The following is a 285,794-nucleotide window of genomic DNA, read 5'->3' on the forward strand; positions in this document are numbered from 1 at the left end:
AGCTCTCTCCAGCCCAAGATGCCACAGAGACTCCAGGGTCCCCTGGATGTGCACAGAGGTCCCTGGTTTGTCCCAGTGGGATCTCTGCTGAAGAGCCATCTTAAGGAGGCTGATGAGAGAGTGAAAACAGGGGTGTGAGGAATGGCTTCTGAACATGCTCACACACAGAGTACCCTCTCTCACATCAACACTTAGGATCAGCTGTTTCTTTCTTGGCCCATTCTCTGATTTCCTATCTTCAGATTTCCTCTTCTCTCTGCTTTGTGATGTGTGCCCTCAAATCAACCTGATTGTAGCACCCCTTGTCTGCTCACATGTCTACAAACTGGATCCACCCTGGAGTCAAATACTAATATCCATCTCCACCTTGGTCAGGGTTTCTGGGTTGTCAATATTAGACAATCACTCAGGTTGTCCCAGTGAAGATCTTCTCTTCTAGCAACAGAAACAAAACAAAACAAAACAAAAACAGAAAACTGTCCTGCAACAGCACAGCTAGGCTTTGTGGAAAGTGGATCTGTTTTTTTTAACAGCTCTCTGCTCCTAAGTTGCTTCAGTCGTGTCCGACTCTGTGTGAAATAAACGGCTCTCTAGTGGCTCAGAAATTATTTTAGTACTTGTCACTTTGGTGGTCTGTCTGTTTCTGGTGGTCTCTTATAGGATTACAATGACAACCTGGGGAAGGTGGTACACTCTAGCGTGAGGTAAGGAAACTAGACTGAAGGGAGCCATAGAATAGCACTGAAGAACAGAAATGTGGAAATCAGGCTGACTTGTCACAAGGGCTTGAACTAAGATTCTGCCAGACCTACATGTACACACTGCTGTATTTAAAATGGATAACCAATAAAGACCTATTGTATGGAACATGGAACTCTGTTCAATGTTATGTGCCAGCCTGGATGGGAGGGGTGTTTGGGGGAGAACGGTGGTGGTGTTTCTTTAGTCGCTAAGTCATTTCCAACTCTTGCAACCCCATGGACTGGGGCCTGCCAGGCTCCTCTGCCTATGCAATATGCAAGGATACTGGAGTGGGTTGCCATTTCCTTCTCCAGGGAATCTTCCCGACCCAGGAATCAAACCTGAGTCTCCTGCTTTGCAGGCAAATTCATTACCGACTGAGTTATGAGGGAAACCCTATGTATATATATGGCTAAGTTCATTTGCTTTTTACCTGAAACTATCACTACATTGTTAATTGTCTATACCCCAATACAAAATGTTTTTGGTGATAAAAAAATTAAAAAAAGCAAAACAAAAAAACAAACAAAAGATTCTGCCAGACCTAAAGTAAGATTTCAGACAACATCTCTTCACAAAGAGATCCTAAAAACAGTCAAAACAAAAACAATATTACAAAGAATATCTTTATCATAAGCTTGCTTGGATGATGATGACCAGGAAGAAGAGGATGTAGAGTGCTTAATTTAGTGCTTGGCATATAATTGCTCATGATTGTAGCCACTGTTATTTATGATTTTTATTTTTACTTAACGGCAACCTCAAAAATATACTTATCTCAGCTGTTCAAACTTGCTTTTCTGTTTTCCTATTCCAAGCTCTGACACTCTTAGGGGAGGTGAATATTCTCAGTATCAGGATCTCTCCAGCCCAGTCCTTAACACAGCCACTCTCTGAAGCATTGACGATGCAAGTGAAACCATCTACCTCAGACTGGGACTTGAACTCATGTGCTGGGACTCAAACCCAGCCAAAACCCACGGTACCTGGTTTCAGGGCCTAATGAAGTTCAGATTCTTGATGTCTAATCCCAAAAAGAATTCAGTGAGAGACAAAGTGATAGGTAAGAAATGGATTTATGCAGATTCAGAGAGAAGCATACTCCACAGACAGAATGTGGGCCATCACAGAGGGCAAGTGAGGCTGTGAAATGTGGCATGATTAATTTTTATAGGCTGGGTAATTTCATATGCTAATGAGTAGGAGGATTATTTCAACTATTTTGGGGAAGGGGTGGAGATTTCCTGGATTCTGGCCACTGGTCCACTCCTTGATCTTTTGACAGTGCTTTGGAACTGTCCTGGCACCTCTGGGTGTGTTATTTAACTTGCTGATTGAAGATCAAGGTCTACTCTTGCCTGCCATCTTGGTCACATTTGATTCTAATTGTTTTATATTGTGTCTTTGGGCTATGTCATTCTTTCAAAAGTTGTGCTCTGCCCCTTTCCCTCCTGTTACACAAGGACTCAAGGAGGCAAGGAGGCCATGGGCAAAGATAGGTCAAGAAGCTTGCTCCCTAGGATCATCGAAAAAGCAAGAGAGTTCCAGGAAAACATCTATTTCTGCTTTATTGACTATGCCAAAGCCTTTGACTGTATGGATCATAATAAACTATGGAAAATTCTTCAAGAGATGGGAATACCAGGTCACCTGACCTGCCTCTTGAGAAACCTATAAGCAGGTCAGGAAGCAACAGTTAGAACTGGACATGGAACAACAGACTGGTTCCAAATAAGAAAAGGAGTACATCAAGGCTGTATATTGTCACCCTGCTTATTTAACTTATATGCAGAGTACATCATGAGAAACGCTGGGCTGAAAGAAGCACAAGCTGGAATCAAGATTGCCGGAAGAAATATCAATAACCTCAGATATGCAGATGACACCACCCTTATGGCAGAAAGTGAAGAGGAACTAAAAAGCCTCTTGATGAAGGTGAAAGAGGAGAGTAAAAATGTTGCCTTAAAGTTCAACATTCAGAAAACTAATATCATGGCATCTGGTCCCATCACTTCATGGGAAATAGATGGGGAAACAGTGGAAGCAGTGTCAGACTTTATTTTTTTGGGCTCCAAAATCACTGCAGATGGTGATTGCATCCATGAAGTTAAAAGACGCCTACTCCTTGGAAGGAAAGTTATGACCAACCTAGATAGCATATTAAAAAGCAGAGACATACTTTGTCCACAATGGAGCGTCTAGTCAAGGCTATGGTCTTCCAGTAGTCATGCATGGATGTGAGAGTTGGACTGTGAAGAAAGCTGAGCAATGAAAAATTGATGCTTTTGAAGTGTGGTGTTGGAGAAGACTCTTGAGAGTCCCTTGGACTGCAAGGAGATCAGACAGTCAATCCGGAAGGAAATCAATCCTGAATGCTCATTGGATGGACTGATCCTGAAGCTGAAACTCCAATACTTTGACCACCTGATGCAAAGAACTGACTCATTGGGAAAGATCCTGATGCTGGGAAGGATTGAAGGCAAGAGAAGAAGGGGACAACAGAGGACGAGATGGTTGGATGGCATCACTGACTCAATGGACATGAGTTTGAGCAAGCTCTGGGAATTGTTGATGGACAGGGAAGCCTGGCATGCTATAGTCCATGGGGTCCCAGAGTCAGACACGACTGAGTAACTGAACTGAACTGAAGTGAACTGAACTGGGCTTCCCTGGTAACTCAGATGGTAAAGAATCTGCCTGAAATGCAGGAGAACAAGGTTTGATCCCTAGGTGGGAAAGATCCCCTGGAGAAGGAAATGGCAAGCCACTCCAGTATTCTTGCCTGGAGAATTCCATGAGCAGAGGAGCCTGACGGGCTACAATTCATGGGGTCGCAAAGGGCCGGAGACTACTGAGCAACTAACACTTTCACTTTTTCCATCGGGAACTAAGATCCTACATGCTACAGAGCAACTAAGGCCACATGCCACAACCACCAAGCTGGCACTCTAGAGCCCATGAGCCGCCCAGTGCCCTAGAGTCTGTACTATGCCATCAAGAGAAGCTAATGCAATGAGAAGTCTGTGCACAGCAACTAGAATAGTTTGCTTGCCGTAACTAGAGAAAGTTCACAGGTAGCAATGAAGATCCAGCGCAGCCAAAAATAAACTTTTAAAAATACATATATATTAAAAAAGAAAAAAGAAGGTTTTTTTTTTTTTTAAAGGAAGATATATCCCGTCTCACCATGATGTAACGGGTAAAAGCAAAACTCTTGGTATGAATCTAGCCTCTCTTGGCACTCTAGGACTGTTAGGTAGCCAGTTAGATGAGTAGGTCCCACCCCATCCTGGACAGTTTGTCTTTCTCTCTCCCACCTGGACACTGTTGCTTGGAACATGCCTAGAGATCCTCCCTCTTGTGATCAAGGACCACGACAAGATTTCCAGCCACATCAGGACTAAGCAAGATAAAACCACCAGCACAAGTTGGTGCAAATGGACCAAGACTTGAAAGATGATTCAAGGTAATCTGAGATTCATTATGTCATATCTGTAGTAAATTAGCATTGTGGTTTTTGCCTCCCGCCCAACTCCCTTGGGTTTTGCTTGAGTGCTTATGGGTGAGGACTTGCACATGAGGAGGAAATTATATAACCTAAAGCTGTCAAAAAATTTGTCAATGCAGAACACAAGGAGGAACCACCACTCTAAAAAACTCAACCCTACCCTATTGCAAGCCTGTTTCTGGTTTCCAAACAACCTGCTCTCATCCTTTCTGCAGAGTGTGCTTTCCCTCTGCTTAATAAAACTCTTGCTACTTAAAACTGCTGTACGCCTCTAGACTGAATTCTTTTCCTTTGAGAAGGGCAGAAACTGAGGAAATCCCCATTTTTCCAGGGACAGGACTACATTCAGATCAGCCCTCATAATCCTGTATCTCTGAGCCTTTGGCAGCTTTCCTGCTAGCATCTTCCCACCCTCGATGATCAATAGAAAGAAGAATTAGGATCCTCTCTTCCCATGCACTGCCTACACTGCACTAGGCAAGAACTTTTAAGTGACTACCATTGGTCCCAGTTAATGCATCCACTTCCTGTATACTTCCTGAAGCTAGAATAGCGGTGAACATTTCAAAGTTAATGTCAAAATATCAGACACATATTGCTAATTTTTCTCCGGGAATAATTACATCGATTCATATTGTCATCAACAGTATATAAGCCTCTTTTTTCAAGAATGCCTTCAAAACTGGTTTTGTTTTTTGTTTGTTTAAATCTCTGTTAATTTGACAAGTGACACATTGTGCGTCCTTCATTGATTTTATCTACACACATAGGATTGTTGACCTGATGACTACAGCTCTTTCAGCCAACCCTAAATGTCTTCACTTCAAAGTGATTGTAAGGTCTTGATTCCCTAAAGTTAGGTCTTTCTCTTTCAATTCTGTGAGGAAGGGGGAAGAGGACACATATTTCAGAAATTTAACAATAGGTTGTAGAAGGGTTTGACCCAGTTCTGAGTATCCTCATCTTCCAGCCTCTACAAACTACTTTCCATTATAATTTCACAGTTGTTTCTATTTTCTCTTATGGTGTTGTGAATTCCTAATCTTCCCAAGATAGATTGGAAAATGGGGTCCTCCTGATAGCTACTAATCTCAGTACACTTAGGCACACTGTAGTTTCAAGATGATCTTTATTTTCTCCCCCATGAAATGTTACATTCTAACTCTCTGAATTTCGGAGGAATACAGAAAAGTTGGCACCTCATTCCTGGTGTCTCCAAAACTTCACAGACCTTGCTCAGAGATTGCAATCTGGTTGGAAAGAAGAACTAGAGGATTTGAATTAAAATTGAATTTGCATAGTATGAAAGAATTCTCAATGAGTTTATAGCGAGCATACATCAAAGCTTATTTTACTCTTTAAAAAAACTTTTTATTTTTAGTTGCACTGGGTTTTTGTTGCTGCATGCGGGCTTTCTCTAGTTATGGTGCTTGGGCTTCTCATTGCACTGGTTTGTCTTGTTGTGGCTCTCAGGTTTTAGATCATGCAGGCTTCGATAGTTAAGGTGCATGGGCTTAGTTGCCCCATGATATGTGGAATTTTCCTGGACCAGGGATTGAAACCATATCCCCTGCATTGACAGATATATTTTTAACGACTGGGCCACCAGGGAAGTATGATTTTTTAAAAAATTCTTCAATAAGAAGCATATTATTCTGTTTTGTTCTTTTACCTTAGACTGTATGTCTATTTGGGGATGGCAGTGGTGCTCTGACTGAGATTATGAGGGCACTATCCAAGGCATTGCTAGTAGGATCTGCTGATCCTACTTAATCATATGTTCATTCATTTACTCAATAGGTATTTATTTAGTGTCTACATATGCTGGTTACTTTAACAGCTACTGGGCACACAAAGTGAAATACGAGTGTGTGGTTATAGGTTAAATTATTTCTAGAAGCAGAATTCAAAGATTCAGGCATACATGGTTAACTGCTAAGGCAGTGTTTAAAAGGTTCTAGCTACAACAGGAGAATTGCTGGAGAGAAAGGATTCTGCACGATCGAAAAGAAAGTGAAAATTGGAGCAGAGAAGCAAGAATGGTCTTTCATCTTCATTCACCTCCCCATCCCACTCTCCATATAAACACTAGCAAACACTTGGCCTTTTTGACTAGTGTTTGAACACTATGGGAAAAGAAATCTCGAGTATGATAGAGCTATTTTGATGAGAGACTAAGGAACAAGCAATGCTGTCTGGGGGCTCATGGACTGAAGGGTAACATAGGGTGATAAAGGCATAATCTCTACATTCTCCAGAGAAAAACCACACAATTTTGGGACCTCCACCCCAACAGTTTTGGCATTATTGGAAGAAAGCACATCTTTATATAGAAGCCTATTGTCATGGAGACACAGGAAGCCATGACATTGATCCAGCTCCCACAAGTGTCTTCATGGGTAAAAGATACTATCAAAAAGACTAAAGTTGGAAGAAAAAGACATCACCTGGTACATGTGACTTACTGGTCTGGGAACATCTTGACGCCTCCTTTGGAGAATCCTAGATGTGACAGTTATTGATAGAGACAGAGTGAACGGATGAAGCAGGTGATTGAATAGTTAAACCAATGAGATTATAAGTAGAGAAAATATAGGAGACCCCTGTAAGTTAATGATTACTCAAGATGCTTAATCATAAAACCAAACAGTCTTGCTTAGCAACAAAACCACGCGACAGAAGCATGAGACCTGCCCCCAAACAATAAAACAATGGTGGCATGAGAGCTCAGTAAGTTACTGATCCATAGGACATGCTCTCTGCATACATAGAAAGCAATAGTTTGTGGACCTAGCTTGACCATGTAGGGACAAGAAAACTCCCCTGCTCAACCTAGAGGAGGAACTGATGATGGAAGCACGACGTCTAGTCAAGAAAGACGAAGAAGTTCTTCTCCTTCACTTTCACTTTTCCTTTGATTATAAAACTGCAGCCTAGTAAATTTTCAGGGCATGGCATTTCTTGCTTACCATTTGTAAGCCTCACAAGTGTCCTGTTCTAACAAATCACTTCCTATCTATCATTTTGCTCTCACTGAATTACTCTATGTGCTGAGATATAAAGGAGCTCTTCAGAGCCCCCAAAATGACACCAAATGGTTTCCCTATGACATGGGAGAGATTTTTAAGAGCACCTGGAGGGTACATAGTAGGGTAGACACGACCCATTGTCCCTCAATATCTGTAATGCCTTTCTTCCCCTGGGTGTTGTAAAAGGAACCTCAAATTTTACCTGAGCACATAGCCACCCAAAATAAAAGAGATATTTCCTGTTTTATTTGCAAGTAAAATTGTGTGTGTGTGTGTGTGTGTGTGTGTGTGTGTGTGTGTTAGTCGCTCAGTCGTGTCCATGTACTGTAGCCCGTCAGGCTGCTCCGTCCATGGGATTCCAGGCAAGAATCCTGGAGTGGGTAGCCATTTCCTTCTTCAGGGGATCTACCTGACTCAGGGATCAAACCCAGGTTTCTCACATTGCAGGCAGATTTTTTACCATCCGTGTCACCAGGGAAACCTGCATGTAAAACTGGCCATGTGAATGATTTCTAGACAATGAGACATCTATAGAAAATAAAAGAAATGAGTGAAACTTTGGGGACACATCCTTGAAGGTGTGAAATGGAATATCTCCTGCCATCAGCAATTTCTGGCCTCCAAGTGTGAATTTCTGAGCCCAGAGGGTCCCTTCAGAAGAAAAATGCTGGCCAGTGGCAGCCATCAGCCATTCCCTGTAATTAAAAAAATAAAAAAAGGATGCTGGCTCCAGATAGCTGAGACGCATATGAAAGGAATGACTTCAACAATCCCAGTCTCTTGCATCTTCCCATACATAGATGAGAGTTAAATTCCTTAACTTGAGTTATCTGGTTTTCCTTAATTAACAATAATCTTTGATGTTAGACTATCTGCCCCCTTTTGTTCAAGCTTCTATATACCCTGACTCCTTCCCCTGCCTCCTCGGAGCAGTTTCTCAGGGTTACCTGTGATGCTGCTTCCTGGGTTTGAAGTCCTAAAGATTCCCCCTGAGTAAAACCACTCTCTACTTGTAGGTTCTGACTACTTTTTTAGTTGATAAAATGAAGAAGAAAGCCCCTATTTTCCCTTTTCTTTTTTCTAATAGCTGGAATATGGAAATGATGGCTGAAGCCAGAGAAGCCATCCTGAACCCTGACATACGCTGGATTTGGCAGAGCAAAAAATAGAAAGAACCTGCATAACTAATACTAGGGAGCACCATAAGAGCGGAATTGCCTATCCTTGGACTTTAGAAGAGCTTCTCTGGTGGCTCAGATGGTAAAGAACCTGCCGGCAATGCAGGAGACCTGGGTTCTATCTCCCAGAAAAGGGCATGGCAACCCACTCCAGTGTTCTTGTCTGGAGAATCCCAAGGACAGAGGAGCTTGGTGGTCTACAATCCATGGGGTTGCAAAGGAAGAGAAATATGAGAAATAAACACCTATCCTGTTTTAGCCACTGATGTATGAAGTTTCTTTCACTGTCTAACCAATTCTACTTAGTAAATTCAGAAATTAAGAAGGTGTTGCCGGTCAAAATCTTGGCTTTCTCTGCTCATTAAAGCTGAGTAAAAAAATACAGACGCAGTCTGGAAGAAATAGAAAGGTGGCTTTAGTCTTTAGCTGTCGGGGCAGGGGAACACAGTAGGCTCATGGCTCAAGAACTATGCCCCATCCGCCACTTCCATAAGGAATCTAGGGGCTTATATAAGATGAGGGCTTGTAGTTAGGGTTGGTGATTAGGAACAAAGGTGTCAGGATCTTGTTTTCTTCCTCTTCGATATTTCAAGTACAGTCATATGTTGGTGTCAGGTAGCCTCTGGCAGTCTGGTTGCCTGGTTTGGGTCCATTGTCTTTTGTGTATTGTATTGAGACTTTCTTTCTGTAATGTAAAAGGAGAAAAACTACAAGCGGTGGTCTGCAACGAGAGTGCTGTAAAGGTGAGCACCAGATGCAAGATGTAATTAGCATAGAATCAAAGTATAATAGGTGTGAAACATAGCTCATGCAGAGTTAAGAGGCAGAAAAGTGAATTCAGCAACAGATTAGGAACAGTTAAATTAGTAACAGTTAATTTAACAGTTAAATTAGTAACAGATTAGGAAGAGTTAAAGTAAAAACTGGGGTTCCAGGTGGCTCAGTGGTAAAGAATCTGCCTGCCAATGCAGGAGACACAGGAGAAGCAGGTTCAATCCCTGGGTCAGGAAGATCCCCTGAAAAAGGAAATGGCAATCTACTCTTGTATTCTTGCCTGGGAAATCCCATGGACAGAGGAGCCTAACAGGCTGTACTGTCCATGGGGTCACAAGCAGTCAGACACGACTGAGTACACACACATGATAATGGCTATGAACATCACCCAATATATGGCAAATTATAGATTACTAAAATGAAAACTAGGACCTGCTCACTGTTCTATCTTCTTTGTTCTCAGGAAAGGGAAAGAAAAACTCATTTTTCTTTTTCTCTTTCCACAGCACAGAGTGGGGATAAAAATCACGTGAGACAGAGGTGGTTACTAGTAAGTGATCCCATCCATAACCTCAAATTGATGAGGCCTAAGGAGACAGAGGTAGACCGAGACTAGGCCTCATGTGAGTTTTAAGAATCGCATGTAAATATATAATTATAACAGAGGTACAGAGTAGACACTATGGTAGAGAAATAGAGAATCTCATCTTCTGACTACTTTTTACTCCCCAATCTTCACTTCAAAGGCTATGGCATGGAAAAACAACAAAAGAAAATTCAAATGTGAGGATCAGTAGATACAGTTCTTACCTTGGGAATTACAGTTTTGGGTGCATTACTGACCTGTTTATAAGCTTGGAGGACCACAGAAATTATTTGCGTTTCATTAGCCTCACATGACTCTTCGTAATTTTAAGACTATTACAGGCTGAAGTTAGGCTCTTTGGCAAACTTTCAGCTCTCTTAAGCCGCAACCATGACCCAGACTGAGATTCCCAGTGCACTGCATCCTTTATATCCATCTCATAATTTATAACCACAGGTTACAAGGAAGCTTTGTGGGATACTCAAAATGCAGTCAAGTATTGACTGAATCTCTACAGTCCATAGGGTCACAAGGAGTAGGACAAGATTGAGCAACTGAGCATTCAAGCACATGAAATGAGTAAAAAAAATTTCAAGTTAAATTCAAAAGCCTATGGAATAACTATGAGTTTTCATTTTTTAATACATTAACCAATTTAATGAAGATAATGGCAACCTCCTTCAAAAGGTCCCACGCAAGCATCACCACACTCAGTGTCCCTGACCCTGCAGCAGGCCACCAACGATCCACGCCTCTGCCAGAGACTCCCGGACACACACAGGCAAGTCTGGGTCAGTCTCGTGTGGGGTCTCTGTAAGGTATATTTCGGGCCGAGGCAGAAAAGGAAAGACGACCTCAACAGAAGTAGGTTCTTTATTCAGGCAAGGAGGGGCGACAGTCAGCCTAACGACCAGGCTGAGCGCCAAGAGGGATCAGGGAGGCTTCATACTTATAGGGAGGTTTGTGGAAACAAGGGAAATGTTAATCAGGTGGAATATTTTGAGTATTCTTTAGTTGAGATGACATTTGTAGTTGGGCAGGGGGTGATAAGTCTTCTGGGCAGGTGTAGGGGGTGGAAGGTTTCCGGACAGGGGGTGATAAGTCCCAGATAGATGCAACCGGCCTGGAGCATCAGGGCAGGACCTAAAGTTCTGTTTTGTTTTCTCTGAAGTTAGATGATTCAGCAAGGGCCTTTGAGACTGTTGTTTTCTTTTCTAGGCCCAAAAGACTCCTTCAGTCACTGCTCCTTTCTCCTGGCACACCCAAGATTTTGTTTGTGCCCTCCAAAAGTCTGTTTCCCCAGTCCTGTGTAAGTTCTGTAATCAAACCCCACTGCCCTCCAAAGTCAAATTCCCTGGGGGTTCTCAGACGCTTTGCCAGATCCACAGGTTGGGAAATCTGTTGTGGGTCCTGGAACTATGTTAACAGTTCGAAAATTTATTTGGTATAATTGTTCTGCAGTTTTGCGGGTTGTCTGCTTGGTGGCTCTAAGGCGGGGTTAACGGTGACCTCCTGCAAGAGGGCTTATGTCACGCTCAGGACGGCTGCAGCCAGGCCACTGCTGACTTGTTCCTCTGCAAGAGACACTCAAACACTCCAAGGCAGGTCTGGCTCAGTCTCTGTGGAGCCTCCTAGTGCACACAAGGTTTTGTTTGATCCCCCTGAGCATCTCTAGTGGGTATGGGTTTTGATTCTAAACGCGATTTTGCCCCTCCTGGCATCTTGCTGAGGTTTCTCCTTTGCCCTTGGATGTGGGGTATCTTTTTTTGGTGGAATCCAACATTCTCCTGTTGATGGTTGTTCAGCAGCAAGTTTTAATTTTGGAGTTCTCACAGGAGAAGATGAGTACACATCCTTCTACTCCACCATTTCGAAGGAATTCTTTATCTGCTTCTGACAAGTGTGATCATCTATTTCAATGTGTGTTATGATTTCTGTTCCTAGAATAAAGCAGGTAGATGTCCACACACTTGAGATATACACCTGCAATGCAGGGGACACAGGTTCAATCCCTATAGGTTGGGAACATCCCCTTTCTCTTGAGCTCTAAATCAGTCCTCCAGTGCCTCTATTCTGATGGTTCTTTTGAACTTTTTGTATAAGTCTTTCTCTGACTCTTCCAAGGGATTATCTATGTGGAAACTTCTAAAAGAGATGGGACTACCAGACCACCTGACCTGCCTCCTGAGAAATCTGTATGCAGGTCAAGAAGCAACAGTTAGAACTGGACATGGAACAACAGACTGGTTTCCAAATTGGGAAATCAGTATGTCAAGGCTGTATATTGTCACCCTGCTTATTTAACTTATATGCAAAGTACCTCATGAGAAATGCCAGCCTGGATGAAGCACAAGCTGGAATCAAGATTGCCAGAAGAAATATCAATAACCTCAGATGTGCAGATGACACCTCTCTTGTGGCAGAAAGCAAAGAAGAACTCAAGAGCCTCTTGATGAAAGTAAAAGAGGAGAGTGAAAAAGTTGGCTTAAAACTCAACATTTAGAAAACTAAGATCATGGCATTCGGCCCCATCACTTCATGGCAAATAGGTGGGGAAACAATGGAAACAGTGAGAGACTTTATTTTTGGGGGCTCCAAAAATCACTGCAGATGGTGACTGCAGTCTTGAAATTAAAAAAATTCTTGCTGCTTGGAAGAAAAGCTATGATCAACCTAGACAGAATATTAAAAAGCAGAGACATTACTTTGCCAGCAAAGGTCTGTCTGGTCAAAGCTATGGTTTTTCCAGTAGTCATGTATGGATGTGAGAGTTGAACTATAAAGAAAGCTGAGTGCTACTGATGCTTTTGAACTGTGGTGTTGGAGAAGACTCTTGAGAGTCCGTTAGACTGCAAGAAGTTCCAACCAGTTCATCCTAAAGGAAATCAGTGCTGAATACTCATTGGAAGGACTGATGCTGAAGCTGAAACTCCAATACTTTGGCCACCTCATGCGAAGAGTTGACTCATTGGAAAAGACCCTGATGCTGGGAAAGATTGAACGCAGAAAGAGAAGGGAATGAGAAAGGATGAGATGGTTGGATGGCATCACCAACTCATTAGACATGAGTTTGAGCAAGCTCCAGGAGTTGTTGATGGACAGGGAAGCCTGGCATGCTGTAGTCCATGGGTCACAGAGTCGGACACGACTGAGCAACTGAACTGACTGACCAAACCAATTAAATTCTCATTGTTAAAACCAAAATAAACTTAATAAGTGATCTGGAAAAACTGCTTTGAGGGCAGCGAAACACATCAACCTTTCCAGCTTCTGTTCCTCAATAACCTGATACCATCAGCATGACTTAGGGCGCTGCCCCAAGCTTTCTGTTTTTACTGAGGACCAGGAAAGTAGAATAATGACTCCAGTTCTTACTGGGAGATCTTGTGAAACCCCTGGGGCACAACTGGCACATGATCAAAGGACAGAGTTGACAGGTTAAAAAAAAACAGTACAGAACATTCTGTGTGTATTCCATGCACACATTGACCTTATTTTCACTCATTATTCAAAACACTTAGAGGTAAACTTGAGGTAGGAGATAGATGGGCCCCAGGCTAGGCAGTTACAACTGACCTCCTGTTTGCATTTTGGGGGGCAAGAAAAAGACTGGCTTCAGAACAGACACTTACAACTAGTCTCCTATTCACATTTCCTGAAACAGAGATAGGGTGGGCTCTGGTTAGATATGTACAATTAGTCTCCTGTTTGCTCTCTGAAATGCAGGTAACGACTGAAACAGGGTAAAAAGCCAGGCTCTGTCTCTGAAAGTATGGACACCTTAAGGTAACAGTTGTGGCAGGAACAGGGAGGGACTAAACCTCGTCTGAGTAAAGGATCAGAAGTTCACATATTTCTTACCCTCCAGGCAAGGGAGACATTTCGCACATGCAGAAAGACTCCTTGGGGGTCAAAAGGGGACACCACCACATACTGTGTGATGCCAGTACATGACCCCATAGGCCTCTGGGCTGGAACCCATCTTGAACAAAAGTTCTGTTGGATGTCAGGAGGGTCCTAGGGTAGATCAGGTGTGGAAAAAGAAACTAGATAATTGGCAGGGGGTGGGGTGGTGCGTCCACACCCTTTCTCTCCGGATGTTCATCTCTGCCTTGCTTCTATCTTAACTAAACCAACTGTGTCTCTGTATGCTCTCCCACTTGCTGTTGTGCTATCTCTAACAATAAACTCTGTACCTGCATTTACAGTTTTTGCTTCCATAAGAAAAGTCTTTTTCACTGGGGGCAAAAATCTAGTGAAAAATAGCTTCTGCCTCTAACCCGAGCTAGTCTGCTGGCAAGGATTACTGGTTTTTATCCAGGCTACTCAGGTTCAACTCCTGAGCAGGAAATTAAGATCTCGCTTCACACCACTGCTTACTGCTATTCTCCTTAAGTAGGAATGGGTCCCGATAAAAATCATGACGCAGCATATCTAGGCTTCAGTATACTTACTTCAATATACTTCCAGCCTGTAAATACAAAATAAGGTTACAGTGACACTGAAAACAAATCTTAAAGATTTCAGATGCTCGTGTCCCCCAAATAGGAATATTGTTGCTGTTTGTCACTCAGTCGTGTCTGACTCTTTGTGACCCCATGGACTGCAGCACGCCGGGCTTCCCTGTCCTTCACCATCTCCCAGAGCTTCCTCAAACTTATGTCCATTCATTGAGTTGGTGATGCCATCCAACCATCCCATCCATTGTTGTCCCCTTCTCCTCCTGCCTTAAATCTTTCCCAGCATCAGGGTCTTTTCCAGTGAGTCAGTTCTTCGAATCAGGTGGCCAAAGTACTGGAGCTTCACCAGCAGCATCAGCCCTTCCAATGAATATTCAGGACTGATTTCCTTTAGGATTGAATATTTGATCTCCTTGCAGTCCAAGAGACTCTCAAGAGTCTTCTCCAACACCACAGTTCAAAAGCATCAGTTCTTCAGTGCTGAGCCTTCTTTATGGTCCAGCTCTCACATCCATATGTGACTACTGGAAAAACAGAGATTTAGTATTCCTTTGGAAGCTATGGGGGAAGCTATGTGGCTTCCCTCATAATTCAGTCAGTAAAGAATATACCTGCAATGCAGGAGACCTGGGTTCGATTCCTGGGTCAGGAAGATCCCTTAGAGGAGGGGAGGCATGGCAACTCCATGTATTCTTGCCTGGAGAATCCCATGGACAGAGGAGCCTGGTGGGCCACAGTCCATAGTGTCGCAGAGTCGGACACAACTAAAGCACTGAGCACAAACACAATATTTGTTTAATGGGTAACTTCTGAAGCCCCTGATGGTGCTGACTTCATATATTCTCAGTTCTTTCAGCTCTTTCTCTCTGCGCTCTCTGGAGGGGTCACGTGTGCTGACTGTTGTGTCTGGGGATGTCACAGGCCCATCTTCACACTTGTGATGCTGCTTCCAACATTACCCCAGCTTCAGGGGTAATGTTTCCTCTCTACCTACAGGTCTGTCTTTCCCTTAACTGTCCAGAGCAGAACTATGACTAGATAGAAATATATTTAAAATTAAATTTTAAGAAAATAGAAATGTTTAAAAACATAAACAATAATAAAATATTCAGATACTAATATCCTTGTGTAAACTCTCTTTTTGCTTTTGGGAATATTTTCAGAGGGTAGAGTCCTATAAGTAAACTTCGTGGGTTACATGAGTATTTGATTTGTTGTTGTCACTAAGATGTACATCTATGTTTTGTGCACTTTTCTTTGTGTTATACTTCGACTTTAATATGTTCAATTTTGTTATGTGTAGGTATTGGCTGTTCTGGAAAGTTATTTATGATGTAACCCGTGATTATGCACCTGGTACAATCTTATCATTCTGCCCTCCTTAAACCTCTTTAAAGGATTATTGGTTTTAGGGTATATAAGCACTGATGTAAAAGAATAAAGTAGTCTTGATTCTACAAAAAAAAAAAAAAAGTTCAATTTTTTTTTCTTCTGGATCAAAACGAAATTGTGTTTAAAACTTAATGTGAAGCTTCCCTGGTGCCTCAGTGGTAAAGAATCTGCCTGCCAATGCTGGAGACCAGGGTTCAATCCCTGATCCAGGAAGAACCCACAAGCTGTGGAGCCCCTGGGCCACAACTGTTGAGCCTGCACTCTGAGGCCCAGGAGCTGCAGCTACTTAGCCCACGTGATACAGTTACTGAAGCCTGTGCACCCTAGAGCCACAACAAGAGAAGACACCACCATGAGCAGCCTGCACACCACAGCTGGAGAGTAGCCCCCACTCACCGCAACTAGAGAAAGTCCATGCAGCAATGAAGACCCAGCGCAGCCCAAAACAAACAAATATATATATATACCAAAAAAAAAAAAAAAATGCTCATCATTGGCTGTGACTGCAATCACTGACTACGACATCCTTTGCTTACTTATGTGATCACAATATTTTATTTCTCATCCTTCAAGTTTATGCTGCAAATAAATTTTCCCTGGATAATTCTGGATATTTGGGTATTTTATTTACCAATTTTTTGTGATATATTTTCTCTTCCAGAGGTCTTAAAATTTATACACTGAATTATGACTGATAGTTTATATCTCATTTGACAGTTTAAATACATTTTCTTGCATTTCCTGCTTTGCTTTTGAATTGGGATTTTTAACCATCTTACATTTAAAACATTTAATTCATACAAGATTATTTTTAGGGTATGATGTAAGGTAGAAATCCAACTCTACTGACTTTCGAAAGATTGTCCAATGTGTCTTCACTAGTTTGAAATTCCTCTATTTCAGCTTCTGGCAAAGTAGAATAAGTGATTTTGATAGGGACAGAGTAAAGGGGTAAAATACATGATTAGATAGTTAATCCCACTAGGAGATTATAAGTAGAGAAAAAAGTATGAGAGATCCCTGTAAGTTAATGATTACTCAAGAAAGCAGGTTTGCTTAACCATAAAACCAAGCAGATTTGCTTAGCAACAAAACCATGCAACAGAAGCATGAGACATGCCCCCAAACAATAAAACAATGGTGGAATAAGACCTACATTCTGCCCAGTGATGTCAACAAGTTAATGACCCCTAGGACAAACTCTCTGTACACAAAAATAATGGTTTATGGAAAGGTGACATTTGAAAGTGAAAGACCTTCATTATACTGAGACCTGAAATCATCTTTCCATAGTGCCATGACCATATAGGGTCCAAACCTCTACCACTCAACATGTAGGATGAGATGATGATGGAAGACTTGAAAAGTGAGGAAGAAGGTGGCCTACTCCTCCTCCTCACTTAACCTTTGATTTTAAAACTGTAGCCTTTAAGTTCTCAGGGCACAGCACCCTCTTCCCCACCTACTTGTAAGCCTCCCAAGCATCCTATCCTAATAACTCACCTCTTCTCTATCATTTTGCTTCTCACTGAATTCTTTCTGAGTTGAGACATAAAGAACTGGAGATCCTCAGAGCTCTCCGAGACACATTTCTGAGGTTTCAGCTTCACACCAGTCTTTTACTAAAATAACTGGAAGAGCTTCAGGGGAAAAAAAAAAAAAAGATTTTAAATCTCTTTGAGGGCATCACAGACTGTAAAGTTAGTGATGAATTGTTGACCCAAATTTTAGCAAAGTGCCTGTGCTGAGCCTGAGACTTGGGGTAACTTTACCCCTCTCAAGGTAACGCCAACTTCAAAAGTGGCATACGAGAAGGCAAGAAGAGCTTCACTCAGAATCGCAGGAATGAGGGAAAAAAGTTAAAATTTGGGACCTCAGGATAAGGAGACACCTGTCAATAGCTAAGGTGGTTAGCTAAAATGTTGAGATATCCTAGGAGTGAGAATGAACCGAGAGTAGACCTGTCCTCACAGAAACTAAATCCAAGCCTTGAAGCACTTAGAACCCTGATGAATAAGTTTACCTAGGATTGCTAATGGTCTAAGCCCTTCTCCTTGCAAGAAGCAAAAAGAAAACCTCATAGAGGAAAATAATATCTTCCAGATCTCAAAGTTATCTTCACAGCTTTCATATACTACATTCAACACACCACACACAAAAAAAAACTGTATTCAAGAAGAAAAGTCATGATCATGAAAACCAACAAAAGACAGAAAATAGATGATATCTATATAATCCAGTAAGCAGAGTCATTAGACAAGAATTTTAAAATTATAAATAAGTCCAAACACACAAAAATATGCCCATACACAAATGCAGTGATAGGCCCACTCCTTTTATGCGTGTCCTGAACAATCTGCTCTCCCTGAATGTGGCAGGACTTGTGAATATGATGGGATGATATTGTGGTTTACAAAGTAATTGACTTTCCATATCGGGCCTGATTTGATTAGGTGTACTGGGATCTTCTTTTTTTTTTTGAGACTTGGATCTTCTGAAAGAGATTTGAAACTTGGGAGAGATTTGATAGAAGGGAATTACCATTGCTGGCTTTACAATGGAAGGGGAACATGACAGGGAAGAGCAAGTGGCCTCTGGTCTCTAAGAATGACTCCTGGGCAACCACCAGCTAAAAGGGACCTAAGTCCTACAACCAAAAGGAAACAAATTCAGCTGACCACCTGGATGACTTTGGAACTAAATTCTTCCCCCAAGTCTCCAAATAAGAATGCAACCAACCGACTTCTGAAATGAGACACTGGTCAGAGAATTCAATTGAGCCAAATTCAGACCTGCAGAACTACGAACTCATGAGTAGGTGTTGTTTTAAGCCATCACATTTGTGGTAATTCATTAGACGGCAATAAAAAATGAATACAAGGAGGTTGAGAATTTTGGCAGGCAACAAAAACCAACATCAAAAATAAATGGAATACCCGAATTGAAAACTGCCGATGGTGCGGGGAAAAAACCCTCAGTTCATAGCTTTAAAACCAGATAGACACAGTGGACCTTACAATGTAGGAGGGTTCCAATTCCTTCACATCCTCAACAGCACTTGCCATTTTCATAGTTCTTTTGGTGATGGATAAACAAATTGTGGAATGTGAGTAGCCATTCCCTTCTCCAAGGGCACACAATAGAATATTAACAGTTATAAAAAAGAAAGAATTACTGGTACACACTGCAATGCGGAAAAACTTGGAAAACATTATGCTAAGTGAAAGTAGCCAGACATGAACTGTCAATACTTTATAATTCCGTTTGTGTGAAATATCCGGAATAGATAAATTCAGAGACAGAAAACAGATTGGTGTTTAACAGGAGATGAGGAGAGTAAAGAATCAGGAATAACTACTTAATGGTTCAAGTTTTCTCTTGTGATGTGAAATATTTGGGATCCATAAAGGGATAGTGGTTGCATAACAATGTGAATGTACTAAATATCACTGAATTGTATGTTTCTAAATGCTAACAGTGTGTTATGTGAACTTTATTTCAATTAAAAGAATCAGTTGCGCTGGTAATTGCCAGAAAGGACCTTTAGAAAATAAAAAATAACATTACTGAGACAGTTAGTAAATTGTGAATAAAGTCTTTAGCTTAGACAATATTATTATAACATATTAATTTCCTGATTTTGATAATCATAGATGTTTAAGTGAAAGTCTTTGTCCTAGGAAATTCATAGAACCATTTAGTAACAATAGAGAGACATTATGTCTGAAACCTTCTTTCAAACCATTCCCCTCAAAATGATAGACAAAACTGTAAAAACAAAAAGTGATAAAATGTTAACATAAATAAAATGTTAACAAGGGCTTCCCTCATAGCTCAGTCAGTAAAGAATCTGCCTGCAATGCAGGAGACTCTGGTTTGATTCCCAGATCTGGAAGAGCCCTTGGAGAAGGGAATGGCTACTCACTTCAGTATTCTTGCCTGGAGAATCCCATGGGTAGAGGAGTCCGGCAGGCTACAGACCATGGGGTCCCAAGAGATGGACAAGACTTCATGGCTAAACCAACAACAAAATGTTAACTCGGGAAAGGAAGAGCTTTTGTTTTTGCTTTTGCTAATTTTACGTGTTTTTTCTAAGTCTTATAAGAACTAGCAATTTTCAGAAGTGACAGAGGGGTAATGTGAATTGTCATCAACACTTGAATCTCACTAGTAATATGGGAAATGTGAACTATTATGACAATGAGATGATTGCATCTGTATCATAATTTGGAATTCTTAGTATAGACGAACACCATGTAGGCAAAGGGAGATGCACAGAAAAGTTCATTAAGGCATTATTTATATAATAAATACTTGGAAATTAAATGCCCGTTTATAAAGGAAAAATAAACATCCCAGTATACTTGTAGAATATAGCAGTAAAAATTAATGAACAAGATCTACTTATCTTAGTGTTGATAATCTCAGTAACAATGTTGATTGTTAATTGCAAATAGCAAAATGATATGCATAACAAGATAATTTACATATATCTTGAAAACACAAAATATTATACTGCATGCATATATATTGTTTACAGTACATGCATAGCTAATAGAAGCATAAAAATGTCTATGGGAAGAATAGTCACCAGCATCCCTTTCCTAGTTACTTCTGGAAAATGGGAAAAAGAGAATGGAGGAGTAGTGTTAGATGTATTTGCATCCCTTTAAATCTCTTTTAAAAAATAATTTTGTTACCGAAAGAGGTGGGGGTTTCAGAGCTTGCCACTCAAAAGCCAATAAACAGTCCAGCTTGGTGGAAAGGAAAGTTTACTTTATTTCAGATGCCAGCAACTGGTGGCAAGTGGCAGGAGGGGGGAGGGGGTGGCAGGCATCTGTCCAAAGCCCTACTCTCTTCCTATAAACAGGGAGTGAGAGCTTTTGTAGACAGAGTTGGGGTGGGGGGCTACATGCAGAAATAGCACAATCATCTTCAAATCTGTCCTCAGTGGTCTGACCGGTACCATCTTGGTTTTTTTAGGTACAGTTAATCTTCAGTTCCAGCACCCATTTGCTCCCATTACTTTGCAGCCAGTTCTCAGAACTGTGACAGCTCATGTCCTGGGTACAGTCTGCTCATCATGTAGTTAACTTCTCCATCTGGTGTTTTAGTATCTCTAAGACAGCTCACAGGATATGGCTAAGAATATTATCTATAGCCCTTGAGAAAGAACCAAAGGTCCTTGACTTTGCTTAATGACTCCGTTATTATTTAGTCTCCTTTGACTGTTTTCCTTTGTTTTTGCATCTCTCACTTCTCTGATTAAACTTATTTTTTGACTAAATTATGCACAGACTAAAGGCAGGCAGAGGACATGGTGGGGTGGCAAGGACCTGCTCCATTTCAGTTTTAATAATCTGAACCAAATAAAGCTTAGCATTAACATTTTAAAATGTTGATGGAGATGTGCAATTATTTTTTATTCTTTTCTATGTGTTTGACGTTATTGTTAAAAAGAAATCAAAGAGATTACAGATTTCTTAAATGTGGAGATGGGAAATGGAGGAGAGAGGAGTGTTTAATTTTTTAAATGATATTAGAAAATAAGAAACATTCTAATGAGTCTGTTCATGAGATTAGGAATAATAATTTATAGTACAAACAGGAAAAAACTAGTGAGTCACCAACAATTTGTACCTATATGTTAACTTCTTTCTGTACCAAATACTAATAGTTATATATCGTAACATCTAATGTTGAAATTTAACCACTGTACAGAGACACATAATTTTGATTTTTATCATTCAAATAATGCAGATTAATTGGTAAAGACTAAGAAAAGAGTACTATTCAAAAATTAATCATGTTCATCCACAGAAAATTATGATTCATTTATTGGTTCATATATTTCCAGATTTTATTTCATAAATAAGTGCTGGAGCGCTCAAATTTATTACAAAAGACTGAGCCAGGTAAAGCCAAGCAAGCACCTACCTCACAGATCCTGATCACAAGACTAGTGCATTGGCGCCATCTGGTGGCAAATCTCACACATGTTGTAGATGCTGGGGTTTTTTTTGGGGGGAGGGGGGTTATTTTTGAGAAATAAATACACACAGGAGGAAAAATTAGGCTCTACCATTTCCTTATTAATATGTACACATACACATATCCTTTTAGCAATATTGAATTATCTTTATTTTAGGAAGAAATGTACTTGCCCAAGGCTACACTATTAGTTCTATTTGTTTGCAAAGTTCTTTTTTTTTTTCACATACTGAATCTATATCTCTTTATAGACTGCACCTACAAAACATGAAGCAAAAGAAAAAATTAAAGCAAAAGCAAGAGGGATAAAGTCTTAATAATTAATAATTAGAGACTAAGATCTCAAATTAGTGTATTTTGAGTTATTTGAGAACTGTTTTGTTGTTTGTTTGTTTTGTAGAACAAAACCAGAAAGCTTTGAAAAAGTAACAACAGAAAAAGACAAAACACTTGGAAAATAAATATGCTGATGTCAGGAGGAACAAAAGAATCAGTAATAGGGTCAAAAGGTAAGTCAAAGAAATTTCCAAGAAATTCATTCCAAAATAAGAGAAAAAAGAATAGATAAGAAAGTCCAAAAGATCCAATATCTGACACTTTGTTATTGTTCAGTCACTAAGCTGTGTCCTATGCTTTGTGACCCCATGGACTGCAGCACATCAGGCTTCCCTGTCCTTCACCGTCTCCCAGAGTCTGCTCAACTCATGTCCATTGGGCCAATGATGCCATCCAACCATCTCATCCTCTGTTGCCCTCTTCTCCTCCTGCCCCCAATCTTTCCCAGCATCAGGGTCTTTTCTAATGAGTTGGCTCTTGGCATCAGGTAGCCAAAGTATCGGAGCTCCAGCTACATCATCAGCTCTTGCAGTCAATATTCAGGATTGATTTCCTTTAGGATTGACTGGTTTGATCTACTTGCAGTCCAAAGGACTCTCAAGAGTCTTCTCCAATACCAGTTTGAAAGTATCAGTTCTTCAGCGCTTAGCCTTCTTCATGATCCAACTCCTGTAGAGTTTCAAAAAAAAAAAAAAAAAGATGAGAAAGAAAATTGAAAATTTAATGAAATTAGTTTCCCACATCTGAAGATATGCAAATTAAACCCTACCACCAGATCAAGAATTTCTTTGTAGCTCAGTTGGTAAAGAATCGGCCTGCAACAAAAGGAGACCTAGGTTCCATTCCTAGGTCAGGAAGACCCCCTGGAGAAGGAAATGGCAACCCTCTCCAGTATTCCTGCCTAGAGAGCCGGATACAACTTAGCGACTAAACCACCACCACCACCAGTTCAGTTCAGTTCAGTCACTCAGTCGTGTCTGACTCTTTGCAACGCCATGAACCGCAGAACGCCAGGCCTCCCTGTCCATCACCAACTCCCTGAGTCCACCCAAACCCATGTCCATCGAGTCGGTGATGCCATCCAACCATCTCATCCTCTGTCATCCCCTTCTTCTCCTGCCCTCAGTCTTTCCCAGCATCAGGGTCTTTTCAAATGAGTCAGCTCTCTGCATCAGGTGGCCAAAGCTATGATAAACCTAGACAGCGTATTAAAAAGCAGAGACATCACTTTGCCAACAAAGGTCCATATAGCGAAAGCTATGCTTTTTTCAGTAGCCATGAGAGTTGGACCATAGAAAAGGCTGAGCCCTGAAGAACTGTGGTGCTGGAGAAGACTCTTGAGAGTCCCTTGGACAGCAAGGAGATCAAACCAGTCAATCCTAAAGGAAATCAACCTTGAATATTCATTGGAAGGATGGATACTGAAGCTGAAGCTCCAATACTCTGGCCGCCTGATGCCAAGAGCCGACTCATCAGAAAAGACCCTGATGCTGGGAAAGATTGAAGATAGCAGGAGAAGGGAGCAACAGAGAATGAGATGGTTGGATGGCATCATTGAGTCAATGAACATGAGTTTAAGCAAGCTCCTAGAGATAGTGAAGGACAGGGAAGCCTGGCATGCTGCAGTCCATGGAGTTGCTAAGAGTCAGACACAACTGCGCAACTGAACAACGACAAGACCGAAGAACAGTGATATGGCATCCAGACAAGAGGGGTGCAAGATTCCGGGTGAAGTACAGACCTACTGGGTCAGTGGTTCTAAGAAAGAAATCTCTAAAGGAAGGAAGTACTTCATAGAAAACTAAATTTGATTGAGAGGATGGATCAACCTGAGGTCTACAGCTTACAGAAACTGTGTAACAAATAAAAAAGACAAAAATAAACTCTTACAAAATGCTTTTAAAAGGATGCTGTTTCTGAATCTTCAGAAACGTTATTTGCATGGTCAGTTCAGTTCAGTTCAGGCTATTTGCGTAGTCAAAATAATGTAAATACTTTGCATTGACTTTTAGTGTTAGAGTACATGAACCTAAGCTTTAATTTTGATTACAGAATGAAATCTTAATAATGAATAATCATGACAGAGTAAGACTAAAGGACAAATCACTGAATTTGGGAAACAGCAGAAAAAGAGAATGAAGGGAAAGATAAAGATGTTAAGATCCTCATCTTGCAAAATTGGCACTTAAAATATACATCACATAGCTGAACCAGATACTAAGAGAGTTAGTGTATTATTAGGTTAGAAAGGTAAGCAACAGAGAAACTAAAATATAGCTATATTAGGAGGAAGAGGAGAAGGGAGTGAGGTGTATTTGGGCTAAACCTTAATCTGCTTAACCACTTGATGAATTAATAAGTAGAGAAAGAAGACTTTTCTAGAGATAGTGAGGCAAGATCTGGAAATGGTGCCTCTTGGCTTCACTTGGACTTGGACTGGAGAGTTGGAAAGTCGTGGAGAGAGAGACTGTAGCTTTTAATTGTGGGCATGTACTATTTTGATAAACACAAATTGTGACCTGAGTGACAGAGTTTCTATTTGGCATGATAAAAAAAGGTTTAGAAATAGATGGTAGTGGTGATTGTACAACATTGTGAATGTAATTGACACCACTGATTGTATACTTTAAAAATGATTAAAATGGCATGTCTTATGTTTACATCTATTTTACTACAATGATAAGTGTGTTCTGAGGTAACATTCATCTTTTGCTGAGCCCACTTCCTACAATACCTCTGCTTAGACAGTTGATTTGCTCCTAGAATTTCAGAAGATGGATTTAAGTGACCAGAACAGCAAAGATGAAAGAACTGTAGAACCAGGGCATTACATAAGTCATTAGGAGGATACTTTATTATCTCTGGATGTGATGCTGCCTGTTCAAATTTTATTCTCATTAAACAGGGCTTGCCAAGGGAGAAAGTTCCCATCTTACAATTGACTTCTTTTTTTTTTTAATTCTTGTCTTGAGACTTTAGATCTTTTTCCATTTTAGGATTAACACTAAAAGAGTTGCTTCAAAAGTAGTTGAGATGACCAAGCTAGGCAAAACAGTTTACAAGAGAGGAGCCAGTGAATGAGAAGATGACTGACTATGGAAATAGTTTGTTGAGGCTGGTACAGATAAGCTCAAGGGTGGCAAACACTGATGATGGCCTTGTCCACTGGAGGGCAGGTGGCAAGACTGAAGGCAGGTGAATGATGGGCTGTCCGTCGCACTTGCACAGCCTGAGCTTGCTGGTGTGATTTTCCTCCAGGAGAAATTTCTGAACTGTGTTTCCTCTGTGTATCTTCCTTGATGAAGCCAGATTCAGCACCCTGAAGGCGTGATTGATGATACTATGCAGCCATTATGAATAATCCATTTAAATTTAAAGGGTTTTATATTTATGTTTACAGAGTAACAGGATCTGTATGCAAAAAGAAAGTTTATGAGCATTGGTATCAGGAAGTGGAGAGAATCTCTGGGAAGAGGAAACGCTGAGTCGTTAAGAATTGGTTTAGGTGTGGCCTATTTTAAAAAAGGTATACAAAGTTCAATGATAATGAGATGCCTTATTTTGCCTATTAACTATCAGAGATTAAAATAAAATAATACCAAATTATGCAAAGGATATAGAGAGGTGGGTCCGTTCTGTACCCTGATAATGGAAGTATAAGTTCAACTTATACTTCCAAAGTGGGGCAGAGTTAGAGTACAGAGCCAGGCAAGGACATGATACAGAGATGTTACCTTGTTTGACCGTAAGCAGAGTTGTTTCTAAGGTGTGTGACCCTGGCCAATTTTTTTTTGAAGAGTGATGACTAATGTGGCCCCTATCTATATAAACGATTTGACTTCTAAATATATTATAAAAGTCATAGGCCCAAGTGAAGTACAGTGACTTATCACTGATGATTTAGAATTATGGGTAGAGGACTACTGCTTAGTCCTACTAAGAAACTACTACTAACTGCTTGCTTATTTGCTGATTGTCCAGTCAGTGCACGTACAGACTTTTGTTACTGTCTGGGCACCATCTCTTCCTGTTAGATCTAGGAGATATTTGTTCATGTTATTTATTGTCAGAGGCATTATTCCTGGATAATTTCATTATATCCCACCACATGAAAAAGGTAGCACAATGCCACAACTCTTCAAAAGCTGTCTGATTGGAATCGTGCAGATCTTCCTCTTTCTGCAGTTTCCGCAATGCCACTTATTTCACACTGGCTGTATCATGACTCATGGCACCGCTTCATTCACTGTGGTGCCTGTGAATACCAGCTCCAGGGATTCTATCAAAGGTTACTTTGTTACTCTACTGTGTTGATAATGACCACAAATGTAGGCAGTGTCTTACTTAGTCCAGCTTATATTGTTATGACAAAATACCACAGACTGGCTATCTCTTGAATGATAGAAATTTGTTTCTCACGGTTCTGGAGGCTGGAAGTCCAAGATCAGGGTGCCAACATGGTCAGGGCAGAGCTCGGGGGGATCTGTTTTGCAGAAGCATTAATCCCATTTATAAGGCTCCACGTCCTAATTCCCTCCCAAAAGTCCCACCTGCTCACACCATCACATGGGGCATCAGGATTCCAACATGTGATTCTGGAGGGGATACATATTCAGACCATAGCACCAAGCTTAGACAGGAAAATGAGAATAAATTTCTGGCCATGTGAAATTTCCAATCTGGAGTTTTATAGTGTAAACATAAAACAACACATCTTCTAACCATATCGTCTCCTGAACTGCTTTTTCTTTTTTTTTTTTTTTTTTTGAGGACTGACTTAAGAATTTCTAAAGTTTTCTTTTTTTTTAAATCAGGGCATAATTGACTTACAATAGTATATTAGTTTCAGGTGTATAATTCTCTTGAACTCTTTAGGCCATGATGACCACATTCCTAGAATGCCACCTCTTTCATAACTGACCACACTATATTCCTGCCTTCCACACATTGCCACCATCCAGGAGCAAAGGCAAGGCAGAGTGAAAGAGCAATCCCATTCACACAAGGAATGACCCTACTTCATCTTGCACAGGTTAAGAGAACATGTCATCACCTGTTAACCAGAGGCAAGAGAGGGCATTGATCTGAAGTGCCCCACTGGCACTGCAACGATCTCAAAAGTCTTTACAGGGGATAGGAGCAGCCTGCCATGCCTCATATGGTGTGGAGCTTGCAAAGGGGTGGGGTCCACCCTGGGTGGAGCAGTGGGGAGCTCACAGTGCAGGGACACGAGTATGTTGCCCCTCATCCTCAGCTGCTATAGATAGAAGAAGCAGAGCAGTATGAACGTGGGTCCTGGGGAAGCCTCATATCTATGCACTCAAGCCCAAGGGTGAATAGTGACCATTGGTAACCCAGAGTCCTAAATTCATTCTGTGTCCAGGATATATCTGAGTCACAAAAAAGTCAATTTGTCAGCACCATTTTGGTGACCCACTGCTGTGTGATCCCACAAAAGAAATACCACACCAGCCAAAAGAAACTGTCTACTTACCAGGCACCCTCCTGGAAACAGGGCCTGGCTTCAGAGGCCATAGGTGAGCTTCTATGGGGCAGCTGGTTGGCCACACACATGGGATAAGGGAGCAGTGTCCCAAAGGGGAGAAATGGGACTCGGGCCCACAGAAGTCCCAGCCCAAGCTCAGGGCACCTGATTCAGATGGCACTGCTGGCCCCAGTCAGTCACAGACACCAGAGGGGAACTTCCTAAGTAAAAGGCAGTTCAAAGTACAGGGGACCCTGCAGGGGCTAGGCTCCAGATCAGGGTCCTGTTCACTCAGCTCTGAGGACTGCACTGGCCCCAAGTATGCAAATTAAATGGCCACCAAGGGATGGAATTTGAGGAGTTCAAGACGCCACATATTCACATACTAGCCAATGTGATCAGAACTGAAACTGGAGCTAATGGATTGCATATTGTACCACAGCACTGCTTCCAGAAGAAGGTTGTCAAAATGCTCATGCTTTCCACGAGCGGTGAGCCCAGCAACATCACCACCAAAAGCAGCTGCCAGTCATGGAGCTCTACTAAAGGCCATTTAAGCTCATAGCATTCTCATAACAACCATGAAGTAGGTACTATCATGATCTCATTTTACAAATAAGGAACCTGAAGTTCTCAGAAGCAAGAGCTGAGCTGACTCTTTTCTCCCTTACTATATGAATTAGTTAATAATCTAAGTAGATTGCTTTATAAATTTACATAGATATGAATCTTTAGGGTGGTCCCCATGATGTGTATTAGATGAACAAAGTCAGGTGAAGGGCTTAGAAAAGTCTGTAACAACTTTTCTCAACTAGAAACACTAGTTCTAGAAGCTGCTGAAGACTGTGTGTGCTCAGTCGTGTCCGACTATTTGCGATCCCATGGACTATAGCCTGCCAGGATCCTCTGCCCGTGGAATTTTCCAGGCAAGAATATTGGATTGGGTTGCCATTTCAGAAGGGAGGAATTTCATGATGAAAAAAATTTAGAAATGCTGAATATGATCTCTGCCTATTAGAGAGTCATAAGCCATGTTAATATTAAAGGTTATGCCAACTGCATAAAAGAAACCTACTTAATCCTGTTTAACCCAGCACCTCCCAAATCATCTCTACAAGCAAGAATCCTCCATTCAAGTTACAGATCAGCCATTTATGAGTTGGGTGACCTTCATCTAGGTAAACTTGGACTCTCTGAGACTGTTGCTTATTACCTGCCAAGTGGAACTAATAAAATACCACCTCCTTACAAGAACTACATAAAACCAAGCATGGACAGCACCTGGTATACAGTGTCCATCATACAATGGTAGTTTCTTTCCTGCTTGTCTTAAAAGAATTCACATAGAGTCCTCAGGAACATGAATTAAGCCACTCACGTCTTTTTATTTGCGTGTGCAACATTTGATAGAAGTCAGAAAACTTGCTTGTCTTACATGATTCTATGTTTCATACAATTTCTATAACTTCTGAGGAGGTACTGGATAATCAGTAAGCAGGTAACCATTTGATCAATAAATGTATTGAAAATATAGAAGAAATTCATAACAGAGTTGTCTTCAAAAAAATGCTTATGGTCTCACTAAATACTCAGATTAATTAAGGGCTAACTAAAGAGTATATATAGGCCCCAATCCCTTACCTGAAACTTATAGGGCCAATGCATTTTGAAACAGAATTTTTAGGATTTTAAAAAGCAACATTGTGTGGGGGTATAAGATATATTACTTATGCATCCCCAGAAGAGTTTATCTGAGGCAGTATTCATAATCAGACATTTTGATATTTCCTCAGTGAAATGTGTAATAGTCATTGTTGTTGTTTAGTGGGTAAGTTGTGTCCGAATTTTAGCGACCCCGAGAACTGCAGCCCACCAGGCTCTTCTGTCCATGGGATTTCCCAGACAAGAATACTGGAGTGGATTGCCAGTTCCTTCACCAGGGGATTTTCCTGGTCCAGAGATAGAACCTGCCTCTCCTGTGTTGGCAGGTGGATTCTTTACCACTGAGCCGCCAGGGAAGCCATTATAGAGAATAAATAAAGATAATAATTATACAAACATAGTCAGTTCATTCAGACTTACATCTCACTGAGTTTGGGAACCACTTTGAAAGAAAACCATTCAGTTTTCAGAGCTTTGGGGATTTAGGAACATTGGGAAAAGGTTTGAGAGCCTATTATATGGGCTAAGTAAGCATATACCCTGGAAGTGCAAAGTGGGAGATACGTTGAAGCCAGAAGACTTTGTGAAAGTTCTGTGGATCAGGCATCATTTGAGCTATGTGTGGGAAAGTCGCTCAGTTGAGTCTGACTCTTTGTGACCCCATGGACTATACAGTCCATGGAATTCTCCAGGCCAGAATACTGGAATGGGTAGCCTTTCCCTTCTCCAGGAAATCTTCCTAACTTAGGGATTGAACCCAGGTCTCCCACATTGCAGGCAAATTCTTTACCAGCTGAGCCACAAGGGAATTAATTTTCTACTTCTGGTGAGTGAAGTTCCCACATCTTATCAACCCCTTACACCTACCAAGGTATGTTTTCCTGCTTAAGCCACTAGGAACCTGCAGAAGGCTTTGTAAATTGCTTTCCTGAAATAGGAAACTGAACTGAACTTCCTGAAATAGTTTCTATAGTCAGATAAAAGCCTAACCACTGAGATTTGTCTGAAGTGAAGACCAAAAAGAGGGTGATAGAGGTACTCATTGGAGTGTGGGCACGCTTAAGAAGAGAAGCTAGTGGGAACCTATGAGAGGATGTAGTCTCATCTGTGAATGAAAACATATTGGCTTCCGTTTCTTGCCAATTCCAGTCTCCTAATAGTTCACCCCACACAATGGATCTTTTGTCTTATGGTCAAGACGTCAAACTTGGAATCTTTCCCATTCCATTCCCAATCTTCAGTGTTTTTGGTTTACCTACTGAATGGCTGATTTTCTCTGTGCTCACTTTGGCAGCACATATACTAAAATTGGAATGATTTTCTCTGATAGCCGCTCTTTCTTCCTCTCTCACATCTCACTTCTCTTTTTTCTCTCTTGTCTTAAATCATCTTTTGTCTATTTCTCCTGAAAGAGATCCTCCATCAGGAAGGGTAGAAATCTGCCTTGTCCAGGGCCTTGCCTCTTGCCACTTCTCAACCCACCTCTGAAAAGTCAGGGCAGCCCACAACTGTAGTCACACTTCCTGCCTAACAACACTGCTCCTGAGAGGTCACTGCCGGGAGAGGTGAGTCAAAAGTATAAGGGAAAATATTGAAATAGGGGAATCTGAGCAGAGACTAGAGGCAAAGCATTTAAGTGGTTGCTTGCCTGTAAGAACAGGAAGGATAAGGGAAATTAGGGACTAAATGATGAAAGAACAGGAAAAGAAAAGCCAGGCAGAGTAAGACAAACTTTTCCTTCCTCCAGTCTCCCATTTATGCATGTCCCTGACTCTTGAGTGTGTTACTGCCTAGAAGGCTAAAGCATAAAAAAAACCCTAGGGAAAGAAAATCTCAAAATCAAGTCACGTAGTGAATCCTTATTGCCATTTTCGAAGATCTGTTCTGTACCCCCGCCTGTCTAAACTATTTCTTGATAGATCTGAATTCAGAGGAAATAGGCTGGGGCAACCACTTACACCCTCTATTTATTCAACTCCATAGCATTTCTCCTCTGAGTAGATCCAGTCCCTTTTCTGCTGAAAATATTCTTTCATTAACTTTCTTGTTTTTCAGAACAAAAAAAGGAAAGAGGTACTGAGTGAGCATAAAATTCTCTCCAATCCCATTCATTCTACTTCTGTTGAGCATCTAATGTGAGCATTATTCTACTTATTGGACATAGTTTTAAAAAACAGTTCTCTATTCTCATCACTCTCCTGACCCACCCTCCCTCTAAACCCCTATGCCAAACTCTTTATAAGGCCAGCATCTTCTTACCTGGCATGGTATAAGAGATCAGTGTTGGCTGAATGAATTTCTAAAAGGATTCATAGAAAGAATAGGGAGAGCCCCCAAAGAAGAGGAAAATGAGACTAGGAGAAAGTGGCTGGGGGTGAGGAAGAAACAAAGGGAGGGGAGAGAAGATGCAAAATGACCGGTAGTAAAAGATGGGAGGGGGAAGGGTTGAGAAGTGTCAGGAAAATGAATGCTGTCTTTGCCCCAGAACATGTTTGATCTTGGTCTGCACCACCATAACACTGCACCAAGGTGGTACACCTACAATCAGGGGTCAGGAAAAGAAACTTGGTCCATATGGTTTTTCAAATACAGTCACAGGTAGAGTCATTTTAATTTGCATCTACAGCAGAGAAGTGCTTCTTGGGAAGCCCAGGAGGTTTATGTGAGTGCCCTAGAAGCTCATGGTGGCTAGCTGGGAAGGACATGGGTAAGGATGCATTAAACTCTTGTACTCCACATCTAAAGGCCTCCAGACCAGGGAACAGACTAATGACCAAGATCATAAAAGAGACTGTCTTATCTTTTTCCAGGACAAGGGATAAACTCCAAAAGACAGAATCTACAGAGATCAGACATCATCACCCTCTTGTGCCACTTCTAATCCCAGGAACAAAATACAAGTTGGTTGAACCCTAGGGAAAGAAGATTTATATTTTTGTATTTATCAGAATAGTCCAGCTTCTCTTGCCAAACCCTTCTTTGCAGATTCTCTTGCCAAACCCTTCTTTGCAGAATACTTAAGGATGAGAACAGTAAGGAAAAGAAGTGAAAGGAAGACAAAAGTGAGAAGGTGAAGAAAAGTTACTTCATGATTCAGATGTTATCTGGACTTTCATGTCACTACAGGACATAAGAATGTACTTTTCAAGAATAAAAGTTACATAATTACAGTGAGGAATCACTTGGCCTGATTTGGATAACTTGCAGAATGTCAAATCAAAAGGACGGGGGCTTTTGTGGCATTTGCCTCCCTTGAGATCACAGGCAACAGCAGGACTCTTACAGACAGCTTTGACTGCATCTAGTTCCTCGTGGATAAATATGTATTGGGGTATGCATGCGTGGTCTTTTGACTTCAACTTCGGTGCCATCAGGGCATTGCATTCCCTGTCCATCATGTCAGACCTAAGATAGTCTTTGTTGTTCTCTAAAAGAACCTCAGCTCTGAGCATCCTGTCTCCGCCAACTTCATCCTCACTGGTGATGGTGTCTTCTGGTTGCACCACTTCTTTGTTGCTAACCAGCAGGGTTTCCATGCTCCGGCTGTCCAGTCCTTCCTTAGTGGCCTCAACTTTGTCCTGTGAGTCACTGGACAGAAACTCATCCAGTAGCTGATCACTTTCCTCCAGGACGGCTGCTGCCATCTGGAGTCCCACGCCCAGGCCCACCCCTAGGCCCAGCAGCAGCAACAACATCATGAAAAAGATCTGCACCAGAGTCAGCTTCATTTTGCCTGGTGGGAAGAAGGGAAACAGAGGACAGACTTTGAGATGAAACTTGGCTCCAGTAGAGATCCTAAACTCCCCCAAACCTTGAGAGCATAGTCTTTGGGGTCTTCTCCCCCCTCTTCTCCACATTACCCACCCCTCACCCAAGGCGGAGATCCTTTCTCACTCTTTTCCCATTCTCCTGCCCTCTCATTCATTCCCTGTTGCTGTGGAATAATGTGTGGATCCTGCAGTACTGCAAGATGACCAGGGAAGCTGTTCTATAATTGGGTCACATATGGGGAGTCAGGGGGGAAGGTTGACATCAATTGACTTTTAAACAGAAATTAGTTCCAAGTCACCAAAAAGAATAGGTAAAAAGACAAATACAGGGTCACTTTTTCCTTGAGAGAAATTCTTTTAGAAACTTATTCTCAGTAAAGGACTAGAATTACCATAGGAGACCAACTCCCTAATTTTTTTTCCCAAATTAATTTTTGCTCATTCAAGTATTTATTATTCTCCCAGCTACCCACCTTCCCCCCCAAAAGATCAAAAGGAATAGAAAAAGTACTATAGTTCATTTTCATTCCTAAACTGAGGCTGATATGGAAAGGAGATTGGGGAGGGGAGACTGGAGGGAGGAAGCCAAATTTCCCCTTGCTAAAACTGCATCTTGTCAAGTCAAATCCTTTCTACTACTATAGATCTCTTAGCACTTGGGTATTTCCTGCTGATTAGTTTTTATACTCTTTAAGGAGGATAGGGACTAAGAATGAAACCAAAGTAAACCAAACAAATGAGCATCAGAGTTCCCCTACTAATAAAGATCCTAAAGAGGCTGAGAGAAGGAGTATGTGCCTTTGTCCTGCTATGCCAGCCTCATGCCCCTATCAAAGAGAGACCTTCCCTACCAGAAAAAAATATTGCTATAAAGAACATTTTTGAGACAATTGATAATACAAGAATATTGTCAATGGAGTAGATAGGAGTGCTGTGTCAGTGTTTGATATGTGGAATTTGAAATTTATACTACAGTTGTCAAAGAAGATATCTTTGTTCTTAGAAAATGAATCCTAAAATATTGCACAGGGGCATGATACAAGCAACTTACTCTCCAAGATTCCAAATAAAGATCATATGGGGACTTCCCTGGCGGTCCAGTGGTTAAGACTCCATGGTCTCACTGGATAGGGCCTGAGTTCAACCTTTGGTAGGGGGAACTAAGATCCCATAAGCCAGGTAGTGTGGCCAAAAAAAAATGTGGATCATATGTATGTATGTGCATGTGTGTTTACAGAAAAAGAAAGAAGAAAAGTTTAATGAGGGAAAGAAAAATTTTAAATATTGTGACTAGAAAAGGGTATTTAGAAGCTCCTTGTATTATTGTTGCAACTTTTCTGTAAAGTTACAAATATTTAAAAAAAAATTTTTTTTTAACCATGCTGCACAGCTTATGGAATCTTACTTCCCCAACCAGGGATCAAACCCAAGCCTTCCATAGTGAAAACATGAAGTCCTATTAACTGGACCACCAGGAAGTTCCCTTAAATTTTTTTAATTTTTAAAAAAGAGAATTTCTCATGTTTTCCCCTGGAATGTCCAATAACACTGTGACTTACCTACATACCTAGGTAGCATCAGAGATGCTTGTCTCTTCTTGGTTTCCAATTTTGTCCCTCCCAGGTTTTCCTTTTCTCTGAAAAGTACCCTGGATGCTGGTCTGGAGAAAAGTGGTTATCCTCTAGCGGCTTCTGTGCTCTTAAACCCAGACTTACTTCCTACACCCATTTCCACTCCCACTCCCCCTGCCTAGCACTGAATAAACACACAGTCAATTGTCCTTTCTGCTCCCATGAACACTTTGAAGTCAGGCTACTTGGAAGGCAGCTATGCTCACCACTATACCACCAACGCCAGGCTACTTGGATATTGAAACAGATCCAGACATCCAAGACAGGAAATGTCTCCAGTCTGGGAAACTGCAAATGGTTTTATCTACCCAATCAATTGTTCCACTTCTGAATTATACCCACTATCCTGTGGTTTATAGCAGCCTGACCTTGCCCTAAAATTTCAGTCATTTCCTTGTATTTTCTACATGTATTTCCTTTCAACTTACCTTGTCATTTCTGAAATCTCAAAATCTTTGGATTGTATTTGGTTCCTCCCTCCAACGTGGTTATTTTGCTTTTTGCATTTTAGAACTGTATCATGACTTCATGAGAAGATTTGGCTATTTGAGTCAATGATGATTGTTTACATATCTTTATCTATGAAGCCTATCCCAGCCTTCCATTCTCCACTTCCTGTTTCCAACCCTCAGCCAATAAATTCATGTCAGGTTTTGAAAACCTGATGATTTAGTCCTAGATAAGAGAGTATCCATCACAGCTGTCAGTCCCTGTAGTCTTGGTGAGTAAAGTCAGGAGGTTACAGTCTTGATTCTGTTTATTTCTTTAGCTGAAAGTGACATCATGAGATAATATTTTTAAAGCATCCTGGAGCTCATTAAAGCGGTATGAAAATCCTCTTTAGACATAAACAGAGAACTTTAGAAGGATGATTTGCTGTGTCTTTCAGGCAGGAGTTCTCAAATGGTGGTCTAGGAACAGCTTCTGTGATCTGCAAAGTCTATCAGGCTGAATTCTACACTGCCGATGTTGATTCACAATAACAGTAATAACAGCGTGCATGCTTAGTCACTCAGTCATGTCTGACTGTTTTCAACCCTTTGTACTGCAACCTACCAGGCTCCTCTGTCCGTGGGATTTTCCAGGCAGGAATACTGGAGTGGGTTGCCATTTCCTTCTCTAAGGGATCTTCCTGACCCGGGATCTAACCCAGTTCTCCTGTCAGGTTGCAGGCTGACTCTTTACCCATTTAGCCATGGGGGGAGCCTAATAATAACAGCAACAGACTATTATGGAGCACTTACTTCATGCTGGGCACTTACTGCATTTCACCCTCACAATTTGCTCATGCTATCTGTCGTTGGTGTCTGTTCTGCCCTTTCATTCTGACATGAAGGTGAAGTAAAGGTGCTTCTGCTGAGCCCAATAGCTGTCTGGAGTCAGCAGAGATAAAACATCCAACTATATACACCATTTGTTTCTTTATAAGTGTTAAGGCATGTCAGACTCTTTGCGACCTTATGGACTGTAGCCTGCCAGGCTCCTGTATCCATAGGATTCTCCAGGCAAGAATACTGGAGTGGGTTGCCATGCTCTGCCCCAGGGGATCTTCTCCCTCCAGGGATCGAACCCACGTCTCCTGTGTTAGCAGGCGGATTCTTTACCACTGAGCTATTGGGAAAGCCCCCTGCTTCTTTATAATTGGTTACTATTAGGGATTTGAGGGAGAAGGAAATGGCATCCTACTCCAGTATTCTTGCCTAGAGAATTCCGTGGACAGAGGAGCCTGGTGGGCTGCTGTCCATGGGGTCACACGGAGTCGGACACGACTGAAGCGACTTAGCAGCAGCAGCAGCAGCAGCAGCATTAGGGATTTGAAATTAACCCTTGATTCAACATGAAAAAAAGATCTATGTCTGTGGTCTAAGTATGACCGTTAGGCTGGACAGGTTTTTAAACTTTATTTAATTAATTTATTTATTTTGGGGGCTTGCTGGGTCTTCCTTGCTGTGCTGGGTTTTCTCTAGTTGCGATGAGCAAGGGCTACTCTCTAGTTGCAGTGCATTAGCTTCTCATTGTAGTTAGTTTCTCTTCTTGCAGAGCAGAGGGCTCTAGGCCTGTGGGACTCAGTAGTTGCAGCTCATGGGCTCAGTAATTGCAGCTCCTGGTCTCTAGAGCAGAGGCTCAATAGTTGTGGAACACAGGCTTAGCTCCACAGAATGTGGGATCTTCCCAGACCAGGAATCAAACCTGTGTCTCCCATATTGGCAGGCAGATTCTTTATCACTGAGCTACAAGGGAAGCCCTGGACAGGTTTTTATTCTTGTTTTTTCCTTTTCTAGGCTACAGTTTTCACATCTTCTGTAGCTCTTCATAGGGATAATATGAATATTATACAAGGCACTGCATGTAAAAGGGTAAAAGTATTAACCTTTGTGATTATCGTTACTAACTATGGTGGAGGTAATGAAGATAATGGTGACCTCCTTCAAAAGGTCGCATGCACACACTGCTGTACCCTGCCCCCGATGCTGCAGCAGGCCACCATCAATCCCCGCCTCCACTGGAGACTCCTGGACACTCACAGGCAAGTCTGGGTCACTCTCTTATGGGGTCACTGCTCCTTTCTCCTGGGTCCTGGTGCACACAAGGTTCTGTTTGTGCCCTCTGAGACTCTGATCACAGTCACAGAAAACTAACCAAACTGATCACATGGACCACAGCCTTGTCTAACTCAGTGAAGCTATGAGCCATGTCGTGTAGGACCACCCAAGAGGGACGGGTCATGGTGGAGAGGTCTGACAAAACGTGATCCACTGGAGAAGGGAATGGCAAACCACTTCAGTACTCTTGCCTTGAGAACCCCATGAATAGTAAGAAAAGGCAAAAAGATAGAACACCGAAAAATGAACTCCCCAGGTCGTTAGGTGCCCAATATGCTATGGGAGGTCAGTGGAGAAATAACTCCAGAGAGAATGAAGAGATGGAGCCAAAGCAAAAACAACACACATTTGTGGATGTGACTGGTGATGGAAGTAAAGTCCAATGCTGTAAAGAGCAATATTGCATAGGAACCTGGAATGTTAGGTCCGTGAATCAAGGCAAATCAGAAGTGGTCAAACAGGAGATGGCAAGAATGATCATCGACATTTTAGGAACCAGTGAACTAAAATGGACTGGAATGGGTGAGTTTAACTCATATGACCATTATATCTACTACTCTGGGCAAGAATCCCTTAGGAGAAATGGAGTAGCCCTCATAGTCAATGAAAGAGTTCAAAATGCAGTACTTGGATGCAATCTCAAAAACAACAGAATGATCTCTGTTTGCTTCCAAGGCAAATCATTCAATATCACAGTAATCCCAGTCTATGCCCTGACCAGTAATGCTGAAGAAACTGAAGTTGAATGGTTCTATGAAGACCTACTAGACATAAGCGCAAGACTAGATATATAAAGCCATGAGGCTGGAGAAGACTGAGTGTCAAGAGAAGGTCGGTGTTCTACTTTGTTCCTTTTTTTTTCTTTTTGAGACAGGAAAAATAACAGCTTGCTTATTGATAATAAAGACCAAGCAGAGAGGAAAAACTGATAACGCAGGAGAGAAAGGAAAAAATTATTAGAGCAATGATTCAGAGTGCTCAGACTCTGAAGGCGCATTGCCTGAGTTGATGAGTGTACATGTGTTATTTTATCTGTGAATTGCACTACAGGATAGTAAATGCGGCATACCACATGTTTTGCTATAAAAGATTGAATCTGGTGATATGGTTGAGAACCACTGGTTTAAAAGAATTAGTGGACACGACTGAGCGACTGAACTGAACTGAACATTATTATATTTTAGAGAATATTATTGTATTTAACCTGATTCTTTTCTTCTTATGTGTAAATAATGATTTTAAGCTTTTCTCAAAAAAAAAAAAAAAAAGAATTAGTGGTGGACAGGGTTCTTTCTACACTGTGGACAAGGGAATTTCCCCCTCATTTTTGCAAGTGTTACTTGCAAATTAAGCAAATTGTGAGGTTGCAAGTGTTACTCTTTAGTGACAGTTGACTGCATATAAGAATGCAGGTTAGCCTTGGGCTGGAAGATTTCCAGTTGTGAGGAGTTTCTTAGGATGGGAGACAGAAACAAAAGAAGGAAAAGAATGCTAAACAATGTCTTACTAATAAGGAATCTAACTCTGCTTATGTGCCAAATAAGTATTAGGTTTTTTTCCCCAGAGTTTTTGTCACTCACATACCCTCCAGATACACAGAAGTCTTGGTTTGAGGGGGGTCATTTTTTTCAGAACTGGAAACATTATTTGAGATGACCTGATATCTAAACATGGACCTTCATTAAATCCCAGAGTGCTCAAATGTGTGCAGAATTTAACATCTGTTTACCCTGACCCAGAGAACACAATGAGGTCTAGTCTACTAAGGGTATTTGGCAAATATACTGAATACTTCCTCATTATGTTATGTAGTGTAGTTCTTACAGAAATGATTCTAAAGGTTATGCTCTGCTCAAGGGTGGCCAGCTGAGGGGACAAGTAGAGAGTGAAACCTAGTACATGGTCTGCTTGGCAAACTGTACAAACTGGAAGAGACTTAACATCCCTGAGAGGAAGTGACTTTTTCTTCCAATTCATGTAAATGTGGTGATTAGGGTCTTTTCTGCCTGAGCCGCCAGCGAAGCCCTTAGGTTTTCTAGAGAACTAAATAGATGGCTTTGCATTTTACCTCAGAAATGACCTCATATGACCCTTACAACTTCTTCACAAAGTAAGAAGCAGTAGAATTTCTTTCTTTTTTTCTTTCTTCCTTCCTTCCTCTCTCTCTCTCTCTTTCTTTCATCAAGGACTTCCCTGATGGTCCAGTGGTTGAGATCACTTGCTTCCACTAGGGGGCACGGAGTTGGATTTCTGGCTAGAGAACTAGGATCCCTCATGCTGCCCTGTGAGGTGCAGCAATAATTAGAAAAATAAAAACTAAGGCCACATTGGTAGTGGGTGGCAAGGGGGAAGAACAGGAATGGGACCCAGATCTAACGACTCCCACAGGTTGTTCTTTCTCGTACACTATCCTCCTTGCCCCTGATCATTTGTTCTAGCTGAAGTCATTTCCTCATGGGTCTAGAGAACAATTAGTTACCACTGATGCCCAAAACTATTTTGCAAATGTAAGATGGATATTTTCAGCTATTGTTGAGTTCACATTGCATTATGCTGCAATGTAAGAGTTCACATTTGTGAAATGTGATACACAGACTGGCTCACAATCTGCAGAACCCAGCCCTTCTAACCTCTGCCAGATCGTTCACTCTTATAGTTCTTTTATCCCCCTATAATCACCGCAATGCTCCTAATTCAGGCTTTTACCTCTTCAGGTCCTGACTAGGCCTTGGACCATTTGGTATATGACCCTATGGGGATATTATTGCACTATGTGACCCTATGGGGATATTATTGCACTATGTCTTGCTCTTTCTAAATGAGTGACTTTGGCAGCTTCAGGACATTGGAGGAGTTTTGTTAATAATAAATGATCCATGAAGGAGCCCACAACCTGATACCACAGGAACTTTCAGAACCAGCAAAGTCTAAATAACGAGCTCCCCCAAATCACATCCGACCTTTGACTCCTCTGTCCAAGTTCTCTGTCTTCTCACAGCTTACACCTTTGCTACACGTTTAGGAAAGATGCCAGCTCACTGACATTCTGGATTGTATTCTCTATAAAAATTATGTTCATCTGTTTTTGTCAATCAATGTAACACTCACTGACTTCTTTGAAACAGGTTTAAAATTATCTTTTGAGACATTTTGCATAGCATTTTTTGGGAAATGATTTATTAACTGGTTTTGCATGCCAGAGAAGCAAATGAGTTTCCCTGTAAGTTACACTACAGTAAGTCGCCTACATATGATCCTTCATGCTGTGAGCTTTCAAAGGATGTCAACATGTGTTTGTATGTGCAGTCATGTAATTTAGTTCACTTGTCTGGTGTACACTGCCTTGTGTGTACATCCTCTAGAAGTGGCTGTGCTTTTGTGTGTTTACTGTACAGAGTACAGTAGTACAGAATCTTTCAAGCCCAGGATGTCTGAAAGCAAATGTAAAAGCAGAGGCAATGTCGTTGGTACTGCTCAGAAGCACCAAGCAATGGTGGAACTTGCTGTCCAACACAAGGAGCTAACTAATGAAGACCTGATGGAACTGGAGGCCCAGGGAAAGGATGAAGAGAGACAAAAGGAAGAAGTGACTGAAGAACCGAAGAGTTTTACAACACAGGAAATGGCAAGGAGATTTTCTCTATTTGAGGAGGCACTATTGGTTTTCAGGGCACAGGACCAGAACACAGAACAATACATGAAGGTTGCAGCAGGCACAATGCAGCATAATGCAATCCACGGCTACCATGTCGTCTGTGATGAGAAATAAAGGGCAACTACCAGACATCACTGGATTGTTTTTTCAAGAGGGTGGATAGAATTGAAGGTTTCTTTCATGACTCAAAGGTAAAGAATCAGCCTGCAATGCAGGAAACACAGGCAGAGTACAATTGGCCTTCTGTATCCCTGGTTTCTGCACCTATGGATATGTGAAGTGAAGTGAAAGTCACTCAGTCGTGTTCAACTCGTTGCTACCCCATGGGCTGTTTTTTATATACTAGTTTTTACACAAGTAATATATATAAAACAAACACACAAAAATTGAAAAAAGCATTTTAATCTTACATTTTAATCCTTGAGTCAGGAAGATTCCCTGGAGGAAGGCATGACAACCCACTCCAGGATTCTTGGTGGGAAAATCCCATGAACAGAGGATATTGGCAGGCTACAGTCCATAGAGTTGCAAAGAGTCGGACATGACTGATGTGCCTGACCATGAGCACGACGAGATAGAAGTGAATCCAGCAAGGAAGCAGAACCTGTGCCATCAGCGTCAGGCATGAGTGAAACTGCAGCTTGCCCTCATTCTCCTCTGCTGATGATCCTTCAGCTCTACCATCTCACCCCTTCTCTCTCTCCTCCAGTCAGTAACTCTTCTTGCTTATTCATTGGAGCCAGCACCTGTATGCCAGCTCTTGTACTGTACTACTGTACTTTTAAACATACTGTACTGTAAGATTAAAATGCTTTTTTCAATTTTTGTGTGTTTGTTTTATATATATTACTTGTGTAAAAACTAGTATATAAAAAACAGCCCATGGGGTAGCAACGAGTTGAACACGACTGAGTGACTTTCACTTCACTTCACATATCCATAGGTGCAGAAACCAGGGATACAGAAGGCCAATTGTACTGCGCCATTCTATGCCTACAAGGGACTTGAGCATCTCTGGATTTTTATATTTGTGGGGGTCCTGGAACAATCCCCTGTGGATACCAAGAGATAACTCTACAGGTTTTGAATTATCACCACTTAGAAATCTTTCATACCAAACCAGTGAACTGAGTCAGGATTTCTAGAATTTTTTTTGGTCAAAAAGCAGATAGCTTCTGAGACCACTGACTCTAGAGCCAACAAAACAAGAATTAGCTGTATAAGACCAAATGAACTAATAAGGAACATTTGTGGTTATTTGTTAGGAATATTGTTCTAATGTTCTACATTAATATTAATGTTTTAATGTTCTATTCTGAATATATTAATATTGTTCTGCCGGTAGTCCGAGTCCCCGGTCGGGAAAGAAGACTCCTCGAAACAATGCAACTCGCAATAGGGGAATTTATTACTGACTTGAGCCAGGGCCTCCCGCCCTCACCAGGTGTGTGAGGACGAAAGGCCCGGAGTCCCAGTTCTCTCGGGTATTTATTAGGTCAAAACAAGCAGCAGGTAGTTGGCGCAATCGGATTGGTTACACAGTGGGTAGTTGGCATAAGCGGATTGGTTACACAGTTGCAAGGTAATTTTTGTTGGCCCTACGTGGGGCTTTCAGCTTTCCCCTGATAGGTTCCCTTTTTTTATGGCTAGGCTTATGTTGATTGGCTAGCTCCAGGTAGCCTCATAATTATGTTACCCCGGGAAACCAGGCCTACTCCTAATCTAGGCTGCCTGCCATGGCGTTAGCCATGACAGCCTCACAATATAAATAAGGCTTTTTTCTTTCTTTTTAAACTCTCAGTAAGCCAAAGCAAACTATTAGACTCTGCTTTTTCTAACTGAAATAAACATCTAAAGATGATATTTGATTCTCGCTGACCCACACACTTGAGCCATAAATTTACCAAATCTCCTTACTTTTCTTGGCAATATAACTATTTGCATAGATTCAGTAAGAATATGCCCTCTTTTTTACCGAAGTATAAGAAAAAATCAGTTATGCAACCAAGACCTTGTCCAGATATCACTTTTGACAGTGATGTTCATTTAATCTGAGTCTTCTCAGGGAAGCTTGTCTAGGACCTGGCTTATCAGGTCCCAGGTTTGCAGGAGGTAGGAAGACCACTTACTGGCCACGAACTTTAAGAAATCATAAGGACCTTGAGAAGAAAGGGATTTACCCAAATTTGTATGTACTATGGGTAAAATCTGGTGGAAAGAGTTTCCTGGGATCAGACTTGGCTTTTCTAAATTCAAGATAGCAAATAATAGAGCCTTTTAAAGTTCAATCTGAAATTCTTTAAGGAAAATTTCAGAAAGAAAATACTTTTGTGGCCTTATCAATAAATACAGCTCTAGATTTATAAAGAAGACTTAAGGAACCTATATAATAAGTTAACACTCTTGCTGCACCTGCACAAATAATCAGGCCAAACCAACAGTCTTGCCCTTTTGCTTTTTGTATTTTCCAGTGAACTGAGAGTTTCTTAGTCTATCTGTCTTCTGTTCTCAGTGCCTAGCCCAGTGTCTGACATAAAGAAGGTAATTAACATTATTTATTAGAAAAATCAATATCAGGGAACTTCCCTAAGTGGTCCAGTGGTTAAGACTCTACACTTCCACTGCAGGAGGCATGCATTGGATCCCTGGTCAGGAAACTAAGTTTTTACATACCACTTGGTGTGGTCAAAAAAAAAAAAAAAAAAAGATCAGGTTATGAAATTGTATGTGCACCTGATTTCAACTGTGAAGCAGTCAGGAGCACTAGGGAGGCCAGGTGAGGAGCTGTCCACACTTGGTTCCCAAATTCCACCTTTAACTTGGGGAGAAGGTGAGTCCTAAAAATAAACTCACAGTTAGCATTAAAAATACTTTAGGAATAAATGAGCACATATTAAAAAAATAAAATGAAAGGAGAAATGAAACAAGACAGGCAAAACTCTGATTATCGTTGAAGTTGTATGTGGTGGGCACTTGAAAACTAATAATACTTTTTATTATTATTATTTTTATTTTTTATTTTTATTATAAATTTATTTATTTTTAAATAAATAAAATTCAAATAAATTTATTTATTTAAATAAAAGTATAAATAAATTTATTTATTTTTATTTTTATTATATTATTATAAAGTTTTTTTTTTTTTTTTTTTTTTACCTTGAAGGGAAAGGAAAGGATAACAAGGAAATCTGAGGGCTTCGTGTGGGAGGAAGTAAGCTCAGGCAATTTTTCTGTTCTGTTTAGGGTTTTTTTCATGTAATAGTTCGAACTAATCCAAGTCACCTCTGCTTTGCCCTGCTGACAGCTGGGGGTGGGGGGTGAGGGAAGATAAGCAAAATGTCAGAGGTTTCAGGGAAACATGAGCTCTGGAAGGAAGTGCTCAAGTGGCCTTGAGTCAGCCCTGAGTGCTGGCAAAATTCACTCCACATGGGCCTTTGGCTAAGCCATGTCAGATCTGAGGTGGCCAGTGGCCAGATATTGCTCTGAGCAGAATAGGAATGGAATGCTCTAAGGTCTAAGAACAAGGCAGGGGAGGGGGGTAGATGTATGTGGGCTGAATCAGTGCCAGAGGCCAGGAGAGAGACGGAGAAAGGTAGGGAGCACTGCGCCCTCTAATTGTCATTCCCTACCTCAGCAGAGGGAATCTGGATGCAGTGGAGCCCTAGGAGAAAGAAAGCAGGAAGAAGAATGGAAGTTGTTCATTTGCATTAGACTACAAACATTCCTGGCGTTTAAAGTCAGTATCAACTTAGCTAACACAACATTGTAAATCAATTATACACCAATAAAAATGAATTTGAAAAATTTAAAAAATAAAAAAATAAAGTCAATATCAACTTAATGTGATTTCCTTTAACAAGGTATATTGCCACTGAGAGATGAAATAATAACCAGCATTTATGAAGTGCTGATTAAGTGCCAGGGAATTTTCTCAAGCACTTTATTAACAGTCTTTCATCTAATACTGTGAGGTACGTGATACTATATCCCCATTTTATAAATGTGAAAACAAAGCATTAGGAACTTTCAGTGAAATACTCAAGATCATAGAGATAGGAAATGACAAGGACAGCATTTGAACTTAGATCTGTCTGACTAAAAATTGATGTTCTTGGAAATTCTAGGGTAGACAAAAGAAGCGTGGAGATAGACCCTTAGGTCAGGGGGGCATTCTTGTCAATTCCTGTGGTGTGTTGTGGTACTAGACAATAAGAGTGAGAAAGAAAAAACACTAGAAAAAAAATGTGTGGTATGTTTGTCTCTTGGAGGGAAGGTGACCATTTGTGAAATGGTTGGAAGATAATTGCAACACAATCCTTTTACAATGGCCACAGAACACTGAAATGGCAAACTTCACAGAGAAAGGACCAATCTTCAAACAAATGTCACTGTGTGGTATTTCAGCTTGAGGCAGCCATCAGACAAATTTGAGTGGAACCACATTTACGTCAAATAGCAAAAAAGCCTCTGAAGTCAAAAGAAGATATACCAGTTAAACTGGTGGCTTCTTAGGACTTCTCTGGCCATCCAGTGGTTAAGACTTTGCACTTCCTCTGCGGGCATCGCAGTTTCAATCCCTGGGTGGGGTACTAAGGTACTGCATGCCATGTTGTTGTTTGGTCACTAAGCCATGTCTGACTCTTTGTGCCCTCAAGGACTGCAGCACGCCAGGCTTCCCTGTCCTTCACTAGCTCCCAGATGGTTTGCTCAGATTCGTGCCCATTGAGTCAGTGATGTTATCTAACCATCTTATCCTCTGCCACCCCCTACTCCTTGTGCCTTCAATCTTTCCCAGTATCAGGGTCTTTTCTAGTGAGTCAACTCTTCACATCAGATGGCCAAAGTATTGGAGCTTCAGCATCAGTCCTTCCAATGAGTATTCAGGATTGAGTTCCTTTAGGATTGACTGGTTTGATCTCCTTACAGTCCAGGAGATGCCATGCGGTACAACCAAAACAACATCAACAACAACCACCACAAACTGGTGGTTTCTAATCTTTTAGTCACCAAAGACCATGTTATTACTCCCAGACCTTCTGCATTCTGATAAGCTACACTTGTTAAGCTACAGTGATTTCTCTTGCTTAGACTGAGGTGAGATAACAAAAGCATCCAGCAGAGCCAGACGGCCACACAGGCAGGGCTTCAGGTGGTGGAGGCAGCGAAGTGACCCAAGTCAGTTGGGTTCATCCTCAACTCACAGGTCCACGTTTGATTCTGTCTGTGCCTTTGGAAGTTTTCAGTCTCACAGGACTGATTCACACCGACCAATCCCAAAATAGAAAAATAAAGAAGAGCTACATTGAGAAGTTTGTGTAGTGAAAAATGAGTCTGCCTCAATATTTTCTCACTGACTTCAGTGGGAAAGCAAACCATGAACAGATGTTTGCTTGGTGAGCATGGGTGGGGAGTAGTGTTGCGGTTCGTTCAGGTCAGGACGAGGGTGAGGAAATATTTCTGACACAGAATTAATGACAGAGCCAGCATCCCACCCTTGACCACTGGTGGCTTACAAGGAAGCAGTTCCAAAAATTTAGAACTTCCCTTTCTAATCTCTAAACTTCTCAATCTCCCCCTTAAAATATATTAGTATGCTTGTTGGTTGGTGTTCTTTTATACTCCACCTATTTCAAGGCAGTATTAAAGGTGCTTGCAAAACTATCTACAATAAATGCAACACAAATCAAATTTGGGTAAGAGAAAAAAGGCAAGATACACTTTGACTCATTATATTTTTAGTTGTGAGGATGTGAAAATCACTGTACTCCCCTAAGCCTGCATTTTGGTCCCCAAACTGGAATCTGTGGAGTGGGCCACCCTTACTCCACTGATTGGAAATTTCAGTAGTTTACTTTTACAAATGGTGGGGTCAAAGGAAGAAAAACATACAGACTACAAATTGCAAGCTGTGTTTTACGCAGTGAACCCACTGAGGACTATAGCCCAGGAGACAGCCTCTCAGATAGCTCTGAGGAATTGTTCCCAAGAAGTAAGGGAGGAGCTGGGGTATATAGGGATTTTTGCTGAAAAACAAACAAACAAACAAAAAACTGTAGCAGCACATCCAAAGATCACTGCTAATTATAAAAGCAGACATCTTGGATTAATGATTTTAGTTCTCTTCATGTATGGGAAGATAAAGCATCTAGGGCTCACTGAAATTGCTCCTTAGATATGCATCTTAACTATCTAGGGCTGGTAACCTGTACTTTTCCATCTTGAATTCCTCTCAGGGGTATAGTCCTGAGTTGCACTGACTTGGCAGTGTCAGGGTGGTTGCACTGACTTGGCGGTGGCAACACTTGTTTGCAACACTGGAATGGCAGGCAATGTTCTTTGTCCACAGTGGCTACTCTTTTTACCAACTACAGATCTAACCTGATTTAATTTTCAGATGGAACCAAAAATTTCAAGTTTTAAGGAAAGTTTGCTGTTATACTTACGAATCACCACAATTTAATTTTCTCATTTATATCAATAAAAATGAAAACCTTGCCAAAAAGTTTTTGATAAGAATGAGATAACCAGGGTTGCTGTAATGGATTGATATCATTCAAATAGACTTAGTTTTAGTTAGCGCATGTCTTATTTAGAGTAAACTTGTGATCTTCATTAAGATTTCTGAAATGTCAAAGTTAGCTCACAGATCTCCATGTTTACCTTCTTATACTCAGGAATGGTTTTAAAAGGACAGTCAGCAACTATATTCAAAAACAAACAAACAAGTCTAAGTCAACAAAATAATCACAGATGCCCTTCAATTTGCAAATCAGATATTTCCTTGCACAAATTGTCCCGGGGGGAGCAACTCAGCTAAAATTTCAGGGTAAAGGAGCTTGCCTTCTCTTCATGAAACTGTGTCTGGTGCTCAGATCAAGTAAAGATGCTCATCAGGGCAACTATCAGTTCGAATAACACAGAAATTCAAATAACATGAAGCTCCTCGTATACACTCTAAGGTCAGTAGATGGGTAAGCCAGTCCTGTGGGCATCATGCTCCTAAATAACAGGTTGGAGATCAAGGACAGAACCACTCACTGAGGAGAAATTCTACCTTTTCTCTACTTGAGATCAAGGACCAAGTTCACTTGGGGATGCAGAACGTAGCACAGAATTGGTGCATGGTAAAGCCTGGTGGAGCAGAGAGGAAGGAAGGGAGAGAGGCCAAAGCAAAGCTCTCTAGCCCACAGCCTGGAAGAGAGCTGTGTAGATGAGCTCAGGGGAGAGAAAGCATCCTGGACTCCTTGCAGAGATGCCCTTTTGACAGGCTTCCAGGTTCCCATGCTCTTTGGGGTTCTCCTTCTTATCTCCCCTAGTACACAGCTGCTTTGGTTCAGCTGACCAGGTAAGTGATTGCAGTTCTGTCTTCAAAGATGGACCAAGAATGTCATCTACCATATCAGTAAACAAAGAATGTTGGCATCATCAAGCCATCAGTCACTACAGCTGTCCCAGGTGGTGAGCCCTGAGGGAACACAAAACATAGAAAAACAGGCTGCCATCAGCCACTAGAGGCATTCCCAATGGTGTACCTGAGGGGATTCAGGATGGGAAAGAATAGGATACTGGCCTGAGACTGCTGAAATGCATATCAAAGGAATGATTTCAATGAGCCCAGACTCTTGTATCTTCCCATACACAGAAAAATGCTAAAATCATTAAGTTGAGGTAGTCGCTCAGTCATGTCTGACTCTTTGTGACCGCATGGACTGTAGCCTACCAGGGTCCTCTGTCCATGGAATTCTCCAGAAAAAAGTACTGGAGTGGGTAGCCATTCCCTTCTCCAGGGGAGGTTACTGACCCAGGGATTGAAACCAGGGCTCCTGCATTGCAGGCAGATTCTTTACCATCTGAATCACCAGGGAAACCTCAGCTTCCTTTAATTAACAGTAATCTTTGGATGCTCTGACACCTGGTTTATGATGCAAAAACTTTTATATATACTGGCTCCTCCCTTACCTTTTGGGAAGAGCTCCACGGTGCTTATCTGAGAGGCTATCTTCAGGGTTTAAGTCCTCAGAAAGTCCACTGAATAAAACATAATTCTCATTATGCATTTGCGTATGTTTTTTTTTCAGTCAACAGAGAAATAAGAAAAGGGAAAGCAAATTTAGAATCTGTAGCAAAACATATTGATAACTAAGATATATGCAGACCTTACTGAATTAATCTTGATCTTGCGCTTAGCCGTTGAGTCATGTCTGACTCTTTGCGACCCCATGGACTGGAGCCCACCATTCTCCTCTGTCTACGGAATTCTCCAGGCAAGAGTGGTACAGAGGCTTGCTGCGCCCTCCTCCAGGGGATCTTTCCAACCCAGGGATTGAACCCAGGTCTCCCGCATTGCAGGCAGCTTCTCTACCTTCTGAGCCACCAGGGAAGCCAATGTTGATTTTAGGTGAGATAACGGTAATGTTATTATGTAGGAGAATGTCATTTTTAGAGATGCATGCCAATGTATTAAAAAATGAACGGCCATGATGTTTGAAACTATTTACTTTCAAATGGCTCAGGAAAAAAGGAAGCGTATATGAGGCTAATTGTTAAAAATTGGTGAATTAGTTGTAATAAATGGACTATTGCCTGCTACATCAGTAAACAAAGGATGTCACAGTCATCATTGATTATAATTACAGCCAGTGGTGAGCTAATGAGCCCTGAGGATACTCAGGATGTGAAAACACAGCCTAGTGGCCCCTGACAGCTGAGATGCACATTTAAGGAATGATTTCAGTCCTCAGACTCTAGTATTTTCCCATATGTAGAAAAGCAGTAAATTCCTTAACTTGGTATATCTGTTTTTTTTTAATTAATAATAATCTTTTGATGTTTAGACTACCTGCCCTTGTTGCGAAATTGTTGTATATCTCAGCTCCCCCATTGGCCTCCTCAGAGCAGTTCTATCAAGGTTACTTGAGACGCTGCTTCCCAGGCTTGAAGTCCTAAAAGTTCCCACTAAAAAAACATAACTCTCCATTTTTAGGTTGTGAATATTTTTTTAGTCGACAGGTGGAAGTTGTGCAAGTGTTCAATGCTCTAGTCTTCTACTGTTCTTCAGGTTTTAAGATTTTCAAAGTAAACAGTTCGAGAGAAAATGGACTTTAAAATTCTCCAAAATAAACAACTAAGATTTACTGTATAGCATGGGGAACTATATTCAATGGTTTTTAATAATCTATAATGGAAAAGTTTTTTAAGAAAGGATATGTATACATACATATGTATAACTAAACCTCTTTGCTGCAACCTGAAACTAACACAATGTTGTAAATCAAGTATATTTTCAAAACTTTTCCAAAAAATTTTTTTAAATCCATAATAAGTACACCAAACTGGTAACAGTGCTTATCTTGGCTGAGGCAATATAGAGGTTCTTTTTTGTTCTTTATATAATCTAGTTGTTCAACATTAACATATATTGTTTTTGTAAGCATATACGATTTTTATTTCAATTTTTAAATACGTTTATGCAAGTATTTTTTAAAGGCCACTGCAAGGACTCTTCCTTCAAGTGCCAAACAGCACCCTGGCCCATAGCCCCAGCAAAACAAGCCCCCTACATAGCACATTTCTCCACAAGCGCTTTCATGCATCTCACTAGCCCTATATCTCCCTTCCCCACAAACACTGTCCTCATAAACTACCGCCCACACAAGACACACTCCTTCTAAACTACTCTCCCAGAACAAATGGCTTCTTTTACCCCTGACTGCACCTTTGCTCAAGGCTGCTGCCCATAAACCACTCCTTCGCCAAAGTTTCTGTGTAACCCTTCCACCATCTATCCTTTCTAACTTACTGCTTCAGTCCCCCAGTGAATTTCTCCAGGTGCGCTGCTAAAGAGTTCTCAGTTGCTGAGTTTCCTGTCTGCTGAAGTGGTGAATTGCTTCCACTTTGGTCTGAGATCAATCACAGCTCCCAACTCTTCCTTTTCTAGCCTCCCAGCTCCTCATCTCTTACCTTGCAGCTGATCAAGAAGAAACAGACATGCATAAAATTATTTATATATATATTGATTGCAATTATTGCAATATAATTATGTATTTTTATATATATATATATATATATATAGTTATTGCAACATGAGTGTACAGGGTAACATTTAACCTTCCTTCCATATAACTTAAGTGTTGGGGAAGTGTACTTTTGTTATTCAGGCTTTTGAAACAAGTCCTAATGTTTCAAACTATGTTGGAAAATTGTACCAGAGTTATTCAAACAAGTCCTATTGTTTCAAGCTACTCGATTTGAATAAAATTTTAGAGATTTTACGATCAAAGAAATTCCTTTATGACTTTGCCAAATACTCATCTAGCCCCTACTTCCACATTTCAAGAATTTAATCACAAAAGAGAATATAATTTCCTTTTTGTGGAGTTCTTCACAAATTGAGTGGAGTCTGTTTTCCGGTTTAATTTTTTTTTTTTTTTTGCCTCACCATGCACATGTGGAATCTTAGTTCCAATCCACACCCTTTACAATGGGAGTGTGAAATCTTAACCACTGAACCGCCAGAGAAATTCCTTTCAGTCTAATCTTAACTTTCCAAAGTTGCGCAAAATAAATTTAACTCTTCTTTTATATCAACAATCTTTTGGAATGATAGAAGACAGTTCTTCACTACTCCATTTCATCTCCAATTTGCCACAAAGTAGAATTCCACTGAACCTTTTCTATTAGCCTAAACATGTGATGGCGTTTCCACACATTACCCTCCCGTATCACTCTCTGTAGATTCAAAAATACGGAGACAAAATTTGTGACTATTAGTCCTGGTTTAGTCATTCTTTTGCTGTGTGTGATGGTGGGGAAATTCAAGTGACCTATCGCTAAGCCTCTTTTTTCATCTGAAGAATGAAAATGAGAATAATATTAATGATAATTGCTCAAGTCTCCATAAATGCCAAAACTAAAAAGAAAAAAGAATGTAAAATCTTTTGTCGATTGTAAAAGCACTCCATACCTGTTACATGCTGTGGTTATTCACATTAAAGATTCAGTCACAGTGAGTGACTCTTCCCCACCCCCCCACCTCATTACAGATTAAATTCTTCTCTCAGTTCAGTTCAGTTGCTCAGTGTCCAAATCTTTGCGACCCCAGGCACTGCAGCATGCCAGCTTCCCTGTGCTTCAGCAACTCTCACAGTTTGCTCAAACTCATGTCCATCGAGTCGGTGATGTCATCCAGCCATCTCATCCTCTGTCGTCCCCTTCTCCTCGCGCCTTCAATCTTTCCCAGCGTCAGGGTCTTTTCTAATGAGTCAGCTCCTCACGTGAGGTGGCCAAAGTACTGGAGCTTCAGCTTCAGCAGCAGTCCTTCCAATGAGTATTCAGGACTGATTTCCTTTAGGATTGACTGGTTTGTTCTCCTTGCAGTCCAAGGGACTCTCAAGAGTCTTCCCCAACACCACAGTTCAAAAACATCAATTCTTCGGTACACAGGTTTCTTTAAGATCCAACCCTCATATCCATGCATGACTACTGGAAAAACTGTAGCTTTGACTAGACAGACCTTTGTTGACAAAATGATGTCTTAGCCTTTTAATATGTTGTCTAGGTAGGTTTGTCATAGCTTTTCTTCCAAGGAGCAAGTGTTTTTTAATTTCATGGCTGTAGTCACCATCTGCAGTGATTTTGGAGCCCAAGAAAGTAAGGCCTGTCACTGTTTCCATTGTTTCCTTGTCTATTTGCCATGAAGTGATGGGACCGGATGCCATGATCTTTGTTTTTTGAGTGTTGAGTTTTAAGCCAGCTTTTTCACTCTCCTCTTTCACTTTCATCAAGAGGCTATTTGATTCCTCTTCACTTTCTGCCATAAGGGTGGTGTCATCTGCATATCTGAGGTTATTGATATTTCTCCTGGGAATTTTTATTCCTTCTCTACTTGGCTTTTTTGGCTTTTTTGATAAACTTTGGCCACATGCTTTCACATTCAGCCTCAATGGATTCTTAGGAAAGATTGTGGCCGTGATTGCTCCCATGGAATCAGTTTATTTATGACAACAATGGTCTAGTCTCATCCTTTTTAAGATGCTTCCACAAAATAACTGAACTTCCCTTAGTACTGGCCATTCCACTACATTCAGCGAACTTTATAATTGCTCCCTTACCAACAGATCCCAAAGCCCAGTCACATTATCTGAGAATGTCCCCAAATCTGGAGGGTTTGGGTCTCCAAGCTGAATTTTTGCAATGAGATTCTGGGAAGGAAGGGTTTTGTTGTTGTTGGTTAGTCACTAAGTTATTATCTGACTCTTTTTGTGACCTCATGGACTGCAGCATGCCAGCTCCTTCTGTCCATGGGATTTCCCAGGCAAGAATACTGGAGTGGATGGTCATTTCCTTCTCCAGGGGATCTTCCTGACCCAGGGATCAAACACACGTCTTCTACATTGGTAGGTGGATTCTTTATCACTGAGCCACCAAGGAAGTCCAAGGAAGGGTTCAGTTCCCTAATATTTTTGAAGAGTATGTAACATTACCCTGCAGGGACCACCTTGCCAAGCTGTTTCTCTTCTGCCCTCTTGTGGATAGCTATCAAGTCAAAGTCAAAGCTATCAGTGTGGACTTATTTCATTCATTATCAAGAGTCCTTGTACTATAACCAAGTCGTAGCATACTGCATCAGCGATCTAGTAAAAGTCCCATTTAACTCCCGGTCAACAGTAGAAACCCTCTAGTCTCCTCCTTCATATTGTCTCTAGTTCAAGGTGTCTACCATTGGTACAAATTAAAAAAAAATTAATCCTCTTTCCTTGACCTCACATGTTTCTTTAGCCACTTCTCTCCCATGTAGCAAAATTTCTCAAATGAGTTGTTTGTACATGCTGTCTGTACTTCCTCATCTCTTATTCTTTCTGGTGTATAGTTCAATTAGGGTATTGAAGTTGAATCTAGCCTCTGTACCCTGACACTGAAGGAAATCTCAGAGACAGAATTTTGGGTGAAATACAAAAGAATAGTTTTATTGTTTTGCTGGGTTTCTCTGGTGTCTCAGCGGTAAAGAATCCACCTGCATAGAGGAGACCAAAGTATGATCCCGGGTTGGGAAGGTCTCCTGGAAAAGGAAATGGCAACCCACTCCGGTATTCTTGCCTGGGAAATTCCATGGACAGAGGAGACTGGTGGGCTACAGTCCCTGGGGTCAGAAAAGAGCTGGACATGACTTAGTGACTAAATAACAACAACAAATAGTTTTATACCTAGCTTTTTGAGATACTGCCAAACTATTTATCCAAAGTGGCTACACCATTTTATCCAAAGTACTGCCCCCAGCAGCAATGTATGAGGGTTTTTGTCTATCTGCATCCTGCCAATACTTGTTAATGTCTCTTATCTACTATAGACATAATAGTGAGCATGAAATGGTATCTCACTGTAGCTTTAACTTGTCTTTCCTTCCTCTATTACTTTCCATCCCCTTAGTTTGATTATTTTTCCTTAGCACTTACCAATACCTGAGATTTTTTTTTTTAACATTTGCATTTATTTGTAGTCTAACTCCTCAATTAAATATAAACTCTTAGAAGGCAAGAACACCATCTTGTTCTCTGTTTCCCTAATCCCTGGAATATTTGTTGAGGAAATGAATGGATAAACACACCCTCCTCACGTGTTTATTTTTCTCTCTGCATGACAGCTACAAAGGTACACTCAGCGAGTACCTTGCCGAGACATTGAAAAGCTTCTAGCTTCCCCAAGGTTTCGTGGACAGACAACAGTTTATAAGTTGATAATTTGGGGATTAGCACACAAACGTGTGTATATATGCATATGTACATATGCACAAACACTCACATATACCTCAGCATTTCTATATGTCTTAATACATCTGATTATCAAAGGGACACAGTTCAAAATAAATGTGGAAAAAATGGACAAACATCAATGCAATACAGCGTTGTCAAGTAAATATTGTGGTTATCTGAGTGGCCAGCATGTTGAAAAACATCAATACAGGGTAATGACTGATAATAAGACCTGACGCAAGCATCACTTGAATAAATCAAACACACTACTTATCCGAAGGGTACAGAATAAATTCAGCTCAATTAGAGAGATGACAAAATCTTTCAGTTCAGACCGAAGTACAAACATCATAGAAAACAAACTTATTGGGATTGACATTGGGGTTGGTGATTCAGTGGTAAAGAATCCACCTGCCAAACAGGAGACATGGGTTTGATTCCTGGGTTGGGAAGATTCCCTGGAGAAGGAAATGGAAACCCTCTCCAGTATTCTTGCCTTGCCTAGGAAATCCCGGGGACAGAGGAACCTAGCGGGCTACCATCCATGGGATGGCAGAAGAGTCGGATATGCCTTAGTGACTAAACAACAACAACAAAAACACTGCTATATATAAAATAGATAACTAACTAATAAAGATCTACTGTATCGCACAGGGAACTCTGCTCAGTACTCTATAATAACCTATGTGGGAAAAGGACCTAAAACAGAGTGGATATATGTATATGTATATCTGATTCATTTTGCTGTACCGCTGAAACAACACAACACTGTAAATAGATTGTGCTCTAATAAAAAGTTTTTTTTTTTTTTTTAAAAAAGGAAGTACAAACATCTTAATTCCAATACCTTCACCAGAGGGTATATTATTACTGAAAATGCTAAGTAAGCAGGAGTCATATTAGGGCCTATGGAACTCTATGCACTCATAAGCAAGTAAGGATATGCCCCAAGCCCTTCAGGTAGAAGCACCTCATGTGTCTGGTTTATACAATGTACAATCCTATTGCAGGGTTCAGTTTGGTTCTCTAAGGTACCTCTCTCAGACTCCTCAGGCTAGTACATTCTGGTCTGAGAACATTCCTGAACCCAGTATTGTATAACAATACCAGGGGTCAGTTTTCTAGATCTTTGGGAGTCCTGCTAACAAGCCTTTAGATCAACCATGGAGCTATGCTAAAGTAATGAACTGGTAGGTAAGAAATATTTTAGATGCTGGACATCCATAAAGAATGGCAGAATGGCAGAAGATATTCAGATTTACCCTTCACATATTTCCATGTTTGTTTTTTAAACACTGGTGATTCCTATCCATTTGGGAAGGATAGAGGCAATTTGGGTGAGCATGCATTCAAGGAAACCCAATGAGTTTCTTCTGTCTCCCCAGATTCAAAATCTTGCAGGTCTATCAGTGGATGTCCAGAGTGAGAACCTTCCCACCTCCAAAACAAGCATATCAAAAACAACCACTGCACCAAACATCAAGTTTATTCCTTGATGGCTGTTAAATTATTTCCATACTTTGTTTGATAGAGTGGGTGGGATACTAACAATGGTAGAAGCTCTACATTATTATTTAGAGGGAGCAGTGGAGATTAAAACTGTGAATTGAAATTAACCCGAGACAGTTTTTGAAGGGTTAAAAAGAACACTGGATAGACCTAGAACATGTCAGGCTACACATAAAGTTGTACTAAATTCCAACTAATCTCTTATTGTGAAATTATAACTAAAGTTCGAGTAGAAATAGCTCAAAATAAAAAAGGAAAAGGAAAGGCTAAGACTAAAATCAAACAGCTGGCTGACATTCATTTTAAAAAACGAATAAAAGAGAGGAGGGCAAGAGAACAAGAGAAAAAAGAGATTTGCAAGGGAGCTAAAGTAAACCTCCTGAATGAACATACTTAGGATGGAAGTGAAAATGAAGACCAGTGGGAGTGGAAAAGAAGGGCTCTCTGACCCCAAAACAGGAGAACAAAGACAGATTAATCCCAAACAATATCACATCTATTTTAGGCCCAAGACACAACTCTGAAAGATTGAAGACAGGAAGTTTTCCATTTTTATTAAAATCTAAATTTACAATAACTGAAAAGCAAGGCAGATAGCCAGTGTTTATTCAAAAGGTGTCCCTTGGAAACAAAATGTGATTATGTAAAGCAGAGACCTATTTACAAGGAAAAGAGCAATGCAAATCTAAACCAGATCAAATTTAGATGCAAGGCACAGCAAGGAAGGAACAGTTTCATTCTCTTTCACTTCCTTGTTTTAAAGGGACAGCAGGTGGCATTATCTCTTCATATGTACTCCTAATACTATTCAACAAGCAGGCTGGCAAATAGCTAAAAACAAAATCCAAGCATATTCTTCCTTAGGTTCTAAAAAATTTGAGATCACAGACGTGTGTTCTTGACAGCTTGACCTAATTCATGGAGTAAGCACACTAGTTTACAAAAGGGCAAAAATCTCCAAGCTATATTAAGATAAAATAAAATAGTATTGATGCAGACCAATACAAATAACATGCTAGCTTCAGTGTATTATAATAATAGGAGAAAAAAATTGTATTTGTATTTCTTTGTATTTTTTATAAATGCTGGAAGAATATACAAAAGCTGATAAAAGTGACTCCTAGTGGGATAGGGAAGGAAGGGCAGATGGAGGACAGAAATGAGATGAATATTTTCACTGTATATATATATATATTTTTTTTTTTGCTTAGCTTTTTAGCTATGTGATTATATAACATATTCAAATTTTATTCTAAAAGAAAGAGAAAACTAATCTGAATTAAGTGTATATTTTCATTTCTAAATTTCTTACATTCTTGCCTTTATGTTTCATTTTATCACAACATTTTCTTTCAAACACTACAAAAGACCTCAACCAGATTAAAAATTAAATACTTCACACCACCCAGCTAATTTGAGGTGAAATTAATTCTACCATCAAAAAAGCCTCCCTAGTTCTACTTAGGCTTTAGTCCTTGAAAATATTTACTATAGTGTGATTTTCAGCTAGCAGTCAGTTAAAAAGCCTTCAATAGCTGGCCATTTGCCTAGAAAATAAGATTGTTACTGCTCAGGCTGAAATCAGAGCCCTAAACAATTTAACCTATTCCCACCTTATCTCCAACTGCTCCTTCTCATGATTTCTTCAATTTTACCATTCCAATTTGTTAAATGATTAGAAATGCCTGAATTTGACTGTGTATATCGCCTTCAGTTATATCTTCCTCATCTATCTCTTCTGTAAAGCCTACCTCAAGTCCTACCAATCCTTTCCCCACTCCACATCCTGAGTAGCACATATGATCATTGGCACTTAGCATATGCTACTTTTCACATTATTATATTGCTCTTTCAAAAACAATTTTTCTAAACAATCATTACTAAGTCCAAGTTCACTCTGCTCGCTGCACAACAGGCCAATAAATCTGAGAAAAAAGGTTTTGAGGCAAGGAATCCGGCTCTTTTTGGCGAGCTGACTGACCGAGAAAATAACAGACTAATGTCTTAACCACTAATGCCGAAGAAGATGAAGTTGAACAATTCTATGAAGACCTACAACACCTCCAAAAACTAACACCAAAAAAGATGTCCTTTTCATCACAGGGTACTGGAATGCAAAAGTAGGAAGTGAAGAGATACTTGGAGTAATGGGCAAATTTGGCCTTGGAGTACAAAATGAAGCAGGGCAAAGGAGTTTTGCCAAGATAATGCATTGGCCATAGCAAATACCATCTTTCAACAACACAAGAAATGATTCTACACATGATATAACCAGATGGTCAATACTGAAATCATATTGTTTATATTCTTTGCAGCTAAAAATGGAGAAGCTCTATACAGTCAGCAAAAATAAAACCTGGAGCTGACTGTGACTCAGATCATCAGCTCCTTATTGCAAAATTCAGGCTCAAATTGAAGAAAGTAAGGAAAACCACTAGACCATTCAGGTATGACCTAAATCAAATCCCTTACAGTTAATATAATGGAAGTGACAAAGAGATTCAAGGGACTAGATCTGATACAAAAAGTGCCTGAAGAACTATGGATGGATGTTCATAACATTGTACAGGAGGTGGTGACCAAATTCATTCTCAAGAAAAAGAAATGCAAGAAGGCCAAGTAGTTGTCTGAGGAGATCTTACAAATAGCTGAGAAATGAAGAGAAGCAAAAAGACAAAGCAAAAAGGGAAAGATAAACCCAACTGAATGCAGAGTCTCAGAGAATAGCAAGGAGAGACAAGAATGCCTTCCTAAGTGAACAGCGTAAAGAAATAAGGGAAAACAATAGAATGGGAAAGACTAGAGATACCAGGGGAACATTTCACGCAAAGATGGGCACAATAAAGGACAAAAACGGCAAGGACATAACAGAAGCAGAAGATATTAAGAAGAGGTGACAAGAATACACAGAAGAACTGTACAAAAAAGCTCTTAATGACTCAGATAACCACAATGGTGTGGTCACTCACCTAGAACCAGACATCCTAGAGTGTGAAGTCAAGTGGGCCTGAGGAAGCATTGCTACAAACAAAGCTAGTGGAGGTGATGGAATTCCAGCTTAGCTACTTCAAATCCTAAAAGATGATGCTGTTAAATTGCTGCACTCAATATGCCAGCAAATTTGGTAAACTCAGCAGTGGCCACAGAACCGGAAAAAGTCAGTTTTCATTCCAATTCCAAAGAAGGGCAATGCCAAAGAATGTTCAAGTTGCTGTATAATTAAACTCAATCACTATCAAGATTAAGCTCAAAAGCCTTCAAGTTAGACTTCAAAAATACATGAACAGAGAACTTTCAGATGTACAAGCTGGATTTAGAAAAGGAGAGGAACCAGATATCAAATTGCCAACATCCACTGGATCACGGAAAAAGCAAGAGGATTCCAAAAAAACTTCTGCTTCATTGACTATGCTAAAGCCTTTGACTATGTGGATCACAACACACTGTGAAATATTCTTGAAGAGATGTAAATACCAGACCACCTTACCTGCCTCCTGAGAAACCTGTATGCAGAACAAGAAGCAACTGTTAGAACTGCACATAGAACAATGGACTGGTTTCAAATTGGGGAAGGAGTACATCAAGTCTGTATATTGTCACCCTGCTATTTAATTTATATGCAGAGTACAATGTGAAGTGCTGGGCTGGATGACTCACAAGCTGGAATCAAGGTTGTAGGGAGAAATATCAACAACCTCAGATGATATCACTTTAATGGCAGAAAGTGAAGAGGAACTAAAGAGCTTCTTGACAAGGGTGAAAAAGGAGAGTGAAAAAGCTGGCTTAAAATTCAATATTCAAAAAAAAAAAGATCATGGCATCCAGTCCCATCATTTTGTTAACAAAAATAATATAGTCACAACCTGAAAGTAGAGAGTTATTTTATTTGGTGGGAATGTTTAGAACTCCAAGCCTGGGAGACAACATCTCAATAGCTCTGAGAAAACTGCTCCAAGGAGACAAGGGAAAAGTAGAGCTACATACAAGTTTGCAACAAATGGAGCAGACCGTCTGAACATCAAAGATCAGGTATCAAGTTAAGAAATTTAGCATTTTATGTATGGGAAGATACAAGCCTCTGGGTTCACTGAATTCATTCCTTTCATATTCTCTTCAGTTATCTTGGGCCAATCCTGTTTCTTGCATTCCACCAGCTCCTCAACAATCACTGTGGGGGTGTGGCAGCATCCTCTGGATCTAAGTTTTGGAAGCCTTGATTCATATTTGGAGGCCAGAAGTTGCTGAAGGCTGTAACATTTCTTGTTGATTAATATGGCAGGAGATATTTTCATTTCAACAACTTCATAGCAAATAGATGGGGAAAAAGTGGAAACAGTGTCAGATTTCATTTTCTTGGGCTCCAAAATCACTGCAGATGGTGACTGCAGGCATGAAATTAAAAGACTCTTGCTTCTTGGAAGAAAAGCTATGACAAACCTAGACAATGTATAAAGAAGCAGGGACATCACTTTGCTGGCAAAGGTCTGTATAGTCAAAGACCACTGGTTTTTACAGTAATCATGTATGGATATGAGTGAAAGTGAAAGTCATTCAGTCATGTCTGTCTCTTTGAGACCCCATGGGTATACAGTCCATGGAATTCTCCATGCCAGAACACTGGAGTAGAGTGTTCCCTTCTCCAAGGGATCTTCCTAACCCAGGGATCAAACCCAGGTCTCCTGCATCACAGGCAGATTCTTTACCAGTTGAGCCATTGAGGAAGCCCAAGAATACTGGGTTGGGTAGCCTATCCCTTCTCCAGTAGATCTTCCTGACCCAGGAATCAAACTGGGGTCTCCTGCATTTCAGGCAGAGTCTTTACCAGCTGAGTTACAGTTGGACCATAAAGAAGGTTGAATGTCAAAGAGTTGATGCTTTCAAACTGGTGCTGGAGAAGACTCTTGAGAGTCCCTTGGACAGCAAAGAGATCAAACCAGTTAATCCTAAAGGAAATCAACCATGAATATTCATTGGAAGGACTGATGCCAAAGCTGAAGCTCCAATACTTGGTCACCTGATGTGAAAAACCAGCTCACTGGAAAAGACCCTGATGCTGGGAAAGACTGAGGGCAAGAGGAGAAGGGTTGACAGAGGATGAGATGGTTGGATGGCATCAATGGACATGAGTTTTAATAAACTCAGGGAGATAGTGAAGGACAGGTAAGCCTGGTGTGCAGCAGTTCATGGGGTCACAAAGAGTCAGACTTAAGGACTGACACTGCTTCCAGTTTCCCTATCTATTTCCCATGAAGTGATGGAACCAGACACCATGATCTTGGTTTTCTGAGTGTTGATCATTTTGCCTTTTCATACTGTTCATGGGGTTTTCAAGGCAAGCATACTGAAGTGGTTTGCCATTCCCTTAACCAGTGGACTGCATTCTGTCAGACCTCTTCACCATGACCCGTTCGTCTTGGGAGGCCCCATATGGCATGGCTTAGTTTCTTGAAGTAGACAAGGCTGTGGTCCCTGTGATCAGATCGGCTAGTTTTCTGTGATTATGGTTCCAGTGTGTCTGCCCTCTGATGCCCTCTCACAACACCTACCGTCTTACTTGGGTTTTTCTTAACTTGGATACCTTTGCACTTAGATCTGTCTTAGATCTAAGTACACTTCCACTGCAGGAGGCATAGATTCTACCCCTGGTTAGGGAACTAAGATCCTGCAGGCTGCACAGTGGCCACACACACACACACACACACACACACATACACACACCACAGTCTAGATGCCCTTTAAAAACTCTGGAAATGCCCTTAAATATTCCAAGTCTCTCTGGGACATATTTTTCAGAAGGTACTCTTCTAGTTCCTGACTCACCGCACTGCAGATCTGGGGTATGAAAGCCAGAGCCAAAAATGCAGCCCTCCTCTAACCTCCAAATGCCCATCTGCTATGTCTCCATGTCTTCTGTTCTAGTCACACCTGTTGTGAAAATGACCCATGAACATGCCTAGTGCTTTTCATTGCTCTGTACTTTGGTTCACCCTCATGTGAAATCCTTTTCATCCTTTTCAACCTTGAAGACTAAGCTCAAAGTTAAACCAATCCTCACAATCCAGTGTATAAAATTATTTTGTTCTTTAGGCTCCTGTAACATGTGACTTGTACCTATTTTATACCACCTTATGTGGACAGGTAATAGCTTTGCAAATGTGTATTTCTACTGGCAGGAAGTGAAGAGGAACTAAAGAACCTCTTGATCAGGGTAAAAGAGGAGAATGAAGAAGCTGGCTTCAAACTCAACATTAAAAAAACTAAGATCATGGCATCCAGTCCCCACACTTCATGGCAAATAGAAGGGGAAAAGGTGGAAGCAGTGACAGATTTTACTTTCTTGGGCTCCAAACTCACTGCAGACAGTGATTGCAGTCATGAAATTAAAAGACACTTGTTCGCTGGAAGGAAAGCTATGAAAAACCTAGACACTGTATTAAAAGCAGAGACATCACTTTGCCAACAAAAGTTCATCTAGTCAAAGCTATGGTTTTAACAGCAGTCCCGTAAGGATGTGAGAGTTGGATCATAAGGAAGACTGAGCACCAAAGAATTGATGCTTTCGAATTGTGTTGCTGAAGAAGACTCTTGAGAGTCCCTTGGACAGCAAGATCAAACCAGTCAATCCCAAAGGAAATTGATCCTGAATATTCATTGGAAGGACTGATACTGAAGCTGCAGCTCCAATATTTTGGCCACCTGATGTGAAAAGCTGATTCAGTAGAAAAGACCCTGATGCTGGGAAAGATGGAAAGAAAAAGAAGGGGGCGGCAGAGAATGAGTTGGTTGGATGGCATCACTGACTCAACGGACATGAGTTTGAGCAAACTCCAGGAGACAGTGAAGGACAGGGAAGCCTGGTGTGCTGCAGTCCATGGGGTTGCAGAGTCAGACACCACTTGGAGACTGAACAACAAAATTTCTGTAGGGCACGGTAAGGTCCTTGAGAGGAAAAGACCTTTTTTATATTCTGAACTTAACATTCTCTTAGCTAACAGTGTTAAACAATATTCAATAACTTGATAAAAAGAAGAATGGATGAAAGGAAGAGTAGTTATAGTGCCCCGCGAGGATGCTTTTTGTGTTGGGTTCAGCTAAGTAGGTCAGTTATCAAACAAAGGATTATTTATAAGAGTTCTGGAAAGCTTTTCTGCCAGAATTTCTCTTCCACATTATACTACTACTAACTGAAATGTTGCCACTATTGGAGGCTCACCCAGCTCTGCCCTCCATCAAATGGCCTGAGAGGGTGGGAGTAGTATGTTTTTCAAAAATGCCAGCCAGCTGAATGCAAGCTGATAAGCACAAAGAGTTCACTGAGTCTTGCCTGGGCTCATGTCACAGGGAGGTTCTGATCAAGCAGAGTGAAAAGAAAGGCTAATGCCCAGGAAGAAAGCAATAGGAGGAAAGGGGGTGCTCCAAGAGAAGAGGCCAGGGTATGAGTCAGCCTCGCAAGGGCTGGCAGCACTCTCACCAGCAGTGGCGTGGCAGGCAGCAAAGGGTATTTGCCATTGCACTGTGAGAATGGAGTGAAGGAGTGTATGGCTGCCGTGAATTATGGCAGATGTTTGGGTGAGGGAACCGAAGGAAATCAATAGGAAATACAACTAGGGCTTAACAAGGAAGTGGCAACTATGGAACACAAACTGAGATCAGTAAACTAGTTCAGATATTCACGAGCAGACAGAAACTATCAGAAAGCAAAGGGACAGAGGAAGACTGATCTGAGGGAAGTAGCCATCAGGTGCCACAAGCTAGCCTTTCCTTATCTTCTAGCACTTTCTCTCACTTTCACCTCTTTGCCTTTGCTTCATCCTACCCTGAATTCACATAACACCTCATCGCTGTTCTTCGCTGTCTGAGAAGCACAGAGTCAAACAAAATGTGGTCTCATGATTGGTTTCATGTCACTCTCGGCCCATATCCCAACCTTATCCCAAAATACATAAAAATGAAGAAATCATTTCATCTTTCTCTTTATTCTCAAAATATAATAATATAAAAATCCAAAAGGAATAGGCTGTTCCCTGTATGGTCTCCAGTGCTCTGAGGAGGCAGAACTGAGCCCCGAGGAATGTGAGAGGATCATCTTGAGCCAGTAATGGTTACTGTGCTGAGTTTGAGGGTCCCAAACCAAATCCTTGGATGTGTGCTAGGGCTTGGGCTCGAGTTCTTGAAGAGGGATAGGAAGGAAATCATTTTAAGATGATAAACTGGCCAGAAGAGGGTTCAGCACCAGTAAGGTCTGGTGGGAGAAGCAGGGAAGCCGACCCTCCTTTCTGCCACCACCTAAGGCAGAGGCACGTGACTCCAGCAAGGGCTGAAGTAGGCAGCAGCTCCTCAGACCCCATAACGGAGAGGCCAACCCACTCCGGGGCTGGTTAATTGGTGTGCTCGGACAGTGGAATGCTAGCCATAAGAATGAAGACAAACTGTTCCAATTTCTTCGCAGCTTGCTTCCCGGCCTCTAGTACTTCCTCGTGATTGGCCTTCGTCTGGCTTTCATAATCCAAGATGACCTTGTTTGTGATGAGTGAGAAGCCAAAGACTCGAAGTCCACAGTGTCTTGCGACTATAACTTCTGGTACTGTGCTCATGCCTGATGTAGACAAAGAGGGAAACCAACAGTCAGAATCCCCAAATGGCCCCTAGCCTCACCTCTATTCATCACCTCATTGACAGTTCGACACTAAGAAAACATCCAAAGAAGCAGCTAAATTAGTGTCAAACTTAGGTTGTTCCATATTACCTAAAAGAGTTGGGCTTCAGGGAGCTTTACACATTTCTTATAAATATCACCATTACAATACTTTATTTCTATCTCTGCTTGTGATCATTTTAAAGTCAGTTCTAATGTCGCAATTCTATATTCCAGCCAGAGGTATAGAAGGTGCCTATGATATTTGTTAAAATAATCAAAAACAGTTATCACATAATGGACAGTTATCACATTAGCATTACACTGGTTAAAGTCCTTGGTGCTGGGTGGTGGGTTGAGGCTACAGTGCAAACCTCCCAATCACCTTTAAAGTCAGTTAATTCAATCTTCCCTTAAAGCAGACCCCTCCTTCAGTGTATCATCTAAATCTACATTCTTTTACTCTTTTCCAACCTATTTTACCAGGATCCTCTTTTCAAGCCTCCAAGTCAAGGGAGTTCCCTGGCAATCCAGTGGTTAAGACTCTGCACTTCCAATGCAGGGGCTGCAGATTCAGTCCCTGATTGGGGAACTAAGATCCCACATGCCATGCAGAGCAGCCAAAACAAAACAAAACAAAACAAAAAAGTTCCCCCAAATTACGAAGCCACCAGCCAAGTTCCCCTCCTCACCAACAGCATCCGCCCCTAGCTTGTGCAACAGGTGACACTCAGCCACAGTCTCATAGTTGGGGCCCGCCACCATCACGTAGGTGCCTTCCTGTAACTCTCTCTGCTCCCCCATTTGTTTCCAGGTACTGTGAGCTTTCTGCCTCATATCCCGGTCGTAGGCATCAGACATGGCAGGGAAACGAACTCCAAACCTAGAGCACAGGTTGGATTATCTCAGATTAATGGAATACAGCGAGCTCTCCCAAGCTGACCCATCTTAACAAAAAGAAGCAGGATAGATACCTTTCATCATTGGGGCCTCTGAGAGGGTTCTCACCGCTGAGACCAGGGAAGTTGATGTGATCACGGATCAGCATGATATCGCCAACCTCAAAGTTGGGGTTGAGCCCTCCAGCTGCATTGGTGACCACCAGGGTCTCCACACCCATTAGCCGGAAAACCCTCACTGGGAATGTCACCTTAGAAGGGAAAGATAAAAGATCAGAGAGTTTTCTTCAAAATTTTACCAATACACCCATGCAGATAAACATGACATACATCATGAAAGAAGAGAAAGGAGGGGACCAAGAATCTACCTTGCCTAAGCAGCTAGGTAGTAAAATAGAATAGAGAGCTCCATCTCCCTTCTTCCAGACCCAATCAGGCTTGTGCCCCTGCTTTACCTTCCAGAGCGGGTAGCCTTCATACATGTGGAACCTGCCCTGCATCACCACACAGGCTCTGCCATTCAAGATCCCAAACACCAGTCGACCAACATGACCTGGCACTGTATACAGAAAAGAGAAGGAAATGCATGGAATGATGCTTTCATGCAACACATATCCACTGAGCACCTACACTGGCCCAACTCACTGTGTTCAACATATGATGGTATAACTAACCAATAAAAAACATCATCCTCCCCACTCTCAGAAAGTTTAGGTCTGGTGGGGGTGTGTTCAGTTGCCTCAGTCATGTCCAGTTCTTTGTGACCCCATGAACTGTATAGCCCGCCAGGCTCCTCTGTCCATGGGACTCTCTAGGCAAGAATAATACTGGAGTAGGTTGCCATTCCCTTCTCCAGGGGATCTTCCCAACTTAGGGACTGAACCAGGGTCTCCTGTACTGCAGGCAGATTCTTTACTACTGAACCACCGGGGAAGCCACCGGTGGGGGAGACAGAAATTAATAGTAAATTTAGATACAAGTACACTCTGAGATTAGAGCCATGGGGGTAAAGATGTTCAATGTGAATGAATACACACCAGTTACCTTTTAAAGAAACTTTAAAAGAATGAGAAAGTCATATTGCAAGAGAATAAAAGAAATAAGTGGGTAATAGAATAGTGGGTAAAAATAGAGTAAGTGGGTAATAATGAATGCAGTGAGTGTTGTAATCATAGACCTCTTTTCCAAAACTTTCAAAACTCTCAAAATGCATATTCTTATGACCATAACTAAGCTATATGCTTCCTCACTCCTGAAAGGAAGCTCATGGTATAGTCTAGCTTTCTAAAAAGGCTATGAACAAGGAAAGGGGCCTACATTGGACCCTATACAAGTCTTTTTTGTGACTCCCAAAATAGTCCTATGAGAATACATGCCCTGTATGTGACAGGTAGGGGCGTGGGACTGCAAATATAACTCCTCACACAGACATAGTAACAATTATTACTATTTCTCTCATCTAACATTTCTCCTTTAAGGAACATGGCCAACCTATCCCTTAGGGCATGAACGGTCTGGGAGAAGAACCAAGACAAAGAGGGAGAGTTCAGGGGGTACTCAGAGATTGAGGAGCATATAAAAAAGTTACCTGTAATACAGCAGAGGTGATATAGTTAGGAAAGCCCAAATAGAGTATAAAAAATAAGTTGAAAAAAAAAAAGCTGACAAAGTTTAAAAAGTTTAATCCACTTTTCACTGAGTGCCGTGCCCTTGTCATTGGGGGTAGAGTGGCAGATGGAGCCAAAGTCATTTCCATCTCCCTTAGAAAACTTTGCACTCCCTTCTCTCTATTATTTCCTTCTCCAACCCCACTGCCACTCCCCGCTCTGGTCTCCTAGTCTTGTTCCAAAGGGAATGAAAAATATCTGTTAAGTCTTAACTCTCCAGGGAAAAGAGGAAGGAAAGTACAATCTGAAAAATTAATAATAAACCAACAGAAGTTGGTCCTGAGAAATTAATAAATAAACCAAATAAACTACCCTTGTCCTCGGCCAAGTAAACTTGGCCGTTTCTCACCTGACCCTCTTCTAAGCCTCAGCCTTGGCATGAGGAGCCTCCTCAATCAGGGATGGAACCCAGTCCCTGCAGTGAAGTGTGGAGTGTTAGCCACTGGACCTCCAGGGAAGTCTGGCCTTGGAGCTTCTGGCTGCTACTGAGATGCTAGATAGACTCTCCTCAAATCCCTCAGAGCTCCACTATGCAGAGGGGGCCCTTCTCCGCCCCCGACAAAGGTCAGTGTGAACCAAGTCTTGTGTATTCATATATTACCTGGGTATCTGTCTGCAAGAACATGGCAGTCGGTGTGTTCATTTGTTGGCATGTACCAGTGCGTGCCTTATGCTAGGCTTATTCTACAGCCTTATTCTAGGCTGTAGCTAGAGCTGGGGAGATTGAGATCAGCAGGAACACACAGGACAGGGTGAGCGTGGGGGTGTGGGCCTGACTTTGTCCCGGGAGGTTACAGGCACATCTTTTTCCACTTAGGATACAGACTGAAAGAAATGAGCGAGGTGTATGAGGATGTGGTGACCACGGTGTGTGGGGGGAAAGATGTCTAAGGGAAGTGTTGTAAAGCTTTAAGGAGCTGAGTCATTAAGGCATAGGAAATACGTCATCATACAGTAACAGTGACACACACACACACCCTGTCTGTTAAAATGTTTCTACTGGAGGAATTTCTTTCTAAAGTCATTCTGATTCTTGATGGGTTTTTTTCCCTCTCTCACAACAGTTGTTGCTAGTCAAATGCTATAGAGGAAACCCAGCACCATGGGTAGAAGTCCTCCCATCACAATTTCATCAGTACCCCTCAGTCCCGTCCCTCCTTCCCTTTGCCAGTACCTGTACTTTCGGGAAAGTTTGGTATTTCACTGTAGTCAAAGGTCTGGGCTTGAGTTAATCTTTTAATCAGACCTCCTAACCCAGAACCACAGATCACTGCCACTTGAGGTCGGTGTTCGGTGCGAGACAAGAGCCATTTTGCAGTGTCTTGATAATCTTCATATGTAAATCTAGGGGGAAAAAATGGAAAACCAAGGTGAGATTCACTCCCAACCCAAGGGTATCATAAAATAATAACCTTCACTGTAGAAAGGCTAGCAGGGGTACCAAGGTGACAGGTGATACAGAAGTTGGCCAAGGAGCTAGACCAAGCTACTGCACAAAGAAGCAAATCCAGGCCACAATTCTGGTTGTCAAGAGCTGGGGGACAGCTGACTGTATAAGTTTCTCAGCAGCAGCTTGTGAACACTACAGACTCTGGAGCCCACCTCTACAGATGGATCATTCTGGGGAGAGGCCCCAAAATCTACTTTTTACAAAAGTGACTCAGGTAATTTCCATCCAAAAACCAGGTTTCATAATTCTGGCCTAGAGGGAAGCAGAACTCTATCTGGATTATAGTCCCAATTTTGTCTTTTTAAGCAAGTAACTTGTGCTTCAAATTCTTTCCTCTAGGGTAAAGCAAGGAAATGTGATTGGCCTCACCTATTGTATTAGGCTCTGTTTGAAAATGAATTAAAAACTTGCCTACAAGCTCCAAAGACCTTTGAGTCCATAAAATCATGGTACAGGTTCACAGAACTTGAACCCCTCCCTCCCTTTTTAAACAACTCTTCCCCCTGCCTGTATTTTTCCTCCCTGCCTTCTCCCATCTTTCCTTTTCTTCATCAAGATCCAAGGTCCTTTGCCCTTCAGAGACCTAAAGACATAACCAGACATCCCCAAGAATCAACTGGGAATTTTTCTCACAATTCTAGTCCAGTTCTCTCATACCTATCTGGAAAAAACAAGGAGAAGAGAGGTGGGGAGACTGAGGTGTGACAGAGCTGAACACAACTAACTAACCAAACCTCCAGAGGAAACCTTTTTTTTTTTTTTTCCCCTCAAAAGTACTGCCTTGGAAACCAGAAGACAGACACTGGGCTACCCTCAGGCAAGTACCTGGACAAAGGACAGGGTGGGGGCAATAGAAATGGGGTCAAAGGATGATGGAGATGAGAGAAGCAGTGAGATGGTAAAAATTAAATATCATCCCCAAAGGTGCAAAGTAAAGTAAATAACCGTGAAGCCCTGGCCCATCAAGCACGTCGGAGCCACAGCTTACTGGACTTCCTCCTTAGCCTCAGTATCCCAAGAATGCCCGGAATCCCTGGGCACCCTAAAGACACTGTGATCCCTAATGCTGGGTAGGGATTTCAAGGACCAAAGCAGAAATAAAGGTTTTTAAAAGCAAGGGCGCGAGGGAGTGGGGGGTGGGGGGGTGGGGAGGTAAGGGTGGGGGAGGGGTGGCAGGGAATGGGAAGGATCTGTTGCTGTTTCATGAGTAAGAATTTCCTTTTCTTGGAGAGGCCATCCGCAACTTAATTGGACCTCCAACTTGGAGGAAGAGGTGTTCCCGAGGGACGAGGAGTACACTCTATCCTCTGAAGGACGAACTCTAGATACCGGCACCAAAAGTACCTCGCGGCTTTCCCTACACTCTCGAATCGGAATCTGTGACGAGCACATGGGTTGAGAAGACCTCTTCCCCATGTGTGGGTGGAGGAGCACGCTCTCTCTATACTCACATCTCAGTAAGTGCGTGAGCCAGCGCACGCACACACACACCGGCTCTTTTGGGGAGCAGTCCACGGTTTACTAACCTGTTCCCTTCCTGCTCTGGTGGCGCCACCCTGCTCGATTCCCGCGCGCGCCCCTGCCAGGGCCGGCCTCACCACCGCTCGGCTGCCTTGCCCCTGATACCGGGCTCCCAGCCAGGCCTCTGCATCTCTGGGGCACTCGTTCCCTCTCTTGGCCCTCCCGAGACCCAGGGTGCTGTGTTTTCAGGGCTCGAAGATAGCCATTTCCTCTCCCCAGGGGCTTCCTGGGTTCCCTGGGCCTGGTCCCCGCCTTACCCATTCTCCATGGTCCCGCAGACGCCCTCTCGATGAGTTTGCCCTTCTCCGTTCGTATCTGCTCCGTGGAGCTGAGCTGGCTTCGGTCACCGAGTGTTACCCACACAGTTAGCGCACTGTTTGCACCGCGCTGGCTCATTATATCCCCAGCGCCGGAGTCCCCAGCCAATGGCAAGCGAGTACGCAGCCGGCTTCGTCTCCATGGTGACCCGCCCAACTCAATAGCCCGGAGCAAGGCTGTAAATCTAATCTGAGTTCTTTCCAGCCGCAGTATCTTCCTCTAGCAGTACTTTACCTTAGGCGGAGGGGGGAGGGGAGGCGGGGCGGAGGGAGGTGGGAGCATCCCGTGTTGTGCCTCTGCACCCAGCCAGTACTTACAGCAAGTCGGGAGTCTACAGCACGGAAGTCTGTGCGGGAAGAGGGCTGGAAGTCCGGGAGCAGAGCCTCTAATCATCTGTCTGCAACCCCATTCCTGACGGTGTCTACAGCAAATCATGAGAGATTTGAAAAGAGGAAAATTTAAACCTTAGATCCTGCAAACTCAGAATAAAATTAAGTAGCCTCTGTCTGAATTCCTTCCTGAACAAAGGAAAAAGAGTCGATTCTACTTCCCTGGTGACTCAGATGGTAAAGAATCGGCCTGCAGTGCGAGAGACCTGGGTGCACTCCCTGGGTGGGAAGATCCCTGGAGAAGGGGGCAGCTACCCAGCCAGTATTCTGGCCTGGAGAATTCCGTGGACTCCTCAGTCCGTACACTGGAGAAGGGAATGGCAAACCACTTCAGTACTCTTGGCTTGAGAACCCCGTGAACATGTGACACTGAAAGACGAACTCCCCAGCTAGGGAGGTGCCCAATATACAGGGGACCTACCCTATATATAGTCTTTGTGACCCCATGGACTGTAGCCTACCAGGTTCCTCCGTCTATGGGACTCTCCAGGCAAGAATGCTGGAGTGGGTTGCCATTTCCTTCTCCAGGGGATCTTCCCGACCCAGGGATCAAACCCGGGTCTCCCGCATTGCAGACAGGTGCTTTAACCTCTGAGCCACCAGGAAAGCCCATATATAGTCCATGAGGTCACAAAGAGTAGAACAAGACAGCAAATTTCACTAGCATTAGACTGATGTGGAGGTTATAGGATTTGGAAAAAACATATAGCCCTACCATAGAGACTATAGGCTGCCTCAGGCCAAATTACAAGGAGGGAGCACAGCCCCACCCATCAGCAGAAAATTGGATTCAAAATTTATTGAACAAGGCCCTGCCCTTCAGAGCAAGACTCAGTTTTCCCCACAGCCAGTCCCTCCCATCAGGAAGCTTGCATAAGCCTTTTATTCTCATTCATCAGAGGGCAGACAGGATGAAAACCACAGTCACAGAAAACTAACCAAAATGATCACATGGATCACAGCCTTCTGTAACTCATTGAAACTATAAGCCAGGCAGTGTAGGACCACCCAAGACAGATGAGTCATGTCTGAAAAAATGTGGTCCATTGGAGAAGGCAATGGCAAACCACTTCAGCATTCTTGCCTTGAGAACTCCATGAATAGTATGAAAAGACAAAAAGATAAGACACTGAAAGATGAAGCCCCCCAGATTGGTAGATGTACAATACGCTGCTAGAGAAATAGAGAGGAGAAATACCTCCAGATAGAATGAAGAGGCTGAGCCAAAGCAGAAATGATGCCCAGTTGTGGATGTGTCTGGTGGTGAAAATAAAATTCAATGCTGTCAAGAACAATACTGCATAGGAACCTGGAATGTTAGGTCCATGAATCAAGGTAAATTGGAAGTGGTCAAAAAGGAGATGGCAAGAGTGAACATTAATCTTTTAGGAATCAGTGAACTAAAATGAATGAGAATGGATGAATTTAACTCGGAAGACCAATATATTCACTACTGTGGGCAAGACTCTCTTAGAAGAAATGAAGCAGTCCTCATAGTCAAAAAAAGAGTTTGAAAAAAAAAGAGTCTGAAATGCAATATTTGGGTGCAATCTCAAACATGACCAGAATGGTCTCAGTTCGTTTCCAAGGCAAACCATTCAATATCACAGTAATCCAAGTCTATGCCCCAAACACTAATGTTGAAGAAGCTGATGTTGACTAGTTCTATGAAGACCTATAAGACCTTTTAGAACTAACACCAAAAAAAGATGTTCTTTTCATCATAGGGGATTAGAAAGCAAAAGTAGGAAGTCAAAAGATACCTGGAGTAATGGGCAAGTTTGGCCTTGGAGTACAAAATGAAGCAGGGCAAAGGCTAACAGAGTTTTGACAAGAGAACGCCCTGGCCATAGCAAACACTGTCTTCCAACAACACAAGGAAATGACTCTACACGTGGACATCATCAGATGGCCAATATCAAAATCTGATTTTATTTGCAGCTGAAGTTGGAGAAGCTCTAAACAGCGAGCAAAAATAAGACCTGGAGCTGTCTGTGGCTCAGATCATCAGCTCCCTGTTGGAAAATCCAGGCTTAAATCGAAGACAGTAGGGAAAACCATTAGGCCATTCAGGTCTCACCTAAATCAAATCCCTTACGATTATACAGGGGAAATGACAAACAGATTCAAGGGATTAGATCTGATAGAAAGAGTATCTGAAGAACTATGGACAGAGGGTAACATTGTACAGGAGGCAGTGATCAAAACCATACCCAAAAAAGAAATACAACAAGGCAAAATGGTTGTCTGAGGAGGCCTTACAAATAGTTGAGAAGAGAAGTGAAAGGCAAAGGAGAAAAGGAAAGATATACTTATCTGAATGCAGAGTTCCAAAGAATAGCAAGGAGAGATAAGAAAGCCTTCTTAAGTGAGTGATGCAAAGAAACAGAGGAAAACAATAGAATAGGAAAGACTAGAGATACCAGGGGAACATTTCATGCAAAGATGGTCACAATAAACGACAGAAACGGTATGGACCTAAAAGAAGCAGAAGATAAGAAGAGATGGTAAGAATACACAGAAAAACTATACAAAAAAGATCTTAATGACCCAGATAACCATGATGTCAAGTCCGAAGTCAAGTGGGCCTCAGGAAGCATCACTATTAACAAAGTTAGTAGAGGTGATGGAATTCTAGCTTAGCTATTTCAAATCCTATAAGGTGATGCTGTGAAAGTGCTGCACTCAATATGCCAGCAAATTTGGAAAACTCAGCAGTGGCCACAGAACTGAAAAAGGTCAGTTTTCATTTTAATCCTAAAGAAGGGCAATGCCAAAGAATGTTTAAACTACCCCACAATTGCACTCATTTCACATGTTAGCAAGGTAATTCTCAAAATCCTTCAAGCCAGACTTCAACAATACGTGAACTGAGAACTTCCAGATGTACAAACTGGATTTAGTAAAGGCAAAGGAACCAGAGATCAAATTGCCAACATCCATTGGCTTGTAGAAAAAGCAAGAGAATTCCAGAAAAACATCTACTTCTGCTTCATTGACTACGCTAAAGCCTTTGACTGTGTGGATCATAGCAAATTGAGGAATATTCTTGAAGAGATGGCAATGCCAGACCACCTTACCAGAAACCTGTTTGTGGATGAAGAAGCAACAGTTAGAACCAGACATGAAACAACAGACTGGTTCAAATTTGGGAAAGGTGTATGTCAAGGCTGTATATTTCCACCCTGCTTATTTAACTTCTATGCAGAGTACATCATATGAAATACTGGGCTGGATGAAATGCAAGCTGGAATCAAGATTGCCTGAAGAAATATCAATAACTTCAGATATGCAGATGTCCCATCACTTTCCCATCATTAGATGGGAAAACAATGGAAACAGTGACAGACTATTTTCTTGGGCTCCAAAATCCCTGCAGCCAGTGAGTGCAACCATGAAATTAAAAGATGCTTGCTCTTTGGAAGAAAAACTATGACAAACCTAGACAGCCTGTTAAAAAGCAGAGACATCACTTTGCTGACAAAAGGTCTGTCTAGTCAAAGTTAGTTAAAGCTCCATATAGTCAAAGGCTACTGGTTTTTCCAGTAGTCATGTATGGGTGTAAGAGTTGGACCATAAAGAAGGCTGAGCTCCAAGAATTGATGCTTTTGAATTGTGGTGTTGGAGAAGACTCTTGAGAGTCCCTTGGACAGCAAGGAGATCGAACTAATCAATCCTAAAGGAAATCACCCCTGAATATTTTGGAAGGACTGACGCTGAAGCTAAAGCTCCAATGCTCAGCCACCTGATGGGAAGAGCCGACTCATTGGAAAAAAACCCTGACTCTGGGTAAGATTGAGGGTGGAAAGAGAAGGGGGCAACAGAGAATGAGATAGTTGGATTGTGTCTTCAGCTTAATGGACATGAGTTTGAGGAAACTCAGGGAGATAGTGAAGAACAGGGAAGCCTGGCATGCTGCAGTCCATGGTGTCGCAAAGAGTTGGACACACCTGAGCAACTGAACAACAACAATCAGGGGTCTAAATCTAGGTCCAGAGGAGGAGAAAAGTTTCTAGTGGTAAGAATTCCCAGATCCTCACAGGAGCATGCAGCAAATCCCCTTCTCCAGGTGTTTTCAACCAAATTCCTTATGGGTATTAAGCTTTGGGATTCAGTAATGAGAAATATTCCGATAATTGTGTATGGATGTGAGAGTTGGACCATAAAGAAAGCTGAGTGCCAAAGAGTTGATGCTTTTGAACTGTGTCGTTGGAGAAGATGCTTGACAGTCCCTTGGACTGCAAGGAGATCAAACCAGTCAATCTTAAAGGAAAGCAGTTCTGAATACTCATTGGAAGGACTGATGCTGAAGCTGAAACTCCAGTATTTTGGCCACCTGATGCGAAGAACTGATTCATTGGAAAAGACCCTGATACTGGGAAAGATTAAAGACAGGAGAAGGGGATGACTGAGGATGAGATGGTTGGATGGCATCACCGACTCAATGAACATGAGTTTAAGTAAACTCCAGGAGTTGTTGATGGACAGGGAAGCCTGGCATGCTGCAGTCCATGGGGTCACAAAGAGTTGGACATGACTGAGCAACTGAACTGAACTGAACTGAATGAGAAATAGGAATTTCCCCCATGTTCCCCAAATTATGTCATTTATAAAATATTTCCATACATTATTTACTCATTATTATGGATATATTTTTTAAAAGTTGTTGAATACAAAATAAATAATAGTATTTACAAAGAATTGTAGTCTGTAACAGATAGTCAATGCTGTAAACTGTCAGTGAACATTATTGGGTGGTATTCTAATAGCAAGCAAAATACAGCTCTCAGTCTATTTTGGTATATAAGGTTTATTGGAACACACACACACACACAGAAACACAATCACGCACAATTTCTGGATCCTTGACAGACAAAGGATCGGGACAGGGTGGGGAGCGGATGAGAAAATGACTGACAGTTTCTTGATTTACACAATAATTGATACAAGGAATTCAGATTAGAGAAGAACTCTTCCCCAAAATGAAAATTCTTGTAACAGAACTACTAAATATAACATCTTTGTAAGAATTCAGCTATTTTCTGCCCCTACTTTTATAAGTTTAACCAAATTCACATCAAATCACAAATCAATGGTCCTTACTTAGTTATTGGAATCCTCCACCTATTTCCACTCTCCTGAACGCAAACCTTTCCTTCTGGCCTTTTTACCCAACACCATGGCCCAAACCAATGTTTCCCAGCCCCATTTCTATCTCACTCAGGTAACAAAGACTTACTGAGCATCAACTATGTACTAGAACTGTTCTTGTGTTAGGGACATAAGAATAATGACAATATGGGTGCATATTCAGTTGTGGATGACTCTTTGCAACCCCATGGACTGCAGCCAGCCAAGATCTTCTGTCCATGGAATTTTCCAATATATATAAGAACAAAAATAACATATATAAAGAACTGAGTGCAGTGTCAAATGACTGATTTATTCTATCACTATTATTGATATCACTATTATTTTCCTTATTCATCCAATAATTTTAGCAAAGGTAACAAATGGATGGTCTAAAAGTAATGTTTCACCTTAGAAATGTGTGTACAATTGAGACATGGAAAGCATGATTTTGAATGATGGATAAGTTCACTCATGAGAAAAAAATCAGCCCAGGGATAATATCTATCAATATTCAATTGCTGAAGGGTTTTTGTGGTGTTTTTTTTTTTTTTTCTTTTAATTTTCTTGGTCATGCCACATGTCATGTGTGATCTTAGTTTACCAACTCATATCCCTTACGTTGGAAGCATGGAGTCCTAACCAGTGGACCACCAACGAAGTCTATGAAAGGTTTTTTAAATTTATTTTTTAAAATTTTATTTATTTATTTTTGGCTGCTCTGGGTCTTCATTGGTGCACATAGGCTTTCTCTACTTTTATGAGCAGGGATTACTCTTCCTTTTGATGTTCTGGCTTCTTGTTGCAGTGGCTTCTCTTATTGCAGAGCACACAGACTTAGTTGCTCCGTGGCATGTGGGATCTTCCCGGATAAGGGATCAAACCTGTGTCCCTTGCATTGGCAGGCAGATTCTTAACCACTAGACCATCAGAAAAGTAAAAAAATGTTCTTGTTAAACACCCCAAATCCAATTCAGTTTACTCAAAAGACAAGAACAGAACATAATTATATCTAAAAACACAAACTTAATCAATTATTATTATTTTTGCTGTGCCACTCAGCTTGTGGGATCCTAGCTTCTGACCGTAAATTGAACCAGGCCCTTGGCAGTGAAAGCATCAAGCCCTAACCACTGGACTGCCAGGGAATTCCCTTAATTAAGTTTGTTTTTTGTTTTGTTTTACTTTAATACTTTTTTATTTGGCTGCACCTGGTCTTAGTAGCGGTACTTGGGACCTTTGAGCTTTGTTGCGGCATGTAGGATCTTTAGTTGTGGTGTGTGGGATTTGTTCCCTGACCAGGGATTGAGCCCAGGCCCACTGCATTGGAAGTACAGAGTCTTAGCCACTGGCAACTGGGAAAGTTCCTTAATCAATTAATTTTAATGGTCTCTGTCTAAAGTAAGTGAAGATGATCTGCAATATATCTATAAAAGGAAAACTGGGGAACAAGACTCAATCTTCTGTAGTGTTTTTCCAGTGTCATTCAAGGAAGAGTCGGCAGTATATATAAACATTCTGGGCACCAAAGAAATGTGTGATTATATAAAAGGCAAGGACAATTTATCAGATTGCACCTTGGCCAAGGTCACATAACCTTCAGAACCACACAACATACTTTATTCTGATTTCAAGTACAGAAAGCTTCTATACACAATCATTTGGACCCTAACCTTTTTAATCTCAAATTCACCAATGGCCTAGTGAGAAGTTTCCCCTATGAGGCCCAGCAGGCCTCTTCAGAACACATTTTAGTAGTCTATCCACCAGAAGGTCCCAAGCCCCAGATCGCCTGAAACCCTACTTCAGTTCCCTTCCTACCCCTAAATTTGGTTGGTTAGCATCTCTCACTACTTTCCACAGGATTTTTTTTCCTCACAGGATTTTTACCTTTAAAGGGAACAGATTTAAACATTCTGTCTGTGTGTGTATTTGGGGTGCTAAGAACACTGGTATGCAGCTAATACTTAATGGTCCCATATGTGAAACATCTATTAAATGTCTCTTATTTCTCTTCAGGCCACCACAAGCCAAGTCTCCATACTCCATTTTGATCTGTTTTCAATATCCCAGTCCAGAGGTTTGCAATTTCTCAGTTAATAGGGCACTTAGGATCTCAGCAATTTTTTCACAGCACCTCTAGATAAAAGAAACACCTAAGAGTTTTGCTTGGTGCCTGACAACTTAGTAACCATTTGAAAAAAAAATACACATAAGTTAAAAGAAAATATTTTTTTTCTTAAATAAGCACAAATAGTTACTAATGGACTTTGTGTGCCTGTTGGGCCCTGCCCAACTTCTAAAACCTTGGAATCCAGCACTTTTACCCTCATTTCCTGTTTCATGCTGATTTTCACACAGTTCTTATTTTTTTTATCAAAGGGACCTCCTAAAGTCTGACTTTGCAAAGATATTTTATTATCAAAAGAAATGTAGCACAGTCCAATGTTCAAATTGTGAACTGCCTTGACCTAGCAGTTTGCATAGCACACGAGAGATATGTCAGATGTTGCTGTCTTTCCCTTCAATTTTTTAAATATCCCATGGTACCCCTGTGGATTTGCCCCTTGGCACAGAGTTTGAGAACAATGGCCCCAGGGCACTCCTTGCCACCTTGTTCCTAAATGTGTCCTGTAAATGAATGAACTCTAATCAAACTACCTGTGAATTCCATGGGATAAATTCCATCTCCACTCCTTACCTACCAGTTGTGTGAGCCAAGACAAGTAAAATCAATCTTGTTATGCCTCAGTTTTCTCACCTGTTAAATGGTGATAATAATGGCATTTATTCTCATTGCAAGGATTAAATAAAATGTCAGTTAAATGTTCAGATAAGTGCCTGGACTTACAGTAAGCACACAGAAAATATTGATTATTATTTTTTATTTCTCTAGACTATCTAAACATGAATTGGATCAGAACAAAAACTAGAGGTATGCCCAGCCCATTAGCAGTAACTCTAACTCTGCATTGTTTAAAAGAGGAGCCACTAGCTAAATGTGACTATTTAAATTTAATAAAATTGAAGGGCAAAATTAAGAAGATAAAAATTAGTTCTGAGTTATACTAAGCATATCCCAACTGCTCAAAAGCCACAAGTGGCTAGTGTCTACCACACTGCACAGCACAGAAATATTTCAATCATTACAGAAAATTCTATTGCATAACACTTTTCTTATCTTTTCTAGTTACTGCTACCCTGTAACCACATTTTAAAAAGCTAGAACTATGTTTTTGTATTTGTAAGGTTTGTATATGTATTTTGTATTTGTAAGGTTTTTCCTGTAGTCAGGACCCAAACGGTCATCAACTTTAGGGTGATTTTGGCTCATTACTCCCTTATTACCCCTTTTCTATCTTCTTGTCATGCCTCCTTCTACTTCTGAGGGACTCCCATGGCCAGGCACCCATGCAGTAACACATCCACCTCTGATGCTCAATATCAAGGAAACTGGAGGATGGAAATGGCGGGCTCTAAATCACCAAATATTGGCTTATGGAGAGGAAAGATGTCTCGAGTCAGTGACTTCCAGTGGCAACATTTATAGAAGCAGGCTCAACATCTTAGGATGTTGTGAGAAATAGACTTAAGGGACTAGATCTGACAGACAGAGTGCCTGATGAACTATGGATGGAGGTTTGTGACACTGTACAGGAGACAGGGATCAAGACCATCCCCCAAAAAAGAAATGAAAAAAAGCAAAATGGCTGTCTGAGGAGGCCTTACAAATAGCTGTGAAAAGAGAAGCGAAAAGCAAAGGAGAAAAGGAAAGATATTCCAATTTGAATGCAGAGTTCCAAAGAATAGCAAGGAGAGATAAGAAAGCCTTCCTCAGAGATCATGCAAAGAAATACAGGAAAACAATAGAATGGGAAAGACTAGAGGTTTCTTCAAGAAAATTAGAGATACCAAGGGAACATTTCATGCAAAGATGGGCACAATAAAGGACAGAAATGTTAGGGACCTAACAGAAGCAGACGATATTAAGAAGGGGTGGCAAGAATACACAGAACTGTACCAAAAAGGTCTTCACGACCCAGATAATCACAGTGGTGTGATTAGTCACCTAGAGCCAGACATCCTGGAATGTGAAGTCAAGTGGGCCTTAGGAAGCATCACTACGAACAAAGCTAGTGGAGGTGATGGAATACCAGATGAGCTCTTTCAAATCCTGAACGATGACGCTGTGAAAGTGCCACATTCAATATGCTAGCAAATTTGGAAAACTCAGCAGTAGCCACAGGACTGGAAAAGGTCAGTTTTCATTCCAATCCCAAAGAAAGGCAATGCCAAAGAATGCTCAAACTACCACACAATTGCACTCATCTCACACGCTAGTAAAGTAATGCTTAAAATTCTCCAAGCCAGGCTTCAGCAATACGTGAACTGTGAATTTCCAGATGTTCAAGCTGGTTTTAGAAAAGGCAGAGGAACCAGAGATCAAATTGCCAACATTCACTGGTTCATCAAAAAAGCAAGAGAGTTCCAGAAAAACATCTATTTCTGCTTTATTGACTATGCCAAAGCCTTTGATTGTGTGGATCACAATAAACTGGAAAATTCTTCAAGAGATGGAAATACGAGACCACCTGACCTGCCTCTTGAGAAACCTGTATGTAGGTCAGGAAGCAACAGTTAGAACTGGATATGGAACAACGGACTGGTTCCAAATAGGAAAAGTACATCAAGGCTGTATATTGTCACCCTGCTTATTTAACTTATATGCAGAGTACAACAGGAGAAACGCTGGGCTGGAGGAAGCACGGGCTGGAATCAAGATTGCCGGGAGAAATATCAATAACCTCAGATATGCAGATGACACCACCATTAAGGCAGAAAGTGAAGAAGAACTAAAAAGCCTCTTGATGAAAGTGAAAGAGGAGAGTGAAAAAGTTGGCTTAAAGCTCAACATGCAGAAAACTAAGATCATGGCATCCAGGCCCATCACTTCATGGGAAATAGATGGGGAAACAGTGGAAACAGTGGCTGACTTTATTTTTCTGGGTTCCAAAATCACTGCAGATGGTGACTGCAACCATGAAATTAAAAGACACTTACTCCTTGGAAGGAAAGTTATGACCAACCTAGACAGCATATTAAAAAGCAGAGACATTACTTTGCCAACAAAGGTCTGTGTAGTCAAAGCTACGGTTTTTCCAGTGGTCATGTATGGATGTGAGAGTTGGACTATAAAGAAAGCTGAGTGCCGAAGAATTGATGCTTTTGAATTGTGGTGTTGGAGAAGGCTCTTGAGAGTCTCTGGGACTGCAAGGAGATCCAACCAGTCCATCCTAAAGGAGATCAGTCCTGGGTGTTCATTGGAATGACTGATGTTGAAGCTGAAACTCCAATACTTTGGCCACCTGATGCAGAGAGCTGACTCATTTGAAAAGACCCTGATGCTGGGAAAGATTGAGGGCAGGAGGAGAAGGGGATGACAGAGGATGAGATGGTTGGATGGCATCACCGACTCGATGGACATGGGTTTGGGTAGACTCCGGGAGTTGGTGATGGACAGGAAGGCCTGGCATGCTGCGGTCCATAGGGGTCACAAAGAGTCGGACACGACTGAGCGATTGAACTGAACTGAGGCAGGAAACATGTTTATTCCTTGCCTGAAATTTCTCATTCTCTCTATATCACAAGACAGACGTTTGCCTAGTTAAATACCTATCCCACCATCACCAACAATCTTTTACCTTCCGTTTTCTACAATTCCTGAATTTAAAATATTATTTTGGCTTAGTTTTTATCCTGGTGGCAAAAGGATCACTTTCATTTCTGTGTGAGATCCCTACCTGTGCCTCAGTCAGTAGGCACAGTAGGAATACAGTGACCTAACACCCTCATTCCCAGATAGGGAAGCTGACTACACCCTAAGGAAGGGACAAAGACCTGGGGCATGGAAAGGACCTGGAACAGAAGGGAACAAAGGTTCAGAGTGATAAAGAGAAATAATCTCTTAAAATTAGACCACATCCTACCCCACTCCATCCAACCCTGACACTACCCTTATCTTGGTTAACTCACCCTGCATATTATCAAAAACATTCTTTGCCCTGGAAATGGAGTAAGGGACTGTGTTGGTTTCACATGGTGATAAACTACCACCTCAGTAAAGGGTAAAGAAGAGACAGGGTATGTGGAAGAGACGTCAAATTGAGACACCAGGCGGCAGAAGCCAGGTGGATATCTCCAGCCTCATTCTCAGTCATCTACCCAGTGTGATAGTAGTTGCCATTTGGTTGGAAGTCTGAAGAAAAAAAATGCTTCCAAATCTTTGCAGTTTCTTCCTTTATATCCTCCTGCTATGAAGTCTTATGGATTATTTCAAAATTCATATGCTGAAGCCCCAACCCCAACTGACCATATTTGGAGACAGGGCCTTTAAAGAGATAACTAAGTTAAATGAGATCATAAGGAGCCCTAACTCCTTATAAGAAGAGGAAAAGACAGCAGGAATATCTGTGCACAGAGAAAAGTCCACGTGAGGACACAGTGGAGAAAGTGGCTATCTGCAAACCAAGAACAGAGGCCTTTGCTGACACACTGATCTTGGGCTTCAAGGCTCCAGAACTGTGAGAAAATAAATTTCTATTGTGATAGCTCAGTTAGTAAAGAATCCACCTGCAATGCAGGAGACCCCAGTTCAATTCCTGGGTCAGGAAGATCCCCTGGAGAAGGATAGGCTACCCACTCCAGTCTTCTTGGGCTTTCCTTGTGGCTCAGCTGGTAAAGAATCCACCTGCAATGCGTGAGACCTGGGTTCAATCCCTGGGTTGGGAAGATCCCCTGGAGAAGGGAAAGGCTACCCACTCCAGTATTCTGGCCTGGAGAATTCCATGGACAGTCCATGGGGTCACAAAGAGTTGGACACGACTGAGCGACTTTCACTTTCATTGTTTAAGCCACCCAGTCTGTGATATTTTATTATGACAGTCCCAGCAAACTAATATAATTTCATAGCCTGATTTTTCTCAATCTAAGCGAGAAACTCCCATCCTATAAGTAAAATAGCTGGTACCGGGGGTAATACTGAAACTATTTACTTGTATAATACAGGAACCAACCAATCAGAACCAATGCCAGCCATAAAGTACTTATGCCAGTTACACTGCAGTGTCTTAACTGAATATCCACCCTGCTTGGAACTACAGCTGACAATATTGCTCAGTATAGAAATTTACCTTCAAGATACAGCTCAAGGTAATTAAATCATTTAATTGTCATTTATTAAACAACTTTTATGGGCTAGGCATTGAGCATAAAAAGGGGCCCATCCCAGATACCATGCACTCTGCTACCCCTCAATTTTTGCCCTTTTCCATCTGCCTAGTAGATGATGTGAGTGCAAAAGCATTAAACCATAAATCAGAAGACCTGGATTTTTTTTTTTAAATTGTTTTACCACTTCATGCAGTGAGAGAAAGTACAAACCATGAAGAACTGAGGTGTTGTCAGTAACAGAGTGCTAGAAAGGACTTGTTATAAAATTTGGCTTTTGTTAAGAAATTTTGAAAGGATTAAAAGAAATGAGATTTTGCTCTGGATTGGGTGCTGTCAGGAACTAGGGCAATTCTATAATTGGGTATCTAATCCATTTTATCTAGAAGCAGAGAAGACTACACAGAGGCTAAGGCTCTAATAAGTAAAGAAGTAGCAGCCATTCATGTTCTCTGGAGGAGGGGCTACTGGGGATTTTTTTGGCTAGGAGAATGTTCATGTTTTGACTGTGTTCAGACCTGATTGTGGAGTGGTCTTGTTTTTAAGGAGACCTGGACTTTTAATCCCATTTCAATCTTTGCCTTGGCTTAAGTGATTCTAGCTTACAGAGCCTCAGTTTTCAGACTGCAAAATAAAAACAATCTTGCCTTCCCTGCCCAATTCACAATGGGTTTTGAAATCAAATGAATATGGATATAAAACTGCTTTATTAACTGTGAGCAAATATTATCACTACTTTTTGCATCACTCTGCCTACTGACCCACTCAAGGCAGAGCTCAAATCCAAGTTATCCATGCACAATAATATAATAATCCTTTATGTTTTTATATTGGCTTTTATATTATTTTATATAGTTTTCTTTGGCTGCTCTGGATAGAAGTGATTTCCTCTTTCCTTGAATTTGTAGACTGTTTAATTCATATCCTATGAACCATGTGTTGCACCATGAATTTCTAGATATTTAGAAATTCTAGATATCTAGAATTGGTATTTTCTCCCATGTAATAAAACATTACCTTGTTGACATTTTATTTTATTCTCTCTCTTCTTCTTTTGGTGGCATCACGTGGCTTGTGTGATCCCCACAAGGGACTGAACCCAGGCCCTCGGCACTGAAAGCACGGAGTCCTAACCACTAGACTACTAGGAGATTCCTTAGTGTTGATATTTTATACTGTGAATTTTCACATTGTTATTCCTCCCTACCCAGAGTTTAAGTTTCTTAAGGAGTGTCTTTCATAAAGAGTAGATGCATAACAAATGTGTATAGATGTATTGCTTGCTGAAATTCTACCATTTATAGTAGGTTGAAGAACATGGCCATAAAATTTTGTAGCTCCTCCCATCAAGAACTGAAGTTCTAAAGAATAAAAAAAAAAAGAATTGAAGTCTTTTCCGCCACACCTTGAAGCTGGGCAGCCCTGACGACTTGCTATGACCTAGAATGAGGTAGGAATGAAGTTATACCAGTGCTGCAGCCTAGGCCTAAAAATGTCTTGCATCTTCTCCTCGCACCCTCTTGGACCATCACCCTAAGTTCCACCTGCTATAAGGAAGCTAGCTGAACTAGTATATACAATTGCCAGACATGTGAAGAGTCATCTTGGACCATTCAGTTCTTTTCATGAATGAGCCCAGGTGAGACCAGTGAAAGAACTGTTCAGCACATATCATTTTGTTTGGGTGCCACTTATTATGCAGCAAGGGACAACGGAAGACCAGAAGAGGGATTCCTCACCTTCACACTGATAGGAATTTTTCCTACTTCTTTTAGGGCCCTTCTGGATATGTCTCTTCTGACCACTGCCAGGTTGTAATGTCACTCAGGGTGAGACAATTTACTGATCTTAGATTTCTTTTAAAGTACTATGCCTGGAACTGTATGTAGTCAGTAATGAGTCCATTTGCCAAGTACGTAACAGTTCCTTCCAAGGAAGTCTTGGAAATCAGGTCCCAAAGGAATTTATTACAAGGCACTTTCAAATGAGAGCACTTAGAGAACCACTGTACTTCCCTTAACCCTCTCTCACACTTATGTGGGTAGAGGCTAGTCTAGCATTAAAAGAGATCTGTAACATGAAACACACAAGGATTATTGCATCATACCTCTCCTTCAGTGACTCATATATCAGTCAGAAAGAATATTCTTCTTAGTGGTTAACACTCACCTCTTCATTTACTTCTCTATGACATATTTCTATATTTAACCTATGATGAAAACATCACCAAGAGGCCAAACTACTAAAAAAATAAAAAAGCCATTCTACTCAACCATCCTCTAGGATCCTCGGTACTGTATCCAATTCTCCAACTCTCCCACATTTTTATAAAACTAGATGAAATGAACATCAAATATGGCTTTGGTGAGGGTGAGAAGAGTCACAAAAGAACAGATTGTGGAATGATGTGTAACCAAGGTGCAAGTAATGAACCCTACTACACTCTAGAGCAAACACTTGAACATCTGTATGCCCAAAAACAACAGAAAGAACAGCAGACTCATCTGTTCCCCTGGGGAGCTACAACCTCCTCTCCATTTTGTATTCAGGGGTTCATTAGTTCTGAATTGTCTGTGGGCCCTACCTGGCCTGGGAAAGCTGTGTCTAACAATCAGAATTCAGGTGAAGTCTCCAGCTCCTTTAGCAGCTACAAGTGCTAGAAAAGCAGCAGTTTTTTTTATGATTAAGTATCTGGGGCAGGCTTCACTTTCCTCAATGTTAGGTTCAATAGAGAGGCTTCTAGCTAAACCAGTCATCGTCCTCAGAGTTGAGTTTTTCAATTTCTTGTTGCTTCATCCATTTAAGACAGCCACACTTTGGGTTATGAAATGGGGGAAATTGAAGTGTGGTTCATGTGTTGTAAAATGTTGTAATTCATGTGTTGTAACAACCACATGAGGTTGAAGAAAGCTGGTCCCCAAAGGTTGGGTTTAGAGGTTACTGAGAGACCCTTAGGGTTCTGCTTTGGTTTCTTGAAAAGGATAAGGTAAAACCCTCACCTGAGGGTTTCTTCAGGGAAAGGAAGCCATTGAGAATTATTCTCTGTCAAGGAGCCCCTATGGTTAACAGATCTGCTAAAATGTTCCTGTTCAAAGCAGTCAGCTATTTCCCAAGAGTATGAGCTGAACCAACTTCCTTTGATCTCTGGGTACTCCCTTCTATGACAATGAGGTCTTTCCATTCCGCACTTGGTTAACTAAAGGAAATGAGTTACATTGTGAAACAAATTCTCTTTAAGGTGACTCACTTTTACTCTATCATCCACCATCAATCCCAGAGTAACAGTCTACTCACCCTGCATTCATATGATTAAGGAAATCCTTCTAAATAATTGCATAATAACTTTGTCCATCTGTACCTGCTCTACCCACAACAGAAAGAACCTTGAATCCTCAACAAAGTTGAAACAAAAAGTTCCTTTAAGCCACAGGAGGGGACTCTACACATTTCATTTCTGTCTGGCTACCCAGACAGAAATGGATGACCTTGATAGATTTGAAAAGTAGTCTTATTTGCTATGCAAGTAGAGGTTGGATGACTATGGATGAACAGGAGAATGGCTAGGTGGATTGGCTGTATGTTTTAACACAGGAGCTGCTTAAGATCTTTTCCTATGCTTGTTAGAATAAACTCTGTTAGCAGTCTCGTGGCTGGTGGTGAAGTTGAGACAAGTCTAAAGACTGTCTCTACGCCAAACACGAACAAAAATATCCTTGGACTTGATTGGTAACTCAGTCAAAACACTCTTATCACGCATATATGTTTACAACTGGGGGCCAGAAAACCGAGTAAAACGATGAGACACCCCTGTAGTGACAGAAACAGATTCATGTAAAGAAAATTTCACAATTTAACCGGTGACGCTAGAAGGGTGGATTCTGCAAGGCAGCTTTCTGGAGAAGCCGGTCTTGTGTCCTGTTCGAGGTGACTTCAGCGAGGAAGACTAGGGTAAACATCTTACCGTTTTAATCCATTTCTTCCTGGCATATCTTCACTCTGACTTTTCAGAGGTATTCCTTCGAGTAGAGCGGCTAACTGTTGCCTATCCTTTCTACTCTCGGTGCTCACAACAGCGCTCTCTTCCTCAGGCGTTCACCGCCTCTCTTTGAGCCACGCCCCCAGGTTCTGGGGCTAAGTTCGGGCCAATAAAGTTGCGCCCCAAGATCGCAGGCCCAGGAAGGGAATCCTCCAGCCAATGAGAGGCCAACCATAACCGCAAAGAGTAGAAAAGTCTTTTAGTGGTGTCTTCGGACCAATGAAGAGCAATGATTGTGCGCCGGCTCTGGGGGTACCAACAGATCACAGGCGGCTTCCTGAAACACGTGACCAGTGAGCTGAAGCAGCCCTGCCCCACCTCCTGGTCTGGAGGTAGCGCGATGGGCCACGCTTCCAATGGTTCGAAGAACTTCTCGTCACGTGCAGTTTTTGCAGGCCCAGCGGCGTCCTGAAAGTCATGTGACAGTTGACGTTGGCGCCAAGCTTCCCAATGGAAAACAAGAGCTGCCTTCACAGGACCAGAAATCGCTAAGTCTCCGCCAATAACAGCACGGCAGGGCGGGGATAGCCTATCACGTGCTGCGGGGCGGAACGGGGCGGGGCAGGCCACTGGTTGCGGGGCGAGCTGGGCGCGCGGCGCGCAGGCGCCCTGGGGACCCGGTAGCGGCGGCGGCGGCGGTGGCTGCGGTGACGGCGGAGGCGAAAAGAGCCGTATCTTTGGCCGAAGTGGGAGGCGGCGGTGGCGGTCATGGCGGCAGATGGAGAGCGATCCCCCCTGCTCTCCGAGCCCATCGACGGTGGCGCCGGTGGAAACGGATTAGTGGGGCCGGGCGGGAGTGGGGCTGGGCCCGGGGGAGGCCTGACCCCCTCCGCACCACCGTACGGAGCCGGTAAACATGCCCCGCCCCAGGGTAAGCCGGGGCGGGGTCCGAGGTGTTCCCAGGGGTACTCTGACAGGCGGAGGGGGCGGGGCCGAGGGCGGAGGCGGGGCCCAAGCGCCAGGTGCGGGGCTGTTGCACCTGTGACTGGGTGAGGCTTCCTTCTCTCTGCAATCGAGACCGCAGCTTGGGAGCAGAAGGGAGCTCTGAGGGGTCTGATGGAAGCACTGATCATAACAATCACGCTGAGCTTGTCAGAAGGGTTGAGGACCAGAAACAGTTGCCTTACTGCGTGTAGCATCAGTGGGGGTGTCTTCAAGTAATGCCAGCCCTTCTTTTTTCCTTCCTGTCCAGCATTTCCCCCGTTCCCCGAGGGACACCCGGCCGTGTTGCCTGGGGAAGACCCACCCCCCTATTCACCTTTGACCAGCCCGGACAGTGGGAGTGCTCCCATGATCACCTGCCGAGTCTGCCAGTCTCTCATCAACGTGGAAGGCAAGATGCATCAGCATGTAGTCAAATGTGGCGTCTGCAATGAAGCCACTGTGAGTTACACACATCTATGAAACGGGCCCTGTTTTCTGGATCCTCTTTCTAGTCCCTTGATTCTAGACCCAGACCTTCAGGCATTGGCCAAGGACCTTTCATGAAACCCAGGTTTCAGTTCCAGGAGTCTCACACACCATTTCCCCAGAAGCCACTCACCAGGCTAATATGTACCATTCCTCATCTTCATACCTGTCTTTATACTTAAGCTTAGTTTTAGCTTGTAAATCTCATGTTATATGCCTTTCATTTCTGCGTCCTGGCTAAGATTTTCTCTCTCTGATCTCTTCTCAGAAGGTGTTTTTGGGAGAACAGGGATTGGAATTAGAGATTTGCTTACTGATGTCCCCATTATTCTCTAGCCAATCAAGAATGCACCCCCAGGGAAAAAATATGTTCGATGTCCCTGCAACTGTCTCCTTATCTGCAAAGTGACTTCCCAGCGGATTGCCTGCCCTCGGCCCTACTGGTGAGGAGGAATAATTTGGGGAAGGGCATTAGTGGGGAAAATTGGAAAGCCTAAGAAGGATGAATGTTTACAGAGAATGTAAAGATGAGAGGGCCTGGTGTTTACTTAGGAGAAAAAGCTAAGGGCTGCTGTGTCTCTAGAACATTATAGCTATCTTTCTTGTCTCAGTAAAAAGGTTAGGATAAAAGACTACTCCATCTTTAGGAAGATGGAAAGTCTCAGAGACTGGGTGAATTATCCTGAGGTAAAAGGGACATTAGAGACCTTACATTTAAGCACTGCTTTTCCCACAAGTATTCTCTGGGGTAGGGCTGGCAGTGCAGAGAAGAAGCTGCTGCCAAGTCGCTTCAGTCGTGTCTGACTCTGTGCAACCCCACAGACGGCAGCCCACCAGGCTCTGCTGTCCCTGGAATTCTCCAGGCAAGAATGCTGGAGTGGGTTGCCATTTCCTTCTCCAATGCAGAGAAGCAGAGGGACTTCTAACGGCAGGGAGTAGGGGATGTGAGGGAGGAATAATGTAGGGATCCTTAGGATTAAAAACTTTCTAAACATAGTCGTTTTCTCCTATACAGCAAAAGAATCATCAACCTGGGGCCTGTGCATCCAGGACCTTTGAGTCCAGAACCACAACCTGTGGGTGTCAGGGTCATCTGTGGACATTGCAAGAATACTTTTCTGGTGAGGGGAAGTATTAGGAGGCTGGGGGTAGGGAGGGGCGGGAGTGGAAATGTAGTCATGAATGTATTTCTGAGTTATGATAATGAATCCTGAAAAGGTCTGTTCTATGAGGAACCATTTTCCCACCTCCCACTGCCCCAGGGCTCTCACTGAAAATGACCCTGCTTCTACTATTAATTGGTGTCTCCCTTTTCCTTTCTCCATAGTGGACAGAGTTCACAGACCGAACCTTGGCCCGTTGCCCTCACTGCAGGAAAGTGTGAGTGATTAGGGAGCAGCATCCTTGAGCTGGATAATGAATAGGGTAAAATCTACAAGGCCATTCCAAGTATCCATTTCTGTTTGCCTCCCCACAGGTCATCTATTGGGCGCAGATATCCACGAAAGAGATGTATCTGCTGCTTCTTGCTTGGCTTACTCTTGGCAGTCACTGCCACTGGCCTTGCTGTGAGTAAACCTTGATCCAGCCCCTTTCATTCTGCAGCCTCATCTCCTAAGGCTAAGATTGGGGAAATAGCTATCCTAAAAAGAAGTGAAACTGAGGGGGGTTTTGTTTGTCTTGTTTTAACAAACAAGATGACCTACATTTGAAGGAGACTGATAAAGTCTTCAGTGTTATCAGAGTTAAAAACAGCTATCTTCTTTATGCCGAGGATAGAACAGAGAAGTGACTTAGATTCAGTTGCTATTAGGAAGTTGTCAGACATGAAGAAAAACTGACAGGTGTCTGGGATTGTTTGAGTGTCTTCCTGCCTAGCAGAAGGGAGTTGGACAACTGGGCCTTTTGAAAGGTCCCTGAAGGTGGCCACATGTGGATAGGGGACAGAAACTGAGGCTTGAGTTGCTTGTTACTGTTACTAGGTTTCTTGGAAAGTGGTGAGAGATCAACAGTAACCCCATTGTTGTTCTCTTTATCTTCTTCAGTTTGGCACATGGAAGCATGCACGGCGATATGGAGGCATCTATGCAGCCTGGGCCTTTGTCATCCTGTTGGCAGTGCTGTGTTTGGGCCGGGCTCTCTATTGGGCCTGTATGAAGGTCAGCCACCCTGTCCAGAACTTCTCCTGAGCCCCACGACGACCCACAGACTGTGCCTGGCCCCTCCCTGGTGGGGACAGTGACACTATAAGGGGAGCCGTGGTAAAAGGCTCTCTGGGCTTCTCTAAGGGGAGCCAAGCAGCTGCCTTCCTTTTCCCTGGGGAGAGGTAGGAAGGAACCAGGCAGGCCCTCACCTAGGTTTGGAGGGATAGGTAAGACCACCACTGGCCATCTGCTTTCCTCCAACAGTTGCTGTGTTTAGGGTGAAGTAGGCGAGAAGTTGCCCCTAAACCTGGGTCCTAAAAGACAGTTCTAGCCTTGTCCTTCCTATATGCTCCCTGAGAGCCATTCCTGTCCCTTACACATTCCAGGGCAGGGTTGGGGTGGGTAGCCCTGGGGGGTCTCCCTCCCTCTTGTGCACCATTAGGACCTTGCTGCTGCTATTGCACTTCACCAGGGGCTGGCTCTGGTCTCAGCACCCTCAGTCTCCTCTCCCCCCATTCTGTGTCCTGTGGGGGTGGGGTCAGCCGCTGCTCTGTACAGAACCACAGGAACTGATGTATATAACTATTTAATGTGGGGTATGGCCCCCTAGTCCTGTATTTCCCATAATTCCTCCTTTTCAACCTCACGCCCCAGTTGCGGTTATTTAACTGGGCTGGATAGGGTTGCTCTGTCATGGGAGAGGTTAGGGAGTCATTCTGTGCTTGTAAATAAATAAGGTCATGACTCTATTCTTTTCCCGTTGTTAATCTGTGTGTATGAAAGGATGAGGGGAATTTGTAGCCCCATGAAGGCATAGAATACACCACCACCAAAGCTGAAACTATGGCTCTTTATTTTCACAGGGACAGTGCAGAGGAAATATCAGTAGCTTTTGTTTAATGTAAAAAAAGAAAAAGAAAAAAGCACAACCCCTACACAAACACCCCCCTTGAGAACTTACATCTGTTATTAGAAGCCTGGTTAAAGGATTCACAGCTTAGAGGGGAAATACAACGCGGATTTCTCTAGATAGCAGTTATTAAAAGAAGTCTGGGGATAAGAATTTTAAAGCTAGCTTGGTGGGCTTATTTCCTAGGCTCAACGTGATTTGGAAGAGGTGTCACAGAGCTAGGTATAGGGTAATGGGACAGTGGTCACTGCCCAGAGCCTTGGAACGGATTTTACTGTCACACAATGCAGGCAACAGAGACTGAGATAACAAAAAATAATCAAGGCGCCAACCAACGTTTTTGGATCTCGCATTCATCATATAGGTCCAAAAAGTGTAGGCATAGGCCGTGTTGGGGTAGAGGTGCCGGAAACTGTCAGTGAGTGGCACAGCCTGCAGCAATTCCCCGAAGCCCTGCCGCTCTTGTGGAGTGAAGCCAGCATTCTTTTTATTTCCCTTTGGGTTGCGAAGGTCAATTTCTTCATGAGCCACGTTGAGGTCCCCACATAGCACAAGGGGCTTGCGGGATGCCAGACCCTTCAGGAATTTGCGAAAGGCTTCATCCCAGCGCTGGCGATACTCCAGGCGCACCAGACCTCGGCCTGCATTAGGCACATAGGCTGTCACCAGCACAAATGCATCATATTCAGCCACAATCACTCGGCCTTCCTGATCATGTTCTTCCTCACCTATAGAAATGATGGAACAATTAGCAAAAAGAAGTTTTAAGAAAAGGGAAAGGAGAGAATAAAAGAATCAAGAACTGGGGCTGGACTGGGATACCAGCAATTAGTTTGGAAGCACTGGGCTTTAGAAAATCAACAGGGTCTCACCAATGCCGTAAGAGACTTTGAGTGGGCACTGGCGGGAGAGGAGGCCCACACCACTGTACCCTTCCTTGTCTGAAGGAGCTGACCAGTACTGATGGGATAGTCCAGACAGTTCTTGAAGTTCAACTGGTAGTTTGTTCTCTGAACATTTGGTCTCTTGGAGGCACAGGATGTCTGGGGCTTCTTCCTTTACCCACTGTCAGTGAAATTAAATGTAGAAAAAGTATCATCAATTCAGCAGCCATTTACTGAAAAATCTATATGCTAAGTACTAGAAATATACAGATGAGACACCGTCTCTGCAGAAATAACGTCTAGCAGCATAGTATTAAAACTTATAAATGAAGGGCAGAGAGGCAAGAAGAGTGTTACCTGCAACACTGAGAAATTCTTGTTTTTTTCCCCATAGGCCAGCTAAAATTTTTAAGCAGTAGTTATTTAAATATTGGCTATGCAGGGAATAAAATGGAGCAAGTCCAGTAAGGAGGTTTTCCCAACATGCCAGGGAAGAGATGAGGACATTATAAATAAGAAAATGGCAGTGGAACTGTTGAAATGTCATTTGAAAAACAAGGTTTTTTGGTGAAAACCTAGTACCTTTCCCACAAGAAAACTATCGTGCTAGGGACTAAGATTGAAAAAGATGGTTAAATCCCAAGCTCAGCCTCTGCACCCCCTTAATTCCACTCACATCTAAACCTTTCTTCTTAATCCAGGCTCGAAGCCCATCCACATTCCACGAGCAGATCTTGAGTGTGGCTGATTTGCCACTGGGTGAGGTTTTCTGATCTGGGGGGTCTTCATACAGAGCTGCGCCCTCTCCTACGGCCTCTTTTTCGTTCTTTTTCGCTCCTGCCTTACTCTTCTTCGCCTCTGGCTCTATAAGATAAGTAATACAGAATGGGATATAAGTTGGCGGCATCCAACTTTGATCCAGAGTTAACTACAGACCCACTAAGAGCCTGCAGCTGCCGCGACTTCTTCACAAATGAGAATACTGTCGGTGTCGGTCTGGACTTTCCGTTCAACGGTCCGTACTTCCGTTCAGCTAGGTAATACTAGACATCCCCATCGCTGCCTCTAGGGAGAGGGGCCCATTCTATTCTCTTACCAGCCTTGGGCTCTTCCGCGTCTTCGACCACCGCTCCCTTTTTCCCACGTTTCGGCATCACTGTAATGTACGCCCTTCTGCACCAGTTCCACTTGGCCCACTGAAGCAGTATTCTGATCGCGTTGCCTACAAGTGCAAAGAAGTCGTGAAACCAGCTAGAGCAGAAGACTCCACCCTCAACGCCCACGTACCAAGTGCCGCCTTTCAAACTGTATTATCTCTGAATTCTTTCCCCGCCTCCATGCACCATCAGCCTTTCAGCCCCTCACCCCCAAGACTAGATCATTTTCATCGTGTCTTATACACTTCTCGCGAGATCCACCCTCCGGCGGAGGGACTTAATTGAGTGTCCCGACCTGGCCTTGCGGATCAGACGTCCAGAGAAGCGGCTAAGATAGGCAAAACAACACAAACCCTTTAGCTGACCTGCTTCGGTCCCTGTCTGGCTCCTCCTTAACCCAGCACAAAGAATGGAGCACGCTGTGCCCCACGTGGGTAACTGGAGTGGTCACGTGATCTGAAATGCTCTTCCAGGGGCGGAGGAATACGGGTCATTGGTCTAGTTGTACCACGTGACTGAAAGCTTCCCGCCCTTCTCCTGGACTCGGGGACACTGAAGGCCCCACCCTCCATTCTTGGACTGTTTATCAATATGCCAGATTCACAACTCTTTCTGCCACCGTGACTAGAGATCCCAAAGTTGTGTAAGAGAGAACGAAATCAATGGAAAAGGCTGGGCTGGACCATGGGAGAGAAGCAGAGGAACGGATAGGAATTTAAGGAGTAGACGCCGGATCAGCGTTCCCGGCAGTTAGGAGGACAGGCCCTCGAAGGGGTCTTGATGGGTCGTCGTAACGACAGAGTTTGGGACTGGCGCTGGCGCGCTATCTACGGGAATTTTTTGGTAGCTGTTGTTTTGGCTGGCGCGGCTGCTTAGCCTCATCCTTCTACTCTGCGACGCGGAGTTTGCGTCCTAGCGCGGACTGGTGAGGGCTCCGTGGCTCCAGTACTAGCTCCGAGCCATGCCGGCGGTGCTGGGTTTTGAAGGCAGCGCCAACAAGATTGGCGTGGGAGTGGTACGGGATGGCAAAGTACTGGCGAACCCGAGGCGGACTTACGTCACGCCTCCCGGCACAGGTGAGGACTTGGGGATTTATAACTCGTGGCGCACTTTACGCAGGGCATCCCCTGCCATCTTGCTAACTGCTGGTGAAGAGTACGCGTTGTGCCTCATAAGTTTTGATCCTAGTCTCTGAGATTATGTGACGGTAAAAGGGCTTCCCAGGTGGCTTAGTGGTAAAGAATCTGCCTGCAGTGCAGGAGACTTGAGTTCGATCCGTGGGTCGAGAAGATCCTCTGGGGAACGGAATGGCAACCCACTCCAGTATTCTTGCCTGGAGAATCCTATGGACGGAGGAGCCTAGTGGACTACAGTCCATGGGGTCGCAAAGAGTTGGACAAGACTAAGCACGAACACACGTTATCCCGAGGCTGATGGGTAGAAGAGTTACAGGCACTTGAAACTGGATCTTCTGAGTTTGTTCAGCCTATACTGAGCACCTTTTATGTGCTAATTATCGGCTGCCCTTGCAATATTCGGTAATTGTTTTTGGACTTCTGTACCTTGTTCTTAAAATGGGAATGATAACACCTGCATCATTCGGTCTTGAGGGTTAAAGTACCGGACACAATGACCACTTTCCGTAAATGTTATTTCTAAGTTATATTGTGTCTTTCCTACCTTTCCCCCAAACACCTCCTTCCATAGGAGAGGGCAGCAGTCTTGTATATACCTGAAAAGCGACCCTGAAGAGGTAATGTTGTAACAGGTTACTCGTTAGAAATGATGTATATGTTTAGCACTCAGGCTTCTTGGCATTTGGCACCAAGAATATGAAGATAAAATAGGCAGTGCTTTGAGATGCTCATGGTTAAGCTGGGAAAAGTACCGATTAACTATAAGGCTGTAATTGTTCCATGTTACATATAGTGTGTTAACTTCAATGATGTTATTATGTGCAGTGTTTGTAGAGTCACAGGGCATCACCAAAAAGTATGAGATAGGTATCATTGAGTCCTGAGTAGGAGTTGGGTATGTAGAAGGGCATTTCTGAGAGCTGTTTAGCTTAGCTGAACAGGCTGAAAAGACTATTATCTGAAGACAGGATGTTTGAGGAAAAGGGAAGGGACTCTTCCTACCCTACTCAAATATCTGTTTTGACTTCTAGGTGCTTTCCTATAGGAAAATTCTTAGGATCTCTGCCTTGTGTCCATCTCCTAGGATTCCTTCCAGGTGATACTGCCAGGCACCACCGAGCTGTTATCCTGGACCTGCTGCAGGAGGCACTAACAGAGGCTGGATTAACCTCTGAGGATATTGACTGCATCGCATACACCAAAGGTATAGCTAGAAGAGTGGGCAACAGTGGAAGAATACACCTGGAACCCAGCTAGGTCAAAATAACCTGCAGCTCACCTCTGATACCACCACTACATCTGCTGTACCTTCACATCCCCCGCTTCCCTCAACTCTGCTTTTCCCAATCCCTATAGGATTCTAAGCCCCATTCTGTCCCCATAGGTCCTGGCATGGGTGCCCCACTGGTTTCTGTGGCTGTTGTGGCCCGTACTGTGGCCCAGTTATGGAATAAGCCATTGCTGGGTGTTAACCACTGTATCGGTCACATTGAGATGGGCCGCCTCATCACGGGAGCCACCAACCCAACTGTGCTGTATGTCAGTGGAGGAAATACACAGGTATTTAGAAATCTTTACCGTTCTTTCTTTTTTTCTCTCCTCAGAGATTTTTGGGTATTTTTAGTAACTGAAACAAAACAGATCTAAAACCACAGCTTCTGGAAGAATCATTTGTTTTTGCTGGTTTTGTATCTGTCCTCAGACTTAACCTTGACCTCTTGTTGGGCCACACATTTAAGAGCAGGGTCTCTGAAGACATTCTCGTTGGCAACAGTTTTTTTCTAAGGGGATACCTACAGAGTACCTTGTGGGCTTGAAGTGATATACTTCAAGTTATAAACTTTCACAAAAGACTGACCTCCTGGCGATTTTCTTCTTGCCCGTGGTAGCTTTCACTTTGTACCTTGCTGCTAGCAAGGTACTAAGATCATAGGTGTTCTTCATGATGACTGACCAGGGGCATCACCACCTTCCTAGGTTTCATGAACTTGCCCATTTTGACAGAAACCATTCAGGACTGCAGCAGAAAAACTCCACCATTCCTTCTTAATTTCAGAGGCACTGTACTAGCAATTTTCACTTTCTGCCTGAGTGGTAGGAAAACTGGGCTCATCTGAAGTTTAAATGTGATGCACTAGAACACTGGATGACCTTTATATGTGGCTATAGAGATGAGGAATTTCCAACTTAGAGAAGGAAAGAATAGTAAGGATTGAAGTATTCAAAATAAGGATTTTTATTTTCGTTATTTTGAAGCTTATTTTTCCTGTGAATGTTAGCAATTAAAACTAAGGGACACTTGGCAGTCCAGTGGTTAAGACTCTGCTTTCAATGCCAGAGGCACGGGTTCTATCCCTTGTTGGGGGACTAAGATCCCACACATCTCAAGGTGCAGCCAGAAAAATGTTTTTTAAAAAAAAAAACTAAGGGGTACTATCTCATTTGTTTCTTTACAACATTTGTTTTGTTTTAGTTACTGGTGGTAAATATATAGGGTTTTTTTGTTTTAACACTGAAAACGTAAGTAATTTAAAAAACATTTTATGAATGGTGGAAGATGTTTTAAATTTATAGATGAAGCCAGAGTTGTTTGGGATACCTTACAAGATCTTTTTAAGTGGAGATTGGAGAACTCTAGCCTTCCTTTTCCACCTAACACCTGATGGGATTATTGTCCAGACTTGATTCCTCTCTCCAGTTTATGAAAGGATTATATTTTAAAAGTTCATTTTGTGAAATAGTTATTAAAGATGAAGCACACATTCCTATGAAAATAACGTGGGAACTTTAATGGGTAGAGAACAAGTAATTGGTTGAAGCCTGAAGGATATTTATTATACAAGGTTAGGAACTTGGGGTGTGAAAAGTAACAGTGGAAGCTTACAAGATTTACTTGAAATGAGCAGTGATGGAATTTTCTCTTTTCCTCTTTTCTTTTGAAGCCTGCTTAGGTGTGAAAAACAAGATGATTGACTAGGGAAGAGTGGATGACCGAAATAGAAAGGCAAAATTTTTCTTTATGCTTTTGTCTCCAGCCTTTTATCAGTAGAGTAGGGGCTACATCAGGATGGAAGAAAATCCCTAGCAGCACCAGAAAGGGAAAGGAACTTAACGATCCTTTGGAAGTACTGTCAGAAGTCTGGAGCTTATGTGTCCGCGGGTGATAAATACTCTCTGTCTAGAAGTTGGTCACATATGAAGAGTGGACAGAAGTTGGTTGCCAGTGCTGAGCTGGATGAGCAGTTAGTCAGACCCAGTATGGGATTTTTGGGTTTTGTTTTTGTTGTTGCTGCACTGAGTGGCTTGTGGGATCATAGTTCCCCTGCCAGGGACTGAAATGCATCTGCAACCAGGAATAGGGAATTCCCTGGGATTTTTTAGTTTTTTTTCTTTTTTAACTCTACCTTAGTGGTTTCCACATACTACCACCCTCGTAGGATAATCTTGAAGAATTCTGGTTCCCTGCCTCCAAGAAGGAAAGCTTTCCTTAGCCCACACTGTCTTGATTTCTTTTAAAGGGGTGTCAGCAACCTCCAAGCTAGAAAAATGTATCCAAAATGATAATGTACTTCTTCTCTGACCTAGGTTACCTTCTTTAGACTAGGAATCTACTCTGGGAATCCTTAGGGTATATATAGACTTCTCAGATAAGCGCTATTTAAAAGTACCTGTTGAGGGTTTGGGAAAGTACTTTATTTCCATTGCTTACTGAAGTTCTAGTGACCATGTTGATCCTCTGCTATGTTCTTCCCCAAGCCAAATGCTCCTCTTTACAGACTTGAGGTTTCATGGACATCCTCATCACCCTTAGGTGATTGCGTATTCAGAACATCGTTACCGCATCTTTGGGGAAACCATCGATATTGCTGTGGGTAATTGTCTGGATCGTTTTGCTCGAGTGCTGAAGGTAAGCCATTGAGGCTACAGAGAATATAAGTTGTGAATGAATTTTGGGAGAGCCATGGAAAAGGAAAGGGAAGATAAATTAGCTTCTTTTGCTTCACAGATGCAAAACTGACTGACTTCATCCTGTTTTTCCTTCTGCTAGATTTCCAATGACCCAAGTCCAGGCTACAACATTGAGCAAATGGCAAAGCGGTAAGGGGAATAAGGCGGAAGGAGGCTGACTGGTGGGGTGCCAAGGATTTCCCTGTGTATGTATTAATGAGCTTTGGGAGGGCTTTGGAGGGTGAGCAGCCAGCAGACTACAGGCTTAGTGCCTCATATACTCACTCCCACATAGAGGCAAGAAGCTAGTTGAGCTGCCATACACTGTAAAGGGGATGGACGTCTCATTCTCTGGGATCTTGTCTTTTATTGAGGTGAGTGTGGGGGAGGTGAGATGGGCACTTTCATGCTTTTTAGTGAAGTGTGCGAGTTTTGCTCAGTGTAGTATTTTCTGCATATAGCATAGTACTGGCCTATGTTAGATACTGAATAAATTCATCTAGCAAATACTTATTTGAACATCTTTTGTGTACCAAGTGCTGTTCAAGGCAATAGTGATACAAGATGGAGCAAAACAAAAATCTGCCTAGTTGGAGCTTGCGTTTCATGGGGCATGGGAGGAGGGAGGGAGACAGAAAAAGAAACAGACAAAGAAATGGGAAAAAAAAATAAAAAGGGTTGGACGGGGACAAGTCTGAAGAAAAATTAACCAGGGTAGGCGACAGAAGGCGAGAGAGCAACATTCATGATTGTTGAATCTTGAAAGAAGGCTGCTGGTTTTATATATATATAGTTCAGTGCCAGTGAAGAGCAATATATACTAGTAAGGGTGAATTGTGGTAAAACGCAGTGATCCTCCAAGTGTGCTCGTTTTTTGCTCACATGTCATCCCCAGACCACAGTTCCCTGTTTTATCTGTTTGCCCCTGTAACTACAGGATGTAGCCCAGCGGATGCTGGCCACTGGAGAGTGTACTCCCGAGGATCTGTGCTTCTCCCTGCAGGTAATGAAGTGAAGAACTGGGATAGAAAGCTGGAGCTGGGGGAGCTTTTATATAGTAGACAGAACTAAACTGAGATCGCCTCTGATGTTTTCAACTTGTCTGCCCCCCACAGGAAACTGTGTTTGCAATGCTGGTCGAGATCACAGAGCGGGCCATGGCACATTGTGGCTCCCAGGAGGCCCTCATTGTGGGAGGTGTAGGGTGTATGTATCATTGAACTGTGCTTCTCTTTCGTATTTTGGGGCATGTGCATCTTGCTCCTGATACTCTAAATCTCTAAGGATTTGGGGAAATTACTTGTTTTGTTTCTGTCCTGTGCTTCCCAGTCCTTGCACCTACTTCATTTTCCGAAGTCAGTGCACATGAGGTGTATAGCTAGACTGGAGAAATGACTAAAAGATGAGCTAATCGTACCCCTACCTCTGTAGGTAATGTGAGGTTACAGGAAATGATGGAGACCATGTGCCAGGAACGTGGAGCCCGGCTTTTTGCCACAGATGAAAGGTAAATGCCCGCCCACCCCCCCACACTTTTTTCCCCCCAGTTGCTGTGATTTTCTGTCCTTAGATCATGAATTTCATACCTCTTTTCTTTCCCAGGTTCTGCATTGACAATGGAGCCATGATAGCCCAGGCCGGGTGGGAGATGTTTCAGGCTGGACACAGGACCCCTCTCAGTGAATCTGGGATCACACAGAGGTAAGTGGCCGTTGGGAGGAGACAGACAGCATTACATGGGAGGTAGGCAAAAATCATCAGCAGGAAGAGGACCCAGAATCATGAGGGCAGAGAAGAATGGAGTAAGGGATGACTGTCCACCAAGTTTTTCCTTTTTTTTTTAAACAGGTATCGGACAGATGAAGTAGAAGTGACCTGGAGGGACTAACAAAGCTAACAGGATTGAAGTATTTCATGCCCTGAGTGGAGCCCAAGGGACCCGAGGCCTTAACCTCTATCCTGACAAGGCTGTGGGCTCCCTTGTCTCATCATTTGAACCTCAAGAATTGACTCAGCATTAAAATATTTTTGGTTTTATATGGCAATTGACTTGTGTTCAGGAAGAATACACATTTGGCAATGGTTAAATCCTTTCAATGGGTCGATGAATAAGGAGGGCAGGGGTCAGAGCAACACCCTGGTGGACTGCAGGTAGCCTTGGGAGCTGCTGCTCTGGAGCTAAAATTAAGGAGAATCTCTGAGATATTCTAGGCTTCCCTTAGGAATGCTATTATCATTGGTTCTGTTTTAGCATCAGGTCTTGTGTTAATTGCTTTACATTCATCACCTTGTTTAAATTGTTTGAAGTGTAGGTACTCAGGATTTCCCTAAAAACAGCCTGAAGCCAGATATAATTTCATACAAATTGATAACTCAGAAGTAAAACTGTCCCTCCTCCATACACTTAAGCCTACAGACATTTTCATTGGCAGACCAGAGGGAAGCCCTGGGTACATGTCCTCCTGCCACAACCCCCAGAATTAACCTCATCATGCACTTTTATTTATACCAGTCACTGTAAGAAGTGGTGACTATCAGGTCACCTCTCATATTTTAAACTCTAATAACCATTACTCTCCACTCCCTTTTTTGTCCCTGTCTACCCACTTCCTTTAACTCTTGAAATTCTTTTTGTGATCTCTGACATTAACAGCCAGTCATTAGCAAGAATCCCAGGTATCCTCAACATCCTCTCTGAATGTTCCCTTTACATGGCTGTGCTCTGAGCCCTGGTTTCTCCTGAGGACTCAGCTTCTCCTACCACCTGTAGTGGTGGTGGTTTCTCTCACACCCATTGTCGCTCTAGGCCAGCCTGGAGGCAGTGTGGGAGTCCTCATTTTTCCTCATACTATTTTTAGACTACTCTCATCTCTAACATACCTCAGCTTTAAAACAGTATCTGTCATAAATCTTGGTGCTTTAAATATCCATATAGATAATCTAACATTCTGGTGTCAGTTCTTTGCACCTCCACTGATCCTGTCCTCTACTCCCACTTCAGGCTATGGTCATATTCCAGCCCTACTGCTACTCCATATCTCAAATCTCAAACATCCCACTCTCCCACTATTACTTCCTATTTTTCCAGTTGACTCCACGTGTCTTCACTTCCCTCCTCCAACTAAGTGCCAGTCATGAACACCTCATTGCAAGTAACTAATCTCTTTTTCTTCTCTTGCTTTTGTCACACTCAACTCTTCACTGACTTTATGCCTACACCCATGCAGCTGAAAGGGCTAGGGAAAAGCAGCCAAGTTGACTTTAAATTCATTACCATGAAACTTCAGTGGGTCCTTTATGCTGGAAGTAGTATTTGCTAGTCTTTTCACTTGCCCTCCTTTTTTTGGGGAGGGGGACTCTGCGTTGCTTGTGGCATCAAAGTTGGGAATTCATCACTTACCACTTTTCTGATCCCTGTTTTATTCCTTCTGACCCCTCAGATCTCCAACATCCCCTTCATTCTCACTTTTTGGTAGAAAACAGAGACAGTGAAAAGGTTCACAAGCTCCTACCATTACACTTATCATAACTTCCAGCATTTATACCCATATACTGTGCTTTCTTTCCTGTTACTGTATCTTTTTTTTCCCCTCTTATTATTTTTGTTGTTTATATTTTTCTCTACTGTCACTGCCTACCAGTGGTTCTCAGCTGGGACTGAGTTTGCTCCCAGAGGGCATTCGGTTGTCCCAACCGAGAGGTGGTGCTACTGGGTAGAGGCCAAGGATGCTGCAGTATAGCTTACAGTACACAGAACAGCTCCCCACAACAGAATTACCGGGTTAAATGTCGTTAGTGTCAAGGTTGAAAAGTGTTGCTCTAAACAAACTGCCCAGGCTCCCCTCCAAATCCTTGGACAGCTGGTTCCATGCTTTTTCAAGGACATCGCTCATCTCCTTTCCTGTAGGGTCAGCATTTTCATTTTTCTCATGGAGCATCCTATCAGCATGCAGATATGCTGTCATTTTTCTCATCTTAACAGAGACCCAAGTCTCTTGACCCCATTTCCCCTTCCAATTGCTTCCAGTTTTCCTGTTCAATTATTTAAAAACGTAGTTATTTTTTAAATTCAAGTATAGTTGACTTACAGTATTATGTTTCAGAGGTATAACATAGTGATTCAGTATTTTTATAGATTATACTCCACTTAAAGTTACTGTAAAACACTATATTCCCTGTGGTGTACTAATATATCTTTATGATTTATTCATTCTGCTCTCTTTTAGAGCAGAACATCTTAAGAGAGCCATCTGCCCTTCCTCTCTACCAGTTTCCTATGAAGTTGACTGCACCCAACTGTTACCATGATCACAAGGACGTGCGTGAACCAAGATCTAATGGCATCTTCTGCTTCATCTTACGCAGGCTGGCAGCAGGATTTGGCACACCCTCTTAGAAAGATTGTCTTTACTTGGCTTTAGGACATAATCTCTGGTTTGCCTCAGTTGCGTTTGCTGGTTTCTCCTAATCTCCATAGCTCTTGAGAGTTCAGCCCTTGGACTGTTTCCTATTTACATACATACTTTTGAGTGATGTCATCCAGTCTTACACATTAAAGCCATTTCATTGTGGTGGGCTCCCCATTTTTTAGCTCCAATCTGGACTTACATCCCAAATATGTAGTTGCCCTCAGCATTTCTACTTGGATGCTTAATAGGCATCTCAAATTTAACATATACAAAATTGAACTTGTCCCAGCTTACTGCTGCAGTCTTTGCTATTTCAGTCAATGACAACTCCATCCTTATAGTTGTTCATGTCAAAGTATTGGTATTACCTTTGATACCTCTTTCATCTCCTCCAGTTCATCAGATCACATTGACTTTACCTTCACAATATATTCAGAATCCACTGCTGGACTTCACTGCTGCCATCCTAGCCCAAGCCAGAATTACCTATCTCCAAGATGATCTCAGGAGCTGGTCTGTGTGTGTCCACCATTTCCCTCTTACAGTCAGTTCTCAACAGCAGTCATTCAGAGTGAATAGTGTTAATGTGGAAGGCAGATTATGTCACTCTTCTCAAAGTCCTCCATGTTTTCCCACCTCAGAATAAAATGCAGAGTCCTTTCAAGGCTTGTGAGAACCTCCCTGACCTGCCACACCCTTCCCCCCATTAGTGCTTTGACCTTATTACCTGCCACTTACCTTGTCATTCACTCTGCTCTGGTCACATCTGTCTCTTCTTCCTTAAACACGGCAGGTCTGCCACCCCTAAGGTCTTGTTGCCCCCTCTGCCTGGGAGGCTCTTCCCAGAGGTCTTGGCTCAGCTTAGTTTAGTAAGGTCTTCCTGACAACCCTACTTAAAATTGTACTCCTCTTGCGCTTTCTAGTCCACTCTCCTGTTTTATTATGTTCTTTGTCCTCTTGGAATATAAACTCCCTGAGAGGAGGAGTATCTTATTTTACTCATTAACACGTCATCTCACAGTACTTAAAATAGGGTCTGGCACATAAGTGAACATTGAATTAGTATTTGCTGGGTGGCTCAGAGGTTAAAGCGTCTGCCTGCAATGAGGGAGACCCGAGTTTGATCCCTGGGTTGGGAAGATCCCCTGGAGAAGGAAATGGCAACCCACTCCAGTACTCTTGCCCAGAGAATCCTACGGACAGAGGAGCCTGGCAGGCTACAGTCCATGGGGTCACAAAGAGTCGGACACAATTGAGTGACTTCACTTTCACTTTCACAGCTCCATGGTGGGCTTCTCAGGTGGTGCTAGTGGTAAAGAACCTGCCTGCCAATGCAGGAGACGTAAGAGACACAGGTTCAATCATGGCAGTCCACTCCTCATTCTTGCCTGGAGAATCTCATGGACAGAGGAGCCTGGCGGGCTACAGTCCATGGGGTTACAAAGAGTCGGACATGACTGAGCGACTTAGCATGCACTCACGCGTAGCTCAGTGGTCGAGCATTTGATTGCAATTAGTATTTGCTGAATAAATGAATAAATCTGTGGGAAAGTAAACCAAAGAAATAAAGGACTATAAAACATGACCTGGGCAAAAAGATTTTAAAAATTGAGATCACATGGGCTTGGGACAGTTTCTGACTACTTATTAAGTAGGAAATGATGATAAATATTCTTTTGTTTTTTACAAAGGATAGACATAAATGGGTTGAAATGCGTTTAGGGGTAGAGATCTAAAGTGGAAACTTTGAGATGGAAGATAGAAGATAAATTCTTGTCTGTATTTGAGAACAGGAATGATCTGTTTCTCTAGGCTCAGGGAGTTTTGAAGTATGTTATTACACATTAGTCTCAGGTATTTATTTGTAAATTTTTATTAATATCATGAGGTAGAATGGATTTTGAAGAAGAGCTATCTTTGGCACTGTAGCTGCAGTTCATGTTGTTCAGTGGAGTGGGGGCGGGGGGTTCTCTCCTTAGGAAACTTTAAAGTGAAAGTGAGGTCGCTCAGTTGTGTCCGACTCTTTGCAACCCTATGGACTGTAGCCTACCAGGCTTCTCCATCCATGGGATTTTCCAGGCAAGAATATTGATGTGGGTTGCCAATTTCCTTCTCCAGGGGATCTTCCCGACCCAGGGATCAAACTCGGGTCTCCCACATTGTAGGCAGATGCTTTACCGTCTGAGCAACCAGGAAACCTTGGGCTGTTGTAAAACCCCTGTATGGGCATCCCCTGGTGGTCCAGTGGTTAAGAATCTATCTGCCAATGCAGGGACATGGGATCAATCCCTAGTCTGGGAAGATCCCACATGCCATGGGGCAACTTAGGCCCATGTTCCACAGCTACTGAAGCTCACATGCTCTAGAGCTCATGAGAAGCCACTCTTGGTAACAAGAGAAGCCACTGCAAGGAGAAGGCTGTGAACTGCAACTAGAGAGTAGCTCCCACTTGCAGCAACTAGAGAAAGCTAGTGTGTAGCAATGAAGACCCAGCACAGCCAAAAATAACAAAACCCTTGTATGTCTAAAGCTTTGAGCTACACAAGAGTAGTGGAAGTTTGTGGAGCCAGGAGATTAAAATGGTTCCTTGAGTCCTAAATCATGGGCTCCTCCCAGCTGTCTCGCTTCCTGAGCCTCTTACTGACAGTAAAGTTTAAGTGTGTCTTGCTGATTTTCACAGATGAGGGCAATAGGAACATTGGGCCCCTGGACAGCATCTCCAGCCAGCTCAGGTCTAGGGTCTCGGGGCAGGCTGATGGGATCACGGGTAGGCTTCTGTTATGGAAGCTTTTGTGAGAAAGAGAACCTGTTGCTCAGCTTCTCTACCCGTGAACTAGTCTAACCCCTGAGATCTGTGCCTCTGTACCTTGGCATCTTCCCAGACTCATGACTGTGAGGGCAGCCACAGGACTTCATGAAGGCATATGTGCCGCTCTGACTGCATGGTTAGGAAAAGTGAGCAGGACCAGGGTAAGCAGCATTGTCAGTCTGTAATGGGGCACTTTAATGGGGCAGTTCCTGTATACCCACCTGCTTTGGGTTTGTCCACAGGTCCTGCTCACAGGTATAGCCTGAAGGAACACGAGTGTTGAGACAGGTAGATGTCAGGTCCCGCTTTGGTGTGGCTTCTGCACTCTGTAGAAGGCCACCAAGTCTTCAAAGGCCTTTTGGCAACAGAGAAAGGAAATCCCAGATTCAACAGGGAACAGAGTGTGTCCCCTGAAATTTCTGTCCTTGGGAATTTAGGTATAAAGGGCTTCTTTAGTCTTCAGTTTTTGCTGTTTTGTTGGCATTTCTTCCAAACTGGTAGCCATAAGCCTGTTCAGATGTATTTAGCTGGAGACTCTAGCCACTCTCCCCATGGCCAGTACCCACCATCACAGAAATTCCTCTTCCGTCAGATTTTGGCTTCTCCTCCCTGAATCCACTTAAGTCATTACTGATTTTTGGGCATCTGCTCTATGCTGGGCAATGGGTTAGGTAAGATTTATCTCTCTAAACTTCCCCTCTGGTTCACTCACCTGGTTGTAATCAGAGAGCCCACAGAGGCAAGACTGTGACTCTCAATATCTGCCCCGAAACACCAGCCATACTGGCAGTCTGACATTAGGCAGCACCCACTCTGTACACCCATGTCGGTCCTATTTCCTAAAACATCTCAGGGACTTCCCTGGTGGTTCAGTGGCTAAGATTCCATGTTCCCACTTTAGGGGGCATGAGTTCAACCCTTGGTCAGGGAACTATATCCCACATGCTGTAACTAAAAAAATCTCAGATACCACAACTAAGACCTGGTGTAGACAAAGGAAAAAAAAAAAAAACGACCCAACATCTCAAATCATGCAGGAAGCTGGAAATGAGATTTATTTATTTATTTTTTTTCTGCATCTGTAACTTTATTGTTTTCAATTCCACACAGATGTGAGAACATAAGATAGTTGTCTTTCTCTGCCCGACTTATTACACTTAGCATAATAATGCCTTCAAGGTTCACCTGTTGTCTGCTCAGTCACTCAGTCGTGTCTGACTCTTTACGACCCAGTGGACTGTAGCCCACCAGGCCCCTCTGTCCGTGGGATTCTCCAGGCAAGGATACTGGAGTGGGTTGCCATTTCCTTCACCATGGAAATGAGATTTAGGACACACATTCCTTCATGGGGAGAGAACCCCAACCCAAAGCAGTAGGACTGTCGGGGTACCACCAGTGTCAAAGAGAGGAATGGAAGTGTGTGTGCATGGAGTTGGGGGAGGACCAAATTCAGTAATCAAAGAACACCATACAATTCATCAATGAAATGAAGGATGGAGAGAACTGGTGAAGAAGGGGATAGGGGCCTTCAGTTCAGTTCAGTTTAGTCACTCAATCGAGTCCGACTCTTTGCGATCCCATGGACTGCAGCATGCCAGGACTCCCTGTCCATCACCAAATCCTGGAGCTTGCTCAAACTCATGTCCATCAAGTTGGTGATGCCATCCAACCATCTCATCCTCTGTCGTCCCCTTCTCCCACCTTCAATCTTTCCCAGCATCAGGGTCTTCTCCAATGAGTTAGTTCTTCGCATCAGGTGGCCAAAGTATTAGAGTTTCAGCTTCAACATCAGTCCTTCCAAGGAACACTCAGGATTGATCTCCTTTAGGATGGACTGCTTGGATTTCCTTGCAGTCCAAGGGACTCTCAAGAGTCTTCTCAAACACCACAGTTCAAAAGCATCAATTCTTCAGCACTCAGATTTCCTTACAGTCCAACTCTGACATCCATTCATGACTACTGGAAAGACCATAGCTTTAACTACATGGACCTTTGTTGGCAAAGTATGTCTCTGCTTTTTAATATGCTCTTTAGGTTGGTCATAGTTTTTCTTCCAAGGAGTAAACATCTTTTAATTTCATGTTGCAGTAACCATCTGCAGTGATTCTGGAGTCCCCAGAAATAAAGTCTGTCACTGTTTCCATTGTTTCCCCATCTATTTGCCATGAAGTGATGGGACTAGATGCCATGGTCTTAGTTTTCTGAATGTTGAGTTTTAAACCAACTCTTTCACTCTCTGCTTTCACTTTCATCAAGAGGCTCTTTAGTTCTAAAGAAGAACTATGGCTTTCTGCCATAAGGGTGGTGTCATCTGCATATCCGAGGTTATTGATATTTCTCCCGGCAATCTTGATTCCAGCTTGTGCTTCATCCGGCCCAGCATTTCTCATGATGTACTCTGCGTATAAGTTAAATAAGCAGGGTGACAATATACAGCCTTGAAGTACTCCTTTCCTGATTTGGAACCAGTTTTGTTGCATGTCCAGTTCTAACTGTTGCTTCCTGACCTGCATACAGATTTCTCAGAAGTCAGATCAGGTGGTCTGGTATTCTCATCTCTTTAAGAATTTTCCACAGTTTGTTGTAATCCACACCGTCAAAGGCTTTCGCATAGTCAATAGTAGATGTTTTTCTGGAACTCTCTTGCTTTTTCAATGATTCAATGAATGTTGGCAATTTGATCTCTGGTTTCTCTGCCTTTTCTAAATCCAGCTTGAACATCTAAGAGTTCACAGTTCACGTACTGGTGAAGCCTGGCTTGGAGGATTTTGAGCATTACTTTACTAGGGTGTGAGATGAGCACAATCATGTGGTAGTTCGAACATTCTTTGGCATTGCCTTTCTTTGGGATTGGAATGAAAACTGACCTTTTCCAGTCCTGTGGCCACTGCTGAGTTTTCCAAATTTGCTGACATATTAAGCTCAGCACTTTCACAGCATCATCTTTTAGGATTTGAAATACCTCAACTGGAATTCCATCACCGCCACTTGCTTTGTTCGTAGTGATGCTTCCTAAGGCCCACTTGACTTTGCATTCCAGGATATCTGGCTCTAGGTGAGTGATCGATCACACTCTCGTGGTTATCTGGGTCATGATGATTTTTTGTACAGTTCTTCTATGTATTCTTGCCACCTTTTCTTAATATCTTCTGCTTCTGTTAGGTACATACCACTTCTGTCCTTTTATTATACCCATCTTTGCATGGAATGACCCCTTGGTAACTCTACTTTTCTTGAAGAGATCTCTAGTCTTTCCCATTCTGTTGTTTTCCTCTGTTTATTTGCATTGGTCACTGAGGAAGACTTTCTTATCTCTCCTTGCTATTCTTTGGAACTCTGCATTCATATAGGTGTATCTTTCCTTTTCTCCTTTGCCTTTAGCTTCTCTTCTTTTCTCAGCTATTTATAAGGCCTCTTCACACAACCATTTTGTCTTTTTGCATTTCTTTTTCTTGGGGATGATCTTGATCACTGCCTCCTGTACAATGTCACGAACCTCTGTCCATAGTTCTTCAGGCACTCTGTCTATCAGATCTAATTCCTTGAATCTATTTGTTACTTCCACTGTATAATCATAAGGGATTTGATTTAGGTCATACCTGAATGGTCTAGTGGTTTTCCCTGCTTTCTTCTATTTAAATCTAAATTTGGCAATAAGGAGTTCATGATCTGAGCCAGCTGATCCGAATCAGCTCCCAGTCTTGTTTTTGCTGACTGTGCAGAGCTTTTCCATCTTTGGCTGAAAAGAATATAATCAGTCTGATTTTGGGATTGACCATCTGGAGATGTCCATGTGTAGAGTCTTCTCTTGTGTTGTTGGAAGAGGGTGTTTGCTATGGCCAGTGCGTTCTCTTTCTCATTTTTTTTTTTTTCATTTATTTTTATTAGTTGGAGAAACATTCAGTGTGTTTTACTTTCTCATTTTTTTTTCATTTATTTTTATTAGTTAGAGGAACATTCAGTGTGTTTTACTTTCTCATTTTTTTTCATTTATTTTTATTAGTTGGAGGAACATTCAGTGTGTTTTACTTTCTCATTTTTTTTCATTTATTTTTATTAATTGGAGGAACATTCAGTGTGTTTTACTTTCTCATTTTTTTTCATTTATTTTTATTAGTTGGACCAGTGCGTTCTCTTGGCAAAACTCTTTTAGCCTTTGACCGGCTTTGTTTTGTACTCCAAGGCCAAATCTGCCTGTTACTACAGGTATCTCTTGACTTGCTACTTTTGCATTCCAGTCCTCTGTAATGAAAAGGACATCTTTTTTGGTGTTAGTTCTAGAAGGTCTTGTAGGTCCTCACAGAACCATTAGACTTCAGCTTCTTCAGCATTACGGGTCGGGGCATAAACTTGCATTACTGTGATATTGATAGTTTGCCTTGGAAATGAACAGAGATCATTCTGTTGTTTTTGAGATTGCATCCAAGTACTGGGGGCCTACCAGCATACAAACTACTTTTAATATAATTGATGAATGCCTCTTGCTCATTTCATCACCTTCATCACCTTCAGAGAAGCAGAAACCAGGGTTCTAGCTCATTGTACACTGAAGGCAGAAGCGGAGGACCTTACCAATTGTGACAGAGATGCTTAGGTAGGAAAGTGTGGTCCATGAGATGGCAGGGACAGTTCGTGTGGGGATACCTGTAGTATGGTCATAGGAACAAAAGTTTACCCATTAGTGGAGAGAAGAGGGGCAATAGAGTATGCTCCAGGCCTGGACATCCTTCTCACCTTGAGATCCCTAGAGGTTTTGGTCCCCTGGTGAGTACCCCAGTGGCTGAGAAGAAGATGGAAAACACACCAAGGACACTGCCCTCTGGACCACACTCACCATTGTGTAACCATGTTTTCCAAGAAAATGCTTCCTATGTAAAGGAATAAAGAGAAGAGATGAGGTTTTGAGGAGCTCCTCCTGGCTTCCTTCATTCAGCCCAAAGTATTACCCTTCTACTCAGTTTCGTGTTGGTGACTTAAATTAGGCTGGGAAGCATAAGGGAATTTTGGCCCAGGGACTTAACAAGGACTCTGAATGGTCTGATGGACAACTTATGAATGACATAGAGAATCAGAAGTCAAGGGGTCTTTTCTGAGGGTACACATTTCTCAGTCAATTTCCCACTGTCTTACCTTGACATCCAAAGAAGCCAGTGACTTGTTGACTGGGGTTTGTGGGGAGAAGTGTCCCCAGCAGCTAGTTTAATAAAGGAGAGGAAGATGAGGAAGAAGATAGTCTGGACCTGGAACTCGACAGGTGACATCCCCCATGCCCCACTCCCCCAAGGAGAGAGAGAAAGAGAGACAGAGAAAGGGAGGCGATAGAAGGAATAACTTTTCCTCCTCCCTCTCTGTGTCTCATCTTCACTGTTCTCTCCAATCCTCTTGTTCCCTTTCCTGCCAGCCTCTTTCCATAACGGATTGTGGCTAAATGGTTGTCCTTTTCCTTCTTGACTCAAACTGCAAAGCATCCCTTCCCATTCTAGAGGTGAATCTCAAGATTGTAAATATCTGGGAGCAAGAAACAGGGCATCTCTCACCTGGTAATCATGTCTAGTGCTCATCCCAACAGATCCTCAGAAGGTGTTTTCTTTACTTTCCCCTTCAAGAACTGGCATGTGGAGTCTCTCCTAGCAGAACTGGCTAGTTTCAGGTTTGTGTCCCTGGAAATCAATTCTGTCAACTACTCACAAACACACATCTCCCCACATTCAGTCCATTCCTGATCTGTCTAGCTCTCATTGCCATCCCCTTAGTCTTTTCACCCCCAACTCAACTCCCCTTCACCTGCCTTGGACTCCACTCCATGCCTGCCAGTGCAACACCCAGAAGGATAGTCACAGTCACCAGGCCCACCACCCAAAACTCATTTACAGGGTTCATGTTTAGTAGCTGTGCTCCATGCTCCTGGAAGGGCAGAATACAGAGGCTGGGGGGTCACAGAGACTTTATTGGCTGATTTGATGCCTCCATCTAATTCTTAAAATGAAGTGCCCAGGGCACTGTGATGACCTGGGTGGGATAAGGAGTGGGTAGGAGGGAGTCTCCAAAGGGAGGGAATATATATATATATATACTGATTCACATCATTGTATGGCAGAAATTGACACAACATTGTAAAGCAATTATTCCCCAATTAAAAAAAAATTGACTTGCCCAGGCTGGAGCCACAGAAGTACAAGCTGGATGGTGAGTGGACTTGAGAAAAGGGCACACGGAGGAAGGGGATTGGCTTTATCCAGAACAGGTCCAGAAGGGTCTTCGTGTAGCCTACTGTATGCACAGCCATGGCTACTGCATTGGAGAAAGCAGACGATTCTATGGAACTGCCAAACCTAGGACCCAAGCTGTGCAAGACAGGGAAGTAGGTGCCACTGGAGAGGAGGGGAGAGTCCGTCAGCCTCAGCAGCTCTCGACAGGACTGGGGGCCCTAAGAGATCATGGAGTCCCAAGAGACTTAGCCCTGGTGGAGGTGACTGAAATACACAGGCTGGTGATACTAGTGGCTGAAGCTGAGAGCAGTATTATAACGAACCATCTGAGCCCTGGAGTGGGATAGGACTGGGGCTCCTTTAATTCACTCAGGCCGCGTCCTGAAGCCCTTCCTCCTGTCCCACAGAGTGATGAGCCCATACCTGTGCCTGAGCAGTGAGTCAAGGCAGCAGCAGGTAGAGGATAATGCCCTGGATGTCCAGCATGCAATAGACCTGGGGAAGCAGGGTAGGGAGGGAGGAGTCAAGGTCACCGCCAGCCCTCTCACCCTCAGAGGTACCCTTGAGACTCTCCTCTGGAGCAAAACCCTCTTTTCATGCTTTCATCCCCAACCTTGGAGAATCCTGAGCACCAATCTGTTACCATGACTTCCATGGTCCAGCTAACACACACTGGGACTTGCCAGGTCTGGTCCCCGAATTCTCCAGATGATCTTAGAAGCATGGTTCCACATGGGGCTCCTGAGCAGAGGTGGAAAAAATGTCCCTTGACTGAGATGTCAAGATCCCTCCCCAGCCAGCACGTCAGCAATAAGACCTGGAGGTGCTATGGAGGGAGGTCAGTCCCAAGGAGTTTAATGGAGGATGGATGATTGCCCAGAAGAGCGGATTTCATCCAACCTTTCCGGATTCGCTGTGTGCTATGGGTCTCACCATGGCAGAGCTGAGCAGAGCTTCCTGAAACATGTGACTGTGGTGGGGCTGTCCCAGGACCATAGGGTTGGCAGACAACTCAGGGTCCAGTGTCCTTGTCCTTGTTGGCAAGCGAGGGAAGAGGCTGACCTGGGGTTTGTCTCTGCTGGGTAGCACTTCCTCCTCTTCCTGGTAGGGGCTCAAGGTGTTGGCCACCTTGTCTTGTGAAGGGGAGGCCATAAGAGGATCCATGCGGAGGTTGGTCACTATCACCCATTCTGCAGCCCAGAACAACCAGAGGTTGCCTCTCTATTGACCCATCTGGTGGACAGCAGCCCCTGGGTTGGGTTTGGCTCTCTTACCACTGACTCCACCTCAGGACAAGGAAACCCCTCATTAAGGGTAGGTCACAGTTGGTAGCCCTGACCCATACCCCTTCACCTCCCCCACCCCTCTGCCCTTCTTGAACCAGATGGATTATATTTGAGATTCACCCCAGTACTGTTCACTCCAGGGTCTCAGCTTTAGCATGCACAGAAAAATCAACAAAGTCCAGGACTAACCCCCAAACCCCCACTCTCTCCCAACTTTCCCCCGTATCAGTCCAGACTTTTTTCATCTGCCTCTCCAGCCCAGCCCAGTGGACACTGGACTGGCTCACTCCACCACATCCCCTTATCCTCCTTGGCTTCCGAGTTTGCTTTGCTCAGCACCAGGACGTGACCTCCAAGTGCAAGAGGGGAGGAGGTAATCTCGGGTCAGGCCCAGGGGATTGGGTGTTGGAGTTTGGGCACCAGGAGACCGGCCCCTGGCCTGCCAGCAATGGCTATAATTAGCTGGGTGCCACCACTAACAGGGAGAGGGTTGCATTCCCTCTGTCACTCTGTCAGAAGTAGAGCAGGCCCAAGTGAGAGGATAAGTGGGACGCTGGTGTCTTAGGAGGGTGAATACTGGGATGGGGGCGAGATGGGCGGGGTACAGTTTTAGGCACTGGATCTTTACTCATTGTTCTGGCCTTTGTGGCCCCCAGTGCACTTCATAGTTGCCTGGTGTAGCCTAGATGCTGGAGCCCTGGGATGGGGGAGACGGTTGAAGTAGGAAATGAGGCTGGAGGCAGGGCTTCCTCTGGCCCCTGGGGTCCAGCTCTTACCCTCTCTTCTCTTTCCTCTTCCTACCTGTAGCGATCCAGCGAACTTGGGCCATGAGCCTCTCGGACTCCACAGGTCATTCCTCGGCGGCAGAGCAAGTCTCTCTTCTGGTCCAGAAGGACGACCTTGACCTCCCTTTGCCCACCCGGAGAACCCCCTCCTGGCCTCCGTCTCCGGATGAGGATCCTGGTTTGCCCCCCTTTCCTCTGGAAGAGCCTGGTCCCAGGTCCATGACCCCAGGGAGCCTTCCTTCTCCAGCCCTGTCCCTGGAGGAAGAAAATGAGGAGGAAGATGAGGAGGATGGAGAAGACTCCGCGGAGCCCGAGGGGCTGTGCAGCGAGGAGCATCCCAGCCAGTTTTTCGCGGAGGCACAGAGGTTGCGGGAGCAGAGGTTGCTGCTGGACGAAGAGGTGTCAGTCGGGGGAAGAGCATATGGGGTGCATCGGGTGATCCTGGCCGCAGTTAGCAGCCTCTTCAGAAGCAGGCTGCTGGGCGGCAGAGGTCCGCAACCCCCCCTCAGCCTGGACGTAACCCCGGCGGCCTGGGAGGCCGTGCTGACCTTTGCTTACGAGGGGGTGTTGGGACCCGCCCCACGGGAGGATGTGCTGGTCGCCGCGGAAGCCCTGGGAGCCCCCCGGGTAAAGGCTGCGGCCCAGTGGGGACGCCAGGGGGCTGGAAGTGGACGGGAAGATGAAAAGCAGCCCAGTCAGGCAGAGGAACTGAGAGAAAATCTGCGCAGCATTGAGCTTCTGTACCAAGAAGGAATCGGGTGCGACCTGGAGCTGGAGGCAGGCGGCTGCCGGCTGCGGGGTGAGGGCCTGGGCGGGGCGGGGGCGGGCATTGCATTGAGGCAGGTGCATATGCCACCTGGAATGGTGTGTGCAAGCAGTAGCTGATTCGATCCCTAGCATAGTGCTTTTGATCCCTGCTGAAATCAGAATTTCCCAGGGGGTGGCCTTTGGCGCCTCTCCTGACCCACTGAGAATGGGGCATGCGCAGTTGAGTTGTTTTTCCTAGGCGCACTGACTGATTTATGCAGTGGCTTTTCCTATGCCCAGAAACAAGAAACTTCCAGTCAGCTGGCAGGCGCTAAGGTATAGTCCATGCCAGTAGAACAAGCAGAAGGTGATTGACTCAAACAGAGATTAACCAAAGGCTCTTCTTGGCATCTTCTATTTAAGACATAGGAAAAGCTAGAGGAACATGGTGGAAAAATTTATTGTGTGTCCTTTTGCCTAACTGAGCTTGACACCATGGCAGACAAGGGCCCTACAGCTTATGAGCAAGGTCTGGTACTGTTTCCCCAGAATCTATGGCTGCCAGGTTGTGGCATTTTGAAGTTAATTCTGCTCATCACTAGGAAAGCTAAAGTGAAAGTCGCTCAATTGTGTTTGCGGAATTCTCCAGGCGAGAATACTGGAGTGGGTAGCCTTTCCCTTCTCTAGGGGATCTTCCCATCTCAGGGATCGAACCCAGGTCTCCCACATTGCAGGCAGATTCTTTACAAGGGAAGCCCCAAGGAAAGCTAAAGAGGATTGAATAAGTTGAGAATTATTCAGATTCTACTAACATTTAGTGAGGTACTGGGTACCAGAAATTTTTTTTTTTACACATGGCATCTCTTTTAATCTCAGGTATTTCTAGCTGCAGATAAAGAATATTAAACTCAGATATGTTAACTGGTGAAAATCAGGATATAAGCCCGCATCCATTAGCCCAGTCTGCTCTCACTAGTCCATACATTGCTTCTTTTTTTTTCTTTTTTTAAAAAATTAGTTGGAGGCTAATTACTTCACAATATTTCAGTGGGTTTTGTCATACATTGACATGAATCAGCCATAGAGTTACACGTATTCCCCATTCCGATCCCCCCTCCCACCTCCCTCTCCACCCGACTCCTCAGGGTCCTCCCAGCCCACCAGGCCCGAGCACTTGTCTCATGCATCCCACCTGGGCTGGTGATCTGTTTCACCATAGATAATATACATGCTGTTCTTTTGAAACATCCCACCCTCACCTTCTCCCACAGAGTTCAAAAGTCTGTTCTGTACTTCTGTGTCTCTTTTTCTGTTTTGCATAGAGGGTTATCGTTACCATCTTTCTAAATTCCATATATATGTGTTAGTATGCTGTAATGTTCTTTATCTTTCTGGCTTACTTCACTCTGTATAATGGGCTCCAGTTTCATCCATCTCATTAGAACTGATTCAAATGAATTCTTTTTAACGGCTGAGTAATATTCCATGGTGTATATATACCATAGCTTCCTTATCCATTCGTCTGCTGATGGGCATCTAGGTTGCTTCATACATTGCTTCTTATGCAGCCAAACCAAAGGCACATAGCACCTGGAAAATGGAGCCAGAGTGTAGACATATAAAAGTTTAAAATTAAAAGGGATTAGTTTAGATATTATCTAGTTCAGTGCTTACACCTACTGATAAGAAAATCAGACTTTAAGACATGTCCAAAGTCACATAGCTACTACTCATTAGAAAAATGACTGGGACCCAAAGTGCTTCTGGGATTCCCAGAAAGAAAAGCATCCTATCTTAGTCAGCTTGCGTTGCTGTAACAAAAATACCATAGACTGGGTGTTTTAACAATGGAAGTTTATTTCTCTTGGTTCTGGAGACTGGATCAGGGTGCCAGCATGGTCAGGTTCTGGTTAGGGCCTCCTTTCCAGTTTATAGATGGCGATGGTCTCACTATATCTTCACATGGCAGAGAGGGACACAGAAAGATGGATTATCTCATGTCTCCTCTTATAAGAGCACTAATCCCATACATTTGTTTCTGGAAAAGAAAATGGCAACCCACTCTAGTATTCTTGTCTGGAGAATCCCATGGACAGAGGAGCCTGGCGGGCTATAGTCCATGAAGTTGCAAGAGTTGGACACAACTTAGCAACTAAACCACCATATTTGTTTCATCTCTTTATTTTTTGCTGAAGTTTAAAGTATTTCACTCATAAATACTTGGGTGTGTGTCTCTCTAAAAGAGGACATTTTCTCATATAACCACACTATCTAACAAAATTAATGTTAGTCACTTGGTCATGTCCATCTCTGCATATGCAACCACATGGACTGTTGCCCACCAGGCTCCTCTGTCCATGGAATTCTCCAGACAAGAATACTGGAGTGGGTTGCTATTCCCTTCTCCAGGGGATCTTTCCTGACCCAGTGATTGAACCCGGGTCTCCTCCATTGCAGGCAGACTCTTTACTGTCTGAGCCACCAGGGAAGCCCTTTTCTCAATACCACCTCCTCCACACTGAAATTTTCTCACTTGTCCAGAATAATGTCTGTTAGAACTGTTCTTCTCAATCCAGGAGCCAATCAAGGTTTACACTGAACTCAGATGTCTCTGAAGCTTCCTTTACTCTTGTCCAATCCTCTCCCCCTTTTTTTTTCTCCCTTTTTTTATGACTTGACTTATTGAAGAAACAAGATTAGTTTTCCCATAGAAAGCTCCAGTTTCTAGATTTGTATGCATTTTCATTCTGTGTTTTTATTTTAAACTTGGTCTTTTAGCCTCTCAATTTCCTATAAACTTGAATTTAATCTAAAGGTTTGATTAGATTTAAGTTAAATATTTTGATCAGAATACTTTATACTTGATGCCAACTGCCTCAGGTTGAGTTACATTAGGAAGCATATGTTGTTGTTGTTCAATAAGTTGTGTCTGACTCTTTGCCACCCCATGGACTGCTGCCTGCAAGGCTCCCCTGTCCTTCATTAACTCCTGGAGTTCAGATTCATTTCCGGTGATGCTATCTAACCATCTCATCCTCTACTGTCCCCTTCTCCTTTTGCCTTCAAGCATGTGAGTTCTAGTTATTTAACAACATTCTAGTTATTTAACAACATATTTGGCTGTGTTAGGTCTTCGCTGCTACACAAGGGCTTTCTAGTTGTGGCATGTAGGCTTGAAAGAACATGGGCTTAGTTACTCTGTGGTACATGGGATGTTAGTTTCCTGACCAGGGATCAAACCCATGTCCCCTGCACTAGAAGGTGGATTCTTAGCCACTGGACCACTAAGAAAATCCCCTAACAACATTTTAAATAATTTATTTATTTTTAGTTTTTAATAGGACATTTTCAGTGTCATGAGGGCCATGCACATAAGCAGGGAACTGATACACAAGTATGCTTAATGCAGACTGGCAGCAGTCACAATGCATGACACTGCCCAGACAGCTACTACATGGAGATAAAAAATAAATCACTCCCTTTCACTAAGACTCAGTTTCCTTATCTTAAAATGAGTGATTGAACTAGATGGTTTTGAAGGTCTCCAGTTTACAGTGTTGTGATTCCATAACTCTATTAAGGAGGTGGGTGTGCAAAGAAAAACTATAACACGTGGGAAGTATGAAGCACTAAATCTTGGGTAAGAGACGATGACAGTTAGATGAGGTTGAATCATAGCCATTCCTGAGTGTGGTACCATTTTCTAAGTAAAATCTGACTAACAGAATGGCTGATGTCAGTGGCTCTTCTAATTGTAGAGGAAAGAACTTTATTCTGTGCACAGTATGGAAAGACCTATATAAGTTGCACATTGGTCTTTGCAGTTTATTTTTTACCCCCTTTTAGCAAATGTTCTTTATAGCCTCTTCTCCATTTAATCAGTCAGGACCCTTTTTCTAATTGGCCTGCATCAAAAAAACTAAAGCAATGTTTTTCAAGGGGCTTCCCAGGTGGCTCAGTGGTAAAGAATCTGCCTGCCAATGCAGGAGACAAGGAAACACACAATTGAGCCCTGGGTGGGGAAGATCCCCTGGAGGAGGAAACGGCAACCCGATCCAGATTTCTTGCATGAAAAATCTCATAGACAGAGGAGCCTGGCAGACTATGGTCCATGGGATTGCAAAGAGTTGGACACGACAGAGCACATGCACACAATGTTTTTCAAAGTGTCTTCAGGTCACTAACATGAGAATCATGCAGGGTGCTTGAAAATGTTAAAACACAAATACCTAGGGTCTCCCTCTGGAGCTACTGGGTCAAAATCTCCGGGGGTGGGTCTGTGAAAATTTCATTTTAACAAGCACCTAGTGGTGTTCTGGTGCGCATATCCCAGTTTAGCCTGTGGTCTTGGGTGGTTGGCCCAAAGTTGGGGTTGTGAAATCGAGAGCACCAAGTGGTTTGCAGCACTCTGGATTCCCCTCTGCTTCTCCCTCTTGCAGTGCACCGAGCAGCCCTCGCCTGTGGCAGTGAGTTCTTTGGGGCCATGCTCCTGAGTGGGATGAGGGAATCCCAAGGCACAGAGGTGTCTCTGCACACCATCTCTGCCCAGGACCTGCGACTCCTCGTCTCTTTTGCCTACTCTGGGGCGGTGCGGGCAAAGTGGCCAGGACTACTGAGAGCTGCCCAGGCTGCTCTGCAGTACCAGAGCGCCTCCTGCCTGGCTCTGTGCCAGAAAGCCTTGGCACGAGGCCTCAGCCCTGCCCGTTGCCTGGCCCTGATCCCCATGGCAGAAGCCCCAGGGCTGGAGAGGCTCTGGAGCAAAGCCCGTCACTACCTCCTCAGCCACCTGCCCGCTGTGGCTTTGTGCTCCACTTTCCCTACTTTACCAGCAGCCTGCCTGGCTGAGCTCCTGGACAGTGATGAGCTACACTTGCAGGAGGAGTTCGAGGCCTTTGTGGCTGCACGGCGTTGGCTAGCTGCCAACCCCGACACCCAGGAGTCAGATGCCAAGGCCCTGCTTCGATGCGTCCGCTTTGGCCGTATGTCCACCAGGGAGCTGCGGAGGGTAAGGGCGGCCGGGCTGCCTCCACCCTTGAGCCCCGACTTGCTGCATCAGCTGATGGTGGAGGCTGAGGTTCCAGGACAAGAGAGACGGCGGGAGCCTGACCAGGCCCTGGTGGTGATTGGCGGGGACGGGCTCAGATCAGACATGGCCGCCAGACAGCCGTCCCGAGGAGTGTGGTGGGCCCGGGCCTTTCGCTGCGGCGTAGGACTGGTTCGAACTGTGGAGTGGGGGCGGCTGCCGGCCCTGCCTGCCCCCGGGCGCTTCCGGCACGGGGCTGCCAGCCTAGCAGGAAGTGCGCTCTACGTGTGTGGGGGACAGGATTTCTACAGCCACGCTAACACCCTGGCTTCGACTCTCAGGTACGGATGGGCTCCAGAGAGTGGCGGGTCCCCAGGTGGGCAGCTGAGGGAGTTTGAGGGCCAGCCAACAGCAGACGCCCAGGGTCACACTTCCCATCTCTTGTCCCACTGTCTCCAGGTGGGACCCCAGTCAGGAGGACTGGGAAGAGATGGCACCTTTGTGCCAGCCTCGGAGCCTTTTCCCGCTGGTGGCGCTGGATGGACTGCTTTATGCCCTGGGTGGACGAGACAGCGGTATTGCCCTCAGGTCTGTGGAGACTTATAATCCTGAGCTCAACGTCTGGAGGTGAGCAGGGAAGGGGGTGTTTCAGGCATCAGGGGTCATGGCAGAGGAAAGCTGAAGATGACTGATGCCTGACCACGTGCTCTGTTCTCCACAGGCCGGCACCTCCTCTTCCCGCGCCACGCTTTGCCCACGCAGCTGCTGTTTTGGAGGGCCAGCTCTACGTGAGCGGTGGCTGCAGCGAGACTGGCCAGTACCAGGCCTCGCTGCTGCACTACGACCCCAAACTTGAGAAGCCGGCGACACTTCTGAGCCCTATGGGGGTGCCTCGGGCTGGCCACGTCATGGCTGCTCTGGGTGGGCGGCTGTATGTAGCAGGTGGGCTAGGTCAGACTGGGGACCTGCTGAGCTTCGAGGCCTACGATCCAAGGACTGGTAGCTGGACTCACCTGACCCCCCTGCCCTCCCCCCATGTCGGGGCTGCAGGTGCCGTGCTGCAGGGGGAGTTGCTGGTGCTGGGGGGCTACAGCCACCGTACTTATGCCCCCTCCCACCTTATCCATGCCTATTGTCCTGGCCTGGGCCGATGGCTGTGCCTGGGAACTCTGCCGAGGCCTCGGGCTGAGATGCCTGCCTGCATCCTGACCCTGCCCGCTGTGCAGCACGTGGCTTTGGTTCCCACACGGCATCAAACTAAACCTGCTGGGTGAGAGGGAAGCAGTGGTGGATGGAGGGAGGAAGGGATAAGAGAGGATACAGAAGATGAATGCAGGGAGAAAGAGAAGGCTTTGTTCATCACAGCATTTCATTCTAGCGCAGTGCTTTACAACTTATAAATCGCTTTTGTAAAAAGGTGGTTCTGGAATTCCTAGGGAGAGTATGGAGGAAGGAGAGGCAGTTGAATATCTAGGTAAGGAGAAGAGACTCAGAGGCAACTCTACAAGGTTTAGGGACCCTGGCTCGATTCTTGGTGGGGAAAGTGCATCTAACTAGGAAGACAGTCATGAAGCATCAGTAGCAAAGGTGTAGGGGCCATGAGAGAACAGTCAGGAAAATTATGATTCTGACCAATGGATGAAGGAGAAAAATGAGGAAAGGTCACCTGTGAAAAGAGTTGAGGAGTATGTCAGGAGGATTGTAACTGCTGCTTCTTTTTAGTCTCCAATTCCTGGGACACCCAAACCCTCTTGATGATGTTCTTTCTCAGGTAGCTGGTAGACCCAGTCTAGCATGTCCTCAGCCACACACCGCAGGCTGCCTCTAAGAGCCTCTTGGATTTCAATCTGAGGACAAAGTTCTCTTCTGGACCTGGGATAGCACAGGGGCCCAAGATGCCAGGGCGACCAGGCAGGAAGGCTGCAGGTGGGGAAGATGAGGAGAAAGAGGGAGGCGTCCATGTGGAAAGGGAGGAAGGATTTGAGGGCATGGGGTGGAAGAAGTCAGGAGCTGACTGGCTTCTTTCCTCCCCTTTGGGATGAACTGAGGGATCAGGAGGGAAAACGGTACAGTTGTGGTGTGAGGTCCTAAGTTGTGAGAGGAAGCGGCAGAGAGGAGAGAGGCAGAGAAGACGCAGGAAAGTGGTTTCTTTCTCTGTTCCTTTCTTCCAGAGTTTTTTTAATCCATTTCCCTTTTTCCTGGCCAGGGAAAGCTGAGTCAAATGTTTCCTCTCTCTCTTCCTCCACCCTGCTTTTCCGTCCCCTTCCCCCTTCTCTTCTATCTTTTCTCCTTTCTCCCTCACAGTTAGAAATTATCTACTGTGTGCCTGGTACACTGTGAGGCACTAAGGACTGTAAGGTCATGGATTTTGACCGGACACAGACTTATGAGCAAATACAAGTTTTACAGTGGGCTTAGAGGTATGGACACTTGCCTCACAGCTCTCACAAGAGCCTTGCACCTCGCATGCCTCACAGTTGAAGGTATGAAAGCCCAGAGGACAGAGAGGGAACTCTGTTCAGGGAAGACTTGAGGGAAGGCATCATTTGATGGGTATAGACTGAACTGGATCTTGAAGGTTCCCTAGAAAGTCGCCAGTCTGAGAAGGAGGGAGGCATTCCAGTCAGAAGAAAGAAGCAGATGGGATGTATGGTGCCCTATGTCTCCACAGCAAAGGGGAAATCCGTATTCCAGGGGTTCTTCAGGGAATTCTGCTGCTCTTCCAGCCTACTCTCTTCCCTGAAAGCCTCCTGTAGACAGGGGCTCTCAGTTAACAATTGTGTGTTCCTTCCTCCACAACTCCCCTACATCTTTCCTGTCTGGTGTTTCCATTTCTGACCCCTGAGCAGCTTAGGGCAAAGGAGGGCCAGTTCTTTGTACAGGTCAATTTTATCTTACCACTGCTTATTAAGATTCTCACTCTGCTGTCAAGATGAGGGATCCTCCCTTGCTTCTTTCTTCATCCTGACATATTTTTGTTTGTTTTGAGATTTCATTACTTTGCTAAGGGTTTTTTCTATATCTCTGTTTAGGAACATAGTTGAAAATGAGGAGGGGTAAGTAGGATATATAAGAGAACAGAGAAGAAAGACTGAAGAGGACAGGGAAGAAGGAAATTGGAAGCACTGAGAAACTACAAGGATTGTCTTTAGGGTGAACTTCTGTGATTAAGTTCTTGGTGATTTGTATGCAAAGACAGACTTAAATAAAGGTTTCACCATGACTGAATCATTCTTGTCTGTGTTTTTCCATTTTAAAAAAGCATTCCATATCCCTTGTAATTTGGTTTTTGTCTCCACTGCACTACTTAAGCCATCCTCCCTCATGTCACTGTGACCTATTTCTCACCAAATTAAACATCCTAAGGCCATCCTCATTCTCTTTCATCTTTCTGCAGGAACTGGCTGGCTTGAAAACTGGCTTTTGCCCTAAAAATTTCTCCCTCCCTGTCTCCAGAGATGATGCACTCTCCTATTCTTATTTTTCCAATCCAAAGAGGCTGCAGAAAGTCAAATCATGGTGTCCAAGAGGGTATGGTGCCATCTGAGGTGGAGCCGACAGCCAAGAGTTCAAAAGTATGTAGATGGGGGGAGGTGGTTGCAGAAGGCTCTATCCTTGGGCTTTTAAAATTTTTAATTAATTTATTTTATTTCTGGCTGTGTTGGGTCTACGTTGCCTTGCGAAGGCTTTCTCTAGTTGGCGGTGTGCAGGCTTCTCATTGCAGTAACTTCTCTTATTGCGGAGTACAGGCTCTGGATGCATGGGCCTCAGTAGTTGCAGCACTTAGACTCAGTAGTTGTGATTCGGGGGCTAGTTGCTCCTCGACAGCTGAATCTTCCTGCACCAGGGATTGAACCCATGCCCTCTGCCTTGGCAGGCAGATTCTTATCTTCTGCACCACCAGGGAAGTCCGTTAGCCTTAAAACTGTGTTTGGAGAAATAATAGAGGAAGAGGTTTCTGATGTGAAGTGGGACCCTGGCCAATGGTCCACTCTTCAGTGAGAGGGCCCTGAATTAAGCCAGGTAAAAAAGTTGGGGCCTTGGGCAAGTGCACTGAGATTCAGGGCAATATTTTGCCCCCAGAAGGGAAGTGGAGTGAGAATCAGGAATTAGGACAGAAATCATTCTTATAGAGTGGGCAATCATGGCAATCCAGGAATTAGGCGACAGTTTGGTGATTCTTATTTTGGAAAATCAAATAATGAGCCACAGTGTTGTATATCTTCCCCTACTAGCTACCTCCACAGTCTTCCTTCAACCGCTTTTGTGGATGAGGGTGGAATTTGCACACTTGCTCTCGTATTTTCCAGGTTGACTCAGAAACTGGATAGGACTAGGAGGTGTGCAGTTTCAGTACTGGTAATCTATTAGACTATAAGAGTCTCCTATGCCTAATTCATGGACAGAGGAGCCTGGTGGGCTACAGTCCATGGGGTTGCAAAGAGTTGGACTCGATTGAGTGACTAACACACACACACATACACACACACACACCCCTAATTCTGGGTTGTCCATGCTCCTCTCTTACCTTGCTCCATGCTACTCTTCAGGAAGCTCACTTCCTCTCTACACAAGGCCTTAATGACTCACTTGGGTTCTAGTTGAATCTTTTTGTTTTTTAGCAGCCCTCATCTCCACTTGGATTTACCACTATCATCAGTTCAGACTCATCATGCTTTGTTGGTGCTATCATTTTTCCTTTTTCCTAGACACAAAGCTTTGTCATCACCTTGAGCTTGTTCTCCTCTTATCTTATTTTTCACTCGACTCATCATGGAATTCTGTACTACTGAAACAGAAACTTTACTGATTCCTTCTCCTAATATTTTCCCTGTCAAATATACTACATAGTTTATGTCCTGGACATCTGGAAATCTGATAGCAACTGAGAGAAGTTTAAAACTGAGAGAAGTTTAAAAAACAAATGAAAAATACATACAAAAGAGTAAAAATCACATAAAAATCCTACTTCAGGGAACTCCCTGGCAGTTCAGTGGTTAAGACTTGGCCCTTTCACTGCTGTGGGTCAGGGTTCAATCCCTGGTTGGGGAACTAACATCCCACAAGCCCTCCAGTGCGTCCAAAAAAAAAAATATATATATATCCTACTGCAAAACTAAGTGCCATTATTTATCTAGACTGATAATACAGGATATAGAAACAACAATGTCCAACTCCAAAGAGTGAAAAACTACATAGAAAGATTGTTCAGTAGAACATGGAATGAAGAGATTTTGGAGAGAGTGTAATTCAAACCCTTCTTTAACAGTGTAAGAAGCCAAGGCAGGTGGCACAGTCTGGATAATGAAGAGGAACGTTTTCAATGAGAGCAATCTCCAAGTGACATACTTATAACATTGGGACCCGGAGACTGGCTGGGACAAGCATCACAGGTTAGCTTTATATGCAGGACAGTCATAATTACTCTGTTAGGGCCACAGAATACATTCCAAATCTGAGCTAACTCTTGGGATCAAAGGATCGTAGGTGGAAAAGTGTGAATTTATCACAACTCCTGCTAATACAACTATTAAAAAATACATACATTACATATATATATGCATATATACACGCATGAATACATGTGTATGTCATTAGTGGTGAGATCATTGTCTTTTATAGTCTTTATTTCCTCTGAGAGATAGACATTTATAAATGATTCAAAATACAATCATCTGTATTTCTAATCAGAACAGTGAAAAAAGTACAGCTTGAGAGTGAACTGAATTAGAAGTAGTAACTTGAGCTCAAGCTCCAAATCAATTGCTGTTTTGGTAATCATGAGTAGATCCCTTAATCACTTTGAATGCCAGTATCTTAATCCATAAAACGGGGATAACACCTATATATGAACATCATAGGGTTATTATAGTCACGAGCCACAGAACTTGGAATAGTCCTAAGGACCTCTACACACATTTTGAAAAGAATTTAGCTAACAGTTTGTAAATTAAGTTTCCAGGCTACATCCTTTTAGATTAGTGAGCTAGATGATGCAAAAAAAAGGGGCCAGTGTGTTGCAGCACCCCTGAGACCATAAGTGCTATACAGAGGGTTACAGGTTTATTCTCAGCTAAAGCAGACTAACATTGCTCCTGAGATAGGGATATGTATTCCTCTGGACTCCAGCTGAGGGTAAGGCACTTAGGGGGCTAGAGGTCTTCTAGTTATATGTCAGTTTGATTCATCATCAGACAGGTAATCTGAGCCCCAATGCATTACATACTTTTCAAACAACTTAGTGATGAAAGTCAACTCTCATAACAGAGAAATAACTACTAGTTTAAGTGTTTGCTATGTGCCAGGCAGTGCGTTAAGTGCTTCACATGCATTATCTCACTTAAATGCCAATAAAACCCATAGAAAGTTGATGCTATAATTACCCTCATTTTACAGATAGGGAAACTGGAACTCAGAGGAATGAATTTATGCACCCAAGGTAATAGGGTTTATAAATGCTGAGCATTATTTAAACACAAGGAGAAGGACTTTTGAGACTGCTTTCTTTATCATACCACATCTGCAGTGTAGATTCACCTCCATGGATGAAACTCTTAACTTGGACTCTAAAAGTAGAAGTAATTAAAGGTTATCAATATCTTCTAGCAATCTATAATGGCAAAGAATCTGGCAAAATATCCTGGCAGTCCAGTGGTTAGGACTCAGCGCTTTTGCTGCTGTGGCCTAGGTTCAATCCTCGGTTGACATCAAGTGCTCCCAAATAGGTGCTTGTTCATAAACCACTTGTCCAGTGCAATTCTTTGAAGCAGGCAGTGGTTAGACTGAATAAAGGCTTCCCTGGTGGCTAGCCATAAAGAATCTACCCACTATGCAGGACAGGCAGCTTCTATCCCTGGGTGGGGAAGATCCCCTGGAGAAGCAAATGCAACCCACCCCAGTATTCTTGCCTGGGAAGTCCCATGTACAGAGGAGCCTGGAAGGCTATAGTCGATGGGATTCAAAAGAGTCAGACACAACTGAGCAACTGAGCATACACACACACAATTAGGCTCTAACATTATTTTAAATATAAAGATAAGGCATTTTATGCATAGTTTAATATACACTAAAATTTCTAGGAATGCCACTACCATGAACATTGTGGGACGACTATACCTTGTTTCATTCAAAAATTTGCTAAAAATTATTTTGGAAAATCATGGAATCAGCAATTCTGTTTGTGATATCTGAATCACCATTGAACATCCCTGTATCATGCTGCATCTGTAACTGTTAAATTCAAGGTGATTCTATAGAGAGATGTATACATCTAAGTATCTCATTGTGTCTTCTTATCGTGTCCAACTACTTACGTATATAAACACATAGTATTTTATAATAAATTACCTTCTCTCTGCAAGGAGATCCAACCAGTCCATCCTAAAAGAGATCAGTCCCGGGTGTTTGTTGGATGGACTGATGCTGAAGCTGAAATGCCAATACTTTGGCCACCTCATTCGAAGAGTTGACTCATTGGAAAAGACCCTGATGCTGGGAGGGATTGGGGGCAGGAGGAGAAGGGGATGACAGAGGATGAGATGGCTGGATGGCATCACCGACTTGATGGACATGAGTTTGAGTAAACTCCGGGAGTTGGTGATGGACAGGGAGGCCTGGCGTGCTGCGATTCATGGGGTCGCAAAAAGTCGGACACGACTGAGCGACTGAACTGAATGAACTGAACTGAACTGAACCTTTTCTCTACTGTTCTTTTATGTCTCTTTAGGCATTTTATAAACTTTTGGACTGTGTATCTAGCTGAAATACACTATCTATAATTTGTAGCTCAGGATCAAACAGGGAATATAAAAATATTTCTTATAAAAAGAGTGTTGGGACTAATGGGATAGGTGGTAAGAGAGGCAACTAAGGAAGTTAGGTGGGATCTGGGTTCCCTCAATTCTGAGACGAAGCTCAGTTGTCCCCTGAGAATGCAAGTGCCCTCCCAGGCTTGTATGCATGCTCAGCTCTTTCAAGACCATAAACTGTAGCCCACCAGGCTCCTCTGTCCATGGAATGTCCTAGGAAAGAATACTGGAACAGGTTGCTACTTTCTCCTCCAAGGGATATTCCCCACCTGGGAATTGAACCCCTCTCTCCTGCTTGGCAGGTGGACTCTTTACTATCGAGCAACCTGGGATGCCCACTCCCCACCCTTAGGAAAAGTGAAAGTTAGTCATTCAGTTGTGTCCAACTCTTTGTGACCCCATGGATTATAGCTTACCAGGCTCCTCTGTCCATGGAATTCTCCAGGCAAGAATTCTGGAGTGGGTTGCCATTTCCTTCTCCAGCAGATCTTCCCAACCCAGGGATCAAACCCAGGTCACCCGCATTGCAGGCAGACTCTTTACTGACTGAGCCACCAGGGAAGCTTACCCTTAGGAAAGGGATATTTTATTGGAGACAGATAGTCATAATCTGTTTAACACGAGGTAATCATGTTTCTCCTGCTGGAATCTGTTGGGCCCTGCTCTTTATGAAATAGCACTAGCATTACCATCGTAAAGGTCACTTGTCTCTTTGCTGAGCCTGGTCCCACCTTTAGGGAAACAGTTCTGCATTAGCCATTCAGAATGGCTCCAAAAAATTCTTTGTAATCCAGGGACCTCTCCCAGATGGGCATAGGCATGCTCTTAGTTCACTCAGCTTTGATCATTTGATATTTACATCCAGCTACAGGCCATTGCTTTAGATCTTCCCTTTCCTTTTACTTCTATTTTTACCAAGTAACTTGCACCTGAATTAACAGTCCCATTATATTTGATACCAGAACAAAATGTGGCCAGATCGGCAAAGAACATAACAAAATCTTTTCCAAGAAATGGTGTTGGAAGACATAACAAAAGAGGAAATTTCGCAAAAGAAGAGAATTTGGTAGCAGGGGAAACCTGAAGGACAGGAGAAGCGAGGGTGAGGAAAGGGGAAAGAAGGTGCGGCTTGAGAGTGGCACTAACCGCGGGCCCAGAAAAGGCTGCAAAGTGCTCGGTCTATCCCCGCCGTCAGCCGCCGTTCTCTCCGCCCCGCGGGCCGCGCCCAGTCCCGCACGGTCTCCGCCCCTCGCCCCGCCCGGCTCCGCCTCGGGTTTCCACTCTTCCCACCAGCGGAACCCAGGGCCGGATCCTATTCCTGCTGCTCGGAACCGAAAGCAGCTAGCTGCTCCAGGCCCGGGTGTCTCCCTGGAGGATCGGGAACCTGCAGCGCTGGCCCCGGCCTGTGTCTCGGCGTGGGCTGGGCCCCCGGGGCCGGCGGGAAGGGCGTAGCGCGGCCAGGTAGTGACCTCCCCGGACGCGGCAGGGCGGGCGCCGAGCCTCGGCCGGGCTCCTCGGACAGTCTGGGGGCGGAGGTGGAGTGTGAAAGAGGGAGCGAGAAGGCTGGAGGAACGGGAGGGCCCGGGGGTGGAAAGGACCCTGAAGGAGGGAGGAAGAGGCCAGATGAGCATGGGTCCTCTTCCTTGTTCTGTGTGTTCCTTGGAAGGGAACCCGGGCTGTGTTTAAGCAGGGTGGAGTGTCACACAGTCAACTTAAAACTGTGGCGTCTACTAACGTGCTTCCCAGGTGGCGCCAGTACTAAAGAACCCGCTTGCCAATGCAGGGGATATAAGAGATGCCAGTTCCATCCCTGGGTTGGGACGATCCCTTGGAGGAGGGCATGGCAACCCACTCCAGTTTTCTTGCTTGGAGAATCCCATGGACAAAGGAGCTTGGCGAGCTACAGTCCATAGGGTCGCAAAGAATCCGAAAGGACTGAAACAGCAGGCAGCGTCTAAAGTATGATTCTCTTTATTGTTGTTTATGCCAAAGCCTTTGACTGTGTGGATCACAATAAACTGTGGAAAATTCTGAAAGAGATGGGAATACCAGACCACCTGACCTGCCTCTTGAGAAATCTGTATGTAGGTCAGGAAGCAACAGTTAGAACTGGATATGGAACAACGGACTGGTTCCAAATAGCAAAAGGAGTAGTACTTCAAGGCTGTATATTGTCACTCTGCTTATTTAACTTACATGCAGAGTATATCATGAGAAACACTGGGCTGGGTGAAGCACAAGTGGAATCAGGGTTGCCGGGAGAAATATTAATAACCTCAGATATGCAGATGACACCACCCTTATGGCAGAAAGTGAAGAAGAACTAAAGAGCCTCTTGATGAAAGTGAAAGAGGAGAGTGAAAAAGTTGCCTTAAAGTTCAACATGCAGAAAACTAAGATCATGGCATCCGGTCCCATCACTTCATGCAAATAGATGGGGAAACAGTGAAAGCAGTGGCTGACTTTATTTTTCTGGGTTCCAAAATCACTGCAGATGGTGACTGCAGCCATGAAATTAAAAGACGCTTACTCCTTGGAAGGAAAGTCATGACCAACCTAGACAGCATATTAAAAAGCAGAGACATTACTTTGTCAACAAAGGTCCATCTAGTCAAAGCTATTGTTTTTACAATAGTCGTGTGTGGATGTGAGAGTTGGACTATAAAGAAAAGCTGAGCGCCGAATAATTGATGCTGTTGAACTGTGGTGTTGGAGAAGACTCTTGAGAGTCCCTTGGACTGCAAGGAGATCCAACCAGTCCATCCTAAAGGAGATCAGTCCTGAATATTCATTGGAAAGACTGATGTTGAAGCTGAAACTCTAGTACTCTGGCCACCTGATGTGAAGAACTGACTCATTTGAAAAGACCTTGATGCTGGGAAAGATTGGAGGCAGGAGGAGAAGGAAACGACAGAGGATGAGATGGTTGGATGGCATCACCGACACGATGGACATGGGTTTGAGTAAGCTTCAGGAGTTGGTGATGGACAGGGAGGCCTGGCATGCTGTGATCCATAGAGGTGCAAAGAGTTGGACACGACTGAATGACTGAACTGAACTGAACTGAGTCTGTCTTTGCAACCCCATGCTCTATAGCCTGCCAGGCTCCTCTGTCCATGAGATTTCCTAGGCAAGAAAACTGGATTGGGTTGCCGTTTCCTTCTCGAGGGGATCTTTCCGACCCTGGGATCAAACCTTTGTCTCCAGCATTGTCAGGTGAATTCCTTACTGCTGAGCCACCTGAGAACCCCCAAATTACAATCCAATGGCTTGATGAATTCTGCTTCACAATAATAGAAAGTGCCTACATCAAACAAGGATCCTCTTTGTGTAAAACAAAAGAAAGAAGGAGGGGGTGGTGGATATGGGGGAAGGAGAAGTATAGACCTATACATGTACTTTATATGCATAGAAAGTTTCTGAAACTCTTCATATAAAACTTAGTGGTGGTTGTCCTTGGAGAATGGAACTCGAGATGGGAATTTTTACTTTTCATTTGTAGGTCAGTTGAATCTCCTTCACAAGCACCAGGGAGAGAAAAACATGTAACTGTAGTTTTTTCTACCTTTATAATGGGACTTCTTTTTAAAATCTTGAGTCAATTCTGAGACTCCCCACTCCTTTTGCTGGGGGCTTATATAGCACAAAGACATGAGGGAAATGTACAAAGCATACAACAAAAAGCATTCTTTTTGTTGTTGTTGTTAAATTTTTTTTTTAATTGAAGTATAGTTGATTTACAGTGTTGTGCCAATCTCTGCTTTACAACAAAGTGACTCAGTTATGTACATATATACATTATTTTAAAATATTCTTTTCGATTATGGTTTTTCACAGGATATTGAATACAGTTCCCTGTTCTATATATTAGGACCTTGTTTATCCATTTTAAATGTAATAGTTTGCATCTACCAACCCCAATAGCTTGTATGTACCAATCCCAGTCCATCCCTCTGCCTCCCTTCCTTCCCCTTGGCAACCACAAATCTGTTCTTTATGTCTATGAGTTAGTTCCTGTTTTGTAAATGGATTCATTTGTATCATATCTTAGATTCCATGTATTAGTGATATATAGTATTTACCTTTCTCTTTCTGACTTACTTCACTTAGTATGATGATATTTAGTTACATCCCTGTTGCTGCAAATCAGGCCATCATTTTTAAAAAAAATTAATTAATTTTTGGCTGTGCTGGGTCTTCATTACTTTGTGAGGGCTTTTCTCTATATGTGGTAAGTGGGGGCTTCTCATTGCGGTAGTTTCTCTTGTTGTGGAGCATGGGCCCTAGGGCTCACGGCCTTCAGTAGTTGTGGCATGTGGTCTTAGTCGTTGAGGCTTCTAGACTCTAGACCACAGGCTTAATTGTTGTGGCTCACACGCTTAGCTGCTTATGGCATGTGGGATCTTCCCTGACCAGGGATTGAACCTGTGTTTCCTGCGTTGGCAGGCAGATTCTTTACCACTGAGCCACCAGGGACATCCAGGCCATCATTCTTCATTCCATTTGCCCACACTGATAACCAGTGAGATATCCATTGTCCTTTCTGGTTCTGGATTGTCAGTCCATTCGAATCTTCTTGGAAGCATTCTACATTTCGGTCCATAAAGTCTTACACGTTAAGGATTCAGTGACTGACTCAATGCTAACAACATACTTTTTCCTAAAAAATGTAAATAGGAGGTAAGCATTTCTCCAAATAAGAGAGTATATACATTCCTAATAATATTAATTCAAGCATTCTGTCAGATGGAAGTTCTTAATTTGCAGTTAATGGAGATTCTAGGAGATCCATGGTGGACTTCCTGAAAACTGAATGCAAAATAGTATATACTCATGTGAAAAAGCTCCATAGCTTTCACCAGATTTTCAAGAACTTCTGAATCCCATGGACTAGGCACTGTTCCGACAATGGTGAACAAGGCTGAAGGGTCTTTGTCCTCAGGAACTTATAGTCTAGGGGAATGAAAGACAAATGAACAATTACAGTACAAAGATGTGTTCTCTGCTTGAGGAAGTAAAGTGTGGGAACAAAGAAGGACCACCTATACCAGGCTGAGGGCTGGGTTTCACCTGAGGCTCCTTGGAGGCACTGACTATTAAACTGAGGCCTTCAGAGTGAGAAGGAAGTAGAATTTGGCCTAGTAAAGAAGGGGTTGGGGAAGAGGGGTGGTCTTGGAAGAAGGATGAGTGTTCCAGGCCTTTGCCTGTGCAAAGATCCAGAGTCAAGAGATACCTTGGCAATTCATAAGCTGAAAAGAGTTTGTATGGTTCAAGCGTAAAGTTGGATGGGAGTAGCAGGAAAAAATGAGACTGGGAGATTAGAAGCTAGGTTATGTGTGTGATGCTGGGCATACACAGGTGAACAAGACGAAGGAGCCCTGACCCTCAGGGAGTTTTATTTTATTAAGGAGAAATGGTGAACAAGTAGGCAGATAACACAACAAGATAAGTTTTTATCTTGATGAAATAAAGTGATGCAGTAAGTGGTGGCTGGGGTATGTATTGGGAGCTCCTTTAGGTAGAGCTATGTACTGTGTTGCTGGGATCCAAATTGGCTACTCAGCACCCTGGGGGAAAATATTAGTACACCCTCAGCCGCTGATTAGTAATGGGCTATTACCCCTCTATTGTCCTGAAAGAAGGTTTTTCCATTTAACCAGAGGTTTTGTACTCTGCTGCTCTGGACTCCAGTGTTGGAGCATTGCAGTAACCCTAAATGAATCAGTGTTTAGATTGTTTATCACAAAAAGAGCGTGTTGTAGAATCTGGTGAGGGGAACTATACTTAAATTCACCTTCCTGTAGTTTTAAAATTTGAGTTTTTAGGGTCTGATGTGCTCTTTCTATGATGGCTTGTCCCTGTGGGTTATAAGGGATACCTATGCTATGTTTTATATGAAACCTTGTACAAAAGTCTTGAAAAGATTTAGAAGTGTAAGCAGGGGTGTTGTCAGTTTTAAGACATTAGGATAGCACAAGTCTAACAGTGAGGGGTTATTTTTGGTAGAAACAGAATGAGCTTTTATATGTATCATAATCTTAAATAACACTTATTTACTCTACTAAAGTAACAAAAGATTTTAAAAACAAATATAAATCACTTAAAGGCAAAGAAATTCATAATCTGTTATTGAAAGATTCATTCTAAGAAAACTTTGTTCTCTTAAAATAGAGAGTAGACTAAATTCCAGTCTGTTACCAATTTACCGGATAGCAAACAAACAAAATTTTTCAGTTAATCTTAGAAAAGTCTTTTTATAAATCTTGAAGAACTAGCAGTATTTTTTTAAAAGCATGAAAGTGAAACCATACAAGGCATGTTTAAAATCTAATTAAATTGTAATTGACATAGTATCCTGGTCATTGCTGTGACTTGTAACACTTTAACGTGATAACTAAAATTATAACTGACAACATTTTACCAGGACATATCAGATTTTCATGAATTTCACATAATTTCTAGGATATCTATATAAGTAATATCAACCATACAATATAACCTGAGAAGATTTATCACTCCTCCAACAATAATTCCCATGCAATTTAACATGTCAAATGAACTCAGGTAGTTTAATAGCTCTTTGGGATGTCTCAGGGGCCCTCTGAAGCATCCCAAAGTCAGCTAGAAGTCAAGCCATTTAGGCAGTTTTGTCAATAAATATCAAAAGGGTTTATAGTACTCTGTCAGGTAGAATCATATAGATCACTGTGAAATAATATATTTACTTAGCCAAAGTAAAAAAGATTTCAAAGGTAAACATAGAACAGATCACTCCAGAGGTAAAGAAACTTAAAATCCATTATCAAAGGCAGTTCAACATCTCAAGAAAACTTGTATTTATGCACAAAACTCTTCCCTTGGAGTGCACTTTCCATCAAACCTTCTTAACACTTTCTGTACCCATTACTTCGTTCTCCCATCCTGAAACAGCCACCTGTAGGTCAGACTTGCTTCCCTTTTTTTTTTTTTTCATAAAATGTAACTTCATTTTTCATACCTTCTTTACTGAACACACACATCCTACTTTCTTTAAGCAACCAAGAATTTACTTTTATATTAGCATTCTATAGATTGGTGAACATAAATACCAGTGATAATTCATAAAAAAAATTCTAGCGAATATCTCAGGATGGCATCAAATATTATTTATTAATAGTCTAAAATCTTTAGTTTCTCTGAAAAAGGAAATTAGTGTTCAGTAATGAATGTTTCAGAATCTTATTATTATTTTTTTAAATGATCTAGCTATTCAATAAATCAGTTACTTAATTTAGCACAACCCTAGAAATTCAGGTTACCAAAATCTAAAGGGACTGTTTTAGAGAGACATTTCTAAAGTATGATGATTTTTAATAGTTTATGTAAAAACTCCTATCTTATTTACATTTTTTTTGGAAGTTTCTTTACTTGAGGTACTTTCCTTACTGACAAACTTGTAACAGATATTACAATATAACAATATTTAGCTTATAATAAACCTAGGCATAATGAAAATATTTTACTTGATGTTAATTACTCTAAGACATGTCTATATTAGACAGGTCAACAAACAAACATTAATATCAGGTATTTAATACTGAATATTTTCCAGTTTACCTGAACCTGGAATTTATTGTTTAATTTAGAATTATTTGATTTGTAAGCGCTTACCTTTTTTTTTAAGCCAATTAAATAGAGCTCATTTACAAATTAACCTAAAAAATATTACCCGGAGACAAAGACATACCAAGACATATTTAGACAGACACAGTGCAAGATCTAGCTTCATTTTCTAAGTTTGGTCATGAATTAGATATTACAATATAAAATTTACTAGTTTATAAAAAAGTTGAAATAAATAAAAATTTTTAAAGGCTTTTCCCCTTTTTCCCTCAGTGTCAGGATTTAGAGATGGTCTAGATAAGTGTTCCTGAGAGCCCTGGTCTCAAGGCACAGGGAAAGAAAATGAAGTTATAACAAAAAGCAAAATGGCCATCAAAAATCACAACACAGAACAGAGTTAAAACACACACATATAAACCTGGCAGTCTTCATCAGACACTCCCTTAAATACAAGAATACAGTCTCTCAGAAAACCTTCTACAGAGACACAGAACGTCAGATGTCTTCTAAGATTTTAAGAGCAGGAAAGGAAAAGAAGGAGGAGGAGGAGGCAGGAAAGGGGGGAAAAAGGGGTGGCCTTACAGACATCTCCTGCCACCTGCAGACACCCAGGCGTTATGGGACTTTTCCCTGGGCTTCCAGAGAAGGGAGGACTGGAACTCGGCCCTACCAGAATTCGAGTTCTCTGCCAAGAGGAGGTGATCAGTCTCCAATCCTCAGCTCAAGCTGAGGCCCTTCGACCAAATTACCGGGGGATTAGAAAAACGGGAAGGATAGGAAGGGCTAAGGAGAGGACAGAGAGAGGGAAGGGGAGAGAGTCAGTAAAGTCTCTTGTTCTTTACTAGTCGGGGCACTCTGGCCAGTTGTCTGTGTCAGGAGGAGACCAAGGACAAAAGGGTCCCAGTTGCGGCCGCTGGGCCTGGTCCATTGGCAGGCAAGCTGGCCCCTGAGTACCCCGAGTGGTCAGGATGTCAGTCTCCGCGAAGAAGAGTCCCTATCAGTTGCAGGAAGGGGGACCACTTCCAGGGCCTGTAACTGGGCTTTTATAAATGAACTGTCTGAGGAGACACGTGTGCTGACAAATCAAGAGATCTCATTGGAAAGGGCACCCGGGTGGAGGGCAGGAGGGTAAGGGAACTCAGGAGAACTGCTCTCTTCTGGAAAACAAGGACATTGCTCTTGGACAAACGTAGAAAAGAACTGAACACTGGTCTTTTTAACTTTAATTCCTCTGCGGTTAAGGAGTTGCATTATGATTCCAATAAAAAGCTGTCTTTCTTTTGACTCACTGTTACCCATTTTTGTTACTAATTAGAAGAAGAAAAAAAGGAAAAAAAAGGAAGAGGCTTAATTTTAGAGAAGAAAGAACCTGAAACGTACCCACCTTTCTTACCCTATCTTTCTTATGTAGGGGGACCTGTAGCGCCCTAGGGGGTTTCTAAAACCTGAAGCCTACCCACTTTCCTTACCCTACCTGTCTTATGCAGGGGGGCCCGCGACACCCTAGTGGGGTCCTAGCCATCCCGAAAACTGGACAATGAGAGACTTACCCTCGGGTTCCCTGTTTGTGGTGCCACTTGCCGGGGTCCAGCCTCGGCAGGATCCAGGGGGTACCCTCAGGATGAATGGCGTCGGCGAGAGAAGACACGTGAGATCAGCCTTGATAGGGCCAAGTCTGCAAGGGAGAGAGAGAGAAAGAGAGAGAGAGAGAGAGAGAGAGAGAGAGTGACCAGACGGGGGGTGCAGCCGAGTCTGGCAGGGTCTGGCAATGCTTTATTTTTTACCGTAGCTTTTATACCCTAAGTTAGTACATTTCTAAGGGGAAGATAGTTTAACATTACATCAGCTTGTTCTTCATGAAACCAGGGTGTTTTCTGCATACTTCTTTGTTTATGACGATCTTGTACATTATCTTCTGGCCTTAACATTTTATGCAAGTCAGGTAAATATAAACCTATTTTCTGTTTCTATGGTGACCTTAACTGAAAGGTAGCAGTCTCATTGGGCAACAGTACAGAGTATAACCTTGTTAACACAAAAATTAACCCTTTTGCAGAAGTTGTCAGTTGAATTTTACCCTGTACAGACTCTGCGGCTTCAGTGAGGCAGCCTCTGCTTAGCACTCCTGGTTGACAACTAACAACCATCTCATTGTTACCACACTAGGGCTAAGCTCTTATTTTTCTAGATCTATAACTATATTAACAGTGGTTTCTATAACAACATTAGCACATTAAGAGCAAAAACACAGCAAGCAAATGTTAACCCAATAGCTACTTTTAGAATAATTTTTCTTGTGTTTTCTAATAGGGCTTCCTCACCCCCTTAAGGGCTCTATGTCTATTAGGGCCTTTATATGATCAGGCTCTTTATGTTATTTTATGATTAGGGTATTATAAGCAATCATGCATATTAGTACCAAGGGCATAAACGCATTTGCCAAACAAACTAAAATACCAGCAAAGGAGTTTAAATTAAAACACTCCTTTCACCCTGGATAATCTCATAAAATACCACCACCCAGGAAACTTATTGATTAAAGTTCTAAATTGATTCTTACTTGGAAAGAGATCGGGGAAGGCCTTCTGCCTGTGTCACAGAAATTAGGGAGTAGTCAATTGAGGCAGGCATCAGAAAGACAGATGTTATCTTTAAGGTGAGCGCCGGGGGCAGCTTTTCGGAATCCCTGAAAACCTGATCCTCCTTGCCTGTCAGGTTTTCTCCCTCATGACCTTGTCATGGCTAGGGTCTCGTGTGCTGGCTTCCGGCACTGTGTGCTGTGTGAATTGGAGCATTTCAGCAAAGATGGTGACAGGCAGAACAGAGAATTAGATTTGGGAGATATTGAAGGAGTAGAATCAATAGGGTTTGGTAGTTTATTGGATGATAATAATAATAAATAACAATAACTTGCATTTAAGCTCCAGACACTACTCTTAAGTGATTCATTTATTATTGTTATTATTTTTACTTATTCCTGTACAACTATATGAGGTAGGCATTTATTTCAGTTTTGTCGGTGAGGAAACTGTGGCACAGAGTTTGAGGAACCAGTCCAAGGTCTCGTCAAGATTCAAACTCAAGCCTATTTTATTCAAACCCCTGCAAGCAGAGGGGGCAATGAGGGGAAGTGGATTTGGGGAAGAGGTAGAAAAATGATGCCTTTGGGATCTATGGAGTATTGGATACCTTTGGGTCATCCAAGTGGTGATGTCCAACAAGGGAATGGATAAATGAGTATGAAACTCAGATGAGACCTGGGTCATGGAATAAATATGTGAGTTGCCAACATAGCAGTGTTATTTGGAGCAACAGAGTAGGTGAGACCATCTTGAGAAAGTAGTATATAGAAGGGTTAGAAAAGAATTCTAAGGAATATCAATATTCAAGGAATTGCAGAGGAAGAACCCCCAAGAGGTGCGGTCAGGGTTTTAAGAGGAAAACCAGGATGGCACCATGGAAGCCAAAGGGAGAGTTTCAGTGAGAGAGTGATCAGTGTCATAGTCTACTTGAGAGATAAGGTAAATCAGGGCCAAGGTATGTCTATTCTTGTGGTAACCAGAATTTCATTAGTTACGTAAGAGGATAGCCTTGGAGAACTAGTGGGGATAGAATTCTATTTAGTTGGTTAAAGAGTGAGTAAGAGGCAAAAAGTTGATGTGGTATTTTCTTTTTTTTCTGCTTAAAATTGCTTTATTTTTTCTTTATATATTTTATTGAAGTATAGTTGACTTACAATGTTTCAGGTGCTCAGCAAGGTGATTAGTTATACATATATACATATATTATTTTTCAGATTATTTTCCATTATAGGTTATTATAAGATATTAACTATAGTTCGCTGTGCTATACAGTAAACCCTTGCTTGTTTGTATCTATTTTTTTTTAATTAGAATCCTAGCACTGTATTCATACTGAGTCAAACAAGTAGAATCAAAATGTCATAATTTTTTTAACTAGGTAAAAAATTCATGTTCTTTTAAATATATATTATACATACTATATATATATATATATGTATACAAAGGTTTTTCTACTATGCTTGATAAAAACTTGAGCAAGAACATTAAAAAAAAAAAAAAATGAAGAGACAGAGAAATTGGAAAACATAAACTAAATGAAATGGGAGCACTGAATATGAAATAGAAAAAGCAAAACTAGATAAACGTAAAAGATCATCATATAGTCTGGTTTTTAAACATGGCTGCTCATTAAAAACACATCTGGAGTTTTGGAGAAAAAAAAGCAATAGAGGTGGTGAGTATTGATACCTGATAAAGATGTTTGTTTTTCTTTCAAGAATCCAGTCCAGATGACCAGTTTGGCTCCTGTGCTAAGCTGGGATCATACCAATAGCTCTAGAGTTTTCCTTACTCCTTCATGTGAAGACATGTTCCTTTCCTCTCAAGCCCTTGCTTTTTCTTTTTTTTTTTAAAGCCTTCCTTACTCTTAAACTTCTGCCTTATCTTTTCCCTCCTCCTCCTCCTTAGAATACTCCCTGTATACTCTGGATTGAATACTCCCTGAATACATCCTTGGAATGAACCAAGTCCTAGAAAAACAAATATTGGTCATTCTCTGCCTTCAGGTCACTGGCATTACCAGGACAACTATGGGAAAGATTTAGTCCTAGTACACATGCATTCCCACTACAGCCAGCTGCTCATCATCTGTCTTTCTTTCCTTCTAGGTATATACAGGCTGGGCCCCAGTCATGGAGAAATTCCATGGATGTGTGTCTACCCACATGGACATCCTTTCCTCGAAGAACCGGTGCCTGGCCACACTTCCTGACCCGAAGATGTTGGAGAAACCACTTGGGCATGTGTCTACTCAATCAGACACCCTCTCCTTGGAGAACTGGTGCCTGGCCACACTTCCTGACCTGAAGACCTTGGAGAAACCACCTGGACATGTGTCTGCCCACTCAGACATCCTCTCCTTGGAGAACCGGTGCCTGGCCACCCTTCCTGACCTGAAGACCTTGGAGAAACCACCCGGGCATGTGTCTGCCCACTCAGACATCCTCTCCTTGGAGAACCGGTGCCTGGCCACCCTTCCTGACCTGAAGACCTTGGAGAAACCACCCGGGCATGTTTCTGCCCACTCAGACATCCTCTCCTTGGAGAACCGGTGCCTGGCCACACTCACCATTTTAAAGAGCCCTGTGTCCATCAGCCCCTTGCTCCCGAACCTCCAGATATCTCACCTGGTGCAAGCTGATCTGTGCAACCTGAAGAGCAGCAACCACCTGCTGTCTGAGCCTCAAGCCTCAGGGGCTCAGTGCCTCTCTGAGGGACTCGGCCTTCTGACCTGCCCCAGGGTCTCGAAAACCATCTCCGCCCCAGAGAGAGTTCAGGAAGCAGTTCTGGTAATCGCTCCAGGCAGTTGTCTTCACTGCAGCCATCTGTGTTAGATGCTCTAGTCATTAGCTTTCAGTGCCACAGTGTCTCTCTGTTCTGCGTCTATGAACCCTCTCTCCTCAGACTCTCTTCCTGAGGTACCTTTTACCCAAAGGCCGTCTTCATCAGCATCATTACTCTTACTGCATATATAGTTCAGACATACTGGACAATAGAGCAAAAATAGATTTTGTTCTTGGAAAGCCTCTGCTTGGGAGGAAAGCTGGCATGATATTGCAGTAGCAGAGTCAGTCAGGTGCTTTTGAGATCTTACAAGGCATGAGATATAGCTATAGTACCCTGGGCCACTTCACTGTGTGTGCATGTGCAAACACACGTCCACTTATACATCTATATAAGCACGTTTGGTATGCAGGTCAGGATCGATAGACAGACACACATTCCTTCTATGGAGACTTGAGATTTGAACTGAGGGAAAGGTGAATCTGAGCCTTCCTTCATCTCTGCCTGTTATTACAAGCCACTCAGCTTTGGGCAAGACTCTTAGCCCTTTGAAGCTTTCATTTCTTCACCTTTGAGATGAAGTCAGTGAAAGTCCACCTCATAGAGTCATTATCAGGATTACAGCTACTGCCACCTTATATTTATTTAGGGCTTTGCAATTTGCAAAGATTCATATATACATCCCATTTAATCTTCTAACAGCCCCATTAGGTAGATGGCAGAGGATGAGGAAACTGAGGCTCAGAGAGTAAGGGCACGGTTGCTGGGGGATTAATCTGGGACTTGGTCTTTTTTTCTTCTAACTCCATAATACCTTAATAGCAATTAGAAGATGTGTTGTGAGGGGCCCCAGGCTTCTAGGCTATGACATCAATAAGAAGATGAAAGCAGATCATGAATCATCTGAGCAAACACTCAGAATGTTGATTTGGGAAAGGGTGTGTGTGTGTGTGTGCCAGTGTGTCTCACTCCATCAGACAGGACAGATCCATGCTGGGGTGTGAAGGGAGAGAGTTTAGGTGCTAGAAGATAGATGTGGACTCTTCCTAGCCCTGGGTGTTGCTTTCAGCTATCTGTCTGAGGGGCTGTGGGTGTGTGCTGGTATTAACAACTGCCACTATCCCCAGGGTCGATGGTCATCTTCAGGAGAGAAAAAGCCAGAAGAGAAGGAATGGGCAGAGGTTCAAATGCCTTTTTATAGCCTAAGCTTGGGAGAGGAGGAGGAGGAGGAGGAGCTGGCCCTGAAGCTCTCCCTTGGAGACTCTGAATCTCAATCTGAGCCTACTGAACAGGTCTTTCAGGAAGTGAAGGTAAAAGTTCTGGAGCTGGGAGAGGTTGGTGGTGGTGGAGGGGAGGGCATGGGGAAGGTGAGACGAATGGTCACCAAAGGCTGATCCAGATCCCCTCCATGGAAAGAAAGGGCAGGAGCTCTGGTGTTTCACTTGCTAATCCTCTTTTCAGACCTCTTAGCCAGACAGACATCTTCCTGAATCTGGGTTCTTTCTCTCTGTCTTTGACTTTGTAAGTTGGCCTGAGTGGATGCTTAAGTTGGTCCTTCTGACCCCTTTCCTCCCTTTCTCGATTCCCAGATGGTTCTCATGAGCTTTCTGTGTTCCTCGCTGGTGGCAAATGTAAACACAGATGATGCAGCGTACCCTACCCAGGCTTTCCTCCTCAAAGTCTGCAGCGAAGTTGCCCACTTTGAGCCTGAGTTTATCCTCAAGGTATTGTGACGTGAAGGAAGGGATGGGAGTGGGAAGCTAGGAGGAAGGGAATTAGGTTATAGTGCATGAGAGGGATGGTGGGCAGCTTTGTATTAGGGGCAGGAGGAGCGTTACTTAGGAAGACAGTAGGATCTTGGGGTGAGCCTGAGGCCCAGTCCCTAGGGTTCTCTGAGGAGGAGGGGAAGAGAGGATTGAGAGAGTATATTAGGGTTTGTTTATTTAGTAAGTACACAGGCTAAATACACAATGTCTTGAGGGCTATACCAAAAGATAATGAAACTTGTATCTGGCTCTTAGGGCATGTGTGGTATTGTTAGGGAAGTAAAAGCAATCCCAGATATTATATAAATACAAATGGAGTAGTAGATAGCAAATGTCTCAGAAGCAGAGAAGAGGGGGAAAATATTTCCTATTAGACTTTGGAAGATGGAAGGATAAATCAGCAGTTTGAAAAGTGAGAGGTCTTCCAAAGAGGGGAAGTGAAAGTGAAAGTATTAGTCACTCAGTCATGTCCAATCTTTGCAACCCCATGGACTGTAGCCCTTCAGGCTCCTCTGCCCATGGAATTCTCCAGGCAAGAATACTGGAGTAGGTTGCCATTCCCTGCTCCAGGGTATCTTCCCGACCCAGGGATCGAACCTGGGTCTCCTGCATTGCAGGCAGTTTCTTTACCGTCTCGACTACCAGGGAAGCCCTCCAAAGAGGGAAAGGGTTAAAGACCCTTAAGTCGGAGTGTGTAGACTTAGGAGAAGACTGGTGAATAAGGACTAGATTATGGAGCATGTAGAATGCCAAGCCAAGAAGCTTGGACTTTATAGGCAATATGGAGGGCTCAGGAAAGGTTTTATGCAGGCAGGTTAGATAAGGAAGTTAGTTTATGGCACGATGCTATGAAGAGGTGGCTGAGAGGCCAGTGCTACCTACCCTGTTCCCTAGGCATCTCTGTACGCCAGGCAGCAGCTGAATGTCCGGGATGTGGCCAACAAAGTCTTGGCCATTGCTGCCTTCCTGCCACTCTGCCGCCCCTACCTGCGACGGTACTTCTGTGCTATCGTCCAGTTGCCTTCCGATTGGATCCAGGTGGCCAGGTTCTACCAGGTATGGCGTTCAGTTTCCTGAGCTTGGATTCCCACTTGGTTCCCTTTCCTTTGCTCACTGCATCCCTGGAGAAAACTCTCAGACACTTTGACCTGCCGTCTCAAGCCTGGTGCCCAGACAGGACAGTTTCTTGCAGTACCAGGCTGGGTTGCCCAACAGGGAGGGCGTGATTGAGAAGGGCTGGACAGAGTTTGAGAAACATTGGTGTTACTCTGGACCTCGTGTTTACAGTGAAGAGAAGGAGACTCTGAGAAGTCTGCCGACAGGTCCAGGACCACAGAAATTGTCGTTGTCGAGCTGAGGCTGGGGACTTTGTGTCCTGTGCTGTCACTGAACCCCATGAAGTGGTCTCACCCCTGATGGTTTTTCATCTCTCTGACAGCTCCTGTGTCGAGAACGGGAGGACTGTCTCGCGCCCCTGCCTGCCTGCCTGCGTGCTGCGATGAGGGACAAATTTTCCCAGTTTGATGAGTACCAGCTGGCTAAGTACAACCCTCGGAAGCACCGGGCCAAGCGGCGCCCCCGACGACCACCCCGCCCTCCAGTCAGTCCCTGCCTCAACCCTGGTCATTCACAGCCTGGCCCCTTTTCCCCAGAAAGTTGTCAGGGGTGGGGGGAGGGAACACATTGATTCCACCCCCCGCCGCCCGCCACCTCCTTTAAACAGCTGACGTGCTTCTACCATCAGGAACAGGGGGAGGCAGAGAAATGCAGAGGAGCTGAGTGGAGCTCAGGCAGCAGAGAGCAGGGCCGGCCTCTTTCCCAGCCATTTCCTTTATGATAGAGATGGGCTATTGGAATGGGTCTCTCTAGGGACAACCATCCCTTCCCTTTTTGAAACGGTTTCTTCTGTCCTTATAGAAGGAACATACATTTTCTGAGTCACAGACCTATTTGCCAAGGTTCACTTGGCCTATTCGAGATGAACAGAGGATGGTGAGTGCCTTTTTCTGGGGTTCTACATGTACACGTACCATCTTTTCTCAACTAATATTTAGAAATGGAATTCCATTTGGTCTAGAAATACTAGTAGTGGGTGTAGCAGGCACATGCCAGTGTCCTTGGAATTCTCAGCTGTGATTTTGGGACTTTGAGAACACTGGGAAAGGCTCCTTTTGTTTTCATTTTGCTCTCCTTGGCATCATTCTTTACCGACAGATGTCATGTCCAGCTGGATAAATGAGTTAAAAGCATTATGAAATCTCCACCTTCCATAGGAATTAAAAAAAAATAAGCCAAATAAAAAATTTTTATTTTTTTACTTTAATAACAAATTAGGCACTAGTCTTAATGGTTAGGGCTTCCCAGGTGAAGCTAGTAGTAAAAAACTACCTGCCAACGCAGGAGACATAAGAGATGCCGGTTCAATCCTGGGGTTGGGAAGATCTCCTGGAGGAGGGCATGGCAACCCACTCCAGTACTTTTGCCTGGAGAATCCCATGGACAGAGGAGCCTGGTGGGCTACGGTCGCCATAGGGTCACAAAGGGTCGGACATGACTGAAGTGACTTAGCATGCACACACACACACACATACACACATAGTGGTTAAGAGCATAGAATCTGTATCCAGACCACCTAGTTTTGAATCCCACCCCACCCCCACTCCTTACCTGCTGGCTATGCAACCTTGGTCAAATGACTCACCTTCTTTTGCCCCATTTTCCTCACATATAAAATGGATCGGATAATAGCAGGACCTACTTCTTTGGGTTTTTTGTGAGGACTAACTAAATCAGTTACTGTATTTAAAGGATTTCTAATAATACCTCAATCTGAACGATGATATCATCATCATTAAAATAAGATTATTGGGAAAATACATTAATATTACAAGAAAACACATCCTCAGTTGGTCCACTGGTCTTTTCATCCTATTAATATATCCCAAACTTAGCTCTTCTACCATGGAAGATTCTGAAAGCCAGCTTCCTTCATTTTTTAACTTCTCACAGCTTACATTGTGCTCCAGTTGCATGATCCAAGTCTCAGACATTGTTCCCAAACCAGGGATTGAACCCATGCCTCCTGCAGTGGAAGCACGGAGTCTTAACCACTGGATCACCAGGGAAGCCCATCAATGATTTAAAGAAGAGCTGCTTTCCCTCTCTCTCCCTCTAAGAACCAACTATTCTCTGTTTTTTCAATCCTCATCTTGCTTTTTACAAGCCATTCATCCATTGTTAACCGTTGATAGTCCAACCTTGTGTAGATGAAACACACGACCCCACACACCTGCTCAGAAGCTCGAGCCACTGAAGAGTTTTACTATTTAGTCCTATTCTTTGCCAAATCTAGGTATTGGGTGGTCTTGTTTTTTTTTTTCTGAAGAAAATGACCATGGTCTTAGATTGAATGACCCCTATGGGACTTGGGAATATTTCCACAGTTTGAGACAACCTACCGTTCAGTGTCAGAGAAAAAGAGTGAGCAAAGGTTCACCCTGAAGAAGTTGGTACAGAGACTGCACATCCATGAGCCTGCACAGCTTGTCCAGGCCCTGCTGGGCTGCAGGTGAGAAAATACACACTCCATCTGGATAACCCCCTGACTCTTCACCACCCATAGCCCCAGTCCTTATAGTTTGAGCAGACCTGGCCTTAACTGGGACTTACTGGCTTTGACTGACTCACTGTTCCTTTTCGAGTTATTTTCAGATGCCTTTGAAATGATGTTTTCCCTTGTCTGTTCTAGATACCCCTCCAACCTACAGGCCTTTTCTCGAAGCCACCTCCCAGGGCCCTGGGATTCTAGCAGAGCCGGGAAGCGGATGAAGCTCGCTCGACCAGAGACCTGGGAGCGGGAGCTGAGCTTACGGGGAAACAAGGCCACCGTCTGGGAGGAACTCATCGGTTGAGTAACCTTGACTATCACACTCTCTTCCTGTCTTCCTCACTAATGCCTCTACAATTTGGCCCCTGAAATAGAAGTTTCCATGGCATGATGCAGTTATTTTCACTTGGTATTTCCGTCACTGGAAATGACTGGATTTAACAGGTCTGCCATTGACCACACCAAAGTGGCCAGTGGCCTCTGCTTTGAATAGCACTGATATCATAGGTAGGTCATAATTTCAGACGTGATTAGGTGATGTATTAGGTGATATAATACAAGCCTTTATCAATACATGACAAAAGCATTACCTTCTCTCTGATATCACTGTGTCAATACCTGTGTCACTCATGCAAACAAAGTAGGACTGGGACGTGGCACATTGAAATCTCCACCAAAGCCCATTTTTAGAACATGGATGTTCTAGGTAATTTGCCCACATGGATAAAAAGAATTCAGGTGGAGAGGACCAAGTTACTCTCAATCTGTTTTTTTGCTAGTTTTATTTTTAACTATAAAAGGCCCTTTCTAATCCATGTTTTCTTTTATTTCCTCCTTCATCTTTGAAAGTTTAAAATCAGCTTCTTTCTGTTAAAAAATATCTGATTGTAGACTTTTTGACTGCATGCGAGGTTTTTTGGTTTATTTGTTTGTTTTTTATTTGACTGTGTCAGTTATTAATTACGGTATGTGGGATCTTCCTCGCACCTGAAGAATCTTTCATTGTGTTGCACCGACTCTCTAGTTGTATGCAGGCTTGGTAGCTCCACAGCATGTGAGATCTTAGTTCCCTGACCAGGGATTGAACCTGAGTCCCCTGCATTGCAAGCTGGACTCTTATCCACTGGACCAGTAGAAAGGACCACCAGAAAGTCCTGGCTGTTTGAGTTTTATGGACTTCATATTTTGGAGCTTCATAAACCCAAGCTGACTCTTCTTTTTTTGTGAGCTGTCATTTATAGATTGTACTCAGGGCAGACCAAATAGCTCAGCCGCTTATCGTTCCTCTCACTTTGTGATTGTTACTGGCGGTGTATGTATCAGAATCACATGAGAATTAAAACACAAAAAGACATACACACATGCTTGACAATCTTTTCCCCAACATTTGATACAACTTTGGGTAGAGTGGGATAAAGAGACCTGGATGGCAGCTTATATGTGTTGGTGATTCTAGTATGCATGTTCTCCACTTCCTCCCTCTGCCCTTGAAAATTAAAACTGTGCCATTTATCTTGGTTGAGACAAATGCTCATAATCTAATCCAGTGGTCCCCAGCCCACTGGATCATATATTGCAGAAATAATTTTTAGGATACACCAGAATATATGTACATGTATTTTTAAAAATTTTATGCATGTACTAATAAATTGTATACTTTAGGAACTACATAATTTATAATTATATATAGATATGAAGATAAATGTAAGAAGTAAAGTATAAAATATAAGATAAAATATAATTAGATATACAAATACAGATCCCTCTTTGGCCCTCAGAAGCTCATTAGTAACTCATTAACAAATTTTTTAGAATGAAATCAGTGAACTACTTTATCTACAGAATGAATATTCATTTTATTTTCTAGTGTATCAAAGAATATGATATTGAATTTAATTTCTTATCAAATTGATCTAGTATATCTTTCATATATAGCAACAGTTGAGCAAAACTTATGAGTTGACAAAGGAGGCAATAGTTCATGACTTGTCACATATCATTTATGCTGTGTATACAACTTAATTGTTTTACACAATCTAACTCAGAAGAAGACTTATGACTGGAGAACCCCAGGACTTCCAGAAGGCTGAAAGCTTTCTAGCTATAATTCAAATGAGACTTAGATAACCTTTAAAAAGTTACCACCACTTTCCTAATGAAAGCTGTTGATGGTAGGGCTAGTGACTGGGATGTGGGTTGGGGCCGCATAGGCCAAGGCTGTAATGTGGTCTGAGTGTGTTTTGGGGGGGTCCCCAGGGAAAATATCACACCTCCTGTTTATGTCTACCTTTATCTAAAGAGTGTTTCCAATATTTACTATACAGATTGAACCCCTGTAATCACTTAGTCCATGCTACATGATTGGTAGTACTCCATGTATATAATTTATAAGATTACACTTTGAAATTTCTCTTTTAGCCATCTAAAAGGTTTGGAAATCATTACTGTAGAGAATGTATTTTGCCAGTTGAGCCCAGTCTCAACTGGAGCCAACAAAGTGATGACCTAAGTTGTTTGTTGAAATAGCTAATTCCATAAATGTACAGATTTTGCTCCAAGATCCGGCAACCCAATTTTTATCTTTCCAGGCCTTTAAAACTTTTTGTGGACAATAAAGTATTAGTATTTAGAACCTCATGTATTAGTATTAGTACCTCATTTCCTCTAACGTGAATATTCTACCTGGCCTCTGATCATCTTGCCCTGGTCTCTGACCTCTCCTATTCATCCTCTGTTTGCTTTTGTCACCCTACGGCTCACCCTCGGCAGACAGTGGGAAACTTCCCTTCATGGCCATGCTTCGGAACCTGCGCAACCTGCTGCGGGTTGGAATCAGCGCCCGTCACCACGAGCTTGTGCTCCAGAGACTCCAGCATGCTGTACGTGTGAGGCGAGCCAGGCTTCTCTGAGTGGCTAGGGAAGCTCATAGCCACCCTGCTGTTTGAGAACTTCCCTTTTTATTTTCTGAGATCATTTCTGTGATTTAATTCACTTTGGAGGGAGTCTGATATGAGAGAAACAGGGAACCTTCTGTTACTTCCTTTCTTTTCTTTCCTCACAGTCTCTCAGGACATCTACTCTTTTCTACCTTTGTCTAATATCTATTTTGTCTTTTCCCACCTTCCGGCAGATCTAATAGAGGGGTTATCTCATCTTCCTGGGCCCTGAAACCTCTGATGCTCCCCATCCCTCTTGGTCTTCTGCTCATGACCCTTCTCTTGCTTTGCAGAAGACAGTGATTCACAGTCGGCAGTTTCCATTCAGATTTCTTAATGCTCATGATTCCATCAATGACCTTGAGGCTCAACTTGAAAAGAAAGGTAATATCTCTCTTCTCCCAACTCCTGTTTATCTCTCATGTCTGGGAACAGATGAGCTAGCAGCACTGGTATTTTCAGCCTCTTACTTTCCACTCTCAGTGTATGGGTGGGCAGAGGTCAGACACTGGCCAGCCCCAAGGGTCAGGACTCAAGACAGCATTGATGGGAAGATAAGAGGAGGGAATAGAAGCTGCCTAACTCAGATACTTACCTGTTGCCACCCAGAGTTGCCATTTCCTTCCAACACACAACTGATAAAGCGGATAATAATTAAAAACACAAAATATGGCAAGAAGCATGCCTATTCCTGGCAGTTTCGCCAACCAAGCCGTCGGGAACTTCGTACAGCAATGATGATCCCTGTGATATATGAGCAGCTCAAGCGGAAGAAGCTGGAAATACACAAGGCCAGGTGTGTGCGTGAGTATGTGCTATCTGGGAGCAAAGGGTGGGCATCAGAGGCACCCTAAAAGGGCTTGGAAGTCATCTGGAAACCCCAGCTTTTATTCTGTGAAAACATGCTTGTCAGTCATCCCAGTGGCTGTGACTTGACTGTTTCCAATTGTCTTTGGCATAGAAAACCTTGTCTTTAAGTTTGTCCTATAGAGAGATCGTGAAACAAAATCAGTGTTTGGCCTCCACTCTATTGTCTGTGGTTGCCTCATTGGTTTCTGTGAACTCTGTCAGCCTATGTAGCTTTCCCTTCCTCTTTGTCCACGATAGTGCCTCCCTACCTATGCTCTGGTTCATCCTTTTCTTTTTCTTCTCTGTCTTATCTGTTTCTTTTTCTTTTTGTTTCTTTCCTCTGTGTATTTTCTGACCCATTCACTTTCCTTTCTCTTGATACATATAAAGATTGCTATCCTCAAGCAGACTCAAAGATAGGTATAAAATCGGTTCTGTAAGCTTGATGAATTCCCAGTATTTTGTCCTTTTAGATACTTCTTCATTCATTTTCATTCAAGACAAGTGCTGGGCTCATCTAACCTTCTGATAGGACTCAGTGGCCAGGACTCGCCTGAATCAGTGGATCAGTGGCTGAACACAGGGCCATTAAAGAATTAAGCTGAGGGTGCAGTTCTAACAGTATGTCTTTGCTGGTCAGTTTGGTAGCCACCAGCCACGTGTGGCTCTTGAGCACTTGAAACGTGACTAGTGGGAACTGAGATGTGCTGGATTTTGAGGGCAGTGTGAAGAAGGGTGCAAAATATCTCATTTTTAATTTTTGTATTAACATGTTGGAGTGAAAAATACATATATACACATATGTACATATATACATTAGACTAAATTAAATGTGATATTAATCTTTCCTGTTTCTTTTTACTTTTTAAAATGTGGCTACTAGAAAACCTTACATGTATAATTTCAATTTCATTTCATTAATTGTAATTTATTTCTACTGGATAGGCAATGGTAGAGACTGTTGGCTTCTCTAGATTTTTTTTTTTTTTGCTTCTCTAGATTAAAAAAATGATGAAAAAATTTAAACATGTATACAAGTAATGAGAATGACATAATGGGCTCCCATTCAGTGAAAAATCAAGATTTTACCAACCTTTGTTTCCTGATCCCTCTCTTCTTTTCTTTTTTTTTGAAGATGTTTTTAAAAACAAATACCAAATAATATACTACACTTTCTATCATTTCCCATATTTACTAGCTGGAGCTCTAAAAAGAACCACCCTCATGAACTAAAGCTATTTAGTTATTTTGAAATAGAGGTTGTCTTGGAAAGGTGGGATGAATGTCTTTTTTTCCTTTAATTGCCATTTTTCAGAGTAAGAAGCTAGTGTTTGTTCTTCAAATTGCAATTTAAAAATAAGCAGCAGTTGGAAATTCCCTGGTACTCTTTGACTACTGGGGCCGGTTTTATCCCTGGTTAGGCAACTCATATATCCAAAGCTGCCCTGCACAGCCCCCACCCCTCAAAAAAGTTGCAGTTAACTCTTGCCTCATGAAGCAAATATGGATTGATGTGGTAAGCATGGCAAGCAGTGTCCAAGAGTGGGTCTACTCCATGGGATGGATTAGCAGAGTCCTGTAGAATGGGGCTGAAAGAAGTTCTGTCCCGTTTTTTCTACTGACACTGGAGACGGGCTGTGGACAGGTGGAGACTTACACTTGAGTGGCAAGTTCTCATCTTCCCGTCTGCCTCCAAGTGGCAAACAGAGAAACCCCTGACCCCTCCGTCCGTTTCTTTCCTGCCTGCAGACAGTGGAAATGTGACCGAGAGATGCTGGCTCGGTATCGACAGGCCCTGGAGACAGCTGTGAACCTCTCCGTCAAACACAGCCTGCCCCCGCTGCCAGGCCGCACCCTCCTGGTCTATCTGACAGATGCCAGTGCAGACAGAATCCTTCCCAAGAGCAACCCACAAGGGGTAAGACACTTCTGCTTGGCAGGTGGATTCTTTACCCTGAGTCACCTGCAAAGCCCTTCTATTTTTATGGGGAGAGTATTCATTTATTTGTGGGCTTCCCTGGTGGCTCAGAGGTTAAAGCATCTGCCTGGAATGCGGGAGACCCCGGCTCGATCCCTGAGTTGGGAAGATCCCCTGTTTACTTATGTGGCTGTGCCAGGCCTTAGTTGTGGCATGCAGGATCTTTAGTTGCGGTATGTGGGATCTGATTCCCCGACCAGGGCTCAAACCCGGATCCCCTGAATTGGGAGCGTGGAGTCCGCCACTGGACCACCAGAGAAGTTCTCGAAACTATCTCAGTTGGGGGACTTTGTCCACTTTTCCCTAACCAGTGGAGACATTTGACCTCCAGATTTGTGTGGGCAAAGTGGATTCTAAAATAAGGGAGCCTATTTCACCCTGATGCTTGTCCAATCAGCCCCCTCTGAACTATGTGCTGCTGTTGATTGCGATGATGATGGTACGGACGGAGCAGGTGGAGCTTTTGCTGTGTGGAGGGGGCATTGTGAAGACTGCTGTGATTAAGGCAGAGGAAGGCATCCTGAAAACTGCCACCGAACTCCAAGCTCAAGTCCAGGTCAGACACTCACCCCCACCTTGCAAAACTGCATAACCAGACAGAAGCCTGGGAACAGCTAACTTCAGGAAAGGCTCGGATCTCCTCAGTTCTGAAGATTAGCAGATTACAGTACTTGTTGTTTACTGACCATCTCCCGTGCAACTTCATGACATGAGTTTCTTCCTTCAGAAGTCAGATGAAAACTGTGAACAGTCCCTGACTACTTTGGGGAAGCACTTGCTGTCTCTGGCTACCCAAAGGGTCCCTGTGAGTACTGCTCCTTCCCTGAGAAACCCTCCCTTCCTCCACATTTTCCTCCACACGGATGTATCTCATTTTTCAAAGCTTCTTTGCAACCTATGCACAATACACTGCTGACTACAACCCCCTACTCAGTGGTATGCTGGTAAATATTTTTTTTATGCTGGTAGATATTTGCCTCCAATAGCAATCTAGAAAAAAATCAGTCTTGGTTAATAGCTTTTGCTAATTTCCATGGTGTAAATACTCCTTCCATGACTGATTTCAAACTACCAACATTTTTCATTGACCACAGAGTTAGAAAGAGTTGCTCAGTAGCATATACCTTTATTTAGTAATTCTGTAATATATATAGCATGGGTGTAAATAAGGTCAAGAGTATTTAATGATAAAATGTGGTAAAATAATTAGGAAGTGATGATGTTTTAGTATTTATTACTTTGTTTTTAATGTAATTTATTTGATTGTGAGCTTATACAATTTAATATTTGATGGTGGCCATATTTAGCAGCTGGCTCACAGAATTCCTATAAGTTTGACAATCAGCTCTTGTGAGCCTAAATGTGCCAGTTGCACACTGCCCTTATCCCAAACTCCACTTTATTTTTTATTTTTGTTAAAAATTTAATATAATTTTTAAAGGTCACAATCCAAATACAGTTGTTATAAAATATTGACTACAGTCGCCATGTTGTACAATACGTCCTTGAGCCTTTCTTACACCCAGTACTGTCTATCTCCCATCCCCCACCCCCATATTGCCCACCACTGGTAACCACTAGTTTGTTCTTCATATGTGTGAGTTTGCTTCTTTTTTGTTTTATTCTCAAATTTGTTGTATTTTTCAGATTCCACACATAAGTGATACCATATAGTATTTGTCTTTGTTCTGTCTGACTTATTTCATTTAGCACAATGCCCTCCAAGTCTACCCATGTTGCTGCAAATGGCCAGTTTTCCTTCTTTTTTATGGCTGAGTAGTATTTCTCTCTCTCTCTCTCTGTGTGTGTGTGTGTGTGTGTGTGTGTGTGTGTGTGTGTGTGTATCACATCTTCTTTATCCATTCATCTGTTGATGGACATTTAGGTTGCTTTCATATCTTGGCAACCCCTAACTCCACTTTGATTCTCTTCAAGTTAGGGTGAAATGACTTTTCCCACCCTAAGTACTCTCCAGAAAGGCCATTTACACCCACCTCAGAGTTCTCCTAATTCCTCTGCCCTCAGAGATCTTGTCTGTTGATATCCTGAGCTCTTTGGCACCTCCCTGGTCTCAGCCCTTCCCCTTTCATCTTACAGGTGGACAGGGTCATTGTCTTTGGCCGAACTACAAATGAGAAACTGATAAATGCAGCCAAACAGCTTTTCTGGCAACATGTGAATCCCAAGTGCCTCTTTGTTGGTGTTCTCCTAAGGGCAAGTTACCTGTAAGGGCGCTCGTGTTCCTTGCTCAGTGCCAGCAGATAGTGATCCATATTTCCTGTCTGTCCCTACTAAAGCTTGGGATACTCCCACTCGCCTGGTCCCTCCCCATTTCTGCCTCTTAACGCTGTTGTACTTCTAGTGCTAGAACCTTCTCTGAAGTCTTCGGCCTGGCTCTGTACCCCTTTGTGATGGTCCACCCCAGTTCTAGCCTAGCACAAAACCCTACTAAAGGTGCAGAGGTGGGGGTGGTGGTCCATCCTAGGGTGTTAGGGGGCAGTGACTCTGTGTTCTTGGCACTATTTCTGACTCCTTGTGACTTCTTTCTTTGCCAGAAGTACTGATTTGAATCCCAATGATGTGACACTCTCAGGCTGTACTGATGGGATACTGAAGTAAGTATAGCATGGACATTGGAGAGGTTGGGGGCTTTGTTACAACATCTTTTAGAGATTATCTGTGGCTTCTGCTCTAACCACTTCTATTTTTAAGCAAGATAAAGATTATTCTGCTTTTACAGCTGTCTAGGCATGGCAGCAACATAATATTACAGGTTCCTGGTCATTTTCTATCTGTTGCTCTACCATTTTCAAATACTCTTCTTCTATTTCATAGTTCAAGATGGCTGCTACAGCTCCAACCATCATTTTTGTATTAATCTAATAGGAAAGGAGAAAAGGGAATATAGGAGATTATACTGTTTGCTTTTAAGGGTACCACTCAGGAGTTGGTCCCATCAATTCCATTCATTCTCTGATACCTCGTTCCATTCCATTTCAGAGGAAATACCATGTTAACTTTATTTACTTATGCCTGATCTACAGAAATCTTTGTTCTTTGTTTTTCTCTCCACTATTATTATTATTTTCTCTCCACTATTATTAGGCTTCCAATTTATTTGTTTTCTCCTCTGCTGATTCCTTTGGATGCCACCCATTGCCCCATGTTAGGAAGCCTCATGCTGCTCCCTCCCCAGGGAGCTTTCAAGGCTGGTACAGAGCTCATCAAGCCCAGAGCTGATCAGCCTTAATCTTTACACCTTCATTCAGCCCAGTTGCCTCTGGTCCAACAGAAAGCCTGTGTTAACCATGCATACAGAAGGGGCTATATCTGGGTTTTTTCTCTGTTCCCTTATTCCTCTGGTTCTGCTTCCTTCCTTATTTTAACTCTATGTTTACTTTTTATGATAATCTTCCTAAGAAACTCCATTTAACTGGTTGACCTAATTTAGCCATATCTTTGTCCCTTGCCCCCTTGGAAGACCTTCCTGATTCCCTCTCACTCTGCTATTTTGTTCTCATTTATTTTGTCACCCTTTATTTCAGGTTCATTGCAGAGCGTGGGGCCTCCCGGCTTCTAGAACATGTAGGCCAAATGGACAAAATATTTAAGATTCCACCACCCCCAGGGAAGACAGGGGTCCAGTCTCTCCGGCCACTGGAAGAGAATACTCCAAGCCCCTTGGTCCCTGTTTCCCAGCTTGGGTCAGTCTGTTTTTTATGCCTTTGTGAACTGGGAGGGGCTTTAGTCGAAACCTAGATAAACTCAAGTGACAAATTCTGACTGTTGAGATGCTGCTTGTTCTATTCGCTGAGGAACATTTCCTCTTCCCATGCAGGGGTTTGTCTAACACAGATGGTGAGCATGCCCCTTACTGTACTAGGGAACGGGGGTTAGAAGGTGAGGCGGGCAGCAGGCACCAGGGCTCAGACAGAGGGCTTAGAGGCCCGGGCCATGGCTTTCTCATCCTGGCTTTGCCAAATAGTAGCTGAAGTTTGGGCTAGTTGCTTGATGTCTTAAGCTGTAGTTTCTTTCATTTATTTCTTTTTGGTTGCACTGGGTTTTTTCCTTGCTGGGTGTGGGCTTTCTCTAGTTGCAGCTAGTGGGGCCATTCTCTAGTGGCTGTATGCAGACTTCTCATTGTGGTTGCTTCTCTTGTTGTGGAGCACGGACTCGAGGCCCACATGCTTTAGTAGTTGTGGTGTGTGGGCTCGGTAGCTGCAGCTTATGGGCTCTGGAGCATGGGCTCAGTAGTTGCGGCACACAAGCTTAGTTGCCCCATGACATGTGGAGTCATCCCAGACCAGAGATTGAACCTGTGTCCCCTGCAGGCAGATTTTTAACCACTAGGCCACCAGGGAAGTTCAAGCTGTAGTTTCTTGATCAGTAAAATGGAGAGAATGATTGTGTTTACCTCTCAGTGCAACTTGGGCCCATTTCATGGGCAGGATAGTAGGTGCATAATAATCATTGCTGACACAAGAGGGGTACACGAAAAATAGCCAGTGGGATTTAATTTCCAGGCTCTGCATTTGAGGTTACAAGTCTGTTATTCACTGGAGGCCGGTTGGATACCCCCTGCCATCTGTTGTACTTGGCTCAGCAGGGTGAGCGGTGGTCACAGCCCTGTCTATGGGCTGTGAGGCTGACCCCTGGTTTACCGGCAGATGGCGAAGCATCCGGCTTTTCATTTCCTCCACTTTCCGGGACATGCATGGGGAGCGGGACCTGCTGCTGAGGTCCCTGCTGCCGGCACTGCAGGCCAGAGTGGCCCCCTACCGCATCAGCCTTCATGCCATCGACCTGCGCTGGGGCATCACAGAGGAGGAGACGCGTCGGAACAGGTGTGGCAGCCGCTGAGAAGAGGGGCTGTGTTGGAGATGAGGGGCTTGAGTGGCAGCAGGGCTGGGGCTGCAAGGGTGGCTGAGGGCTGCAGGCCAGAGGTGCTGTTTGGATGCTATGGGATGTGAGCCGGGCCCCCTCTCCTTGACACAGTGCTCCCATAACCTTCCTGCAGACAGCTGGAAGTGTGCCTCGGGGAGGTGGAGAACTCGCAGCTGTTTGTGGGGATCCTGGGCTCCCGCTATGGCTATGTTCCCCCCAACTACAGCCTCCCTGACCATCCTCACTTCCGCTGGGTAAGACAGACACGGTTGGGGCAGGGGTGTCACGAACCCCGGGACTCTGCACAGGCAGATCCTTGAGACTTGAAGTGAAACACAGGCAGAAGGTTCTGTGAGTGACCAAGTCCTAGATGAGGGAATTCCTTTGGGCAATACCTCTGGGTTGGCCACAGGATGTGAGAGGTAGGCGGTAGGTCTGATGAGGCTTTGCCATCCGACAGAGCTGGGTTCTGATCTCTCTTCTGTCATTGTGAGGCTTAATGGAAAATGGTTTATACTAATCTAGCCTCAACTTCTTCCTATATTAAAGAGAAACAGTGATGTCTACATTGAAAGGTTATTATGAGAATCAGAAATCAAGAATGCTCAAAAAATGTTCAACCTGTGAGAGGCATTCAATAAACGTTAGCTATTAGCTCTATTTTTACTGGCTAGTGTCTGGAGAGAGAGGGGAACATTACTGAGGTGAAGGGCCCCGGGGTCATGGCAGGGGTCACGGCAGGTCTCACGGGAGGGGATAGTGTGGCCAGGATGGAACCCACCTCATCCCTGCAGGCCCAGCAGTACCCTGCAGGTCGCTCTGTGACAGAGATGGAGGTGATGCAGTTCCTGAATCGGGGCCTCCGCCTGCAGCCTTCTGCCCAGCCTCTCCTCTACTTCCGGGATTCAAGCTTTCTCAGGTACCGCCACAGACGGCCAGATAGGCTCAGTGGGCGTGTCTTCTCTCCCTAATGTTCAGGGTACAAGAGGGGGGTCTAGGATGGAGAAGCAGGAATCAGAGAGCGTGCCTTGCAGCTGAAGGCAGGAGATCTCCACTGGCCAGTTTCTTGAGGAGTTTCGGGGATCCGCAGCCAGCTCTGTGGCTGGGGGTGGAGAGGTGCTTTGGTCCGAATCCAGTCCCACTCTGGGGGTGTCTTGGTGGTCAGCTCCGTGCCAGATGCCTGGAAATCGGACTTTATTTCTGAGTCTGAAGAGGCTGCCCATCGGATCTCAGAACTGAAGAGCTGGCTGAGCAGACAGGAAGGGATCACCTGTCGCAGGTGAGCTGGGAGAGGTAGGGAGCACCTGCCTGGAGAGGTGCGAGGAGGGGTGGGCCAGGCCTGCTCTGACCCTGCTTGTGCTCGCTGTGCCCACAGATACCGCTGTGAGTGGGGCGGTGTGGCGGCTGGCCGGCCCTATGTCGGGGGGCTGGAGGAGTTTGGGCAGCTGGTTCTGCAGGATGTGTGGAGTATGATCCAGAAGCTTTACCTCCAGGTCAGCAGATGGGATGGTGGCCAGGGGAGTGGAGGAGGGAGGGTAGGGTGGTCCTGGGTGGGAAGTGACTTGGTGGGGGCTGTAAGTTTTATCCCTGGGGTCCTGAAAAGCGTGGAAACATAGACAGTCACTGCCCCATGTGCCCTCAGCCCGGGGCCCAGCCGGAGCAGCCAGTGCCAGATGACGACTTGGTCCAGGCCAACTTTCAGCAGCTAAAGAAGCCGCCGAGTCCTGCCCGCCCACGCCTTCTTCAGGACACAGCGCGGCAGCTCTTGCAGCACCAGGGGAGGCTGAGCCTGGTGACTGGGCAGTCGGGACAGGGCAAGACCGCCTTCCTGGTACGGGGTCCCAGAGGCCTGGGCAGGAGGGAGGGAGGGCTGTGTGTGCTCAGGAGGGCTAAGGAGGCGGGGCACAGGAAGCTGGTGTGTGTAAAATGTGACCGTGTTTTCTGTTCTCTTCCCCCTCAGGCATCCCTCGTGTCAGCCCTGCAGGCTCCGGATGGGGCCGCGGCGGCCCCCTTAGTCTTCTTCCACTTTTCAGGGGCCCGCCCTGACCACAGTCTTGCCCTCACCCTGATCAGACGCCTCTGTGCCTATCTGCATAGCCGACTGGAGGAGCCAAGTGCCCTCCCCAGCACCTACCGGTGTGTTTCTTCCCCGCCTAGACAGGCCTATTGATAGCCCCTGACACCATCCCCGCTGACGCTGGTCCTCCCCCCTGTACACAGGGGCCTGGTGTGGGAGCTGCAGCAGAGGCTACTGCCCAAGTCTGCTCAGTCCCTGAAAACTGGCCAGCCTCTGGTGCTGATCGTCGATGGGGCTGACAGGTTGGTGGACCAGCGTGGGCAGCTGATCTCGGACTGGATCCCAAAGACCCTTCCCCGGGTGAGTGTGAGAAGGAGGTGAGGTGGGATGAGGCAGGGAGAGGGGCTTCTCCAACAATATTCTCCCCGCTTGCCTTCTTCATCGCTACCCTTTTGCCCAAATCCCACAGTGGGTGCACCTGGTGCTGAGCGTGTCCAGTGATTCTGGCCTGGGGGAGACCCTTCAGCAGAGTCAAGGTGCCCACGTGGTGGTTCTGGGGCCTCTGGAGCCGCCTGCCCGGGCCCGGCTGGTGCGAGAAGAACTGGCCCTGTACGGGAAGCGGCTGGAGGAGTCACCATTTAACAACCAGGTTGGGTTTAGGCTGGCGCTGGTAGATGTGAGGGGTGAATCTGGGAGCTGGGAGGATCTGAGTGCTGAAGCTACCAGCTGCCCCGCACAGACCAGCTCCTTCATTTTCTCAGGAAGTCTGTGCAGGGGAAGAGGATTGTGATTGCTGATAATATTACCTGGTCCCTTTCCCCTGGTGAATGGCTGTGGTAATCTGTCTGGGTGGGCTGAACCAGCGGGTGCGGCGGGGAGAGTGGGGTGAGCTGGGCAGAGCAGTGCAGGGCAGAGATAGCTGTGTCCTGAGTGACACCGTGGGTCTCTCCCCTGTGGGAGCTCTCAGAGGAGAAGCTGCCCCGCATGGGGCTTGGGGGGGGGGGTGAGGGCTGACTCTCTGGTCCAGTGCTAAGTCCTCTGAGTCTCCTCAGATGCGGCTGCTGCTGGTGAAGCGGGGCTCAGTCCTGCCGCTCTACTTGCGCTTGGTCACCGATCACCTGAGGCTCTTCACGCTCTACGAGCAGGTCGGTTGAGAATGTGAACCCTCCCTCCTCATCTTCTGTATCCTAACCCCATTTCCCATTCTCCATTCAAGCTCTTCATCCCCATCCCTCACCCCTTCTCACCCTCCTCCTTTGCCAGTCCTCATCCACGCTCCCAGCCTGCTTCCCTCCCACCAGTGTTTCCTTTTATCCCTTCCCATGCTTTTCCCTGCTGCCCCATCTCCTACCCACAACCTGCTGCCTCTCCCCTTCCCTGCACTGAGGGAGGCCCCTCACGCTCCTCCCTCAGGTTTCCGAGAGGCTCCGGACGCTGCCGGCCACCGTCCCTCTGCTGCTGCAGCACGTCCTGGGCACTCTGGAGCAGGAGCATGGCCCCGACGTCCTTCCCCAAGCCTTGGCCACTCTTGAGGCCACACGCAGTGGTCAGTGCTTGGAGTGGGCTCAGGGGTTGGATGACCTTGGTTCTGTTGGGATCTCAGCAAGCCATGCAGGGAGTGATGAGGGATTAGGTGGGGATGGGTATGCTGCCCGGTTTAGGGCCTCAGCGAGCTTGGGTTTTCAGGTCTGACCGTGGACCAGTTGCATGGAGTGTTGAGTGCCTGGCGGATCCTTCCCAGGGGGAGCAAGACCTGGGAAGAAGCAGTGGCTGCTGGTAACAGCGGGGACCCCTACCCCATGGGCCCATTTGCTTACCTCGTCCAGAGTCTGCGCAGGTACAAGTGCCCCCACTGAGCTCCCACTGACCTGTGCCTCCCCATCTTTGAGGCAGGGCCCCATGTGACCCTCTCTCTTCATCCTCTTCCTCGCTTGGTATAGCCCCTGACACTGGTCTCCAGATCCTGGATGGCCGTCACTCAAGTTACCACTGTTTGAGGTGGGCCTGGGAGCCCACCTCTGTGCCAGGCTGCTCACTGACAGGCCTTCTCCCTCTTCTCTTGCCTTCTCTCCCTCACACGGGGTCAGTTTGCTAGGGGAGGGACCCCTGGAGCGTCCCGGCGCCCGGCTCTGCCTCCAGGATGGGCCCCTGAGAACGGCTGCCAGGTGTCGTTATGGGAAGAGGCCAGAGCTGGAGAAGACGGCACACCTCCTCACTGCAGGTGACTGCGGCCCAGTTAACCCCCGGGGCATTGAGCGTGGGGCCTGGCGCTCCCCATCCGCTGGCCTCCTCACCTGCCACCCCAGTGAGGGGATGGTTCTCACTGTAGCCTGAGGAATGTGATCTTTGGAGATGCTTCAGGGCCGAGCTCATCTCATTGTTTCTTCCTGTGACCCACACCTGCAGCTCAGCTCTGGAAGATGTGTGACCCTGATGCCTCAGGTACCTTCCGAAGGTGCCCTCCGGAAGCCCTGGCAGACCTGCCTTACCACCTGGTTAGTCCCCAGATCCCATTGGCACCTTCTCCCAAGGAACTGCTTTGGCCGTTCTGAGCCCCCACTTCCCCCAACTGCCACCATCGCCCCCACAGCTGTTACCCACCTTCCACACACTCTGTATGTTTCTTCTTTCAGTTTTCCAGCCCTCCTCCTTCAGATCCTCTGTCCCAGCTCCTAAGTCTTAAGTGTCAGCTGCACAGGCAGGGTCCAAGACTAGACTATCCCTCCTCACCAGCCTTGTCACATCCCTAATGAATCCCATCTGACTTTCCAGCTCCAGAGCGGGAACCGTGGCCTTCTTGCCGAATTCCTCACCAGTCTCCACGTGGTGGCCGCACATGTGGAACTGGGTCTGACCTCTCAGCTCCTGGAGTCCCACGCCCTCTACGGTGAGATGAGTTATGGGGTGGAGTCTTCTCCAAGCTGTGGGGTCCTGGGTGTGTTCGTGGGGTCCTGCTCAGAGGGAGGTGTAATGGAAGGAGCAGTTGATTCCTATTCCAAGGTGAAAAATGCCACGAGGGTAAGCAAGTGATTCTTAAGAGACCTTTTACTCAGCTCTCTTAAATTTCAGGGGGCGTAAAATTACTTGGGAAACTTGTTCAAATTGCTGATGCCTGTGTCCTCAGATTTGGCTTCCTAGGTCTAGAGTGGGACCGAAAGCTTTGTACATTTTAAAAAAAAAGAATTTTATTTATTTATTTATTTTTGACCGTGCTGGGTCTTCATTGCTGTGTGGGCTTTTCTCTAGTTGCAGTGAGTGGGGGCTACTCTCTAGTTGCTGTGCATGGGCTTCTCACTGTGGTGGCTTCTTTTGTTGCAGAGCACAGGCTCTAGGGCACGTAGGCTTCAGTAGTTGTGGCTTCTAGGCTCTAAGCACAGGCTCAGTAGTTGGGGCACACGGGCTTCGTTACTCTGTGGCATGTGGGATCTTCCCAGATCAGGGATTGAACCCGTGTCTCCCGCATTGGCGGGTGGATTCTTTACTACTGAGCCACCACGATGCCCAGCTTTGTAGTTTTAACAGATGTGCCTGATCTGGGACCAGAGGGCCACACTTCGAGACTTAGCATTTTGGACACATCATATGATTGACTTGGTGCCGGGGTTCATGGGGGTCAGGGCTGTCTCTGCAGTGATATTCTGCCTCTCTTCTCTAGCTTCTTCAGTCCCTGATGGGGAACAGAAGCTTCCTGAGGCTGATGTTGCTGCATTTCACACCTTCCTGAGGCAGCAGGCTCCCATCCTCAGCCGGTACCCACTGCTTCTGCACCAGCAGGTAGCCAACCAGCCTCTGGACTCGCCTCTTTGGCGCCAGGCCCCCCGGCTCTGCCAGCGACAGCACCTCCAGCGCATGCTGCGTTGGCTTAATAAACCTCAGACCCTGGGGCACCAGCAAAGGTAAAACCCTTGACCCCAGATGCTGACAGGCCCTGCCAGAGAGCGAGCTGCAGCCCTCTCTGAAACTAGAGAATAAAGAACAGACCGGAGTCACCAGTGAGAGGGGACTTCAGGCACAGAAATGCACATCCTTCCCCTGATCCCTCATTTCCACCTTTTCTTGCTATTTTTTCTGTAGCTCCAGCCTGTCCCTGGCAGTTTCCTCCTCCCCCACAGCTGTGGCCTTCTCCCCTAACGGACAAAGAGCAGCCGTGGGCACTGCCAATGGGACGGTTTACCTTTTGGACCTGAGAACCTGGCAGGTATGACACTCAAGGAGGGGCAGAGTTTATCTTCAGAATACCTCCCAGCCTGCCCCGAAGCCCAAGACAAGCCAAAGCTACCTGTTATCACCCTGTTAGATTCAGCAACTTTACTTTCACATCAGATCGCAAGAGCTTGGTCAAAAATCAATCCTACAGCAAACGCTTACTCTGTACTTTCCTTTGACGGCAGTGTACTAAGCACTGCAAGAAACACAGAACTTAGGACCTTGTCTTGAATGTGTCTTTGCCTACCAGGTCGTCAGTTTTGTTGAAATTTAAGGCGCAGAAGGTTAAAAAGGGAACCAGAACGTGGCCATGTGACATAGATAAGAACTAAGTGAACTGTGCAGGTTCTAGAGGACATAGGATGAGAAGGGCAGGTGTCCCGGGTTGAGTGTGGAGCCTGGGCACAAACATCAGGGGGAACATTTCCTTAAGCTGCTGGCAATGATTGCAGTGGCGTGTAGGTAAGGGAGGGTCCTAGGAGATGAGGCTGGAGAGGTGGGCCCCCCAGCCACAGTCACTCTCTACTCTTCCACCATGTCAACTCCCCTCCCCCATATATATGTATGTGTATAACGTTGTTCCCAGCTCAAACCAATCAGAATCTTCTGTGACTTGGGGATGCTTATGGGGTTTGAAATGGGGGAGACGATGTGACCTCACTTGGATCATGAGGTCCCACTTGAACCTGTTCGAGCTTGGCCTGGGTCTGGAGAGGGGCCCAGAACTTTGCACTTTTCACAAGGATCCCTGCTGTAGGGCCAGAGGGCCGTAATTTGAGACTCAGCAGGGACTGTAGAGAGCCAAGGGCTTCAGCCCTTCTAGCCATCGCCTCATTCCTGGTTGGGGCTTGGGGGAGCTGGACATGGGGTGGTCAAGGGAGAGCCCTGAGTGACTTCTCCGCTTGCTGTCACAGGAGGAGAGGTCGATGGTGAGTGGCGGTGATGGGGTTTCCTCTTGTTCATTCCTCTCGGACAACACCCTCTTTCTAACTGCCTTTGATGGGCTCCTGGAGCTCTGGGACCTGCAGCATGGTTGTCGGTAAGGGGCCCCCATGCTCGGCGTGAGGGCCCTCCCTGTTTGTTGGAAGCCCAGGGGGAGGGGAATGAGAAGGGAGGCTGTGGCCAGGGGACCCTGACCTTATCTCCCTGGGGTAGGGTGCTCCAGCTCCAAGCTCACCAGTACCAGATCACTGGCTGCTGCCTGAGCCCAGACCGCCGGCTGCTGGCCACCGTGTGCCTGGGCGGAGGCCTGAAGGTAACAACCAGGGGCCTGTGGTGGTGAAAAGGGCCCTAAACGTGGCGTCAACCCCATGAAGTGGCTCTCTCAGTGGGGCAGAGGCTCTGACTGCTTGGCCTGCTGGGGGCTGGGGAGTCGATGAGGTGGCCCCTGGAGCTCTGGGACCCAGCAGCTCAGGCATCTATTCAGCAGCCCGTGTCCTCTTCCCCTTCTTTCTCCTCCAGCTGTGGGACACAATCCGAGGGCAGCTGGCCTCCCAGCACACCTGTCCCAAGCCCCTGAACTGCGTTACTTTCCACCCAGAAGGACAGGTGATAGCCGTTGGCAGCTGGGCTGGCAGTTTCAGCTTTTTCCACATGGATGGGCTCAGAGTCACCAAGGTGAATGGAGCTGGGTGGCCCTGTGGCGGGAAGCACGGGAGAGTGGAGTGGAAGGTGGGGAATGGCAGACACTTGCATCCTGGCTCACCCTGGGTTTGCGTTGAGAGCAGGCCCTGCCGTTTCAGTCTCTACCTTTTTGTATAGGAACTGGGGGCCCCGGGAGCCTCTGTCCGTACCTTGGCCTTCGGTGTCTCCGGGCGGGTTGTGGCCGTGGGCCGTCTGGACAGGATGGTGGAGCTGTGGGCCTGGCAGGAGGGGGCACGGCTGGCTGCCTTCCCTGCCCACCAAGGCTTCGTTGCTGCCGCCCTCTTCCTGCGAGCTGGGTGCCAGTTACTGACGGCCGGAGAGGACGGCAAGGTCAGGTTACCCAGAGCTGGTGGTGGGCTACGAGGCAGGGGCGGCAAAGGCGTGGAAATATTTGTGTGAGGGTGGGGCCTTTGTCGAGGAGTCTAGAGAGGCTTGGCTGGAGAGCTACAGGGAGAGAGCTGTGGTTGTGCGCACAGAGCTCTCCAGGTGGATTTCTGGAGGGAGGACTTATGGGGCGGAGAAGAGGGTGGGTTATCTTTAAGCCCCTTTCTCGGCCCGCAGGTTCAGGTGTGGTCCGGGTCTCTGGGTCAGCCCCGTGGGTGCCTTGGCTCCCCCCACCTCTCTCCTGCCCTCTCTGTGGCTCTCAGCCCAGATGGTGATCAGGTGGCTGTTGGGTACCGAGCAGATGGCATTCAGATCTACAGAATTTCTTCAGGTACTGAAGGGAGGAGGGCTGGAGTCTTTGAGCCTGGAAGAACCCCCGCACCTCTGTCCCTGCCCTCCCTGGCCCCCTGTGCAAGCGGCTTACACTCTTGTCTCTCATTCTCTAGCTTCCCGGGGGGCGCAGGGTCAGGCGCTCCCTGTGGCCGTGTCCGCTCTGACCTGGCTCAGCTCTACGGTGTTGGTGAGTGGTGCCGAGGACGGGGCCCTGCAGGGCTGGCTGCTCCAGCGGGGCTCCCCTCAGTCCCTCTGGCTCTTGTCCAGACACCGGAAGCCTGTGCTGGGACTGGCCACCTCCCAGGAACTCTTGGCCGTTGCCTCAGGTACAGTGGGCAGGGTTGTGAGTTACTGTTCCTTTTAAAGACATGAACACATTTCTTCAATTCATATGTATATGTGTGTGAAAATACACCTGTATAGCTTTTTGTTTCTTTACAACTTTCAAAGTGCTTTTATTTACTGTTTTTAAACTTTATTTTTAACATGGTAAAAATCACATAAAACATACCGTTTCAACCATATTCGACTGTATTCAGAGTGTTTTAAAATGCATTTATCTTACATAATCAGTCTAGACTGTTTTCTTCTTGTTCCCTAACGCTGATTCTGGGTTGCCTTTGTAATCCCTATAACCCTGTGAGTTTCTGCCCTGTAGGGATTTTGCTGTGTGAAGGGACGGGTTTCCCTTAGGAGGAGAGAGGGAGATGTCGAGGTGAAAATGCAGGATGGCCTTAGTCCTTTATAGGTAGGAGGCTTGGTCAGAGTGACACTGGGCACTTTAGCAGAGGTGGGTGTGGAGGTGCAGTTAGAGAGACAGAACTGCAGGGCTGGAGCTGGGTGTCCTGACGTTCCTGTCCTGTGACCTTGCATAGGACAGACCTGTGTCCCAGGCCTCAGTGTGACTCATGGAGTCCCTCCCTTGGAACTGTGCCTTTAGACATCATCCTCAGCCCCCAGGATTGCCTTTGTCTTTGGCTTTCCAGGCCTGTCTTACTTCCTCTTTTCAAGAAATCTTCCTCTCTCCCCATTTCCAATGCAGAGGACTTCACAGTGCGCCTGTGGCCAAGGCAGTTGCTGATGCTGCCACAAAAGACAGAAGACTTTCCTCGTAGCACTGAGCTCCGGGAACATGAGGGCCCTGTAAGCTGCTGCAGCTTCAGCACTGACGGATGCAGGCTGGCCACCGGGGGCAGGGATCGGGTAAGTCTCAGGAGGATGCACCCCTGGGCCCTCCTCCCCATGGATCTACAGCCCCTGGGGGGCCCACAGCCCCTCTGGTCCTGGATTCCCTAGCAGCTCACTTCCCACTGCTTCCTCTGGCTTTTTACTTCCTAAATCTCCTGGTCTGGATCTGCCCACCTGCCCGCCTTTGTTATTCCCTCTTTTCTTGAAACTTCTTACCTGAGATGGCCCTGCTATTCCTACCTCTTTCCTACTATCCTGACGACCCCCTCTCCTGGTACCTGTATCCAGAGCCTGCTCTGCTGGGATGTGAGAACACCCAAAGCCCCTGTTCTGATTTGCTCCTTCTCTGCCTGTCACCGAGACTGGGTCACTGGCTGTGCCTGGACCAAAGACAGCCTCCTGGTGAGTGAAGGGGTTGGGATGGTACAGGCCTCAGCAGGGTTCCTGGGAGAGGGAGGTCAACACTCTCTACCTCATCCTATTCCTAACACTCATTTATAATCATATAGTATTAATATAGTTTTCTAACACCCAATAAAATAGAGCACTTATTGAGCACTTAGTATGTGCCAGACATTTGACTAAGCCCTTAGCATGTATCACCTCATATAGTCTTTACAACACACTGTAAAGAAGTTACTGCTATTCTTTCTGTTTCATAGACAAGGATATTGAGCTCAGATAGATTAAAGACCATTTCCAAGGTCTTGTAAATGAAGAAGCTGAGATGGTAAACTTTATGATAAGAAAGCCCATGCTCTTAACAGGAACACAGAGCTGTCTCTCTAAGGGCTTAGGATGCCCTGTTCCTGCAAGGAGACGTGTATTGCTATGATTTCTTTGGTCTTAAAAGTCAGTCTCAAGTTATGCACTCAGGGTTGGTAAAGCCTAGTTTCCCAACGTAGAACCACTGTTGTTCTCAAAGAGAAATGAGTAACAATTGAATAGATTTGTCATAGTCTGTCTTGCCCCTGCCTTCTAGGCATAGATCTCTCCTGGGTGTTGCAGACTTCTTACCTTTGTCAGGGTGAGGCAGAGTTGTTGACTGACATTATGTTAATAACAAGGACAGTAGCTACTATTTATTCAGTGCTCACTATGTACCAGGCAGTGTATTAAGTCCTATATATAGATGCTTCAGCCCCATATCAGTAGGTACCCTGTCCTTATCCTGGTTGAATAGATGAGAAATCTGAGGCCCAGAGGGATGAACTGGTACCAAGTAATGAATGGTGGAACTAGGATTAGACCGCAGGGCGACCATTGCTCTTAATCACAATGCTTACTGCCCTGCATCCTACGTTATAAGCCCAGAGAGATGCTGGAGGGGTGCTGGTTAAGTCTACTCGTCTACCCTCTGGCTCTGCAGGTCTCCTGCTCCAGCGATGGTTCTGTGGCCCTGTGGGACCCAGAGTCGAGACAGCAGCTTGGTCACTTCCTGGGTCATCAGCATGCTGTGAGCGCCGTGGTGGCCGTGGTGAGCAGGCGGCGGAGAGCTCCCTGGGGGTCCCTGGGAAGGTTAAGGGAACTTTGAGAGGCTGGAGGCACTGGGTCTCTAATCCTAAGGTCAGAAGAAGTACCAAGAGTGAGATGCTTGGGCCTGAATTAGACCATGGTTAGGGTGTTGAGGCTGAGGCTTGGTGTGAGGGGAGGGAGAGCATGAAGACACAGTATCCTAGTGTCATGACCTTGTGGCAGGATGGCAGCCCTGAGCCCCCTGGTCCCACTGCCGGGGTGTCCTCTTTCTTTGACAATAGCTTCTAGGCCCTTAATGCTCAGCCTGCCCCTCTGTGGTGGGAACCATAATTCTCACGTCCTGCTCAGCGTGACTCTTCTCTGATCCTGTTTCCTGGGGCAGGAGGAGCATGTGGTATCCGTGGGCCGAGATGGTACCTTGAGAGTATGGGACCATCAGGGCGTGGAGATGACCAGCATCTCCGCTCACTCAGGACCCATCAGCCACTGTGTGGCTGCTCTGGAGCCCCGTGCAGGTAACGGGGTATCAGCCACTTTTGGGTCCCCGCCGCCTCTTCCCTCCTCCCCTTCTTTTGACTCAGCCTCTGCATCTTACCAGCCGGTCAGCCGGGGTCAGAGCTTCTGGTGGTGACTGTTGGATTGGATGGGGCCACACGGTTGTGGCATCCACTCTTGGTGAGTTCCCTGAAAGGACCGGGCTGGGGGCCGGGGGAGGGGGTAGTGGGACAGCCCCTGTTGGGTCAACTCTTCACTCTTCTGTCTCCATCCTTCCCTTCCAGGTGTTTCAAACACACACTCTCCTGGGTCACAGTGGCCCAGTCAGCGCAGCTGCTGTTTCAGAGACCTCAGGCCTCCTGCTGACCACCTCAGAGGATGGCTCCCTACGGCTCTGGCAGGTGCCCGAAGAGGCAGGTGAGTGAGGTGTGGAGAGAGGCAAGGTGTGAAAGGGGGGTGGTGTGTGTAAACGGGACCAAGAACATCAAGGGTAGCCTGCTCTCTCCTCTTGTACCCCAACAGTGGTCCAGCCCCTAGTGAATCACTTCCTTTCTTCTCCAGATGACACATATAGACCTAGGAGTCCTGCAGCCATCACTGCTGTGGCCTGGGCCCCAGACGGTTCTGCAGCAGTGTCTGGGAATCAAGCAGGGGAACTGACCTTGTGGCAGGAAGCTAAGGCTGTGGTCACAGTACAGGTGAGTGGAGGGAACTTCAGTTTTATGTGAATTCTGCCCTGGCTGTGTGTCTGGTGGCACGTGCTAGGGTCAGAGGTCATGTAGAAGCCTGGGGGTGGTGGGTGTGGACAGGTTAATCCTGGTTCCTCAGAAGGGTGTTCATTGGAACGACTGATGTTGAAGCTGAAACTCCAATACTTTGGTCACCTGATGTGAAGAGCTGACTCATTTGAAAAGACCCTGATGCTGGGAAAGATTGAGGGCGGGAGGAGAAGGGGATTACAGAGGATGAGATGGTTGGATGGCATCACCGACTCGATGGACATGGGTTCGAATAAACTCCGGGAGTTGGTGATGGACAGGGAGGCCTGGCGTGCTGCGATCCATGGGGTCGCAAAGAGTCGACTGAGCAACTGAACTGAACTGAACTGTATTCACTAGGCTCCGGGCTGCATCAGTGCTCTGCTCTGGTACTCAGCACACACCCTGATTGTTGTCAGTGCTAATGAAAAAGTCAGCGAGTGGCAAGTGGAACCACAGATGGGTTCAACACCCAGAAATGTCAGGTGAAATGAGGCGGCTGCGTTAATGGGTGTGGTTAAACCTGGGATTTTCTTAAATCTCTCCCCTCTCTTTCTGAACTCGGTCAACAGAATATTAGTTAGTAAGCAGGGAAAAGGTCCCTGGGAGATTGTTTTCTGCTCCTCATTATGTCAATTAAAATAATAATTGTCAAGTTTTTACTGTATGCTAAGTTCTGGGCCAGGCAGCATGAACCAGATTGAAATGAATTTTTATTTAAGGGAGCTCACAGTAGTAGAGTATGAATATAAGTAAACTGCTGACAGCATGTGGAATGATCACTGCTATAATAAATTATGTAAAATTCCTGGGGCTACAGAGTTTAAGAAATTTACTGTTTACAAGAGTGACTGTTTGAGATTGGACTCAAAGTAAGGGCAGGGAATGGTGTTTTAGGAAGAGGAGATAGCATTAATAAAAGGCACAGGGGTATGAGAGTGCATGGTGTATTCTGAGTATAGCTAAGTCTTTGGGTTCTTGGTGCGAGTGGTAGTGGGGTATTGCGTTGAAATAATACACTGGGGTCAGGCTGTAGAGGGCACAGTGCTAAGAATTTTGAGCAGAATAATTATCTGAATTTTAGAAATAGAACTCTAGTGGCCATGTGGAGGATGGATAGTAATAGGGAGATACTAAAGGTAGGGTGACCACATTTACAGGTGATGCTATAGTCCCAGGAAGACATAATCTGGGCCCTAATCTGGGCAATGGGGATGAGACGGAGAGGGAAAGATTGAGGCATACATTGAAAGCTGACTCTGCAGTGCTTATCAATTAGTTGCAGGTCAGGAGGGAAGGAAAGGACAAAAATGTTAGAGATTCCTAGTTTGAGCGATTAACATGATAGTATGATAAATACTAATATGAGAGAAACAGAAAGAAGGCAATTTATAGGGACAGTGATACATTTTGTCTTGTACTATACTCCTGAGGAATTCACGGGGAACTGAGGAGCCCGAGAGATGTGGACTAAAGTAGACTCTTTCTTGTCCATGTGCCCTGTTTGAACTTCAGTCTTCGCCTGAACCGAGTTCTTCAGGAGGACTTAGGTTTCCTGACAAGTGTAGGCCTGGCCCCTGATGGTCACTCCCTCATCTTGGCCAAAGCGGATTTGCAGTTGTTGCACATGAAGCCAGGTGATGAGCCCTCTGTAATCTGGTAAGACCCTAAGTGCCGTTTTCTCTTAGGCTGGAGAAAAAGGAAAAGTGGGTTAGTGGTTACCCTGAGGTTGGGTCTAACTAAAACAAACATTGGGGTCTTATGGAGGGGTGTTTATGGGCTTAGCCTCTTCCTTTCTTATAAACCAGGGAAAGTTTTTCGGAAGATCCTATGATGTTGTCCACCCACCAGGACTATGGGGTGTTTGTCCTGCAGTCAAGGAAACTTCAAGTTCTTCCTTTTTCAGTAAGTTCTGTTTGGGCATGTGTTAAAAGAACCATTTGTTCAGGACTACTATTTTAAAGTCTTGAGGGCATGACTGAGTAAAAGAGGAAGGAAGGGAAAAGCAGTTGGTTTCAAATCTCCTTCTCTTCCTTCAACTGGAACTCTACTGAAGAGTGTTTTATATTGGGTTTCCTTGTAAGATTTCACTGATACAAAAGAAGATTCTAGTATTTAAAAGAATCGTGGGAAACCATAAACCTAGGTGGGTGCTCAGTAGCTTAGCCGTATCTGACTCTTTTGAGACTCCATGGACTGTGATCCACCAAGCTCCTCTGTCCATGGAATTTTTCTGGCAAGAATACTGGAGCTGGTTGCTATTTCTTCCTCCAGAGGATCTTCCTGACCCAGGGATCAAACCTGCATTGGCAGGTGGATTCTTTACCACTGTGCCACTGGGAAGTTCCTATACTACACTTCATCTTAGCCAAAAGGCTGAGAAGCGATCAACCTAGGCATTTTCTTAATTGCATTATCTTCATGTCTCTTGTCTTGTCACTATGGGTAGTAGTCTGGAACAATACAGACATATCTCATAGGCATTATACCAGGTGAAAGAAGCCAGACACAAAAGAGTACATATATAATTTCACTTAAATGAAGTTCAAGAACAAGCAAAACTCATTTATAGTGACAGAAGTCAGAATATTGTTGACTCTGGGGGTGGTGATAGGGTAAGGGACATGGAGGCAACTTTCCAGGGTGGTGGAATGTACTATGGCTTGATTTGGGCAGTAATTACATGAATGGATACATGTGTAAAATTTTATCAAGATGTCCACTTAAGATTTGTATACTTTACTGTATCATGGATACAATTTTGAAAAGTCTTGACCAGCCCAGAGCAGAAAAGAGTTACTTTGTCTGGGAAGCAGTAAGTGATACAAGTAGTCTAAACAAAATACTCTGTCCTTTCACAGGGGCAAAAAGAATTAGGAGAGTTTGAAGAGTGCCTGGAATTTGATCTGAATTTAGAGAATCCCAGTAATACCCTCATATCAGTAACTCAGGCCAAACCTGGATCTGGTGAGTGGTGTTGGGAGGGCCCAAGGAATCCAGAGAAGGCCTCGGGGAGGATGGTGGATTCTTCAAAGTCTAAGACCTGGCTCAAATTCTGCCCTTGAAATGGCAGAGTCCTCATTTTTGTGTGCCAGCTCTGATGGGATGCTGTGGAACCTAGCCAGATGCACCAATGAAGGAGAATGGATCACAGGTAATATCTGGCAGAAAAAAGCAGAAATGCCTGCAACTCAAACTTCAGAGACAGAGTCATGTATATCTACTGACACCTATAGCTGGTCAACAGTCACAGAGCTAAAGACACAGCAACGTAGAAAGGTGGGTTTGAGGGAAAGGTCACAAGATATTGGGGAGGAGGCTCTAGGTCTGACCCAGCAAATTTCTCTGCTCCCTTGACTGAGAAGGGTCCTTCTAGAACTCACCATACCTCTTCCTCTTCCTCTCTAAGATCCACTCAGGCCCTGTCACAGCTCTCCATGTGCTGCCTGAGTTGCTGGTAACAGCTTCAAAGGACAGAGATGTTAAACTGTGGGAGAGACCCAGTATGCAGCTGGTAAGTGTGTGTGTGTGTGTGTGTGTGTGTGTGTGTGTGTGTGTATGTATGTATGGAGGACAAAAGGGATGTCAGAGAGCAAACTTGGGGTAAGGAAAGACAGAAGATCAAAATTGTTTTCTTCTTTCCTTCTTGCAATAATGTGTAACTAACTTATTTCTAAACAAAAGTCATTGGTGTGGGAGACAAATAAGTCAGTAAGAAGGCCCTAGGCTTGTAGCCCTCATCTCCCGTTTTTGTTCCATTGTAGCTGGGCCTGTTCCAATGTGAAGGGGCAGTGAGCTGCCTGGAACCTTGGCTGGGTCCTGACTCTACCCTGCAACTCGCAGTGGGAGACACACAGGGCAATGTCTACTTTCTCTCCTGGGAATGAAGATCACTACTCAGGGCGAGGAGGCTGCTTGTGCTAGAGAGGCAAAGCCTGAAGACCCCAGTGGCTACTTTCTTGATACAAGTATATAAATAAAGGGACAGAAAATCTCAGAGTCCTGCCTGTGTTCTCATGTGGATTTGGACCAAGAGGGAAGAATATGGATGTTCTTATGTTTCTTTTCTGAATTTACATTAATCCTTACTAGAACTGTAAGAAAGTGAAGCAGATCTTTGATAGATACTCTTTGAAATTAGGCTTTAGAATTCTTGTGTCATTTGCTGGCCCCAGGACCCTAAGGGATGACTCCTCCCAGGAGGAGGTATGAAAGTGATGTTGACGAGCACTTAGGCTGAACAGATATCTGAAGACCTCTCACTTGTTCAAAGAAGACGAAGAGGAGGAAGAATGAGCCAGCTATCTCCTGTCTATGGCACTGGGAAAGAACTAGGATTGAACTAGGACACCACTAGGTTCCTTTCACAGAAACAGCCCGTCTACTCAGAGCCAACAGCCCAGGTGAAAGGTGAGAAGCCAGGATGCCGAGAGCAGAGTGAGTCTCCTGGTTTCATAGACACTAATGGACCCGCGGCAGCCACTTGACTTGCAAGCATTAGTCAGTATAGTAATTTGCCTTCTTGGAAGAGATCACAAAAGGGTTATCTTTCAAATTGCAGGTCACAAAGATTAAAATGAGTTGAAAGGTGAAACAGTGCATACACGGACTAGCTGTGAACTGTGACCCTCTTAGGTAAAAGTTCTCCAACCTTGTATTCTTATCATCTGTTTTATGGGAGAGGAAGTTACCTGAGTCCCTTTCTTTCTAAGGGTTATGGAAGGGTTTAGGATCTTCTGTGTCCAAGAATTTGAGGACTTGTATATGATAAGCTAGTGCTATTACAGGATTTTATCCTGGGTTTGTAGGGTTCTTTCAGAGAAATACCACTGCACTCTGATGTAGAGTTTTCAGGATTTAGGGAGTCGAGGGGTACCCAGGTGTGTTCTTACTTTGCTCTGAAATCACCTGAAGAATTTTATCGTATTTTTACCAATGCCTCATATTCTTCCTCAACCTAAGGATAAAGACATGAGGAGTGCCAACAGCTGATGTCTTAATTATAGGTCATCTATCATTTCTTATGTGCCTCATGCAAGGGCTCTAAATATGCCTTCTAGACCACCTGTTCCACTTGTACCTTGTGACTGGAAGTCCAAGTTAAGGTAATCTGAAACCTGTGATTCGTAATACTACCCAGAAATGCTACAGAGAACCATGACACAGCATCATCCAGAAAGTCGATGGTTTCAATCTTTGCCTTTTGTTCCCCTGAAAGCATGGGCCAAGGACAGGAGGAAGCCCTAGATGTCTGTCTTCCAAGTTCTAAAAATTCTATCAAAGTTCCCCAGCTGAATCTAGAGATATGGGGCTGGAGAAAGTAAAGTCTACTTGCTCAGTTAAGACTCGGTCTTGTTGGCCAGGTCCACATGAAGGGCGTGTTCTTTCTTGAAGATATACAGTGAGGCCAAAGTATAACTGCTGTGAGTGAAGACAAGATCAGACTCTAGGTAACAGTAAATATGTACCCAAGGGAGTTGAAAGGAAAATCAGCTTAGGTTTTACACTGAATATTTTTAAAGTATTATTTTAAATAAAGAGGACATTAAAAAATTATTATTATATTTTATTTTTTGGCCTTATGGGACCTTAGTTTCCTGACCAGGGATTGAACATGGGCTCCCTGCAGTGAAAGGCCAGAGTCTTAACCACTGGACCACCAGGGAAGTCCCTACCTTAAATATTTTCTGAGTTCTTAGAGAAGAGAATTTCAGGATTGTGATGAGTTCCACAATGACAGTCACTGGATTGTAGGGTCGTCGCACACTGGAACAGTCTCTTCTCCTGCACGTGTGCTAAGTCAATTCAGTCATGTCTGACCCCATGGACTGTAGCCTGCCAGGCTCCTCTGTCCATGGGATTTCCCAGGCAAGATTATTGGAATATATTTAATGTCAGATGAAACCTGGACTCTGTTCTTCAGTTAAAAATAATAAATATGAGGAACTGATAGCATTTTATTAAAAAAGGAAAAAACCACTTGTCGCTGCTAAATCTTCTACCTGGAAATGAAACATTGCTTCCACTCATATTTTATATATTGAGCAAAGCAAGTCACATGGTTCTACGAGTGTCAAAGGGGAGGGAAGTATCATCCTACCATGTACCTGGGCGGAAAACTGGGAACCAAACACAGTCATCCCCCAAAGAACCTGTGTTGATGCTTCTTCCAGTAGAATGACTTTTAGTCCTTAAAAAAAAGATCATTTAAGATTTACAGAGAATCTTCTCACATACCCTTCTTCACTCGGCTTCCTCTGTTAACATCTTACCTAACCAAGAAATTAATGTTGATATAATATTATTAATTTGGATATGGATTTGGATTTTTCCACTAATGTCATTATTTTGTTCCAGGGTCTAATCCAGAATACCACATTGCATTTAATCATCATGGCTGCTTAGTCTAATCCTGCAGCTGTGCCACTTTCTCAGATTTCCCAGTCTTCACATTTTTGGAGAGTTCTGGTCAGGTGTTTTGTAGAATCTCTCAGTTTGGCTTTGCTGTTTTTTTCTCATGAATAGATTAAAATTATGAATTTAAGGGAAGAATACAAGAGATGATGTGCCCTTCTTGTTATATCATATCAAAAGCAATCATATCAACATGACTTATTACTAGTGATGTTAACCTTGATCATTTTTAAAGCTGAGGTGATATTTGCCAGATATTTCTCTTACTGTACCATTTTCATCTGTTTGTTAGAAGCAAGTCACTTATTACTAGTGATGTTAACCTTGATCATTTTTAAAGCTGAGGTGATATTTGCCAGATATTTCTCTTACTGTACCATTTTCATCTGTTTGTTAGAAGCAAGTCATTAAGTTTAGCTCACACTCAAGGGGAAGGGCACTAAACCACTAAGGGGGAGATATATCAGAGAATCTGATAATTGCCACAGAATCAATACATTTTGAGGTAAGTTTTTTTTAGACTATGCAAATATGCTGTTTCATTGATTTTTTAATATTCATCCATGAGCAATTATTACTGTGATTTTCTAGTGATGATTTTCTATTTCCCCCTTCTATATTAATTGAAATTCTTCTGAAAGAAATATTTATCCCTTCTTTCCCACTTATTTATATGTTGGTTGAGTCATTCACATATCAGTATGGACTCCTCAATATCTAGGGGAGCCTGCTGTATTTTATTACTCAGACATCATAGTATGTATATATCAGTGCAACTTTTTCTGGCCACTATTTATAAAAGAAAAATATATATCACAGAAATTCAGCACAGCATTTTTGAGATATAATTCATTTTTACCCCTTTAAAGTGTGCAATTCAATGTTTTCTAGTATATTCCAACACTGCAACTATCACCACTAATTCCAGAACATTTTCATCACCCCACCAAAAGAAACATTGTACCCATTAGCAATCACTCCCCTTTCACTGGTTCTTTCAGCTAGCGGCAATTGCTCATCTACTTTTTATCTTTATGGATTTGCCTATTCAAGACATTTCATATAAATGGAATCATACAGTGGCCTTCTGTGGCTTCTTTCACTTAGCATGTTTTCAAGGTTCACCCATTTTGTGGCATATATCAATACTTTATTCCATTTTATAATAATACAATAGTAAAATACAACAAATAACACAGTAATATTCCATTGTATAGATAAACCATACGGTGTTCATCCACTCATCAGTGGACAGACATTCTGGTTATTTCCACTTTTTGGCTATTACTATGTTGCTATCAACAGTCATGTGCAAGTTTCTGTATAAACATTTCTTTTTAATTCTCTTAGTTATATACTCAGGTATAATTGGTAGATCACATAGTAACTATATGTTTAACTATTTGAGGAACTGCCAAACTATTCTCCAAAGAAGCTGTGCTACTTTACATTCTCACCAGGACATGTGAGGGCTCTTAATTTGTTTACATCTTCACCACTACTTGTTATTGTTGGTCATTTTAACTGTAGCCCTTCTAGTGTTTGTCAAGTGGTAGCTCATAGTTTTGTTTCCTTAATGTTTAATAATGTTGAGCATCTTTTCATGTGTTTATTATTGGGCATTTGTTGTTTCTTCTTTGGAGAAATTTCTCTTCAAATTCTGATTTTTAATTATTTATCTTTTTATTGCTGAATTTTAAGTTTTTTATATATTCTGGATACTAGATCCTCATCGGATTATGACTTGACAATATTTTCTCCTATTTTAGATTGTCGTTTCACTTTCTTGACACTGTCCTTTGATTAACAAAAGCTTCAACTTTTGGGGGAAAAAGTATGTCAGAATCAAGGGAACTATGAGAATATAAATCATAGAAGAGACATATATTCCTAGAAATGATACTTGTTATTTGAGAAAAAGTTTCAAATTTTGGTGAAGACTATTATTTTCTTTGGTTAAGTGTGCTGTTGATGTCCAGTCTTCAGAAACTATTGCCTAATCCAAGGTCACAAGATTTCCACCTGTGTTTTCTTAAGGAGAGAATACATTTAACCAGTTCCTTTTTTATGGCTTTTGTATATAACAATTCTGCAGTAACATCGTCTATGTAAACATGTATATCTTAATTTAGGTCAAAGGGTATGTACATTTAAAATTTTTGATAGATATTGGTAATCTGGTCTCTTAAAAAGTTATAAGCTACTGTTTTCATTTAAATAACCTTTACTGTTACTAGAAGTATGTTATATGTGTTTATCTGTGTTGCATGTGTTTACAAATAGTCAAGAAGCCTCTGGATTTGACTTTGGTACTTCTTAGATGGGGGGTACATCAAAATCATTCTACTTCTCATTCTTGCTCCCCGAGATCTATTTAGGCTTAGTGACAGTCCCCCAGGTGCTTCCCCAAATGTTGGACATCTGCTGAGATCTAGGATGCTAAGTGGTGGGAGACCAGGTGTGTAGATGTTAAACAGGGGAAAAAGGCAAGTGAGAAGATTTGCATGGGAAACAATTTCTTTTGCTGCCTCTACCCTTCCTATAATATACCCAACAAACTCTAGTTTGCAGAAAAACTGTGTTAAATGAGGAAAAGCTTTAATCTCCATTAGTCTCCCTCATTGCACAGAGGAGGCTATTCTATGAAAGAACAGAATCCTGAGTAACCTACAGCTAGCTGTGGGATATGTAGAGAAGCTTTACTTTCTGTCTACTAACATCAGAAGAAACATGTGTTTGCAGAAGTAAACACCTAAGAAGTCAGTGATAGATTTGTACTATCTTTATTACAGAAAATATGAGAAAAATAAAAAATACAACATTGCCTGTTTTCTTGCTTGAAGGGCATATCTTCTCTGGTTTATCATATCTTTAATGTCAACAGTCACCACAGCTGCAGGAAATTAAATTGAACCTTTAGAAGGTATCGCATACGGACCTGGTTGGGGTTATAGACGATAAATTCATTGTAGTTGAGGGTATAGCCCTCCGGATTCAGAATTCCTGTGTCGCTTGCTGGTCCTAATGGCACTGTGCTCCCATTCCTGCCAAATGGAAGGCAGTGTGTCAACATTTGCCTCTGGTTCAAAAGCTGGAATAGAGAAAGTGGAGTCTTATCTGGCCCAAAGGAGTTGTCTGGCCCTCCGGCCTCAGAGTACTTACAAGGTGATGGCGCATGCAGGACTGGGAGCCATCCTGCCCAGCCCCTTGGTGCTGTGTTTGCCTTGAAGTAATCCTTCTGCCTCTGGGTTGGCCCCGAGGAGCTCATTACACTGACCCAGAGCTACCTGCAAAGTGAAACATCTTTAAATGACCACATCCTCTAAAGCCAAACAGAAAACCCTATCAGTATTTTCTTCTCCTATTCTAGCAGAAGAACGGAATGCAATGAAAAATGTGTCTGGCTTCCCTCTCAAGTTCTCCCAAGTGAACCTCTTGGTTCTGTGGCCAGTCTTTTCTCTTTGGAAAATTAGGAACTAATAATAAACTAGAGATCATAGATGTGTTCCTGCCTTACCTCTGATAAGAGCAGCAGCCCCGTATCCTTTAGGCGAGTGGCAAAGCAGTAATTGGCACTTTTGGAAGACATGTCAGCAAAGTAGATTCCTTTTCCGAACTGAAATATATAAATAAACAAGGTCAACTGCTTAACCCAGTGTGTTACAGGAAAGGCTCATAGCACTACCCTGTGTTCTACTATCTTAAACACAATATAGACCCTTTTCCATTTCTTCTCACAATTCTGTTTCAAGAGGAGGCAGAAGCATTGATGAATCTCTGCTTTCTGGGGGGAAAGGTGAGATATCTTTAGGAATTTAAGAAAGGAGGGTCACAGTAAATGCCAGGGTTATGAGTGAGCTGGTTTAATTCTTAGGGATGTCACCACATAATCCTAATTTAGAAAAAAAAAAGGGTTCCAATTTCCACTCACCATGTAACCTGTGATGGGAGCCTCAGGCGGGGCGATTCGAAGCCCATGGCTCAGGATTCCCACCCAGTTACTCAGCCTGGAGCCATGCCAGAGTAGCATCCTAAGGAAAAGCCAGTATTATTGTACTCTCTCTTGCTCTCCTACAAACACAGGCCATAAGCATCAAAAAGCCAACAGTTGTCTAGGCTATCCTTCATTATGAGTTCCCTAACTGCACTTCAGGCAAGGGACTGTCTTCCCAAACCAAAAGTTAAATGGAGACCTGTTATGAAGGTCCTCTCTGAAGGCTTCTTTTTCACCCTCCTTTTCAACTTCAAAGACATCCAGCAAGGTCATGGTATAGTCACTGTGTGTGGGAGCATGTGTAGACTGTAGGTACTGGGAAATCACCTGTGAAAAAGAATGAAAGACAAAGCTGACATGGACTCTATAAGAGACCAGGCTGAACTGAAGAACCTTGGGCTTCTTGTATAAATTGGCCTAAGTGGTCTCACAAGGGCAGCCAGAAAGAGCCTTACCTTCCCAATTCTTAGTAAATAGAAATTCTGCCCTAAAGTTTTCTCTTAACCAGATGCAGTCAGAGAACAGTGGCATGGGGAGGGTGGATCTTAATGGTGAAAATAAATGATCATTTTTCTTACTTTGAACTCATAACTCTCATGGTCTAAAGGGTGCAAGGCACACTGTAGTTTTCTGTAATGTTGGTCCAATGGGTGTTCCGGGCTTTGCAGTTCTGTCTTCACCAGTTTAATTGCAATTTCAATGTCTCCCAAAGCCTGATAAGATGAGACAGATAATCAGTGTGGGAGAAACCTGGGACAAGGGATTTAATACTTTCCAATCCACACGTATCTCACCTCCAGTAGTTGTACTTTATCTGACAGTTCTTTCTCTGTCCGGATTAATGGAGGGGTACGGAGTCTAAGGGCAGAGATATAGCCAATAATTAATTCTCTGATGTGTGGTCAAACAGCATATGACCAAAAACACAGACTAAAGATAGGTCCTTTAGAAAATAGATATAACAACAGTGGTTTTCCGTTTGAAAGAGATCTGTATGAGATTTTTAACTTTCAAATACATAAAGAAATATTATGTATATATTCTGAGTAGGATAAACCAAACTACATAGACTTTGACCTGTGAGACTATAGAGTTAAAATTCCTTTTTATGAGAGTTTTTAAAAAATAAGATGTACTGACATCAATAAGGAACAGTTTGGATGAAGTCCTATCTGGAAATACACAGGTAGAAATACACCTGTTGATCACTCAGGGTTATCTCTAGGTCACAGGCCTCTATAAAGCAATAGAGGAATAAAAATAAAGTAAGCAACAGAATGCAGAATCAATGAAAATAAAATATATTTTATAAACCTAATATCATTTGAGTTCACAGAAATAGTGTTGGTGTGTTAGTCACCTTATAGAATTGGGTGATATGCCTGAAGGTATTTTAGATGCTGGCTGGATGGCTAGACCCACTCTGTCTAGAGTTGGTAACTTCCGCTTGGTCAGAGAATATGGTTATAAATCAAGGCAGGAGACTGCATCCCATACTGGTAAATTGATTAAATAGGTTATTTATAAATCATGTTGGCTGTGTATCTATTCAAGATAGTCATTTCCTTGGAAATGAAAAATTTAAAAGATGATAATTTCTGCTGAGTGATGTAGGGGATATTGTTGGGCAGAATACCAAAGTGAAGTAACAGCACAGGCCATACCCAAAGTCATGTGGGATTCTGGTATAGAATTCATTGCATGCTTCCACAAGAGCTCTTCCATGCTGGCCAGCCCGAATACAATCCTCAATCTTCTTAAGAGACTGGTAACCTGCCTTGATTTGTGCCACTGTCAGCTTCCCTGCAGACCCAGACAGAGATCAGACTCCACAACTACAGGCCCATCCTGGAAACTATTTATGACCCTGCCCAACAAAGACTCTCACCTTTCAACTTTCAAAATTGCTCTTCCTCCGCCCCCCCACCCCCATACAACTTCTCACCCCAATTCTCTCTTCCTTTACTCAGTAATATCAGCAAGCTTTAAATCATGATAGTGATGTTAAATGAACTAAGAATATTAAGTGAGCATGTAGGATAGAATCTGAAGTCCTACCAAGTGGAGCTTTCTTGGTATCATATTTCATTTCTACCATCATCTCTTCCATGGCCTGGACATTACAGATCAACTTTATCAGCTCCTGTACACGAAGATCTAGCTTTGACTCTAGTTTCAAGGTAGATTTAAGAGGTTCCTCTTTCTTTGTTTCCTCTTCCTTCTATAGTTCAAAAAAAAAAAAAAGGAAAAAAATAATAGAATCTGAAAAGATTTATTGTATGTTCCTTGCAAGGACTGGCTGTACAATATCACTGGCAGATGAATACCAGCTTTTGCTTGAAAGTAGGCCCATCCCATTATAAACCTAGTTAGATTACTCAGTGTGACTTCCACCTTCTAGTCTTACTTCTGCCTCCCACAGTTAAACACTCAGAATAAGTTCTACAAGGTCCTCCTAATATGATGTCATTAAGTTTGTAAAGACAGCTATTGTATCTCAAATCTTCCCACCTTAAAAAGACTGGTTTTTCCATTTTTCAAATATGAAAAATTTGTGACAGTTTTCAGGAAAGATCCTTTCAGGAAAGCATCTTGGTTGTACCTCAGCATTCAAAATTAAATTAAACTAAACAAAACTTTTTTTTTTTTTTAAGAACCTAAGATTTTATAAGGACTTTAATAAATAATAGAACTAGGACCTCATCCAAGTCACTCTACTAGACTTCACTCTGGTTAAGAGGAAATAGTTTTTCCCTAAACATACAGTCAGAGTTTACCTGTGTATTACTGGCATAGTCCATTTGTAGCATATCATATTTTCCAGGCACCTTCTCAAACTTCTCACGATCCTCCCAATTATTTTTTGTTTTGTCAAGGAATCTGTAGAGTTCAAGTTGATGAGAAAATCTTACAAATAAAGGTCTACTACTAGGGATGTGCTTTTTCCTAAGAATATCTCTAAAACTTTTTATTTCTTACACCATCGATATTCCATAAATCTGGATTCTAAATTAGGACCCTGAATGGACAGAAAAGCTCTAGAGAAAAAGGGAACAAAAAATGGTAAAAAAGGTCACTGAAGTTTTCCCAAAGTCTTCAAACATCACTAAAGTCATTGAGATTTAAGACAAAAGATTCCTATCCAATCCTTTTCTCTGAAAGAAACATTCCCAGGGACTCCAGAAAGTTTTTCATATCATAGTAAAACAATTAAAAAAAATTTATTTATTTATTTGGCTGTGCTGGGTTGCTGCATGTGGGATCTAGTTCCCTGACCAGGGATCAAACAAGAGCCCCCTGCACTGGGAGCATGGAGTCATAGCCACTGGACCACCAAGGAAGGCCCATACTTTTCTAAACTGTAGCTGAACAGTCTCATCTCATTCTCCCCAAATTTCCTAATTTGTTGGTCGTGTGATGAATATGTTAGCTTCTTCTGATTTTAGTCAATTTCTGGTTCCAAGTGATCTAATCACTATCTAAAGATAGTGTTGTTCCAGTGGTCCAGTCACATGTGTCACAGTGGAAAGACATTATCATTTAAGCCAGCTCACACTTATGATGAAATTCCTAAAGAAGATATATCCAAGAAGATGAAAGATATTATTTTGTACTCATTTCTTGGCACTCACTTCTTTTGAAAGACTTCCTTGGCCTTGTTGAGGTCCCCGGAACAAGCCACCAAGCTGTGCTGCCCTGTCTTCCCAACTGCAAAGTAAATGCCACATGTAAGATGGTTCCCTGCCCCCTCAACCCAAGAAGAGTTCTCTGATAGTAACAAGCCAGATCTCTAAGGTCTCTCCACTTAGCATCTCACAAACGGGCAGGAAGGAAAGAAGGAAAAGATGAAAGGACTTAGGGCTTAGTGTTGTCTCTGAGCAGCACTTGCAGCCCAATCGCAGTAGAGTTCTCAGCCTTAACAGGCTGCTCTTATTTTTCCAGTACTAATGAGGATGCCTGCCATGCTCCAATTTCAAGCAGCACAATTTGATTCCTAAGCCTCTCTCAGGTTACAGAAACTCCACTACACCAACCGAAACCCAGAGAATCCTTCGGCTACTCATTAAACTGCTTCTGGCTTTCTAAATAACAACTCACAAAATCCACAATAAAAGCAATTACCTCGGCCCCATCTCATCCAAACACTGAAGTTTCTCTGGGCATCATCTTCTAACAGCTGAATCAGATAATACTTGTTGTTGTTGAACTGGAGATTGGTCTATGATAAGAGAGATATGAACATAAAAAGGACAGAGGTTTGCAAATGGCCTCTTGGTCAAAGGTTACTGTAATTGCCATGAGGAAAGGACAGCAAGGAACAAGAAAATCAGGTTCAGTTAAGAGTAAGGATATAGTCAACTTCAGGGGCTCTCTAAATACATACAGATTCTGTGATAACGTGTGGACTTTTGTATTGAATGATGTTGAATTCAGAGAGGTGACAGAACTTATTAAAGTGGATAAAGTGAAAATTGTAGCCTGTGATGGTAAAAATACTGGCTCCAGTACTACAGAATGAATAGAAAAAAGAAATGGCTTTTTAAATGCCATCCTGTTACTGTTCATCGATTTTTGAAGAGAAGCATAGAAGAGGCTTTTAAAAAAAACTTATTCTAGCATTGCAGAAATGACTACTCTGTGCTATACTATCAGAGAATTAAAATATAAAGAAGCTCATAACTCTGTACCCTCTTCAGTATACAGCATGGAGAAACAGAACTTTTTTTTAATGACATATCAAACATTGTTGCCTTCCTAGGACCATTCCTTAATGAATTCATTTTAAAACTCAAAAAAAAAAAAAAAAAGAGTAAGGATATAATAAAAGAAGAAAAGGGTTTCTATATTATACTTTGAATTCCTAGGAATTAAAGGCTGGAAGCTTCTTAAAACCTCTACCCAACCTCAAATATCCTATATTGACTGGCTCCTTCTGTTTCTTCCTGCCTCACCTCTCTCCATAGATATTCCCGAGGCCATGTGTTTTCCAGCTCCCAATCCATTTGCAGTTATTATTTTCCAAATGAAAACAATTTTGATGCCCCTAAGATCTGTAACCATTATGCTTCTTCATTTAGACAATGAAGTACTTTAACAGTACTATTTACAATTTTGGCTTCTCATCTGCAACAATTTGACCATGATTTGAGAGTAGGACAATGTTAGGGGGGGAAAAAGGATAGGCAGAAACCACTGCCACACCTACCCCATGCCTAACATGACCAGGAGACATTCAGAGAAAATGTGAGCAGTATCTAAAAAGGTATCCTGTGAGTAACCTACTCCAGTGGAGAGAGGGAGCAGTTCCTGATAGGGAACAGCAGCTTGTGCTGTCAAGCCGAGCCCTGGTTAGCCATCACTCTTCTTTGCTAAGCATGTTACCTGTTCTACCTCTTGCCTGTTCACATAAATTTGCTGAATAGTAGAACAAAAAGGGGCCTTAAGACCTTTTATATCTGCTTATGATATTTCAAGGAAAAAGCTGGTTAACAGAGGAATTCTACGTAGTTGTTAGAAGTATATATGATAGATCAATAAATTCAAATATGAAGACATATTCAGGAAATACCAAGCATGAGCAGTATCTATCTAAAACGACAAAAATAAGCAAAGAGGAAAAGATAGAAAAGAAAAAAAACTGGAGGTCAGTGGCATGATGGAGAAAAAACTGCTCCCTTCATCTCTCCCTTTCAGTCTATGAAATTAAAAAATCCGAAGCTCAGCAAAGGTGCCCACACACCAGGATGCCAGAAAATTCCACACGTCTGTACATCTAAAGGTGGGTGGCCTGGAACAGAGGAAGTGGAACCAGGAGAGGGGTGGAGGAGCTGCCCGCAATCCCGTTCTGCCAGAGAACCCGGCAGCAGGTGCTGCGGCGCATGTGACTCTGGCCTCGCGGTTGCAGGGGCAGCACGATGGGAGCCATGGGGGCCCATGACTGGCTCCTGCACCTTCACCCTCACCGGCGGCTCCTGGCTGAAAGCAACAATACCAAAGATCTTAGAGGCACTGCTGAGGCGACCTGGCTTCTTGCTCCCCTTCCTCCTGAGGTGGAGCCTATGACTTAGGAGATTCCAGATGCATGGAAGCTCCTACCACCCTGGTGCTCCAGGCGGTGATGCCAGTGGCAGTAGCAGCAGCAAAACTCCAAAGCCTTGGAGGCACAACAGTGATACGGCAGCACCAGGTGAGCCCTCTGACAGAGGTGGCAGAGGGTGGAAACTGCTCTCAAATATAACCAGGGGCAGATCAGATAAGAGCAACCACAACTTGTGCTAGAGCGCCACCTACTGGAAAACAAAGGAAAGCCCTCTAATTTCTAACCTGAATCCTTAAAAATGAGGATTTAAAGAAAAGCTTCACCTAAAGAAGAAAGGTGTTCATACTTCAAATGTGCTCGCAGAAGAACACCTCATCAAACACTAGGAATAACCAATGTATCACGAAAATAAAATGACAATTTTCCAGAAACGAAACAAAGTCACGGAATATTGTGATCTAACTGATACAGAATACAAAATAGCTGTCATGAAGAAACTCAATGAGCTACAAGAAAACTCAGAAAGGCAGTTTAGTAAGTTCAGGAATAAAATTAATGACCAGAAAGAATACTGAAGAGATTAAAACTCTGTAAAAAACTAAGCAGAAATTTTGGAGCTGAAGAACTCAATGAACAAGATAATGTGTCAGAAAACATTGGAATTAGGGAAGACCATATGAAAGACAGAATAAGTGAGCCCAAATATAGAAATCTAGGAAAGACACAGGTAGATTAGGAAAGAGAATTAAGATGTAAAAAAAGAAGGCGGAAATTCTATAAGAACTATCTGACTCTTTTAGGAAGGGCAACATTAGGTAATGGTATTTCAGAAGAAGGAGACAGGGAGAAGGGGGCAGAGAGTTTATATAAAAAAATAATAGCTGAGAAATTCCCAAACCTAGAGAAGAAAATTGGTGTACCACTCTATGAAGCTAGGAGAACACCTAATTGCCTCAATACAAAAAGATCTTCTCCAGGACATATTATATTAAAACTGTCAAAAGTCAATGATAAAATAGGAATTTTAAAGTTTGCCAGGGGGAGGGGAAAAAAAAAAGACTGCCAGGGAAAAAAGGATGCTCACCTACAAAGAAATCCTCATTAGGCTATACGCAGATTTCTCAGAAGAAACTCTACAGGTCAAGAACAACTAGAATGACACTCAAAACACTGAAAGATAAAAGTTATCAGCCAAGAATACTATATCCATCAAAGTCGTCATTCAGAGATGAAGGAGAAAAAAAGCTTTCCCAGACAAAAGTTGAGAGCTCATCACCACTACACCCGCTTTACAAGAAATGTTGAAAGGAGCTCTTCTATCTGTAACAGAAAAGCAAAAGTACACAAATCTTTGAGTAAGTTGATAAACAGAATCAGAAAACTGCAACCCTATCAGAATAGATTTTAAACAATTTATTACAGCATAAAGGTTAAAGGGGAAAAAAACCAGAAAAAACAACTATAACTACTTCAATTTGGTAAGAAACTCACAACATAAAGATGTCTGGCAGAAACAAACAAAATTCTATAAAGCAATTTTCCTTCACTTTAAAAATAAATTAATTATAAAAAAGGAAACACAACATAAAAAGGAGTAATTTGAGACAACAAAAACATAAAAGGGGAAGAGGATGGAACCTGTAGAGTCAAATAAAGGTAAGATGGTATCAGCAGAAAAAGGACTATTTTATCTAAGAGATGTTTATACAAACCTCATGGTAACCACAAAACATAAATCTAGAGTAGAGACACCAAACAGTAAAAAAAAAGAAAAAGAAAAAGGAAACTCAGAAAAATATCACAGAAAACCACCAAACCAAACTGGCAAACAGAAACACAAGGAAAAAGAAACAATGGCAATATCAAACAACCAGAAAACAAAAGATGAAATGGCAACAATAAGACTTCATCTATCAATAATCATTCTAAATGTAAATGGTTCACCAATCAAAAGACTGGTTCACCAATCAAAAGACTGGTGGCTGGATGGATTAAAAAATAAGATCTAACTATATGCTGCCTCCAGGAGACTTACTCAGCTCTAAAGAAAAACATCGGCTCAGAGTGAAGGAATGAAAGATGACACTCCAAGCAAATGGCTGCCAACAGAAAGTGAGTGTAATCAACACTCATATCAGACAAAGTGAAAGCGAAAGGCGCTCAGCTGTGTCCGACTCTTTGCTACTCCATAGACTATACATACAGTCCATGGAATTCGTCAGGCCAGATTATTGGAGTGGGTAGCCTTTTCCTTCTTTGGGGGATCTTCCCAACCCAGGGATTGAAGCCAGGTCTCCCGAATTGCGGGTCAATTCTTTACCAGCTGAGCCACAAAGGAAGCCCAAGAATACTGGAATGAGTAGCTTATCCTTTCTCCAGTGGATCTTCCCGACCCAGGAATTGAAACATGGTCTCCTGCATTACAGGTGGATTCTTTACCAATTGAGCTATCAGGGAAGCCCTAAAAGGCCTATTTTATCTATCAGACAAAATACAGATAGGAAAAAAAGGTAACAGTGCAACTTCTCTGGTGGTCCAGTGGCTAAGACTCCGAGATTTCAATGCAGGAGGCTTGGGTTTGATCCCTTGTCAGGGAACTAGATCCTGCATGTCACAACTAAAGAGCCCACATGCTGCAATGAAGCTGGAAGTGCTGGAACTAAGACCTGGTGCAGCCAAATACGTACATTTAAAAAAAAAAAAAAGAAAAACAAAGGTAACAAGAGACAAAGATGGACATTATATAATGATAAAAGGAACAATTCATTAAGAAGACATTTTTCAATATATGCACATGCAACTTTGGAGCACCAAAATATATAAAACAATTATTACCAGACATAAAGGATGAAACTGACATCAACACAATAATAGTTGGGAACTTTTAACACCCACACTACATCAATGGATAGATAATTCAGATAGAAAGTCAGCAAGGAAACAGCAGCCTTAAATGAAATATTAGATTAGATGTTTCATAGATTTGTACAGAACATCTCATCCAAGTATGGCAGAATAAACATTCTTCTCATGTGCATATGGAACTTTCTCAAAAAATATGTTGAGATACAAAACAAGTCTCAATACACTTCAGTTCAGTTCAGTTGCTCAGTCGTGTCCAACTCTTTGTGACCCCATGAACTGCAGCATGCCAGACCTCCCTGTCCATCACCAACTCCTGGAGTCTACTCAAACCCATGTCCATTGAGTTGGTGATGCCATCCAACCATCTCATCCTCTGTCGTCCCCTTCTCCTCCTGCTCTCAATCTTTCCCAGTATCAGGGTCTTTTCAATACACTTAAGAAGACTGAAATCTTATCAAAAGTCTTTTCTGATAACATGGCATGAAACGTCTACAACGATGTAGAAATCAACAAGAAGCTGGAAAAATCACAAATATATGGAAACTGAACAATGTGCTACTAAACAATACGCGACTGAATAACTAGGAGGTCAACAAAGAAATTGAAGGAGAAATTAAGAATACTGAAGATGAAAATATGACATGCCAAAATCTATGGGATGCAGCAAAAGAGGCACAAAGAGGGAAGTTTAAAGCAATACAGGTCTACCTCAAGAAACAAGAAAAATCTCAAATAAATAATCCAACCTCACACCTAAAGGAACCAGGAAAGAATAAATGCAGCCTAAAGTCAGTAAAAGGTAGGCAACAACAAAGATCAGAGTAGGAATAGACTATAAAGATAATAGTAAAGATCAATGAAACTAAGAGCTGGCTGTTTGAAAAGATAAATAAAATTGACAAACTTTTAGCTAGCCTCAGAAAAAGAGGTAAGACTTTGATAAAGGCAGAGATGAAAGAGGAGAAATAAGAATGGGTACCACAGAAATACAAAGAATTATAAAAGAATATTATAATTAGCTATAGTCCAACAACTGGACAACCTAGAAGAAATGGACAAATCTTAGAATCAATGTTCCAAGACTAAATCATGAAGAAATAGAAAATGTCAATAGACCAAACTCTAGTAAAGAGATTTAAATAGTAATAAAAAACCTCCCCTCAACAAAAGTCCAGGGCAAGACAGCTTCCCAGGTGAATTCTATTAAGCATTCAAAGAGGATTCAATGCTTCTCCTCAAAGTCTTCCAAAAAATTGAAGAGGAGGGAATACTTCCTAACTCATTTTACAAGGCCCACATTATCCTGATACCACAACCAGACAAGGAGAACACAAAAAAAGGAAATTAGAGGCCCATATCTCTGATGAGCATGGAGAACTGTATGATGAGGGATGGGAACTAAAGTTTTGGTGGTGAGCATTCTGTAGAAGGTATTTCTACACAGTAGAAATCTAATGTTGTACATGTGAAACTTATATAATAAACCAGTGTTACCTCAATAAAAATAAATTTAAAAAAGAAAAAAATAAATTTAACTACATAAAAATTTAAAACTTTAGTATGGGCAAAAAGTATACTATAAAGAAAATCAAAAGGAAAATGAAAAATTTTGAAAATATATAAGCAATTTAAATGATAGATGAAGGACTATCCTAAAGTTCCTCAAAGCCCATAAGAAAAAAGACCAACAACGTATCAGGAAATGTGCAAAATCATATGAACAGTGGGTTCATAGGTTCAATAAAGACATAAAATCTGCTAAGGGATCTGCTTCTTATAGAGACTCCACTATTAGGCAGAGTGCACTAGAGTTGAGTATTTGGGATTATGGGGCTAATACAAGGGACTTCAGAATTAAAGATCTGGGCTCTGGGACACTGTCATCAATAATTATTAAGAAGAAATTCTTATAGTTTCTTCCTTTACCTGATTTAGCATGACATCATAGACATCATTTCCTTCACAGTACACATGGGCCTAGGGAGAAAGAAAAAACTGACATTTGTACATTCCCAGCCCTGATGAGATCATAAGTGAGGTTCTAAATTTTTTATGCCCCAAACTATCACTCTCCCACATTACCAAAATGCATCTTCCAGGGAAAGAAATGCAAAAGTATGTTTTTCTAAACATAACCTGTCAATCCTATAATGAAAACATGTTGCCTTTATGTAATTACAGAAACACAAATGAGTCTAACTCAGTAAAGGCAACCTGTTCCAGAAGGAGCCTTTCTTCTGTATTCTTCAAATCCTTTTCCCATTCATCAGTAACTCATGCCATACATACCAGTGCACAGTGTCTCACTAGAACACTGATAACGATACAATTCTCTAATTGAGAAAGAGGTGTGGAAAGTTGATGACAACTCCATAAGTTAACCATGCTAGAAAACACCATGATTAGTACTCCCAAACCCCATGCTGTTCATCCCTTGGAAAAATTTTGGAGAGGATTCCTAAAATACATAATAGCAATGTTCCAGACAAGAATCCCAATGAGAACAATGGTTCTTTGAGAAATTAGTGGGAGTCTCTTACCTTCCCCACCTTGGCTGTGCACTCTGGGTCCACAGGAGCTTTGCCCTTTAACAGTAAGGTCTTCACAGACTCTGAGGGAAGACAGATAAGTACTATATCTACTTGTATGGGAAACAAAAACAGCTGTCATGGTTAGATAGAAACCTGTCATAAGTCACTCTGCCCTTCCCAAGCAAACTTGATCTGCTCGAGTCTCAGTTTATTATAATAAAATATGTGAAACTAAAGCTTTTGAGAAACTAGGTTAGTCCTATGGTATGCCCAAAAGATAGAAAGTTAATTATATCTTCAAGGAAAGAAGAAATGAGTTGAAAGAACAAAAACAAAGAACTCTCCCACCCTCAGCCCTCCCAAGGACCCTCCTGCTGGTCCAACTCCTTCTTGGTGTATGTCGAGGGCTGACCTTGCTTGTTTTCAGTCTTGTCATTATCTGCCTTTCCTTCAGCCACAGGCTCCTTTTTCACCCTGTGACATTTTCGAATTTTCTTTGCAGGAGGAGGGTCTTCTGCAACTGTTTTGCCATTATTAACTCTTTCAGCTTCATTCAGAATAGGCAAGAAGAATGGGCAAAGAAGCAAAAGAAAGAATGAGTACAGACTGAATACGATGCTACTATGCAAAAACATCTTTTTAAAAATATAGATTAAGATGGTTTTGTAAATTTACAAAGGAATAATAACTGCCATACCACTCAGGAAACAGTCTGAATTCCTGAACTGCTATTCTAGCCAAACAAAACAAAACAACTCACAGATCATGTGAGTTCATGGCCTCAGGCATCAGTCTTAAACTGCTTATCTCTTCTGCTTACTTGTGCCCCAATACCCTCCAAATACCTACCCTCAAACTACTAGAGGTGGTATGAAATAGTTTACTAGAGTGCTCTGGAGTCTGTGCCCTGTCTCTGCTAACTGGACAATCAGTGTAGAAGTTATTTCATCTCTTTGTACTTCAGTTGCCCTAACTGAAAAATCCAGAGGAAGACAACACATTTAAGAACACAATACACAGAGTATGATATGTCATAAGCCAATTTTAAGAGCTGCATTTTATAATCTCTGAAACTGGGATGCATTTTACAAGGGATGATTTATAAGCTGCGAATCACGTTTTAACTGGAAGCGTTTTTCCTTGCTCAGTGGTACATAAAATAATGCTGCACCTTACACTTAATTTAACTGTTTTGTATTAGGTATTTAAAACCGTGTTGGCACTAAGCTGTAACAGGTCAACAGGCGGTCAGACACAATTTTGTAACCCCCCCAAAGCTATGACAACCGAAATTGCCAAAGTTCGGCATCAAAACAAATGCTGGTTCAGGGAGCGATGGAATTAGGAAGGGCTATAGTAGAAGGCACAGCTCCTTTTCTGAATCCCCGCTCCCAGTATTCTGGCCCCCACAGCTCACTCCGAACCTCGCGCTCTGCCGCCGGCAGTCCTCCGCTGCCGAGCTGCCATGGAGCCCGAACGCTGACGTCATCAGCCCTCTCCCAGGAATCGCGAGCGCAGTCTAAAGGCGGGAACCGTAGTGCGTGCACGTCCCAGCGTGGAACTGCCAGGGGCGGGACGCACTACAGTATTTGCATATCGCAATGTCTTATGGGGAGTCACCGTAAGCGACAAGTGGCTTTAGGTCTGAGCACGTTATAAGTGCTCTTTGCGCGTGTTTTTCGCCATGGGGCGGCGGGAAGCTCATCAGTGGGGCTACGAACTGAGTGCGCTTAGTCACTCTAGCCAATGTCCCTTGGGAAGGTCTGAGACTAGGGCCATAGAGCGGCCCTAACAGGGCCCTCCCTGAGCTTCGGGGAGGTGAGTTCCCAGAGAACGGGGCTCCGCGCGAGGGTAGACTGGGCAGGAGATGCCATGGACCCCGCCCTTGCGGAGGGGCCTGGCGGATGCCTCCTTAGCCGGAGCTTGGAACAGACTCACGGCCAGCGAAGTGAGTTCAATGGCTGAGGTGAGGTACCCCGCGTGGGGGCCTCATAACCCAATTCAGACTACTCTCCCGCCCGTCCTTTTTAAATGAAATGCTGCTTTAAGGAGAGAATGGTAATGAACTCAGATTTTTAGAACGGGTGGGTGCCACCGTGGGGGATGGGTGGGGGCGCGGGATATCCCACAAGCTCCATTTCAGACACTGCATTAAAACTCAGATTCTGCGTTTTTAACAACAACCAAGTATTGGTGACTTTCATATAGATTTTTATCCACATATTTATTGGACACCTTGGCGAGTTTTGGCAATATGGTAGTTCAGCCAAAATAGACATGGTTCTTGGTTCTTGGGGACAGACATTAATCAAGTAATCACACAAGCAAAAGCAGCAATGGTGCTATAAGAAGTATACAGTACTTACGGAAGTTGTGTGAACTGTTAGTCGCTCAGTTCTGTCTAATTCTTTGCTAGCCCATGGACTATAGCTCTCCAGGCTCCTCTGTCCATGGGATTTTTCCAGGCAAGAATACTGGACTGGGTTACAATTCCCTTCTCCAAGGAATCTTCCGCACCCAGCGGTTGAACCCATGGGAAAGTAGTACTTTAGGGCTGTGTATTGTCACCTTGCTTACTTAACTTATATGCAGAGTACATCATGGGAAATGACGGGTTGGATGACTCACAACCTGAAATCAAGACTGCTGGGAAAAATAAAAACAACCTCAGATATGCAGATGATACCACTCTAATGACAGAAAGCCAAGAGGATCCTGGCAGGCTGCAGTCCATGGGGGGGTCGCAAAAGAGTCAGACGCTAGTTAGCGACCAAACAACATTAACAATGCTATGAGCTTTACATATATTTAATTCTCACAACAACCCTGTTGTTAGGTAGGTATTATTGTCTATATTTTACAGTTGAGAAAATTGAACTCTAGAAAAATGTGAGTAATTTATTCAAAGTCGCAGTGTATTGGTTTGCTAGGGCTGCCATTACTAAAAACTACAGACTGGATTGCCCAAACAAGAAAAATTTATTTTCTCAAAATTTTGAAGGCTAGAAGCCCAAGATAAAGGTGTTGGCAGCATTGGTTTCTCTAAGGCCTTTCTCCTTGGATTGCAGGTGACTGTCTTTTTCCGGTATCTTTCTTACTAAGCTTGTTAACTTGAATATTTCCCTGATGGTTAAGTTCTAACTTGAGTAGATCTAGACTAATTAACCCAAAAGAATGAAAATTGGAGTAGGTCCATCTAAACTAGAATGTGTGTAAATACCTTGAATTAGTCCGTGCTAAGTATATTAACTCAAAAGGAAGCTTGGTTTAAAAAGTTTAATCTAAGAACAGTGCAAGTAGCATCTTTGGTCCTTAAGGAGACAGGTACCTGAAGCGGGTGGGGGTAGGAGGGCAGGTTGCATCTTTCCAGCACTTTTAAGGTAAAGGAGGGAGGGAATAATCATTAGCCAATCAGGCTCAGAGGTCACTTCTCAAAGTCACTTCCTGTCTCTCCACTTCCTCTCTTTTCATTTTGGTGGTGGGCTGGTGAGTATGCATTTAATTTTGATTCCTAATTGTTTTGAATTTCTCTTCAGTTTGAGGCACTATATCCTTGTGGCAGCCTTAATTTCCAGCTAGCCTTGGAGTGTATGTGAGCTACTAAGCGATTAATTTCGGCTGTGTGGAAATTGGAGGAAGGCAGTGAAATGATCTGCCTGGCTTGTTTCCACGTGGGCCTCTGCAGGACCGGGTCTGCCTTCCTTTTCTGAGACAGGGTGACCTAGGAACAATAGACTCTGTTTCCTGTACATAGTGTTTCTGCAAAATGCCTGGATTCATTTTGCTTGGGGGAAAAGGTACTGTTATTTTCTCAGTGCTGTTTTGACTTCTTTTAGTGAGAGGGTAGATCTTGGAAGAGGAATTTAGATCAGTCAGCTTTAATTCTCCTGTGGCTGCAGGGCTCAGGTTTTTACTGGGTTTATGGGAGCTGGATTGGATGTTGTTTTTGCTCTGATCTTTGCTCGGAGCAGTTCATCTTTCTTATTGGGAGGACACTGCAAACTCCGAAGTCAGATGATTTTAACCAGCTTCAGGAGAAGCTCCTAATTTTAATGTCAGCACTGTGGTGATGGTGCTCTCAAAAGCTTAGGATGTACTGAAAAAGATGAGGGCCTTATCTTAGTGCAAGCCTAAATGAAATTCCAACACCACAGTCTACTCCTCCAATGATCTTAGGTGAGTCAGTGAACCATTTTGAGGCTTAGCTTTTGAAGATCAAAGTATACGAAGTCCAAGCACTAGTGGATGTATAATAAATGTTACGTACCTTCTAGATATAAGCAATAAATATATTTTGGGTATTATTTTTCTCCTAAAAAGTTTTGCCCAGTCACCTTGATATACATTAATATATGAGTTGTCCTTATAGGTAGAGGGTGTTGAGCAAGTAAGCTCATATTTTAGCATTGTTAGGAAAAATGGAAATGTATTGGGGACTGTAAACATGCAAAAGAAAAGAGGAAGACTTTGTGAATTTCTCCAAAGCTATTTATTTTAAAAAGTCTTAAAAGTCCCAGATCATGTCTTGTGAAACAACTAATTTTTCAGTTAGAGGTTATGTTGAGTGGGAGAAAAATTAGTTTTCAATGGAGATATGCTTTATCTTATTTTATATCTATTTTACATAATTTAATCCTCACAGCAGTTCTAAGAGGTAGGTGGTGTTTGTCCTCATTTTAAGGAAAGGAAATCTGAGGCTTAGAGAAGTTGCGTAACTTGCCCCAGGTCACAACAAATGGATCTAGGAGTCAAATCTAGCTCTGTCCAACTTCATTATCTTAACCATTAAGCTAAGTTGACTGTCACTTATTTAAACCTTGCTTGTATACCTATAAAATGGAAAAGATAACATAGTACTTGCAAAATGAGTTACTATAGGGACAGTGCTTTATAAATTCTAAGGCAGAGTATTATGAAATAGATAAAATATGAAGTTATTCCTTACTGCTGTTTTGACTCAAAGCCCTCAGGTACTATATTTTTTTATTTCATTTTTGTTTTGCTCCACCAGCAATGGGACTAGGACTGGGTGAAATAGTGTTCTCTTGGGATGAACTGCATGATTAGTCAGTGTTTCTGATCTTCCTACTTTTATTTCATATATGCTCTGAGTGGATTCCTCCTGGAGTTCAGTCACTCAGTTGTGTCCGACTCTTTGTGACCCCCTGGATTGCAGCATGCCAGGTTTCCCTGTCCATCACCAACTCCCAGAGCTTGCTCAAACTCTTGTCCATCGAACTGGAGATGCCATCCAACCATATCATCCTCTGCAATCCCCTTCTCCTGCCTTCAATCTTGCCCAGCATCAGGGTCTTTTCTAATGAGTCAGTTCTTCACATCAGGTGGCCAAAGTACTGGAGCTTCAGCTTCAGCATCAGCCCTTCCAATGAATATTCAGTACTGATTTCCTTTAGGATGGACTGGTGGATCTCCATGAAGTCCAAGGGACTCTCAAGAGTCTCCTCCAACACCACAGTTCAAAAGCATCAATTCTTCAGCACTCAGCTTTCTTTATAGTCCAACTCCCACATCCATACGTGACACTGGAAAAACCAAAGCTTTGACTAGATGGACCTCTGTCAGCAAAGTAATGTCTCTGCTTTTTAATATACTGTCTAGGTTGGTCATAGCTTTCCTTCCAAGGAGCAAGCATCTTTTAATTTTATGGCTGCAGTCACCATCTGCAGTGATTTTGGAGCCCCCCAAAATAAAGTCTCTAACTTTCCATTGTTTCCCCATCTATTTGCCATGAAGTGATGGGACTGGATGCTATGATCTTAGTTTTCTGAATGTTGAGTTTTAAGCCAACTTTTTCACTCTCCTCTTTCACTTTCATCAAGATGCTCTTTAGTTCTTCTTCACTTTCTGCCATAAGGTGTCATCTGCGTATCTGAGGCTATAGATATTTCTCCTGGCAATCTTGATTCCAACTTGTGCTTCATCCAGCTCGGCATTTCACATGATGTACTCTGCGTATAAGTTAAATAAGCAGGGTGACCATACACAGCCTTGATGTACTTCTTTCCTGATTTGGAACCAGTCTGTTGTTCCATGTCCACTTGTAGCTGTTGCTTCTTGACCTGCATACAGATTTGTCAGGAGGCAGATCAGGTGGTCTGGTATTCCAATCTCTTTAAGAATTTTCCACAGTTTGTTGTGATCCACACAGTCAAAGGCTTTGGCATAGTCAATAAAGCAAAAGTAGATGTTTTTCTGGAACTCTGTTTCTTTTTTGATGATCCAGCGGATGTTGGCAATTTGATCTCTGGTTCCTCTGCCTTTTCTAAATCCAGCTTGAACATCTGGAAGCTCACAGTTCACATACTGTTGAAGCCTGGCTTCGAGAACTTTGAGCATTACTTTGCTAGTGTGTGAGATGCGTGCAATTGTACAATAGTTTGAGCATTCTTTGGTATTGCCTTTCTTAGGGATTGGAATGAAAACTGACCTTTTCCAGTCCTGTGGCCACTGCTGAGTTTTCCAAATTTGCTGGCATATAGAGTGCAGCACTTTTAACAGCATCCCCTTTTAGGTTTTGAAATAGCTCAAAGGCAAAGGAGAAAAGGAAAGATACAAACATCTGAATGCAGAGTTCCAAAGAATAGCAAGGAGAGATAAGAAAGCCTTCCTCAGTGATGAATGCAAAGAAATAAAGGGAAACAATAGAATGGGAAAGACTAGAGGTCTCTTCAAGAAAATTAGAGATTTCTCCTGCACTGAGAGGTCAAAACAATTGGAATTTTTAGCTAAAATAACTGACAGTAAGTGGGAAATAAAACTTGAGAGTCTGTTCTGATAGTACAGTCTTAGAGAGCTGTCACTAAAAGATGACTCTGCCAAGCAATTAGTTTATTTAGCATTTACTTCATATACAAAGTTTTGTATTGTTTTCCTCTTGCTTCAGGTTGAAGATGGAGTCCACTGAGGAAGGAAAGCCTGGTTCTTCAGCACTACATGTGCCAGCCCAGAAGCAGCAGTGTGAAAACCTCTATAACATCTGCAGACCCCTAAAAATTAAGGAGATTTTGATTTGGACATTCTCAGTAGGAATGGTTAAACGCTAATGGGACCATAGAGGCAAGTACTTGAACTTTGACTAAGATATGATGCCTTAAAGTATTCTGTTTTACATGTGTAAGTGTCTTTTCTATCTAAAAAAGACAGGCGGTTCCTTGAATTACCATTGTATCCCGTAGTGTGGGATACACAGTAGGCATTGAGTAAATTGGAATGGAACTGAGCAAAACTGATGATAGTATAATCTTAAAATGGAAGCATCAGCTCATTCAGTATCAATTTGTGTTTTCTATCAAGCCTCATGAATCATCTGTTCACATGTAAAATGTACCTTTTGTCCTTTGAAGAACTTATTTCCACAGGAAGCAAAATGAGTGGGTCATTGATTGTCTATGAGATATTTACAAAATGTTTACTTTAGCTCCCTAAGTAACTCAGTAAATGTACAGTGGTCTTGTGGTGGAATGACACTTGATGAAGCATAACTAAAATCCTGCACGGAGCATCACGCATTGGGAAAGGCATCATGTGCTGTTAGGCAGGCTTTGTGCTATGTGCCACGGAAACAAAGACCAGGCCCATTGCAATGGGTTTTGTTTTTGTGAGATGAGACAAATAGGCAAGGTATACCATTCAATCTGTTAATTATTTTTCCCATAAGGAGTACTTGGACGTGGGCTTTTGAGATGGACAATGTTAAAACTCTTACAATAAGAAATGGTGAAATTTTGCAGTGTCTTGCTTCCTATATGTTCCCTTAGTTAATCTCACATGTTGCTGATATCCAAAACATTTGGAATAATTAAAGCAGTATTCAAGTATAGGACAAGAACAAGTAAAATAACACTTTGATTATATCTCTGAGTTATTAAAAAATTTGTAGTTTATATCAAGCCTTATGAATCATCTGTTCACATATAAAATGTACCTTTCGTTCTATGAAGACACAGGAAACAAAATGAGTGGGTCTGTTTCTTTCTGACCTAAGCCAGTATGCCATTCTTTTTTTTTCCCCCCAGTATGCCATTCTTAATACGTTTTAAAGCAAATTGTCGTTTGCAGTTCTGCTTCTTAGTTCAGGTAGTAAGGGGCATAGTGAAGTGAAAATATGGAATTTTGACAGAATTGGGCTCATATCCCAGGTCTTAATAGCTAAGTGGACTAGGGAAATTTATGTAACTTCTCTGAGCCACAAAATTTCCTGATAAATATGGGAAAAAACTTCTGTTGTAAAGTTTGAAATGATTTCAGTAGTTCTTGACAGATTATAGGTAGGACTTTAAGAATGATAACTGCTACTTCCTTTTTTGTCAGCTTACTTTTAGTCATACCCACTGTTTATGCTCTTCAACAGAACTTGAATGTTCTATATTTGTACTGTCCAGTTCGATAGCTATCAGCCATATGAGGTTACTGAGCAATTAAAATGTAACTGAGGAATTTAATTTTTAGTTTAGTTTAAATTTCGGCTGTAATAGGTGTTAGCTATTGGACAGTGCAGTTATTCTTTTAGAGATATAATTCATGTGTTACATTATGTTAGTTTCAGGTGTACAACATAATGATTCAGTATTTGTATATATTGATAATAGGACACAATTACTATAATACATCTAGTTAAGATCCATTACCACATCTAGTTAAAAATTGTTTCTTCTTGTGATGAGAACTTTCTAGATTACTCTCTTAGCAACTTTCAGACACATAACCAAATACTCTTCTAAGTGCAATTTTGAAACTCATTCAAGACCTACTATTTTTTCTTCATGAAGCCTTCCTTGACCAATGATTCTTCTAAATATAACTTGGCTCTCTCTCTGACTTGTTTGGTACTTACCATGGACATTAATTTTCTTGTGTGTTGTCTTTCTAGCTAGGTTGTATTTGATATTATGGAGTTTTAAATTTCCCCATTTCTGCATGAAAAGGAACATGAAAAAAACATAATTGTAATATTGTAGTTAATAATTTTATATGATCATTAAATATAATAGAAAGAAATAGAAAATTCAGATTACACTCAAACTCTGTAAGAACAAATTGAGGCTTCTTTTTTATACTGCCATCTCTTGGCCAACTTGTGCTCCAAATGATGCTAATTCAATTTTGCTATGTCAAGGGAAGGTTTGCTTTAGTTTATTGTGATAAATACTTTAAGAGAAGTAGAGGTTAAATATAACTGACACTGGCTCAAATGAAATTGAAACAAACTTTGCAAAAAAAAAACTATTTTAGATTGCCTTCTCATTTATCTTACACTTACCAGTTCTTGAAAGTGAAAGTTGGTCAGTTGTGTCTAACTCTTTGTGACCCCATGGACTATACAGTCCATGGACTGTTCTAGGCCAGAATATTGGAATGGGTAGCCTTTCCCTTCTCCAGGGGATCTTCCCAACCCAGGGATCAAACCCAGGTCTCCCACATTGCAGGTGGATTCTTCCTTCACCAGTTGAGCCACAAGGGAAGTGCAAGAATGAGTAGCCTATCCCTTCTCCAGCAGATATTCCCAACCCAGGAATTGAACTGGGACCTCCTACATTGCAGGTGGATTCTTTATGAACTAAGCTATCAGGGAAGCCCTACCAGTTCTTAGCTCCTTCCATTTATTTATTTATTTATTTATTTAAAGGATTTTGTGAACTTAATGATTGTGGTCACTCTGTGATTACAAGTGTTTTCTGTAATCACATAACCTGTGAACTTCGAGAGACTGGCAGTAACTCATACCATTTATGCCCCATCTCCCTGAATTTGTTCCCATGGCTGCCATACTTTGATTGCAGCCATCACAGGGTTCTTCTGTTTGCATACCTATTCTCCTTTTAGACTGTTGACTTTTATTAATGTAACCTTTCAGAGATTGGTTAGACTTACTGTATAGTTTTACCCACAAATAGCGGAGCTTGTACAGAAGTCTTGCCTTAGTCTGATAATGAGTTTGGGCATTTGACGACGTTCTCCAAAATAGATGGGTCCATTTATATTGCTGAACGGAGATTCAAATAAAGAATGAGTAGTTTTCTTTGAGTTAATTTTCCTTGAGGCTTTATGGGTGTGACTTGGTGTGGAGTAGGCTGGTGTGCATTCAAGACTTGTAGTCATAACCTTTGTATATTTGTTTATTATTTAATTTTTTATTTTCCAGAGATGCCAGATGCTTGATAGATCCTGTAGTTCAACTTGATTCCTAGAGAGAAGCTGTTCATATGATCCCAGAAGTAAGTATAAAGAAAACCTTCATTTTTACCTCATTTGAATTTCTAACCACCTTGCAAGTTTGGAGATTCGGTTTTCTTAGTGGTTGAAGTTTGGTAGTTGAAGGGGCTTAGTGTTAACCTTGAGAGAGTTTCCCTGATTTGGGGATGAGGACCTGGGGGTGGTTTGTTCTTCAGCAGTCAGTCATTTGCAGTTTGCCATGATGAAATACATGTTAAGCCTATGTTTCAGCTGATTGCCCTGATTGTTTTATTTATTTATTTTTTATCTGACTGCACGTGTGGGATGTGGGATTTAGTTCCCAGGCCAGGGGTTGAACCCATGCTGCCTGCATTGGTAGAGTGGAGTCTTAACCATTGGACTGCCAGGGAAGTCTTGATTGCCCTGACTGAACACATGCTCTAAGCAGACTACAGCTAGCGCAAACACTTGGAATTGATTTCTATTTCTTGAAATTCTTCCTGGGATCTAGCCCATGATGTTAGATAATTTTTAAATCTTTGAACTATGAGTTTGCTACTACAATACTTGGTTGAGCTTTGATCTTTTGTTGTATCTCTTTGAGATAGAACTTGGGTCAAGAATCCTTAATCTAAAGATTCAAACACTACCGAAAGAACACTAATAACTGGTATAATTCTGTTAACCACTTAACTTGACGTTATTAAATGAGTCACTATTTTGTTAGTTTATACATAAGATTAAGAGAACCCCAGAGCTGGTTAAATCAATTTTAAAATCAAGATAGTAAAATGCAATACTATGTAATCACTAAAAATTATCAGTTTATCTTTCTTGAGATGGAAGAGTTTTCATGATATATTAATTTAAAAACAAGTTACAGAGCAATATGTATAATCTCTTTTCTGCTTAAACATTTTTGTGTGCTTATGTTTACTTGAGAAATCATTTGAAAGGATATATTCCAATACTAGGGATTATTGTCTTTAGAATCGGGTTCTATGGATGATCTTGTTAACCAGTATTTTCTGATTTTGTTATATTTGTCTCTAATTTAAAGTTATTTAAAGCAGCCTAGATAGGACAGGCTTGTATTCTTGTACTTGCAAGTTTCAGCAGAGAATGGGGCAACATATGAGTGTGAAATATAGGAAATACAGATATTTAAAAGCAATGTTCAAAGTAACATCAGCACTTGAAATAATTTTTTAGCTTTTGGTTGTGTCTTTTGCAGAAATGAAATTTCAGGAAACTAGACTGGAGTCTCACTTCTCTTCCAGCCCAGAACTCTTGGGAGCTGTAATCTTGGATATACAGTAGATAGTAATAACATTTTTGTTTTATGGTAAGGCTTATGTTGAAATTGAGAAGCTTTGACATACATATGAATCTGTGAAAACTCAGCTTAGTGACTTCATGGCTAGCTTTTAAGGTGCTACAAATTTTATTTTTTAAAAAGTCAACTGAAGATGTTGAAAGGTGGCATAGCATAGTAGCTATACATGGCTTCTGAAGTCAGACTTGGTTCAAACCCACTCTATCACTTAAGCAGCTATGTAACCCTGGCAAGTTTCTTAATGTTTCAATGTCTTAGGGTCTTTATATCTTAGAAGGTGATAATAATTTGTACCTGATTCAAAGTAATAATACTTGACTTAGAAGATTAAATGAGATAATAAATGTGTGGGGCTTAGAACATTATTAACATATGGTAAGTGCTCAATAGATGTTAGCTATTTTATCACTGGAGTCCATGTGTGTATTTATCTTAGACTTTGTACTACCTAGCAATTTCTGACATATGCATAATAGTTATGAGAAATTCCTTGTTTTTATTGCTTATGTGCATCCTTCTGGCAGTTGGGCTATGCCTCATTATCTTTACCCTTAGCACACAGAGTCTATTTTAGTTCTAGATTTAGGCAAAGTACGGTAATAAATAAGGCCTATAATGTATATCCCAATATCATTGTTTCAATAACATTTTCTTAATTAATCTTCTTTTTGACACTAATTTATTTATCATCTAATTCCTCTTTGTCTGTCTAGTAGCTGGACCAGTTGATACTTAATGGTTCTTCTAGTTCTCGACTGACTCTTTAGAAATTTAGAAGTGATAGTGATGTTTCTTAAAACATTTATTGAAGTGATTGGAGATAATCTTTGATGGCTGTTCCTCTCACTGCTTGGAGCTTTAAGTAGTGGGATTTTAGTCCATCATATATCCAAACTGACTTGTCTTCACTCAGGGCACCATGGGGATGGGTTGGCTGTCCGTTAGTGCCTTCTGATTTTTGCGGAGTCAAACAAATGCAAAGCAGGTGGTGATTCTAGATTAAGAATTATACTTGGGATTAAAAAACTCCATTAATTCTAAAACATGAGGATCTAATATGTAGAGAACCCCCTGATTGCAACAGATTTGAATAGCACTGACCTAGGACTATGAAAGAAAGTGCTCTAGTCAGTTGATTCTAGGAGTTATTGAAACATACTCTGAAGTCATTCATGTTTAAATTTTAAATGGTTTACTCAGTTTTCTATTGAGTAGTTGTTCACCTTTCAGGGAAGTATTAAAAATATCTTTTTCTCTGCAGCATGAACGTGGATGATTCTTCAAATTAAAGATGGACACTGACATTTCTAACCAGAAATTGTTTATAAGAATCAACTTGCAAAAATTTAAGAGGCAGTAAAAGAAAGAGTAAAATATTTTCTTCTATCATTCTTTGATTCTTTGCTAGATTGTAAACTCCATGAAAGCAGGATAACTTGCTTATCTGTAATGCCTGACCCAGAATAAATACTCAAGAAATACTTGAAGTTAATTAAAATATCTGTAGAATTTTGGTTTTTTTTGAATCTCTGGGAATGACAACCATTTTAATGATATTTCAACAAGATTACATGGATACTTGGGACTTAAATTTTTACTTGATAAACTACCTGGATAGCAATGAATCTTAATAATAACTTCTGTTATAATATGAAACCTGTTCTCTAGATTAAGATTCTTCTGTTAAAGCAAATATAAATATCAAATTAGATTTAGAGTAGATGATGCTGACTATCTCAGATTGAAACATAACTAGGAAAATTATTATTTCTGAAGCTGTTAGAGAAATGTGGTACATAACATAGCCAGTAAGTATTTATAATATCTAAACAAGATCAAAATTAAACTTCATGGTAAAATACCAGTTAAATGGTATATGATAATGAATGCACAAATTGTGCTGTCAAGAGTTTATCCAGGCTTTTTATGTTAAAAAGAATGGATTAAAGATCTGTAAATGGAAAGCAAAACTTCAAGCCTATATAAAAGCAAAGACTATGGCATTGTGATATTGGATTAGCCATAAGGCAAAAGAAAGACTGATACATTTGTATACACTAAAATTCAAACTTAAGTTTGCATGCTATGTAACTGGCAAAGGCTCCATTTAAATCAAGAAAATGATCAAAGGATATGAATGGGCAATTCATAGACTGATAAAATAACTTTACATTAAAACAACACTGAGATTCCATATCACTGCCATCAGATGGGCAAAAATCAAAACAGAACAAATGAACTCTGACACTTAAACATGTTGCCAAGGCTGGAGTTGCTGGTAGCAGTGAAATTAATTTATTACTTTGGAGAAGGTTTGGCAACATCATTTTTTTTTAAGATGATTATACCCAATCGTTGGGTATTCTTAAGGAGTTCTTGACATGTATACTCAAGGAAATGGGCACAGAAAGTTTATTGCAGCAAAATATTTTTAGTTGTAAAAACCTGGAACCAATGTCCATTAGAAGAATGAATAAATAAAGTGTGGTTTGTGGAATTTGGCTGTTAAAATGAATTAATATAAGGTATGTGTATTAACTTTACATCTCAAAAAAAAAAAAAGACTTAAAAATGGCCAACTGATGTGTATTGTGCGAGATTTAGTAGTTTGAGAACATGAAAACAAAGTCTGATGTATATACATATTAAAAACCTGTATGAGATTGATAAACCCCCAAATCTGGCTTGTTTACCTCTGGAGAGGTAAGAGGAAAATGGATTGAGTATCTGTAACTTGTTACCTCATTAAAAAACATCAAACTTGAGAAAAGTTTGGGTTTATTAGATTGAGTGATGGTCAATCTCCACACATTTTTTATATGCTTAATATTTAATAATAAAAACCTATTTTTTAGCATTTTATTTATTTATTCATTTAACACCAAAAACATTTGTACTGGGGTAGAGCCGATGAACAATGTTGTGGTAGTTTCAGGTGGACAGCGAAGGGTCTCAGCCATACATATACATGTATCCATTCTCCCCCGAACTCCCTCCCATACAGACTGGCATATAACATTGAACAGAGTTCCATGTGCTATACAATAGGTCTTTGTTGGTTATCCATTTAAAATGTAGCACTGTGTACATGACCTTCCTAAAATCTGTAACTATCCCTTCCTCTCAGGAACCATAAGTTCGAAAAACAAATATCTTAAAATGCTCTTTTTAGTGGTTAGGTCTCTGTATCCCAGCCTTGATTGATTTCAGTGGTTTCATCCTCAGGAGCACCTTAGAAATGAGCCACGGAAGGGTTTTTCTATGCCATGAGAGAACAGGACACATGCCACCAAGAAACAGGTTGTCAATTCCTGGCATTCCAGACTAGTGGGATATTATATTAAGACTTTGTAGCTCCCCCCACTTTTTCCTATCTGGCAAAACATGTCTGTCCCCCACCCTGCCGCCAAATGTGTGTGTGTGTATGTAGGTATATCTGTGTGTATATATATATATATATATATGCACACACAATTCATATAGGCTTTTAGCCAAATGGGTTGGGAATTGGAAACTAACTTTAAAAATGGTATGGGTTACACCAAGCTTTGGGGAATCAATAAAATTGAAGAAGTAGGAAGGAATCATATTGTAGCACAAAGGTAACTTGGCTAGAATCACAAAGTTAGATACTGGTCAAATGTGAATGCTTTGTGTTTTATAACTTGACATGAGAATATACCTTTTTATTGTACTTTAATATTTCTACATTTGGCATAGTTAAAACCAGAAAATGCACAAAAGGCTCAATAACCAAAACATGTTAGGGATTACATGGTTTACACATGAACCCCTGATTTTCTTCAAACCCATTTTGTACCACTAGATTGAATTTCTATTTTGAACTCTCAGGAGACATTTTAGGAAAAGTATACAAAGGCCAAGATGACCTTGATTACTGTGAACCAGTTACAGATAGACAAAAAACTAGAGAAAGTTGTTTAATCAGGGTAGGTTTTTGTCTGAAGGAGAAAGGTTTAGTATATAGATTCACAACCCACAAGGAGGTTTGCAGGGCTTAGTGTCCCCATTGTGTTGCTGATTTATTGGATTGTTTTCTGTTACTAATTCATACTAATGTTACATCTTCAGTAAAGGTGGCTACAAAAGTCAGCATTAGGCTTATATTCTGAGGCCCCTGGAGCTCTCAGCTTAATTTCTAATATGAATTCTAATAGACTCATAGATTGAGCAGAAAGTCATACAGTAAGTACAGAAGAGAAAATGTAATAGGTAAAAGTATTAGGATAAAATAGGTGCAAACATTTAAACAATTATTAATGCAAGCAGGCCAGGAATGTACACTGGCAGATGATCTCAGAAAAGCTGTAACACCTAGCCCTATCGCTTAAGAGCTGTAATGAACATTCATATGCAGATTCTAAATCAAGTTCTTTACATAAAGGATGTGAAAAACTGCAAAGATGTCTATCTCAAGATGGATTAAAAAACGGCAGAAAATACAACAGAGGTGTTAGGTGTCAAATTATAGATATCACACAATTTGGGGGACTTTCCTGAAATACAAAGCCTTGTTGCCCAGCCGGTACTCCCTAAAATTGCCCAGGACAGACACCTGCGTGTACTCACGTCTACTGTGAGCTTCTCAACTGTCCCCACTCTGCTCTGATCTCAAATGTTAGGCTGAGGACGGCTAGGAGAGAGGGGCTTGGTGGGCTACAGTCCATGACTAGCGACTGAACAACAGCTTGTGCCAGTCGAGGGCTGAAAACGGCACACAATGATAGTACTTGCGAGGCTCCCAAATGGGACACCTAGACCAGGCTCAGTCAGATTCGCTCAAAGATACGCCCGCCTGGGGGTGCACCGCCCACAGTCTAGGTGCCAGGGCCCTCGGGTCCCAGGATCCTGAGCTGCGTGGACTCGGCGCCCACCACCCGGCAGGCTCTGGGGCGATTCCGCGCATGCGCCCTCTGACGTAGTGGCGACGCCAGCGGCGAACCCTCGCTTGTCGTCGTCGTCGTGGAGTTAAAGCAGCAACGTATTTTCCCGCCCTTTTCTTGGGCGTCTCAGGTTAGATTTTTAAAAAAATTTGTATTAATCTTGTTAGTATTTTCTTTTGAGAGCGCTGCGAGTTTGACGTTTCTGTGAGTCTAATCTTCAAAACTTGGTTCTCGCTAAGTTGGACGGTTTATGAAATTGACTCTTTCCCCGACTTTGTGGAAAATTTTGAACTAGCTGCACCTCTCGCTCTGCCTGGGGCAGATCCCCTGGAGAAGGGAATGGCCACCCACTCCAGTATTCTTGCCTGGGAAATCCTATGGATAGAGGAGCTTGGCGGTTGCGAAGAGTCGAACAAGACTAAGCAACTAACACTGGTTCTGCCTGGTTAAGGGACTCAGGTTCCAAACTGTCCCCAGCTCTTCAGCTTCCCGTCTGCGCTGTACCCTGCTGTAGGGACAAAGGCCTTGTAACTGCGGCCGCCGGGTACCTGTGGAGACTCCTTCAGCAGGGACATTTCGGGTAAAAAATGTCGGAGCGTCCTTGTCCCACCCCTGTGACCCAGGCAACTGTCTTGACAGAATTTATCCGTTCCTAAATTTGACCATCTTCCCTTGGTGTGTAACTGGTGTGTCACTGTTATTTTATACAGAGTGTTAGCCGCTTAGTCGTGTCTGACTCTGCAACCCTTTGGACAGTAGCCCACCAGGCTCCTGTGTCCGTGGAATTCCCCAGGCAAGAATACTGGAGTGGGTAGCCATTCTCTTCTCCAAGGGGATCTTCCCGACATAGGGATCAAACGCCAGTCTCCTGCATTGCAGGCAGATTCTTTACTGTCTGAGGCATAAGAGAAGACCTATTTTATACAATAATGGTTAATTTTGATATGTTCAGGATATTACTGCCTAGTTTGGATTAGTTAAACTCCAGTGACAGTAGACACTATATTAAAAAATAATGGAATAGAAGCATAGCATTGAATAGTATTTACATTAATAAGTGAGTTATTTAATTGGTGATAAAGTTTGCTTTTATATAGATTTTCAGGCTTCATAATGTCAACTACTTGAATGAATTAGGTTAGTTTCTATTTAATAGTATACGTTAATAGTCTTTTTTAGTCAAGGCAACACAGTTAAAGAATCAGCATATATGAAAACCTGAAAATGTAAGTTAAAATACTTTGCATTAAAGAATGGCTAAAATTAGTGCCTGGACTTTTTATATCTGCCAAGTGTGAGAAGTGATACTAAAATATTCTAGCAAACTATGAATGGGTAATACATTTGGATTTTTGTTTAGGCATTGAGAAATGGCAAAAAGCACTAGTTTAATTTTTATCTCTACTTTGTAAATGTCCCTAAACCTTTTTTAAAAATTTTTATGAACATATTATTTTTAACTTATAAGTGAGATGTGGAACTACCTGTATCTTTAAGTTTTTCCTCAAAAAGTTTTTTCATGGCCTTAGCAGTGGTTTGCACAAATAAGGAGCACAATATTTTTGTGTGACTGAAATCAATATTATATATTGATTGTAATACAAAAGCATAATAAAAGGTATATTATTTTGTCTTAGTAAAATAAAAACGTGTTTCATTTATTTTTATTTATTTATTTAATTTTACTGCAAATTGACTTTTTCATTTATCCCTTTTTAGGATTCTTTTCAATATCTGGAGACTTTATTATCTATTATGTCTTTGTGTGAGGACATGCTGCTTTGTAATTATCGCAAGTGTCGTGTCAAACTCTCTGGTTATGCATGGGTCACTGCCTGCTCTCATATATTCTGTGATCAGCATGGTAGTGGTGAGTTTAGTCGTTCACCAGCTATCTGCCCTGCCTGCAATAGTACTCTTTCTGGAAAGCTAGATATTGTCCGCACAGAACTCAGTCCATCAGAGGAATATAAAGCCATGGTATTGGCGGGACTTCGACCAGAGATTGTGTTGGACATCAGCTCCCGAGCGCTGGCCTTCTGGACATACCAGGTTAGTGCTTAGGCTAGTTGCCCTGGAGAGTATGCTTTGAGGTGTATGTGAAGACTTCTAAAGTTTTTCCTTCACTGTGTATTTGTTTTTTAAAAATGTATGGAAAAATATTCTTTTTAATTTTCTTTTTTGCAAAAGTAATGTGTTTAGTGTTGAAAAATCCAACAGGAAGAAAATTAAAATAATCCATAATTCCATCACTCAGAGATAACCAGTCTTGATACTTATGTTTGTATATTATTAGATTTTCCTGTGTATAAATATATATTTATATATATTTTGTCTATACAAAAATAGGGTAATACCACAGATACCATTTTTGTGGCCAGGTAAATTGACAATAGATTATGCCTGTTATGAATGTTTTATTAAATATTTAAAAATTAGCCATTCTATAACCATAATTTTAATGGTTATAATGTATTATAATTTATTTCCAAGTTATTAAAATGCTAGGATGAGTACTGTTATCATTAAATTCATATCCTTAATTTTTTGCTAACTTTAAACACCTGAAAGTGAAACATTTCAAAGTTTTAAAAATTGTAGTATTAAAAGTTGCCCTCCAGTTAGATCATGTCAGTTTGTGTTCCCTTAAAAAATGTAGGAGGGTACTCGTTCACCATACTTTCTGCTAACCAATTAGGTATGGTTACAGTAGAATCTCATTGCTCTGTAAATATGCATTTGTTGGATGACCTTTAGATGAATACATTTTCCTGTATTTTAAGTATATTTTTCTTGTATTAATTTTCTGTTTTATTTCAGTTGCTGTAGTTTTCCCCCACTGATTTATAAGAATTATCTCTATACATATACTTAACTCAGATGTTGCAAGAAATTTTTTTCACTTTTGTTAGTCTTCATTGATTTTTTTGACATACAGAATTTTACAATTTTTGTGTTTGATGAAATCATAATTTTAATGTTTGAATTGCATCATAAATTGTAAGTTATTTAAAAAATGCTATAACGAGCGTTCTTATCTTTAAATTCATATCCTTATTTCCTTTTTTGATTTCTGCCTTTGGCTTCTTTTTAGAAAGACTTATCTGTGGAGAACTTTAATCAGGTCCTTGTGTATAGTAGTGTTATATCTTACATATGCAATTATAATAATGCTTCTAAAACGTCTGTTTGTCATCTGTCACATAAATATTTTAATTATATTTTTCTAGGTAAAATGTTCTCTTGTATGCTCCTATATCTTCTTATGCTTACCTTTGTTGTATTATTTATACTATATTGTAATTACTTATATATTTGCTCACCTTTTCTAGTTAGGAGACTTCTTTAGGTCATGTTTTGATTCCTGTGTATCTTTGGGTCCTTAGCGACCATCATAGTTACTGGTCTTAAGTCTCAGTAAATACTTATTGACTGAAATGAATAGACACTGTATCTTAAAGTAGATCCCAGTTTGGGGAGTAGTATTGATTGAACATGAAAATGTGGTATTGTTGTCAAGTCTGTCCTTAAAGTCATTGTGACCTTAGTGTTTTGCTGGCTACTGCCCAGAGACTGCTCTTAGTCACTTGCCTGTTGGCCTTTCCAGCTTGGCCTCTTGCTTCCACAAATCCAGCAAGAGAGAGAGTATGCTAGTAAGAGAAACTCTATATTCTTATGTAATGCACTGGTGAAGCGATAACCTATCATTTTTCCTGTATTCTAGTCACAGGTCCTGTCTAGATCAAGGGGAGGATATAAGTGTCAGAAGGCAGGGATAATTGGGGACTGTTTCATAATAAGTTCTCCACACTATGGATTACTTGAAAGAAATACAGTGTTAGATTTCTTGGAAACTTTTGGTCTACATGTCACTTGTTGAGGTTAAACAAATATTCACATTTTTTGTTTTTGTAATGGTCATGCTTTGAGAGTATTCCTCCATTTTTTTCCTATGCATTTAGTGACATAGTGTATTATTTTCTATAATAATTATTCTTCTGTACATCCTAGTTTCTTCTTAATCTGGTTCTAAAATTTAAAGTAATAACATTCCAGTATGTGTGTCTTTCTTTTCTTTCTGTGCTTGTATAAAGTTAAAATAAACAACTTTGTGTTTATTACCTTAAATCTTTTCTCTCTTGGGACAGGTACACCAGGAGCGTCTCTATCAAGAATACAATTTCAGCAAGGCAGAGGGCCATCTGAAACAGATGGAGAAGATATATACTCAGCAAATACAGAGCAAGGATGTAGAATTGACCTCTATGAAGGGGGAGGTCACCTCCATGAAGAAAGTGCTAGAAGAATATAAGAAAAAGTTCAGTGACATTTCTGAGAAACTTATGGAGCGAAATCGCCAGTATCAAAAGCTCCAAGGCCTCTATGATAGCCTTAGGCTGCGAAATATCACTATTGCTAACCAAGATAGTACTCTTGAACCATCTATGATTGCACAGTCTGGTGTTTTTGGCTTCCCATTAGGTAAGAAAGGACATGTAATATCCAGTATCAGTTCTTTAAATTAAATTAGTGATGTTTCACCCTGTGCCCTGCATAGTTCCACACAGTTAGTGGAGACTCCAGAGGCCTAGAGTGGTAGTAGTAGTGGTAGGCTCTAGGTTTTTCATCTGTGTCTCAATCAGCACATCCTTACTTTTATCTGTTTTATTTGCTTACATTTTTAATTACATCTTCAATTTATTTGAACACAGAGTAAATAATTCCAAAATTAAAGTTGGCAAATTTCCACTTCAAATGAAAAGCTATTTAGTTGCAGTAGTAATAATAATATTAGCTGCCATTTATTAATTCCTTACTAAATATTAGAAACTATTATAATTTCACATGTATTTGTGTCATATATAAAACTTTATGAGGTAGGTGTTTATCATCATGCCTATATTACAGATGAGAAAGCTGAGGAACAGAAAGGTTAAGCTAATTGGTCAGGGTCACAGAGCTATCTTCAGAGCCCATACTCTTTTAACTATTTGCTATCCTGTGAGAAGACCATGTTTTAGTTTCTTTCACATGACAGTACTGATTGCACAGTTCTTAAGTTATTCGTGGTTGTTCTTCTGTTTATTCATTCATAAATTTATCAAATATTTATCAAGCATGTTTCATGTGCCAGGCTGCTGGAAAAAATTTTGGGCAATGGGGATGTAAGGATTATCCAGATAGGATTTCTGCCTCCTGGAAATATACAGTCTAGCTTTTCTACTTGTCAGATGGCAGTGAATCTCTTCCTGAGTTCTTTGCTTTATACCACTCTTGATATAACAGAATCTAGTAGTTTTTACTATGCTATTAATATACTCTTTTGACACACAAAAAAGTGAAAATTCTTGAGATGAACTTTTATTTGAGCTGGATTTTTATAAAACTTCTTTTGAATTTTATTGTTGAGAAGAGGATATCTTAGAAAAGGCATGAAGTAATGAGATGAAGAATATCAGATAGGAGAATTGAAACAAAAATAAGTTTCAACTTAGCTTTCAGTTAATTATATGATTTAGTCGATCAAAGTATTATTGTGTATGGGCATTATAGGTATTCTTATTTTTTCCTTGTGACTATCCACATTTATTTCAATTTCTTCCATTTTTACCAGTTCTTACCTGTTCCTTTTTTTGCACACACTTATCTTTTTCCTTTCACTTCTTGCCACCATTGTTGGCTTGAAGTAGATATAGTCAGCCTTCTCCTTTAGTTATATAACTAAAGCCAAGGATGGGTTCAGTGAAAGTGAAAGTCGCTCAGTTGTGTCTGACTCTTGGCAACTCCATGGACTATACAGTTCATGGAATTCTCCAGGCCAGAATATTGAAGTGGGTAGCCTATCCCTTCTCCAGGGGATCTTCCCAATCCAGGGATCCACATTGCAGGCAGATTCTTTACCAACTGAGCCTCAAGGGAAGCCCCAGTGGAAGTTGTTAAATGCTTATTTTATCAGATCTTTTGTATAATTTTTCTTAAGGGTGTGCTAATTGATCTTGGGACGTGAATATGTGCCAGGTTTTCATGGTAGTCATATATTTTCCAGAGCGCCTATAGAAATAGTAAAAAAGAAATTCGTTCTTAAAGAACCTGGGACAAAAGTTACACACACACACATGAACATGTATGATATTCCTTGGATGTAGATTAATAGATAATAAAATTATGATACTGTAAATTCTGGCTCTACAAAAGTATTTCACTGTGTTAAATTACTTTTGGTGATGAGGTAATGGCTATCACTGGAAACTGCACACGGAAGAAGGTAAGATATATATACTGTGGTAAGGGGAGGAGGTCATCTTTTCTTTATCCAAGGTTTATGTTTTATGCATGTCATAAGTGTTGAGTTCTGTTAAAATATTATTGAATAACTTTGTTTTTTTTCATCCAGAAGATCTGTAAGGAAATAGATTCCTAAGTTCTTCCCTTATTTTTCTTCTAGGGAACAACTCCAAGTTTCCTTTGGACAGTACACCAGTTCGAAATCGGGGTGGTGGAGATGGAGATTTTCAGTTCAGACCATTTTTTGTGGGTTCTCCTACAGCACCTGAACCTGCCAACAGCTTTTTTAGTTTTGCCTCCCCAAATAATGAATTAGAGCAGCAGCCAGTCTCTAGCAGGGCCTTTAAAGTAAAAAGAATTTAGTTGACCTCACAGAATTTTCTCTGTTCACTTTCAGTGATTTCATTTAGTAAATAATCTTTGTTTCACATAGGAGTCACCAACCTCTTGTGTTTGTACTGAATCTTCCAAGTTGTCTTCACATTTCCAACTAATAAGAGATTAAGTGGCAGTGGGCTGCGGGTGGCTTCAGATTTCCTTTTCAGTTTCTTTTATTAAACTCAATTTTAGGGTAAACTGTTTTCACTGGTAGCAAAAAGCTTACAATATTTTTGGGTGTTTGTAGATCACCATTTGTTTATGTTTGAGCTATTTCTGGCTGAGCCTTATGTTTAAGTATACTGTATAAGCTCCTCTGTTTTATGTCTACATGTCAGTTCTGTTCTGGTGTGTATTATGTTCCTTTACATTTCTTTTTGTTGTTGCATTTGACAGTATGTTTATGTGAAAATTTTGGTTTCAGAACTAGTGAGTGAGCCTGTAGCTTGTTATTTGGAAACATACATTCATTTGTATATACTTAATGTATTTGCCCATGTATGAACTTGTTTGGAGGTGTCATATCAGTGAATGAAGGAAGGTACAATTTGATGCATGTATGTTTAGTTCCTATTTCTATTTAAGAGTAATTCACATTGATAAAGTTATGTTGAAAGCTGACTTTTTGGCATTTAAGATAAAATTACTTCTTTATTTTGTTGCTAGTGGTTGCCCTGGATCTACTTATTTAGGAATGCACTTCTACTGCAGGAAACTTGCCATATGTTGTTGATCTCAAGATTATAGTAATTAAAATACTTTTAATGATTTATTCCTTGTTTTTCTTTATTAAATAGTGGTCATTTCTGACTACTCTCACAGTAAAATACAGAACCAATAAAGAAATTTGAAGGATACTTCCAGTAACTTTACATTCTATTAGAGGCAAGACTTGAAATCATACTGGTTGAGGAGCCAGAACATCAAGGTTCTAGTTATTTTTTCCCCCATATATTAGTTGTACAAGTTTAAACTTTCGGGGGCTTTGTTTCTACATCTGTGATGTAAGGTGTTGAATTAAATTATCCTTACAGCCTTTTCTAACTCTTAGATTTTGTGATTTATTGTTACTTGCTTGGAAAGAATTGCCATGGAATTACCTAAATGCCAAGTTCCATTGTTTTTTAGGTAATAAAAGTCATAGTGAAATTATTTGAGTGTATTTTATAATCACTGTAGAAAGGCAAGTAAATACCCTTGCTTTACCTAATTTAATAGCAACCAAGTAACATTTTCTTCTTTAAGGGTATAGAATATCAAATCTCCTAAAAAATAATTTTTATAGTACCCCAAAGTTAAAATGGTATCTAAGAAAGAGGATGAAAACATCTTTACTTAAAAGCTCAAAAACACCCCTTTCTATTTCATTACTAATTACACAGATTTTATAGGTTGCAGTTTTTTCTTTCCTGTGAAGTTTTAAAATTTGTTGAAAAGTGATTTGAAGAAATCATTTTTGTACATTAATGATTTCTGTCCTGAACCTTTGCTTCCTTTGTTAGGTTCACAGAATCAATTTGAAGTATAAGTAAGCTATAATTAAAACTAAAGAAAAACTCTGGTGGACTATTACATGCTACTTTTAAAAAATTGCATTCTACTTTAAAAATATGTAAGAGTTTAATACATTCACATGGTACAAATTCCAAAGGTACAAAAAATTTATAGAGTGAAAACTCTTGCCTTTCACTCTTATTCCTGAACTTTTCCTTTCTGGAAGCAGTTAGCCTTGTAGTATCTTGTGTCTCGTGCAGAGATAGTCTCAGTTCAGTTCAGTTGCTCAGTCGTGTCCGACTCTTTGCGACTCCATGAATCGCAGCACGCCAGGCCTCCCTGTCCATCACAAACTCCCAGAGTTTACTCAAACTCATGCCCATCGAGTTGGTGATGCCATCCAGCCATCTCATCCTCTGTCGTCCCCTTCTCCTCCTGCCCTCAATCTTTCCCAGCATCAGGGTCTTTTCCAATGAGTCAACTCTTTACATGAGGTGGCCAAAGTATTGGAGTTTCAGCTTCAGCATCAGTCCTTCCAGTGAACACCCAGGACTTACCTCCTTCAGGATGGACTGGTTGGATCTCCTTGCAGTCCAAGGGACTCTCAAGAGTCTTCTCTAACACCACAGTCAAAAACATCAATTTTTCGGCTCTCAGCTTTCTTCACATCCCAGTTCTCACATCCATACATGACCACTGGAAAAACCATAGCCTTGACCAGATGGACCTTTGTTGGCAAAGTAATATCTCTGCTTTTTATAATATGCTATCTAGGTTGGCTATCTAGGTTGGTCATAACTTTCCTTCCAAGGAGTAAGCGTCTTTTAATTTCATGGCTGCAGTCACCATCTGCAGTGATTTTGGAGCCCCCCAAAATAAAATCTGACACTGTTTCCACTGTCTCCCCATCTATTTCCCATGAGCTGATGGGACCAGATGCCATGATCTTAGTTTTCTGAATGTTTAGCTTTAAGCCAACTTTTTCACTTTCCTCTTTCACTTTCATCAAGAGGCTTTTTAGTTCCTCTTCACTTTCTGCCATAAGGGTGGTGTCATCTGCATATCTGAGGTTATTGATATTTCTTCCGGCAATCTTGATAGTCCCAGCAGAGATAGTCTAGGTGGAAGCAAATCCTTTTTTTTTTTTTAAATTATGTTTGTTTTTGAATAGGTGATACATTTACATGACAAACATTCAAAAGTGTACACAATGAGAAGAATGTTTGTCTCCTAGACAGCTCTCAGTCCCCCCATTTTCCTCTTCAGATACAGTCAATTGTTTCTTAAATACCCTTTGGGATATAGTTTATCAATATGTAAATATTATTAGTGTACTGATAGATGTGTGTGTGTGTGCTGTGTCCAACTCTTTGTGACCTGTCCAACTCTTTGTGACCCCCATGGACTAGCCTACTGGCCTCTTCACACACATGCACGCGCGCGCGTATACACACACACACACACACACACACGCACACTACCCAGGGATCCAGCACACGCACACACAAACTACCCAGTACCCAGGGATCCAGCGCACGCGCGCGCGCGCGCACACACACACACACTACGCAGGGATCCAGCGTGCCCGCGCATAGTACACACACAACACTATTAGTGTATTAGTGATGGCTTTCTTAATACCATTCCAAATGTAGTCGATTTATTATGATAGTGTTTTTAAAATTATAAAATTCCTCCTATATAGAAAATCACTGTAAAGTTTGGAAAACATTCTGGCAAGTTACCTTACCACTGTACTACATTTCCTTCAAAATTTTAAACTTATAACAGAGGCACCCACTTTCTTAGCCTGTTTTTTCCCTGGGGTATTATAATCTTGGTATAAACAAATAGGAATATACGAAACAATAATACGCAGGTTCTTAATCTGAGAACATTTTGTTTGCAGGACTTGGAAAAGACAAATTTTTGAATTTGAAAGTGAATGCAGACCATTTCCTCTGGGCTATAGGCGTTACAGGCGGATTCTTCACCGTCTGAGCTACCAGAGAAATCCACTTGGTACAGTTCCGTTCCGAGCGGCGCGCTTTCTTGAAAACCAGCTCTTTCACTCAGGCGCCGTAAGCCTCCAGAGCTCTAGATGTCGCTGTGGCTCTATCGTGGGGACGGGTATGCGTCTCTGTGGTTTTAAGTCGGGGGCGGAGAACCTGGAAAATGATGGCTGTTGAAGAGGAAGAAGTCAAGGAGGTCTTGCAGAAATTGCAGGTGGGGCCATAGATTAAAACACATATCTGCTTTTGTTACTTGGGAAGAAGTAGAGAGCCCAGTTTATGCACTGCCTGCGAATTTCTTGACACATACCCGACGCTACTTGCGTCCCCGTGGTTACTATAACAACTCCCGAAGGTGCAGCCGCAACGGGCTAGACGAGACCCCCCCGGCCAAGCGACAGGCGCAGCCAGTTTTTGTTGAGATCCCGTGGTGCTGACCCGACTGCAGTCAATTTCAGCCCTGTAGGGAAGAGGATTTATTGCTCCTAACTTTATTCATGTACGTTGTTGGGAGGTTGTATTCACCCCTCTCCCCATTCACCCATAACAAATAGCATACACGTGTGTTTGGCAGATCTACAGGAGCTATTACCTATTGCTTGTAGTTTTGATTCCTCCAAAGACCATTTTTTCAGTACTTTAATGCTTTCAAATTGGCAACAATCACAGTAATGGCTTGCACCGCGTGCATTCTGGTTACTCTCCTTAGAATTTAACAGTTTTGATTTCTTTGTGTACTCCACAATTCCAGTTTGGGGTTTAATGCAGAAGGCTCCAGACTCTACTCAGCTCGCAGTTGTGGTACCTGGGACAGTATTGTACTTGGTAGATAGGAGCTAACTAATTGCTTGACTCTTTTCTTTTAATAACGCAAGATTTTTCTTAAATGTCAGAAACTGAGTTTTTTGTATTCTAAGGCAGCCTGAAATGTACTCAGAAACTGAATTTTTGGTATTCTAAGGCAGCCTGAAATGTACTCAGAAACTGAATTTTTGGTATTCTAAGGCAGCCCGAAATGTAAATGTTAGACTTATGACAGGTTTGTAACTTTCTTAAAGGCTTCTACAGCAAAAGTTTAAACATTGATGAGATTTCTTTGTTTCTTTAGTAGATTAGACTAATAACACCTTTTAGAGTGTGAGCTTTACCTCACAGCCGGTTGACTTGGATGTAATTCTTTTCCCTAGTGTGACTGTCTGAAATCAGAGATTCTCAGTCTAGCACTGTATTACATACATTGCGTATGTATGTTTGTATATGTATAGAAAAAACCTGAAAAGGGAAACTAAGCCGTGGTTATCTCTGAGGTTATTGGGATGATCATGAGGAATTTTTTACCCTGCATATTTTACATGTACCTGTTGGAATTTTAACAAAATATATATATTGATTTTTGCCAGGACAAAAGTTATTAAAAATGTTCATTGTAGCAAAACAAACCAACAAAGCCAATTTCTTGTATGTTTTCTATTCTATTACAAATAGAAACAAACAATAAGACCTTCTTTATAATTCTTAATATGTAGCTATGCTGACTGCATGACTAAAGGAAATGGGTTGTAATATTTGTTGAGAGCTGTCTTTTCCTGCTCTTATTTGTGGTACATGCCCTAAGCAGCTAGGTAGAGGATACCTGGGGTATCTTGGGGGTGGGTGGGCAGGGTGCAAGGATGGAATGGGAGAATGGAGTAGAGAGAGGAAAAGGATGGTGGTGTTGCTATTCTTTGGAATGGTGGTAAACTTTATATCATTGTTATAGACATTTTCGGTTAGTAGGAATACATTAAAGGATTTTTCTCAAAGTGTATTTTACAGGTTATTTTTATTAAAGTCATGCAGGGTGCTTGTTAAAATGCAGAATTTTGAGTTCTGCTAGAATCACTAACATCAGAATCTCTGTAGGCTGGGTCCTGGAAATAATACAATAAAACTTGAAAAGCACTGTTACAGAAGGAGATAATCTAACTTCATCATTCTGGGTAGAATTTTAATTTCAAATAAGTACTGTGAAGAAAAGAAGGAGTGTGATTTAACAGTGGGGTGGAGGAGGGAGTTACTTTAGTTTGGGTAGTCAGGGAAACCCTGTCTGAGAAATTGGTGTTTGAACTGAGACCTAAATAATGAAGAGGAATGAGCCATGCAAAGGTCTGGAGAAAGAATGTCCAGGCAGAGGGAACAGCATGTGTGTAGGCAGGATTGAGAATGGATTTTGAGGACCTGGCTTGAATAGTGTAGGACAGTGATAAGAAGTGAAGTCTGTGGCAGGATGAATGGTGGGAGGTCAGATCTTACAGTCTTCTAGGTCTTAATAAGGAGTTGGATTTTATTCTGTCTGCAGTGGGAAACTAGTCTGTGACATGACCTTACCTTTCTGTAAGGCCACTTCAGCTGTAATGAGGAGAATGGGAAAGAGTAGAAGCAGGACGACCAGGTAAGAAGCTATTGAAATAGGTCAGGCAAGTAATGATGCTTATTTAGTTGAGGATACTCATAGTGACTTGGAGACTGGTAGATGGATTTGGGATGTGATGCAGAGGTATTTGGTAAGACTCGGTGGGATTGGATTATACCTTTTTACTGCTGTTTTGTTTTAGGAAAGAATAGATAATGGAAAAGCTTTGATTGATGTCCCAGGAAGACTCAAACAGAGATATTTAAAGAGGAAGGAGAACATTTACTTGGAAAGAATGCAAATGAGCCAGAGGATGACTTGACAAAAACTAAACAAACAAAAAACACAAATATCTAAAGAAAAAAAAACCCTGCAAAAATACAAAATTTATCAAGCTTAAATTGGCCTGTTTGTTGTACAGAATGGCTCTCACGTGTTTGTCATATTCACAAATGTCACATATTTTCAGATATCGGCATAGGAGAAATCAGGGGTAAGGGATTATTATTGTTAGGAAGTCCAGTTTTAAGGGTAAATTTCAAAGTTTTATACTTTAGGGACCAATACTAGATAGGATGATCTTATTAACTTTGTTTTATCTCAAGGTGCAAAGCATTTCCTCTTTCCTGACTAAGGTATGTGAAGTGCTTAATCATATTGGAAGCTCTGCTGGGTCTAAGAGGAGAGACTGTCATCATGGTACAGATTGACTTGAGATAGTGTGAGAGCGGGCTGAACAACTTTCCTTCCTTATCTGCAACCTGCCTCTTGTGTCATTCCTAGGCGAGGTAGAGGATCGGCATTTCTAGGCCAAAAGTTGGTATGGCTAGCCAGTCTCAAAGTTTACTTGTCTGATATCCTCTCCACTAATGGAGCCCATTCTTATAATGGTCTCATTTTTATATTTCTAGGAACTGGTGGACCAGCTGTATTCATTTCGAGAGTGCTATTTCGAGACACATAGTGTTGAGCATGCAGGGAGGAAGCAACAAGATGTGCGGGAAGAGATGGAGAAGACCCTGCAGCAGATGGAGGAAGCAGCGGGTATGAGTCCCAAAAGAACACACAACCCGCTGTGTTTCATTGAAATGAGGTGGAACTTTGCTCTTTCTGTAGACTCTTTTGGTATCCTGTTTATGGCTGCTACAAGTTAGTACAACAGAATATTTCTTCTAAGGGTGCCTGTGCAGGATGGCAGCCTTTCCATTCCCTAAACTCCATTTCCAAATGCTGTGAAATGAAAAAGAGCATACTTATTGCTTGGTTACTGTTGCAGTAATCTTCTTAACTGACCTTTCTGCCTCTTAATTTCTTTTACTTCCAAATCTACTTAAATAATGACCATGGCCATTATCTTTCTAAATAATTGCTTCATGAATTTAATCTCATCTCTTGTCTGTGTCTTCAAAGATTCCTACTCTAGACTGGTTGTGGTCTAAACCAGTCCTTTGTTATTCAAGCCTTCATTGTCTAACTTTTTTTCCCCTACCCTTCTCTCTGACTACCTAGTTACAGAGGAGCTTTTTGTTTCATTCAGGTTGAACCATCCATCCTCCCATGAACATGGCACATGTATTTCTCCTTTCTGGTTCTTTGTCTTTGTTTACATCATTTTTCTCTCTGGAGTGTCTTGTCTTTTCTCCTTTTCACTTTGTAAAGTCCATTCATTGGGTGTATGCCGTATGCTCTTTTTCATTGTGTTTTAATTATCCATGGATAGACATTGTCTTCTCCACTAGATTGTAAGCCTCTCAAAGGTAGGGGTAATGCTTTCTTTGTTACCTTGTTTTCTAACATAATAGTCTGCATGTGGTAGGTTTTCAATAAATTGTTTGTTCATGAAGATTTTCCTTAGTTATTTGATTGCTAGAACTGGCATAGGGATTCCTTGAAAGTACCCTGGTCTCACCTGTAAAACCATCTGGGTTTCCTTTATCTTTTCCCTTCATCCTAGGTTCTGTCCAGGGCAATGCACAGGTTCTGATGCTGACTGGGAAGGCACTGAATGTGACCCCTGACTATAGCCCCAAGGCTGAGGAGCTTCTGTCAAAGGCTGTGAAGCTGGAGCCCAAGCTGGTAGAAGCCTGGAATCAGCTGGGTGAGGTGTATTGGAAGAAAGGGGATGTTGCAGCCGCCCATACGTGCTTCTCAGGAGCCCTCACCCATGTGAGCTGCCCTCTCTGCCCTCAGAAAACACAGATGGGGATTTCTGTGGGATTTCTCTGGTTTTGTAAATTTCCTTAGGCTACGAATACCAGAGTAGAACTGCGTGGGAACTAGGAGGACAAAATCAGAAGAGGGGAGAGAGGATAGGGGAGCAGACTTGGATGAGGAAGAAGATGATGGGACCAGGTTCAGAGGTAGTTGAGAAGTGAAGAAAAGTAACCAAGTTGATCCTTGTAGATGGGAGTCTTAGATATAGATGGCAGTAAGAATTAAGGTGAAAAATTAGAAGCCTGAAATAAAATAGATCTGGAAAGGAGAAATAGAACCATGAAGGTTAAGTCTGTGACTTCTCCACTTGCAGTGCAAGAACAAAGTCTCCCTTCAAAACCTGTCAATGGTGCTTCGCCAGCTGCGGACCGACTCCGGAGATGAACATTCTCGCCACGTCATGGACAGTGTCCGACAGGCTAAGTTGGCTGTGCAGATGGACATCCTTGATGGCCGCTCCTGGTGTGAGTGCTTTCAAAAGATCTCCAGCAGGTTTCTAGAGCAGTGGTTCTCAACCGTGGCTGCACACCAGGATCATCTGGAGCCCATCTGTTGAGTCTGACTCTTAAGTGTGAAGCCAGGGCATCTTTGCTTTGAAGGAGCCCGAAAGGTATTTTGATGAACCACTATTCTAGTACCTCTTGGACCTATCCATGGAAAAGATGAGGCTTATGTTTCCCTATAAGCAAAGCAGAGCTTTTGTGTAGTGTCCTGTTGTGTCTCTTTTGGGTTTGGGTTTGCCTCTTTATCCCAGAGGAATTTTGGGTATACCCTGAGTATAGTGTCATCATTGGTTTGTTTCAGATGTGGGGCCTTTCATACAGACTTTGGAGGGTGACCAAAATAGTTATCCTTAACACTTGGGCTCTGAGATGATCCATCACTGTGTTTCTCAGTTTTTTTCTTTGCCCTCCCACCCTCACTTAGGAGGCACAGGATGGCTAGAGTTGGTTGGAGTTGGATATTTCCCTTCTTCCATGTAGAAAGCTGGAGCTAGCCAGAGTTGGTTATTTCCCTTCCTTAGGTCAGTTACCTTATAATACCTTAGCAGGTTAGGCTCTGGTTAACTAATTTCTCCTGAGGGCACTTGTCAAGAATGGAGTGTTCAGAAGTTCCCTGGTGGCCTAGTGGTTAGGATCCCAGGCTTTTACGGCTGTGGCCCAGGTTCAGTCCCTAGTTGGGGAACTGAGATCCCTCAAGCCACATAGTGTGGCCAAAAAAACTCAAGCAAACAACAACAAAAAGCATGGTGTGCTCTGGCATATTTCAAAAAAGTTTCTTTGTCCCCTGCCTCTGCTAGAAGTATGAAGGTATTCTTTGATATTTGCTATGGGAATCTGGTTGAGTTCTTGGAGGTAAATCTTACAATATTGTTGGGGGTCCCTTATGACTGGTACCCCTGGAGTTTTTAACTCCCAGGCTTGTCCACAGTGAGGCTCCAGAATTCATCAATTTCAGTTTTTCCTACCCCAGCAGTGTTGGTGTGGTAGCTCCTGAGTTTCTGCTAAGCAATAACTCCCTGTATTCACCTCTGTCTATCTGATTTTGGAGCAGTGGTTTGCCCGTAATGTCCCCTTTATTATGCATCCAAGAGAAGTTGTGGATTTTTTAGCCTGTTCAGCTTTTTACTTGTTAGAATAGAGTGGTGACTTTAAGCTCCTTACACGCAGAACCAGAAATCTGTATTTCTCTTTCAGATATTCTGGGGAATGCCTACCTTTCTCTCTACTTCAATACTGGCCAGAACCCTAAGATCTCCCAGCAAGCCCTCAGTGCTTATGCCCAAGCAGTAAGTATTTATGGTCACCCAGTCTGGATATGTAGAGGCAGCAACAGAGGCAAAAAGTTTGTTCAGTCTTCTTTGTGGCATTTTAGCCAGCAGCATGGGGAGTGTTTGCTGGCATCTGATGAGTGTGGTTTTGTGAAGCCAGTCCTGCAGAGGTGAGGTATTTCTTCCTATAACTTGAGTGTTAGCAATCGCTTGCAGAGTGTGCCTCAGTGCGAGGTAGCTATTTGAGCTGTCTAGATTTATTTATTTATTTTTTAGATTTCTTATATAGGCATGTGTAACCAAATCACAGAGCCCATCCCAATATGTTCATTTTTTTGAATGGGAAAAAAAGTATATGTTAAAATAACATTTATTAACATATATACATATTTTTTAAAAAAATTAAAACTCTGTTACATAAGTATAAATTAAACAGTAAACCAGGTTAACCATTAAATAGTATGAATTTGGATTTCCCACAGGCTAAAATAGAAAATAGCACGTAATCCATTCTACATTATATCCTAGGGATTAATTCACTGGAGCTTATGCTTTGCCTTAGGTTTTCAGGCTGTTTATATTAATATCCACTTGTAGGGGGCTCTCCTTCAGGCTTTGAGTGCATGAATGTTCATGGTTAACAAAGTTTACATTGGCCTCCTGAGTACTTTTTATTTAGACTTTGTATTCACCTTCTTTTGTTTTCTCTTGATATAGAGACTTGCTTTTTAACTTACTGTTATTTTGTTCTGAGTGGCAGAATAAGGAATATAGCTCCCTGATGTTCATGTTTGCAGTTTAGAGACTGTTCTTTTTTCTGTTCTTTTTTACCATCCCACAGAAAGTTTATATTTCACAAAACTGAATTGTGAAACACAGATAACCATTTTTAATAAGCACAGTCAAATTTTTAATCACAGAATGTCTCCAAGAATTATAGCTTTAAAATATACAACCAATTTTTATATTTCAAAAATATCTCAACTCAAATAAGTTAATTTCTTAAAAAGTACATTTCTCACACTATTTGTTTGGCTTTGCCCTGGTGTAAAGTCACTCTGGTGCAGCCACACCCAGAAGCTGTGGGGACAGATGTGTACACCATGCTCTTTCTGTCTCCTCTGTACTGGTGACTGCAGCTCCCCTGGTAGGGCTCACGCTCATGACAGAGGAACATGCAGTAATAAGTTGGCTTTTTAAAAAATGACAGAGACGACTTCCTCACACACTGCTTCTCTCTGTAGTCTTTTTTTTTTCCCCCCTTTATTTTTATTAGTTGGAGGCTAATTAAAATATTGTAGTGGTTTTTGCCATACACTGACATGAATCAGCCATGGATTTACATGTGTTCCCCATCCCGATCCCCCCTCCCACCTCTCTCCCCATCCCATCCCTCTGGGTCTTCCCAGTGCACCAGCCCCGAGGACTTGTCTCATGCATCCAGCCTGGACTGGCGATCTGTTTCACACTTGATAATATTACACGTTTCAATGCTATTCTCTCAGATCATCCCACCCTCACCTTCTCCCACAGAGTCCAAAAGTCTGTTCTATACATCTGTGTCTCTTTTTCTGTCTTGCATATAGGGTTATCATTACCATCTTTCTAAATTCCATATATATGCATTAGTATACTGTATTAGTGTTTATCTTTCTGGCTTACTTCACTGTATAATGGGCTCCAATTTCATCCATCTCATTAGAACTGATTCAAATATATTCTCTTTAATGGCTGAGTAATATTCCATTGTGAATATGTACCACAGCTTTCTTATCCATTCGTCTGCTGATGGGCGTCTAGGTTGCTTCCATGTCACTGTAGTCTTAACAGTGACATTTAACTCAACCCAACCTGTGTAGTCAGCAGGTTTGGTTTTTATTCAATCAGGGAACTTTTTAGGCAGAAGTATTTTGTTTTACTCTGATTTCTTAATCTGGTAACTGCTTACACTTTAGGGTATAATATGATGTACTTCTTTAAAATTTTATATTTGGCTTCTGCTAAATAATTGCTTTTAACTCTTAATTTCTTCATCAGACCTACCATTTTAAACATATTTGAACCAGTCATTTAAATAATTTTAATTCATGTTGTCTGTGCTTTTGCAGTGTGCCAGGCAGTGAATAGAATAAAAAAAAATAAAGTGATCAAAGCCACGAAGATAGCTGCAGATACGTTTGTCTGTACTGCCATATGGTTTCTGGCCATCTATTTTAAAGTAGCAAATCAGAATTTGGCTTTCTCTGTGTGTTTTAAGGGGGCTTAGATGTAGTAACATGATTCTGTTTGTGTCTGAAGCTGGACTCATGGTCAGAGGAAATGCGTTAAATCAGCATCATTTGTTTTTCTAGATTTTCTTCATTTATATTAACATCTCATTAAAATTTTTTATCAGATATTAGTCACATATTGCTTCTATCTTTATACTATTACATGGGTAAATTATAATCATATAATAGTTCCATGCATATACATATACATATTATATGTACACATATACATATATATGTATATGTATATGTACATATACATATAATGTATATATACATAATAGTTCCATGCATATACACATACATATTATATAATAATAGTTCCATGCATATACAAAGCCCTTACATCCTTGAAGTTTCAGGGACTGTGTAATATGTTCCACACAAGAATTTACTGTATAATAGTATGGGTATAGGAAACAATTTGACAAGCAAAAACTTAAATTTTTCCAAGGAGAGGAGGTTTAGGACATGTTGTGTATGGCCATCCTTAAGACTGAGACAGGAGCCACTGATGGTCTTCTTATTCCACTATAGGAGAAGGTTGACAGGACAGCTTCCAGCAATCCTGATCTTCATCTGAACAGGGCAACGGTAAAAAGAAATTATCATTTATATTGGGGAGTGGTCATCTGAAAGTCAAATGCATAAGCTATTTAGGTCTTAGCCTGTGAGGATAACTGAGTATTCATAGGGACAAAGTTGAGTACTAACTGCTAGAAGAAAGCCAAATTATTTCTGGGAAAAGCTTGCTTAGTTTGACTAAAGTATCTGGGGGGAAAGGAAAGGGGGCTGAGTTGGTGGGAGGGTGAATAGAGGATGATGGGGCACAGTTTACAAGACTTTCCTGAAATGTTCATTATAAACATAAAAATGGAATCACCCAGTGTATGCAACTTAACTGTTTTAGAGTTTGGCAGTTGGCTTCTTTGAAATGATTTCACTTTTGAGGTTGTGATCACCTTGGCCAGGAAAAAGGATATAGGGTGTTACCAGCTCTTCATGCAGTTCATTTGTAGAACAGGAAAACAACTGGGAGTGTTTGTAGAGTAGGAAAACAGTTTGGAACAGGAAAACAGTTTATTTCTCTAGATTCCTAGCCCACTGTGCTGGCCCACTTCTGCATAGTTTGTGTTAAACATAATTCGGAGGGTTTTTGTTACTTCTTGTGCAGTTACATAAATATGAGGAGAATTATGGTGAGGCCCTGGAGGGCTTCTCTCGGGCTGCAGCACTGGACCCTGCCTGGCCAGAGCCCTGGCAACGAGAGCAACATCTCCTGGATTTCCTGACTAGATTAACCAGCCTCCTTGAGAGCAAGGTAAAGATGTCTAAAGATTGAACCCTACTTTTTTATTCTACCGTAGGTCAATAAAACAGTAGACCTCGGTAGTAGTGACCCTATAGAGGTGGGTAGGTGGTGGGGAGGACTAGACTCTCAAGGAGGGTGATTTGTTTCCAGCTTCTTACCTGTTTCCTTTTCCTTTGCAGGGAAAGGTGAAGACCAAAAAGTTACAGAGCATGCTGGGGAACTTGCGCCCAGCCCACCTAGGCCCTTGTGGTGATGGGCGCTATCAGTCAGCCGCGGGGCAGAAGGTGACTCTGGAGCGCAAGCCCCTGAGTGCTCTGCAGCCTGGTGTAAATAGTGGAGCTGTGGTCCTGGGAAAGGTGGTGTTCAGCCTTACCACGGAGGAGAAAGTCCCCTTGTGAGTTTCTCTTGCCTTTTCTCTTTTTTATCCTTTTAGGTTAGTTGCTCTCATTTCCTGGCCTTTCTCTGAAACTTGAAGATAATCATTAGTGGTCAGAGATCAGTGAATTCTCTTTACCTTCTGTGACTGTCCCAAGAGACATTGTATTATCTAAGTAATGTCTGACAGCCTCTCTGTAGATTCTGTTACCACCCATTTTTTCCCTGAGTTTGGTGTTCTGTTGACTATTACATCTGAAGCTGAAATTTGACAGCTACATTTTTTGTATAAGATAGGAAATCTTTTTATAAGATGGAAACCTTAAAATTCTACCTCTTTGTGTTTTCATGATCATAGAAGTAGAAGGAGAAAGAATTCTAAATCCTGTTTGGACTTAGGTATGCCTAAGCAGTTCTGGAAGGTGAGCTTTGAGTTTGAATTTAAGGCCTGTTGGAGAGATTCTCTCAGATGTTATTCCACATCTGAATATTGAGCAACATTTGTTATTGAGCATCTGCTATATGTGTTGTTGGGAGTTAAAAAAAATGTAACACAGCCAAGTGAAGGGTTCTTATAGTTGAGCAGAGGAAATGAGTTAAGAATATTCATTTAGAAAATTTTAACTTTTGAAAAATGAGGGTTCAGTCAGTGCCATCATTCCTTGGTCCTTTGCTCACTTCCCAATCCCTGATTGACTGGTTTCCTTTTTCTGTTTTCTGCTGAAACGCTTTTGTTTCTGGGCTCACCAGTGTTTGATCCAGTAGCTTCTATTACATGGCTCCTCAGCATTCTGACTTCTCTGTCACTATTGCCTTTCAAATTCCTTCTGCTTCATTCAAACTAAAATACAGCTCCCACTGTATGCCTGATTTTCCTCCATGGCATTTTCGTGGTGTACGTGTTTGAAGAATTGAAGAACAGGAAAATAGTTGAGAAACGTTTAGTTACTATAGCAGACCTTAGAGTTAAGAGGAATGAGGAAGAAGTATAAGCGAAGGTAGGTTTAGGGGCCCTGGAACAAATATTTTGCTACTCTTTGGTTTCTCTTTTTCTGCCTAATTTCTAAATGTTAAGTTCGAGGTAGACTGTTTTTCTTTCTTTCCTCTTTCTCTGCCAGGATGGCAAATAGATGCCAACTTTGATCACTTGGCAGTGGCTGTATGGCTTACTGTTTAGAAGCATTCTGAGGCTTTTTCACCAGGAGAGGATGCTGTGCTTGATTGCAGTGTTTACTGTGAATTCGAGCGTGCCAAGTGAGCTTGAGCACTGATTCCTCACTGTTTCATTTATAGGTCATTCTCATTTGGTGATATCATATAAACCCAAGGCTTTGGCTGCCTCCTCTGTGCTCACAGGTCCAGCTCCAGCCCAAGCCTCAATTCCAAGTTTTGGATTCCTGTATTTACTTGCCTCTGGGCTTTGATAAAATCTCTAACTCATTATGTTCAAAATTACTTATGTCATCTTTCTCTGTCAATTTGCTTTACCTCCCTGAATTCTTTGTCAATCAATGGTATTACCTCTAGTCAGTCACTTAATTAAGACTTCTGGAAGTTGTTATAAACTTCTCCATTCTCTTACCTTGAGGCAACTCCAAGACTAATAGATATACCTTTTAGTCCCTACTTCTTTGTGTCTGCTAATTTAATTCAGCCTCAGTACTTCTCCAGACAAGTCTCCCTATTCTCTGTTTTCCCTCCAGTGTTCCACATTGCGGAGAAATATGCCCCAGATACAGATTTGACCATTGCTATTTCTTATTTAAAATCTCTTACTGGTATTGTGTAACTTTTGGGATAAAATTTTAACTCCTTAGTTTAACACACAAAGTCCTTTTTGATTTTTTCCCTGTCTACTGTCTTCTGTCATTTTTCCTCTTGTACATTTTATTCCAATTTTAGGATTATTTTGTAGGTTTCAGAACAGTCATTTTCATGCCTCTGTGTCTTTATACACAATTATTGACCTGGATAATCTTTTTGCTGCTTCTTGATATAGATTACATTTTTTCCCCCAACACTCTATTATAAAATTTTTCAAACATACAGCAAAATTGAAAGAATTTTACAGTGAACATTTGTGTACTTATATTGTACTATTCATATTTTATTATATTTAGTTTATCACATATCTGTCTATTCCCTTATTCATCTGTTGATATCTTATTTTTGGTGCATTTCAAAGTAATTGTAAACATTAGTATGCATTCAGCATGCAATCATTAGAGTTCAGTATTTGTTTATAGTTTTCTTTTTATGTAAAATTTGCATACAATGAAATGTGAAAATCTTGGTTTACATTCCTAAGTTTTGACAAATGGATATTTTCATATAACCCGGATGCCTATAGAGAACAATACTGCCACCTCAGCAAGTTCTCTCATGTTCCTTTCTTGTCAAGCCCTATTCCCTTCCCTGTAGAGGTTTTTATTTCCACTGAGGATTAATTTTCCTGTTTTAACCCGGGTAGTTTTTCATTCCTTAAGATTCAGTTTGAGGGTCTCGTCTAAATGGAAACCTTCCTGGCTTTCCATTGATTTAGACATTTCTCCTCTGGGCCCCCACAGCCCAACCTTTGACTTCACTGAATTCAACACAAGAAAAGAGCTATTCTGGAACCTTTTGCAGTTGTATTGTAAGTGATGGTTTAATTGTCTGACATCCACTAGACTAATAAAGTCACTTATAGCTGGATTGATGTCTCACTGCTAAGCACAGTGGCTGACACCAGATAGGTATTCAGTGAAAGTTTGTGGAATTAAGTAAATTGACAGTGATGGTTAGAGAGTTTGATATTGTGATAGTTAAATTGGTAGAGCAGGAATACTGTTCTGCTGTAACATTTTGAGCTCATTCATTATTAATATTCGTTGAAGGCTTCAGTGTGCCTGTTTCCCAGGTTCTTGGGAAAGTGACAGATTGATGAGTCTTATAGATGTTTTTTAAAGACATCTAAAACAAATGAGCCCTCAGGTGTACATAGTGAATGTTGGTACCTGCTGTAGGATTTCTAAGGAAGTAACTATGAAAGCATTTGTTTATTTTGCTGGTATTATTAAAATCACTGTTTCTGCTTTTCTTTGCTGCTCACTCCTTTTTTTCCCACCCTGTCCCTCCCTCTTAACCCATCTAAACCTGGCAGTACATTTGGCCTGGTAGATTCAGACGGACCTTGCTATGCAGTTATGGTGTATAATATGGTGCAGAGCTGGGGAGTACTCATTGGGGACTCTGTAGCCATCCCTGAGCCTAACCTTCGTCTTCACCGAATTCAGCACAAGGGAAAGGTGAGTGATGGCTAGGATTCTTTCTTAGCTCATAGGCTCTGAAAGTGGGACTAAGTTTACCTCTTATAAAAAATATATATGTAAGGTAATGCAATATGTGTGTGTATGTGTGGTATGATATCCTATATCTACACACATATATGTAATTATTTTTTACTAAAAGCTAGATTTTTTTTTTTTTTAACTAAAAAACTTCTGGTAAACAAAGAGAATTTTAAAAATGGACTGAACAGAGAAAGAAAATTATGATATCACATGTGGAATCTGAAAAAACTGTACTTGTGAAAACAGTAGATGGTGGAATTGGGGAGGTTTTGTTTAAGGATACAAGCTTGCAACCAGTAGATAAATAAGTTCTGGAGACCTAATGCATAGCATACTGATTATAGACAACAATATGGCATTATAAACTTCAAAGTTGCCAAGAGATTAGATCTTAATTGTTCCCACCATAAAAAAGAAATGGTAATTATGTGACATGGTAGAAGTGTTAGCTGATACAGTGGTGGTAATCACATTGCAGTATATAAATATATCAAATTAACACATTGCATTGTATACCTTCCACTTACATAATGTTATATGCCAATTATTTCAATAAAAATAAAATTTAAAAAATAGACTGAAATATTCTCATTCATAAGTTATTGCTGTTAACAGTTTGGTATGTAAACCTGTAGTCTCTTCTTTTCATGAAAATATATACACATTTGTATGTATATTTTAAATTATGAGTGGAATATTATATGCAAATGTTTGTGAACATTTCCTTTGGCTTTCCATATTCTACAACTTTGTTTTGAGTTAAGACAGAGGAGCTGATGATGATGAGGATAGTAAAAATTTACTGAACACTTAACTGACTCTAGACACTCTGTTTAGAGTTTTACTGCCTGCTCTGGCTCATTTAATCCTTATAAAACTCTACAAGAGCAGGTGCTGAACCAGTTTTTCAAACAGTTTCGATCTAGGGTCAGCAAATTATGGCTGATTGACCAAAGCTGGCTCACTGCCTGTTTCTATGTGACTTGTGAGCCCAAAATGGTTTCTATATGTTTAAATGAAAACAATGGAAATAATAATAATTTATGGTACGTGAAAATTACAGGAAATTAAAATTTCAGTGTTTGTAATTAAATTTTTTTGAAACAAAATATACTCATTTATTTACTGTTATCTGTGGCTACTTTGGGGATTTCCCAAGTGGCTCAGTGGTTAAAGAATCTGCCTGCCAGTGCAGGAAATGGAGGAGTTTCAGTTTGATCCCTGAGTTTGGAAGATCCCCTGGAGGAGGGCATGGCAACCCACTCCAGTATTCTTGCCAGGGAAATCCCATGGACAGAGGAGCCTGGTGGGCTACAGTCCGTGGGGTCACAGAGTCAGACACGACTGAGCATGCATGTGACAGTGGCAGTGTTGGACAGCTTTGGGACAGAGACCATATGACCCACAAAGCCTAAAATATTTACTAGTTGACTTTTTACAAAAAAATTTGCTGATCCCAGATGTAGATTATTTATAATTTTTCTTTGTTCTAAAAGTACTGTAGTAAATATTTTTATTTATATCTGCTCATATCCATGATTATTATATAAGTTTAATTAATTGACTAAAGAAATAAAGTGAGTTTCTAAGGTAAAATCTTAGTTTCAAAGCTTATGCTGTTTATGACTTTTGATATATACTGCCAAACTAGTTTTTGGAAGGTTCTACCAGTTAATACCAACAGTGAATGTAGTTATATTTCTTTGCACTTATGTGTAGAAATCTTTGAAAAACTATTTGCTGATTTTTCATGAAAAGGATAGCATCAGTATTCTTTGGCTTTGGTTTCTTGATTATTGGTGAGGTTTAAAATTGTATTAATATGTTTATTGACTATAATCCTTTATAAATTTTTTTTTTTGGGAGGATCACTTGCTCAGGATGTTTCAAAAAATTGCTCTATGAGAATCTCTTTACTTTGACTTAAAAAAACCTCCTTTACACTCCAAGTAGAACAGTATATTTTGGATAAAGATCTTTTAGCAACATGTTTTACAACTTAAAGTACATTTGAACTGATAAAGTGAGCTGATATCTTCTGTTATTAGGAGAATGTTTAAAACCTACCTCTGTTAATTCCTCCTTATATAAAAGAAGTCAATCTATATTTGGCAGACTAATTTATAGCCTAACAAACACTTGATTTAAGAGTTCCTTGGACTTTGCATTGGCTCTGGATTGACCACTGTGTGTATTTAGTTATAATTGTTGATAAACACTGTGGAAAGGGCAGATTTTGTAGAGCCAGTGGGACTCGTTTTGTTGGGCATTGCCAGGATCCTATCCTTTTTGAATTAGAGAATTGTCCACCCCCCCTTTTTAAAAAAATTTTTATTGGAGTATAATTGGTTTACAATGCTGTGTTAGTTTTGGGTGTACAGCAAAGTGTATCAGTTATATATGTACATATATCCACTTGTTCCCTTCTTGTAATGACACTACTGGCAATCTGCCTGCCCCAGATATTCCTTTTGAGGATTGAAAACTTTGGGAAAATTGCATACCCTATGTAAGCTCATGTTTGTTTAATGTGAGATGGAGATAAGGGGTGTATCTACTGAAGAAGGTAGAAAGGAGGGGAAGAAAGTCAAGATGGTGTACCCCTGTGCTGGAGTTTCTTCCATCCTAGGATCTGTAATTAGTCTCTATATTTGTCTTTTCCAGGACTATTCCTTTTCCAGTGTTCGTGTGGAGACGCCCCTCCTGCTGGTGGTGAATGGGAAGCCTCAGGGCTCCAGCAGCCAGGCTGCTGCCACGGTTGCCTCGAGGCCACAGTGTGAATGACCCTCCTGGGATTGCATGCTAAAGAGAGTGGAGACCAGGAGATAAGCTCAAGGGCACTCAGCGGCTCCATCAGCCACTTCGAGTAGCGCAGCTGGAATTGGGGGGATGTTTTAGATGACAACTCTCCTTCCTCTGCCCTGGAAGACAGTTGTGTCTTCTATTACGTTTCAACTCTCTGGGGCCACACATGTTCCTGATATATCTCTCCTGCCTCTTTCATTGCTCTTCTATGTTTTGGCAAAGAGCGTGGAATTGGTGGAAGGGTTGGGACCTTGCCATGGGATAGAGTCCCCAAGGTTCTCCTTCTTGCCTCCTTCCTGAGCCTCATGTGTATATATCATTTCAGTATTTATTGCTAAGGGAGGGGGCTTAATTTTTTTAATGACTTAGTTTTTGAGCAATTTTTATTTTATTTTTATTTTCAAATTTAGGTCCTTCCCCTTCTTTGGGGGTGGAACAGAATTAAATTTGTTTGGAAAAAAATACTGTGTAGTTTGGCTTGTTTCATTCTCTCCAGGCTTGAATTCTTGGTTTTAGGATCACTTCAATCCATTAGAGCAATACCCTCCCCCACTTTTTTCTTTATACAAAATAGTTTATTTTTCTTTCAGTTAAAAGAAATCTGGCAATAGGCAGCTCAGGGCAAGAATGGCAGTTCCATGAAGTCCTTGTGAACCAGCTTTCTTCCATTTCCCTGTTCTGTCATCCTCAGGAGTGGTCCTTATCATGTCCAACATGACAGCAGAACTGTTCTAACAGTGTTATTAGGCTGAAAGATGAGAGAGTTAGATGTTCAGTTCCTTTAGGTTCTAGTGATATATTTTATAATAGTTTTTCTTGATATCCATGTGGGAAAATAGGGAAATATGAGGGAGGATTATTAACCAGCTGAATGGTTACATCCAGAGAGTTCATTAATGGATACAGATTAATTTGGAAGACTTGTAGTGCTGTGCCTCAGGTCTTTGTCCTTGCTCCTTGAATATCATTGACGACTCATTCAGTTTATGAAGAATGTAAAATATGGAGAAGTCCCTAGAGAATGGATGATAGAATAAATGTCAGTCTATCTTAAGAAGTTGTAAGGGCTGAATCTAAAATAAAAATTTAAAGTCCATTCTTTTGGTCCAAAAAGGGCAATTTTCAACATCATGTATGAAAAATTACTCAGAATTTCAGTAGATAAGATAAAGTCAGTAGGAGTAACTAGTATGGTATAGTTGCAAAACACTTTTTTTTAAAAGACTATACGAATGAGAATATACTATACTTTCTCTGCTAGACAGAAAGTTTTTAATACGTTGTCTGGCAGACCACATGTGGAGCCTTGTATCCAGTTCTCATTGTTGATTGTGAGGTGTATTGTCATGAAACAGTGATCAGGAACTTGAGGGAATGTAAAATATCTTGAGAAACGGTTGAAGGATTGGGAAGGAGGAGGTTGGTAAGATGTGTATGTTAAAGTCAGTAGAGGAGATCCATTTGTTGTTTAGTTGCTAAGTTGTGTCCGACTCTTCCGTGATCCCATGGCCTGTAGCCGCTCTGCTCCTCTATGTATCTTCCAGGCAAGAATGCTGAAGTGGGTTGCCACTTCCTTCTCCAGGGGATCTTCCTGACCCAAGGATTGAACCCATGTCTCCTACGTCTCCTGCATTGCAGGTGTATTCTTTACCTAGTGAGCCATCTGGGAAGAGAGGAGATCCAATAACTGCCCCTTTTATTCAAGTCCTGAGACAAGGTGACATATTTGTGTTGGGCCAGACAATAGAAAGATGGCCAGTAGGTGATAGAAGTGGAACTTAAAAGATTTAATGATGAAATAAATGTACAGTTGAGTATACAAAATATATATGTACAGTTTAAAGAGTAATTAGAAATGTCCACTCATGATCTCATCTGGTTTTTACAGATAAATATCTCATTGTTTGATTATGCCACAATGTATTCATTCTATTGTTAAAGGATATTGGATTTCTTTCTTTTTCTTTTTTGCTATTAAGGCAGTACATTATTAGTATTCTTTATGTGTCCTGATGAGTAAGTACAAGAATTTCTTTTATAGCAATGATTCTCAAAGAGTTCTGATGCATACCAATATGTGAGAACCATTGTTTCAGAGTACTGGCACAAGGGTAGAATTGCTGGATCATGGAGTTACATGTACTCAGCTTTTTTTGAGAAATATCAAATGTTTTCAAAGTGGTTATACCAGTTTATATCTCTGCTGGAAGTGGATGAAGTTCCTAATGAGTCTTCTGCATTCCCATTTCTGTTTGGTTCCCTCGTTATGTTTTAGGGTTCACAAATATAGGAAATTTGAATATTTCCCTGTGGCCTTAATGTGCATTTCTCTCACTATTAATGGCTTTGAGCATCCTTTCATATACTTTTTCATGGTAAAATGCCTATTTGTGTCTTTGCCCACTTGTACATTGGATTTCAAATTGGTTTGTAGGATTTACTTATCTCTTGTACTGATCTTTTGTGATTTTATGTGCTGCAAACACCTAAGAGTTTTTAGCTTGTTTTTAACTCAATATTGGATCTTTTGTTGAACAGAATTCTTGATTTCTGCATTATTGAATTTATCAATATTTTCTTTTGTGATTAGCACTATTTGTATTTTAATAAGTCCTTGCCTATCCTGAAGTCATCAAAACATTTCCTCTCTATTGTTTTTATGAATTTTTATCATTTTGTCCCTTTCTTTTTATTATGACCTTTCCTTATGTTGTGATGTAAGTATAAAATTTTTTTTGCCAATGAGTAATTGATTGGTCCAACACCTTTTACTAAAGATCAGTTCTTTACCCACTGATCTTTAAAGCCCAGTCTGTCTTAAATTTTCATATATAGTATGTAGGTCTGTTTCTGAGCTTTCTCTTTCTGATCTTTTCTGATCTATTTCTTTATTTCTATACCAGTACCATATTGTGTTACGGTATAGAACATGTACCATAAAACACATACCATACCATAAAAGTCAGTATCCAATCAGAGTAACAGTGAGCCATGTTGTCCTTAACCAATGAGCCCATTTATATTTTAGGATCTAAATTTTCATGAAAAATTCCAATGGGATTTTGCTTGGGATTGTGTTGAATTTATAGGTCAATTTAGGAAGAATAGACATGTTTATAACAACTGAATCTTCTTTTCCATGATTTTCTTTGTTTATTTAAGTCTTCTTCAGTGTCTTTCAATATAATTGTATACTTTCTCTGGGAAAGCCCTATATATCTTTTATTAGAATTTTTTCCTAGATACTTCATAGTTTTTTATGCTATTATAAATGGTATAATTCGTAAAATGACATTTTCTAACTATACTTGAGAAGGGATATACAATCGACTATTTTATATGTATATTTTTTGTGGCTGTGACTTTTTAGAACTCTCTAATAATAGAACTCTAACTAATTAGAACTCTCTAATCATGTGTTGGTTCTTTTGGTTTCCTGTAAATAACAACTGTTTTGCGTCTTCCTTTTCAGCCCCTTTACTTTTTATTTTGTTCTGTTTTCTGCAGTACTTAGGATCTCTAATATGTTGAATACAGGTGATGATTGCAAGCAGTCCTATACTTAACGGGAATATTTTCAAAATTTCAACATTAAATGTTTGTTATATGGTTTTTACATATACTTGATCTTGATTTCGAGCCTATTTGAGTTTTCATCATGAAAAGGTATTCATTTTTATTACTGTTGTTTGGTTGCTAAGTTGTGTCTGACTGTAACCCCGACTGCAGCCCATGCCAGATTATATTTTATCTAATGCTTTTTCTGCTTTTATTGAGATAGCAGATGATTTTTTTTCTTTTAATCCGTTAGTGTGGTGGATTAGCATTCTCTGCTTTTGATTAATAAACCAAACTTGCCTTCTTGGTACAAACCTTTGTTGGTAAGGATATATATATATGTATTTTTTTTTAATGTTGCTGGATTCACAAGGGTAATATTTAGGGTCACAAGTGCTATTAGTTTATAAGTACACTATTTCTTAATCTGTTCTAGTTTATTTTTGGTATGAAAGTTATGCTAGCCTCATGTAATGAATAAAGAGTATTTCTCCTGTATGTGAGAAGTTTATATAAAATCAGTTTGTCTTTTTCTTTGTAGAACTTGCCTGTAAAGACATCAGCACCTGGCATTTTCTTTATGGAAAGATTAACTTCTGATTTAAATTCTTTTATTTTTTTTTTAATTATTCAAGCTTTCTCTTGATTTAGTCTTGATATTTTGTATTTTTTAGTAGTTTATTTTATTTACATTTCCAAATCTACTCTCCTAAATATTTGTAATATGTTCCTTATTTGTTTATTCTCTATGGTATCTGTCATTTTGTTTCCTTTTTCTCTACTGGTATTGTTTATTTGTAACTTATTTCTCCTTCAGCCTTTTGTCTCTTACAGGTCTTCAAAGAACTTGACTTTGTTTTTTGTCATTTTTTGTATATTTTTTCTGTTAGTTTTTATTTTTATCTTCATAATATCCTTTTTTCTCCTGTTATAAGAGTGCCTATTCATAGCTGGTATATAGTTTTTATATTCAGCAGGCAATGTGACATTTCATTGTTTTAAATTTGCATTCCTTTATTTGTGATGTTGAGGATCTTTTAATAAAATACTTGTTAGCTACTTATAAGTTTGATGTAAAATGCAAAAGAGAGCATCCAAGACTGAAGAAAATGTATTAAAAAATTTTAGGGAGATATGTTTAGGAAATGATATAGCACTTGGTACAATCTATAATTATATGGCACATATTATATTATGATTTCTTGATTATATGATTTGAACTCTTAAAAGGAAAGCCACTAACTTACACTTACCTTTAAGTTCTCTGAGTGTTAGACATTGCCTGACTCATTAACAAATGGCTGGCTGATTGGACAGACAGTGGGTTAGGCAAATAAGATTAATATAGAGGGTGTTAGCACCTTGTATGCAGAATAATAATGATGTTGAAACTATTCTTTTGGCTTGAAGAGCCTTTGAAACAGGGCTCCTGCTCTGGTAGTTGTCTTCTTGTAGTTCCAGTAGGTCTCCAGCCTTTCAGAGAGAAGGGGAAATTGTGCTATTCTTTATCGGAAAGTGAGGGCATGTAGGTCAGAATTAGGAACTAGGAGGATGGAATGTATCAGTTATGGTTCAGTCACTGGAGCAGAACCTTTATGAGTTATGGGACAAGGGATTTATTATATAAATTAGATCTTATGCAAAGTCTTATGTAGTAATATTTTGCTTGTTTTATGTAGTAATAAACCCTGAATACTCACTGGAAGGACTGGTGCTGAAACTGAAGCTCCAGTATTTTGGTCACCTGATGTGAAAAGCTGACTCATTGGAAAAGTTCCAGATGTTGGGAAAGAGGATGAGATGGTTGGGTGGCATCTCTGATGCAATGAACATGAACTTGAGTAAACTTTGGGAGATGGTGAGGGACAGAGAGGCCTGGCATGCTGCAGTCCACGGGGTTGCAAAGAGTTGGACATTACTGGGCAACTGCACAACAAATGTAATAGTATGTTTATTATATAAAAAAGACCTTGTGCAGTTCCAGCTTAGCAGGTTGACAGAGTACAAACCAGCATGTAGGACTTCTAGGAGGATACTCCAAGAGTAGAGCTGAAGTTTAAGATTAATAACTAGTTTCTACAGAGGAGGAAAAGAGGCCTAATTACTGTGATTAGGGGAAGAACTGGAGGGAAAAAAACCCAGAGTGTTGAATCTGAGAAGGTAACCATTAACATAGTGAATGCAGGTAAGTGCCAAAGCACGTATCTGTGGATACGATGAGCATAGCCCTGGTGAAGTCAAAATCTTATTGAGACCTACTACGGACACTTCTTCCTCATCTTCTCTTTAAATGATGGTGGCCTTAAGAGTCCTACTTATGGCCTGCTGCTTTCCTCCCTCAAAACATTTTCACCGAACCATTTCACTCATACCCATGTGTTGTTCAATTACCAAACTACTAATTTTCCTAAATCTGTATTTCCAGATTTTTTTCCTTAGAACTAGTGATCAATTTACATCAGATTACCAGGCAATATGTGTGCCACAGGCAATTAAAATCCAGTATATCTAAAGTAGAACTCATTGTCTCTAACAGCCACCTGTTTTCTCTATATGAGCAGCTGACATCACCATGTATTCACTTATCCAGGCCAGAAACTTAGGGCATCACTTGTGATACTTTGTTTCTAGTTTCCAGTCTGTCATATGGTTATTCTATTGATCATATCCCTTAGACATGTCTTTATTTTCTTTCTATTCATTTTGTCTTAGTTTAGTAATTCTGCATTTCTTGCTTGACTTTGGCAATAGTTTTTTCCCTATAGTTGAAATCTTGCTTTCTCTAATTTTTTTCACATTTTAAAAGTCAATTCAGTCACTCAGTCGTTTCCAACTCTTTGTGACCTCATGGACTGCAGCACGCCAGGCTTCCCTGTCCATCACCAGCTCCTGGAACTTACTCAAACTCATGTCCATCGAGTCGGTGATACCATCCAACCATCTCATCCTCTGTTGTCCCCTTCTCCTCTAGCCTTCAATCTTTCCCAGCATCAGAGTCTTTTCCAATGAGTCAGTTCTTCGCATCAGGTGGCCAAATACTGGAGTTTCAGCTTCAACATCAGTCCTTTCAATGAATATTCAGAACTGATTTCCCTTAGGATTGACTGGTTAGATCTCCTCGCAGTCCAAAGGACTTTCAAGAGTCTTCTTCAACACCACAGTTCAAAGGCATCAATTCTTCAGCACTCCGCTTTCTCTGTAGTCTCTCACATCCATATATGACTACTGGAAAAACCATAGCTTTGACTAGACGGACCTTTGTCGGCAAAGTAATGTCTCTGTTTTTAATATGCTGTCTAGGTTGCTCATAGCTTTTCTTCCAAGGAGCAAGTATCTTTTAATTTCATGGCTGCAGTCACCATCTGCAGTGATTTGGGAGCCCCCCAAAATAAAGTCTCTCACTGTTTCGATTGTTTCCCCATCTATTTGCCATGAAGTGATGGGATCGGATGCCATGATCTTAGTTTTCTAAATGTTGAGTTTTAAGCCAACTTTTTCACTCTCCTCTTCCACTTTCATCAAGATGCTCTTTAGTTCTTCACTTTCTGCCATAAGGGTGGTGTCATCTGTATATCTGAGGTTATTGATATTTCTCCTGGCAATCTTGATTCCAGCTTGGGCTTCATCCAGCCTGGCATTTCTCATGATGTACTCTGCATATACATTAAATAAGCAGGGTGAGAACATACAGCCTTGTCGCACTCCTTTCCCAATTTGGACCCAGTCTGTTCCATGTCCAGTTCTAACTGTTGCTTCTTGACCTGCATACAGATTTCTCAGGAGGTGGGTCAGGTATGGTATTCCCATCTCTTTAAAATTTTTCCAATTTGTTGTGATCCACACAGTCAAAGGCTTTGGTGTAGTCAGTAAAGCAGAAGTAGGTGTTTTTTTGGAACTCTCTTGCTTTTTCAATGATCCAACTGATGTTGGCAATTTGATCTCTGGTTCCTCTGCCTTTTTTAAATCCAGCCTGAACATCTGGAAGTTCATGGTTCACATACTGTTGAAGCCTGGCTTGGAGAATTTTGAGCATTACTTTGCTAGCATGTAAGATGAGTACAATTGTCCAATAGTTTGAGCATTCTTTGGGATTGGAATCAAAACTGACATTTTCCAGTCTTATGACCACTGCTGAGTCTTCCAAATTTGCTGGCATATTGAGTGCAGCATTTTCACAGCATGATCTTTTAGGATTTGAAGTGGCTCAACTGGAATTCCATCACCTCCACTACTTTTATTCATAATGATGCTTCCTAAAGCCCACTTGACTACCCATTTCAGGTTGTCTGACTCTAGGTGAGTGATCACACCATTGTGGTTGTCTGGCTCATGAAGATCTTTTTTTTGTGTAGTTCTTCTGTGTATTCTTGCCATCTTATGTTAATATCTTCTGCTTCTATTTGGTCCATACCATTTCTGTCCTTTATTGTGCCCATCTTTGCATGAAATGTTCCCTTGTAGCTCTAATTTTCTTAAAGAGATCTCTAATCTTTCCCCATTCTATTGTTTTCTTCTGTTTCTCTGCACTGGTCACTGAGGAAGGCTTTCTTATCTCTCCTTGCTATTCTTTGGAACTCTACATTCAAATGGGCATATCTTTCCTTTTCTTCTTTGCCTTTTAAGTCTTTTCTCAGCTATTTGTAAGGCCTCCTCAGACAACCATTTTGTCTTTTTGCATTTCTTTTTCTTGGGGATGGTCTTGATCCCTGCCTCCTGTACAGTGTCATGAACCTCCGTCCATAGTTCTTCAGGCCCTCTATCAGATATAATCCCTTAAATCTATTTGTCACTTCCATTGTATAATCATAAGGGATTTGATTTAGGTTGTACCTGAATGATCTAGTGTTTTTCCCTACTTTCTTCAATTTAAATCTGAATTTGGCAATAAAGAGTTCATGATCTGAGCCATAGTCAGTTCCCGGTCTTGTTTTTGCTGACTGTATAGAGCTTCTCTATCTTTGGGTGCAAAGAATATAATCAGTTGATTTTGGTATTGACCATCTGGTGATGTCCATATATAGAGTCTTCTCTCGTGTTGTTGGAAGAGGGTGTTTGCTATTACCAGTGTGTTCTCTTGGCAAAACTATTAGCCTCTGCCCTGCTTTGTTTTGTATTCCAAGGCCAAATTTGCCTGTTCCTCCAGGTATCTCTTGACTTCCCACTTTTGCATTCTAGTCCCCTATAATGAAAAGGACATCTTCTTTGGGTGTTAGTTCTAGACAGTCTTGTAGGTCTTCATAGAACCATTCAACTTCAGCTTCTTCAGCATTACTGATTGGAGCACAGACTTGGATTACTGTGATATTGAATGGTTTGCCTTGGAAACGAACAGAGATCATTATGTCATTTTTGAGATGGCATCCAAGTACTGCATTTCAGACTCTTTTGTTGACCATGATGGCTACTCTATTTCTTCTAAGGGATTCCTGCCCACAATAGTAGAGATAATGGTCATCTGAGTTAAATTTACCCACTTCAGTCCATTTTAGTTCACTGATTGCTAAAATGTCGATGTTCACTCTTGCCATCTCTTGTTTGACCACTTCCAATTTGCCTTGATTCATGGACCTAACGTTCCAGGTTCCTATGTAATTGCTCTTTACAGCTTTGGAGTTTACTTCTATCACCAATCACATCCACAACTGGGTGGTGTTTTTGCTTTAGCTCTGTCTCTTCATTCTTTCTGGAGTTATTTCTCCACTGATCTCCAGTAGCATATTGGGCACCTACTGACCTGGGGAGTTCATCTTTCAGTATCCTATCTTTTTGCCTTTTCATACTGTTCATGAGGTCCTCAAGGCAAGAATACTGAAGTGGTTTGTCATTCCCTTCTCCAGTGGACCACATTTTGTCAGAACTATCCACCATGACCCGTCCCTCTTAGGTGGCCATACACTGCATGGCTCATAGTTTCATTCAGTTAGACAAGGCTGTGGTTCGTGTGATCAGATTGGTTAGTTTTCTGTGATTGTGGTTTTCATTCTGTCTTCCCTCTGTTGGAGAAGGATAAAGGCTTATGGAAGCTTTCTGATGGCAGAGACTGACTGTGGGGGAAACTGGGTCTATTCTGATGGGCAGGGCATGCTCAGTAAATCTTTAATCCATTCTTCTGTTGATGAAGGAGGCTGTGTTCCCTCCTGTTGTTTGACCTAGGCCAAACTATGGTGGAGGTAATGAAGATAATGGCAACCTCCTTCAAGAGGTCCCATGCATGCACTGCTGCACTCAGCGCCCCCAACCCTGTAGCAGGCTACTTACTGACCCACACCTCCCCTGGAGACTCCAGGACACTTGCAGGCAAGTTGGAGTCAGTCTCTTGTGGGGTCACTGCTCCTTTCTCTGGGGTCCTTGTGTGTACAAGCTTTGTTTGTGCCCTCCAAGAGTCTGTTTCCCCATTCCTGTGTAAGTTCTGGTAGCTCTATGGTGGGGTTAATGGTGACTTCCTTCAAGAAGGCTTATGCCATACCCAGATCTACTGCACCCAGAGCTGCTGCCCCTGCAGCAGCCCACTGCTGACCTGTTCGTCCACAGGAGACTCTCAAACACAGTTCTGGCTCAGTCTCTGTGGGGTCTCTGGGTCCTGCGTGCACAAGGTTTGTCTGAACCCTCTGAGCATCTCTGGCGGGTATGGGGTTTGATTCTAAATGCAATTTTGCCCCTCCTACCTTCTTGCTGGGGCTTCTCCTTTGCCCTTGGATGTGGGGTATCTTTTTTTGGTGGGATCCAACATCCTCCTGTCAATGGTTGTTCAGCAGCAAGTTGTAATTTTGGAGTTCTTGCAGGAGAAGGTGAGCACACGTGCTTCTACTCTTCCATCTTAGAATCAAGAATAGATAAGTTATTTTTGCTTGTCTGTTATTATTTTAATGATAATGATCATAATAGTAGTATTGTCCCAAGTTTATAAGCTTGTGACTAACAGAGCCATTGTTTGAAATTTTAACTGTTATTCTGCTCTAAGGCTGTGGGAGAGTTTCTTAGCTCTCTGAGATTCAGTGTCTCTATCTGTAAAATGGAGGTAACATTACTACCTAAATTGTAGGATTATTGTGAGCATTAATGAACTAACACATGTCCTGCACGTGGTACAGAGACAAGCAGGGCTCAGTTATGCTAGAATTCCAGCAGTATTAGAGCTGGGATTTGAACCCAGTTCTCCCGAGTCTAAAATTTATTCTCTATCCTTATGCTGACGTGCTCTCCTGCTATTTCTGAAGTGGGAAATGTTGCCAACAGTTTCATCTTTCTCAAGACAAACCTGATCATTTAATTTCCTTGTTTGAAAACTCTCAAAGGCCTTTCCTGGCAGTCCAGTGGTTAAGATTTCCCCTTCCAATGCAGAGGATGCAGGTTCAATCGGGGGATCTAAGATCCCACATGCCTGGTAACCAAAAAACATAAAACAGAAGCAATATTGTAACAAATTCAATAAAGACTTTAAAAATGGTACACACACACACACACACACACACACACACACACACACACAAATCTCAAGAAAGCCCTCAGAAATTCTTTAATTCCAATATGATACTCCCTTCACATGGGCCACAGCCTTCATATTTCAATGTGCTTATCTATATTACCTCATTTCTGCCCTCTTATAGGAGGGCAGAATATAATTAATAGAATATAATAGGGCATAATATAATATAATTATAGAATTATAATTCTAATGCATGGCAACCCCAGCATATGTTTAGTATCTGTTCGTTTCCATGCTCTTTCATACTAAAGTACTTTTGCACGTGTGATTCTTTCTGTCATCACTTCTGGAGAGTTCCTAATTATCCTCTGAAATTCAGCTCAAACATTACCTTTTTTGTAAAGCTTTCCCAAGCATATTCAATTTTGATGTGTTTGTCTCTATACTCTCAAAGCACTTTTGTGTTTTAATTATTTGCCAGTTTCCTACAGGCTGTGAGCTTTCTGAAGGTACTCATCTTAGCAGTAGTAAATCCTGGTTCAGTACCTGACACAAGCGCTCGATAAATTTACATGAAATCAATGAATAAGAAAGCATTTATGCTGTTACCTTGATAGTCTCCTATTTTAGTCTGTGGTAATGACTGCCCCTTGGTGCCAGGATTCTGTTAACATTTTCTTTCTCTATTTACTGATCTACATACATCTGTGATTTGTAGAGTCAGTGTTTCATTGTTGAAAGTGACCTGAGAGGCAATTTCTTCCATTATTCTGTTAATATATATATTATCTTTAAATGTGTGTGGCTGCATTTCCCATTGTGTCTTATCTCTTGATATTCAGGAAAGGAAGTTTTCCCCCTTTTTGTCAGTGACTTGCCAGGCTGTTGAGTATTAGGGAATTGTATTCCCCAAACTGGCAGATATTATGGCCTTCATTCTTTCTAAAACTGATCCTTCATACTGAAGTGCTAGCTTATTTTTTTATTCTCTCAAAATATTTGAACAAAAATGCTATTGTTTTCCCCAAATAAAATGTATTGTTAGAATAACTCTAAGCAAGATCACTCAAGTGTGCTGGAATTCAGTTTCTTTATCACTTGGTTGGTTTTTAGCATACTCTCAGCTCCTGGCAGATTTGCACAGAACAGGCAATCATGAGAAAATTCTCATAGAAAGTTGTGTTATGTATATGTACATGTGGATGGTGATGATGAAATGGGGAATAAGTGGAATGATAAAAAAGAAAGAGAACTGTCTTCCATCTTTACCCAACGTGGAGACAGCACTATACAGTGGGAAAGAGAATTGGACTGTGGTTTTCTGCTCCCTAGTTGTAACTTTATTTTCTTTTAATTTTAGGAAATTTTATATGCAATAGTGTAAAATTACCAAAAAATAGTAAGAGAAAAGAAAGCTTCATTTCCACTCCTGACCCTTTACTTCCTCTGCTGTAGTAACCACTCCATTTTCTTACATTTTTTCCCCCCTGGGGATAGTCTATGTGTATATAAACATAGTGGCATATCATTTAAAAGTATAAAAATAATACTGCCTTTATGCTCTTAGGCAGATCTCTTGAATTTTAGCGTTAATTTTTTAAAATTCTTAGATGGAAATATTAATACATAGCCAACAGAATCCACAGGGATTTTGTGACTGAATGAAGTAGTATTTGTGAACATACTTGAAAATCATCATGTATTTTACAAGTACAGGATGGAGGGGAGAGTAGTGATGGAAGTAGTATTGTTCTATACGAGGACGATGAATCACATGTGACCTGCTTTAACAGGAGCAATTCTGAATTGGTAGCAGGTCTGTTGTATCAGCAGCATCCTGCTGAGCTTTTCTGGGCATGTTTCCCTGCCCATAGGTCCTGTCCCTCTTACGGCCTGGTATTGGGGTTTTCTGCATGGCTAATCAGGAGATTCTACCTTCACCTTAATTGTCAGGTGTGTATTCACTTGAGATGAGAAGTGGAAGCTTGCCAAAGTGTGGGACACCCCTGCTTCTCTTCCTTACCCCTCCTCTTTGCTCTCGCTTCATGTTCAGGGAGTTGGTGCTGGAACTTGGATGATGCAACAGTTTGAATCATGGTCCCTTGGTACTGTGGGATCCATTCACTTTTAATTGGTAGTTGCTGGAATCATTTCTCCCTCCCTCATCCTAACTTCCTTTTCTAATTGGCTCTCATGGGCCTCCAGCTCCTGTTTTAATCAACCAAAACATAGCTTCTGCAGAGAGTCTAAAACTGGGACCTTGGGGACTCTAGGTTTTTCTGTTTCTTTTCTAATCTGTTAAAATAACTTTGGATTAGGCCTGGGGGTATAGGGATCCTTGGGGGAGTCCTTTCACCAAGGCAGCTTAAACAGTGCCAAACTCTTCTAGGTTTTGCTAACTACTGTGTTTGACTTGAAGTTTTTTGCTCTTCCTGGCAGAGAGGGAGAAGATTTCTAGCTGAGGTGTCTAAAATGGGTCTGGGGAATGATGGGAGTAGATGAAAAAATGTATCATTTGAGGAGTGTGAGTCCCTTTTGGTTCACAGATTGCTTCTCTATAGCAAAAAGCCTTGTGGAAAACTTACTTTATCTGCTTCTGTTTGTCACTGCCTAAACAAACAGCAGTTGTACAGTTTTCGACAATAATCATTATTGGGTTACATTTTTAATAAGTATTTTCAAAATAGACTTTATTTTTTTAGAGCAGTTTAGGTTCACAGCAAAACTGAGTGGAGGGTACAGAAAGTTCCCATATACCTTGTGCCCTCACACACACACAGACACACACACACACACACAGACACACAGACACACAGACACACACACACACACACACACGTGCGCTTCCCAGCCGTCAACATTCTGCATCAGAAGGGTGTATTTTTTACAGTCCGTGGACTCACACTGACATATCATGATCACCCAAAGTCCGCAGATTACATTAGGGTTCACTCTTGATGTTGTACATTCTATGGGTTTGACAAATGCATAGTGACTTGTATCTACCATTATAGTATCATACAGAGTAGTTTCACTGCCCTAAAAATCCTGTATGCTGCACCTGTTCATCCTTCCCTTCTTGCCTAGCCCCTGATGACCACTGATCTTTTTCGTCCTCTTATTTTTGTCTTTTCTAGAAAGTCATATACTTGGAGTCATAAGAATATGTATTCTCTTCAGGTTGGCTTCATGCATTATGGTTTTAAATGACATCTAAAAACTATTTTTAGTGTGGTTTTAAAGCTATGATGGAGAATACATATGTCTCTCAAACATAAGCACATTTGTGTAACTTCTTTTTGAACAAGTGGATACTGCTAAAGGAAACTTCCTTGTACCAACTCACCTCTGCAGAAGCAATGCAATAGTAGTAGACTTGATTTTGAGTGCGTTATTACCAACATTCTTTGGCCAGGTCACAGTTATTATCCAGGATAGAAAACACTTTGTTGAAGGCTGAATTGTGACTTTTTTTTTTTTACTGAATGAGGGGGTGGCTGTTATCCTACAGATAAACTTGCTTCCAAGGCTACGTCTTAAGACAAGACCAAGAAAGACACAGAAATCTGTCTATGGTTTCATCAGTGTTAATTGAGAACTGCATTCTAGATAAAGCAAACATATGTATATAATTATATCACTATATAATAATGTGATGTGTAAATTATTATATATACATCTCCCAAGAGATTGTGATCTCTTCTCTGTCTTTATAGAATGTGTCCCTAACCCTACCATGGTGTTTATTTATAGTACACATTCAATAAATTTTGAATAGGCAAACATGATTCTGTTGTTGATTATAATTTTCTGAACACTTTTATTCTTGTTTATATTTAGAAATCATTTGTCGCATGTTTTTTCATGTATAAGGACTGATGCTGAAGCTGAAACTCCAATACTTTGGCCACCTCATGCAAAGAGTTGACACATTGGAAAAGACCCTGATGCTGGGAGGGATTGGGGGCAGGAGGAGAAGGGGATGACAGAGGATGAGATGGCTGGATGGCATCACCGACTCGATGGGCATGAGTTTGAGTAAACTCCGGGAATTGGTGAGGGACAGGGAGGCCTGGCATGCTGCAATTCATGGGGTCACAAAGAGTTGGACACGACTGAGCGACTGAACTGAACTGAATGTTTATGTGGATAGAGAAAGTAAATAAAATGGATACACAGTCAGGGCAGGATGGCTGTAGAGGGGGTTAACCAGAATTCCATCATATGAATGCAGAAGTAGATCCAGAGTGCTGGAATCTGAGGGTATAGCCCCACTAGATGGCAGAGTACCTGGTTTACCAGTGTGGTCAGGAAAAAGCATGCTTCCCAGGAGATAAGGAATCTTAGTCAGGGTGTCAGCCTACTAGTCTTTCACCCTGTCCAGGACTGCTTCTCTTTGTGCTCCTTGCTTGGTGCGGGTCATTTCCTATGCTCTGCCGGGTGGTTGAACAGTTCAGAGGGAGGACTATAATTTTTATTTAGCTGCCTACTGCTGTAGCCCAATTCATAAGTTGGCAAACAAAGAGGAAATCTCTTTTACTACCTTACTGGTTCCTCCTAGACTCAGTTCCTCATTAAATTCATAACTGTTCACTGAATACCTACTCTCATGTTGGATATAACAATATGAGAGATTTAAGATGAATAAGGTCATACATAATTCATGCAAAATACATAATCATACATAATAGGTGGTAAATCCAGACTTAATCTGGGTCTACTTCCTGGTGGCACTAATGGTTCTTGTATGGTGGTAGTGTGTTCTTGTATGGTGAAAGAATCCACCCACCAATGCAGGTGATGCAGGTTTGATCCCTGGGTCAGGAAGAGCCTTGCAGGAGGAAATGGCAACCCACTCCAGTATTTTGCCTGGAAAATTCCATGGACAGAGGAGCCTGGTGTGCTCAGTCCACAGGGCCACAAAGAGTCGGGCACTGCTGAGCACACACTGATGCTTTGACACTAAACCAGGCTGTTTTGTGGGGTTCTTATGTCAAAGTAAGAAAGCGAAAGGAATTATGTGTTTTTAATTAAACCCATGAAGAGAATGCAGGAAAGACTAATTCTAATAGATAAGGTTAGTTTGTACAGTGCCCGTTCTCCTTAGGCACTTATATTTAATTTTTGATTGTAGTTTTTCACATAGTTGATGTTTGTACTTGCCTGTTTTATAGAAAAATGTATAATTAAGGATAAAACTGTATTAATCTATGAATCCAAATAAAGCACTTTCGAGGGATGTCTAATTGCTCAGATACAAGGACATAATCTGTGATAGTTTCTGTTGTTTTCTTGTTGTGGACCATACTTTGAGAAGCACTGTCCTAGATGAGGTCTTCATAATATCTTCTCTAGATTATTCCAGTAGCCTTATAGCCAGTCCCTTCTCTTCAATTTTTATTTTCCTGCCACCTCCTGTACACCCTTAGACCCAGGGCTCCTCCCATATGCTCTGATAGTGCCCTGTGTTTACTCCAGGATAGCGCTTCACACACACTCAATTAAAGCAAACTGTTCACGTATCTGTGTCTTCTTACAGATTAAGTACTATGAGACTTGTCATATATTGAGAAAACTCAGTGTAGGCCACCCTAGGTTCACTCACCTTAGCTTTCTTATAGATAGAGGAGCTGAGGCGAGAGAGGTGAAGTGATTTACGTAAGAACACATAGCTAGCTGGTGATAGAATGGGATTGGATTACCTATGGTCTGATTGCCTGGTCACTGCTTGTCCCAACATATTACACTTGCTGTGTTCTTGTATGGTGAAAGATTAAATAATTTTTAACATAGCAAGGTTTAAGAATGGGCAAACACATTTTAGAAAGATTTTAATACTCAATGTCAAAAGGATTTTTTCTGATTAACTAGAAGATTCAACTAACCATTATCCTCCTTCACATGTAATACTTGGGTGGGTTGAAGTTTTTTTGTCTTATTCTTAGGCATACAATGGAAGTACAATGACCACCAGAAGATAGCAAAACACAAATGGCTATGAAAAGAAGTCACAAAAAGACCATGGAAAAAGGAAATTTTGTAGGGCTAAGGTTTTAGATAATTTCGAAAGCTAAAGTGGAGAAATGACAAAGGAGGAATAAGTCAATGAGAATTCTCACTGTGACAGGTTTTATCTTTTTCCACAATTTTCCATCCTCAAAAATTGTACATCCAGCATCTAAGAAGTATCTCCAAGACAACACAAGAGTAAGGGTGAAAAATATTAATGTTCCATAAATTCATCCTTCAAGAGTTTCAACAGTAATTTTACATCAGTTACTTCTTTTCTTGGGAACAATTGAGAGGTGGTGTGGAGATGCAGGTGTTGAGATTTGTTGACATAGAGGAGGTAGCAGATTTGGACGGCATGGATACCTAGGTCATGAAGGATATCTCGGGTTCTGATTTTCTCTTCCTTTCTATCAGCCTTTTTCTCTGTTCCTCAGTGTCTACATATCTTTCCTGTTTGGTATTCAACATCCTTTGTAATATGACCCCAAGATGAACCCTCAACTTTCATCAGGCTAGTCACTTAACTACTCTACCCTCTATCAACTGCACACATTTGCTTAGGCTTCTCTTTAAACTCAGAGAACCTCACCTCATCTTCTGCTTTGCAGGCTTAGAAAGATACTTAACACAGATCCTTTGGGTCTTATTTTGTAAAATGGGTTTAACTTGTATCTTATAACAGTGTCACAGGGATTAAATGAGACAATTTATGTAGAGACCACAGCACAGTAAAAGACACCTGGAAGATTCTCAGCACGTGTTTGTTCCCCTCTCCTTCCTATCTTAAAGCCACCAGTCAACTGCAACTTCCTTTTTGAATGAATTTCTGCCTACTGCATATACTGATGCTTATATACTTATTTTCCTAAGCTGTTGTGGCACTAAATGTAAAATTCAAGGAAGGAAAATGAACACATTACTAGTTTCACCTCTCATATTGGCAAACAAATGAGAAACCATGATAAAAACCAGTGTTGGGGAGGCTGTGGGAAAATGAGCACTCTCAAACAAATGTTTTAGCAAGACACAATTCACATGGCATAAAATTCATCCTTTTAAAGTGTAAGTAATTTTTAGTATATCCACAATGTTCTGCAACCACCACCACTATCAGATTATAGAACATCTTCGTCAGCCCCAAAGAAACTGAGTATCCATTAGCAGTCATTTTCCATTCTTCCCTCTGCCTACTATTTAGAAACTACTAATCTACTTTCTGTCTTTATAGATTTGCCCATTCTGGATATTTTATATAAATTGAATCCTATAGTATATGGCCTGTGTTTGAATTATTTTACTTAGGATAATATTTTCAAAGTTCATGTAACAATGGGTGAATGATATTCCATTGTGTGTATATATCACATTTTGTTGTTCATTCACCAGATGATGGAGGTTTAGATTGTTTTACTTCTTGGCTGTTATGAATAATACTACCATGAACATTCATATACATGTTTTGTATGAATATGCTTTTAATTCTCTTGGGTTATACTTATGAATGAACTTGTTGCATCATATGGCCACTCTATGTTTAACTATTTGAGAAACTGCCAATGGTTTTCTAGAGCTGCTGCACCATTTTACATTTCTGCTAGCAACATGTGAGTGTTCAAATTTTTCCAAATCCTGTCCAGCACTTGGCATTGTCTGTCTTTTTGATTTTAGCCATGCTAGTGGGTATGAAGAGGTACCTTATTGTGATTTTAATATATCTTTCCCTAGAGATTAACAGAGTGTCTTCATTTGCTTACAAGCCATTTGTATATCCTTTTCTAAGAAATGCCTACTCAAATATTTTGCACATTTAAAAAATTGAATTGTGTTCTTATTGCTGAGTTGTAAGAGTGTATTTTTTTAAAAAAATATATTCTGGATATTGGACTCTTGTTAGGTATTTTTTCCCATTCTGTGACATTACCCTCTTGATAGTATCCTTGTCGCATAAAATTTTAAAGCTTTGATGAAGTTCAATTTATCTATTTTTAATTTTATTGCTTGTGTTTTTGGTATTATATCTTAAAAATATATAATTCTGTATAACCTAAGGACACTAAGATTTAAGTCTATGTTTTATTCTAAGATTTTTGTAGTTTTATCTTTTACATTTAGATCTTTGATCCATTTCGAGTTAATTTTTGTCAGCGGTGTGAGGTAGGTGTCCAACCTCATTCTTTTCCATGTGTATATCAAGTTGTCCCAGAACCATTTGTTGAAAAGTAATACACAATTTAGAAGTATCTAGAGTTTAACAGTATTTTATGTAATTAAAAATTAAATAATTTATATCCCAGAAATCCTTCTTTTAATTTGAGGAATACTTATGTGATTGAATAGAGACTTTTATTTAAGGACATTTATTGCAGCATTGTTTTAGTTGTAAAATATTGCCTATAATAAGGCAATATTTTTCTCTCTTTCAATAGAAAGTGTATTTAGATAAGATTGTTAGACTAGGTATAAGAAAGAAATGTCTCTTAAAGATTATAGAAAGATTTTTTGTTAAAAGTCTCTTTCCCTTGATACAAACTACTATATATAAAATAAATAAACAATAAAGTTCTACTGAATAGTACAGGAGCTCTAGTAATCCTGTAATAAGCCATATGGAAAAGAATTTGAAAACTGAATCACTGTGCTTAAAAGTACCTCTTTAATCACAACCAGAAAATAACACAACATTGTAAATCAACTATATTTCAAAAGAATTAAATTAAAAAAGGATTAATTTAAAAAAGGATATTCTTTCCAAAAGGAAAAAAATTCACAGCACCTTTAAAATATATTATGTGCTGTCTTTTTGTATATTAACTATAGCTAAATAAAAATGTTAAAAAAGTCACTGTACTTTTAACCATTTGGTAAAGGTCATTAGACTGACTTGTCCTAAAACTTATGATAAATCTTTCAGCAGTGTCTACTTTCCCTCATATAACAATCCCATTTTTAGAATTCCAATAAAGACAGTCTTTAAAAATTTTTTACTGCATGTTGAAGTTCAGTGAATTAAGGTTTTAGTAGTCAGCATAGATATTTAAGCTAGGTACATTTCCAGGAAAAAAACTGGCCTCTAACTACTCAGAGTAAAGACTATAAGACCACTGAAAGAACTTACACATTTCCACCTTATTCTTCATTAGAACTTGGAAGTATGACACATTTTTGGCTCATGAATTTTGACTAATTCTTCTTCCAAACAGGACATTTCTCAGGGCAATTTTCATGTCCTTATTGCGAAGACTATAGATCAGGGGATTAAGGAAAGGAGTCATTATTGAATATACCAATGTGAGGATCTTCTGCATCAAAGCTGAGATGCCATACGTAGGACTCACATACATTACCATGACTGTCCCATAGAAAAGAGACACCACAGTTAAATGAGAACCACAGGTCGAGAAGGCCTTTCTCTGGCCAGCTGTAGAAGGAATCTGAAAAACAGCTCTGAGCAGCAGGGTGTAGGATCGAAGAATATACATAAGAGTGAAAAAGAGGACAAGCGAGCTCTGAGTATAGAAAATAAATTCAGTAATGGGGGCTGGAGCACAGGACAGAGCCATCAATGGATCCATATCACACAGGAAGTGATCAATGATATTGGGTCCACAGAAGGGAAGTTGGGAGATGAAAAAAATGGGGATTGGGTAGCCAAGGAATCCAATGAGCCAGCAGAGAGATACCAGCGTTCCACAGAGCCTCCGAGTCATGATGATGGGGTAGTGCAGTGGGTGACAGATGGCCTGGTACCGATCATAAGCCATTACTGCTAAGAAGAGACATTCAGCTGTGCCCAGGGAAAAGAAGAAATAGAACTGGAGGAAGCAGCCAGAAAATGAGATGACCTTCGTTTCAGAGAGAATGTTGACTAGCATGTTAGGAACAGTGGAGGAAACATACCAGATTTCAAGGAAGGCAAAGTTTCCCAACAGAAAGTACATGGGGGTGTACAGTCGTGGGTCCCATTTCACTGCACAGATAATGGCTCCATTCCCCACCAAAGTCAAGGCATAAACCACCAAAAATAGTGAGAAGAGAAAAATCTGTATCTCCCAGCAACCAGGGAATCCCAGGAGAACAAACTCAGTCACGATGTGTGTTTCTGACCTGTTCATGGGTCTTAAATCTACAAAGAAGAAAGACATGAGTGCAACCCAAGTTATTTTGCTTCCTACATATCCTAAGGATTTTTTTGAAGGGAACTTAAGCCCTACCCTAAAATATATGAGGTATTTTGAAATGAAGTGGGAGTAAATCTCACCTTATTTTGAATTGACTATGGATAAATCTCAGTATTATTTTGTTAGAATCCAATGCAGAAAGATCCACATCAGTTTGTACAACCAGCAGTGTAAATTTCTTTCTTTTTTATTTTGATCCTTAAGAAAATGCTTTCTGATTTTGGCCTTTTTCTAAAGTTGACTATAGATGTTGATGCACAAACTCATCCACTTTCTCTTATTCAGCATACCTTGTTACAAAACAACAACATCATATTTTGAGGACAGCTAGAGGGAGGTTGATCTAAGCCTTTGGCAATAGAACAGAATTAGCTGATTTACACATGAAGATAAAAATTACTCTAGGACACTGTCTTTTCAGAATAACCTAATCAATTGAGTTATTTGTGACGGATATCATGACATTCAAGACTTGAGGCTATTCCTAAATTCCTTTAAAATTTTCTTTTAGAATATCACTTTAACCACTTGAGTAATGCCTAAAAAAAGTACAAGAGACCTAGTATATCATAAATATTTGCTATTATTTTTAAAATATCCCTATTTGTTTAAGTTCACATTTTTTACACATACTATAAAAAAAAAAACTATCTTGCTTTTTATATTCAGACCCTACCTAGATAAAGAAAATGGTGTTTTCAATACAAAGGTTTAGTTCATTTAGTTAGTATTTTGGATGGTAAAAACAACCAAAGGGATCTACAATCAAACAGGGTTTTATCTGCAATTTTATCTGGTAGAATTAATTTTGTTCTCTGAAAAGAAAGTGAGGACATTTTCAAATATTTGGACAGGCATGTACTTTTCAGTACATGCATTTTAAATTTTGTACATTTAAAAATTGTGCAGCATTTAATAATTGTACAAAAATGTATAAATCTTTCTATATTTCAAACAACAGAGTAATCTTGTAATTGATTAATATTAAGAAAACACTAAGAGGCTTAAGGGCGACAGGATGAGATGGTTGGATGGCCTCACTAATGCAATGGACATGAACTTGGGCAAACTCTGGGAGATGGTGAGGGACAAGAAAGCCTGGTGTGCTGTAGTCCATGGGGTTGTGAAGAGTCTGACATGACTTGGTGACTGAACAGCAAGAGACCTAAAAATAATAGTTTCAACATTCAGTTTTCTTGTTAAATTCAGATCTCCTGCCTTGTTATTAGAAGTCACCAGTCTTAACTTTGTTAGGAATAGGAGATAAAGAAATTTGAAAGGCAAAAAAGAACAGAGAACTTGAAAGGAAGATCACGTATGATACTTATTAATCAAGATTTGGAATATTCCCATTGGTGGTTTTTAAGGGAGCATTAAAAGGAAGTTTGAGCATCCAAGTCTAAAACTGTCCAGTTTTCCAATCAATGTTGAATCCAAAAGATATTTGTTTACCATCTTCACTGAATAAGGTGCTTGATAGAAGATTCCCAGACTGTTATTTACAAAGCATAAATAAATCACTTTCTCTGTAATAGGTCAGAGATAAATCCAAGTTCACAGATTTAAACCAGAATCATGAGATCTGTGCTTCCTGTTTTTCTTTCCGAAAAAACGAACTACGTCTGCTCAATGTGAACAACAGTTTGGAACACTCTTAGGTTTGACAACTTCACATCTCATTTCATCCTTTCTGCCACAATGCCCTATAAGATTTATTAGCAGCGACATTATTTTTCCTGCAGCTTTTGGTGAAAATGTAGATAAGCAGTGGGAAGTTTAATAGAAAAGTCTAGAGTTGTCAATTTTTATTTTTACCGTTGATGGAATAAACTGACTCAATTAAGTTCTTCATAACTCCACCCTCCAAAGTCTCCAAAATTACTTGCTGGGAATAGTTAGGGTATTAGAATGGAATATCACAATTTTATGCCATACACACACTATTTCTTATGCTTTGGGGATTCATAAATCATTACACGAGGACAAACTTAGGGGCCAGTTTTTTCATACTCCTCTTTCCAATACAAGAAACCGACCAACCAGCCAACCAGTCAACTCACCAGTCCAACTACTTTGAGAACAATAGCTTGATTAAACAGCTTCCTTCTGTATGCTCCTCACTTGGTATTCTGTCTTCTCAGGCATTCTGAAGGAAGAGCATACTACCTGGAAAGTGAGATTGCTTTCAGAGAGATAGTCTCTAATAATCACAAAAATCATACAATAGAAAAAAAATATAATAGGAAAAAATGGTGCAGATGATCTATGCTAACTGTTCATTTCACAAATAGGCTTCATAAAGGGTCCATGGCTTTTTATCCAATGAACAAAAATGTTCTATGTTCACATACGGAAAGTTTACACTATACTGATACAGAGGAATAATGACTAACCAGATTTATGAAGTAAAAGGCACTCTACAGTATATCACATCAGTGGTTGTAACATGAACAGTTAGTCCTTTTTTCTTTACATACACTGTTGGATTTCCTGGCTCAGTTTGAAGAGATATATGGGTATGGTAGAGCTGAATGTATAAGCGTGTCCTCCTCATTGACTCTGATGAGGAAAACTCCAGGTGAGGGCATTTTATGTGGTTGACTGGGTTTATTTCCATCCTGGAGCCTCCAGAGGTTTGTTTTCTAAGTTTGCTAAGACATTTAGCATATGAAACAGTGTTTAATCCATGTTTCCTCTCAGGGGTTACTCTAAAACTCTGTCTCCCCCCAGGTGGTATCAGTGGCTTCCTTGCTTCCCCTGGAGTGCCTCCTCTTTTCAATCTTTAGGACTCATCCAGGTTTTAGTAGATTAGCTCCTGTGAGGTGGCTGGAGTCAAGGAAACAGAGAATCCAGGGGAAATATTGGGTAAATTTCAGGAGGCTTTTCACTGCAGGGATTGCATTCCATTGAGGAATCAGCTTCTGTGGGGATCAGTACAATAAATGGAAGCTTTTTCCCCATGACTCTAATTATGAAACTGAGACATGCTTGTAAGCAAATATTTCCCCTCTAGCTTGAATGAAGCACTACAACATAGAGATATAGGAAACTGAATTCTGTTGGCTAGTTTATAATTAAATCCACTAAAATATCCTGGAGTCTTTCACTGTAATAATCAGGTGATTGGTACTAGGTAGGAACCGCCTTGAATGACTTAATCATGATGTGGAATGACCTTACTTTCTGTGGAGGGAAATCCAAGATGGCAGAAGCCATTTACTTGACTTATCTAGTCAAACTGTCAATTTCTACTCTGATTTCACTTTCTATGAATAGGGAATTTGAAACCAGTGTAAATGTGATGAGATTTTTAATCACTTGTCTTTTGTTTTTCTTCTAAAAGAATTGGGGCTTCTTTCTAGGATCCTGTTAAACCACTTATGTAAATATTACTCCTGGGGAAAGGTGAATGATAGTCAATGAGAAAATCTTCACTGATGACCAGGGCAGCTTATAAGTGAATTTGACACTTCATTGGCACTCAATGCCATTTCTCCGTCGAGTATTCTTGACTTCCTTGTCAAATATTATTTGTACTTATATATATGAGGGTTTATTTTTGGGCTCTCAATTTTGTCCCACTGGTCTATGTGTCTATTTTTATACCAATACCATGCTGTTTTGATTCCTATAGCTTTGTAGAATAGTTTGAAATCAAGACATGTGATGCCTCCAGCTTTGTTATTCTTTCTGAGGATTGCTTTGGCCATTTGGGGTTTTCTGTGGTTCCAGACAAACACTAGGGTTGTGTTTTCTATTTCTATGAACAATCCATTAAAGTTTTGATAGGACTTGTATTGAGTCTACCTGATGGCTTTGGGTGTGTCTGTTGGTTGCTCAGTTGTGTCTCACTCTTTGTGACCCCAAGAACTGTAGTCCACCAGGCTCCTCTGTCCCTGGAATTCTCCAGCAAGAATACTGGAGTGGATAACCATGTCCTTCTCCAGGGGATCTTTCCAACCCAGGGATCAAGCCTGGGTCTCCATCATCGCAGGCAGATTCTTTACTGTTTGAGCCACCAGGGAAGCCATTTTAACAGCATTAATTCTTCCCAATCCATGAAAGGCTAGTTTTCTGTTTATTTGGGTCTTTGTCAATTGTTAATTACTTTCATCAATGTCTTTCTGTTTTCAGTGTATGGATATTTCATCTTGGTTAAATTTATTCTTATTAGTTCATTGTTTTTGATGTTATTGTGAATGGGATTGTTTTATTTCTTTTTTAGATATTTCATAGTTGGTGTATATAAATGAGACTGATTTCTGTATGCTGATTTTGCATCCTGAAACTTTACTGAATTTATTGATAATTCTAACAATTCTTTTTTTTTTAAATTTTTGCTGGAGTCTTTAGGATTTCCTATATAAAAGATTATGTCATCTGCAAACAGAGAAAATTTACCTTCTTTTCTGATTTGGAGGACTTTTATTTCTTTTTATTGACTGGTTGCTCTGGTTAGGACTTCTAGTATATGTTGAATAGAAATGGTGAGTGTGGATACCTTTGTTTTGTTTCTGATCTTAGAAGAAAATCTTTTAAGGTTTTACATTTGAGTATGATGTTAGCTGTTTACTTGTAATATGGCCTTTATTGTGTTGAGGTATATTCCTTCTATATTCAATTTGTTAACAGTTAAGAATGTTGTATTTTGTCAAATGCATTTTCTGTATCTACTGAGATGATCATATGATTTTTATTCTTCTATTTGTTAATGTGATATCACATTATTAATTTGCTTTTGTTCACCCATCCTTGCACCCCAGAAATAAATTCCACTTGGTCATGATATATGATCCTTTCAATGTGTTGTTGAATTTGGTTTGCTAATATTTTGCTGAGAATTTTTCCATATATATTCATCAGGGATACTGGCAGTACTTTTCTTTTCCTGTGGTAACCTTATCTGGCTTTCATATCAGGATAATACTGGCCTTATATTCCCCCATCAGCAACAATAATTTGGCAGCAATACAAGGACACAAGTGGCTTTATGGGAGTTTTGGGATCCAGATAAGAGATTATGAATCCCCAGGGAAGCCCATGGCCAAAGGATGCTGTTTTAAGGAGGCAGGCTGACACACAGATGTAGACACGCTGTCTTGGGTGCAGATTCAGAAATAGCCTCACCTTCCTGTGGCTCAGCTCAAAAGGCCACTTTTGGCCTTGGTCTCCACCAGTGCCATTCCTCCAAGAAACCCAGCAGGAGTCACGCTCACCTCTGCCCAGGTAACAGTCTCACCAAGCTGTTTGCCTGTGAATCCTGACATAATCTGTGACTCAGTTCCTGCTCCTTTTAGCCTCCAGTTGTGCCTGTCCAAGGACTGAGTGGCAGAAAAGACTATGTGTCTGAGGCAGGCCCGCTAACCTTGGCCCAACTACAAATCCTGAAACAGCCTTTTAACTCAACTCTAGCCTCTCTTAGCCATAGGTGAGAAATACTCCTGTCACCAGGCATCAAAAAGTAAACATACTTAGGTTAAATAAATTTAACCAAGGAGTGAAAGATCTGCACATTGAAAACTGTAAGACACTGATGAAAGGAATTGAAAAAGACAGAAATAAATGAAAATCTAGTCTGTGTCCATGGATTAAAAGAATCAACATTGTTAAAAAGCTCATACTGCTGCAAAACATCTACAGATTCAGTGCAAACCCCACCCAAATTCCAAGAACACTTTTCACAGAAATAAAAACAATCCTAAATTTTATATGAAACCACAAAAGACTCAAATATCCAAAGCTATGTAATACTGTTCAGCTGCAAAAAAAGAAGGAAATCCTGCCAGTTGCAACAACATGGATGAATGTGAAAGACATTGTGCTAACTGAAACCCAGAAAGGTAAATACTGTATAATTTTACTTATATATGAAATCTAAAAGAGTGAACTCCACAAACGAGCTCTCTGAATAGTGAATGCCAGAGGCTAGGGAGGGGGGAGAGTTCAGGAGATGTTGGCCACGTTGGTCAAAGGATATAAACTGTCAGTTGTAAAATAAATAAATTCCAGGGATCTAAGTACAGCATGGTGACTATAATTAATAATATTGTATTATACTTGAAATTTATTAAGAGAAAGCTTAAGGGTTCTCACCACACAAAAAAGGTAACTATCTGAGGCAATAAATGTGTTGAGGTGGTAATCATTTCATAAAGTATGCATATATTATTAATAAATCACCATGTTGTATATCCCAAAGTACAATTTATATTTATCATCTTACCTCAAAAAAGTTAGAAAAAATGAAGAAGTATATACTTTCTTATGCAAGCTAGAGAATTTATTGTCAGTAGACCTGTACTAGGAGTAATGTTTAATTTTTTCAGGCAGAAGGAATTTTTTACCAGACAGATACATGGTTTCACCAAGGAATGAAAAGTACTGGAAATGAAATAAAAGAAATACATATAGTACCAATATTTTGTGTGTTTTTTTATAGGATAAAAGTAAAATCCATGACAAAAAAAAATAACCCAAAGGGTGAGAGTGAGGAAATGGGAAAGTTGTATAAATCCTTTATACAACATATGAAGTAGTATAATATTATTTGGAGTTGACTCTGATTAAGTATGTATATTGTAGACCATAGGACAACCATTTGAAAACTTAAAAAAGACATACAAATCATAAGGTGTAAAGAAGTTAAATGGATTCATAAAAAATAAGCCAAAGACTACAGAAAAAGAGGAAAAAAAGAACTGAATAGATAAATACAGAATGAAGTTAGCAAAATGGTAGATATTGTTTATTTATTTAAAGATTTCTTTTTTGATGTGGACCATTTTTAAAGTCTTTACAATTTTTAAAAATACTGCTTCTGTTTCATGTTTTGTTTTTTTGGCCACAAGCTATGTGGGATCTTAGCTCTTCAACTGGTGATTGAACCCACACCCCCTGCATTGGAAGATGAAGTCTTAACCACTGGACCACTAGGGATGTCCCCAAATGGTAGATTTTAATCTAACCATTTCAGGTATTAGATTAAATTGTTGTTCTTGTTTAGTTGCTAAGTCCTGTCCAACTCTTGTGACCCCATGGACTGTAGCCTGTCAGATTTCCCTGTTCATGGGATTTCTCAGCAAGAATCCTGAAATGTTGCCATTTCCATTGCCAGAGGATCTTCCTGACCCAGGGATTGAACCTGTGTCTCTTGCATTGCATGTGGATTTATTCCTGCTGAGTCACCAGTGAAGCCAATTAGACTAAATACAAATGATCTAAAGACACCAGTTAAGAGTGATAACGTAAATTGGGGGGAAAAAAGCAAGATAATATGTTTTCTACAAGAAATCCACTTTAAATTAAAAAAACAAAAGTAAAATATTAGAAAAAGTATACCAAATGGACATTAATCAAAAGAGAGGTGGAGTAGCCATATTAATATCAAAGTAGACTTCAGAATGAGGAACATTACCAAGAATAAAGTAGGATACCTGTGCATACTCAGTCGCTGAGTTGTGTGCGACCCTATGGACTAGCCCACCAGTCTCCTGTCTATGGGATTAGGATACAGCATGATTCAAAAGGGGTCACTTCTCCAGGAAGGTATAACAATCCCAAATGTATGACATACCTGACAACAGATTTCCAAAATACATCAGCAAAAACTGATCAAAGTGAAATCAATTTAAGGAGTGAATTTTATTCTATATAAAAAAATTTAAAATAGCCTATGTTAAGTGAAAGATTCCTTTTAAGTGAAATTTTAAAACAAGTATATCTAAACTATTTTTAGTAGATAAATAAATATTATAAAGCAGAGAAATGTACGATAGAAATTAGTGGGAGAAAAAGTATGATAATAAACAAGACTTCCAGAGTTTTTACAATGCCTTTTTTTTGACTTCTGTAGTGGCTATGGGATATTTGTCTTTTAATTATTCTTTATACTTATTGTATTTAGCATAAATGTTTTATGTATTTTCTGTCATGTATTGTATTTTTCAAGAAAATTGTAAAAAAATAGTTTTTTAGGTAAAACCATGGGGAACTTAATTGAATAAGTTCTTTTTGAATATCATGCTAGGTAAAATTCTACTTCTCTTACTTACATTTTCTTATTATATAACTCCGGAAGTTAGTGATGGACAGGGAGGCGTGACATGTTGCAGTTCATGGGGTCGCAAAGAGTCACACACGACTGAGTGACTGAACTGAACTGAGTCGCTCAGTCATGTCTGACTCTTTGTGACCCCATGGACTATAGCCTGCCAGGCTCCTCTGTCCATGGGGATTCTCCAAGCAAGAACACTGGAGTGGGTTTCCATGCCCTCCTCCAGGGATCTTCCCAACCCAGGGATCAAAACCAGGTCTCCCGCATTGCAGGTGGATTCTTTACCTTCTGAGCCACCAGGTGTTTTATTCTGAAACTGAAAGTTTTATTTTTTTGGGTCTAATCTGTTTGTTGTATACATTGTCTCATTCAATACCTTGTTTCTTAGGTATTTCTTAGGTATATATCTTATTATGCTTTTTAGTTCTTTATTGGGGAGTTCATGCATATCTTCTATATTTCTGACATAAGTCTGATAGCCTCCCCCCCTCCAAGGCGATTTTTAGAGCACTTTTATGTTTACAACAAGATAGAGAGGAAGGCATAGAGATTTCCCATGTACCTCTTACCCACACACATACATAACCTTCCGCTTTACTGACATCACTCACTAGAATGGGCTGCATTGGCACATCATAATCAACCCAAAATACATAGTTTACCTTTGGACTCTTTCTTGGTATCGTGCATTCTATGGTTTTTAGACTATATCCAGTCCTGGCAAACACTTTTCTTTTTTCTTTTTTGGGGCTCCATAGTGGGATTTATTACTGCAGGAAAAGAATGAAGAGGTGGGAAGAAAAGTAGATTCTTCTTGGCTGTAAACCGCAGTGCTGGCGCAGTAAACAAGGATGCAAGGCATCAGCCTGACACTTGGCTCATACTGGAGAGCATAACCGCAGAGGGGAGATGCTAACAGGCTGCTGGGGGCCAGTACTGCAATCCGCGCCCCGGTCAGCAGGGCGCCCTGGATGCAAGGAGGCCTCCACGCGCCTGTCAGGCAACACGCGTCTCCGCCGCAAGAGGGCGCCCGGGAGTCTGGGGCGGGAGAGCAGAACCCAGCGGACATTTTCCTGTGGGAACATGTGGAGAGAAGCTGGTCAACACCGAGGTACTGAGGCGTGAACATCTGCATCAATTGGATGTTTTGACTTTTAATCTTATGGTTTGAGCACTTTTAACGTTTCCTCCTTTCTCTGTCACTCATGTTTTCCTGAGGGGAAAGTTACAAACCCTGAGTGGAATGGTTTGAATCTTGAGAAGCTCTGTGGAAAGGCTACTGTGTGGGTCTTTTTGAGCCTTTTCCTGAGTTAATGGTTGTCTCCATAGTTTTGCTCTTTCCAGGATGTCAGAGTTGCAATCATATAGTTTCTAGACTTTTTTTAGATTGGCTTATCTCACTTAGGAATATGTATTTAAGATTCCACCTGCTTTTCATGGTTTGAGAGCAAATCTCTCTTAGGCACTGAGTAATATTCCATTGCTGGATATACCACAGTTTATCTGTTCACCTGGGGAAGGGCATCTCAGTTGCTTCCAGGTTTTGGCAATAATGACTAAAGCTGCCATAAACATCTGCATGCAGGTTTTTGTATGGACATTTTTAAACTCCTTTGGGTAAATATGAAGGAATGCTATTGGTGGACCATATGGTTAGCCTATGCTTAGCTTTGTAAGAAACCTCGGAATAGTATGCTGAAGTGGCTGTACCATTTTGTATTCCCCCATTTTGCATTCCCAACCAGCAGTGTGTGAGAATTCCTGTTGTTCCACATCCTCACCAGCATTGATCTTATCATATTCTAGATTCTGACCATTCTAATAGGGATGTAGTAGTATCTACTTATTATTTTAATTTACATTTCTCTAATGACATATGATGTGAAACATTCTTTAGTTTGCTTATTTGCTTGTCTTCTTTGGTAATATGTCTATTTAGATATTTAGCCCATTTGTTTTCTTATTGTTGCATTTAAAATTTAATTTAAAATTTTATTTTTATTGAGATATAGTTGATTTATAATATTAGTTTCAGATATGTAATATAGTGATTCAGAGTTTTTAGGGATTACATTCCACTTAAAGTTATCATAAAATATTGGTTATATCCCCTGTGTGTGCATGCTATATTGCTTCAATTGTGTCCAACTCCTGCAACCCCATGGACTGCAGGCCCCCAGTCTCCTTTATCCATGGGATTCTTCAGGCAAGAATACTGAAGTGGGTTGCTGTGCCTTCCTCCAGGCACTTATTTTTATCTCTTCCAGTGCCTCCAGTACCTCCTCCAGGCACTCTAGAACTTATTTGAGTTTAAAATGGGTCCTAAAGCAACAGACACAACTTGCAACATCAACACATTTGGTCCAGGAACTGCTAGCGAATGTACAGTGCTGTGGGGCTTCAAGAAGTTTTGCAAAGGAGACGAGAGCCTTGAAGATGAGGGGTTGGCCAATGCAAGTTGACAGTGACCAACTGAGAGGATCATCGAAGCTGATTCCCTTACAACTACACGAGAACTTGCCAAAGAACTCAATGTCAGCCATTCTCTGGTCTTTTGGCATTTGAAGCTAATTGGAAAGGTGAAAAAACTCATAAGTGGGTGCTCATGAGCTGATCATAAGTTTAAAAAAAGTGTTGTTTTGAAGTGTCATCTCTTATTCTTTGCAAAAACAATGAACCATTTCTTGATTAGATTTTGATGTGTGATGAAAAGTGGATTTTATATGACAACCGGTAAGAACAGCTCAGTGGTTAGACCAAAAGAAGCTCCAAAGCACTTCCCAAAGCCAAACTTGTACCAAAAAAAGTCATGGTCAGCCACTGTTTGGTGGTCTGCTGCTGTCTGATCTACTACTGTTTTCTGAAACTTGGTGAACCCATTTCATCTGAGAAGTATGCTCAGCAAATCAGTGAGATGCACTGAAAACTGCAATGCCTGCAGCTGGTATTGGTCAACAGAATGAGCCCAATTCCCCATGACAATGCCCAACCACATATCCCACAACCAATGCTTCAAAAGTTGAATGAACTGGGCCACAAAGTTTTGCCTAATCTGCCATGTTCACCTGACCTCTTGCAAACTGACTACCACTTTTTCAAGAACCTTGAGAACTTTTTGCAGGGAAAATGCTTCCAAAACTAACAAGAGGCAGAAAATGCTTTCCAAGAGTTCATTGACTCCTGAAGCATGGATTTTCTTAAATGTCCAAAATTGATATCAAATAGTGAAAAAAAAAAAAAAGATTAAAAATCTAGTGTAGAGGTTAGATTCTTAAAAATACAATATTAAAAACAAAAACAAAAACACAAAAAAATTTAGAAATATATATGAAGTTTGGTTTAAAAATAGGGCTTCTCCTTTTTTTTTTTTGGCAAGGTTATAGTGAAATGAAAATGAAAATTAAGGAGTAATAGAGGACTTTAAAAGAAAATAAGAGAAAAAAAGAAAAAAATTTTTTTCCTAATTAAAAAAATAGTGAAAATATATGAAAATGAAAGTTAAGGAGTAACGGAGAAGTAATAGGGAATTTTAAAAGAAAATAAAAGAGAAAAAATAAAAAACGAAAGAAAAGAAAAAAATTTTTTTTAATTTAAAAAGAAAAGTAAAAATATATCTACGAATTTCTCTGGAGCTGTTGCGGTCACTGTGGGTTCAGTTCAGCTTCAGATAGCTCCTGGTTCCAGCTTACACTTCTCCATATCTATAGGCCCCTTCCGGTGTAGTCGGTGTTACCTACAGGGATTTTAATCTGTTGCACAGGTCACCTCTGAAGTGGTTCCCTTTGTTTATTTGACTTCTGTTTGCTGGTCTCTTCAGTGTCTAATTTCCGCCCTGACACAGGCAGGCGGAGGTGGTCTCTTGTTTAGCTTCACCTGTTCAGTCGTGCTGCGGGGAGGGAGGGGCGCTGCAGACAAATGCCACTGGCGTGTGTGGGGAGCACTCGCAGTGTTCCGGCCACACTGGGTTTGCCCCGCTCGCGGCGTGTGTGCTTCCCCCGTCTACACTGCTCAGGCTCCTGGCTGCTCTATAGGGAGCGGGCCCTGCGTGGCGTGCGGTTCCAGTTTTCCGGTTCTCCACAAAAGCGCAGACTTGGTTGGGCCTGCGTTTTGTGCCTTCCGCGGCCCGAGCAGCTCAGGCAGCCAGGAGCTTGAGGAGCGCACTCTCCCCGGGTGCGGTGTGCCTTCTCCCCTCCGCGGTCCCTGCCTCAGTTTCCGTGCATGATGGTCGGTGGGAATGGCTTGTGTCTGTTCTCAGGAGCTGGCCTCTAGCCGCGACCCTCCTGGCGGGGATGTCAACCATCCAGAATCTCAGGAAGTCTTTGGTTGGAAACTGGAAGCTTGTTTGCCGTTTGGTAGGGGGTGCTGTCTCTGGCGCTGAATTTGCCCCTTTCCCCTCCCCCCTGCCTCCTGCCTCCGGCAGGGATGGGCCAGGATGGGCCGGTCTGCAGCCTGTGAGCTCTTCTCTGGAATTGCTCAGTCCCTTTGTTCTGCAAATGGCCAGCAGTGTGTTCGGCCAGTTAATTTTCTCTCTCTCTCTTGCTATCCCACAGTTTATGTTGCTATCTCACATTAGCTCTCTCCGATTGCCCTCAGGGCATTTGGGCCCAGTCCTTACCCTAAGCAATGCCGCCGGCTCCTCTCAGTTCCGCCCCCACTTGCTGGTGGCGCATGTGGGTGTCTGGGGTACTTTTCTGCTGGGAGTTGCTTTTAGGCATGTAGTCTGTGGGTTTATTTTTCCTCCCAGTTAGGTTGCCCTCCGAGATTTGAAAACTTCCCCTAGACCCGCCAGCAAGAGGGTTTCCTGGTGTTTGGAAACCTCCTCCACTACGACTCCCTTCCCGGGATGGATCTCCATCCCCAGCTCTTTTGTCTCTTTTGTTATCTTTTATATTTTGTCCTACCTCCTTTCGAAGACAATGGGTTGCTTTTCTGGGCGCCTGATGTCTTCTGCTAGTGGTCAGAAGTTGTTTTGTGAAGTTAGCTCAGCATTCAAATGTTCTTTCGATGAATTTGTACGGGAGAAAGTGGTCTCCCCATCCTATTCCTCCTAAATCTGCTCCTCCTGAAGCATTGGCAAAAATGTTGACTGTAATGGTTCCTATTTTGATTAATAAAGATGTGTTTGAGCCTAAAATTATTAATAATTTTATTTTTATTGAAGTATAGTTGATTTGTAATATTATATTAGTTTCAGATGTATAATATAGTGATTCAGAGTTTTTAGGGATTATATTCCACTTAAAATTATTATAAAATATTGATTATATTCCCTGTGTGTGTGTGTGTGCTATGTTGCTTCAGTCATGTCTGACTCCTGTGACCTCATGGACTGTAGCCCGCCAGGCTCCTCTGTCCATGGGATTCTCCAGGCAAAAATAATGGAGTGGGTGCTGTCTCCTCCTCCAGGGATCTTCCCAACCCAGGGATTGAACCCAGGCCTCTTATATCCCCTGCAATGGCAGGCAGGTTCTTTGACACTAGAGCCACCTGGATTACCCATATTCCCTGTACTGCACAATATGTCCTTGTAACAAATTTATTTTATATATAGAGTTTATGCTTGTATCTTGTGTCTTTTTGCATCAGTGTTTTCACTTTCTTTGTGTATTTATTTGGGAGTGGAAATGCTAGATCATTGGATAGTTCTATTTTTAGTTTTTTGAGGAACCTCCATAGTGTTTTCCATATGGCTATACCAATTCACATTTCTACCAAAAGCATACAAGTTTCCTTTTTCTCCACATTCTTGACAACTTTTGTTATTTGTGTTTATTTGATATTAACCATCTGACAGGTGTGAGGTGATATCTCATTGTGGTTTTGATTTGCATTTCTCTGTTAATTAGTTGAAATCACTTTTTGATTTCAAACTATATTACATAGCTATAGTAATGAAAAAAGTATGGTTTTGGTATAAAAACAGACACACAGATCAGTGGACCACAACAGAGAGCCCAGAAACAAATCCACAAATATATGATCAATTAAATTATGGGAAAGGAAGCAAGAATATACAATAGGGAAAGCATAGTCTCTTCCATAAATAATGTTGAAAAACTGGATAGCCACATGCAATAGAATGAAACTGGACCACTATCTTACACTATAAGCAAAAATTAATTAAAAATGGATTAAAGACTTGAATGTAAGACCAGAAATCATAAAACCTGTAGAAGAAAACAGGCAATAGGCCTCTTGACATCAGTCTTAATGATTTTTGGCTGTGACATCAAAAGCAAAGGCAATAAAATGTCAAACTAAAAAGCTTCTGCCCAGTGAAGGAGACATGAGCAAAAGAAAAAGGCAACATATACTGAATGGGAGAAAGTATTTGCAAATCATATATCTGATAAGGGGCTAATATTCCAAAGTAAATGAAGAACCCATGTAACTCAATAGCAAACAAACAAACAAACAAACAAAAAAAACCACAAAAGAAATAGAAAAGAAAAAAGAGAAAAGTAATTCTATTAAAAATAGGCATAAAATCTAAATCTAAATATACTTTTTTTGGGTGGTTGCTTGAATCATTTTTATTAAAATAGAAATGAGATGAAGATGCCCATGATCTTCGAAGTGTTGCTACTATTCAACACGAAAGTTCTAAAACATTTGCAGTAACACAAGTAAATAAACAAATGTTGATGAAAGACATGATATATTAAATAGTCATTTTTCCAAAGAGTACATATAAATGACCAACAGGTACATGAAAAGATGCTCAACATCACTAATCATTAGGGAAGTTAAAATCATAACCACAATAAGATAATTCACATTTGTTAAAATGGCTATTATAAAAAGGACAAGAAATAACAAGTGTTGACAAGGATGGGAAAAAAATGGAATCTTTCTGCACTATTGGGTATGCAAATTGGTGCAGCCACCTTAGAAAACAGTGTGAAATTCCTCAAAAAACTAAAAAAGCACTACTACATGATCCAGAAATTTCACTTCTGAAAATATATCCAAAGGAAATGAAAGCACTAATTAGAAAAGATATACACCCACATATCCTTGGATCATTATTTACAATAGCCAACTTATAGAAACAATTTAGTGTTTATCAACATATGAATGGATAAAGAAGATGTTTATGTATATATATACATAGTGGAATATTATTCAGCCATAGAAAGAATGAAGTCTTGTGTTTTCAACAACATGGACTGGCCCTGAGGGCACTATACTGAATGAAATAAGTCAGACAGAGAAAGACAAATATTACCTCATTTATATGTGGAACCTAAAAACCCCCAAAACACCCACCCCCTGTCCCAAACCAAGCTCATAGATACAGAGAACAGATCGGTGGTTGCCAGAGGTTTGAGGTGGGGTGGTGAGATGGATAAAGAGAGTCAAAAAGTACAAACTTCCAATTATAAAATAAGTCCTGGGTATGTAATATATAGCATGGTGACTTAGTTAAGAATACTTATTGCATATTTGAAAAATTTTTAAGAGAATAGATCTTAAAAAAATTCTCATAACAGGAAAACATTTTATAAAAAGGAACACATTTGAATCAGTTCTAATGAGATGGATGAACCTAGAGCCTTTTATACAGAGTGAAGTAAGAAAGAGAAAGATAAATATTGTACACTAATGCATATATATGGAATCTAGAAAGATGATACTGATGAATTTATTTATGAGGCAGCAATGAAGAAACACAGAGAACAAACTTTTGGACATAGGGAGAGGGGAGGAGAGGGTGAGATGTGTGGAGAGAGTAACACGGAAATTTATATTAACCATGTGTAAAATAGATAGCCAATGGGAATTTGCTGGATGTCTCAGAGAACTCATCTGATTCAACCTAGAGGGGTGGGATGGGGAGGGAGACAGGAGGGAGGTTCAAGAAGGAAGGGGACATATGTACACCTATGGTTGATTCATGTTGATGTTTGACAGAAAACAAAATTCTATAAAGCAGTTACCCTTCAATTAAAAAATAAATAAATTAAAAGAACATTTTTATAACTCTGTACAGTGATGGATGTTAAGTAGACATTGTGGCAATTATTTTGTAATACATACAACTATTAAACCCTTATAATGTACACCTGAAATTAATATAGTGTTATATGTCAATTATACTTCAATAAAAAAGAAAAGAAAAGGGTCCAAAAATTTGAGTCATTTCTCTCAGGAATGCCTTATCTGAAAGAAGCAAGAAAATGTCAAAAATTATTCTAGCTTTTTGGGTCACCTTCTGAGCACAGCTTGAAATACTATAAAGGCCTAGATGGGGAGGTATCTTCTAGAAATTTGGCATCTCACCACTTGCACCATGGTCTCTGTTTCTGGGTCCTGTTCAGCATGAAATATTTACTTACCAATATCAGGCTAGAAGCACAAAGGTGGCCCAGGAGAGAAAACCTTTTACCAAAAAAAGGGAATAACCCTTTTCAAACTATTGAGTGGGTCAATAGGAAAGAGAATGAGAACTCGGATGACATAACTCTGATATTGACAAATAAGAATTCCAAACTTCCACACAGCCTCAAAAATGAATAAAAGAAATGTAAAGGAATAAGATAAACACAAACCTTGTGTTTAAGCTAGTGTTGCTGTACTGTTTGCACCATCATGAGAGTAACCTGTCCTTAGGACAAAATAAACATCTGCTCTAAAAATAGCATGAGATGATCCCTCACCACTGGAGAAACTGGGTCTCAAAGGCCCCAATTAATGGACTCCTGAGGGAAGGGAGTATTTGGAATGTTATTGACAATCTTTCCTCATAAATTATCCCTTTTGGAATTCATAGAAGACTATAACCCTTTGGAGGAATATAATGGGTTTCAGAGCAACATAGACAAGTCATTCTTGTGCAGCAAATATGTCAATTTCTCTCCAAACCAGTATCAGGGTCCAGCAAGGTTAACTCCCTCTCTGGACTGTTGGCTCCCAAGCATGGCATGCCCTTCATCTTGCCTGCCTTTTGCTGCAGCAAAAACAGAAGATGAGAAGTCAAACTCATGAATTCTACGAGGAGATGGGTTCAGAAGAGGTACAAGTATAAGACAACCCTAAGTGTGCTTTTTAGCTCTGCCTTCTTTTGTGTGACCGTAAAAATAGTGACACCTCAAGATATATGAATTAATGTAAAGAGACTCATCCTTACAACTAAGAGGGCTGGGAAAAAGGGAAATGAGAGAGCTGAAGATGAGGAAGGAACCTCAGCCATATGTAAATTTTGTCCTTATTAATCAAGGAGGTGTACCTAGTCAGAGCCTTTGGGGGGAAAAAGTTGTTAGCAAAGTGACATCTGGAAATAATTGGCAAAGCAGTTATGAGGAGCAGGACAGAAAAACTTAAGCCCTCCCTGTTTTTAGCTGTGTTTGGCTCTGCCACAGAGCCTATGGTCTCTGCTGCAAGGAGGGAGAGCAAGGCGATGATTGAGCAACCCAGATTGGGGAGTTCACTCCCACTTGGTTTCTAAAGCCATTGGAATCCTCCTACACATTAGCACCAAATACTTCTTGCTATTTTTGCCCTTTTCTCAAGGTTACTTTGGCTTCTGGGTAACTCCCAATTCCTGCTTCAGGGAATTCTTCACAGCATTGCTCTGCCATACATGATCTGTTCACAGACTGAAGAGGAGCCTTGCAGTGTGATATGACAAATTCTGAGTTTCTCCCATGCATTGTGTCACCAATTGCAATCATCAAGATTATTCTTAAAGCTCTAACTTTATGTGATATGGAAAGTAATCAATGTTATAACTAATACATTAATAAACATTCTTAGCTGGAAAACTTTTATTAAAAGTGTCTGGGTCTGTATTCTGTGTGTATATTTTCCTGAGTAAGCATCATGACTCAGTCATGTCACTTCTGGTCATTTTGGCGCAAATAATAACTGACCCTCACTAACAAAGCGGATTCAGAAAACAAATCAATATGACCAAACTACTGACAATAGCATTGTATGTATTTGTTATTTTCTGAAACTGTCCCTAAACCAGAATAGGAGACTTTCTAGGAATTCTGACACCTCAGGCAAAAACCTCAAAAATCCTTAAGTGATATACCAGATACATTGCTCATGTTAAAAAAAAAAATTGTAAATAGAGTTTTAACTTAGACCAAAGTTTTAAAGAAATATTTTAATTCAATAAGTAAAAGATGAGACCAGATGGAAGTCTTTATGTAGGTCTCTGGACTTCAAACTTTTCTTGAACTACCAACAATGATGAATACTGAAGGATAGCACATTTGGCATTTTTTGTCTTGGTTATCAGATTGTGTTAAGATGTCAACACTTATAGTTGCAAAATAAAAATGAAATGCATAAATATTTCAGTGTCTTATGTTACCTTTTACTTTCTCTTCCAATTCCTATCGTTTGTAATTCCAAAGATCCGAGTAATTGAAATTCTATGTCCAATATTAAGAATCTTTTATATTTTATTCTATAGATAAAAATACATGGTTATCACACTTACTTACATTTGTAAGTATTGTCACTAACCTGCAAGCTGCTTATTGCATAAGATCCTGTCATTGCTGTATCTGAGAAAATACTGAAAGAGGAATGAGAAAGTCCAAAATTCAAAGTCAGATCATATCAAGCATTCGTAAAGTTTGACAGTCTTTAGTAGTATACTTAGGTTATTATTTGTTTAATAAAATAATAGGATCTTGAGGGCTTTAGAACCTTCTTAAGAGGAAATATTCCTGAGGATTGAAGAATAAAGTCATCTTTGTCACTGTCATTTTTTCCTCTCCACCTCTTAGGAAGACATGAATATGTCAGGAGTCAACACGGTGACTGAATTCATACTCCTGAGTTTTCCCTGCTCTAGAGAGGTTCAAGTCCTCCTCTTCGTGCTCTTCTCTGTGTCCTACATCCTGACACTGATGGGGAATGGGGCCATTGTCTTTGCAGTGAAGCTGGATCACAGACTCCACACTCCCATGTACACTCTGTTGGCCAACTTCTCGTTCCTGGAGATGTGTTACATCAACACCACCGTTCCCAATATGTTAAGGAACTTCCTGTCTGAGACCAAAACCATCTCTTTCACTGCCTGCTTCCTCCAGTTCTACTTCTTCTTCTCCATGGGCACCACCGAGACCTTCTTACTGCCCCTCATGGCTTTTGATCGCTACTTGGCCATCTGCCGACCTCTCCACTATCCTACCATCATGAGCAGCCGTCTCTGCATGAACTTGGCTGGCCTCTGCTGGGTTACAGCCTTCCTCTGCTATCCAGTCCCTATCTATTGCATCACTCAACTCCCCTTTTGTGGCCCCAATACCATTGACCATTTTGTCTGTGACCCTGGTCCCCTTCTGGCCCTGTCCTGTATCCCTGCCCCTGGAATTGAGCTTTCCTGTTCTATACTGAGCTCTTTTATTATCTTCAGCACCTTCTTTTTCATTCTTGGGTCTTACACCCTGGTTCTCAGAGTAGTGTTGCGAGTCCCTTCAGCTGCAGGCAGACGTAAGGCCTTCTCCACCTGTGGTTCCCACCTGGTAGTCGTGTCACTGTTTTATGGAACTCTCATGGTCATGTACATCAGCCCAACTTCTGGAAATCCATCTGGGATACAGAAGATTGTAACGTTGTTCTACTCCTCCTTGACTCCACTTGTAAATCCACTGATCTACAGTCTCCGGAACAAGGACATGAAGGCCGCATTGACAAAAATTCAGAAGTGCACAAAAATTAGTCAAAGTGAGTGAGAGACCATGAGAGGATCAAGATCAGAAATTTTTACTCACTTCTACTCCCCATTGGAAGGAAAGTTATGACCAACCTAGACAGCATATTAAAAAGCAGAGACATTACTTTGTCAACAAAGGTCCATCTAGTCAAGGCCATGGTTTTTCCAGTGGTCATGTGTGGATGTGAGTGTTGGACTATAAAGAAAGTTGAGGGCTGAAGAATTGATGCTTTTGAACTATGGTGTTGGAGAAGACTCTTGAGAGTCCCTTGGACTGCAAGGAGATCCAACCAGTCCATCCTAAAGGAGATCAGTCCTGGGTGTTCATTGGAAGGACTGATGTTGAAGCTGAAACTCCAATACTTTGGCCACCTGATGCAAAGAGCTGACTCATTTGAAAAGACCCTGATACTGGGAAATACTGAGGGCAGGAGGAGAAGGGGACGACAGAGGATGAGATGGTTGGATGGCATCACCAACTCAATGGACATGGGTTTGGGTGGACTCTGGGAGTTGGTGATGGACAGGGAGGCCTGGTGTGCTGTGGTTCATGGGGTCACAAAGAGTCCAACACAACTGAGTGACTGAACTTAACTGAACTCCCCATTTAAAAGTAGGTCTTTTTTCATTTGTAGCTAGCGATGAAGACTCAAAATGATCTATTGCTGCCTATTCAATAATAACATTAGTACACTAAACTAAATCAGACCTTGTTGCTAAGTCAGATTTAGTAGATGGTAATTTGAATTAAATGTCCTGGATGTCTGGACATTAGACTCTTCTCCTAACCTGGTCTCCAGGAAGCACTTGTGCTTTTATTGGTGATGACCTACCTGGTTCCTGACCTCATGCATTTTTGACCTTTATTAAGTGCATTCATTCTTACACTTGATTTTTCTGGCCTAAAGATGTCTGTTCTCTCTGCTCTACTCCTACAGAAAAGTAGAGCATTCACACTTTTTACCCAGAAAAGTGGAAATTAGAAAAAGTGAGCCAACATTTTTACTTAATTGACATCCAAAAGGTTAATAATGGTCTAAAGCACTGTCTCCCAAATCTGTTTCATAATTACTTTGGGAACTTTTTAAAAGAATAGATATGCAACCCTTTTGCCAAATTTCTTAAATCAGAATCTTTAAAGTGGACCCTGGAAATCCTTATTTTAATGTTATTCAAGAAATTCTGGTACACCTAAACCATCACCAGTTCACAGACTAATCTTATAGAGTCACTATTTAAAATAAATATGTGACAGGGAAATAAAAATCTTATGTTAGTTGGTTGGGCAAAGTGTAAAAAGTTATGGTGCATGCTATAGGCAACTCAAACATTCATGACAGTAGCAGAAGTTTCTTTCCCTGCCTCTTCTTAAACCCTCCATTTAAAAATAAGAAATATAGTGCATTTTCTTACCTTTTCTAACTGTGTAAGATAATTAATATACCTGGAAATAGGCTTACATTTTAAAAAGATTAGCATATAGTAGCTATACAAATTGGGTTACTTTCACAGGAAGGAAGGTGAGTGAACCACCCTCAAAATGGTAAAAGCAGACAGAGAGCAAAAGACAGTGATATTTAAGATGCTGAAACAAGGCAGGTGAAGAGGAAATTGATGACAGGTCCAGATAATTTGACCTGACCATTTGGTCAAAAATAATGACTTGCATGGCCGAGAAGGCGGCGCGGTGGATGGTGGCCCGAGAGTAGCGCCGGTATTGTGGCCTGCGGACCGCCGCCGCCGCCGCTTGCGGAATGAGCTGGAGATGTGGGACATTTGGATTTGGGATGTAAATTCACTTGAAAAGCCACTTCGGGTTATGAAAGTGACTTCTGATGAAACTGGATTGGAATAATTTTCATGATCTTTGCATATATATATATATATATATATATATTTTTTTTTTTTTTAATTTTGCCTTTGACTTAAAGTGGCATGAGAAAATTTGCGTACTGCAAGATGGTCCTAGCCACCTTCTGGATTTGGGTACTCCTGGATATGTTCCTGCTGATTTACTTCAGTGAATGCAACAAATGTGATGAAGAAAAAAAAGAGAGAGAACTTCCTGCTGGGGATGTTTGAGAGCCAGTACAAAAGCCCCATGAAGGTCCTGGAGAAATGGGGAAACCAGTCGTCATTCCTAAAGAGGATCAAGAAAAGATGAAAGAGATGTTTAAAATCAATCAGTTCAATTTAATGGCAAGTGAGATGATCGCACTCAACAGATCTTTACCAGATGTTAGGTTCAGTCCAGTTCAGTCGCTCAGTCATGTCCGACTCTTTGTGACCCCATGAATTGCAGCATGCCAGGCTTCCCTGTCCATCACAAACTCCTGGAGTTTACTCAAACACATGTCCATCGAGTCGGTGATGCCATCTAACCATCTCATCCTCTGTCATCCCTTTCTCCTCCTGCCCCTAATCCCTCCCAGCATCAGGGTCTTTTCCAATGAGTCAACTCTTTGCATGAGGTGGCCAAAGTACTGGAGTTTCAACTTCAGCATCAGTCCTTCCAATGAACACCCAGGACTGATCTCCTTTAGGATGGACTAAAGGATGTTAGGTTAGAAGGGTGTAAAACAAAGGTGTATCCAGATAACCTTCCTACAACCAGTGTGGTGATTGTTTTCCACAAATGAGGCTTGGAGCATACCTCTGCAAACTGTCCATAGCATCATTAATCACTTACCAAGACACATGCTAGAAGAAATTGTTCTAGTAGATGATGCCAGTGAAAGAGACTTTTTGAAAAGATCTCTAGAGAGTTACGTGAAAAAATTAAAAGTACCTGTTCACATCATTCAAATGGAGCAACGTTCTGGATTGATCAGAGCTAGGTTAAGAGGCGCTGCTGTGTCTCAAGGCGAAGTGATCACCTTTTAAGATGTGCACTGTGAGTGCACAGTGGGGTGGCTGAAGCCTCTCTTAGCCAGGATCAAACATGACAGGAGGACAGTGGTCTGTCCTATCATAGATGTGATTAGTGATGATACTTTTGAGTGCATGGCAGGTTCTGACATGACCTATGGTGGATTCAACTGGAAGCTCCAGTTTCGCTGGTATCACTTTCCCCAAAGAGAAATGGACAGAAGGAAAGGTGATCAGACTTCCTGTGAGAACACATACAATGGCAGGAGGCCTTTTTTCTATAGACAAAGATTAGTTTCAGGAAATTGGGACATATGATGCTGGAATGGATATTTGGGGAGGAGAAAGCCTAGAAATTTCCTTTAGGATTTGGCAGTGTGGAAGAACTTTGGTGACTGTTACTTGCTCACGTGTTGGACGTGTGTTTTGGAAAGCTACACCCTGCACGTTTTCAGGAGGCAGAGTATCAATAAAAATAACAGACGACTTGCAGAAGTGTGAATGGATGAATTCAAGAATTTCTTCTATATAATTTCTCCAGGTGTTACAAAGGTAGATTATGGAACTATATCATCAAGACTTGGTCTAAGGCACAAACTCGAATGCCGACCATTCTCTTTGTACCTAGAGAATATTCATCCTGATTCTCAGATTTCACATCAGTATTTCTCTTTGGGAGAGATACGAAATGTGGAAACAAATCAGTGTCTAGATAACACGGCTAGAAAAGAGATTGAAAAAGCTGGAATTTAACTGTCATGGTATGGGAGGTAATCAGGTTTTCTCTTATACTGCCAAGAAAGAAATTAGAACAGATGACCTTTGCTTGGATGTCTCCAAACTTAATGACCCAGTCACAATGCTCAAATACCACCACCTAAAAGGCAGCCAGCTTAGGGAGTATGACCCAGTGAAACTGACCCTGTAGCATGTGAATAGTAACCAGTGCCTGGATAAAGCCACAGATGAGGACAGCCATGTGCCCACCATCAGAGACTGCAATGGAAGCTGGTTCCAGCAGTGGCTTCTTCGAAATGTCACCCTTCCAGAAACATTCTGAGACCAAATTTGCAAAAAGAAAAAAAAAAAAAAAGGAAAACATAAGGATTGACTGGGCTACCTCAGCATACATTTCTGTCACATTCTTAAGTAGCAAAAAAAGGAAAAGTTCTTTCCTCCTGAAGGATGTAAGGTTTATCAGCCATTAAAATTTAGACTGCCTCCACTTTCACTAGCTGTGAACCAGTCTTCCTGTCCAAGGACATGCAGCTACATAGTAGCGAGACTGGTTGATGTTTACAAGATTGAAAGAGTTGTTCATCAAGAGTCATCATAAAGAATACTCAGACTGAAACGATGTATGAACTGTGCTTTCCAGAGAGCTGCACCTTTTATGGTTTGCTTGCACATTAGAGATTTCTCCTGAATGTGCTGTCATAATGAAGAGATGTCTAAGAATTTTTTTCTGATTAGAACTGGTAGACAGTATGTTGAATACTGATATAAAAATAAATGAAAAAGAACTGGAACCAGATTCAGAAGCATGAAAACATTTTCACAATTTAACAAACAAACTATATTAAACAAGATTTAAAGGAAATTAAAGCAGAACTCTGAGAAGTACAATTTGTTATAGTATAGTATCAAATTTCTATATAGATTTTATACCTCAGTGGGGAAAAATAACTGATTCCAACAACATTCATTCTGTTTTCATCTATGATAGTCATGGATTTTTTTTTTCCCTTGGAGTGCTGAAATTCAGCTGAAAAAAGTGGCTCTTTGAATGTAGTTTTAATTGCTTTCTACAGTTTGTTTTTGTTTTTTTTTTTGGTTTGTGGGCTGTTGGAATTATAATTTTTAATTGCCTTCAAAAAATGGGGTTTTAAAGTGGTGTCTGGTCTTACTGAACAAGTTAGATAGCTCAGCTGTTCGTGGGTCAACTGGCTTACAGGCTTTCCTCACACAAACACAACTTTCTAATTCGAGTTTCAACTTCCTAACTTGATTCAACTGATTATGCTTTACACCCAAGATTCATACTACTGTAGTACAGATTCGTTTTCACAGCAATAAATCTTCTGTTCTTTGTTTATGATTCCAGTCAACAAAAGGCCTGCAGAAGTGATTTATAATTTGGGTATTTGGAGATGGTATGTTTGATGGTCTTTTTGAGAACTTTTTTCACTTCATGTTCTGACGTGCTTCATTGTCAGGTGCATATTTAGATTGGGTTCTTGAGTCGTAATGTTGATCTGCTGTTTTTTTTTTTTTCTTTTTAACAAAATCTGACTGAAAATGTTAAAAAAAACCACTTGGCATCTGGGGTTGATACATTTCATTCATTCATTTAAAGACAATTATTGACCTCCTTATGTGCACTGGGTTTGTATCAGTGTAGATCAGGTCCCTGCCTTTGATAAGCTTACATTCTTGTTTATTAAGCGATTAAAGCTTAATAAACACACTTGGATAGACAGAAACTTCTTTGACCTGCAAAGAGCATTTTCGAAAACCTAATAGCTAACATTATATTAATACTTAATGGTGAAATTGAAAGCTTGTCCCATAAACTCAGAAACAAGGCAAAAATGTGTGTTCTTACCACTCCTATTCAATATTGTATTGGAAGTGTTAGTGCAATCACACAAAGAAAAGAAATAAATGGCATCTACATTGACAGAAGTATATTGTTTTTCACTGACTATGAAATGATAATCTATATAGAAAATTCAATGAAATCTACAAAAAAGGCTACTAGAATTAATAAGTGAGTGTAAACTATTAATAAACATAAACTTCAATGAAACAGAGTTAGGCAACCAGAAAGGAAACTTTCTTGCTCTGCCACGGTAGTAGAGCCCAGCAACAAGATAAGCTCCTCTTCTGTCCTGGCAAGCACTCAGCCCATGAAAGACCATGGACTCTATTTTCTGTAGCCTTCTCCTTCCCTTGACCGCGTGGGGAGCTGATGTGGGTCATCATGATTGCAGACACTGAATTGCAATTCTAGGCTGATTCTGAATAAACTCCTTTTTTTTTTTTCCTGGAGAAATATCTGGCAGTCTATTTGTTTCAAGTCAACCTGAATTTTTCAGGATTTTAAGATCAAAGAATCTTAATCAAAAATATCTTGTATTCTATATACAGGTACTAGTGACAGGTAGAAATTGGTATATTAAAATGCTATTTACAGTAGCTTCAAAAATATTAAATAGAGAAAACCTTGATAAAAGATATGAAAAAATAACAGCTATGAGAAATTAAGAATTTTGGAGTAGGAAATTGCAATCCACCCGAGTATTCTTACCTGGAAAATTCCATTGACAAAGGTAAACCTGATAAAAGATATGGAAGACCTATAGAATGGAAACCAAAAACATAGCTGTGGGACATGAAAGGTAAATACATGTATATAACTTGTTCATGGGTTAGAGACCAGCATTGGTGTGGAGAAAGTGGAACCCTCCTACACTGTTGGTGGCAATGTAAATTGGTACAACCACTATGGAGAACAGTATGGAGGTTCCTTAAAAAAACTAAAAATAGTACTACTATATGATTCAGCTTCCTTGGTGGCTCGGTCAGTAAAGAATGCGCTTGCAAATGTAGGAGACTGCCTGCAATGCAGGAGATCCTAATTTGATCCTTGGATTGGGAAGATCCCTTGGAGAAGGAAATGGCAACTCACTCCAGTTTTCTTGCCTGGGAAATCCCATGGAGAGAGGAGCCTGGTAGGCTACAGTTTGTGGGATTGCAAGAGTTAGACACAACTTAGAGACTAAACCACTAACACCACCGCCATAGGATTCAGCAGTCTCACTCCTGGGAATATATCCAGAGAAAACCATAAATCGGAAAGATACATGTAACCAATGCTCAATGCAGCACTATTTACAATAACCAAGACATGGAAGTAGCATAAATGTCCATCGAGAGAGGAATGGATAAAGAAGATGTGGTACATAAACACAATGGAATGTTACTCAGCCATAAATAAGAACAAAATAATGCCATTTACAGAAACATGGATAGATGTAGAGATTGTTATACTAAATGAAGTCAGACAGAGGCATATCATATGATACCACTCATATACGGAATCTAAAAAATGGTACAAATGAACTTATTTACAAAACAGTAACAGACTTACAGACTTTGAAAACTTATGGTTACCAAAGGAGAAACATGCTGCGGGGGAAGAGATAAATTAGGAATTTTGGATTAGTGTGTACACACTACTATATATAAAACAGGTAATCAACAAGGACCTACTGTATAGCACAAGGAACTCTACTCAATACTCTATAATAACCTACATGGAAACGAATCTGAAAAAGAATGGATATATGTATATGTATAACTGAATCACTTTGGTGTACACCTGAAACTAACACAGCATTGTAAATCAACTCTGTAAGTGTTGTAAGTGTTAGTTGCTCAGTCGTGCCCGACTCTTTGCGACCCCATGGACTGCAGCCCACCAAGCTCCTCTGTCCATGAGATTTTCCAGGCAAGAATACTGGAGTGGGTTGTCGTTTCCTTCTCCAAAAAACTCCAATATAAAATAAAGAATTTAAAAAATTGAAGTATAGAAATTATTCACAAAATTATATGTTTCAGGTGTAAAAGAGATTATCCTTAATTTAAAGTTATTATAAAATGTTGGCTATAATTCCTTGTGCTGTACAATATATCCTTGTAGCTTATTTATCTTATACAAAGAAATTTGTACCCTACCACTATCTTGCCCCTCCCCTTTTCCCTCTCCCCACTGATAACCACTACTGTAGTTTGTTCTATGTATTAAGAGTCTGTTTCTGTTGTGTTCATTCATTTTTCTTTTATTTTTAGGCTTCACATATAAATGATAACATATAGTATTTATCTTTCTCTGTCTTGACTTATTTCACTAAGCTAATATCCTCCACATTCACATGCAATGTTGAAAATGGCAAAATTTCATTTTCTTTATGGCTGGGTGGTATTGCATTGTATGTGTGTGCATGTGTGTGTGTATCACATCTTCTTTATTCATTCATCTGTTGATGGGTGCTCATGTCTGCTTCTATATATCGATTATTGTAAATAATGCTGCTGTGAACATTTGGGGTGCATTAATCTTTTAGAATTAGTATTTTTGCTTCCTTTAGATATACCTGGAGTGAAATTTCTGGATCAGACAGTTTGATAGCTTCTTACAAAGTTAAGCATGCATGTCCCATTTGATAAAGCAATTTCACCCTTAGTTTTTTACCCAAAAGAAAAAATGGATATCCCCAAAAAAGTCTTGTACACAAATGTTTCTAGCATTTACTTCTAATGACCAATGATTGGAAACAGCCTAATGTCCCTCAATAGGTGAATGGGCAAATTCCTCTCTGAGTTGAATCTGTCTTGGGATCTATTGGCTTCATGTACCTGGATGACCGTATCTTTTCTAGGTTGGGAAGTTTTCAGCTATTATTTATTTTTTGTAAAATTTATTTATTTATTTTATTTTTGGCTGTTGAGTCTTCATTGCTGTGCACGGGCTTTCTCTAGTTGTGGTAGGTGGAGGCTACTCTCTAGTTGTGATGCCTGGGCTTCTCATTGTGATGGCCCCGCTTGTTGCGGGGCATGGGCTTATTTGCTCTGGGGCGTTTGAAATCTTCCCTACTGGGGGTCAAACAGGTGTCCCCTGCATTGCAAGGTGAATTCTTAACCACTAGACAACCATGAAAGCCCTCGTATGTCTAATATTTGTTTCAATTGATATCCTTTGCCCTGGGTGGTAGTGGTTGGTTAATTTGCCTTTTTATGTTTTTGAGGAATATCCTTCATGTGGCTGTTTCTCTGAAAGAATTCTAAGTTAGGTGAAATGAAGGCAAACCCTCTGTTGAAATGTTTTATTTAGGGAATCCCTAGATATGTCAAAACAAACAGGAAACTTTTGAGAATGAGGTCCGTTCTGTTTCCTCTGGAACCGGGAATCCCTTCTAGGAACATGGCCTGCTATCTTTAAAATGCTTCTGAGCTGAGGCGATCTGGGCAAAGGGGATGTGGTGAAGGTAAGCTAAAATGTCACAAGGTTCTCCTACCATGTTTTGTTTGCCTTTTTTTTTGTTGTTGTTGAGTATTCATTTGGTTGTTGCAAATTTTTGAATATCTTCCAGAATTTTAATAAAGCTGATTCTGATCATTTTTTGCCTGTATTTTCAGTTTCTCTGTAGAGGAGTGTGTTTTTGAAGTTCCCTGCTCTATCATTTTTATTGAGAGATGAGTGGTAAAGCTAAAAAAAACTAAGAGAATTAACACAAAAATTCTCTTTCCCCCTTTGCTGCATAGGGAGATTGATTTTGGTGACAGGCTCACAGTATGCTAATAAAATGTTGATAATATTCCATGTTTTTCTACTGTGAATAAAGAAATTCACAGATATTTCTGAATTTCATATTCTTTAAACTTATAAAATTCTTATACATTACAGAGATGTTTATGTATGCATGGCATATCATATAATTTAAAAATGGATTTTTGATAGATTTATTATTGTCTCTAATAAGATCCTTTCTAGGACTTTTTTTTTTTTTTTTTTTTAAATATTTTGAACCTATGTGAGAACAAGGCAGTTTAAAACACGAATCTAGCAATAGGGGAACAATTGGTGTAACTGTAACCCACCAGACTCTTCTGTCAATGGAATTCTCCAGGCAAGAATACTGGAGTGGATTGCCATTTCCTTCTCCAGAGGATCTTCTCTACCAGGGATCAAACCTGGGTCTCCTATATCGCAGGCAGATTCTTTACCATCTGAGCCACCAGGAAAGCCCTACTGTTTATTCACAAAGAAGAAAATATTAAGTTATGAGGAATATATGTTTGTATTCATTTGATTAGAAAGTTATAAAATTTTAAGAGAATTAAAAATATTTATAAAATGTAATCAGTTTAAAGAAATTAAAACCATTATATATTTATGCATTTGAATGCTTATGTATGTTAGAAACTGACCAGTATTAAACTTGTGATTTGTAGGAAAAAGGATTGTGAGAAAGAAAGATGGGAACATTTACCCTTAATTTTACACTTGTATGTATTGTTTGAAAAATTTATGACACCTGTACATTATTTTGTAATAAAAGCACATATCAAAATGTAGTTTTAAAAACTGATAGTTTCTTAAATATTAAAAACTTAAATAACTAGTTAGCTTTGTGACTAAAACATTTAAATCTAGTGAGGACTGATCAAGAACTAATTCACTCATCCATTTCCAAAAACTGTTTCTTCACTACCTGCTTACTACTTAGTTAACACGCTGATGCTGGGGATAAAAATGAAAAATAGTGTCGTTATCTTCAAAGGGCTTATAGTCTAAGGAAAGAGACGCAAACACATAATAGACTTACCACAAAGCATCTGCAAGTACAATGAGGGAATGTGATCTGGTGTATTCTAGATGCATTATACAGGGACACATAGTTGAACCTGGGGATATTAGAAAGGTTTTTCTGGTGGAAGTGATGTGTGAGTTGAATCTTAATGAAAGATATAAATACACATTCAACATCTAGTAAGTTGCAACAGTAGGATACTTGTGACCTGTTGAGTTTTATACAAAATATTTCTGTTCTTTTT

General features: G+C 41.7%; 12 protein-coding genes, 1 non-coding gene and 1 pseudogene across 26 annotated transcripts; 9 read left to right on the plus strand and 5 right to left on the minus strand.

Annotated features, from left to right (window-relative positions):
* Positions 1–32,228: 32,228 nt before the first annotated feature.
* RNASE10 (ribonuclease A family member 10 (inactive)) lies at positions 32,229–32,870 on the minus strand. Its single transcript, XM_065940119.1, has one exon. It carries the CDS (start codon positions 32,868–32,870, stop codon positions 32,229–32,231), a length of 642 nt encoding a protein of 213 aa, XP_065796191.1.
* Positions 32,871–64,015: 31,145 nt separating this feature from the next.
* On the minus strand, positions 64,016–70,644 carry PNP (purine nucleoside phosphorylase). Its single transcript, XM_065940751.1, has 6 exons — positions 70,488–70,644; positions 68,434–68,603; positions 66,048–66,151; positions 65,668–65,843; positions 65,386–65,576; positions 64,016–64,654 (listed from the first exon to the last, which is right to left on the minus strand). The coding sequence occupies exons 1-6, from the start codon at positions 70,496–70,498 to the stop codon at positions 64,437–64,439; spliced, it is 870 nt and encodes a 289-aa protein (XP_065796823.1). The 5' UTR covers positions 70,499–70,644; the 3' UTR covers positions 64,016–64,436.
* A 17,269-nt stretch (positions 70,645–87,913) lies between these two features.
* On the plus strand, positions 87,914–91,633 carry PIP4P1 (phosphatidylinositol-4,5-bisphosphate 4-phosphatase 1). 2 transcript variants are annotated; one of them, XM_065940752.1, is made up of 7 exons: positions 87,914–88,201; positions 88,523–88,713; positions 89,077–89,183; positions 89,756–89,861; positions 90,068–90,120; positions 90,218–90,308; positions 90,786–91,633. In XM_065940752.1, exons 1-7 carry the CDS (start codon positions 88,039–88,041, stop codon positions 90,927–90,929), a joined length of 855 nt encoding a protein of 284 aa, XP_065796824.1. In that variant the 5' UTR covers positions 87,914–88,038; the 3' UTR covers positions 90,930–91,633. The 2 variants fall into 2 exon arrangements, with proteins under 2 accessions (XP_065796824.1, XP_065796825.1); XM_065940753.1 differs by having other exon boundaries at positions 87,914–88,180.
* Positions 91,634–91,720: 87 nt separating this feature from the next.
* Positions 91,721–94,281, minus strand: APEX1 (apurinic/apyrimidinic endodeoxyribonuclease 1). Of its 4 annotated transcripts, none has more exons than XM_065940530.1 (5): positions 94,201–94,281; positions 93,775–93,900; positions 93,355–93,542; positions 92,667–92,859; positions 91,721–92,522 (listed from the first exon to the last, which is right to left on the minus strand). In XM_065940530.1, exons 2-5 carry the CDS (start codon positions 93,830–93,832, stop codon positions 92,005–92,007), a joined length of 957 nt encoding a protein of 318 aa, XP_065796602.1. In that variant the 5' UTR covers positions 93,833–93,900; positions 94,201–94,281; the 3' UTR covers positions 91,721–92,004. The 4 variants fall into 4 exon arrangements, with proteins under 4 accessions (XP_065796602.1, XP_065796605.1, XP_065796603.1 ...); XM_065940533.1 differs by having other exon boundaries at positions 94,189–94,207; XM_065940531.1 differs by lacking the exon at positions 94,201–94,281 and adding an exon at positions 94,131–94,149.
* Positions 94,282–94,412: 131 nt separating this feature from the next.
* On the plus strand, positions 94,413–100,964 carry OSGEP (O-sialoglycoprotein endopeptidase). 2 transcript variants are annotated; one of them, XM_065941367.1, is made up of 11 exons: positions 94,413–94,911; positions 96,056–96,174; positions 96,454–96,531; positions 98,783–98,878; positions 99,020–99,069; positions 99,215–99,293; positions 99,857–99,922; positions 100,035–100,125; positions 100,351–100,426; positions 100,522–100,620; positions 100,768–100,964. In XM_065941367.1, the coding sequence occupies exons 1-11, from the start codon at positions 94,797–94,799 to the stop codon at positions 100,805–100,807; spliced, it is 909 nt and encodes a 302-aa protein (XP_065797439.1). In that variant the 5' UTR covers positions 94,413–94,796; the 3' UTR covers positions 100,808–100,964. The 2 variants fall into 2 exon arrangements, with proteins under 2 accessions (XP_065797439.1, XP_065797438.1); XM_065941366.1 differs by having other exon boundaries at positions 94,414–94,911; positions 96,056–96,175; positions 96,356–96,531.
* Positions 100,965–114,114: 13,150 nt separating this feature from the next.
* Positions 114,115–123,409, plus strand: KLHL33 (kelch like family member 33). 2 transcript variants are annotated; one of them, XM_065941320.1, is made up of 5 exons: positions 114,115–114,165; positions 114,440–115,216; positions 119,604–120,528; positions 120,647–120,814; positions 120,909–123,409. In XM_065941320.1, the coding sequence occupies exons 2-5, from the start codon at positions 114,460–114,462 to the stop codon at positions 121,459–121,461; spliced, it is 2,403 nt and encodes an 800-aa protein (XP_065797392.1). In that variant the 5' UTR covers positions 114,115–114,165; positions 114,440–114,459; the 3' UTR covers positions 121,462–123,409. The 2 variants fall into 2 exon arrangements, with proteins under 2 accessions (XP_065797392.1, XP_065797391.1); XM_065941319.1 differs by having other exon boundaries at positions 114,133–114,201.
* A 5,874-nt stretch (positions 123,410–129,283) lies between these two features.
* TEP1 (telomerase associated protein 1) lies at positions 129,284–178,721 on the plus strand. Its single transcript, XM_065940118.1, has 55 exons — positions 129,284–129,456; positions 140,288–140,968; positions 142,091–142,273; positions 142,553–142,687; positions 143,624–143,785; positions 144,168–144,329; positions 144,647–144,721; positions 146,173–146,297; positions 146,478–146,635; positions 149,106–149,215; positions 149,566–149,656; positions 149,882–150,068; positions 151,871–152,039; positions 152,497–152,655; positions 152,827–152,904; positions 154,197–154,324; positions 154,655–154,714; positions 155,645–155,803; positions 156,767–156,943; positions 157,117–157,237; positions 157,778–157,902; positions 158,149–158,262; positions 158,359–158,476; positions 158,626–158,814; positions 158,944–159,119; positions 159,204–159,360; positions 159,470–159,649; positions 160,053–160,145; positions 160,414–160,546; positions 160,687–160,837; positions 161,088–161,221; positions 161,407–161,495; positions 161,773–161,887; positions 162,656–162,896; positions 163,075–163,198; positions 164,121–164,245; positions 164,362–164,461; positions 164,668–164,823; positions 164,968–165,180; positions 165,412–165,565; positions 165,681–165,893; positions 166,610–166,770; positions 167,044–167,157; positions 168,125–168,232; positions 168,614–168,746; positions 168,830–168,906; positions 169,011–169,143; positions 169,288–169,424; positions 169,845–169,969; positions 171,000–171,143; positions 171,293–171,389; positions 172,346–172,451; positions 172,558–172,763; positions 172,894–172,998; positions 173,249–178,721. Exons 2-55 carry the CDS (start codon positions 140,312–140,314, stop codon positions 173,369–173,371), a joined length of 7,965 nt encoding a protein of 2,654 aa, XP_065796190.1. The 5' UTR covers positions 129,284–129,456; positions 140,288–140,311; the 3' UTR covers positions 173,372–178,721.
* Positions 178,666–192,882, minus strand: PARP2 (poly(ADP-ribose) polymerase 2). The gene is made up of 16 exons (XM_065940117.1): positions 192,753–192,882; positions 191,741–191,875; positions 191,338–191,408; positions 190,724–190,774; positions 184,015–184,111; positions 183,525–183,600; positions 182,670–182,772; positions 181,951–182,113; positions 181,557–181,695; positions 180,687–180,750; positions 180,471–180,605; positions 180,092–180,219; positions 179,830–179,929; positions 179,416–179,514; positions 179,061–179,185; positions 178,666–178,942 (listed from the first exon to the last, which is right to left on the minus strand). The coding sequence occupies exons 1-16, from the start codon at positions 192,793–192,795 to the stop codon at positions 178,783–178,785; spliced, it is 1,689 nt and encodes a 562-aa protein (XP_065796189.1). The 5' UTR covers positions 192,796–192,882; the 3' UTR covers positions 178,666–178,782.
* Positions 192,883–194,755: 1,873 nt separating this feature from the next.
* On the plus strand, positions 194,756–215,801 carry CCNB1IP1 (cyclin B1 interacting protein 1). 8 transcript variants are annotated; one of them, XM_065940509.1, is made up of 8 exons: positions 194,781–194,814; positions 198,233–198,405; positions 201,491–201,563; positions 202,757–202,867; positions 204,120–207,892; positions 209,482–209,814; positions 211,911–212,244; positions 214,208–215,801. In XM_065940509.1, exons 6-8 carry the CDS (start codon positions 209,518–209,520, stop codon positions 214,408–214,410), a joined length of 834 nt encoding a protein of 277 aa, XP_065796581.1. In that variant the 5' UTR covers positions 194,781–194,814; positions 198,233–198,405; positions 201,491–201,563; positions 202,757–202,867; positions 204,120–207,892; positions 209,482–209,517; the 3' UTR covers positions 214,411–215,801. The 8 variants fall into 8 exon arrangements, with proteins under 8 accessions (XP_065796577.1, XP_065796581.1, XP_065796583.1 ...); XM_065940511.1 differs by lacking the exon at positions 202,757–202,867 and having other exon boundaries at positions 198,233–198,409; XM_065940507.1 differs by lacking the exon at positions 204,120–207,892 and having other exon boundaries at positions 198,233–198,409; positions 202,735–202,867; positions 214,208–215,800.
* On the plus strand, positions 203,687–203,834 carry LOC136172796 (small nucleolar RNA SNORA79). The gene has a single exon (XR_010664132.1). It is a non-coding gene; the product is annotated as a small nucleolar RNA SNORA79 (small nucleolar RNA).
* A 2,249-nt stretch (positions 215,802–218,050) lies between the features above and the next one.
* Positions 218,051–234,872, plus strand: TTC5 (tetratricopeptide repeat domain 5). Its single transcript, XM_065940512.1, has 10 exons — positions 218,051–218,145; positions 221,235–221,367; positions 222,278–222,489; positions 222,851–223,001; positions 224,235–224,326; positions 227,116–227,172; positions 227,753–227,899; positions 228,070–228,284; positions 231,408–231,552; positions 234,262–234,872. The coding sequence occupies exons 1-10, from the start codon at positions 218,095–218,097 to the stop codon at positions 234,379–234,381; spliced, it is 1,323 nt and encodes a 440-aa protein (XP_065796584.1). The 5' UTR covers positions 218,051–218,094; the 3' UTR covers positions 234,382–234,872.
* Positions 234,873–254,565: 19,693 nt separating this feature from the next.
* On the minus strand, positions 254,566–255,540 carry LOC136172002 (olfactory receptor 11H4). Its single transcript, XM_065941111.1, has one exon. The coding sequence runs from the start codon at positions 255,538–255,540 to the stop codon at positions 254,566–254,568; it is 975 nt and encodes a 324-aa protein (XP_065797183.1).
* An 18,840-nt stretch (positions 255,541–274,380) lies between these two features.
* On the plus strand, positions 274,381–275,325 carry LOC136171985 (olfactory receptor 11H6-like). The gene has a single exon (XM_065941089.1). It carries the CDS (start codon positions 274,381–274,383, stop codon positions 275,323–275,325), a length of 945 nt encoding a protein of 314 aa, XP_065797161.1.
* A 1,916-nt stretch (positions 275,326–277,241) lies between these two features.
* On the plus strand, positions 277,242–279,234 carry LOC136172005 (polypeptide N-acetylgalactosaminyltransferase 1-like; annotated as a pseudogene).
* Positions 279,235–285,794: the final 6,560 nt, after the last annotated feature.

This window comes from Muntiacus reevesi, chromosome 7 (genome assembly GCF_963930625.1).
Source record: "Muntiacus reevesi chromosome 7, mMunRee1.1, whole genome shotgun sequence".
NCBI classification, from domain to species: domain Eukaryota; kingdom Metazoa; phylum Chordata; class Mammalia; order Artiodactyla; family Cervidae; genus Muntiacus; species Muntiacus reevesi.

What these genes read in the sequence shown, in the direction of transcription:
- RNASE10 (XM_065940119.1), bottom strand. Translation starts at nt 32,870, where the DNA reads ATGAAGCTGACTCTGGTGCAGATCTTTTTCATGATGTTGTTGCTGCTG.
- PNP (XM_065940751.1), bottom strand. An exon ending in AAACTTTCCCGAAAGTACAG is followed by an intron (nt 66,152 to 68,433) that starts GTACTGGCAAAG and finishes TTCTGTATACAG; the next exon opens with TGCCAGGTCATGTTGGTCGA. An exon ending in GCTAGGGGCGGATGCTGTTG is followed by an intron (nt 64,655 to 65,385) that starts GTGAGGAGGGGA and finishes TGTCTACATCAG; the next exon opens with GCATGAGCACAGTACCAGAA.
- PIP4P1 (XM_065940752.1), top strand. Translation starts at nt 88,039, where the DNA reads ATGGCGGCAGATGGAGAGCGATCCCCCCTGCTCTCCGAGCCCATCGAC. An exon ending in TAAACATGCCCCGCCCCAGG is followed by an intron (nt 88,202 to 88,522) that starts GTAAGCCGGGGC and finishes CTTCCTGTCCAG; the next exon opens with CATTTCCCCCGTTCCCCGAG. An exon ending in GCCTGCCCTCGGCCCTACTG is followed by an intron (nt 89,184 to 89,755) that starts GTGAGGAGGAAT and finishes TCTCCTATACAG; the next exon opens with CAAAAGAATCATCAACCTGG.
- APEX1 (XM_065940530.1), bottom strand. Translation starts at nt 93,832, where the DNA reads ATGCCGAAACGTGGGAAAAAGGGAGCGGTGGTCGAAGACGCGGAAGAG. An exon ending in TTAAGAAGAAAGGTTTAGAT is followed by an intron (nt 92,860 to 93,354) that starts GTGAGTGGAATT and finishes TTTCACTGACAG; the next exon opens with TGGGTAAAGGAAGAAGCCCC. An exon ending in CAAAGTCTCTTACGGCATTG is followed by an intron (nt 92,523 to 92,666) that starts GTGAGACCCTGT and finishes TCATTTCTATAG; the next exon opens with GTGAGGAAGAACATGATCAG.
- OSGEP (XM_065941366.1), top strand. Translation starts at nt 94,797, where the DNA reads ATGCCGGCGGTGCTGGGTTTTGAAGGCAGCGCCAACAAGATTGGCGTG. An exon ending in CATTGTGGGAGGTGTAGGGT is followed by an intron (nt 100,126 to 100,350) that starts GTATGTATCATT and finishes CTACCTCTGTAG; the next exon opens with GTAATGTGAGGTTACAGGAA. An exon ending in GAATCTGGGATCACACAGAG is followed by an intron (nt 100,621 to 100,767) that starts GTAAGTGGCCGT and finishes TTTTTTAAACAG; the next exon opens with GTATCGGACAGATGAAGTAG.
- KLHL33 (XM_065941320.1), top strand. Translation starts at nt 114,460, where the DNA reads ATGAGCCTCTCGGACTCCACAGGTCATTCCTCGGCGGCAGAGCAAGTC. An exon ending in AGGCGGCTGCCGGCTGCGGG is followed by an intron (nt 115,217 to 119,603) that starts GTGAGGGCCTGG and finishes TCCCTCTTGCAG; the next exon opens with TGCACCGAGCAGCCCTCGCC. An exon ending in ACCCTGGCTTCGACTCTCAG is followed by an intron (nt 120,529 to 120,646) that starts GTACGGATGGGC and finishes CACTGTCTCCAG; the next exon opens with GTGGGACCCCAGTCAGGAGG.
- TEP1 (XM_065940118.1), top strand. Translation starts at nt 140,312, where the DNA reads ATGGAGAAATTCCATGGATGTGTGTCTACCCACATGGACATCCTTTCC. An exon ending in TTCGAGATGAACAGAGGATG is followed by an intron (nt 144,722 to 146,172) that starts GTGAGTGCCTTT and finishes ATATTTCCACAG; the next exon opens with TTTGAGACAACCTACCGTTC. An exon ending in TCTTGAGGCCACACGCAGTG is followed by an intron (nt 160,547 to 160,686) that starts GTCAGTGCTTGG and finishes TTGGGTTTTCAG; the next exon opens with GTCTGACCGTGGACCAGTTG.
- PARP2 (XM_065940117.1), bottom strand. Translation starts at nt 192,795, where the DNA reads ATGGCAGCTCGGCAGCGGAGGACTGCCGGCGGCAGAGCGCGAG. An exon ending in AAGGAAGTCTTTCAAAAGAA is followed by an intron (nt 182,773 to 183,524) that starts GTGAGTGCCAAG and finishes TGAACTCTACAG; the next exon opens with ATTCCTTGACAAAACAAAAA. An exon ending in GGCTGCTGCTCTTATCAGAG is followed by an intron (nt 179,186 to 179,415) that starts GTAAGGCAGGAA and finishes TTCACTTTGCAG; the next exon opens with GTAGCTCTGGGTCAGTGTAA.
- CCNB1IP1 (XM_065940505.1), top strand. An exon ending in TGGCCTTCTGGACATACCAG is followed by an intron (nt 209,815 to 211,910) that starts GTTAGTGCTTAG and finishes CTCTTGGGACAG; the next exon opens with GTACACCAGGAGCGTCTCTA. An exon ending in TGTTTTTGGCTTCCCATTAG is followed by an intron (nt 212,245 to 214,207) that starts GTAAGAAAGGAC and finishes TTTTTCTTCTAG; the next exon opens with GGAACAACTCCAAGTTTCCT.
- TTC5 (XM_065940512.1), top strand. Translation starts at nt 218,095, where the DNA reads ATGATGGCTGTTGAAGAGGAAGAAGTCAAGGAGGTCTTGCAGAAATTG. An exon ending in GCAGATGGAGGAAGCAGCGG is followed by an intron (nt 221,368 to 222,277) that starts GTATGAGTCCCA and finishes CCTTCATCCTAG; the next exon opens with GTTCTGTCCAGGGCAATGCA. An exon ending in TCAGTGCTTATGCCCAAGCA is followed by an intron (nt 224,327 to 227,115) that starts GTAAGTATTTAT and finishes ATTCCACTATAG; the next exon opens with GAGAAGGTTGACAGGACAGC.
- LOC136172002 (XM_065941111.1), bottom strand. Translation starts at nt 255,540, where the DNA reads ATGTCTTTCTTCTTTGTAGATTTAAGACCCATGAACAGGTCAGAAACA.
- LOC136171985 (XM_065941089.1), top strand. Translation starts at nt 274,381, where the DNA reads ATGAATATGTCAGGAGTCAACACGGTGACTGAATTCATACTCCTGAGT.